Here is a 288,358-nt window from a genome sequence, read left to right as displayed (position 1 = left end):
TTATCCAAGAGTGAGAGAGATCTGCATTCACTTTAGTTTCACACTCGCATCTCTCTGTGCTTTAATGAATGTGGACCATAAATTGTATTGCACACTCATTTGCTACAGGGGAAGAAGGCACAATAAGTCTCAGATGACAAAATTGCATGGGAAATAACGTGATTCATTGTCAATAATGATGGAGATGATTTTGCTTCCTTTCCTGCAGCATTGCTGCATGTGTACTGCAGTGTATGCCCTTAGGATTTTTTTTATGCAGCTCAAGCATATGAAACTGAGGTACCTCAATAAATCGCTTGATATATTAGTTCTCTGATCATGCATTCTTTGCACATACCTGCAGTGAAGGGCTTTCATTCTCCCAAGAACACAATAAAGCTAAACACAAGTACTTGATATTATATATAAGCAGCTTGATTTAAAAAACTTTTTAGAAAGGAAGGAAAGAACAGTCTAGAGATATTGACATGACATGTGCCTAGCATGGCATACTGTTTTTTCATTATTATACTGGTTTTGTGTTTGCTTCTCATTGAAAAAGGTCGATCTTCACTGTCTGTGATACAGGTGGATCTACATTAACATTTTGATTTAGATCAGGAGTGCAGTATTTCATGTAAATGCCTCCTTTGTTCCCATTTGCTGAGTGGTCTTGGAGCTTATGAGCTGGATTCCTTTCAAATGAAAAATAAACCAGAAGCTTAGCTCCAGGAGCAAATCCAATGCACTCTGGCTGCTAATAGGCATACAGTTCACTGGAACTGCCAAGAATTAATATGAAATATCTCTCCCTCTCCAAATGTAGACATCTGCACCAGCTGTTTTGTTCTATAGATCTACTAACATAGAACCATTATGAATGATTCAGCCTATTAATAGAAATTAGTTTTCTTCTTGAATTATATTGCACAGTTTATATTTGTGTGTATGGATTTCAGACAGGCTCCCTGTACCATGATTGTACAGAATTAGTAGGCTCTTCTCCAGCATATGACCAACATACATGGATTAGTAATTGGTTTAATCATAACATCTAGAGTGATTTTTAAATACTTGTCATTACTGTCTCCTTCACCCAGTAATATTAAAATAAAATGTCATGATGCAATGCTAAAATGTGCATTAATAGAAATTATGCCTCTCAAAAGAGTGTCTAAAAAAGATGCTCAAGCTGTAGATACACAATCTATTTTAACTTCAGTTTATTAAATATTTTCATTGGCTGCTTGTAATGGTTTAGCACAAGGGCTAACATGACTGCTCCCTCAATACAAAAGAGAGGGGAAGAATAACACACAAAACTCAGGGTTGAAATAAAGAGATAAGAGTTTAATATAACATGAGAAATCATAAGCACAATGCATAATTACCTTAGCTAATAATCTATGATACAATGCAGATCTCATAATCTAATAATAAAATGCATTATTACCTTAGCTTAACCTATTTGCAGAAGCCGCAGAGTGAAATACAGGAAAAAAAAGCATAAAATAGGAAGCCAAACCCAGCAACTACCCAACTCCCACTCTTTCTGCTGCCATGCCTGCAGGAAAAAAAAACCACACCTGAGAAGCCAGAGCCCAAAAGCAACAACCATAACACAAAGCCTCCCATGTTGCAATCTGAACTTCCAGCCCCATAATACTTTGCTCCATATAGCACTTTCATTTTTCAAGCTGGCATGCCTGTGGCATGGTATGAATAACAGCAGCAGCTTCAGCCCAATCCATGACAATGCTCATATACCTAACTTCGCTATTTTTAATGGTTCCTAAATTACATCCCTTTATTGATATCAGTGAGGTGTGAAAGATGCTATAAACTGTGAGGGAAGACATCTTGTGATTTATAACCCTGATGTTAGTTGCAAGATTGCTATTGTTGCAACTTCAAATGATTCTTCACTAGTGTTGATCTTACTCTTCATTACTGCACAAAATTCTGAATGATTAATAGCAAAATAAACTGAAATATCAAGATAGAAGCAAAATGTTGGTAAGTTTAACACATTCCTCTAATTCTTTGATAAGTAAGACTCTAGAAAACAAATAGCTCAGATACACACTTTACATCATCCTGTGATCTGTGTGGCTCAGTTGGTAGCACCTAAGACCCTTAATGGGAAGCTTGTGAGTTCAAGCCTGCAGTGGGCACTAGTGTCCTCCCTACTCTAGTCATGAGGTCTATGGTGACAGGTTGGACTTGATGATCTTTGAGGTCTCTTCCAACCTTAGTGATACTGAATACTGAATCATTAACCTGTAAAATGAGCCATATGAGTGTTTGTGGGATCTGCCTATCTGGATTTAGGACCATGATGAGTTTCTACAAAAGAAATCCAGTTAAGTTAGTTGCATACTGAGATATTTAAAAGGGTAGGTCCCAGGTGAAGAAAACTCTTCAAGAGAGGAAGCCTGAAAAAATATGCTGGATCCATTTCTGAGAGGAAGAATTTAGGAGCTGCAGAATCAATCAAGTGAAATCACACTAGGAGTCAAGATAAATGTATGCTGTTCTCCTTTGATTGCAGGTTTTCACATTCTGATCTTTTAAAATGGGGGGGGGGGGGGGGGGGGGGGGGAGGTGGAGGAAGCACCCAAAATTCACAGTTGTACTTTATCACAAATTGCAAAATGATTTTGCAATACCAGGTCAAGCAAAGGCCTGTCAGAGCCCTCTGAAGTAAAAGGCTTGCAATTCTTCATTAAACAGAAATACACAATTCTGGGAAAAGTCAACTAGGTGACTTTTGCATGATGTTCCATGATCTTCTGCTGAACATGCAGAAATGTTAACACTGCCCTTTCTACTTCTGCAGACTTTCAAATACAAGAGTTTTGCCCCTGTTGACCCCAAAGGAGGAAGTAGTATGCAGAGTGACAGAAGCTCCATATGGCAGTTCATTGAGATCTAGTCAGTTAAGGGCTCTAGAAGTCAAAAACAATATTTTTAACCTAATCTACAAAACTAGACAGTGAAAAGGGTGGACAAACATACTAACATCCAGATACAGAGTGTAAATAAACTAAGGTTCCTTAAAAGAACCATTCATTCAAATTTTTTGATGCTTAAAAAAATCCATAGCCTGGGTAGTCCTGCTGAAAACAAAATCAGTGTGCACAGGCACATTTCACTTTAGAGCAAAAGTGGGATTTTTAAAAGGTTAATGTTGCTGAGCAATAAATGGTATTTTCAGCAGCATTTTCCACAAAAGCATAGTCTTATCTGTCGATTAACTCATAATGACAGTGTTGATTAAAGGAATTCACAAGGATTTTTCAACTACTTTAAACTTTGTACTAGTCCCTTGCAAGCTTTCCTTCTCTCTGTGAGCTGTTTCTGGACAAATCTTGGCCTCACCAAGTCAGTGGCAAAACTCATCAGTATTTCACCTTTCAAAATTTATTGCAAGCTTTCACAAATGGAAAAAGATGGGTAATGGTGCTCAGAAAAGGTAATGTGTAAATTTAGACAAACTACATGAAAAACTGAATTAAGTAGTTATTCTTTTCCTTATTTTTGGTACATTTTTCTTGACTCATGCAAAATCCCAAACATAGGATGGTTTCCCTTTTTTGACAGTGAGCTAGAGAAATAACATGCCTAACATTCAGATCAGGACACCAAGTGACACAGCAAGTACTCTTACAGCTTTAACCTTCAACTCCATTTCCACACTGACTCACACATTACATTACCCATCAGGCAGCAAAAAGCACTTTGCTGACAAAAGCTGCTTTTCACTTACGGTCAAAGGGGTGAAAATATCGTAGATAAAAGGAGTGATTTTTTTCTTCCCTTTTCCTATGATGAATGCCAAAGAAAAATGAACAAAAAGGGGAACAATTTCTTAGGAAGTACCTAATTTTTGACACAGCTCTATTTTCTGCCTGATTTAATGGGAGGTAGGAAAGTGGCAAATTTTAGAGCAAACTTGAAAATAGTCATTACGTTGGTTTGCTGACCAGTTAGCTCAGCAGTGAGTGACCTAATTTGTTCCCTAAACTCTCCTTCTGTTTGACATCACAAGAAAAAGCCTATGTGTTAATATGTGCATCTCATTACATTATGCAGCTTAGGGCTTCATGATGTGATGAGACAGGAAGTTGAAAAAAAGTCTTTTATGCTTCTTCTAAGATCACGGGTTTTAATATTTTAATTCTGTGAACACAGGTGCCTCAGAAGCCATACACTGTTGTTTCAGAAAGGCAGAGTATTCCATGGACAGAAATTGTCCTCCTAACTCTAATTCTGGCCTTACCTAACTCTCAGCTTTAGTTTTCAATATGGTCATTGTTTAGTGCCTGGACTATATCAGATGGAAAGATATCACTCATTCAAACACAGTTAATTGTCTTTATCCTAAGGCTGAAAGACTGTGTAAGTCCCACAATCGATTTAATGCCAGTGGAGGCTGATAACAGCTAAAGACATGGCCCTCTCCATTTCACAGCTTCAGCTTCCAAAGTTGTTTTTCAGATTTTTATGCTGGTTATTCTGTTATAAACTAAGGATAACTCAGCTGAAATCAGTATCACTTAGACTTGCATGGGCAAAATTCAGACTTACCTACATCTTCAGTTTTACTCAGAAGTTAAATTCCTACTGCCTCAGAGCTGATTGGGAGTTACATAAAATGTAATGAGGAAAAGTGCACTAAGAAACTCCATATTTCTTCTTCTGGGAGAATTGCCAAAATATCTTATGTAATTTCTTATTTGTTCCTCCATCAGCAGGATAAAGTAAGACTTAGATTTCCATCTCAGTGTACAACTACTTGTACATGCATTTTTTTCTAGATGCCTTTTCAGCACAAACAGGACATTTATTTAACTGAGTGTGGCAGGGATGGGTTTGAATAGAGAGCTGGACGAAAGCTTGCAGATTTCTATGGAGAGCTGTGTGTGGCACGTGTGCCTGTGTGAGTGCAAGGCTGAGGGGTAGTAGGCAGAAGACAGACTTTGCTCTCTGCAAGTATTTGATCAGCTGCCTCTCTGCACATCCTGTCTGCAGGGTTCATCTGAGCCCAGCAGCTGTAGGAATGCCAAGAGATGTTCTGCAAGGAGGTCAAGGATGATGAGGTTGTAGGACCTGCCCCTCTAGCCCACTCCACTCCTTTCATCCCTTCCCACACTGCATTGATGGGGAGGCCTTGCCATGAAAGGTCCCTTTACACTGGGAATCAGGAAGCAAAGGGTACTATGCCACCTATTTTCTTTCATTCAAAGTTATTTTAATATTTGACCTGTATGCAGGGATGAATATTATTCAGGCTGTTATTACAGAGCCAGATCCTGAAGCCTGGGCTCAGTCTTTTCTTAGTCATGTAACATTAACTCAAGGAAATATGTCTAAAGGCCTTCAGTGTTTATATAAAAAGCAAAGGCATCCTTAGCAGGAGATACACGTTTGATCTCCCTCTTGGGCTTGTCCCCTGCTGCCACCCACCACACGGCACCATCCCAGCATCTGGCCACAGGGAGCTCCAAGCAGAAAGCAACCTGTGGCAGAAACTGGCTCCCAGATCTGGCACTGACCCTTTACTCCTGCAATCTGTGCTGCTGCCTAGCAAACCACCTGCACACAAGCTAACAAGATGGTTGTAGGAGCAGTGTGAAGCTGAGGAAAAGGAGAATTTCAGATTAAGAAAACTCTGAAATCTCTCTACCATATTAATGGCAGAATGCACTGTGTTAGAATCTGGTGCTGGTTCAGGAGGATTTTCAGTGGAGGTGAAAGCAGTGGAAGAAGAGATCTTTATCTCACATTGTTACTTAGCACCAAAACCTTCAACAGAGTAATGGACCAGGAGGGAATATTTCATAACAGAGTGATACATATGTTCCATAAAATGAGGCAAGCTATTCACCTACCTTTGCCCTCTGAAGTCCCCATAATTAAAACACGTTATCCTGGAATTAAATGATCCTCACCAGGGGGAGAGGAAGGTGTCTGACAGCAGCTGTTGTAAATTTCTCTAAGTTATGGCACTGTCTGAATTCTGCATGAGGGAGTTTCATTGAGGGAGTATTTTTCAATCAGATATTCTGTGTTTTGCCTATGAATGGTAGTGAGTCTTTTCTGGTAGGCTGTCAAATGACTTCAGGAAACTCAAGAAAAATGAATATAAAATCTAGGCAATCTCTTACATTCCCCTGGTATATGCAGGGGTGGCTTTTTCTTCCAGTCAGTTATGTATTTATCTTTTTTTCATTGATGCTTTTCTGAAAAACAAAGCTAAACTAAACAAAATAACCAATCAAAACAAAATAAGACAAAACACTTTTCTGCTGAGATCCAAAAGCTCTAATTTCACTCAGCTAATGCATAATACTGAAGAAAGGCCTGGTGAATGTAGGCTCTACTGTACTCTGTCTGTTGTTTGTCTCTGAGAGAGAAAGACGAGTAAAAGAGCCATAGATGAAATCCTGGATCCATTAAAGACAGAGGAGTTTTGTCATTGACTTGTGTTGGGTCACAGTTTTGCCTCAGGTCTTTTATTTCCATCTTGTACAATGTCAGGCAGTCCGTCAAAGCTGACGCCTAGTTGGTTCATTAGGCTGACATGATCAGATACAAATTCACCAAAACTAAACTGTTGGGATCTGCACAGAGTTTAGACCAGAGAAAACAGCCAATTTTAATACAAAACATTTACACATTTATGGATGTATGGAAGTAGTTTCTAGTATGAATACATGTCAAGAATTCTCCTAGCACTTGTGAAGCCAATGTAGTATTGCACAACAATATAAAGTAAGCTGAGTCTGAAAATCATGAACTGTGAAACCCAGCTCCTTTTATACTATTTCTTCACAACACAGCCATCATGATTTCACTATCATTACTTCGAATTTATACTAGAACAGCATGGGGCTCCTAATTTTTTTCTAGGACCAAACACTAAGCTTGCATAACTAGTAAGAAAAAGAGTATCTTCAAAGGCTTGGAAACAGTGAACATTATGTCAGTACATCTGTGCATCTTGTTTGGACATAGAAATTAATTACCTGGATTGTCTGACAAAGCAAGTGAATTTTTCAGATCTTTTTTTCAGGATAATATACTATTTTAATGGGTATTCAAGCTCAAAGTGTTTTGCAGAGTTTCAATATACTTCAAAATTTTTACTGCAGCATCTCAGAAAGAGCAAAACTGAGTGCAAATTGTACTGTGCATTTACCATAGCCTCTGAAGTAGGTATCTTTGGTTTTGAACAGTAAGAATTATAAGAGCAAGGGAATCTCTAAAACCAGAAGATTTAAAGCAGTATTTCATTTTAGCATTTTAATCTTTTTCCTACTTTTCCATTCCAAACCAGCAAAATAAAGCCAGACACCCCCCATCACAGCTGGCAGAACAACTCTGAAAAAAAAGGTTAAAATTTTCAGGATATCTCAGTACAGAACATTTTTAATAAAGCTGCAAACTTCAGTAAAGGTGGGATAAAACTTTTCACAACAGTGTCAGTCTTGACACAGCCACAGCATATGGCCCTGTTGCAGGCAAACTTACTGACTGAGGAAAGTGAGGGCTTGGACTGGAGAAGGTCTTCAGGGTTTTAGGCATGCTGCCAATAAATCCACATAATGCTGAGAGGCTAAAAGCCTGAGTGTGTTCACATTCACCCTTCTATTAAGCATGAATAATTGCCTTCCAATGAGTGGAGTTGCATAAGTGAAAAACTAATGCAATGAGGAAGACTCTGTCCATAGAATGGGGAAGACTGCTCTTATGGAATAATAACCCCCCACTGATCATTCTCCTATTTTTAGAACTGAACTTGGGCTGAACCTCTCTCAAGGTTACAAAACTTTTTGGTAACTTCTATCCAGGCTTCTGCATTTTTGGCTCCTTGCCTAGATAAGAAATGAAAGCACAAATAATCACTCTAAGGGCTGCTCTCTTAGTGTTTCCCACTTGAATGAAAGAGGAAGCAAAGGGAATTTGGTTGTCTGGTTTAGATGATTTCCAGCTCCAGACCTGCATGGTCTCTCAAAAATCCTGCAGTGGATTGCAGCATAATATACTTCTTCCTTATACCTCTGCCTGGTAGGGCAGAGACGTGCCTGGTGGGTCTCTTGCTGCATAGACCCACTGCATAGTTCTGGTCTTGATTGTCCTATAGACATCCTGTGTATCTGACATGAATCCAGTGAATGCCCTGCTTGGCACACATCCTGTCACACATCACTGAGATTGCAATCCGAGTTTGTTCAGAGGAAATAAAAGTATATACTCATGCATTGTTCTAAGACAAATCCCAGCTACAAGAGCTTTTAATAATTGTCCACAAATTTGATACAGTTTGCTTTCTCTTATGCCAAGAGTTTTAAATTCTTTCTCCTGAATAACTTCCTTTCCAATCCCTTTCTCTCCCAGTTTGATAATTGTATCATATGTGTTTCAGTTATTTACTTTTATTGTTTGTTGGTGAACGCAGTTTCAGGAAACTTAGGATGCAAGTTCTTACAGGAAAGTAGATACGGATAGTGCAAAAAAAAGTCAAAACAATCCGGGTCACTGAATGCCTTGAAGGAATCAGTCTGTGAACGTTTCCATGACAAAATCCTAAAGTCTAGCCTGGGTTTCCTCTTCTGGTCCATCCATGAAAGGGAGATATGGGAAGAAATATTCGACAGAAGGCCTCAGGTGAACAGAGGCAGGACTTCTGCTGCTTCTCCTCCCCACTGACCCTGCCTCAGCCACTTTGCCTTCACTCTTTCCTGCTGTTTCCTTAACACTTTTCCCTGGAAAAAAAAATCTAAAAGAAGCATATCATGCTTTGTGATCTGTTCTTCAGTCTTGTAATGTCCAAGGAATTTACAAATAAAACCCATAGCCGCTCTATAAGCCCATCAATTAACTTCTGGGGTCTCCTAAATCTGCAATAATAGTGTAACATATAATAATGTACTTAGGATGATAGAACTGTCAAAATTGAGTCTGATGATTAAATTGTAAATACGTACACCCGAGAACAACCCTTTATTGGGTTATTTGTGCAGATTGTGCAGGTCTGCTTTGGCCATGTAGTTTCTGTTGGACAAGACCTGGTGGTTTTACACAGACGCTGATTCATATTTATGCCACAAGTTTAATTTTTCTTCTGCCTGACCTACCTATATTTTCTTTTCAAGCCTGTTTTCTGATTACACTGCTGGCTTCAATGTCCTGGATGCTGCTAGAGGCTGAGGCCAATGCAATTATCACTGCATGCTATTTCAAGCATACGTTCATTATCACTGTTTTGCACAAAGCATACTTGATGAGAATCAATTGATTTTATAGCACCAACTAAGGCATGATATGAATGTCTCTCAATGGGAACAACTGCTACATGAATTCTCTTGCTGATTGTGGAGTGTCAGGATGGACACTATCACTCAGTTACTACTTTCTGTACCCATCTACAACAGAAAGAATGTGTAAATAGCTCTTTCACTATATCCTGGAAATTCCATTTTTAAGTTTAATACATAGCAAATTTTTCTTCATTACTTGGGTTTAAATTTTCAATTCATCACAACTTATTTTTATTTTTTTTAAGTTGCCCTAATATGGCATCTATCTATTTGATTCTGTCCCCCCCAAAATAGTTTTAAATTGCTAAAATGTATTCAGTGTTATAACACATTTACTTAAACATACCAGCTGGTAAGTTATATTCCCCAAAAATCTATATCGTTTTTATCTTTGTGCAACTCCTTGCCTTTTGGTATAATTCCTCTAGGCAGCATGTCAGGAATAATGTCAGGTCTTCAAAAATCCTGTTCTTTGGTGCCTGCCTCTAACTTTCCTTAAGAGCAGCACTTTACATAGTGATGTTGTCTGGGTTTATTTGGAATAATTACAATACCTGGGTGTAACAGTGTTGTCCACAGCTGATATTCTGTATCTGGCACTTCATTATTAGCATTTTGATTACATGAAATTTATCTTGAGATGAAAAGTAAACATCATTATCCTCACTGGAATGCAGTATACTTACTTAGCTCTGTAATTACAGGTCTGAATCTGATCATTACCATTGCTTTCTTCAATGACCCAGGAGTAGTAGAATATGGAGGTAGGATTATGTGTGATTGATGATGGCTGCTTTCACTACATTATGTGCTGTAAGTGGGCACCTAACAGATGGATTTCATCACTATGTAACATAAAAATTTCAGTGTATGAAAAATTTCAGTACCACCAGTGTACTGCAATATTCTTTACAAAAGTGAAGTATCATTCTAGTCAGAACATTCACTAAATTATAGTTTATGCATTTCATTATACAGAAGAGTCTTTTAATCTCACACTAAATTATTTTCTTAGTATTATTATACGGTTTTGGTTCTATTCTTTGTCTTTTGTTTTTATGTTACAAGATAACTTAGCAATTAATTTCAAGTTAAAAACGAAAAGATAAAGATATTATTAGAATTTGCATGTTCTCATGGCTCAGGGATGACTGTCTGGCTTGAGAGTTTTACTATTAGTTGTTGCACAGAAATAGACATTTCTCTTTAGCCTAATTACAAAGGACAGATGTTGACCTCTGCTCTGGGAAGAACAATTTAACTAGGCAGCTGAGTAGTCTCCCAATGAAACAACGTTTACAACCCAAGGTTGCTCCTAAGATCTGTTCTGGCATAAATGTCTGTACTGAACTCTGTAAAGATGGATCAGAGTTCCTTAGCAGTAGTACAGCAGACTGTGTTCCCCAATCTATTTCCAGACTCTATGTATAGATTAAAAAAATGCAACAAATTCATATAAAACTTGTTGAAACAACATATTTACTGACCTGCTAAGATCTGATCTCCAACAGTGTTGTTGAATACTATCCTACTTTGTTACTTTAAAAAGCTTTCAATGTGTAAAGAGGATCACTCATGAACTGCCCTTTGAAGTACAACTTTTTAAAAGTTGATCAGTATATTTTAAAGATTTTCTGTATGAATGGCTCTGTATGCATCATGATATTTTTACACAAGAGAATCCTTGCTCTTTTTAAACAGCTGTAAGTTTGGTTTATTTTGCTTCTCTGTTCATAGTGCAACCTTCTTGCAGTCTGTGATGACAGGATCAATATATTCACCAGCCATAAAAGTCTTTTAGTTCAAGATAGAGAAGAATGCACATTTACTGCTTTAGGATTTCTTTAGGTGTATTGGAATATATTATGAAGTGTTTTTCAATATAAAGGCCTTATTGTCCTTATATTAGCAATTTCAAAGAAATCTTCAGAGTATTTCAATGAGAAACATCAGGTCAAAGTACCATTGAAACTGGAAAAACATTTAGAATTTGGTCCAATGAATTTCTATGTTAGTAGTTCCAAATTATGACTCAAAACCAAGACAGAAGCTGTCAAACTTTACTGCAATTGAAAAGGTTCACTAAATAATAAAAGGAACTATAATGGGATGACTGGGTAACTTTTCTGAAACAGCTATTCACATCACCTCATTCACTTCTTCAGTAGTCCCTATTAATCTTGGGGGGGGAAAGTGAGCAACCAGACAGAATGCAAAATAGTAGGGGACCATTGGCAGAACAGAATACAGGTCAGCACACTGTGCAGCACAGTCCAGTCCCCAGAGGCTGGTTATCATTGCTACCTGTAGGCCCTTCCAATGCAACCTGAGCAGCTGGGGTACTTGTGAATTTATCATGAGGGCATACACAACCAGAGCACAACTATGTTGCAGAAGCAAGGAGGAGTTCCCAAGCCTGGCAACACAGCCCTTCATTTTATACAAAAAGAAGTCACTGTTGTGGTAGGGTAGCACATATTTTAAATTAATAGGTTTTCTTTATGTTTCTAAGAAGCATATTATATAAATGTCTTGAAATTAATCAAAGTTAACAGTGAAGTACATTTTACTGGTATTAATAGTTCTATGTGCTTTACAACATGGTGATATAATCCAGCATAATGTCAGAGTCCCTTCTGAACTTCACCAGACAAGACAACATCAAGTGCTTACATGTCTCCTTAATGTTGTTTGTTTTACAAAGCTCTTGTGACCACTGGAAGTTCTACACAGAAAACTTGCCTATGTTTAAGCTGCTTTTAATGTAGTCAGAAAAAAAATACATGGCCATTTTTCATGCCTCCAGAAAATGAATCCATAAGTTTTTGCTGACTTTAGCTGACCTTCACACCACTATTTCATGATCAGTATGGAATGTGGGATGTCTATGTCTGCAAAATGTTTTGTTTGAAAATATAGTTGAATAATATTGATTTATGGTGATGTCTAGTCTCTAGACCCTTATGGATACTGCATTTAGAATGACTGAAATAGTGACAGTACATCACTCTGTGTGAGGTAAGCAGTCTTGAAGCATGAATTACACTCAGATGTGTCTAAGTGGAGTCACTTTAGAGACATCAAGGATCAGAAATGCAGTTTACATTTTAGAATTTCCTTGTAAACAAGTGTTTTATTACTGGCTTCAACATTTGCATCTTCTGCTTGTATGTTCAGTGTTGTAAAACAGTAGGGAATAGTCTGAGAGAAGTTTCATGGTGAACAAACAGATTTTAAAATGACAGTGAAAATTAAACATTTTACTCTTTGCAGTTCTGTGGTAATGATTGGTTAACTGCTATATGTTGATGTGCACTGCACAAGTATGCAAGGTATTCACAATGAAGATTGCCAAATTTGAGACTTAAAAATGAGATATATGTCATGGCAGGTCATTACATATATATTTCTCTGTGGATGTATGTGTTTGATAATTGCATTTGAATCCCTCTCTCTCTGTTTTGTTTTGTTTTGGTTTGGTTTGGTTTGGTTTGGTTTTAAAGGCAAAACATTAAGATACTTTGCTCTGAGTACCCCTTGCTTTTACAGGGTGAAATCTGGGTGTCAAGAGGGTGGGGTCAGGCTCTGCTCAGTTGCACCCTGTGGTAGGACAAGGGGCAATGGATATAAACTACAGCACAGGAGGTTCTACCTCAATATAAGGAGGAACTTCTTCACTGTGAGAGTCACAGAGCACTGGAACAACCTCCCCAGAGGGGTTGTGGAGTCTCCTTCCACATCCGGATGCATTCCTGTGCAACGTGTGATAGATTCTATGGTCCTGCTCTGGCAGGGAGATTGGACTCAATGATATCCAGAGGTCATTTCCAACCCCTAAAATCCTGTGACCCTGTGTAATCCTACTAACTAATGAATAGTTCTCCACTGTATGTCCCAAGAGGATGAACAGGAAAGCCAAAAATTACTCCAGGTCTATATCCAAAGAATGATATCATTTTATTGCTCTAAAAGGAGCTATGAGCAGTCAAACTGACAGTAAGTAAACTTACTCAATTAGAAAACTGTGTGGTAGCTTCAAAACATTGAACCATTCTGTACAGTCATTCACTGTACCCTACTTCATACGCTCTTCAAAGCAAATATAGCCATCTCATCTTGTTTAATGCAAACACTTTAAGATTTTCTTCCAGTTATAACCTCCTCACACAATAATTTAACACATTTATTTTTTCACAAGAATTTGAGTCGTCAGTTATTTCAGTATGTTAATAACCTGAATAATGTTTTCTGTTAACCTAGTAAAAGCCAGAATCCAGTTTAATAAGCCCTTTTGGGGGAGTTACTCAGTTCAGAACATGGTTACTACTTCATCTATTTTTCCTCTAAGCAAATCTATACATCTGTCTCATTAACAGCACCATTTAGAGTTTGTTCACATCAACACATGAAAAAAGTCAGCTTCATTAATACCAGAAGGATGGAACAGACTAGAAATGGCAGTATCATTGTTATATACAAAACAAGCATTTGCCTGTATGGAGTGACCTTTATGACAGAGTCTGATGGATACCATCAACTCTGTAGTGCAACACAAGCTGAAGATATTTGCTGTAGGTTATGCAGTAAGATGACAGAACCAAGCAGTGTTCCTAGGTATTGTAACTCACATTTCTTTGCTTCATCAATTAGACACTGTTTCTCAATTTAATTTGCTATTCTCTCTAATTCTGTCTGAAGTAATCACAAATTAGTGGATAAAATGGAACAATGAAAATCTGGTTATTCCTTATCTAGTAATTATGATTTTACTCCATGAGCTAGTATATTAATCAGTTTTCTTTCCCCCAGCTACTATTTCTTTCATAATTGTGCTTGTGCTGGAAAATGGTTGGGTTCTCAAATCACTTCAGAGTATCCCTCCCTTGAGAAGTCAGTTACCTATTTATAGTCACTGAGTCTAGCACCACAGTTTTGAGTGACTACCTCCATAAATAGGCTGAGGTCATCATCAGACCCAAGTGTAGAGACAGGGAATAGAGTGAAACTATTCCATCTCAAGCGTAGGTCTACCTTAATCTGCAGTGTAACTATGAACTACTTTTTTATCAGCTATCTATAACACATTTATGATAGCTGATGCTCACCTGAGATTAAAAATCAGAGTATCTATTATTAAGTCCCAAAAGTTTTCAACTCTGTATTATGTTGTCATATGTCATGTCCTCAAACAATTGATATTCTTAATTAGAAAAGTACTAGCTATAGCTATTGAAATTAATCCAAACACAGTTTTTCAACTAAAATTTTATTTCAGTTGTGTACATATTTTCATTAATTTAGATTGTTTATTGAGGTGGCCAGAGAAGCTCTAAATAAATTTCTCCTAAATTCCACAGGAACTTGGAACATCAGCTGAGACTTTCTGACATTCTGTAGACTAGTATTTCTAATGACTACTGTGTGGTCGTTTGACGCTGTGCCTAAACCATGAAGCAAAGCTGAGGTGAAAAAATGGAAGGGAGGCTTGAGGTAAAAGCTCACAGAGAGTATAGTTTGGAAATCTATATAAAGAACACAAAAGCTACTCATTCTGAAACAAGCAAAGCAATGATTCCAAAACATTAGGAATTGTAGAAACTAAGGAGCAACAGAGAGGGTAGTATCATATCACAGAATCATATTTTAATACCTGATACTAGATTTTACAATGCTTGTAAAATTGCCTTTTCAGATAACACACATTGAAGGAATGTTTGGTGTTCATTCTTTAATAAAAAAACACGCTTTCTGCTTTTATCAGTTCCATCCTGCATTTGTTGTGATATTAAGTTCATTTCCCTCTCAACACATTCAATGAAAAGGCTTTATGGACATGAAAAGTAGAGAGCGACATATTTTAAATACATGCAACGTTAGTGTCTAGTACAGCTTGGAAAGTTGTAGAACACCTTTCTAAATAACTTTTGCTGTAGATTTCTGGAACAGAGTTAACTGCGATGCTCTCATTGGACAGCACAGTCCTATCAGTTTACTCTCTAAATGAGACATAATTGGTAATATTAATAATCCATTAAAATCAAGACTTTAGTATAACATTTCAACCTCTTATAAAAGAAGCTTGAACAAACAAGTGAACTCAAATATTTCTTCTCATTAGAAGTTCTAAGTCCTAGCCAAAAGAGGGTCCTTATAATCAATCTCTTCAAAATTTCCCTATATTAAGTCATTTAAAGGCTATTTCTACTCTTAAAATTCAACAGAAAGCATTATCAGCTGTAGAATTACATTCACACACACATGGGTTCACAGGTACACCTCTTTTGTAGCAATCATGATTACCATCTTTTCTGGCTATTACCTGCCTACTGCTCCCTAGTGATACAGAAAGTTCTCTTTCTTTGGTATAAAAGAAGCCTTCTGAGAATTAAATCTTCAGTTATACTAATCCAGGTACTTCGAAGGTGATACGTAGTTCTCCAAGAAGCAAATATTTATCAGCAAGTTTACTTTTTTCCATCATGTATGATACTGAGAATAATGATGATTATTTTAGGACTTGCCTTTTATATTTTGTTCTGTTTTCACTCTGATTTGAAGCCTGAGATTCAATACAAACCAAATTTCCAAATGAAAATCATACAAAATTTTCTGACCTTAACAGAACATCTTTTTATTCCTGAAATAAAATTGTCAAATTTGTCAGGTTTCTGTAAAACATTTTGGTGGGATACACTGGTATTTTGTAATCTTGGACACACTGGCATTTTATAATCTCTGAAAAAATGTTCTGTCAAAGTATTTCCAGCTGGGCCTACAATAAGGCAGTAGAGATTTCTACCAGTTGAAGAAACTTTTTTGTTCAGATAGAAACATTATTAGGAGAAATATGTACATATATAACCACAATTTTCTATATAGACTCTTGGTTTTGTTATTCTTTCATATAGTTTTCTTCTGTACCAAAAATGGAAGATTAGGATGGGAATGTTCTCCTCATATTTAAAAGCAATGAATTTAATTTACTTTGTATAAATGCTAGGAAAAAAAAAATAAAAACAGCAACAAACTGTATTAGAGGAAGCATATCCAACTGTTCTGTAGCAGCCATTCTGGAGGACATTTTTGTGTTTTTCATTCTCCTAAAAACAGTACACATTATGAAATCAAGGGCCATAAATAATGGGAAAGTGTTGCAACATAAATACATTAATAACAGATTTTACTGTTATGACAAAGCAATACACAAATTCAGTCAGGCTCGTGTAAGTGAGAATTCTGTATTTAAAACAAACAAACAAAAAACCCCAACAAACCCACTTTTTTTTTTTTTTCCTTTTTCCTGAATGAAAAATGTCCATTGGTCTATAAAAGTCACACATTTTGATGATATTTAAAAATTATGGCATATCACTTACACAGAAGCAGACCCTTTAATGACTGTTCCACTAATGCTTTCCATGTCAGGTCTTCCCTGGTCCTCTGCTAAAACCATTATGCTGAAGTCCCATCTGACTCTGATGTCAGAAGACTCCAGCAGAGAGTGGCTTTTTTTCCCTGGTAAAGATTTTACTTCTGCTTCATGAATTTTTAGACTGTGCAGTGAAATTGATGAGCAGACCACAAAGCCACGCTACTGTAAGAGAGAAAATTGCCAAAAGATGACAGAAGACAGTAGGGAAATTAATAAACAGAACAAGGATAAGGAATTAAAGTCTTTTCCCATAAAATATCATTTCCCCCCTCCCTTTTATCTCTTTTTTTCCCTCCTCTCTCTCTTTTTCTTTTTTTTTTTTTTTTCCTCCTTAAAAGTCTTAATGCAACCAATTTAGGCTTCAGCTTGGGTTGGATTTATTGAGAAAATGATGGTTAGAAAGGTTGGCATTTCTGAGGTTCTGCGGTACAATGAACAGCATAGTCCTTTATCCTTAACTATGCAGTATTTTACCCCAGACAAATCATGGAAGGAGGAAGTAATTTCTGCAATTCAGACTCATCCTCAGTGCCACATGAGCCACTAATACAAGGCACTCAGCACTGATTTTGTAACATGCAGACAGTCAACAAATAAAAATAACACGTAGTTTGGAAGGATGGTCTATGCAGATTTTATCAATGAAAAATCAAGTAAGGAAGTGTATCTACTAAAAATCTGCTAAAGGAATTTGTTTGAAAACTCATAAAAGGGCTTACTCTTTTGTCTAAGTGATTGAAAGGGGTTGTCTGCCATTCCCAACTGAATTAATAATATGCTGGTTTGACTGTTTAGTACTTTTGAAACATACCATTGTAAATGGTTTGTCCAAAATGCTACTTTCCTAGCTAGTTTCCAGCTGATGATTTTTGAACCCCTTTAGCAGGGTAGACTAGTGAGACGTTGCTGAAGACCAGGTCAAAACATCCACAGCCTTCCATAATACAGATCAGAAAATGCCAATGCAACTCAAAGTGGACTGATATTTTTGTATTATTTATTTATTATTGTTTGTTTGTTATTTTCTTTCCTGCTTGGCAGAGTGATTCACAGCTTCCTTTCATATGTTACAGTAAGTTTATTCTAAGTGAAATACAAAGAGAAGACCTGGAAAATGCTGGGGGCATGTGTGGAGTGGATGGGCACTCAATGGCACCAGAAGGAAGAAAAGCAATGAGAAACAAGCACCAAGGTACTGAGGCTTATGTTTGTAAGAGGCATAGGTTACATACAGATTATTTTTAATGCTAAGACACAAACCTTATTTTTCCTAGGAAGAATTCTGCCTTCTATGTAAATAAAACCATTCCTATTAAAATACTGGGGAATTTTACATGACTACTAGTGCTTTTGGTGGATTTGAAAGTCACAGGAACTAAGAAGGAGGTTTGAAGTACAATGAAGTAAGAAACACTTTCTATACCAGGAGCAGCCAGCCTGAAATAGATGGCAACATGACAATTCATCCCACTCAAGGTTTTTATCTTCCTAAAGACAGATGAATACAGCCCTAACCAGTGATTCCTTTTTATTTTTTTTCAATACTTTCACTTCATATAATTATTTTAAAAACTGCTTTCAATACAGCATTGTTCCAAATCTGAAGGAAGTGTTCAAAATGAATAATTTCTTTTTTTTTTTTCTTTAGGCAGAATTGTGATATGCATTTAATTTTATAAACTTGGATGACATGGGAACAAAAGAATAGCTTAAAATTACTTAAAGTATTTCTATTACTGAGTGTGCGTGATGGATATAACATATAATTTTCAAATGTAATCTCTTGAACTCACATGTTTTATAATACTGAGTTTACTCATTGAAAATTAGATACTGTCTGGTGGGAAAAAATCTCCACACAGAACTTTATGGAATCATAAACTGGAAACATTCCTCACTTAGTGAAACCCATTCTTAGAATTAAGCCATTTAAAAATTTGAGAAATATTTTGGAGGTATAAAATGAGTAGATTGACAAGCACAATCAACTAGGGAGCCACAAGAATGTGAAGAGTGGGATATCATTTCCATCTGTACACTCCTTTGCCTAGAAAAAACACACTCACTTGGCTGTGAGATTGGGGAGATGAATCAGGGATGGCTGAAGTTAATAGGAGGCTATTTTTCTAGTCCAGTGTATAGCACCTTATTGTCTGTTGCTCATATATTTGCCTTTAGATATCACCTCTTTTTCCCTTTCACAAGGGCCTGGCTTCAAACATAGAGCAAAGCAGACACTCCAGATTTTTTAAAAAAATATAAATGGTAGAGGTTTGGTTTGTTTTGTTTTTCTCTCCCTCAGTTCAAAATTCCACAGAATTAGTTCTGTGCTATTATATTCAATGCTCTTATGTAGCCAATCCCTCTGTAGCATCCATGGACTGATCTTTATATGTTTTAGAATATAAACTCCTTGTTTTCACATGATGTATGCATTTAAAATTTTACTTTATGACAGCTTCAACTGAAACACCTTGTAAACCAAATTACAGCTGGAGACAGTTATTGTTCATTTCCCCCCCCTTCTTTATCATTTAATCAGATTAAGTTTTCTTCCTAGATCATGCAAATACCCAGTATAGTACTATATTTTTCCTCTTATATAGACATATTAATTCCAAGAACTAGACCTATTTGTCATGATAAGAAGCATCATTATAGTATAATGAATACACTCATTTCCTCTAATTTTTAATAAAAATTTTAAGCAGTTAAACTGTCCAATCCACTGGTGCTCATTAATGACACTGCATATTTTAATGGTGTATTTATTATGTGGCCATGCCAACAGTGCAGAAAAGATGTTCTGAGGATAATTTTTAGTCTCATTTTTCAAATGCTGCCTCCAAACTGTTAAAAGATTTTTTTGTTGTACATAGATGTAGTATTTGGGGAATTTCAATGTTAAATGCTTAGGAAAATTGAAAGCACATCTTTCTCTGCAATGAAATATCTTCCATAAACATGGATAAATAGATATTTAGGCTTTCTTTTGGTAGAATGTGACATATTTAGATTGAATATTAGAACAAATTTTTTCACTGAAAGGGTTATTAAACACTGGAATGGGAGGTGGTTGAATCACCATCCCTGGAGGTGTTTAAAAAACACAGAGATCTGGTGTTAAGGGACATGGCTCAGCACTTGGTATAGTTAGATAATGGTTGGACTCAATGATATTAGAGGTCTTTTCCAACCAAAGCAATTTTATGATTCTCTGATTTTGTCATTGGGAATCAGTCCTCCTTCCTCTGTCCTCCACTGTAGCTCTTCAAAATAGTGGATGGAAACAAATCCTCCACCTCTGTCTATGAAATGCTGAAGCAACTGACTTGACAACTATCTTTGATAACCTTGTGATCATCTCAAACACTTTGGTAAAGTACATCACTCTGTGTACTTCAAGAAGAGTAGAGTGCATCTGGTATGGTCCTTGCACTGATGTTATTTATAATACCAGCTCTCTCAACCAATATAGCTCCACTGTATTAATCTTCCACATTTTTCTTAACCTTGGTTAATGTTGCAAAAAGAATGCAGGATTATCCCTGAAAAACAATTCAGTCTCCATGGTGATTTAATCCTAGGCCTCTCTGGGGAAACTTTCCAAAGGTGCCCACAAGAACTGTTAAATTATTCATTGTGAATAATATTTATTCCAAATACTTTTTCCTGGTTGAAAATGATTCCTGAGAAAGGCCTTGTTCAGGATTATCTGATAAGAATCCTAAAAGATGAAATCTCTGGCCTGGTTTAGTGAGAAGCAGCTCACTCAGGCATTTGCCTACTCCTGCAAAGACTCGTTGCATGTGATTTGTCACATGCCATCATGATAATTAATCAGATAGAAAGCTAGAGTAGAAACAAACATTTAAAAATAGATACATAGGAAATGGTGAAAGCATGTATCTTACACACATCTATATTTTAGACGGTAATTGTTTTTGTCGGAAATGGATTTCTTTAGGTTTGAGGATCTCAAAATTCTGGTAAGTGATATGTCACAAGTATCAACAACTGAACTTACTGTGTCTGTTCATGCAAATTCTCACAATACACCTGCATTTTAATTCATCCAAGTGGGGAGTACACTATGATAGCAATATTTGCTACAGTCTTCTGCCTGTAAGGAGAGCCTGATCCTTTTCCACTGACTATGCAGGTTGCAGCTTTCAGAGTGGTAATGACTTTCAGTCACTTCCAATCTGGCTAATAAAGCTCAACCCAATAATTTAGATGTGAAAGACTATCATGTCATTATTACAAAATTCCTGAGCTCCTGCTCCCTCCTGGGACTACTCAAAAATAGGTATATTTCTGGTACTACAAAATGATAAATTGCAGAATATTTCTAGAGTTTAAATATTTCTGAGAGAGCAATTCTTCACTCCCTGCTGTTTACAAGGGAAATACTGTCTACAAATAAAACATTACATTAGCTGTCCTCTTTGTCATAAAGCCATGTTGAATACTTGTTACATTTATAAAAAGACACCAACTGATTGCAAGATGAGTGTTACCCTTGAGCAAATTATGAACACATTTATTTCAGTCTTATGCATTTGAAACTAATTTTCTGGTAATATCAAAAGTGTTCATAGAATTAATTTCCTGTCAGTTCAGCAGTATTCAAGTGAATATTTTATGATTTTGCATTAGCTGTATTTGTCTAGAGTTGTGACATGATCGAGTCATTCTCTGAGGGAAACACATTAATAATTAAACTCTGTCCAATGTGGAGTGCTAAAGATGACAGCATAATTGTACATTTCAGACACTATTTCACAAGGCAGAGAATGAGAATTGCCCTGCCACTGTTTAAATGTAGATTTAGAATTTCTTTCTAAAATTAACAGTGTTGCAGAAAACAAAAGAAAAAAATAAAAGAAAAAAAAAATGGATAGAAAGATTGCTGTCAGATTTGGAGCCTTGTCCCCATTTTGCTTTCACTTTCTTCTAAAGTGTGAACTAAATGTAAATGGAATTCCAAGAAGAAAAGGAAGAATAAGGCAGATAAATTATAATCTCTAAGATTTTACCCTCCCTTTCTTTTGGTGATGTAATATCATCACTGGTTGTAGAGCTGTTTAGATGATAAATGCAAGGTGCACAGATTAGCTCCAGAGAATATATTGCCAGCTGACACTGAAAGCTTTGACTGTTTTCAGCCCTTACATTTGACTGAGGTTTTTCTGTCCTGATAACTTCAGAGTACTTGAAGATTTTAATCTACTTTCTATTCAAATACTCACAGATAGTCTGCTTTATTATTTATGTTTCTTTTCCAGCCTTTGAACTAAAACTTTATTGGGATTTAGCCAAGACATGTCTAAAATTTCTGAGGCATATATTTTGAAACCATTTAAGCTTACCCAGTGAAAACGGTGTATGCTATCCTGAAGAGACAGCTGAGCCACAGTTACATATTATATATATAGACTACTTAATGAGTAGGTATCCTTAAAAAATGTAAAAATTGGATGTGTAGCAATGTTTCAACAATGTTTCCATAAAACTCTTTTTTTTTTTCCCTAATCCCTGTCCCCACCTTGGGCTGAAAACATGCCAAAGAATCCCTTTTCAACTAGAACTTGGGTAATGCCTTCCTCATTCACTGCATCTTTTAGCACTTTCTCGCTACAACTTAAAAAAACAAACAAACAAACAAACAAACACAAAAAACCTAAATAAGAAAAAGTAGATGGATTGTGTCTTGGTAGGGGCAAACGGCCCCAGCACAAACCCAGACAGACACTAAGGTGTCTAGCCAAGGTCCCCCTCTCCCCAATCCTTCCTGCAGAAAGCTAGGGTAATGCGGGAAAAGGAACAAAGGGGACAGGACAATGCATGTCTGGTAAACAGCACAGTATCTCTGGTAAGGGCATGCATTCTGGCCACAGCCTGGCAGAACCCCTTTCCATTGGGTAACTATCTGCCCGTTTCAATACCCAATTGGTCCAATCAGTCTCAGGCAAGATTTATATACAGGCTGATTTCTAGTTGCCTGTACCTTGCTCTAGCCTTGCTCAGCCTTGCTGAAACCTTGCGTGCTTGAAGCCATTTGGACCTTGTCGGCTTGAAACTGCCTCAAGTTGCACAGCCTCAAGTTGCCTGGTCCAGCATCTGGGATAAAACCACAAGCATACACACCACAAGCTATGAGAGAAGCCACGAGCTTAGGAGTCAGAGCCAAGCCTGCTCCCCCTTGTGTCCAGGATTTTGCTGTGCCTCAATTCACCCAGGACAAAGCAAGGGCCCATTGCGATAGCATCGTTAACAGCCTGCCGTCTGCTGAAGCTGGACCAGCCATCGAAGATTGCATGGCATTCCTGCCGGCAACCTGCTGTGCCTGGCACACGAGCAACCCAAAGCCTCTAATACACAGCAGCAGCACTCCCTACCTGGGTACGACTAGCTGTGATTAATTGGCATAATGGTTCTTGTCAAGTCTCCCCCACACTGTGGTTGAGCGCTATTTTGCTCCCAGGGTATTCTTTCTGTTATATTCCTCCCAGTTTGCATAAAATAGTTGAATTGTTATAGTTGCCCAAATACTGTACATCCCATTGTAAATATATTCTAACTGTACATCAAACCTTTTGATATGTTTGTCAATTTTCATATTAATAAAGGTTATTAATATTTTTATTAATATTGCCATACCGTTTATAAATAAAGGAAAAAATAAATCCTTCAACAGATTGTCTCAGGATAACTGTAAAAAGTCTCCTTACAGTACCTTTCCTTCAGATCATAGAATCATTCAGCTGGAAAAGACCCTTGAGATCATCAGGTCCAATCTCTAACCCTACCAAGTTCACCACTAAACTATATCGCTAAGGGCTACATCTAAACAACCTTTGAACATATATGCAGGGCTGATGACTCAACCTCCTCCCTGGGCAGCCTGTCCTAATGCTTTACTACCTTTTCAGTGATATTTTTTTTTCCTAATGTCTAGGCTTAACCTGGTGCAGCTTGAGTCTGTTCCCTCTTTTTCTATCAGCAATACCTGTGAGAAGAGACCAGCACCTACTTCTCTACATTATCCTTTCAGGTAGTTGTAGAGGGCAATAAGATCCGCTCACCCTCATCTTCTTCAAACTAAACAGTTCCCTCAGCCATTCTTCATATGACTTACTCTCTAGGCTCTTCACCAGCTTTGTTGCTCTTCTTTACACCTGTTCCAGTGCCTCAATGACTTTCTTCTATTGAGATGCCCAAAACTGAACACAATATTTGAGGTGTGGCCTCACCAATGCTGAGTGCAAGGGGACAATCACCTTCCAGCTCCTGCTGGTCATGCTATTTTTGATACAAGTCAGAATGCCATTGGCTTTCTTTGCCACCTAGTCGCACTGCTGGTTTACATTCAGCTGCTTTTGCATTAGAATCTTCGGGTTCCTTTTTGCTGCACAACTTTCCAGCCACACATCCCCAAGCCATTAGCATTGTGTGGGTTTGTTGTAGCCCAGGTGCAGGACCCAGCACTTGGCCTTGTTGAAGCACATGCTATTGACCTTGTCCTGTTTATCCAGTCTCTCTGTAGGGCCTGCCTAACCTCAAGCAAATGAACCCTCCCACCTAACTTGGTGTCATCTGCAAATTTACTAATGGTGCACTCTGTCAAGAAGTGGTCCCAATACTGAGCCCTGAGGAATACCACTTGTAACCAGCCCCTATCTGGATTTAACTCCATTGACATCATTCTTTGGGCCTGGCCATCCAGCTACTGTTTCATGCAGTAAAGAATGTGCCCATCCAAGCCATAAGTGACCATTTTTTTAAAATGACAATTCCATCAGAAACAATGTCAAAGGCTTTATGGAACTCCAAGTAGACAATACCCACAGCCTTTCCCTCATCCATTAAGTGGGTCATCTTGTCATAGAACCAGAACAGATTCTTCAAGAAGGACTTGTCTTTCACAAACCCATGGTTAACTGGGCCTGGACTACTGGTTGTCCTATATATGGTGCATAATGGCACTCAAGATGATCTGTTCTATGACCTTCCCTGGCACTGAGTTCAGACTGAAAGGTTTATAGTTCCCTGGATCTTCTTTTCGGCCTTTCCCTACCATGCTTCTCCATCTTTCATTTTCCCTACTCCTAAGTCACCCTTACAGAGCCTGGTAACTTACATGCTCTTGTTAGTTGATCCTATCCTGATAAATCCTTAATTTCTTTTCATATAAAATCATTTAGCAAATTGTATTCTCTTCCTGCTATCTCTGTATCCACTTGTTTGTGTTATATCTTTTCTTTCACCCATATTTTCCATCTCAGCCATCTGGATTATAAAGTTTAGGAAGAACATTCGCTCCTCCACCTCTATATAACTCATCAACCATAATGCTTGCTACTTGTCCACTACCATATGAACCATGATTGATGGTAATAATTAATTTCATTTCACTGAACCCACTCATGTCTCCTAGGTATAATTCAAGAACTATTTAGGGCAAACAGAAGCTTTTAAGGAATTCATTCCCCCTGTGTTTAAGATGCATGTTTCAGATTTTTTGGCATACAGAGGTGAAAAAGGAGTATTTGTTCTCAATGGTGTATGGATTGTAGCATTTGGTACTATTTTATGAGAGCTAAATGAAGAGAAAGTAAGCAGAAGAGAAATAGCTGATACTAAAAGTGATTTATATCCCTTATCACTGTATAGGCTCATAGTTGGAATCTTACTAGAAATACAGTTCTCAAGTACTGCTTAATTTTGCATTTATTAAGGACGAATTTCACAGCAAACCTAGAATTTTTAACATTTTAAAACATATTTAAGGAAATATATCAAAGAACATTTGAATATTAAATACACATTAAAGTGACAGTAATTTTTTTCACCTCGCTTTTTGCCCATGTGTATATAGAAATATACCTTTACATTACTAAAGACAGAATGCTGATGACAAGTTCAAACACACGAAATAAAATGGAAGACATCAAAAACATGAGAGTAAAGGCTATTTCTAGAGGTGTACTGTGTGAAACCATGTCTGGGACATGCCAACATATAGTAAAGTGAAAGAATATATTTCTCCATGTTAGGTAATTAAAATAATTGTTTTAAATGAGTATTCATGTCCATTGTATAATCTGGTGATTAAATGTCCTGTAACATGTGGTTCATTTTTCCTGACATTCACTTAGATTATTTCCTTGCTTCAGTACAGCTGTCTGTGCTATGTAAATTCCTGCTGCCTTCAAACCACTTTTAAATTCTATGAATCCAGCTAAAGCAATAGACGTTATCTCTACAGTGATTATGCTTCACATAAAAAAAATATCAATTCTAACCTTGCTGTGAACTTATTTCACTACTCTAGTAAAATACTTCACCAGAGAAGAAAGCACAACTGATCAGTGCTCTGTGCTTTTCATTACTTATGAACACACTTTCATCACGCTCCTTACTCTCCACACTTTCAACAGCTGAGGTCGCTCTCTAGTATTTAGATATTGGAGCTTGAGAATAATCAATTGATTGTGTTTGGTTTATTTTTTCCCCCAAATTATTAATTTTATACAATATGTTAGAGCAGATGAAAGTCTTTTTCAGCTGTCTTTCTTTTCAAAGTGTCTGAAGATCACACAAGGTACTTAGTGATTCACACTATTAGGAGGCTGATAAATTGTTCTATTTCAAATTATAGAAGCAGCTGATATTAAGGAAGCAGATAGGATTTTCCAGGTATGGTTCTTTTCCTTAGAAACTACTCCTCCAGGTTGTTCTTTGTGGGTTAATTTTGTCTTTGAGTCCAACAAACTTTTCTGGAAGAATGTAGTTGCATGACCCTCTAGGCATGCAACACAACACTTTATATTCTGTACTTTTTGAACAAAGAATAGCATCCACACCTGGGAAACACTTGTTCACTAGGTCACTTTGGTCAAGCTGTGGCCCTGTGAGAACAGAGAACACTGAAAACATGTGCACCTAGTTTAATATTTATAGATTGTAAGTATTAATCAGTAATTAAAATGTTAATGCTAAGGCTCTAATAAATTCAAATGTTATGCATGCATATCCTGGGATTAATACACTGCAAACCCTTTCTCTGCAGTAGAAAGGACAATGACTTGAATTTTGTTCTCCTGTTAACTATTTTTTTTTATTTTAATCACAGACAGATCCATGGTAAACTCCAAAGAGACCTTTGTGAGACTCCACAGTATATTTTTAGGTTTTGTGTTTCTATGAATATTCAGATTGGAAATAAAACCTCTAGGCAAGCAATGCAGTCATTGGGGAAGAATGAGTTTGCCAGCTATGTTCTAAGTCAATGCCAGATCCAAACATAAAAACCCTCTCCTACTTCAGATAAGAACAAAGAAATGCCATGTCAGAATGCACTGCTCCAACGGATGTAGTGCAAAGCTAATTGAGCCAGTAGCAGCAGCAGCATGAATCTCATCATGGCTTTCTTTTTCCCCAGTCAGGCTATTTCCTGGTATCTGCTGTTTATTTCATCTGTGTTTTAAGGACTGTTTCCACCCAGCAATCTATGGAAGAAACCTTTGCTTAATTCACACAGAAGAGTCTGTCTTCTTGATGACTGCATTTTAGCATTAGTAATACAAGTGTTTTCTCATTAGAAGCAAAACTTCAGCGACATTTTGCTCCTTACTACTCCAATTTTTGTGCAGTTTAAACCTCAATTAAGATGTCCATTTTCCCATCTAATGTAAATGTTGTAGATTTTTCAGCTCTATTGATATTTTCATTCTTTTGTCTTACTATACCCTAGAATTTAGTATGCTCAGTCTTATTCTTGCATTACAATCTATGTATATTGATACAGTTTCACCCATAAAATTTGTCCTTGCATGCATAGATAGAACTTCATTAATGCTAAGGGGGACATTTGCTATTATTAGTAACATCTAACAGAGTGAAGATCTCTTCATAGCCAAAGGAGATAGAAGAACTTCCCTAGACAGTGATTCAAGGCACTCAGGATCCTACTTTTCTCCACACATTACATCAGTAGCTTCAAGTTCAGTGTCAACAAATTAACATGCCATTTGCTAAAATTAGCATCTTATTACACAAAACAGTTATTATACAACACCAGTTTATACCTAGTATTTTTGCATAGAGGAACAATGACCTTTTGGATAAAAAGGATAAAAATATCTATTCTAATTTAAAACAGTCATCCCTGCTACACACAGAAAAAGCTCAATAACCTACTTCCCCAAAACAGATTCATTTTGCTTTCTCTAAGTGCCTGAGGAAGCCTTACAAAGGCAACATACTGCCCATCCAAAACACTGGCTATTTAGAACAAATGAGTCCTGCAGGAATTCATTCTGAATGATATGTTTCTGCTAATGATGATGATTATGATGAATAACTGGCTTTCGCTGTTGCTTTTTCTGCTGATTCTTCGGTTCTTGGTAGATGTACTGTTGGAACAGTTATAGCTGCTAGTCCAGCTCCACAGAGATACAAACAGGCTCTTTAGCAGCCAAGTGAAGAAACCTGCAATTTCACAAACAGCAAACAACATTGCTGGTGATCACCAAATACCACAGGAGGTATACCGTAGCAGACCACTGTGTGAAAATCACAAACCAGACCAGGAAGTGTTTCTGTGTCATACCGCCTTAAAGAAATGTGGGGTCATAGGTTCTGAAATGCCTATGTATTAAGAAAGGGGGAAAAAACAAACAAAGAAACAAACAAAAAACTCCCAAACAAAAAACCCTCCACAACAATACAAAATACAAAAAAACCCACATCAAAACAAACAAGCAACAAACAACCAACCAAAAAAACCTACCACACAATTGAGCAGGACCTTTGCTTTATTTGTGTCACAGACTGATGTAATTGAAGTTGGTAACACAAATAATCACTATCAGAGCTAAACTGTGTCATCACTGCTGCTAATATCTTCCAGTTAGTGACATATTTAGATTAGAATCTCTTTGTAAATGCTCCAGCTTTTTTTACAATGTGTTTTATATCACTTGGCATCCTATGAGTCTGTTTAATGAACTGGGTAATCCTAAAACACTCTGAGAATAAAGTAAATGTAAGATAGATGTACATATTTTTGAAAGGACAGCGAACATAAGGAAACTTTTTTTATCTACACCAAGTAGCTAAAAATCTTCCTAGCTATAAATGTTCTTTTTGATCAGTTTAGCAGCTTAAAAAGGTATCAACTGTTTAAACTAGTACATAAGGCATCTCATTTATAGACAGCCCAATATCATAAAGATCTAATGACTAGCAGAACACTGTAAAATACCATCTTCAGTTCATTTCATAATAAACCTGTCATGCATCACAAAATCCCCCTGCCATTAGTGGAGTTGATATTTATCCTAATTTGGGGAATTTATATAGAAACAATTATCTAATGAACATGGAAGTTAGAACATTACAGTATTTCTGTAAGTAAGTTCAACTAGGTGCTTGACTTGACTAGAAACCCTCATAGATCTTGCACCTTCAGCAGACACATTGGAGGGAAGGGAGGCCATCCAGAGGGACCTGGAAAGGCTGGAGAGGTGGGCCCATGACAACCTCATGAGGTTCAACGAGACCAAATGCAAGGTCCTGCATCTGGGTCAGGGCAATCCCAAACACTGATGCATGCTAGGCAGCAACTGGCTTGAGAGCAGCCCTGAAGAAAAGGACCTGGGGGTGCTGGTGGATGAGAAGCTCAACAGGAGCCACCAGTGTGCACTTGCAGCCCAGAAAGCCAATCACACCCTGGGCTGCATCAAGAGAAGCATAGCCAGCAGGTCAAGGGAGGTGATTCTCTCCGCTACTCCACTTAGTGAGACCCCACCTGGAGCACTGTGTCCAGTTCTGGAGCCCCTATATTACAGGAAGGATCTGGACATGCTGGAGCGTGTCCAGAGAAGAGCCAGGAGGATGATTAGAGGGCTGGAGCACCTCTCCTATGAGGACAGACTGAGAGAGTTTGGGCTGTTCAGTCTGGAGAAGAGAAGGCTCCAAGGAGACCTTATTGTGGCCTTCCAGTATCTTAAGGGGACCTACAAGAAAGCTGGTGAGGGACTTTTTAGGGTGTCAGGTAGTGATAGGACTAGGGGAAATGGAACAAAACTAGAAACTAGATTGGATGTCAGGAAGAAGTTCTTCCCCATGAGGGTGGTGAGACACTGGAACAGATTGCCCAGGAGGTGGTAGAAGCCCTATCCCTGGAGGTTTTGAAGGCCAGGCTGGATGTGGCTCTGGGCAACCTTATCTAGTGTGAGGTGTCCCTGCCCATGGCAGGGGGGTTGGAACTAGATGATCCTTGAGGTCCCTTCCAACCCTAACAATTCTATGATTCTATGATCTTAGAGCAGATCTGCTTCTAAATCTTAATAGAAGCTGTAGAGACTGATACAGTTTTGAACTGTTATTATTGATATCCTCAGAAAAGTTGTTTTGCTTCTTCTCATGCCTGCCTGCAAGAGGTTGGTGTCTTTCTGCGCTCTGGTTTCCAAAGACAGAAAAATAGTTGTGATAAGGAAAGAGATGAGCAACTTCAAAAACTATGAGAAAGAGACTTGTGCAAGGATCTAGAATTTTGGTACGCCAGAAGGGAAATTATTATTTTGCTTTCACAGCAGGAGAGAGAATTGTTCAAGTGTGGGAAAAGGGTGAGAAATTAAAAATACAAATTTAAAAAATGAGGGCTAACATGCACAAAATATTGCATCCATGATGTCTCAAAGAATATCCCTGACTGGTCAGAAAATAGCTGATTTGGAGGGCAATTTTTGAGACCAGTTGAACATGGAAGTCTAAATGGTAAAACAGAAGGCTCATATCATCAGAGGTGAGCAAAGAGAATGTTTGGAGACCCACTGGTGTGACACTGGGATTTTTGGTCAGACCTCAAAGACAGCAAGTAGATCCAGCCTGCTGAAGCAGGATGGGAAATAGGCAGGCACCTTTGAGGCTGCTTGGAGGGGATGGAAGCTGGATCCCGAGCCTCACATTTCAGAGAGGCAACTGCACTTGTCAGGGACTCTTTGATAAGGTGTGTGCAGTTTTGCCTGCCAGACAACATTTTGAACTGATTGGAGGGATTTGAATAGCTAATGTGCCATTGGGCTGTTTTCAAAAAGGGAATTTATAGGGGAAGATTTCAGAGCTCACATCTTATCTCTCTTCTCTTCTTCTCCCCCCCTGTTAGTGGGATTCAAGGTGCAACAAGCACCTACTTCATGCTCCTGTCTTCAGGGCAATTAGCTTGTTTTGTCCTAGCAGCATACTGTTTGAGTCATAGATCTCCACCACAGCAGCATGCTCTCCCTCACTCTCTCTCACTTCCTCTAATTTTGGATACTACCTTTTGGATTACTATACAAACTCAGAGCGTTGCTTTATTCAGCAAAGGTTTTGGTAGTTAACAGCTTGGCTGTTCATAAGTAACTTACGCTAATTCACCTGGTTATTTCTAAGGTTTATAGCTTGTTTACCTGTTGGTTAGCTCCATTGTGAGCCTGAGGAGGTCCATCTTGCCACCCAGGGCGGCATTGCTGTTTGTTTTCGCACATGTAAGGGTTTTCTAGTTTGTTCCTCTGTATTCCAAGTTCTGATTTTCCTAGACTGTTATTCCACTGCTTATTAGCATCCTATTGTGTGTAATTAGCCTGTCATCGACTGGGCAAATGAACCTGGATCAAATTGGCTCAGAAAAATAGGGTTTTTTTATATTTAATAAATCATATTCCATAACATATCATATTTCCAGCTTATCAATTTGATCAAAAACTATATCACCTTGAAAATAAGTTCTCTCTGAGGGGCCTAATTTTCTAAAACCAAATGAAGTCAGTGGCAATATTCCCACCCTGTTCAGTGGCTTCAGAATAAAGCCAAATGAAGAAATTAATTGTGAGACTAAACATGTTATTTTCAGCCAGGATGTGACATGACAAACCTCCCTTATTTGTGGAGTGTTGTTTATTTCAGTTCATTTTATTTTGCCTTTAAACTCAGTATTTGGTACAGGACAAGTACTTGAGAGATGTAAGCATTCCCTATTAAAATGATTTGTTTGTACAGACAGAATGAAATTTAACAACATAAAATGCATCTTAGGATCCTAACATGTGATAAGCAGGCTGCCTGGTCCCCTCCCCTGACTTAGCATGCTCTGACTTTCTGTAAAGGAACTGTTTGCACGGGAGACCTCCCATGGGCTACTAAGTAAATCTTAAAAAAATCTTTGAAGCCCATCTGCTGTAGTGCTTCATTTTTAATGAAAATGGAAGGTGCCAGCCATAAGTAGCTTTGATACGCCAAATATCTCCCATAATGCCAGCCTCTTATGTCTCAGAGGAGTCAATTTAAACAGCCACATATTTCTAGGACTTGTTTGTAATCAAATGTCCTTAGAGACGAAGTAACAACCCCCCCCAAACCCTAAAGAAAAGAAAGATCAAATAATAGGCCATTTTGACAATTAAACTGTTGAAGATGGTTAGCCTTGTTATATTCTCATTAATTTAATGTATTTGGTTCTCTATACAATTAATTTTCATTCCTTTTTTTTTTTTTTTTTTTTTGGTACAAGTTTTGTATTCAGAAGGAAACAACTTCTCAAAGAAAAAATATAATTTATCTTTTCAGCTGGCACATGGCTTTTTTTCCTAAAGTCAAATCTAATAAGAACATTACAAACATAGGTCTAGATATCAATGTTGAAGAGATTTATTTTCTTGTGTGGTTTTGTATCCTGTAGACATGCACTAAGGAAGCTAACATAAAAGCCCTATTATTAGCCTGAAAGGCTTCTAATTTTGTATCAGACTTATTTGCTCATACAAGTTAATGTTTACTATTTATTTCAGTAACCATGCTTAAAAATGTTGAAGTTTTTTGATACAGGTGTTAGCTAGTCATGGGAAGTAAAATAAATATATCCATATGCTTGGGATATTTGTCATCATTAATTCAGAGAGTATTAAAAAAGTAATAGTAAGAAAACAAACTTTAGAAAATATTTGGAACAGAAATTTAAAAATGTGAGTTTTACATTCCTCACATTCTAGAGACCAAGAAGGGGGCTTTCTGTAACTACTTGCCTCTCAGAAGTATTGAGCTAATGTGTAGGTTAAATGTAAAATAATTAAATAATGTTCTAGCATTCCAGAAACAAAGTAAATACAGGTATTACTGACACATTAGCAGAGTCACAAAACTTAAAATTCAATAGAAGTACAGAGGTACTAGAGAACTCTGAAACTTGGATCATTTCTTTAATATTGCCACAGAAGCAATACTTCTTTACTAGACTATGCAGAATATGAATATTCTATAACCATTTGTATTCTTCCTATAAATCTTAGGGGGGGGGGGGGGGGGAACACCAAAAAACCTCTCTACAAATGATTAGGGGATTAACTTTCCTTGTGAGTACATTCACATTATGCATGGTCAAAGTCATATCACAAGCCCACATAGAAAAAACATTTCAAGGGTTATAATTACATTCACATGTTGGCTAATTGGGCCCTCAGGGGCCTAGTTCCTAATTATAAGGGGGTATGCTGGAAAATACCAGTAAAAAAAGTATGTATAGAACAAGTATGAGATTAAATGAGCTAAGCTGGTTGTATAAAAGCCATAAAACTTGATGGGAAAAGAATGAAGCTACTTGCCAAGTATCTCCAAACCCTAAGTGTTGTTTTTTTCATTTCATTATCAGAAGATGGGAGGAGGAGGTGTTGTTTTAGAGAAACCCTGCAAACATCTATTGTAGCCTCAAGTTGAATTTCTTTATAATTGTAAGAAAAGCAAGTAATGATTGAGTCAGATGAGAAAGAACATGGAAGAGAAAGAGTAGCATTTTACGACTTTGAGATCCAAAGAAGGTGGAAGTAACTTAAAGGAAAAGAGGAAGAAGAGAGCTTCATACTAGTGTGTATGTCACTGAGACCTAGTAACAAGAAATTAAATGCTTTTTAAACTTCAGATATTAATGAATGAAAATTACATAAGCTTTAATGATACTGTTTATTAGTTTAGCTAAGGGCAGAATTTTTATCTCACATAATTGAAAACTATAGTTTATTATCTTGATTATACACTAGGTGAAATATACATGCTTTACTTTTTGTTCCATGTCTCTCAGAGGGAAATGTCTACAAGAGTAAACTATAGAACTTTTACAAGGTTATAAGTTCTTTTATTTCACATCAAATGGTATCATTTTGACAAATCTATAAAAGTCTCACAGTTTATAGTAGATGTGTAGTATTACATTACACCTTATAAGAAAGAAACTGGCAGGAACCCTAAAGCTGAATAAGAACAAGACTTTTTCTATCTCTTAAACCTGTCATTTCAATTTTCTACTCTAGTCAGTGCCCTATACGTACCCTCACTTAAGTTCCTAGTGGCTGTTAGACCACATTCTTGTAACATTTTGAATTTAGTATCTGTCAAGTTGCTCTGCTTTCATATGTTGCTTTGTATGAATGGGTAGGTTTTTATAGGATTTTAAATGCAAATCCTGTTTTCTTATTTATGTTGTGGCCAGTATAACCACACCAATTTGGGGAAAAAAAGGGCAGAAAAAATTAAACTACATTTTTAGTATCCTAACCAGATGCTCCAAAAGCTGTGACAGGATGAAAGTACTGTGCGTGAATCAGGCTTCACATGCCTGGGAGTTTTAAGTTGAAAGGAAAAATATTTTACATCTAGTTAAATTCGTCTATAACTACTAGCGTTCTAATCATAAAGTAGTGTATGATTACTGTATGTACCCTTGTAGGACTATTTTTAAAAGTTGGATCTCACTTTTACTGTGTATTTCAGTCAAATCTGAAATGTGCATTTAAGCATCTTGATTTGCTGCTCATTATACCTTTGATCTCATCACACAACATGGATGAAATTTTTGAAGGACTGCAGACATATATGTGCTCAAGACACAGAATAAAAGCTATCGTTGATGTAGGAGCTGATGAACTGGTTGAACTAGCCTTTACAGTGGAGGATGGGAGGGGAAGAGGGGACAAAAAGCAAGAAAACATTTAGTCAGTCACATTCTTCCCATCATATATTAACAATTTTCCATGCAAAGATCTGAATATTGACAATGACATAGAAATTTACCCCAAAGCACCCTCTAACACAACTCTAAGACTGATGCTATTAGCTTGGGATTCTGGAACAAAAAACACTGTTTCTTGTTTAATCAGATGTATAGTAAGGCAGACTAGTTCACTGGGGTGGTAATCTTGACAATTTTATTAGTTTTGTTATCTTTAGAATGCTGGCTTAATCTCCCTGAGCTTACTAGAACTAGTATCTCAGAGTCATAATTTTAGGCTGCTGTTACATTTGGAGAACTAGCCCTGCATCATCATCCAGGGCTGCTGACTGGATCACCTAATTCATAATTGATAGAGACATCATACAGTCACAAGGTTGGAAATAATAATTAAAAACTAAAAGGACAAAACTACCACCTGATCATATAAGCTAGGGGAAGTCAGTGCTGCCGTCAATTTCCCTTCCAAGAATGTGAGGAGATAAATGTTGCCTTGATGCCTAAAGGAACAGTTAAAAAGGTTATGACTGTTTCAAGAGGAAAATAAGTGTTTAAGTAGGATTCTTGATATATATATTCCAAACAAACATAGAAAGCTAACTAGATCTAAGCAGCAAGGGTGGTAAAGCTCCAAGAAATTATTAGAGAATGACCAAGGCAGAAAAATCTGACAATGCTGTTTAGAGCCTTTTTCTGAGTACAGATACAGCTTCTTGTAAAAGGATTCAGTGAAGTTGTGTTTTCCTGACTTTTTTTTTCCTCCATCTGCAAACTCCCCCAAATACAGTAAACAGGAGTCACTCTGAACTGATTAGATAAAAAGATATTCTTGTCCCTTAAAGAGTGTCAGTAATATGCACAGTGAAGCTCTCTGAATATTGATACATGTATGTATTGCCCTGTTGAATAAAGATAAACATTCAGCTTAATTTCCAATCATTGGAGTGATAAAGGCAGGCAATTAAGAGTTGAGTCTGCTGCACAGCTAGGTCAGTTATGATTTCCTTATTCAGTCCTGCTTGCTAAGGTTTTTTTGTTCACCACTTTCTAAAGACTCTGTTTCAGCTCCATTAATTGAAAAACAAGGTGTATATCTCCCTATTATCAATGCTCCTCAGGGATAGGAACCCTGTGAAGGTATTACAGAATTTGTTCCACTACACAGTCTGCAATCCACCATGGGCCTTGAAGAGAGTGGAAGTTCACAATCCTAAATTAATATTTATGTATCAAGAGGCAGATTTATATCCTTTACTGTGAAATAATATATTTCTTCCCTTAAAATACTTTTTCACTAGATATGCTGATGTAACTTGAATGCAGTTGAAGTGTCACTACTGTTATATACCTGAATATGCAGTTCTGTGAAACAAACCCACATCAGCAAATAACAGGCCTGAAATACCACAAACCTGCATTATATTCATAAGCAATTTTAACTCTATTTGCTTACTTCTTTCAGAATATCTTCATACAATACAATATATTTAACAGTTATGCTGTAGGAGGCTGTAGAATACACAAGTTTTCCTGCTCTGTCTCTTTTGCCCTTTTTTCCTCTCTGGATTGTGAAATACAGGACAACTCCATTCTTCTATGCTCATAATCTGGACTATGACTGACTAAAGACTAGAAATGACTAAGACAAGGTCTATCAGTTCTGATTTAAATCTCTGGTTAATTTTAATGTATTTTCTTGATGTCATGTTACCCTCCATTACTTTTTGTCCTGACTGCAGTGGCGAGTTACTGATCAGATGTGGTCTACAGTGTGACTTAGGTTTATACTGTCTTGATAATTTAGCCAATACTACTATTCAGGAGAAGGAGATTTGCAGCATTATTTGCCAGTGTGTTTACCACAAACGCATCTCATATTAGATATCAGTTTGTCATGCAACTCTATGAAAACATGACAGCATAGTACAATAATGAAAGCCCACTGAAGCACTGGGGCTTCAGAAAGACAGGCCTATTTTCAGCCAAATAAGTACTCATAAGATCTTAGCTTTCTTGACAGCAAAATGTTTAAGAAAAGGGAGACAAAGACGAAAAAAAAAAAAAAAATTTTCATGGAACTTCTAATAGGTTATGCAAGCTCTCTTTTCTTCATAGATTTTATTTTATCTGGATCTAAGCTACTCATCCTATGACCAAAATTGTAAAGTCAGACCTCAAGAATAAAAAAGTGTTATTTATACCTAGAAAAAAAAAATCAGAAAGAAGACCTGAGCCTTTATAAAGTAGCTGTATTCCTCACAAGGAAACATGAAAAGTCTAACATGATCACCTAGGGAGATGGTCTTTCACCTCACAAGCCCCATGAGGAAAACAGAATTAGTGATTTATAACTCATGATAGAGAATAGAAAGACTATGAGCACTACAATACAGGTTTTCATTTTTCAGCCTATAGACTATGCTATAGAGGAATAAACCCTAGAATTCTGCCAAACTGGTATACAATTGCAAATTTTTTTTCATAAATAATAGAAAGTAGAGAAACCACAAATCTCCTAACGTAAAGGGATAAATAATAGACCGGCTAACTGAATCCCAACCACTCCCTTTCCCATAAGTACTCCACCCCAATTAGTCTCAACAGGATACTTCATGAAACTGAGCTCAACAAGGCAGAGTTGCTTTGGTTTAAAAAGGGAAACAAAGGCTCCAGGGAGACCTTATAGCAGCCTTCCAGTACCAGAAGGGAGGGTACAAGAAAGCAGGGTGGGATTTTATACAAGGGCTTGTAGTGATAAGACATGGGGCAATAGTTTTAAGCTGAAAGAGGGTAGATTTAGACTGGAAATTAGGAAGAAATTATTTACAGTGAGGGTGGTGGGACACTGGAAAACATTGCCCAGGAACGTTGTGGACGCACCCTAGCTGAAGGTGTTCAAGGCCAGGTTGGATAAGGCCTTGAGCAACCTGGTCTAGTGGAAAACATCATAGCCTATGGCAGAGAGTTTGGAACTAGGTGCTCTTTAAGACAGCTTCCAATCCAAACCATTCTACAAATCTAAGAATCATTCAGGGTTTTGCTCTTTAAGCCTTAGTGCCACCCTTTCAATGGAAAGGAATTTTTTCATATTTTTATTGAAACTTTTAGGAAATGGGATTTCTTTTTTTTTTTTCTGAAGATAGTGGCACGTAATGTATAAACAAAAATTATAACAAGATCCAGCAGAATATTATGTAGTTTTTATTAAAACTCAGCATTCAGCAGCTCTCACCTATAGTCCAAACTTTTTAATACTGCTCTCTTCTAAATAAAAACTGAAATAGATAGTTAAATTCATAAAGGTGTTATTTGGCATCTGTGTAGAAAACCATTTTCTGCAGTGCAGGCATTATTTAAGGATATTCTTACTGTATGCTTCACCAAGCAGTAGGATATATTCATTATGTTTGTGTAGTATTTATAATTCATGGTACTCCTTTGGATCCTCTCCATCAGGTCCAAGTCCTTCCTATATTGAGAGTTCCAGACCTGCACACAGTACTCCAGGTGAGGTCTCACCAGAGCAAAGTGGTAGAATCACCTCTCATACTCCAAGCTGTATCCTTTTAAGTACTGGAGTATTTTTTTCCTACCAATGGCCTCTGTTCAGAAAAGACTCCTAGAGTCTTTCATGAGAGCTACCATTGAGGAAAGTGTACAGGGTCCCTTGGTTTATTAAAGGGTGGGGAGTGGACACATTGAGGATTTTGTTTTTAAATCACTGTACACAGAGGTGGCTTTGCTTCTGAAAGAAGAATTTGCAGCAGTGACAATTCTAATATTAAAAACAATAAAATTGGCCCCAAAATTTTAAAGATTCAAGCTGCTCTGAATTCATCCATAGAACATATTAGTATAGCTGATCCTATCAGTTTTTTAAAATGGAAAAGTCAGATACAGTAGGACACAGGAAACTCAGTTCCCTTAGCAGAAATATTCAAAGTGTGAAGGTAGCTAGATACAGAGGAATTCTGTTCTGTCCTTAAGGTCACTTCACATTGGCCCTTCCTGCCAAAGAAATCTGATGTTGTGAAGTCCGATTCCTGCCCTTATCAGAAGCAGTGGGAAAGAAAACCAGCATCTTAAGGGAGTGCTTGCTAGCCCCACAGTGTGTTAAGTGACTTGAGCAGTCACAGCAGAGCTGGTATAATTAACATACTTCCCCTCTGAGGTGTGATGTTGGAATAGGAGCAACAAGGCAAGAGATATTGTGTGATTAATGAACAAAACCAGCTGCAGAATTAGTCAACCTGGCTCTTCATAGAATTAGGCTATTAAACTCATATGTGTGTATAAATACATGCTTTCTATGCATAATGTAATTTCAATTCTTATAGTTCGTTATTCATATAATATTTATCCCCAAACCTTTTTCTTTATGTAATGTACTTTGTATGCAGGTGTCATTACTTTTTAACTAGTAGGAAACCAACCATCTGACAGTTCAATTTATGTCAGCCTTGCTATTCACTTATAACATTTATGAATCTCTGAGGTAGAAGAAATCCATACACAGTTTTAGAAAAATAAAATCAGCAGGAATTAGAAAATCCTTAACAATGCTTTGAGCTTCTTTCTGAAGAAAAATAAAACAAACAGGAGTTCTGACAGCTTTCTTTTTACTTAAATGTTCATGAACATTTCAGATCTAGGAGGACTTCTGAGAAAGTAATGTCTTTTTTAAACCCTTAGGCCTTCAAAATGATTTGTGACTTGTGATCTTGCTGTTTCTCTGTTTCACTGTATCTATCTGTCCATCTTCCAGCTCAACTGGAAAAATGAATTGTGTAGGTGATATAAAAATAATTTGTTTCCTTATCCTTTCTGAAATGACTCAGAAACAGCTTAATTGGAATTCATTATATACAGGTGATAAATTGTGATAAGTGAGCTCAAGATTCTGAAGTCCTATGCGTTTCCTTTCTTGCTTAGCTTTTACTCAAATGCCTTAGACCGATATCAAAATAATAGAAGACCAAACCAGCTACAACTTAATCAGATTTCATGTTACATTCAAAATATATTTTTTTTCTTGTCATGTAATAAATTTTACTTGTTATTAATTTAAAAATATTTGCAATGTTTAATTTACTCCCCAAGTTATTATAATGTTAACATTGCTTTTTACTTCCCCAAAGCAAGCTGTTCTTCAGTTTTGCTTGAGAAAAATCTATTCTGCAGTTAATGGTGGTGCTAGTCTCTGACCTTTCAAGTGATTTATTCCTTTTAGGATACAACATTCTTAAAATGGCTTCTTTTGTTAATATTCACTACTGAAAAGAATATGAACATTTTCACGGTGCCTATTTGCCAAACCGCCATCATCTGTGAATTCAAATCCTTCTTAAAAACTTGTCCAGTAGCATAGAAAAGTCGGTAAATATCAATTAAGAGTGGATTATAAAGGATGTATCAAACCCTGCTTAAGCAATTATAAAATCCTTTTGGTGTAAGCTTTGACCCTACTTGAACTAATGATGTGATAATGGAGTAGAAATGTTGGCTTTCAAGGAATGTCTGCATATCAGTGCTTTTACTCATGCAGGATTGTCCTTCCTCTGTCACATGGTCACTAAATACAGTGTCTTCTCAGGCAGGACTAAGTTTGCCTGTTTCCTCATGTTTAAAATACAGAATTACTTTTGTTTATATTGTGTTGTTGTTGTTGGTTGTTTGTTTTAAAATGGAGACAAACTCTGTTCTTCAGATATGGTAGTTTAGAAAAACCATTCATTCTTCATATTGACTTCACTTCTGCAATATTTTCACCTGCTTGCTCTGTGTTGTTAGAGCTAGAATAATTCTTAAAATATGCATTTCCTCTCCTGAAATCTCTAACAGGACATTTAGGTGCTATAATCACTGTTAATGTAATACTGTGGCAAGCCAACTGCAGTCAAACTACAGCATAAATGGAAATCTTGGTAGCACAGAAAAGATCCGATATGCTTTATGAAGTTTAGCTATAATGACTAATTCTGATAGCTTAAGATGCTGTGTATAAACTCAAAATTCAACACTGGAGCTAATTTCAGAAAGAAATTTAATGCTTGGGAGCTATTTACTGTCTGGTTTTGTATGGCCTTAAAATCCTCAACTGTTCTAGGAACACACGTGCAAGCTTCACTCAGTTTGCTCTAGTCAAACAACATGATTTTCCTGGTTGTCTTGTTGACAGACAACATAGGAGAATTACTTGAATTGTGTGTCAAATGTTTATAGCATTTCCAATTACTTTTCTGTGAAGCATAGAAATAAACACTACAAAACTTCAAACTAATTTTGATGGATCCGAGTGTTTTGGGGCACAATATGTCAGTAACTCCACCTTCAATTTCATTAATGGTCTGCAAAGCTCTTCTGGACTACCAGAAAACTATGGGAAATCCCAGAACTTTGTGATGTACTATTTATGTTATGCTATGTCAAACCAGCAGATACCTGTAGAAACATTAGGTAAACATATAGTTTAAAATTCCTCATTTTCATTGGATGAGATACATATAGAGGTAAAAGAAAGAGAAACCATCTCAGCCCTCACTTTTACATAGCAAAGAGGCAAATTATTATAAAATGCTGATTTAATCCAGTAACTGCAATGTTTTGAAAATAAGAAATACATAAATATTTTTTTGTTGTTATTGCTACATAGCAAAGGAAATCTGTTACAGTTTATATGTGATTTACAAATCATGTAGACTGTTTTTCCTAACACAGCTTTTTTGTTTGGTTGGGTTTGGGAATTTTTAGAACTAAAACTTACTTACTGAAGAGTCATGCAATTTCATAAAGTGTATTGCTTCTCAGGATGTGAAAGCAAAGGAACGGATCAGACCAATGTCTGGTATACAGGAGTGTGGTCATAAGACCTACATTTACCTCTTTTCCTTCCCTACTAAACTTAAGTATGCCTATTTTTTAATACCAGGGCCAGAATAACAAAGTAATATTAAATACTATTAACAAGGTTGGGAGTGGCCAGTTGTGTTGGTGGTTGTGCTTCAGGGCAAAGTTTTGGTAGATTGTTTCAGGCAAAGCATATACTGCAATAAGGGTTATAAACATTAAGCATGTGGGCCATGTTTGCCAGATAACATTTGCAGCATGAAGTTACTTTTGCTTCTACACCAACGGCCTATCAGTCTCCTTAAGCCCTTAAATTTTAAAAAAAATGATCATATACAATGGACAATAAATCTAGACTAAAGCAAAGCATTTACTTCTCTAATGTGCTGCATTTGTCTGTTAGTAGATATTTTTAAAAAGCCTACTAAAATAATTTCTCAGTTATCACTCATCTAGATGTTAAGCCAAACAGATCTAGTAGATCTTCTAAAGAAGCATATCCTACATATAGAAGAAAATATATTTATATATCTGATACCACACATGGAAATATGACCTCCAGAGCAAGATTACATTGTTTCCCCTGTTCAAAGAATCATGAGTAGGAAAAAAGAAACATAAATGTTCTTTTTAACAGCTCCATAATGAAATTAATTTCTATTTTCTTTTATTTCACAATGATATTAAGTTTGGTGTTGGGTTTTTTGTTTGTTTGTTTGTTTTCTTTTTAAGTACTTCATTTGCAGAGGGGTGGTGGCATGCTAGGAAAGATGCCATATAAATCTTGGCTACAGAGTTTTGAAAACATTGGTTTCAATTCTTTCCCAACATGGATGAGTAACATTTGCATAAACAGATTGAGAAGCTAAGTAAGATTTATCTATCTAAGCATGCTAATGACACTTCTGTTATGTAGCTATGTGAGTCAATTGAAATGGTGGGCTTGTAGTCTAGTTACACAGCTGGCTCATGCTGTCTGGTCCATTGCCATAGGTGAGCAGAGAATGCTTTCATTTAGTGGTAGAAAAACAGTTAGAAAGCAAGTATGAACCAACTCTTCATATACTGAATAATGTGGGAAAGGATGTGTGTTGGCTTAGTAGTTTACTGTTCAACGGTCCAAAAATTGAAATATTTCTTTTACAACCTTTTCGGTTGTGTCTGAGTTATTTGTTTGGGATTTTTGTCCATGGCCTGAATTGCTCTTCTCACTAAGCGGCATCAAGAGTTCATGAACCACAGAGTCCTGTGTTGGCATACAGAGGAAGAGAGGGTGTTATATTATGCATGTCTGATATTAAAAAAATAATTATCAAAATAATAAACTATCTATTAGTGTTTAGAATTCTGTCTTTCAGGCCATCCTGGAATGCAGGAGAATATGGCTGTAATTAGGTACAGAAAATCCAGTGAAACTGAGAAGGAGTTACGATGTGAGCATCACAGAATATTTCCCATATCTTCTAAAATCTGTTAGAAGTATTTTTGATGTCATACTCTACCTGTGCGATGCTTGATATAAGATTTGCTAGGAACACCTGTTACACCAGTGAAACAAACCAATGGCTCCTAGCATTGTAAAATCTTGCAATGCAACTTTGAATTGTGTTTCAAGGAAGAAGTAGAAAGTAGATCCCAAACTTTAAATAAACAATAAAAGAAATTCCTGAAGCATTCCATACATTTATTTTGAAGTTTTTCAGGGATTTTTAGTCACAAATGGCATTAAGCTTTTAGGGTCTGGCAAGAGTCACTCTGGGCTTTCAGACCAGTAAAATGATCTGAAGAAATTTGGAGCTACAAAATATTGCAGTCTGTCTTAACTAGTATGCAGAAAAATTCCTAACATCTGGGCCGAGCCAAAGCATTCAGAGAAACCGTATGTTCTTCTCATCATCAAGACTGTATTAAATGAAGAGGCAGAACTACCGTGTTGTTAGCAGAAACATATCTATGTACAAAACAGCTCTGTGCTTGCTAATAAAACTGACAGCATGTTTCAGGGAACTTCATGTGATACCTGCACATTTTTCTGCTGCGGTGTCACAGTGTCACTTGCTAGCTCACCAATCACCTGCATGAGGCTCTGGTTCAATTACAAGCCTTTATAAATAAATAACAAGTCAATCTGATGACTCACTAACTGATTCAGATTAAAAAAAGTGGAGCTTTTTAAATCCTTAGTCTGAAATATGTTACGATGATAAATATTTATAAAACATTTAAACTGTTTTCTACACAATCTAATTTATATTTTAAATATCTTTAAAATATCTATCTGAACTGAATGAATTATACTTACAGTATATCAAAAGAAACTGAAATGAAGTTAGCAAATCCAGCTGCAACTGAATTTTTGTTGTTCCTGACCATGGGGAGCACCTTCTGGGTTTCTGAGGTAGAAGAACAGCTTATTTTATACAAATGGGAAGTTCCTAGCAAACATTGTGTGGGAAGAACTGTTCTTCACAACACTGTTGTGAACTTTCAGTGTCACTGTGGCCAGCATTCACCACAGACCCTGTCAGGACCCAGAGGATGTAACAGGTTTCCATCACTTTGCTTTATATTTCCATCATCAGTACTTGAGGAATGAAAAGAAATCCTTTTTGAAGTGATGCCCTGGGAGCTAAAAAATTACATGACTCCAGCTGATTCCAACTGACTCTAAGATTTTTACAGAAAGATCTTTACAGAATGAGTGATTGGCCATTGCAATGGGCCACCCAGGTAGGTGGTGGAGTCACCATCACTGGAGGTGTTTAAGAGACTGGAGGTGGCCCTTGATGCCATGATTTAGTTGATTAGATGGTGTTGGGTGATGGATTGGACTTGATGATCTCTAAGGTCTTTTCCAACCTGGTTAATTCTATTCTAGACATGTACTATATATACGTAACTGTGTTCTTTGGAATTTGATAGTTTCTTTGTATGGGAAGAATTAATTCACTTTGCCTCTAAGCTATCAAAGACCAAATATCACAAGAGAAAATTCTTAAAATGTCCTAATCCCTAAGAGAAGTTATAGTAGGAAATATTGGATCAACTTAATTTCTAAAGGGTCAATACCACTTACAACAAGGACAAGTTATACAGTCTAATGAATGTTTGAAACCCCCTATGTAATTAATGGTTTTAAGTGCTGCCTTCTGTGTTTTTCTTACTAGTTTTATTGCCTTTGCTAAAAATAGTTTTGCGTTTAAATAATATTTTAAATCAACATTTTCCTAAGTAGAATTTCTATTTGAAGGCTTCTTTTTTCTTCACAGAAACACCCCGTATGTGTTTTATAAACAGAAATCTGATAATCACAAAGAGAAAATGCATTGAAGAGCTCTGTGAAATCCAGGCTGAAAAAAAAGGAAATAAATAGAAAATACATCTGGAAGGGACCTCAAGAGGTCACCTCATCCATTCCCTCTGCCCCCAGGCAGCATCAGCTATACCTAAACTATTCCTGACAGATGTTTGTCTAACCTGTTTTTTAAAACCTTCTGTGACAAGAGATCTCATATCCTCCCCAAGCAATCTATCCAAATGCTTAACCTTTCTTTTTGTTACATAGGATTCAAGTTGTTGTTGTTACTATAGGAAAAAAAAAGTAAAGCCAAATAATAACTAATTTAAATCTTCATTGCTAGAACTTAAGCTTATTATTTTCTGTCCTGTTCACCATGGATATGGGGAAGAGATTATTCCCTTGCTCTTCACAGGGGAGTTTTGCATACTTGAAGAGTGTTAAACAAGAGGAGTTAAGAATAAGAAAAACAGCTTCAAGCATAGTAAGTGACTAGTAAGGGAAAAATGGGTACAAATGTGGAATACATTGGAAGGGAGCCCAAAGAGGCAAGCGAGCCATAATGATCTGATAATTTGACTAGACAGAAGGGAACTTGAATAAAAAGTGTTCATATGTGGCTCATATTGGATACCCACAAAAGATATGCATGATTTCTGGCATACTGCATCACAAGCTATTTAGTTTAGCAGTAATTAGCTGTAAATATGGGTGTAAAACTTTTAAGCATCATATTTGTTCTGGAGTTTCTTTCAGAATGTTGTTTTAGTGATTAGGAGACTGGGAGGAAAAAATAATCTTCAATTTCTAAGAATTTTAGAAATTGAAACCAAGTAAAGCTAAAAATGTATGGGCTTGAGGCAAAAAGTTGAGGAGTTGAATTTTTTTTCCACTGCAATAGCCAAACCCTTCCCACAAATTTGGTGGGATTTTAAATGGTTCTCATGCCAATAATTTGTATTCACTCCTGAATTTCATGTAATCATTTTATTTCTTATGTCAATACACAGAAGACCTTATTTTCAAAATAAGGTAGCTTCAAATCCAAAAATCCATCACGTCATCAGAGCTACCATATTATGTTTTGATTTCTATGTTCAGTTTAAACAAAATTAAAAAACCCAAAAGTCCTTAAAGATGCTGACTTGGTCTAGTGGAAGGTGTCCCTGATGATGGCAAGGGGGTTGTAACTAGATCATAGAATTACCAGAGATGGAAATGGCCTCTACAGATCATCTAGTTTAACACCCCCTGCCTCCCCCACCACCAGCCTTCATTTTCCCAAAGCAGCTCCTGCTCCCCCTACACCATCTACACCTTGCCTAAACAGCTTCTGCTCGACCACCACCATTTTTGCACCCATCCAAGAGCCAGGGGCAAGATTCTCAACAAGCCAAGAAACCACCCAGAGGAGCTCAGCCACAGAAAGGAGGCCCAGCCAGCACCCATGGATGATATTGGAGCTGCCAACAACCCTATTCCTACCTGACTACCTGACTACTCTATTCCTACCAGCCTTTGTTCCCTCCCCCCCCCCCAGCATAAACTGTGGGGACTCACCAGCAATGAGAAGAGGATCCTTCAGCCCAGACAGGGGCATTTTAGGGCTTCTGCCTTTCCTGGGTGGATTAAAAAAGAGAGTGGGCAGGGAGGGCAAAGTGGCCACAACTGAGGTGGGAGAAGACTCCAACAGAGCCCAGGTGCTCTGGGATTTGAGGGCGGAAAAAGGGGGAAAATGGGGTGGGTGGCGTGGAAACAGGGCAGATGTGGTGGGAAAGGGAGGTGGTGGTGAAAGAAGGGGATTTTAAAATAACTTCATTTTCCATAAATCTTCCATAATGCACAACTGCAGTTCATGGTTTGCTTTGGTCCATGCAAAACCAGCAAACCCATCAATACTTCATAAAACATAGCACAATGGTAGCTATTACAATGAAATATTTCCGTAACTATCATTTTGCTTGGCGGGAAAATCTGTGCTTTTCACATCAAAATAACAAGTTTTAACAAACAAAAAAAAGGTTTGCCAAGAGTGAATTTTGTCCTTGGATACTAGCAGAAAACACCAGGATAATGAAGGGACTGAAGCATCTGCCCTGTGAGGAGAGGCTGTGAGCCCTGGGGCACTTTAGTCTGGAGAAGAGAAAACTAAGAGGGTCTTTAGTAAATGTTTATAAATATCTGAGGGCTGGGTGTCAAGAGGTAGAGGACAGCCACTGCTCAATTGTACCCTGTGATAGGACAAGGGGCAATGGATATAAACTACAGCACAGGAGGTTCCACCTCAGCATGAGGAGGAACTTCACTGTGGGGTCATGGAGCACTGGAGCGGTCTGCCCCAAGAAGTTGTAGAGTCTTCTCCTCTGGAGACTTTCAGGACCCATCTGGATGCATTCCTGTGTGGCCTGTGCTATATTCTGTAGTCCTGCTCTGGCAGGTGCATTGGATTCGATGATCTTCGAGGGTCCCTTCCAACCCCTAGCATCCTATGATTACAGCCCATCCCAGGAGGAAGAGCTAAGGTTGCATTAGCATGAACTTTGCTTCCTCATTCTGTCTTTCAGAGATCAAAGTGTTACTGAAGTGCGCATCCTGAAAGAGCAGGAGGCATGACAGAACAATTCTGACAAGGTGTTAACACATTTTTCTGCAGTGAAACCAAAAGGATTACAGAGCTAATGACCAAACCTTTTAAATCTTCCACAAGTTCACCCAATTCCCCTTCACTCTTCCACATGCAATCCTCTCTTCCCTCATGTGACCATCCCATTCAGAAAAAATTGAGACAGTTTATCTTTCCTGAGTCTCTGATGTGCTGCTGGCCCTATTTTTCTGGTTTGAGAGTGTATGCACATGTTTTTCTTGGCAATAAATCACATCAAGAGAAGTGTGGCCAGCAGGTCAAGGGAGATGCCCCTATTACTAGAAGGATCTGGAGGTGCTGGAGTGCATCCAAAGAAGGGCCACAAGGATGATCAAAGGCCTGGAGCTCCTCTCTGATGGAATCAGACTGAGAGAGTTAGGGCTGTTCAGTCTGGAGAAGAGAAGGCTCTGAGGAGACCTTATTGTGGCCTTCCAGTATCTGAAAGGGGCCTACAAGAAAGCTGGTAAGGGACTTTTTAGGGTGTCAGGTAGTGATAGGACTAGGGGGATGGAGCAAAACTAGAAATGGGTAGATTCAGATTGGATGTTAGAAAGAAATTCTTCCCCATGAGGGTGGTGAGACACTGGAACAAGTTCCCCAGGGAGGTGATAGAAGCCCCATCCCTGGAGGTTTTGAAAGCCAGGCTGGATGTGGCTCTGAGCAACAGAGCTCAGAAGAACAAATGCATAGGAGAAAAAATCTGGAAGTGTGATATATACATAAGAATTTCAGAGACTTTTCAAAGTTTTACCTCAAATACCAGATACCTAACATCTGCGTTCACATTGTTTTCAGAAAACTCAAGCTTTTGCATAGAACCATAACATATAAAGTTTGAGAGATATTTCCAGAAAAAGGGAATGTAATTATCTTTATGAGAAACAACTTATATTATTTTGTACTGATGCAGAGAAATTAGCAGGAAACCATGAAAATAATAATCATGATGTCTTTAAAGCTGACTCAGTTAAATGTCTTGATCATATTTTGAAGATATCAACCTTTAATGCTGAAGATTCTATAACAAGGTTGTTTTATCATCTTAAAAAGGACAAAACTTATTAATTTTGCATATAGCAGTAATCATTCTGTTTGGAGTAAAGCAAAAAAAAAAAAACCCCAACCAACCAACAAACCAACCCCAAACCAAACCAAACCCTTATGAATTCTTTGTAAAAAAACTTTCTTAATTACTTTACTGATAATTTTTCAATGTTGCATTGTTGGCAATTAAAAACACGTTCTGTCTTCTTGCAATGTCAACAAAAATTAAACATTCATTTAAATAATCTCCATTTTTGTGTTCAATAATCCAAATAAAAAGTATTATTAAACATAAATTATGAGACTAGAGCTTTCAACCTGTAGAATTCTCCAGGGCAATTCATGGCACTGTCATCTGTTAATTCATTTTTACAAACACAGTCTAAAACTGTTATGACTGAGTGTATAAGCATGGAAAGTATCTACAGGAGAGAAAACCTCAACCAATCACTCATTTTACAATTACTTTTTTTCTCTCCTTGGACCCAAATTTCATTCAATATGGTAAATTTCTTTCATCAACCTTTCCTTGCCATAACAGAGTAGTGTTTGATGTTTTTAATCTTTAGTGTATTCTCTTTATTCTCTACTAGTTCCATATGAGAAGATTTAGAAGAAGATTTGGATGGATCCATTCTGCAGTATCTCATGGTTTCTGTGTGCAAGATCCAGCTGAGTCTTCTGGAAAGGAAATGAAGGTCTCACTGCCTCCCTGTGCATCTCTACAGAGGCTTTATAGAGACCTTGGTTATGCTACCTCCCTGTAGATACAGTGAATCTTAATTGGAAATGTGTCACTCTTCTGGTGCATATGGTGTCATACTAACATCTTTCCTGTTATAGAGCTGGCTAGGTCTTGGGAAAATACATGTATAATATATTTTAATTTGCGGCAGAAAGAGCATTCAGAGTCCTAGATATTTTTATGTCAACTGATTTAACCGGTCATAAAGGCAAAAGACTAAATATGGAATCAGTCTCTGTAAGAAGCAATGCAACAAATCAAGTATTAATTTGACTAATTCTGTCATGTGTTTTCCTCTCCAATCTGTATGGTAATAGGATTTATGAGTAGATACCAAGGCAAGAATAAAACCATCACAAGTATTGATTTATACGATGCCACTGAGTATAAAAGCACTTGAGAACTATTACAACAAGCAAACTGAGAGCAAAGGACAAACCAAAAAACCACATGCTTTTCCCCCATGTGATAATGGAATTATTACATTCACTGTTTTCAGTTACTGTAAACCTTGGGGATATTAATTAATCAAAAAAAATGTGTTTCCAGTAATAAGAACTTTGTGAAGAACTGAAATATAGGTAGTACTGAACATCGATAAAACCAAAATTCTAAGGTTCATTCATGAGTGTTCACAAGCTGAAATATGAACCTGAGCAAGCAGTCATCTACTTGGCAATGTCTCAACACGTGCTACTTCAATAAATCTTTACATTTGAAAATGTGAATGTATTTCTTTTAAATGCTCAAAAAGATAACTGCTTAATTCATGATTTGTATATTTTTTTTCCCATCCAAATATGCTAGTTTTCAGATGTTTTTTTCTGGTAAAACTCTTTTATCCAAATGAACAAATACAGAGAGAACAAAAAATGTGAGAGGATTTTGACTCTGCAATTTTTACAATATAACTTTAATTATATTGCTTGTATAACACGAAAATTCATTTCATTGTACACAATCATATCTTATTTGCGAACAGCACAGTAAAATCAACTGTAGGACAAAGGCTCTTTGAAACATGGCCTCAACCACTTCTTCAGGGTTGAGTTTTTGAGATTGAAGCTATTGATTTTTCTCTGACAGGAAGGTAAGCTCCTGCAAACTGCATGCATAAATGGATTTTCTGAATGCTAGATGTGCTAGGTAATACATTCTTGTGGTAGAGAACATTTACCTTTTGATAATCTAGTGGTTTGGCCTTTTCTAACTCAAGCTGTGGTTTCACCTGTAATTGATAGAAAAGAGTGCTCTAAAAATAGTGGTCCTTGGCATTAGAATAACAACATAAGGGAAAATACCAAAAATCAAACCCACTATATTCTTAACATATAGAGATTTTACCAACACCAAGAAATAAAGTGATTGTATATGATGATTTGTGACTACATGCATGAAATTTAAATAACTTGTCATCATCTACCCATGGTCCTTTCTCTTCCTACATGGTCTGTGTAAAGGTGACTGGAGAAGGGAAAAAAGTTGCTAAAACAGTCTACCTGGTCACCTGGGTGAAGCTATTACAAATTTTATTTGTGAGTTTTAGGAGCACTTACTCTTTTCCACCTCCTTTTCTGTCATTCCTTTCTTTGAGTTTGTCTTGACGTGAATTGTCTTTTTTTGCTTTTCTCAGAGTGTCTGGAAGGCTGCACTTCAAGTTGTCTCATTTTCCAGAGCTCAAAACACAGCAATGTGTGCTGTTCATGGCCTATAGCAACATGCAAACAAATTCTGACAAGTAGGAGCTTACTAAGGATATGAGAAAACTGGCATGCTGCTGTATTTTCTAGATATAGTAAGTTATCTACCATCTAAATTATTTTAAGAATATCTGAGTAATAATACTATATTTAAAGTCAAACTTTTAATATGCACCTTGTTCTCATCGTCATTCTCAAAGTGTAGCTAACCACCCCAGGAAACTGAGAGCAGAGAAGTGTTTCAAGTAGAAATGGGGTGAATTGAGCTGTTGTACTTGCCTTCCCTTTGCACAGCACATCAGTCTTTGGAAGAAGTGTTCTTGCATAGAGGGGGCATTAAATAGTTAGTCCTACAAAGGCTGTTATTTTATCCTTTCTAGCCTTCCCTGTCAAGCTGCCAGTGTTCTTGTTTGGACCTGAGTTCAATGCATTACTGGCTGTTCTGAATTTTAGGTGAGAGCCTGGTCAGGCTGGTAAGTAGCCTCTGTCATATTTGCTGTTCTATTTGGGGCTGTGGATGGGGGTGTCTAGAGATTTCTCCAGGTAGAACAGAAACCATTGAGGCCCTAGGGGCAAGTAGGGAGCGGTAGAAATGATTCTGGCACATGGACATAGCAGGAATCATATACAAGAACTGAGCTGGCCTCACCTCAAGACTGATAGAGATTTGCAAGGTATTTGTGTGCCTTTGTGCATCAGATACTTTCTGACCTTTCTTATTTTTCTTGCATGTGAAGTGCTCTGGACGAGGTATTCAACATGATTGAGAGCAGGGGTCCCAGGGTGTAAGCTGCCCACAGCAGCTTCAGGTTGCATCTCCCAGTTACTACCAAACTGGAATGCACAGCCAGGGATAAGATCTAAAAAGCTCTGAAGAGTGGCTTTTAGCTGCCTCAAAGCCTGCATGTTGATAAAGTAGCTTGATTATTTGGTAGGGTTTCTTTCTTAGAGGGCAAACACTTTGTATTTAGCTTGTGCTATACTATTTCATGTGACATCTCTACCTTTGCGAGTAGAGAAAAAATACACTGCATGCTGCCAAATCAATGACTAGGGAAGAAAAAAGGGGAGAGTAGTTGGTGATGGCAGCTACCAGAAGCAAGAAGCTGATAAGGTTGTTCATGTCTCATTCACAAGTTTATTCTAGACCAGAATTTCAGCAGCTTTGCTGAGTGGTTTGTGCTTCATGCCAACTAGATGACATGGATTGCAGATTTCCTGCTCTTCACAAGATTAATAGTCTTTAAACTTGAGGCAAAACATGTTCTAACAGGGTGATTATACCAAAAGATATGCTGTAATTTTTACTTGGAGCAGTATTAATCCTATAGGTTATTACATGTGCACTTCTTCATCCCTGCAAGGAAGAAAGCCTGCCTTGGATTAGATCTTCCTGGTGTTTATAAAAGATAACAGAGGTCTCTTTAGGATGTCTTGGAAAGCTCAACAATGTTAACAACAGTCTCGTACTTTATTTCCATGTTCTCAGAAGCTTAGGGCTTGGGGTCTGCTGAGGTAAACTGGCAAACCCCAACCAGTTCTCAGGTGACATAAATTCTACCTTGGCAAAGTTTGTTAAAACAAAAGCTCAAAGAAATTCCTATATTTACTTAAATTGCTTTCACTTCTTACTGTGATTGGAAATGACTGGCAATCTGGAGGGACAAGCTGCCCTGACTTAAACATTCCTGTTTAATACAACGCTGCTAGAAATGTACTTGCTATAAATCTGTTCTCATAAATTGCATTTACTAATTTATGTGCTATTGTGTTTTGGAGTTTGAAAGTCATGACTACTTCAGAACTATCTTGTGATGGACAGGAAATAAATGCTTTGCTTTATGCTGATGGATTCTGAGAAATGGAGCCAGACAGATTTAAATCAATTTGTGATAAAGATGTTGTATATCAACACATGATCTGGCGTATGCATAAATGTAGAAGAGAAACAATTAGGGACCAGCTGGGGATACAGACGCAAAGAATTCTAAAGCAGTAGATTTTTAAGCCATCAAAACAGCAGGATTAGTGATTTAGGGAAGAATATGAATCCTTGAGGGGGTTATATGTAAACTCTCAGGGATCATTTCTATTCCAAATAGTTTATATCCTTTCTAAAATATATAAACTAATACTATAAACTTCACACATGTGTGTACTGAGGAGGGCACAAGGGAGCCTTCCTTCTTCAGGTAAAAGTTAGAAACAACCTGGGATGGCTCTGAGCTGTCACTTTCTCACTGAACTTCAAAACATAGGATAAAATGGGATGCAGACAGGCATCAAGCCTGGTTAGTGTGTTAGTGTGCAAAACAGCTAAACATACAGTAACAGAACACATCTGTTCCCAAAACTAATCTGAGTTCCTTGTACCTCAGTGTTTCAGCGATTTTCTCTGCTGCAAAATTTCAAAATGTTTGTCAATTTTATTATAGAAAATTAGCTTACAACATTAAAAAACAGCCAAAAAAACCAAACCCAAAACCAACCAACCAAACAAAACCCAACAACTACTACTGGTCATTTAAAAGACCTTGTAAGTTCCTGTTTTGAGGTTGAGGTGTAGAATTACCTCTAGGTATGATGATTCAGCTGCTTCTTTGAGCAGCTTGTTCCAGTGCTTGATAAACCTTTCAGTGAAGAAATTTTTGTAATGTCCAACCTAAACCTCCCCTACTTCTACTTCAGGCCATTTTCTTTTATCCTACTAAGGAGAACAGAGCAATACCCACCTGTCTACAACCTCTTTCTTCAGGTAGTTGTAGAGAGCAATAAGGTACCCCCTCAGCCTCCCTTTTCTGCCAGGCTGCTCTTCACAGGACTTCTCTAGACCCTTTACCAGCCTTTTTTTGTGCTTCTCTGGACCCTTTTCAGCACCTCAATGTCTTTCTTGTCATGAGGGGCCGAAAACTGAACATAGTATTTAAGGTGTGGTCTCACCAATGCTAAGCAAAGTGGGACAATCACCTCTCTAGTCTGCCTTGCATTAGCAGGGCCCCTTTCAATGCAAATGTGTGCAATGGATACTCAAATTTGTTAGGAAATGTATCCTGTGATGCCTTCATATTATCTTCCACTCTGCAGCAGATTTTCCTCACCTGTATCATCTTGTCTTGCTCCTTCAGGGGGCTGTGAAACTAGTTCAGGACAATCAAATTCTACTTACAGAGATACTCTGATACTACTTGGTGGATGAGAAGCTCAACTTGAGCCACCAGTGTGCACTTGCAGCCCAGAAAGCCAATCACACCCTGGGCTGCATCAAGAGAAGCATAGGCAGCAGGTAGAGGGAGGTGCTCTGCTCTGGTGAGAACCCACCTGGAGCACTGTGTCCAGTTCTGGAGCCCCTATTACAGGAAGGATCTGGAGGTGCTGGACCATGTCCAGAGAAGGACCATGAGTATGATCAGAGGCCTGGAGCACCTCTCCTGTGAGGATAGACTGAGGGTGTTGGGGCTGTTCAGTCTGGAGAAGGCTCCAAGGAGACCTAATTGTCACCTTCCAGTGTCCTAAGAGGGTCTATAAGAAAGCTGGTGAGGGACTTTTTAGGGTGTCAGGTAGTGATAGGACTAGGGGAAATGGAACAAAACTAGAAATGGGTAGATTAAGATTGGATGTTAGGAAGAAGTTCTTCCCTGTGAGGGTGGTGAGGCACTGGAACAAGTTCCCCAGGGAGTTGGTAGAAGCCCCATCCCTGGAGGTTTTGAAGGCCAGGCTGGATGTGGCTCTGGGCAACCTGATCTAGTGTGAGGTGTCCCTGCCCATGGCAGGGGGGTTGGAACTAGATGATCCTTGAGGTCACTTCCAACCCTAACAATTCTATGATTCTGTGATACTCAGCCTGATCTTTGGAGGCCAGCATCTCCTTGAGGTTCAGCAGTAGGAACACATGGATTACTAGGGTCTCAGATGTGACACATTAGATTATGGAGCCCTAGATTGTGGGATGAAGTAAATTCCCATTCAACAGGTGTTGTTTGTGCACTCTTGTAGCATGCCTGAAACATAACTGAACAGACAAACTGAATATATTCTCCTAGAGACAATGAAAGACAGAAATGATTTTGTTTTGTGATTTCTGGAGCTGACGATGATTCCTACAGGAAGCCCATAGACATGGAAGCTGACACCAGTATTTGGATATAATCAAGTCCTCGGTATGGCTGCTGCAGCAGCAAGGGAGAGGGAAGAATCAGATCATTTCCCTCAGAATGAGCTAATTATGAAAAAAGAGCCATGCAGAGCCCAGTTGGAGGATATGAACAGTTGTCCTGGAAGTGTAACTCTGCAGCCTGGAAAATATGTGAAAATATGCAAAAAGAAATAATATACACTATAAAGAAAATCCTAAAATCTGCCCTGAGATCTTTCTGCAGTCATCCATAGAGAGTCTGGACCACAAAAGCAGCTTCCATAGAAAGTTCAAGGAAACATCCCGACACCTCTGAGGGTCCACCAGTATAAGTGGCCAGGGTCTGTGAAAGCACTGGGAAATAATATCTTCACTGCTGACTCTGTGATGCTGCTGTCCACAGGAATTGCTGCAGCCATAAGATGAAGTTTGTGCTCTGTCAGGAACCTGTGGGGAGCTGCAAAGACTTTTTAGTAAAGGAAAGTTATTATAGAAGAGCAAAAAGTCTATGAAGAATGAGGAGCAGAGAAGAGACTTGAAGGACACTGACTTTGTATTGTCTTGGGCTGCTGTGTGCCATCCTTTCAGGAGAACTGAGCTATATAGAACACCTTCTTTTGTGGAAATGAAGAAATTGGTCTTTGTCCATGGTCAGATAAAACTTACATCTAGGCACAGGCTCTGTGGAAGTGGCATCCAGTCTAAATAAAAGTTGGCATTCTCTACTACCCTTTTAGCCCGCCTTTTCCCCTGCTGCACCCACTGTAGGCTTACTTTAATTTAGGGTTGTGAAATCTAGCCAACATATTCTCACATACCTAGTCATTACTGTGTATTAAGGTTTATTGCTGGGTATAGATAGCTTCATATCCCAAGATTTCTACCAGTTTTTCTTATAACAACTTACACAGCCGTGGCTGCTGTATAGCCAGCAACAGAATCAGGCCAAATAAATCTGGGCTACAATGTGATCTCCAGTTTTCCTCTACAAACCTGGAGCAGGTTTGAGGATTACACAGAATTGTTCTGTGTTTAAATGAAACTCAGAATCTGGCCCTTTGTACTCCACCAAACAGATGGAATCACAGTACATCTTTACTACCTACTTACATATATTTACACTTAAGGATATCAGTGGAAAACACTGTCAACAGATAAGCTCTGGCTGATTCCTAAAAGCATGCAGTAATATAAAATATTTATTTTAGAGAGTGAGATACTTAATTGTACTCAGACACCTCTGGAATCCACTCTCATTCATTTCTGAACGAAAAGCAAACAGACAAAAGTCTAGCTGACAGCTTGCCAACACGCTAATTAACTTTCAGCTGCAGCATTCTCAGTCAGACTTCACTCACAACCTATACACCCTGCCAGGAAGCACATCAATGAAATGCAGTTTTAAAATACAGAACTAAAAGGAATATAGAAGGTGGTTCCATAGGAAATGAAAATGATCTGCATGTGAACATGAGTTAAAGCTTTTTATTATTTATTTTGGAAAGACTAGTGTGCAATTCTCTTGCTAACTCAAATTTTTTTGTTACTCTTCTTTAATTCAGGAAATTCAAACATCCGCTCATTATCTACATACGAAAGTCTCCTCTTTAGTGTTTTGCTACCGCATATTTTTCTGAACATGCACTTTATGCAGTGGAATACAGCACAGGTGGAAACCTTCAGTTGACAGTTTTTTAGAGACAAAACCTCAGGGTTGAGAAGCTTTTCCAGATCCTTTAGCTTTCTAGGGCTTGCTCAAGTGACATTGAAGTTATTTTGCTTTACCTTTTATGTTTTGCAGGGTATTCAAACTTTCCTCTAGTGTAAGGCATAAGAAGTAATTATGGGAAAAAGAAAATTCTAAATGTGAATTACAATTTTAATTCATATTTTCCTCCTTTGTCTCTAACCAAAATTAGTCCCCTCCCACCCTCACATCTGCTCTGCTTATGGTCTCTTTACCCCTCCCATCTGCTCCTGCTCTCTCTTCCCTCCTCCCCCATCTGCTTGAACATCACTAACTCTCCAGGGATCCCTTTTCCTCTGTTTGACTCCTTGTCTACCTCCTAGCTGGGCTTTTCTCTGCTATCTGAAAACAAAATGGTAAAAACAAATTTTTATGATGGAAAAGCAACACACATACTATTGTTAGAGCGCTTCTTCAAATTCCTTTTCTTGTGTTCTGTAATGAAAACAGAAGACGCCTCCTTAATTTCTCAAGCACAATGATATCACACCACATCTGAGTCTTCTCAGAGGGCTTCGGCTCTTTTAGCAGAATCAGTCGAGGCATTGATTAGACAAGCACCGCAAATGTTTCTCTCAGAGTGGGAAGCTTTATTCTTTTGTCTCATTACTATGACCATCATTAGCAGTGCCAAACATCAAATGCAGCAACTCAGTACCGGGTCAGACAATGTTTTTTCCCTCACTTCTGGGAATTAAAAACATGCCTGAACTGACTTTGATGGCTGCAGGTTCAAGTAATGATGAAACCACAATTGACATCAAGTTGCAAAGGTCTTTGACAATGTGGTGATTTCCACACTATCTATTTTGTGTGGGTCTTTTGACTTCCCTGCAGTTACACCAGCACAAGGGCAACACAACAGAGCAGAAGGTAGTTCCCTGAATATCCAAGAACTAATTTTCAGTTTTTGAACTGCTAAAACGTCTTTCCCCCTACATAGTACAGTCACTGTGGCCCACATCTCAATTGTTTGCACTCACTAAAGCTAATCTGGCAAAGCAGTGTAGTATTTTTTAAGTATTTCTCATGGAGCATATTGCAGTAATAAAATTTCAGGCAACACTTTTTGGTTTTACACAATTTAAAGTGATGTTTTGTTTAGGCCAGCTTTTCCATGGATGCATGAATACAGTGCAAGCCTTAGTAACCCTTATTGAGAAGTTACAGTACTGTAGTGTAGAAATCAGCCTCAAACTGCTTCGCCTAGAGACCTGTCAGCTTTATTTAACAGAGAAAGAAAAAACAATATAAACCAAAATAAACCAGCTACTACCTGACCTCCCAAACCAAAGTTACCTCAGCAGAAATACCTTTCAAAAGCATGCAGAACTGAGCAAATACAGGATGAACAAAAGTAAAGAAAAAAATTAAAGGACTGCAAAATTTCCCATAGCACTGTGGCTCATTTTATGATCACCTTGTAGTCTGAATGTTAAAAACATCTTAAAATCTCATTGCAGTACATTTCTGTGTCTTTTTATTGGTAGTCTAAATCTTTGGGTGATAGATGAATTATATGTGATAAAGTTTGTCATCATCAAATGTATTTCTGGCTAGTTTGGTTTTCAAAGGTGAATATGGAAAGAAAAGAGGAAAATGTTTGTTTGTTGCATAAAGTTTCCTATTTTTCACTGCCACTCTTTACCCAAGGAAATATCATGCTGTATCTTGGTAGATAAAGCAGTTGAGAACCATTCTTTTCCATGATGACTTTGGCAAATACAGCTGTGCATATAGTGGGATAAAAATATTTTTAATTAAAAAATATACTGATTTTTATAAAACAGAAATATTTTTTCTCTGAATTAAAAGAAATAAAACCTTTCCTTAGAAACCATTGCATGAGTAATTATTATTTTTCTTGCTTCTCTAGAAAAGATGAGATATCCTGTCCCTGCAGGCTTAACAAGGTTTATACATTTTTCTTGTATTAGAGAAGAGGATTATAGAGAAGGCAGCACCAGTAATGTTTTCAACTTTCACCACAAATTCAACTATTTATTTTTGTCATGTGGTTTTACAATCCCCTTCACAAATAGCTGAAGGGATTTTTTATCCATTAAGTGATTGAGAAAGAGGAAAACAACCCCAAAACTATGTTGCACATTAAATATTAAAAGCAAACCTATAATATTTTATGTTTTGAGAATCTTGGAACAATTTAAAATATTTAATGAATGCTTGTAACTTACTTGAGAGGTAGCGCTTGTTTTGCCCATTTTATATCCGCCAGTAAAATGCTGTACTGATTGGGTCCCGCAGGAAGTGTTCAATATCTTCTTTCATCAGATTGAACCTGACTGGATACAGAAGAGTGTCCAGAAAATCTGAGACAGGACAGGAAATAGGCCCCAGATCACACAATTATTAGTCCTGTACTTTTAAATAAAACTAGTCTTTCAACAGAGACAACAAGCTTAAACTGAAGTTAAATAACAGAACTAAGGTGAAATATCATAAGGTAAATTTTCAGAACAGAAGTCAATCTTATCTCCAAAGAGAAATTTAAAACTTATTTTTAAGAATTAATCTACTTTTCCACTTAGATAATGAGTCCAATAATGCTAAACCAAGCAAAACATATGCAGGTTTGAAAAAAGCACAAAAAAGAAAAAATGGGGAAAACAAAAGGATACAATGTGTGGACTTTTTTTCACTATGAAATTTTAATTTCTCTATTTCCAAGCATAAAAAAACGCTAAAGACATAAATAATAACCTAAATACAACCCATTATGGCTGTAAAGTTTTCTCTGCCTGGTACTATTTCTGCGTTACTTAGGACATTCTGCTAGGATTTTAAAGCCTTAGTGTGGACTATGGAAACCTTTAACTTTTGGGTTTCTGTACTGAGTACAGACCAATATTTTGAATAGTTGAATGCTAATATCCAACAGGACAGTCATCTTAAAACAGCCTCTATTTTCATGTGTTTAGGAATGTGTATTGGTGCCACCTAATTTGTTGGTATTTTCATTTAATACATTTCTAGTAAAACCATTTCTTTATAATTCAATAAGCAGAAGGAGGGGAGGAAGAGGGTTGCCTTTAACCATAAGGAAACTTGGGCCTTACCTCTAGAATTTGGGACAATGAATGTTAAATTTTGATTCATAGCTTAATATTTTGTCATAGGATATCAGTTTGACACATATAGGAAAGATAAATCAATTTTAACACAGTGTTGCCTCTCTGTGGAGTTAAATGACCCATAACATTTTCTGTAGGAGAAAAATGTTATGGTGTCTTGATGGATTTAGCTGTAAGACCTTTTTATTTAAAAAAACTTGGTCTTAGATGCTACACAATCAAATAAGCAACTGATTATTGTACACTACACAACTGTGTATCGTAATAAAACTTCTAGTCAAAACCATATCAGTGAAGCTTGTAAAAGGATATTATTTACTTTAAAGAGCTGCAATACTAGCTGCCTTGTATATGGCAGGAGAACTTTGTTCCTTGTTCCTATTATAGAACAAGTGTTTTTAAGTACAATTGGACTAGATGAACACTGTATGTCTCTTTCAAATTGAAATAGTCTACTCTATTCTAAATATTCTATTCTAAGTAATTCAAAGAAAAATGTAAATACACAGGGGACACAGTCTCAAGCTGTGCCAGGGGAGGTTTAGACTCGAGGTGAGGAAAAAGTTCTTCACTGAGCAAGTCATTCGTCATTGGAATGGGCTGCCCAGGGAGGTGGTGGAGTCGCCGTCCCTGGAGGTGTTCAAGGGGAGACTGGACGTGGCACTTGGTGCCATGGTCTAGTTGTGAGGTCTGTTGGAACAGGTTGGACTTGATGATCCTTGGGGTCTCTTCCAACCTTAGTTACTGTGATACTGTGATACTGTGATACACCTTTTGCAGAAAGTAAACGGACACCTGCACAATGTGAGCTGTGGCAGGAGAGGAGCTAATTAAAAGCTTGTAAGGTGTACCTGCCTGTTTCCTGTTTCTTCAAGGATAATTTTCTCAACTAAGGGTATCATTGTCTGAAAAATAGACAACACTCAGATTTTTTTGGAACTTCTAGCTTTTACATATTAAATAGAAGGTTCAATATCTTGCACGACTTTTAAACTCTGCTTTTGATGACAGATACTCCACTGTCTTCTTGATTTATTGGAGAATCAGAAAAAAATACACAGAGTTTATGCAATTACCTGTAGTTTATTACTTTAATTTTTAAAACCAGGCACATTTAGTAAAATTTTGATGTATATGATTTAGAAACAATATGTACTGAGTATTTTCTAAATTAATAAAATTCAGGGAATGCACTCACTGACACTCCAGAATTCAAAAAGGGGGTTGAATAAGTTATTTATATGAATTATTTGTTCAGCTCTCTTCATTATACCTACGGTTTACTTGATTGATACTACAGAGACTTTCCCAAAAACATGATGCTTTCAAGAACTGACTAAAAAGGTAATGTCTTATGCAAACCAATTTAGAATTCCTATCCTCTACCTCTTTGCAAAGATCATATACTACATTTTTATTTTTAATGAGAAAAAGATGCTTCTTTTTTTTTTTTTCTCTCTTAGTATACCACATATATAAATCATTGTCAGGAGTCAGCAATCAGAAAACACCATAAGTAACAAACTAATGGCTGCAAACAATAGTTGAGGAAAATGTCTTAATAAAAAAACCTTCAGTTTTAACTTTTAGTTAATAATTTGTAAACAGTAGCAGTGAATTAGAAACCTTCTAATATGATGAAATAAAAATCCTTTCTAATTCTAAATTTTCTGAGTGTAAGGTAAAAATTTCAATAGCGTTTTCAAATACTAAAGCACACATTGTGTAGCTTCAGAAAAAGAAACAGAAGACTCAGTGTTTTGGAAATTGTTATGGAATTTGACTGTGTAATTGAATTAATTTTTTGTGAATGTTGAAAGAGAATTGCAGTTTTAGAAAGGGCATAAATAGCTTTAAAAGGAAGGCCTGCCCATCTTTTTGAAGTCATTGCCTTTTAATGCTTGGTTGCATGGTTTAGTTGATTGGGTGGTGTTGGATGATAGGTTGGACATGATGATCTTGAAGGTCTCTTCCAACCTGGTTTATTCTATTCTATTCTATTCTATTCTATTCTATTCTATTCTATTCTATTCTATTCTATTCTAATGGCCCTGCTGGATGGACTTCTTGAGGCTGATAGGGTTTGAGTTGAATTCAAACATTAAAAAAAAGTATATCTTAAAAGGTCCTCTCTATGTGTATATAATAAAACAGGAGAAAATATTCAGGCAGTGGCTCTAAAGAGGCATTAAAAATTACCATTTTTTATTGCCTTTCTTTTGGAAGCTACATGCACTTACATCAGTTCCTCAGAGTCAGCCAGCAGATATGAAGATGCTAGGATTTAGTAAACCACTAAAATGCTGTCTTTTGCAGGTTGTCTACAATATTTTATGAAACAGAAGTACAAACATCAGCCCTGAATTCTACATGCCTTTTCAAACTCCCGATGATTGAGGAAGACAGATAAAACAACCAGATCAAGAAAGAACAATGGGGGAGAAAATTATGTTTTGTTCAAAGTTCTGAGTTTTTATGCCCACTACATTTTATATTTTTTAAGCAGTTATAATAAAATGCTGTCACTTGAGGTAGCATCCTGATTTCTGCTTACAAATAGTACTATTCATTCTTTTTAAAAGCAGTAATAATAGAGTCTTATTGGTTAGTAGTTCAATAAATACGCATATTAACTGTAGTCCCTGTTGTTTAGAGTTTGCTTTTGGTCACTGTTGATCCTGTAACTAGGGAAACAGATGTATCAAACAGGGCACCACACTGATTTGAATGCATCTGAGGAGAAGGTGGTCTTGTGATCTGAATCAGATGCAGGATGAGCATACCCACATTTCCAAGCTACCACAACCATCACTACCTGACAAAAACAAGTTGGAGATTAGTAAAACAAGACTATTTGCCTAACTGCTTTGGCAGGTGCTCACAATCGGCATTAACTTAATCTTTTTTTTGTTTTTTTTCTTGAGGGCTGCTGAAGGTGGTTTGTGCCTTTTGGAGTCTGAAACTGCCAAAGATTGACTCAATCGCTGTGGGTGGGCTGGCTGTGCTCCTGCCTTCTGCTCTGAGCAATGCAGTCTGCAGCACTACCCCTGTCACTTATTCTTTGAAATATTTTGTCATTTTGGTTTCTTAATAATCAAGAAAGATGTGTATGTATTGTGTGCTTCAGGTAGGTACAGTACAAGAATATGTGTTTGTATTGCTTGCTGAGACTCCTTGAGTTATTGTTTTTAAAAAGATAGATATCTATATCTGTATGTACTTAGCTTCTGCCCCTAGTTTTGTGATTCTTTTTGCTTGGTTGGTGGGTTTTCCCCAATAAAGATTTTTTTTATAAGTGTTGACAAAGATGCTGTCAGCTACTGACTGAATCAGGGTTCTACATTCTGTTTCCAACTTGGCATAAATCCTAAAATTAATAAATTCATGTGGTTCTCCACTTGGTAATTAAAGCAAGATTATTATTCTACAATAATTATCCTCTTAAACGGTGAGTCATACATACAATGGGAAGACAATTCTTTGTTTAGCAGTGTAATATAGTGGTAGATATATTAAAAAAAAACCCAAACAATTACTTTTGAACTGATAAACAAGTAATCCTATTTGAGTCAGTCAGCATAATGAATCTCCACTTGGGTAACAAATGAACATTTAGTTTGTGACCCTGAAGATATGAGGTAGAATTCAAATAGTCTGTGCATTCAAAAATAACTATTTTATCAAGTTGCCAATTCTAAGCCTAAAGCAAACATCATAGCTAAGGATAACAATCTGTTTCATCCTCTTGGTTTCATATATTCTGATAAATATTAAACAAATAAAGTTGTAAAGGATACTTTTATTTGTAAATTTTATTTATTTATTTTGTTGATCCTAAAATTTACAACTAAGTTGTTTGTGCTATAAATATTACACAAATCATGGATGTTTTCTGCTAACGTATGTTCCATGCTTGTTTTTTTATCTTAGAAAAGTAAAGCAGGTTCCTTAAAAGGAGCAAAACTACTTCTAGTGCAAAGGCACTAGGGTAGGTATGAATACTTCCCAGCAGCTTTCTGCTGTGAGAGGAGAGGATGGGAGAAAGGGCTGGAGCAGCTGCTATGGTGAATGATGTGGATACGGGTATTTTGCTACCCACTGCTAACTGAAGGGGATAGTGATGGAGAGGTGACTAAAGGGCTTAGCTGCCTCATTCATACAGCTCTTTCACAATGGAGCTCTGTAATAACAGCAATGTGGCATATTGAGGCCAATTGTTGTAGAGGCATGGAGAAAATTCACTTTGCACTTTAGATACAGATTTAAATCAACTGCTTGATCCATGTGCAGCACATCCAACCCTTCTTAGGGCACTGTGTGAGCAGAAAACCAAGCATATCCTATGAACCTACTTGTCATAAGCACAGCACAGATATTACAGGTTCTGTATTGCTTAGCTGTGGTTGACATTCAGGTTTTTGCCTGCTAAAATGTTCATGATAATAATCTATTTCATTGTCCATTATGTCTATAATACTCTGGCAAAGTAAATAGAAATATGTATTGCTACATTCCCTTATGGCATAAATAAGCTCCTCATGATATCCCATATTCATGTAAATCAGAGCAGAATTTTTTCTCAAAAAACCCTTTGCTTCTCATTTAAATAGGCTCATACAAAGTTAAAAGGAAAATGAAACTCTTGGGTAATGGCCAAGTGTATGCTGGTGTAACACCACTATGGTAGTGTGGCATAGTTGACAGCAGTAATGAGAAATAGCTGAAAAATTAATTCATACTGAAACTAAGGTAGTAATGAGTTTTACTGTGAAACTAAGGAGAATAAATTTAGCCTTAGTTTAGCATTGTCTGTTTAGGCTTCAGTGTAAAGAAATGTAAAACACTGCCACAATCTTGCAATCCTTTTCTGAAAAACAAAAAACCAGGCAAAACCATGCACTAGGAGGGAGTCAAAACAAGCTGTCACCTGGAAATTTTGAGTTACGTATTTTGTGTAATAGTTACACTTTTGTGTAACATTCTTTCTCTTTTGGGGCCTTATCACAGATTACTGGGTTTGGAGCAAATGAGTATGTTTGTCCTATCCTTAGAAAAAAAAAATAAAATCACAGTTAGGTTTTATTCCCATCACTCTAGTATACATCAAAGTTCTATGCTTACATTATTCAAAGAAGCAGTGTCAGGTCTACACAAAGCAAGAGAAGTTCTGATCTGGAAAGCTCCTGAGCTGGGTAGTGTGCTGAGAAGTGTTGTTAAACTTCCCTGTTGTCTGTTTGGTGCTCTTGGAATAAAGGTTTATCTGATAATTTGTGTGTGTTTTGAATGTAGAAGTGGGCACACTGTCTCTCAACAGGATGCATTTAATTCAATTTCTAACAGATTTTAGGGGAGCAGCTATGGTTTTGATTTATGTCCTCAGAATTTGTTCTGTCAATGAATGTTTCCAAATATGTTGGGACACATAAATCCTTCTCAAAAAGAATCCTTTATGAAGTACAAAATGATAGGATCAAGGGTTTGCAAGTGTTGGACACATTTCTGATTTAAATTACCCTTTTGGGTTCTTAAATACATTTTTGTCTATTCCAATCAGCCTAAAATCAAAAGTCCTTGAAGACAACACTAACCGTAGTAATTACTTACTACTGAGCAACTTCTGAGGTGAATCTCTCAAGGGGCAATTAGACTGGTCAATTTTATGTAATTCAGTTCCATACCTATATCCTGATAAAGTGTATGCACAGCTAAATGTTTCCATTAAAGTTTATGCCACATGAATTAAAGACATAGCAACTGCTGCTTATAGCTTGAATTATGTAACCTATATCTTTAAGAACGATATTCAATATGCTAGTCCATCAATGGCAACTCCTAAATAATAAATACATAAATAAATAAAAATAGCCTGTACCACTCTCAGCTTCCTTCGACCCCTTCATATATCTCTTGAAAGAGACTAATCACAAACTTTGTAAGCTAATGTGGCTTATTGGTCAATGATAGGAGGTCTTGAAAATATTTTCCTTATAAAGATCCTTCTAACAAGGTATACTTATTATAGTACAATAAATCAAAACAGAGTTTGTGTGAAGACCTACTCCAGAGATTTTTATTGTATGGGGGTTAATAAGGATGATGCTTACAAAATTATTATTTAGGAACAGCAACCTCCAAATGGGTTATCTTATTTCAGTTTCCTCTTCCCTGATCAAAAAGTTCATAAACAATGCTTAAGTGGTTTTGTTCAATTGATCCAGAATTGAATGGGAACAATTGATGAAATTGTTTCATTACCTTCCAAGTAAAGGATTGTTTAGAGACCTATTGGTCACACATCTGATCTCACTTACATTAGTTTACAACTGCAATCGACTGTGTTACTCTGGATTTATTGTAGAACAAGAGGGAATATATTTAAAGAAATAGACATAGTTGCCTAGGTCCTTGAAATCAGAGCCTAGCTTTTAACTTCCTGCTCCTACAGCCTTGAAGAAAACATCTTCAGGGTCTCTATTTTTTTTTCTGTTCATTTTTCCTTTTCCTTTAAAATAATGACATAAGTATCTTAAATGAGGGAGAATTACAGTAGTCTTTAATAAATCCACAAAGCTAGTGAAAGTAAGGTGTGTAAATATTTCCATACTGTTTTGACCTTGTACCTTTATAGTACATGCTCCTGTTCTCATCTTGTTCTGTGTCTGTGCATAATATTGAAGACAGCAGTTTGCAGAGCTGGATGTGATGGAGTCTTGGATATACTTCCCTGCTGAATCCCAGTCTTAACAGAAAGACACTTGCTTCTAATCAAGAGAAATCTTAATTCGAACCTTTCCCAAAGCACAATCAGTTTTCTTTTCTTTGTATCTTTTCTTTTCTTAGTATCTGTAACAGAGCCAAAAATTGATAGGACAGTCTGTCTTCTTCATAATCAAGATTCCATGTACCTAAGGAAATTTGCAATGCAGTTAAGAGACATGGGATAACAATGCATTTCAGTATTTAGGAGATGGTATTGTATTCGGTAAACTATCACAGGACCCATAAGTCAAGGCAGCGTTCCAAAGAGTGATTATGACTGATTAAATTAAAATAATCTTTCTCTCTTACGAATGTCCTCCTGGGCTAGTATAAAATATCCAGTGTGCTCAAGATGGATGTTCTGACTTGCTGAAACTTATTTATTTCTGACTATGCTGATGGTACACAGCAATGCTGGATAGCAGTTTCATGTTCTTGGTTGTTTTTTTTTTTTTTTCTTTTTATTTCATTTTGAATACTCCTTTATAAAAAAATGGTATATTGTTCATTGGTTTAGTTGAATTATCAGACCACAGGCTGAAGTGACAATAAAATACACATAGTCAAAATAAAACATAGTTTTCCTAGAATGAATATTTTTCTAGATGAATGCTTCAGCAGGCTTCTCAAGTGGTGTCTCCTCAGGCAGCTGTTGCCTTCTAGCACTACTGAACCTGTCAAGACCCATTGTGAAGTATTATAGATTTCTTTGTCTTCATGTTATTCAGACTCCCAACAGGAGAAGACTGCTCCTCTAGACTCAGACAATTGTTTGATATTGAATGTGGATTAATTCAGGTATTGGAAAAATTAAATTCTTGTGAATTGCCCTGAAAAGTTGGCAGCTAATAAAGAGACGCATGCTGACAGGTATAGCATAATTGTATCATGTATTCCTATTCTCATGGAGATGGAAAGTCTGATCTGAAATATCACTGCCAAACTCTAGGAAAATTCTTTTATGCAGCTGCTATGTTAAATGTTTTATGCTGCAATACACTGTGAAAAAAATCAAGTTTACTTTTTTAGTGGTTTTATTTCATACTGAGGGTTTGATGTGTGTGTGGGGATAAGCAGTCTATGTTGGTCCTTGCTATCTTTATTCACCAACTATTCTTATGGGTGATACATAGCTACTCTGCTGGCAGTACTGATGTTTGGCGCCTAATATGTCTACCAAAATTGCCATATAATAGTTTGGACTTTGTTGTGGGTTTGTTTTGGAGGGTTTTAAAAAATCATCAACAAGGACTGCTGAATATTAAATATCAGAGTAAAGAGAGAGGAAAAAATAATGGAAAGGGCATTTACTTTGTGAGGTTAATTTTCTTTCATAAAATGAATGCAATGAAGCTGTAGAAAAAGCAGTGCAGAAATTCAAGTTTCCAGTCTGGGGTATAGTTTGCTTCTGAGAGATACTTATGCAGACTGTGCTTCCAGTAGATTAACATAAAAATGAAATTATTTCTGTTAAACACACTAGCATCATCACTATTATAGTTATGAAACTAAGGGACAATGAAATTAAGGGCTAATGAACAAAGTAATAATTTACTCTAAAAATATTGGGGAAATCATTCATATGCCTGGTTCAACTGAGCTGTCACAGATGTATTTGCATGTATGTTTTGTGCTGGCAAGAGAATGAGACCAAAAGGTATATATAAAAGCAAATGAAAATAATGTTTCTGTTAACAGACAGCATAAATGAATAGCAGATCTATAGATCAAAACTGCTAATTTGGGCATTTGCACTACATGCACTTCAGTATCTTTACATTGGACTGTGTCTATGTTCATTAACAGCTGGAATACATTTGGAATATTACTGCAGTGTATCTTCTGATGCAGTTTCTTGGAGAAATCCAGGTCATGTTCTCTGAAATGCCTTCAGAAGAGGAAACAGCAACACAACAAGCTGGAGAAACCTAGAAAGACTGCTTCAAAAATTTACTGCTGATCCAGTTCAACACAAAAATGAGAATGCACCTTTTGTGTTCACAAAATGGATATTAGGATGCATAGTGTGCTGCCCATGTTTTCTGGTTATTTTCGTTCCTGATATCTGTGACTCAGAATGTATGGCCCTCACAGTGAAAGGTTTGGTGAAACTGTCATTTTTCATTCATTTCAGTTTTTAGTGCTGTTTTATTCTATTAAAGACTCTGTGAATCGTATACTCAATGTGTTAAGCAGTAATTCCTCTTATACGAGCCTTGAGAAATCATAAAACAATTTCTTCCAGGTTTGAGGAAACCAAGTCTGGAATGAAACAATGAACACAGTCTCTGAGATTCACTACTAGAGAAAATGAGCAAATTCTTGAGATAGTCAGGCAAGCATAGTTTGCAGTATGATCTTTACCAAGCAGAGTTCCTCTAAGTACCAACCAGAGTAAACAGAAAATGTAGAATACCTACTTAAATACCTCTACTATAATACCATATATATGTTACCAAAATGTCTCAGAAGAGCAGCTGGGATTTGCTTGTGGGGAGCATATGTATGAGCTTGAAGAAGCATATGTATGAAGTGAATTTTATTACAGAACAGATGTCAGATATGTTGAACTGTGATACAATGAAGATCATTTTATTGGCTTCCTTGTAAAAGACAGTTTTAAAAGAATACTGACTAATCCCTTCTACTTTCTTGTACATCATCAAGGGAGAGAGATAAGTCAGTGGCCAACTTCTTGAAGGGATGAAGAACCCTTTCAAGGTGAGGGAGGCCAAGAGAAAAAGGACACTTTCCTTAAGGCAAGGTAACAAGAGGTTGAAGGGGGCATCCAGTGGTGAGTTTTGGGAATTATTTTTTTTTAAACACTCGACAAAGGGGCCCTTGACATTTCTTTCTTTCCTTTCTGAGGCCCTGGCTCCCTGAGGGGGAAAAGAGGATGAAAAAACTCATAGGAAATGTAAGTGATCTTTATTGACCTGTGACTTTCGTGTAACCATGGCCTCTGGCATGTGACTCAACGTGCATTTCTTGTCAAAACAGGTAAGGGAATTGTGTGCTCCCCTGAAGGAATGTATAGTGTGTGTGTGTGTGTGTGTGTAGTGCTGAAAGGCAAGAGATTGATGTAAGGGCTGAGGTGAGAAGAGGAAGATACAGGAAAGTGTGAGAGGGAAGAAACACTGTAAAATGAGTTATTTCTTGTTTCCTCAGTGCTGGTGGAGGATTACTAGTTATTTCCCTTTTTTTTAACCTTTTTTTTCCCCCTGTTGCTAACTCTATCATTCCTCTTTTTTTTCCTTTCATTTTTATTTTTATTCAGAAACCATATAATTAAATGCTTTTATTTTTCTAAATTTGATGAAGTTTCTTAAACAATATTTCCATCCAATATTTCTGCAATTCTATGCAATAATTTCTGTATCTATGCAATCTATCAGGAAAGATCTGATGGGTTATGTAGGAAAAATTACTTATAGCTGCGTAGGCATAGGCTGCGTAGGTAAAATTAGCCTTACCTGTGATTGTTGAAACATTGCATACCATTGAGGTAAATGGAAAAAGTATTGTTCAGCAGATTAGTACTGTTTAGAGGAGTAAGTCAGGTCTTCTTCCTGAAGGTAATTAAACAAAGGAATTGAGGTCTCAGTCAAACATTCCTGTAGAGAGGCTGATCCTGGAAAAGATCAGGGAAAAAGCTATCCAAAAGCATTATAAGCAGCTAATTTAGTACTGGCTGTATTTTAGACCTACCACCAGTGGCCGTGTGGTGTTGTGCCAGAAGCAAATGGGTATGATGAAAATGTGCAGGGACACTTCTGCCATCTCACTCATGGGTGAAAAAGGGAGACAAAAAGTAAGGTGGTATTTAAGAAAGAGACACAAGAAGTATGGCTTATAGATTTTTATATGTTCTTCCTAAAGTCCTCTGTTTTGTAGAGAAAACAAAGTAACTGAGGTGAAACAGGCTTGTACAGAAAACCTACAGCTAAATCTGGCGAATCTACAAGAGATGCAGGCATCTTCCTCCAGTTTTTGGGTCAGTGGACATGTCAATTGATGCATCATTCTGCTTCAGTGGAGGCCCGGTTCTCTTCCTAAAAATGAGTTTTTAGACAGAAAAAACCAAAGATGCACAGAGACATTGGACATTTGCTAAAGAAGAAAATTTGGGCCTCCTGCTCCCTTGTTTGCCAGCAAACTTCTTTGAAAATTAAATTAATGGGATGGTTTTTATTGAGTGGAAGTTTCTAGAAAATTAAGGAGCTGTCAGAAAATTATTCATACACAGCTTAATTTAAAATCATTCTTGATTATCTTATTCATGAGAGTCAAAAATTTGAGCAAGGTAGTTCTGACTGGTATTTGTAGGCAAAATTACAGAATAGGTTGAGGCCAATTTTGCGGATATGGCCTCAAAACATCTAAAATGGAGAATGATTTTTTGGACAAGGAAAGAGTGATCTGAGTTTAGAGGAAGACCTTGCAAGGAGATAATGACGTTTTATTGCCACAGCGTCTGCTGGAATTAAATGAAAAGTAGACTGGGCTCTTTCAGTAGAGAAAGCCTGAAAGGATTGAGCAGGATTGCCTTATATAGAAGGAATATTCTCTTTTATGTTGGGCTATTGTGGGGGGGAGGAATTTGAGTTTGAGTTGGTTTTTTATTCAGGGTCAAAAATATATGAAAATTCAAGGGAGACTGTGTGAAACTCAACTAAGGTCATTCACTGCAGAACATGTGTATCTATGAACTAATTCATTACCAAACATGAACTAAAGACAAAAGTATCAATTACATTAAGTCTTGCCATCTATGTCCTCTTTTCTTTCTTTTTTCCAGCACCCACTACAAGTCTCTTCAGAGGGCCACTAGTCCTTCCAAATTGCACAAATGCACTTGTTTTCATGTATTTTAAACACCTGAGTTATTGTGTACTTTTTGGCTTAGGGGAAAAAAAAAAGAGAGAGAGAAATGGGAACATTCAATGCAGGATTTAGGAAATAGTTTGAAGAAAATTAAGCATAAGAGTAATACTAAAGCAAAAGACTTATGTGGACCTTTTGATTTTTTTGAATGATTCTTCTGTTCACTGCTTTCTGAGATTAGTTGACATATTTACAGACCTTGTCAAAGGGGAAAAGAAGGGATGAAAGTAGTGGAAGGTGGAAGACAGCTCACTGGTCCCTACTGTAAAAAAAACACAAAAGGCAGAACAAAACACATCCAGTCCCTCTGCGGTTACTTTTTCTGGTCTCACTTCATAGAAATATTTCACAGAAAAAGGCAATTTCTCCTTGTGCTTCAAGCTGACTCCTGATCCCTCACATCAGATTTACCTAACTGTTTCATCCTGGGAGCAGTGAGATCAGACCTGAGAGTTCATGTCAGCGGCAGCAGTCTCTCTGCCAGATGTGCCTAAGGGGCAAACAACAAAGTGTTTGCAAGCTTGCAGTGGTTTGTTTTCCACATCTTAAAAACATTCACTCCTGAACAGCTGACAGTAGCCACTCTACTAAAGCGTCCCACAGAACAATCAATCTGAATTGTAAAATATCCCGTAAAACAGCTTTACTCCCAATAGTATTGCCATTTGCCCCAGAATTCTAACCTAATTTGAGGAACACTTTGAGGAATGAAAATTCATAGGAGTTTTCAGTGCAAATATATTGTAGACTGATTTATAAATCACATATGGTTTTAGCTGACTTGTTTCTGTGCCTCACAAACATTGCCCCATCTTACAGTGTTGGACACTGGCTTCGGTGTCTAAATGCTGTATGAGCACGTGCTGCACTAAGTACCTTAAGAAGACAAAGAGAGGAATGGCAAACCAGGAAAGGTAAGTGACGGGAAGTGTTAAAAATATACAGGATGCTCAGCCATGAACCTGCAACCCCCTCTCTTCCATCTAGAATTTGCAACTGATGGTCACCTCCTGCAATCTGGTGCCTAAAACACACTGTTGGTTTCTCTCAAAAAAACATAACAGTATTTAGGAGTAGTGTCTCACTTTTCAACCCACCCCCCTCCCCCTCCAAGGAAGGCTTGATTCCCTAATTCAAAACTGGGTGCTGTATCTCCTGTTTCTCAGGAAAGTGTCCCAAGGATTGGCTTACTGGGAATTCTGCCTCAGAATTTCTCTCCTATTAAAACTGTTTCACTTTGTGTAAACAATTAAATATTAATTAAGCTGGGAGAAAAAGAAGGGAGAAGAGATTGACTCTATAGCTTGGTGGTTAGGGCAATCTTGTGGGAAAGTCATATTTGCATTCTTCTTCACTTAATTATTTATACCAAATGGAATAGTGTCAGCTGGAGGGAGTGAAAGATTTACCTTGGACTGTGCTATAGCCTAATGGTTACAGAAGGCTCTCAGGAGGGTGACAGACTGGACTTAAATCCCTTTGTCAGACTGAAGCAGGGGGCCTTATGAACTCAGGACACAGAAGCTACCTACTCTTAACATCTATTAAGCTGTTGGAGTGAAGGGCTTTTCTGCTTTTTTATTTGGTAGCACCTGTACTTTAGGATTGTTATTGAGTTATGTTGGAAGATGTTCCTATAGCTAAGATAACCAAAGAAATGCTTATGTTGGGGAAGGGGTAGTGGGGAGGGGCGATGGGGGGTGTGGTGTGCAATATGTTTTGTTGTTTGTTTGCTTCCGCTGTAGTTGTGGTATAGAACATTTTCTCACCATCAGGATTTTAGTGATTATGTGGTAGTTTGACCAGAATGCACTGAAAGAGCAAACATGCTTGAATGAGTTTAACTAATGACAGCCTGACAAGCAGAAAGTTTGCTTTCCACACATTTGTGGTGGGTTGAAATTTCCCCCCCAGCATTAACTTTGCCAGACCAACTCAATTAGAAGCAAAATGGAAGCTATATTTACAAGCAAAAACTACACTTTACAATGGAATCTACAGCATTTACAACATTATACAGACATTCACAATTAGCAAACAACACAAAAATCCCCTTGGTCAGAGACCTGGGAAGCTGTTCCACTGCCCTCCCACCCCACCCCTCCACCCCCCACTCCCCTGTCCCAAGAGAGAAGAGCAGAGAGAAAAAAGGAATGGGTTAGACTTAACTAAACAATGCAGCCAAAACAAGGTCAGCCAGAAGCAGATTAGTCTCTCCTGAGCAAAGCAAGCACAGAGATCAGAAAAGAAGAAAGAATCGTTTAGGTACAGCCTGTTTTATGGCAGATATTTATCCAATGAATTTGTTTAGAATAATCTTTTTTTCCCCTTTTTACACCCAATAGTGATTTATTTATATTTCTCTGCTTTTATTTCTATTTCTCTGCTTTTCTTCTGTTTCAGGCGTAGCCTAAAACCACTACAACATTTTATACATTATGCATAAATTTCTAAATTAGATTTGTTAGAGCACTTCACAGAATCATGGAATGGTAGGGGTTGGAAGGAACCTCTGAAGAGTATCTAGTCCAACCATCCTGTCAGAGCAGGATCATCTCAATAAATCGCCCAAGGACACATCCAGGTGGGCTTTGGATGCCTCCAGAGACAGACACTCCACAACTTCTCTGGGCAGCCTGTTCTAGTGCTCTGTCACCCTCAAAGTGAAGAATTTTCTGATTATGTTAACTTGGAACCTCCTCTGTTCCAGTTTGTGTCCATTGCCCCTTGTCTCTGGGCAGCACTGAGAAGAGTTTGGCTGCATCTTCCTGACACTTGCCCTTTAGATATTTATAAGCATTAATGAGAGCCCCTCTCAGTCTCCACTTCTTCAGGCTAAACAGACGCAGCTCTTCCATGTAAGGTTCAGCCTACAGAACTTAAATGCTTCCAGATGAGGAAGAGGCAAAAAAGGTCTATAAAGATCTGCATTTTTAACTTTTTCACTAAAATTACAGTAACACAATAAACCCTTTGTGAATATAGAATTTGAAAAGGTTTTAACTTCCTTCTTGTTCTGAAAAGCATCCTTGGTAACTGTCACGAGCCTGAAATCTGCAGCACCAGGAAGATTTGAAAAAGTAGTATCTGAAAGCAATGTTGGCTGAGGTACTTTTAGTAGTAAATTTTCTTGCAAATATATAATCAGTTCTAACATTACATTTTATGTTAAATTAACGTATTGAATTATAGGTCCTACTTCTTAGAAAGCTATACCTGATCATACGGAGTCTCCATTTCAATTTATCTAAGTGAAAAATGCTATATGACCATAAGTTGTGCTGACTTCTGACTTTTAAAGTACTCTCTTCTCTCCAAAAAAACCAAACACCTAGCCTGCTTGGGTTTAGTGATCACTGCTTCATTCCACTTCTCAGCATATGAGATTGTGTTGTTGGATCACATGTTACTGTTACAGTAATTAATAACTCCAAATATTTGGGACCTTTACTCATATGGCAATAAAACTATTTATCTATATTTATTTATTTTTTGGTGAACACCGACATGAGAATTTTTATGCATCAAGTATTCTGAGGAAAATAACAGCAAGCTATACTGGCATTCATACCCTTCAGGAAATGAGTGTCCTTGAGATGGTCAGCTACTCCTCTGACTTCCAGAAACCTCTTCAAGCTAATTCATTCTCTATCTATGACTCCACTCAATATTTCATGTTTATGTAACCCTTATAACCTGTAAGGTAATCAATGGACAGTTATAATTTTTAAATTAAAAAAAAAAAAGAAAGAGGTGTTGGGGGGGAGCCTTTTAGGCCTACTTTGTATGCTCAAAATTAATACCGTTGCTTGGGGCTGCACTGTTCACAATTTCCAGCTCTAACTGTGGTGTCTCATTCTGAAGATTAAAGTCATAAGGAGAACAATGAAGTGCACCGTTATTATAACTATTAATTATAATGAAGTGCCAATATTATTATGACACTACTAAATATCACAGTATAAATCTAGTTTGCTGACATTTTAAGAATGCAATTTTGTATTCCATCTCAGATACCATACTTTTACTTCTTGCCTGTTTGTGGCAAAGTAAATGTATCCTGGTTGTATGCCATGGTAGAAACTCTTGAAAATAAACCACAGCAGAAAAATCTGAGGTTGTTTTATGAGATTTAGATCTGTAAGATATAAATTTCTAATTAAGAAAAAAAAAGGGGGGGGGGGGGAGGGCAAATCAAAAAGAAAGAAACAAAAACCCACAAAACCACCACCAAACACAAACAAAAAGCCAACAAAACCAAAAAATTAACCAACCAACAAAATGACAAAATCTTTGAAAATCAAGAAATCTTTGAAAATCAAGAAAACTTTGGAAATATCTGTTAACTAATGCTTGCAGTGGGTTCTAGTGGCTTCTACTTCACTAGAACTAGCTTAATCCTCAAGCTAGTGTAGATCTTATGGCAGTCGTGGAATGGTTTTGATTGGAAGGAACCTTAAAGGTCATCTTATTCCAGCACCACTGTCATAGGCAAAACCAGTTTCTAATAGATGAAGTTGCTCAAAGCCTCACCCAATCTGGCCTTGAATACTTCCAGTGAGGTGGCATCCTGGGAGGGGGTCTACTTCTCTTGGCAACAAGTTTCAGTGTCTTGCCCAACCTAGAGTAAGAAATTTCTTCCTTATTTCTAATCTAAATGTATCCTCTTTCAGTTTGAAACCATTACCCCTTGTTCTATCACTATGCTCCTTGATAGAGTGCCTCTTCATCTTTCCTTTCCCTTTTAATTACTACAAGGCACGTATAGGGTCTCCCTGATGTCTCCTTGTTTCCACACTGAAGAACCTAAATTCTCTCAGCTTGACCTCTTAAGAGAAGTGTTACAGCCTTCTGATTACTTCATGTCCCCACTCTGGACCTAATCCAAGAGGTTCATGTTCTTATGTTGTGGACCTCAGAGCTGAATGCAATACTCTGGGTGAGAAGTCACGAGAGTGGAGTCGAGGTTGAGAATCACCATCTTGGACCTGCTAGACACATTTCATTTGGTGAAGCCCAGGATGCAATGAGTTTTCTGGCTTAGAAGCACACAGTTCTCTCTTATACTAATTTTTTTCATCCACTAATACTCCCAAGCCCTCCTTCACAGGACTGCATTTAATCCACTCATTGCCTAGCCTCTATTTGTGCTTGATGTTGCCTTGACCCATGAGCAGGACCTTGCACTTGGCTTTGTTGACCTTTCTGAGGTTTGCCTGGACCCAATTTTCAAACCTGCCAAGGTCTCTTGCAATGACATCCCTTCCTTTCAGCACATCAACTGCATCACATAGCTTGGTATCTTCAGCAAACTTGCTGAGGATGCAGCCAATCACATTGACCATGTTCTTCACAAATGTGTTAAACAGTTCTGATTCCAATACTGACCCCTGAGGAATGCCACTTGTCACTGTTCTCCATGTGCATATCAAAACATTGACTACAAGTATTTGAATGCAACCCTCCAACTAAGTCCTTATTTACTGAATTGTCCCTCTGTCAAATCCATGTATCTCCAATTTATAGTATGACATCTTATTCTCCTGGATTTATTGATACTGTAAATTATATTTTATGCTTAAATTAAAAACTCATTGGAGATAAGGGGTTTTTTATATATAAAAGTTAGACTAAACCAACAGTCAGTTATATTTTCAGATGATCATTAGGCTACCCTGGAGATAGATATTTCTTTATCTCCTTCAGAGGGACACTGGAGATATTGTAGTAACCTAAACTTTTAGAAAGGCTGAACTGGGAAACTAAGAGAGATTCTTCTCTGACCAAAGAAGAAATGTACATTGAATGTCAAACACCTGCATATCAAAAGTTCTTAGAATGTTGTCTTCACAGACAAGAAATGAACTGCTGCTTACAAGTGCACAAGTTCACAAACCCCACCTGAGCAAAACATAGTATTCTACTTCATTATTCTATAACATTTTCCCATTCATAATTACAGAATGTTTTATAAACTTTAACAGTGTGTGTGGGAGGGAAATACAGGAATGCATGTAAACCTAAATCAGATGTGTTCAGTTTATCTGTTTTCCCAAAATCTACTAGAATATTGGACACAGAGTATGGAATGAACAGAGATCCTTGACTGGCAATTTCCTGTCAACACAGGGAATGATAAACGTCAGACAACGTCCACCTTACACTCTGTTTTTGCTAATGCAGAGAGTAGTCATACTGGAGACAAACTAATGGCCTGATCTGAAGTGCATTCAAAGCAGTCAGTCTCCAATTTGCTTGCATGCACTTTGATCATGCAGTGACAAGTGCAGAGTTATGGTGCAGCAAATCTTCTAAAGCAGGATCAGTGGATCGTTCATTTTTTCAAAGCAAGTAAGAACTATGAGCATGAATTTCACCCCCAAAATTCCAGTCTCAGACCCAAACTTTGGGAAGCTGATAGAAAGGGAATATGAGATAAAGTTTAATGTGCTTCCTGGGAAAGATATTTTTCAAAATAATGGTATTTTATACGTTTTATATATTTAGTCTCCAGACAAATAATCCTTATTGATAATTACAGACCTCTGGAGACAACATAGAAAAGTGAATAGAATTACTCTCTTCATGTTAATGAATGCTTATTTGGCAGAAAGATTCTATGGGGAATGAGAATATAACCATCACTTGAGGCAGCACACAGTGAGTTGTACAGGTCTTGTAAAAGGGTTGGATTCCTCTATTCCCTTACATAGACTCATTCTGTTGCTTACATTTCTGAGGATATCTATGGCATTGTGATCTGTTCTCACAGCAGTGATTTGATATAATACCCATGTTGCACAATCAATGATTCAAGTTTCTAAGATATGTATATCCTAATGAAACTGATCCTTGCTGAGTTTCTAAAGGAGCAAAGAGGGAGAATAAATAAGGCAAGAAAGTATATTTCAAAAGCAAGTAACTGGTAGTTTGCAGAAGTAATAAAAGAGAAAATATGACCATCTGAAAGGTAAATATTTTAAGAGCATTGCACTCAAGTATAATTACAGCCCCACCTTGTGTGGACCAAGGAAAGAGATGTCAGCTCCATCTAGAGCATCCTCAGATTTATAGATGTTTGCATTCCTAGACATGCCTGCAGTTCTAGCTAAGACTCTCACCAAGATTAATATCTGATGGTCTTTATTGAGAAAAACATGAGTCTTCTCCAAAGCTCGTAGCTGCAGTCTTGCCAGATTTGATTTCATACAAGTGGAAACGACTTGGTGTTCAGCAATTGTCCTAGTTTTATGTGACTGCACATCTATGTTAATAGAAGTAAAATGAGGTTTTTGAAACCATCCCTTGTTAATATGTCAGTAGTAATTAACATATTTGGAACCAAAGGAGAGTAACAAAAATATATAATGTGTAGGTAGTGACTTGTAGTACAAGATATATTGAGGCTGTGGTGAAACATATATCTACAGAAAAGTGAAAAATCAATTGTTATTTTAAAAGTAATTATATTTTTTTATTTTTTTAGAGAGTTATTAAGATATATGTAAGCAATCTAACTATTGTTAATAATACTGTCTAACAATATACAGTGCTGTGTTTATGGTTTATGCTAGTGAAATATAAACTTGTGTGCAAAATTTTGGCTGTATTGAGATACTCTGTTCCAAAAAGGAAGAGGTTTTGGGTTGTTTTTATGTTTGCTTTGTTGTCATTTATTTGTTTTGAACAGGCACTGGTATTTTACCAACCTGGAGTTAAACCTTTTGCCTGGGTCATATACTAAGGCAGACAGTAAATTCCTGCTTTCTCTCTATATATATAAACATTAGCTCTCTTGATCCATCTCCATTATATCTCTGACAAAATAGCCACGGCAGCAGAAAACATTACACACAGCTTGTCTGCATATGCATTTTCAGAGAGGTACAAAAATAAAATAAAATTGTATTTTGTGCACCTTTCACAGAGGATACACTTGACACAGTGCATATATATATTCAGAAGAAAAATACTGCCTGGTGTTCAGCACCAGATCACTTAATTTGGTAAAGTCAAGGAGAACCTCTCTGGAGTCTCTTCTCTGAAACAGTTTATGTGGCCTTTCCCATATGAGTAGAGGGACTCGTAACTACTGATACAGCCTCATAAATGTGTCTTTGGCTTCATTGTGACTGATTCTTACTTATTCTCCACATAACATTTCTTTACAAAAAGACAGTTTATTTGTCATGGAGAATATTGACCTGTCCTTCTTGCAAACCTGCTCAGTAATTCACAATCTTAGTGTAGGGTTTATCTGTACATTGTAAGGATAATATGGAAACAGTGTATCTTTTGACAGGACAGCGCCATAAAAGCTAGGAAATCTGCCAATATTGATTGAAATCCTTTAATATTAAAATAAAATATGACCAAAAAAAATTTACTGTGTTTATTCCCAAAGCTTTTCTGTGGAATGGAGTTTCACCATATCACTTACAAGTGGCATTAGATTTAGATCTGTGTCTGCCTTATTCAAACATAAAGCTTCAATTCATACAACATCCAAGAAGCTTGCAAGTTGTATTTGTGTACATATTATTGCTTTAAGTTTAAACTGTATGGTGGCAAATGTTATCCTGTTGGGGAGAGAGCAGTTAGTAGTTCTAGCTGAAAGTTTTTGTGTGTTATGTGTACTTTTATTTGTTTTTCTTGCAACTCTATCATATTATTTTCTAGTTTGGTCATGTAACAGATTATTTTCAGTTAATCAAAGGTCACTGTGATGCCCCAAATCAAAAGTAAAGTGTGCTAGACCTTTGCTCAATTTAGAGGCTCCTGACCTCAAAGTTCTCTGGACTACAGTACACAAAATAATATGATAAGCCTCTCACTGCCCACTCTTGATCAGTTGCTAACTTTTTAGTCCAGGATACTATTATTGACATGGATGAAAAGTATAGTCACAGGTATCCTACAGAGAATAAATTTCAAAGGTACAGATAACCAACCAAAGATCTCTGAGAAAGCAAATTACATAGTTATTATCACTTTCATCCATAGCACTCTCCAAAGCCCTGAAAATAGTGAAACATGGAGTTGGGTGTGGGAGTAATCTGAGAAGAGTCAGAACTCTGAGTGTTCTTGAGGTAACTGATTTTAAACAGACTCTTAAAGCTAAATATAGAAAATTATAATGTCAAAAATAATCAAATAAATCTATTTGTCTTTAATTCTGTAATTGAATTTGTCATTAAAAGTCCTTTCTTCCCCCTTCCTTTTTTCTTTTTTCCCCACGTCTTATTTAGTTAAATCTCAGCTTGGCATAAGCAAACGTAGCACTGCACACCTGTACTCTGGGCATTTGAAATCTGAAAAGAATTTGCTGTGTAAGAGCTATATAGAACATAACCATAGCAAAGATCAGCTTGTGCTGGACATTGATTTGACATAAAACTTCACATTTGACATTCCTTTTTCATGATCTGTCCATTTTAAAATTTCAGCACTTCAGTACTGTTTGAAATTTGGCTAGGAATTTCTTTTTAAAGACAGTCTTATTTCTCTCCACCCTATATATTTAATGTATTACTCTATTTGTCTGCCTCAGTAATATTTGTACATATCAGCAGAATAATCTCGCATCTGGATAAATATATGGCAATCTTGATTTAGTTGCACATTGAATATATATTGCTTTCTTATTAATATAAGAAAAATTGATCATGTTGGTACACAATGGACAAAGAATAAAAAAAGAAGAGGTATGGCTAAGCAGCAGGAATGTAGCAATAGGAAGTTAGGAAAGAATGGTAACCAGAAGAGTGGACTAATTTTTCTGCAGTTGACTTGATGATAGCAAGTCTTGTTCATCTACTAGTAAAATGCTCTTAATGCACACAAAGCAGTGAACAGAACTCACCTGGCTGTTCCCTTGCTTAGTGTGTTAGCAGTGTTGGATGTTCATGCACACAGAGGGTAACATTCCAAGCTGACATAGTAGTTCATCTGGTATTGTAGTCATGGGAAATGTGTGTCACATTATACTGAGTCATGACCGTCGTCTGTACCATATATTTATGGCTTCTGTGGCTATTTTGAGAAGAGTAGCTGGCTGAAACAGCTTTTTGGAGAGAAGCATTCTTAGTAGGTGTTTTTTTCAGGAATTTCACTTTGGACAACCTGTTTCTCTAATCCACTCTGTGGACTTATCCATTAGCAGTTAAAGTATATTAATTGAGATCTCAGAGCATATCTTCCATCTGAACTGGATGCAATTTATGTGCTCCAAAGTGTGCATAAAGCACAGCAAGTTGAGACAGCCTGAAAAAAAATTGAGCCTCCAGAAAAAACAACCAAACAAACAAAAAGATTATTTAGGCACAGCCCATCAGATCTGAATGATCTTAACTGTCCTCTTTTTGCTCATTTCAGTAAGGACTAACTTGATGGGGAAGTCAAATTTCCCCCCTTCCTCACTCTGTTTTTACACCTATGATGAGACAGTCTTCTTTCCTTCTCTCTAAAACTGCTTTTAGATTCTTGGTTCAAGTAATTTTTGTAGGGAATAGTTTCTACATGAGCTGTTTTCTTTTCATAAGTCCATTGGGGAGCAGTATGCTTAAGGAAACATAGAGCTAAGGCTGCTAACTTGTTGATTTCTAGTTCTCAAGCTGCTTTGAAATACCATCCAATGAGAAGTAGGTAGATTTGTATCCAGGAGGCCCACAAATTCCTTCTGTCACATGTTCTATTTCAGTTTTTAGCAAGCCACCAGAACTGTTCTTTCCTGGACTGCATGAAAAAAGGGCCTCTTAAATAATGTCAACATCTCTGGTAGTTTATCTTAAATGTAGGTATTCACTAGTGAGGATATTTTTTTTTCCATATCCATGCTATCATTCTGCAGTAAGTTTAGTCAATTTAGTTACTTCACCTGAAAGAATGCCAAGACCACCACTGCTTAGTTTTCAAGTACATGGATGATCTAAAGCTGTGTCTAAGTACTAAGAACATTTCAGAGAAAAAGTTTGAGGGTTGGTTTTTTTTAACAATCAATTTATGTACAAATTTAAAAATTATTAACCAGTGCAATAAATAGTGCTTCATTAATGTAACAGTTTTTAATATCACAAGGTTGATTTTGGTCTGAAGGGAGCAATGAAACTGAAAATTATGAGTGTTATTCTACTACAAAAATCTGAGATCAAATTTGTCTTACTCGGCTTATGCAGTGGCAGAGCTTTACATTTATTATTGATGTACAATGAATGAAAAGTGATTCAGAAATTAAATAAGCTTTTAATGTTATTGTCAATAGGCTAGGTTTTATTTCAGTTATAAATGACAAACTTTCAGACAACATGAACAAAACCCTTCTCACTATGCCCAGGAAAAATGTTCACTTCAGTTGCTATGCTCTATCAGCATTTCACAAAGAAAAGCAGCACAAAACAGTTGATCACCATCACTAAGTGCTTCACTGAAGCACACTGTTCTAACTGTCTGATGTAATTAAGGCATTGAAAGAAGAAAAAAAATATTATTCAGATTGTTTTATACTTGGCTTAAAATTACATCACAGACAAAATTAATGGCTTTCATCCGTTTGTGGATTCCATTGCAAATTCTCCCAGTAGGAATAAGGTGTTTCCCAAAGGACAGATATATTTATTCACTTTTCTCTGAAAATCTTGTGATATCTGCTGCAAACATTACCTGCACATCTTCTCCAAAGACAAGTTTTTGACATTACAGGTCACCACCTTAGTTGACATGAATGTGATCAAGTTGCAAACCTTAACATAGCTATGGAAGCCATTGTAGAAATTGTCATCATAAAACTGTTTTGAAGTGTACTGGTTTCAGATTTAATATTTCCCATTAGGAAAATAATGAAATAACAAGTAAAATTTGTATGATGATTTGAGTCTTTTTGTGCATTTACATCAGAGTTACTGATTTCTTCCTCACAGTATTAAAGATCTACTTCCATTGCAAAATAAACTTGACAATACAACTTTGTTTTCTCTAAAACACCTAAGTGACTATAACACATATAAATAAAGAAAAGAGAAATCAACAAACCCAAAGTAATTTTCAAATGTATCAGGATACTAGATCTCTTTTCATTAGCCTGAGAATTACACAAAACACTTAGCAGGAGTAAAAACTCAGCTGAACTCTAATGGCTCTATTTTTAACAAATAGAATGGAAAAGGCGTCTCTTAAATTTGGATGTCAGAAGATAGGTCAAAGAAATAGGACAAGCTTTTTCTATCATGCAAAGCTTCCCGGGAAGCAAATTAACTCTACCTAGTACACACATTTTTTTTTCATAGACAGGAATTTGCACGTTAAAAGAAAAAGGCTGTCAATGGAGCAACTCAAAACCAATATTATCAATCATTTCTAATTAGCAGGAACACTTCAGATCTTGGGATTTTTGCCCCACCAAAGAAATTTTTCACAAAGATATATTCAGTGATTTAACAAACTTGCAGTTCCATTAGCTCCTCTGCTGTTACATTCACAGGCTTGTCAGTCTGCCACGTACCACAAATTACATTTGTGAGTTTAAAAACAAAAGTGATTCCTCCTCATTTCTTTTGCTGTCTAAGATACTATTATTAATTCCAGATATTATGTTGATTGTTTGCATTACAGTAGTCAAAACAACGATGAGGTATTTCCCTTCCAAGATTCCATCTCATTCAAAACAAATTTAACCCTTATGTTTTGAAGCATTTGCACAGACTTTTAACTATTGGAATTTTATGCCTGGTGATATTTTAAACAGTTGCATTCCAATGCAACTGGATAACCTGGAAATTCCAGTACAACCTAATACTCTGTTATCTGCTGAAAGCAGCTTAATTTTAATATGCTGCAGTTGACTTAAAGGTTAAGCAACCTCTTAAAAGAATGTGAACTTATGAATTAAGGAGTCCTTATACTCTCAGGTGGCATTTTATTCGCCACAAGAAGTAGCTGCTAATGAGCTCCCTAGCTACCAAAAGCTAGATGTAAAATATGTAAAACTTGAAATTTTTAATGTTTCTTTAAAAAAATATACTCTAAGCTTGGCTTATTAAGTAAATTATAATAGATCAAAGAAGGAAAGGGTAAAGCCAGGTGTCAAAAGCTGAAAATGACCAACCAATTCATTTTCTACAGTTATTTCCCTTATTAAAGTGCTTGGTAAACACAATTTACAAATAAAAGGTTACTTCATCTAGAATGTGTGTTGGATTAATGTACAGAAAAACCTAGGTATGATGACTTAATATGCCAAAGAACAGGATCATTATGTAGGAACCAAAGTAATTATTTTTTGTTGTTCAAATCAAGCTTAAGCAAATTGAAGAGTCCTGATTTGGAGTTTAGGCTGAAAAAAAAAAAATCTTTCCTTTGAGAGTTTGTCCCTGAGATAAGGGGAAAAGAGATTCTAACAAGAACTGCAGGATGCGCTCCAGCACACCATTCTAGAAAGTTCAATCATGACAAGTGCAAGACAAAGCCTCAAAGGAAAATCTTCTTGTAGGAACAGTGAGGTCTCACCCCGTTGAGTATAGTAACCACCACTATGTTGAACACTAAGGCATTTCAAGTCCTTAATTTTGCATAGTACTAAAAGAATTGTATAATCTTAAACATGTTCCACAAAGTATTTATGCATATGCAGAACTTATACTGGCTTCAGTGAAACTTGAGCAGTTGGCTGCACAGTATCGAAGGAAAGTCTGTGCTCAAAGGCAGTTGGCTACTTAAATAGCTAGATAAATCAGAAGGCAAAATTATAGGTAAACAGCTGTATAGCTAAACAGCTAAATTTCTGGACATTTAAAAAATCTATATTAATTAGAATATTACTGTTGTTTTAGTTAATTGTAAATCTATGATCTAAAAGGAGGCAAGAGTTCACACTATAAAGTGTAGCAGAGTTAGGAGCACCTCCAAAAAAGTGAGATGTAGTTGTGTAAAAATGGGATTTCAGTCCAGCAGAGACATCCAGAATGAAAAGAGAGGCCCTAGGAAGTTGCAGTTAGTTCACATTTAATCCTAAAAATGTCTGAGTTGCCCAGTTGCTTCTCTTTGTGTTATTCAAGATTCCTAGGTACATAAACCTCCCTTTTGGAGTTTGGTTTGGTTTTAAGGGTTCTGTCATATTTCCAAAAATGCACTTTTCATCCTACATCTCATGTCCAGTGCTGAACACTCTGTTAACATGCAGTGGTAGTCTAGTCCTGCTGGCTGGCACTGACTTTGGAGAAGAATCTTGTTTAGTTCCTTTGTCACTGTGAGGATGTTTAAATTTTTCTGTCCTTTCTTGGGGATTGTGCTTAATTGCACTGATTATATGTTTCAAATTGCATCTCTGGGACTACAGCCTCTCAAGGTGAGTGATGTAGCTCCTAAATTAGACCATTGCTCCTTTCCTGTGAGATAGAAGATCTCAAAAGATCTTGAAATAACTCCAAGATCAAGATCAGAGTATTCCAACAAGCAGGAAACAGAGAAAGGCTTGCATGGTTAAGTAGAGATCTGCTGAGCAAACTCCAGTGGAAGAAGAGTTCTACAGTTCATGGAAGGAGGGGCTGGCCACTTGGGAGGGGTATAAGACTGTTGTAAGAGGATGTAGGGAGACAACTAGGAAAACTAAGCCCCCCTTGGAATTCAGCCTTGCAAGAGAGGTCGAGGACAACAGAAAGGGCTTCTTCAAACACATTGTGGGAAAGACTAACACTGGAGGCAATGTAGGCCCACCATTGAATGAAGTGGGTGCCTTGGTGACAGAGGATGCAAAGAAGGCAGAGTTACTAAATGCCTTCTTTGTCTCCATCTGTACTGCTGGAGACTGTCCTCAGGAGCCCCAGACTCCTGAGGCCTCAGAGGAAGACATGACAAAGGAGGAGTATTCCTTGATTGACCAGGACTTCATTGATGAGGACTGGGTTAGGGAACAGTTAAGTAATCTGGACATCTGTAAACCCATGGCTGCTGAGGGAGCTGTCAGAGGTCATTGCCAGACCACTCTCCACCATCTTTGGTAAGTCATGGAGGACAGGAGAGGTGCCTGGAGACTGGAGTGCAGCAAATGTCACTCCAATCTTCAAAGAGAGTAAGAAGAAGGACCCAGGTAACTATAGACAGGTCAGCCTCACCTCCACCCCCAGAAAGGTAACAGAATATCTTATCCTTGGTCCTGTCCTTAGGTATATATGTGACAGGTTGGACTTGATGATCTTTGAGGTCTCTTCCAACTTTGGTGATTCTGTGATTCTGTGATATCAAGGACAAAGGGGTCATTAGGATCAGTCTACATGGTTTTACCAAGGTGAAATCATGTTTGCCCAACCTGCTAGCCTTTTATAAGGACATAACCAGGTGGATAGATGATGGTAGAATAGTGGATGTGGTTTATCTTGATTTCAGTAAAGCATTTGACACCATCTCCCACAGCATCCTTGCAGCTAAACTGAGGAAGTGTGGTCTGGATGGTCAGGTAGTGAGGAGGATTGTGAACTGGTTGAAGGAAAGAAGTCAGAGTCCAGTTGGAGACCTGTATCTAGTGACCCTCAGGGGTCAGTACTGGGACCAGTGGGACCAGTACTATTCAATAGATTCATCGCTGACCAGTATGAGGCAACAGAGTGTGCTGCCGGCAGATTTGCTGGTGACACAAAGTGGGTGGAGCGGCTGACCAGAGGGTTGTGCTGCTATTCAGTAAGACTTAGACAGGCTGGAGAGCTGGGCAGAGAGAAATTTAATGCAATTCAACAAAGGCAAGTGTAGAGTCTTGCACCTGGGAAAGAACAACCCCATAGACCAGTGTAGATTGGGGACTGACCTACTGGAAAGCAATGAATGGGAAAAGGACCTGTGGGTCCTAGTGGATGAAAGGCTGACCATGAGCCACCAATGTGCTCTTGTGGCCAAGAAGCCCAGTGCCATTCTGGGATGTATTAGAAGGGGTTTGGCTAACAGGTCTAGAGAGAGGTTCTCCTCCACATCTACTCTGCCCTGGTGAGGCTGCATCTGGAATACTGTGTCCAGGTCTGGGCCCCTCAGTTCAAGAACCTCGGAACTGCTTGAAAGAGTCCAGTGCAGAGCCACAAAAATGATTAGGGGAGGGGAACATCTTCCTTATGAGGAGAGACTGAGTGAGCTGAGTCTCTTTAGTTTGGAGAAGAGGAGACTAATGGGTGACCTTATTAATGTTCATAAATATACAAAGGGTGAGTGCCAAGAGGATGGACCCAGGCTCTTCTTGGTGATGGCCAATGACAGGACAAAGGGCAATGGGTGGAAGTTGGTGCGTAGGAAGTTCCATGTAAACATGAGGAAAAAATTTTTCACTGTGAGAGTGTGGTGACAGAACACAGGAACAGGCTGCCCATGGTGGGGTTGTAGAGTCTCCCTCTCTGGAGACATTCAAAACCCACCTGGGTGCATTCCTGTGTGATATGGTATAGGTGATCCTGCTCTGGCACAGGGGTTGGACTAGATGATCTTTTGAGGTCCCTTCCAACCCCTAATATTCTGTGTTTCTGTGAAATCCTTTGGACAGTGTAGTATAGGCAGATGCCAACTAAATATATCTGTCCAGCATCTCTTATGTCCAGTAGTTATGACACTCTTCAGAGAGACAGAAGCAAGATTTTCAAACTCTTCAGGCAACAGCAAGCATAGAAATAGAAGGGTTTGTATATGAAGGTCACTGTCTCCACCTCAGACTAATGTTTTGTAAATATTTTTTTGAGGTACTTGCTGCACCTGGAATGCCAAGCAGCTCTGAACACCCACGATTTTAGCCTCTAGCTCAGCAGTGGGATGTTTAAATAATCTTCATTTGGGCTTGAGTAACTTTATAAATGTAGAAAAACTTCCTGGCAACAATTTTGGTTTCCATCACCCTGATGGAATTTCATGTATGCTGCTGAATCACTGCAGAGAAGAGAGTGAGGTTGGTGTTAAGGGGATTAGGAAACTGCACTCTGTGATTTGAGTTTCCATGTTCCTACTTAGAGGATGTTTGAATCTGACTTCTGCATCTGAAAGATTGCTGGAAGGAGCAGAAAACATTAATTTATGTTAACCAGCAGCTCTTACAGTAGACACAAATATTGTTACAGATATAACAGATGGTGCTGTTCTATCATTGAATTCTATAATAGGCTCATTTTATGTGATGCTAATTAGAAACTTATTCTTGTCTCTCAGTACCAGAGAGATCCATACATAGTTTGGTGAAAACATAGCTCATAGTAGGTGGTATGACTTGATATGGAGGACACATTGGAAGGTACCAATTATACAGAATTATACAGTTCACTTTTATACATAGTGAAGCAGTAGTACATCTTTATAAAATGGCAAGAGAGGTCCTACCACAGAAATAAGTGAACATAAATTATTATTATTTTCTGTCGTATAATATACTGACAAATGAGTCTGATAGCTAAAATATAGCAAGAAACTTAGGGCTGCTATGTTTTTGTTTAAATCATACTGGGATTGTTGGTTTGTTTTTCTTGTTTGTTGCTTTGTTTTTGTTTTTGTTTTGGTTTGGTTTTTTAAGTGTTATTATATGAATCTCCTAAGGTAGCAATATTTTTACATATGTCAGTTGGTTATATATCTCTATCAAAAGATATCCAAAACTCATTAAAATCAAAACCGATTTTTGATATGCAAAGTTCCAGGACTTCTCACTTACTATGTAGTTTTTCAATTTGTAATCTGTTGAGTTAATGCATTAGCAGTTTCTGTTGCTTTGGACATTACGTATCGCCACTGTGTATGCTACTACTCAATGTTTGAAGAATTATAATTGATTAAAACTGATTAAAATAATCTGGGCTGCTTAAGGTACTATTTATCACTCAGTGCAACAATGTGGTGATTTCAGTAAAATAAGTTTGGAAGTATGAAGTATAACCTAGCTTTTTATCAGTTCCAATTAAAAGGAACAGCTGATGTGCTACTCAGTGTTAATTCTGATGTACTAAGCAATAGAAGAATGAGAACTCCAGGTTACTTCACAGAGAAATAACCATAGATTACATATACTTGAAAGGGCCTGTCAACCAAGACATGTTGGCTTTAACTTATTTGTACAATATGATTATATTTCCATTACATTTTGTCTCTAGAACCAGTATTGTCTATTTCTAATCTTAGGGTTTTTTGTGATTTGGGGTTTTTTATTTGTTTGATTGACTGTTTTGTTTGTTTTGTTGTTTTGTTTTGTTTTCCTTTTTCTTAGAGCCTAATTTCCAGTCTGTCCTACTGCAAAATGGTATGCAACTCAGGGGCTTGCATTACTTATCTATGAATATTCTTCATTTTCCCAAATGTCTACTGATGAGCTTTCAAGGTGTTCAGTAAGCTAGTATTATTTGCATATACATTACTTTCTCAGTTTTTCATCTAGGGAACACCATTACTTGTATTTCATGCCCATCACTTTAGACAGTACATTGATTTTTAGTCTTTAATTACACAGCTACTATTTCAAAATGTTTCTACCATTAAAAAAAAAATGATACCACATAATTGGGAGTTAAAAAAAAAAGGCACACTGAAAGTCAATGGAAAGTTAGCATATTTGTCATTAAATCTCTGTTCTCAGTCAGCAACAGCTGCAATTTAATTAAACTCAACTGTTTGCAGGTGTTCACAAGATAATGTTGTATAGATATGTATGTTCATATACAATTCAGCTGAAAAGATTTACTTTTGTGAAAAAATCACAGACTTCCAACACAGAGGCAGCTTTCTCTGTATTCTTATGATTAACATTCAGGTTTCTTTCTGATATGTAAGGATGAGATATTATCAGAGAAAAATCCACAAGACACCACCATAAAGCAGTAAGGGAGGAACACCAGCTGTGCTCATAAATTTAGACATTTAGTATAGCTGAAAAGCATTATCTGTCCTAAGACTGGTATTATAGTTAGGTGAGTTTAGTGAATCAGACAATACAAAAGGATTTAATATATATTAAAGAAGGAAAAGTAAATACAAAAAAAAAAAAAAAGACTTTTAAAAGATGAGAACAGCTTTAGATGTTATGTGGATCAATAGTAGTCTCATCACAGGTAAAAGTTCACTGGATATCATATTGAGCTGCAAGTTCAGAATGTCAATAAGGTGTGTAAAATTTAAAACCAGTAGATGTTCTAGGATAGTTATACTTAACTTTTGGTCCTTGTGTTATAAACTTTTATATCCAGCAGACATGTTTGTGAAAGTTGACAAGAAATCAACACTGTTAAATCATTTAAAGTTCATTTATTGCTCACTGTCTAATGATCTAGTCCAAAGAGGAATTCTATAAATATACATGTACCCACAGAGACATATAACTAGGTCAGAATTCTGCCTCCACATCTATTACTAATTAATTAGGTGCAAATAACAAAAGAACCTCAATGACAAAATCTATTATTTCAAAATTTCTGTATTACTGTGGCTGTATCAGCAGCAATTACAAGTGTTCAGTTAAAAAGAAAAAAAAAAGTCAAGGATTAATTCTTACAGACAGTACAACACTCTACACAGTATGTGTTCATTTCTCATCTCTAAACAATGTTTCTAACAATTGACTGAAGTAAAGCATATGATTAATGCTTGGGGTCACTCTGCAGCAACTCTATTAGACTGCCACAGATTCAACAGATTTACCAATGAAACAAATTACTATTTATCTTAACATGAAGGGGAGGGGAATCATAGATGCTCTTTTTTTTATGTGAGCTACATTATTAACACATTTAGTCATGGTATAACTCCAACTTATTTTTGTCATATTATAGGACTGTCCTCTAATCCTTAAGCATTAGCAATACTCAAAAGGATACAAGTACCTGTTTAAAGGCTTAATTTTTCAGGTGTTCTGTTACTGGCAGTAACTTGGTCACTTCAGCTGCTTCCTTAGTTACTTTTTGGGTCCCATGTTTGGAGATATTTTGTGCAGTTTTTTCTGCAAAGTGGAAGATACTGCTAACTTCTAGAGTTGGTTTGTGTTTTTTGTGTATGGGGTTGTGTTGTTGTTGTTGTTTTTAAGTACTAAAATATGACCACAATATCCAAGAAATACTAGCCAGATGATTTGTATTTTGTTCCACCAATAAAAGGGCAGAACAGGTTTTGTGTTTTTCTATTTAAAATGTCAGCATTTTTGAGTTTTTCCCTATTAGTGAAAATGTGGAGTAATTAAACAATAATGCAGGGAATAGAGCAGTTTTTTATAGGATGAAGTCATGATGAATATGAGCAGAGTCAAGGGAATGAATGATAAAGCAGAAAGCATATTTCACCTAATTTGCATTAAAATGAAGTTTACTAAAATGTCAAAATAAATGATGTGAAAAAAACAAATGACAATGCATCTTTTAAATAAAATTAGTTTATGTCAAGTTTTACTAAGGAATCTATCAATTTGTGCATATTCTCCATCCTTTATTTTACTGACTTCTTAACTGCATCATTTCCATACACTTCAGTAGGGAATAACACAGAGAACATACTCAGGGAACAGCTATCTCTGTATAGGAGATACATTCTACCTTTTAATTCCAAAATCAGCATTAAAAACATTTCACTTGGGTCTCTTTTCTTTTTACTTGGTAAAATTTAATCTTTTGAGGCCTCTAACAACCCAGAACTTCCTGGAAAACTGATGTTTCAATTCAAGCTTAGCAAAATTAATTGCTTAATAGAAAGTGACACTTTCTAGTGCTCTGGAAATAGAAAATCATCTCTTCTGTATGTGAAACCTTGGCTAGAAACACTGGCATTAGTGAGGAAAGCATTGTGTCCTGTTTTGGCTATTTTTCTCCTGTCTCCAGTTTTGGCTATTTTTCTCCTGTCTCCAGTTCATTGCAGGGTTGGGATTGCCAATTTCCAGACAATGTCTATGCCTTTTCTGTAAAAAAAGAAATAATAATAATAATAATAAAAAAAATCTATCTTGCATAAAATAAAGTGAAAATTAATGAGGAAGGAAAAAAAAAAGAGTAGTTTTAAAATCATGTATATCAAGCCTCTTAAAACTGGGTTATCAAAGACATATCTCTCAGAGCCTGTTGTGACTGTGAAGCGCTGCTTTGGCTGTCAGGGAGATGCTGCAGCTGTGGCATGTGCCACAGGAGTTTAAGCCTTCCTAGCCACGTTGAGTCCAGTCCATACCTAGACATACAGTTTCTCAGCCAAACCTAATTATAATTAACTTCCATGCATAGCTCCAAAGATGCACAGTTGCACCTATAAGATTTTTTTTTTGTCATTGTTTTTTAAGAAATATAGTCAAATAAGAAGATTCCAGCTGAAATGTGGAGATACTTTTGTAACACCAAAGTAAGGAAAACAGGATTTTAGTTTTCTAAATTGTTTTGACTACAGAAACACAAGTCAGTTTTTCAAGTTGACAGAACATCATCCACTGCAGTCTGTATCTAATGGCTTTCTGACAAGGTTTCTTAAAGTAAATGAAAGGACTTTGTCTCAACCTGTGTTTTTGGTGCTATTCCTCCTGATATTCAAAGATGGTGAGGACACTGCAAAGAGAATGCAGGGGGAAAGGCAGCAATTATTTCCCCTAAGGCTTACCTGGCAGGGAAATGTCGAAATAAATTGAAAGTATAAATGACTAGGTTTGGAGAAACAAGGAGCAGTAAGAAAGAGAGCTTGAAGGCAAAAATATCACTTATGTGTGAGGGCAGTGGAGTCCCTTCCTTGTGCATGGTCCATTTCGTTGCTTCATTGTTCCTCCTTTGGAAAGACATCCAGGTAGTGCATTAGTTCCCATTTGGATCAGTCCTACCATTGCACACTGAAATGTGACAGATAATTACACTATTTGCAACTGCAGTAGCTAGAGGCAGTTTAGATGAATGCCTTGTTTTATTACACAGAGCTAAGCAAAAATGTATTATTTTGATAGAAAACAAGGTCATTTTAAGAGCTGAATTAACTTTATATTTAATCCAGATTATTTTTTTTTAAGATATTGAACAATGGTAAAGCTGCAACCTGATGCATTATTCAAAGCATACTAACTTGGATTTGTGATATGTTTATGTAGCTAGCTTCTCAAATATATTTTCCTGCATAATTCAGCGGAATGATGATGAAAATTGTGCTGGGATTTTCAAAGAATTTAGAAAACCACTACTTTGTAAAAGGTCTTCTATACATTTGCATTTATTCTGTCAGTTGCTAATTCAAAAATGTGACTTTTTGAAGAAAGCTGTATTCCATGTATTTAAAAAGTAACTGCAATTTGCTCATTCAGATTAACTATGTAATTGATCCTCCTGCAGCATCTTTTCCAGAGTAGTGTCTTAAGTGATGACTTATTGCCTGTTTGCAAAGAGAACTGAATGGTAACAAAAAGCATAATTTACTTTTGTGCCTTGGACAGAATTGTTTACTAATTGGAATGTCATATACAATGAATTATTCAACAAAAAAGTGCAGTCAAAAGGAATGTCAGTAATACAAACCAAACAAAATGATTGCATCATTGGTTCAAGTTTGAATATTATTAATTGGGCTAAGTATTTACATTTGTGGATGATAGGCAATTATTTTCTCAATCAAAAATATTTTTTCCTATGGGAAATGTTATTCAGTAAAAATGTTATTGTTCATAAAAAATCTATTAAAGTATTTTGACTGACATTATCAGAAGATTCTTGTCTTATTATCCTTAACTAACTTTCAGCCACCACAGCTTGCATCCTTTTTTACAAGGTAGTACATGCTTCAATGGTATAGGTTATATAGGAAGGCATGTAGAGAGTAAATATGTAAAAAATATAGGGAAGAAGAGAACAAATGTATCAATATCACTTTTGGCAACAACATTCTCTGTACTGGAATTTCCTACTGATATGAGCAAATCCTACTGATAGGAGCAAAATAAAGATTTTCTTTTTTTTTCTGTTGTTTCATCACCCGCTCCTAAATATCTACATAATGTTGATTCATAGTTGGGAAAAAAGGAAAAAAGCCATCCTGTCTCCCAATAAAAACTATTGTACAGTTATGTGAAAAGCAAAATATATTCCTTTGCTCTGACATAAAAACATATTGCATTTTATAACAATCATGTCTACCTATGCACCACAGTTGGCTAAAAACGTAGGAAATTAGCAGTTAGTCATTGCCAGACATGCACTTTGCAACCACATAGATTGATTGTGGTTACATGAACCATTTTTCATGTTTTAATTCACTGTTGTAAGACTAGGAAACTGTGCTGTAGTTCTGATTGTCAGTGGCTCACTTGCAAAGTAGATATATAGTTTTGTCCAATGTTTTCATTTAGAACCCAGGAGATGGAAAAAGGATATATTTATTAAATTCACAGGTAACAGGTACCTAATAGCACTGAAAGGAATTAAAACATATGAGGCTTAAAGGTTTAAAAATCAAAATTATGTGGGCAAGTTGAGAAAATGCTCTGAGAGAAATTAGACTGAACAGTAGGGATGAGTGTGACACTTAACATGGGCAAGACTGGAGAACATTGAATGATGAAAAAAATATATAGAAAAAAACCCTGGATTTATGATTTATCTCTGGTACAAATCAGACAGTATCATGTCATTTAAAAAAAAAATTATCTCATACTTAAGATTTTAAAATAGAAGCAGATGACAAATTAATATGAGTTGCTTTTGAAAAGTGGTGGGCAGCTTGCTTGTTATCTTTGAGAGCAATTTTGCCTTTCTCACATGGTGACATCCTTTTCCACTGTTCACATTCTATGCCTCTTACCTCTGATTTTTACGGTGTTTTGGAACCAGGCAGAGATTTTTAGCAGATAGGTCTACCAAAGCACAGCAAATGAAACCAATCAACAAAATTTTCAGCACAGTTGTTAACTAGAAAAATACCTGTAGAATGTTGAAGGTAATTGTCCACCTGTACACAGAAACAGGTTAGCCTCAGCTGAAGTACTATGTGAACCAGTTGAAAGAAATGCAGAAGACAGAAACAAACAAAACTCTAAACTAAAACAGAGTCCTTATGAGCATCTGAAATAACTTGTTTGGAAGGATGTATATAATGGCCCTCAGGCATTGGAAAAGGCATTGCACACAGAAATAGAATAAACGGTTCCATTTCTGGCAAATAAGATGGAAAGTAATGGACTTGAACTGCAGCAAAGTACATTTAAGTTAGATGTTAGGAAAAACATCCTAATAGTAAATGTTGTTTTAATTGTTGTACTCAAACAATAAGAAATCTTTCCCACATTGTCTCAATCCAAACATGAAATTAGAGTGGAAAAGCACCTTCTGATATCACAAGGTCAGCCTCTTAAAACTGTCCTGTCTGAAACACAAGCACACCAAATTAACCAATAATCACTTTAATAGCATGGTTTAATTGAAATTTTAAAAAACAATCTATTAATGACAGCAACAGAAATGGCTGAGGCTCACAAATATGTTTAGAAAAAACAATTTTACATGCATTGTCTCATTCACAGTCCAATTTTCTGGTCTAAGAATAAATTCTGTAAGATTAGGAATGACACACAGTATAATTAATACATAAAGAAGAGGATAAATTCTAGCCCACAGTTAGGGAATCATAATCAATGTATTAGTGTGCAAATCCCAGTATGTTAAAAAGCATAGTTTAAAGTGCTTTGGGATTATTCTAGCTAAATGTACATAAGACATGTAAATCATCACTAAATCATTCATTCTCTAACTCATTAAACACATAATTTGCTCCTTTTTAAATGTGTGTGTGTATGTGTTTGTGTGGGTTTTATGTTGTTCTTATACTCTGGGTTTTTTATTCTGGTCTGTTTTGTTGGGTTTTTTTGGTGGTGTTTGGGCTGGGTTTTTTTAGATAATATGTAATCATCCTGAAAGATGCAAAATCGATATCTGAAGAATAAGAAGATCTTTGCTTAGCTACAAAACAATTACAGGACACAAAGAAGAAAAGTATGTTACAACATCTCAATTTGATTTTAGAGATTATATAGAAGTTGTCTTTGCTGAGGCTGGTAACAAAGATGATGACACTTCTTGATTTGGGTTTATGGTTATTTTAACAAATAACCAGATGGAATGAGATCAAAGTTGTTTATGAAATTTCTTGATCCAGTGTTTTTTAAATGATTTATGGGAGAAAATTAAAGCAATTTAATTTTAGTGAATTAAAAAAATTGTATTTACTTTATTTTAGTAGTTTAAATCCATTTAATATTTCTACAATGATTTCAGCTTTATTTTTAGGTTTCACACTCAAGTAAGATAAAAGATAAATGCTGTGGAAAACAGTTACAGCAAATGTCAGTCATCACAGTGATTTTACATCCATGTCATACCTAGATCTGAACTAAAGAACTGACAACTTGGTACCAATCTTCCTATATATTCCTATATATTCCAAGATTAAATAGACGTTAAATTGACTGTAAGTTCAGAAAATCTTGGTGCCATAAATATTAAAACTGTTATAAATATTGCCTTTAAAATGTTGAAGATCTTCTCTTCAAAACCTTTGAGGAGATGTCACAAAAAAGTGATTTTTATGTAGGCATCTCCATGTCCAGACAAGGCTGTACCAGTTTTCAGCTTGGGCAAATGTACAAACTGTGTATCAGAAGGTTAGCACCAAAGTGAGACAGGATTTGTATTTTCTGCCTACTTTGTCTCCAACATCATAGCTTATTTAGTTCTCATTTTTCTACCTGCAAAAACTTTAGCATGTTTGAAACTGCACTTGACTATCAAAGTATAAATCAAATTCATCACTTGAACTGGGATGTCAGAAGTATTTGCATTGATTATAAATGGCTAATTTTAGCATATGATAGAAAGATACTTTATGGAAAAGAGGTTTTTTTAAAGACTGAATCTTAATTTTATTAGGGTTAGCTGTAGCAAGTGTTTCACTGAAATGGAGATGGGAATTTTAAAAAGAGAGATGTTGCATGTTTTCTAGAATAGATGGATGCATGAAGACACTAACTTTAATAATGTCTCTAAAGAGAAATAACAAAAGATAGAAGACTGTAAATTTATTCTTATATAAATAAAATATGACTATATTCTCCTTTAAAAGAGCTGTGTTGAACAGGTATATGTGAGTATAGGACCAACAATGTCCCAAACTGTTTTTCCACACCCATGGCTTGTGTTAATGTGGAGTGCTGATGTTTCAGAGATAGAACAAATTATTTAAAAACAAATGGAAGCAGAAAAGCTAGTTACAATGATGCTATTTGTATGGGAACTGGGATCAAAGATCAATGTGGTATCATCTGCGTTGAGGTTCAGCCCTTTAAAAAGTGGATATCAGTAGTGAACAAAAAAAAATGTTCTGTCTATTTTTACTGGCCATTTTATGTAAAGGATTACCTGAAACATGTGACAACATAAGTGCCTCAAGATTTTCTGATTTTTTCCCCTCTTCTTTTGTTGGCAAGACTCTGATGAATGAGATAAGACATCCTGCTAAAGCTACTTTTCTAACCACAATAAGAGCAGTTTATTGCATACAGTACAAAACTAATCTAACTGGCAATACAGCATTTATTACTTGAAATATCTTCTGAGGACTTGTGCTCATGAAAAAATTTGATTAAAGAAAGCTTTGTTGGTAAATATATGCTGAAAACTGATCATGCAGTATCAGAGAACAAGGCAGAGTAATTGAATATATAGAAAATGGAGACTTTTACATGTTGAATTTCTTTTGTAACTACCCGTGTTCTCTCTTTTGAAGTAAAGGACAATCAACAGCCATGAAAAGGAACTGGATCTAATTAATAAAATGACTACTCCATTTCTAGAACATTCAGTCTCTGAAGCCAGTGTGTTATTGATAAATGTGAAATGTGTTTGGGTCTGTTGATCAGTTCTCTCTTTTGGATACTTAGAAGTGCTTTATGTTCCTTAGCTTAAATTAACTTTGCCCATCCAAATTGGATGAGTTGTTTAATGTGGTTATAGAGTTCTTTCTGACTGACTATGTTTGTATGCAAATATTCATTGGACTCTATTCCAAAGTGATTATTAACAAAGCTAATGACACTTGCATAATCACAGTTTCTTTGAAATAATCAGGAATCTAGAGAAATACATAATCTTTACTTCAGAATAATTGATATTGCTGAAATCATTGACAATTTCAAATGTCACAACCTGTTGTTTAGATAGCTCTAGTGTTGAATGCAATTAAAGTGACACATTGCAAGTAGAAGAGTTAAAAGCAGCAAATTATGATGTAGATATTGGAATTAAGAGCACCCTGATGAAGTTCGTTGACCACACAGAAATAAGTGTGGAAGTTAACACCCCAGAAGGGAGAACTACCTCCAGGAAGATCTTGATAGACTGGTCAAGTGGGCAAGAAGGAATTGCATGAAGTTTAACAAAGCCAAGTGTAGGGTCTTGCACCTAGGAACACATAACCCAGGAATGCAGCTCAGGTTGGGAGCCACTTGGCTTGAGAGCAGCACAGCGGAGATCTGGGAGTCTTGTTACACAAAAGGCTCAATGTGAATGAATGATGTGCTGCAGTGGCAAAGAAAGCCAACAGGATGTTGAGTTGCATTAATAAGTGTATCACAAGCAGGGATATGTGGGAACCAAGAGTTGACAGATAATAATAATATGAAACTGAGCTTCAGATTTGTATGAGAAAATGTAGTGGTAACAATAAACTGTATCCCAGTTGTATGGGAAAAGTAGGCTGAGAAGCCACATGCAAGAGTGAGAGGAGGAGTGTGGTTATTAAACAGACAAATTTGAAGGTCAGTAGGATGTGGGAATGAAAATTAAGTATGTAAACCTCTTCTAATAAATTTGAGCTTGCATACAGGGCAAATGTGATTTGCTCACCTGTATCAACTGACCACCTCTGCATGAGCTTGCATACGTGAGTTTGTATTTTCAGCACATTACCTCAGGGATTCAGCTGGTCTGACCCTGAAATATCAGCAGGCAGTAGTCCCTGCAGGGATAAAGATGTCATTTTCCCACTCATTTTCCTACTCAGTGATGGGCAGGCCTCACCTTGAGTATTGTTTACAGTTTAGATCCCCACTATCCAAGGATGAGGACAGGCTGGAAAGGGTCCAGAGAAGGGCCTGGAGAGAGGACTGGAAGACCTGTCATGTGAAGGAAGGCTGAGAGAACTGGGTTTGTTCAGCCTCAAGAAGAGAAGGATTAGGGGAGACCTCATGGCTATGTACAAGTACATAAAGGGAGACTCCCTTTTTATAAAGAGTCACATAGTAAAGGCAAGGGGTAGTGGGTATAAGTTGCTGCTGGAGAGATTCAGTCTGGATGCCAGATTTTTTTTTCCCCACCATTTGAATTATTAGACATAGGAATAAACTCCTAAGAGAGGGGGTGGGTTCCCCCTCATTAAACAGTGCAGGGCCCAGCTTCAAAGCTTCATCTAATTTGAACTATATTCTTATCCTGAAAAGTTGGACTAGATAATCCTTGAGGTTGCTTCCAATCTGGTATTCTGTGGATAGATGAATCTGTGAAATTAGAACAATTAGACAGCATTAGCACTGGCTAAAAATATTAAAAGTAATCAAAATTTGTAAATAGCCTTTTTTAAAGAAATTCTGTGATTTAAATTCTTCACAAACCTGTGTAAAGGAATAATTATGCTGTTTTAATTCATCATCAGGCTGATGGAAAAAAATAAAAGGTATAGCTCTGGGGCAGGAGGGTGGCTTATCAGGGTGTGCTATGGTATGAATTTAGGATAACTGAGCTGCTATGTTGATTAGCTGGCCAATTAAGTGATTCATGTTGCATTACATAATTTGTCTACTGGCAAAGCCAAATACTATCCACAAGGTATGCACTGTTCCAGGATAGGAGACTTACACCCCTGCGCATCTTTTACATGTATATGCCTTGAATAATGTTAGTCCTATGTATTGACAAGCAGTAGCTATGTAATTTTATGTGTAATTGAACAACAGCAGTATGTGGGATTGCACATTTTTTTTATAAGACCAGTTTTAAAACCTCTGCATAACTAAACCTTGTTAAAAGACCACTCAGACTGCATAGAATGCTATAGGGCTGTAGTTGTGCTCTATTTTTCCCAGTGCACACCACCTAGAAGTAGAAAAAAATAGCAAGTTATTATAAACTATAACAGTATTGCCAAATTTAAAGGAGTGAGCTGAATTAATATTGTTTGTAAATTCTTGGTAGTGTTACTGTATAGAGGCTAGATCCTCCAACAGCCATGTGCTTCTCAAAATCTCCTCTCTCTCTATACAATTATTAAGGATTTGCTGCACTAGTGTCTACTGAAAAGTGTCTGATAGTAATAGCAAGGTCTGACAAAATCAAGAGTACATAAGTTTTTATTATCTAGTGAATGATTTATGTCATAGTAAATTAACATGGCAATATCTGGTAACAAAAGTTTTTAGTGGGAAATTGTGAGTGGTGGAATAAGGCTGATGTCTATATGTGGGAACAGCATATAAATTTCCTTCACTTCTTGAGAGAAGCTTTTATCTCTACATCCTGTTCTCTCTGATGGTCAGATGATATCTTCATACCTGTTTTGAATTACTGCAGCTATCATTGATGGTACACATGGTGTCTTGTACAAAGTTAGAATTGGATGGGAAATTGTCAGTAGAATGTAATATATTATAAAGTTCAATCAGATTATGGTTGTATGGACAGCTGGCATTGGATTTAAGCAGTTCAATGACTTTTCTATCACGAGTTTAATTTTTGTAAAAGTTCTCTACTACTGCACTGAGCTCCCCAATTGTATTTTTTTTGGGTAACAAAATATGTGCAGTACATAACACTTCTGAGAACAAATAAAATATGTTTTAAGACTTAAAAAGCTAAAATTTTAATTGCTGGTTTATAAATATATTAATAGAACTTAATAAGTTTCCGGTGTATTAAGGCATTTTACTTCAGAGTCATACTGCTCAACATCTACCAGAAATCTATTCAAGCTTCTTGTTATCATTCCCTGGGATACTTGTAAATGAATCTTGTTCATATCAAACTGTTCCTTCTCTGAAGGCATCTCTCTCTGATGAGGGGCTGATGAAGAGTCTGTTTCTGCTGCCACATCACCTCTGTAGCTCTGTACAAGAGATCTCACCTGAGCTTTGTCTCCGTCATCAGTTGGGGTTCTTTGGGTAACTCAGTTATTTGGTTACGCTTGCAATCTAGTGTGAAAATGGTTTCATTACAAATGATGTTAAATTTAACTTATATTCACACAGCCTCACATCAAAACATAAATAACTTTATCCAAGATGGTATCATCACTTTAAGTAGTTTGAGTTAATGACAGTCACAACAAAGGAAAAGCATGCTCCTGATTGATGTTGTACAAAACGAGCTGCCATGTTTATTGTCTACCTTAGGGATTACAGGAGAGTATTCCAAAAGTTTTTCACTGTAGGAATTTTTTTAAAAATAATAATAATAAAAAAACCACACCAACAATAACAAAAAAACTCAACACCAAACAAACAAACAAACAAACAAAACAAAAACACAACCCTGAGTCTAAAGCCTTGATTTGTTCATGATCTGTAGTTGGTTGATTTATAGAGGAGTCTGATTCTCCAGATTTAACTATGTACACAAATACTCTTAATCAAAGCTTCCTTGGCTATGGTCAGAAAAATAGAGTTGCCACTTATAATAAGAGATGAAGGAAAAGTTTCTCCCTTTTCCTATAGTGCATAACAGCCAGCAGAACGAAAGCCTGCTTTTCTGACTTGGTTGCATTTGACACCAAACCCTACACTGGCCTAAATGACCAGATCAAGGAAGAACAAAGATGGGAGATCTTAAGTATCTATGCAAGGAGGAATTAAGCAAAGGAATCAGGTTATCCATATAAGACTATAAATCTTAAACTCCTTAATTACTAGAAGTTCTCACAACATAGATATTTTTAAGCCCACCCTCCAGGAGGTGAACTGCTGCCAAGTTATCCTTAATTAGTTTTTTCTGGATCATACAGCTTGCTACAATATGTGTCCTTGAGCTACTTTGAGGAGATATTGAGACATAATAAGTTTTACTGTAATAGGTATTAGGAGGGTGGTACTTCTTTCTTGGGAAGGAGAGCAATCTTTGTATCTGCAGCCCAGGAAATGTGTGTGGAACATCTGCAGCCTAGCAGCTGTTGAATGTCACTTTGGCTAGATCAAGGGCTTAAAATGTACTTAAGTTATCTAATGCAGCTCTTACTTTTAGAAAGTACATCTGTGCTGACAGCTTTTCCACCAATATACTCCCATACACGTTAAAACAATAAACAAACTAGCCTAAAATCAAGGTGATAATGGAAGATAATAGAAAGATCAAAGATAATTCAAGTTGAAATCATACTTGCTTAACACTTTGCTATAATTAATGACTTTTGAAGACAAGTTTCTCTCAGGTCCATAAACCTGTCTTGTACCTTTGCTATGCACCTCAATACTTCTGAGTTCTGACTCTTTGAGCCATATAAAAGTCTTGTTTGGTGACAACAGCTATGCTTTGGTGTTTTAAATGTCTTGCTGAAGGGTAAAGACATCCAGTTGTCATCATATGGAACACAGTAAAATACTTAGTAAAATCGAAGTGGGCTTCTGTTGATTTAGCAGCTTTTGTTTTAAGATCATAATAAGCTACATACCAAAACCAAAGCATCACATTTTTATTCATTATTTTTCTTTTAATTCTTGCAAGAATAGCTCCTTTGTATGACATACACTGTTTTTATCTTTTGTTATTTTAAAGTTTTCAGAAAGCTATTTACTAATGCAGCCATGTAAAAAACGTTTTTTTTTTTCTCCGATGAAGAAACATTGTGAGGCTGTAATGGGAAATAATTTTCTATCTTAAAAAGGAATGTAATATCAGCTATCAGTTCAAGCAAGGGGGAAAAAGTATAACAGATCAAACAAGAAAATTATTTCTGCCACCTAGTGTAAAGACATCACTTGGAAAATTAGGTACCTCCTTCTTTCATATTAACTTTCTCACTGATTTGTCTCATTGTCCTTAATGCAGACTCACATAGTCTCTTATCATATAAACTTTATATGCATCTCATCTCATATATTGGCAAATGTACTGATAAGATTTTCACTTATTGAATTAATATTTGTCTCAGATATTTCCAGATTATTGTAACTAAAGTACTGTGCTGCAATAGGTAAGTTTTGAATATTTTTATCACACGGAGATTAGGAATAGAAGTTATATGCTAATTTACATAATAAATTAGAAATAAAGAAGAAATAAATAACATATGCACTGCCAAATTATTAGATTTGGAGTGCCAAAGTTCAAAGCTTTTTAAGGATTTTACTCCATTGAAAATATTGAATCAATGTATTTTAAAAGATTAACCAAAACTAAAACAGTTTGAAGCCAAATAGAAGCAATTTATTTTGCCTTTGAATTCCTCTGAACGGAAAAAAAGAGATTTATTATTTCTCAAGAAAATTATAAATTTGTAATTATAGCTGTGCTTTTATAAGCCAGAAGTATTTACAATGCCAGAGAATTTCAGTCCAATGACTAATTATTTTAGGCTATGTTTTAAGAGCTGAAAACCAAAGGAAATAGCAACAAGGATAGCAACAAATTTTTAAAAAGTGTCAGTTTGGGGCTGAAGGAGGATGGAAACTGAAAATTACATAGAAAATATGTGCACCAGAAAGTATACCCCCTAGCCAAAGGAAGGCATTGAAATTAAAATATGGATTGGTAGGAATGACAAGACAAAAGGGAAAATGAGCTTATGCTAGCTATGGGTATGAAAGGTGAGCTCTTGCTAAAGAAACTTGATTGCTACAAGAGATAAAATTTCCCAATGAAAGAATTGCCTTGGATGGAAAAGGCCTTTAAGATCATTGAGTCCAAAATTTAGTGAATGAAGGAAACATTTCAAATGTAAATTAAACTATGTAATACATAGAAGCCTAAATCAAAAGTAATCTAAACTACCTTGGTTGAAAGATTTGCATGGATTTTTAAATGACTGGAAAAAAAAATACCTAAAGAAATATTATGGAAGGTAAGATGACAAGTTAGAATGAATTGTTTAGTTTGCAACTGCAAAATTAGGAAATGGTTCCAGTCTTAATTAACTTCTTTAGTAATCTGGCAGAAGAAACGTACATTATACAAAGGGATTTTCACATTATGTTAAATGACATCAAAATGCAGACACCAATAATGATAGAGAGAATAATGCAAAGGTAGATCATGAAACATTAAACATATAGGGAAGAATCTTACAAACGATCATTAACTTGGGAAGGATATATGCCACAGTACATTTGGAAGAGAAAAGATTATTGAATTGATTAGAAACTAAAGAAGAAAAACTTTAGGGAGCACATACAGCTAAGCACACACAACTATATGGGAATGCAAACAAAGTTTTTATCTGAACAATGGTTCTCTCCTGTGCAAGTGACAACTACTATAGACCACCTCATAAAAGGTTACTGTCTCCAGAAGACTTGCAAAAGGTCTTTTTGTTGTTGTTCCAGCTTTTACTTTCACAGACTATGACTCTGAGCTAAGCAAGAGCAATGTGGATGACCATAGGATCAGACACCACTGAAAGATCTTTCAAGTTTTGTGTTTTATTAAGGTTTCTTTCACTTGCTGTAGAATTAATTTATCTTCATTTTATTTCCCCTGGAGATTCTGCTTCTATTTATCCTCTTCTCAATGTCTGCTAATCCACTGTTTCCTATGCATTGTTCATGCTTGCTACATCTTCTGTAAATTTATTTATCTAAAGTTATCCATAGCAGTTTCACAGTCTCTGCTTTTTCCGGTTCCTTCAGCTTGAACCTCTGAGCCCTTCTCCTTATTCTTCTATCTTGAGAACAAGATTTTTCAAATCTCTTGAAAGGATTTCACACTTTGAAGATGGTTCTTATGTGCAACCTTTGAACTTTAGGATGGTCGTGTAAGCCACAAATGTTGCAAGCAGAAAAGTGAATTTAATTGAATTTCATACAGAAAAGACATTAGGGCAAAGAATAGGAAGTAACTTCTCATTTATATGGAAAGAAAACAAAACCTCTGAACTTCAGTGGAGGTAAAATATGCAAACCAGAATTTTCTAAGATGGAAAATCTCAGCAGTAATATAAACCAGGAAAATTAAGATCTGCTACCAAGGCATTCTTTCATGAGTATCAGAGCCAGCAGTGAGCTACTTCTGGAAGAAAGATGAAGCACTTCCCCAACCAACCCTTACTCTGTCAGGTGGAATCACTGAACCTGAAATATTGTTCTTACTTTCCTTGAAAACTGCAGCTGCTTTTCCCACATTACATGACTGTGCTTTCATAACAGCTTTTCAATTATATTGTGATTAACTGCTTCTATAAATTACCAGGTACAACTGCTAAACCCCAAAATACTGTGGATATTGCAACTTTGCAGTGTTGCATGCTAGACCTCAATACACAAACAGTATTGGTAACATCTATAAGTCAAGTAAAGTTTGCTTTGTGTATCTTCATTTTATTTTCTTCATAGCTTTTTGTGCTGAAGAATTCCTACTTTGCAGGGGTCCTAACTCCTCAGATAAAAGAAAGCAGATGGCCATCTCTGTCTGTTTCTTAGTTGTTATTTACTTTATATTTTTTGTTATGTCACATCTTCTGAAAATGGAATTTTTGTGATTGATTTTCTGTGATTGATCACAGAATTGCTCTTGATGTTCCAGGGCTAAAGCATTGCAAAATATCTCAATTAATAGCCTGTGGCCTCCTGCCTGAAAACATACCTGAGGCATGTATTAATGGACCAATAAAACATGGCCTGTCATAGCTTAATCTGATATTCCCATTCCATGTGAACAAGTCTGCTCCCAGAGTTTGCCACAGGCAATAAGTTATTTCATCTCTGTGTCTGTTTTAATCTGTAATAGATTTTATCCACTTTCTGTCAAATCATGAACACTGACATTACAAAGTGGGGGGTTTTGTGTTCATTAATGCTTTGTTTTACCTTTGTTTTGTTTTTTCAGTGTCTTTTCATCCAGAACCTTTAAACATGAATCCCTTTATATGAAAATCACACAGTTTCTCTTCTCTGTTAACTGGAAAAGGAAAAAAATAAAAATCCATTGCTCTATTTAATTGAAATTTTGGAAAATGTCTGATTTGGTTACAATTTAGGTTGCTCTGTAGCTGATAAGTTTCAACGTATAAGTGTGGGGGGGGAAGCATACTTTAGCATTAGATATTATGTAAGCACCTATAATGGCAATCCTTTTCAAATGACACAATTCTGGACTCAGCTAAACCCTAGAATGTCACAGAACATCTTCATCTACAAGTCATGCTAAAGAATGACATTTTAAAGATTGGACTGAATAAATACTGGTGGAATGCCCCAAAACATGCTATCTAATATCATCCATATGAAAAAGACTTCATTTTTTCTATTACGATTTTCTAGTCTCTAAAGTCACACAGCTCCAGGTGGAAAATGTAGGAACAAAACCAACCACCTCCCTAATCCCATTCCAACAGAGGGTTTATCTGAGCAGATCTTAATCTACCAATTTATTTTTTCTTTACCAGTATCAGTAAATATACTTTCTTTACTGGTGCCCAAAACCTTCTGATTAATATCTCTTAAGTTTTGAGACAGGCCAAAGTCTCAACTGTTGGTCTAATAATCCATAGGAAGGTAAACAGAGATGAACCTGAATGGCAGGGGCTAGTCCACACACTAGTCCCTGCAAATGCTTCAGACACTTTGAAGACAGTGTTTTGCCTCCAGCAGGCTTGAGCCCAAGCACCAGGAATCAGGCTGCTGCCACCTGATGTCACAGGGTATGGGTATGGATGGGATCCTCTGAGTACACATCGTTTACCTCCTCTGTTTCCCTGGACTCCACCTAACAGCGGCAATCAAAGTTAATACACTAACCCTGTTAGAAGGTCCCATCACCGGCAAAAGTAATGAATAATCATGTTTTAAATGCCAGCCTCACAGAGAAACAAATATTTTTTTATTCTACTCTCTACCTTTCAGGTTTTACATAACAATTAATGCTATTTTCCATAGAACAGTAGGTTTTTTACATCCTTGGAATTGCTCTGCTTCTGTTTGTATTCAGAAATAGTCATAAGATACAAAGTGAACTACTGGGCATGAAAGAAATTTATAAAAATTGATGGTAATTACTGCCTTGATTCCAGCCCAGAACTCCTCGCTCACATAAATGTGACATTGTTGTTGTAGCTGGTTTTCACAGACTATCTTTGGTTGGAAGAGACCTCTGAGATCATCCAGTCCAACCTTCAACCCAGCACTGAAAAGTCACTACTAAATGGTGTCCCTAAACACCAGGTCCACACACCAGTTAAACACCTCCAGGGATGGTGACTCCACCACTGCTCCAAGCAGACCATTCCCATGTTTGATAACCCTTTCAGTGAAGAAGTATTTCCCAATATCCAGCCTAAACCTACCCTGGCATAGCTTGTAACCATTTTCTCTAGTCCTATTGCTTGTCCCCAGGGAGAAGAGACCGGTCCTCTCCTCACTCCAACCTCCTTTCAGGTAGTTGTAAAGCAATGAAGTCTCCCCTCAGCCTCCGTTACTCCAGATTGAGAAACTGCAGCTCCCTCAGCCACACCTTGTAGGACATGCCTCACCTTCACCGGCCTCATTGCCCTTCTCTGTACATGCTTCAGAACCTCAGTGTCCTTCTTATAGTGAGGAACCCAGAACTGAACACAGTACTCAAGGTGTGGCTTCACCAGTGCTGAGTACAGGGGGAAGATCATTTCCTTATTCCTGCTGGCCACCAAGTTTCTAAAACAAGCCTAGGGTACCACTGGCCTTCTTGGCCACCTAGGCACACTGATGAATTATATTTAGTTGACTGTCAATGAATACCCCCAGATCCCTTTCCAAATCCTTTATTAAAGAATTATTCTATAAATCTGATAATAAATGATTGTTAGCTGAGACTCTATAACATGTGCAGGTTATTTTTCAGTGCTGTTTACAAAAATGCTCATTGTACTGAAATAGTGTGTTTGGTCTAGTAAATATTTATTCAACAAATATTCCCATGATGGCAAATGTAAAGATTATCAAAAGGCCCACAGCACAAAAGATCATATGACTCAAGGTAACTAGTGATTTATGGCATTGTTACTTCCCATCATTGAGGAAATGAGGCTTGCAACTGAGTAATGTTTCTTTTTATTTTGTTTGCTGGAAGCATTTGTGACTTCCTCCTGGGATTTTTCAGAGCTACACTGTATGATATTCCCAAACTATTTTTTCACTATTTGATTTTAATTATAGTTGTACAGCAGTAAAATCTTGGGAATACTTCTAACTTACTTAACTCTTTCCTGTGCATCTTAAAATGTATACTAATGGGTTACTGAAAGGTCTATTTAAAATCTAACCAATCTCAAGAACAGCTACTTTTTTGCTTGTATAACTTTAAAACCAAACCAAACCAAACCAAACAGACAGACTAACACACACACACACACACACAAACAAACAAACAAACAAAAAACCACAAAAAACCCCCAAACAAACAAACAAAAAAACCCCAAGTAATACAATAAATTTGAATAATGGTAGCAAGGCCACTGGATGCCCAGAAACTTTCAGCATAGGGCAAAGAAGCCTCAAGAGGAGAGGAAAAAAAATCAGAGAGATTTTCTTTATGGCGTTTACTCCATGTCATTCTGCCAGTGGCACAGAGGGGAGACTGGTCACTCATATACTCTACAGTAAATTCACTGTTCAGCTGCCATGTGTCTGACAACACAGACGTCAGAACTCAGGGCTTTGTGGTGCCATCAGAGCTCCTTGCTGCTCTGCAGCTATCTGTCAACACTGCCCAGTCAGCACTTATGCCAATAAGTATCTTCTGCACAGATGCTTCTGGGACTACTAAAAGGAAAAAAAAAAGGAAAGAAAAAAAAAAGAGAGAGATAAAAGAGTTCTGTATCTTTCCTCGGAACCCAAAAGTTCTAAAGTAGACTAACTAATGCACACATTCCCAATGCTACGGGTGGGAGAACTAAATTGCTACACAGGACAACATGACGCTCTTAACAAAAGTACATTATTGAAACTGCTTTTGTATCTGATGATGATGTGAGAATCAGTTCTACCTTTATTTATGAATTTCTGAGTTGGGAATGAAAGTACAACATTTCTCTTGTGATAATTAGCAGCCTAAGAAGTCTTCAACTAGGGAGAAAGTCTGGTTTGTTTATGGGGTCCGTCAAGAGACGTATAGCCAACATTTCCTTCCTAGCAAAACTCATTCATTCGTTATCTTGCAATGATAAAGCTAATGCAGAAAATCAAAGCCAAGCTTATATCATCAGTAAATATTATGATCATATACATCTGTAGAGCACACAAACTCTGTCCTCACTTAACTAGAGCTTTTAGAAAATCCAAACACAGTACTTGATTTATGAACACAGTATGACATGTTTTGTCTATCGATGAAATACATAACATTTATTTCAATAATAAGTTTAGAATAAATTACTACACCCCAAATTGTTTTTAGCTGAGGTCAGAGTTCTTAATGATATCTAGCTCTTTGATAGAGATCTTTGTTCATAAATTTCAAACAATTTTATTCAGATGGCTGAAATTATAAGAACCTGTCTTATAGGCAGGGGAATTAAGCCACCTAAGCCACCCAGTAAGCTAGACTTATGTTTTTACTCAGCCAGTTGCTGATAGTGTCAGTTCTTCAGTCCCCCACTGGAAGTCTCACCTTCACTGGAAATTTGTCTAGGCCAGCTCACTACAATACAGATCTGTAACATCCCATGTTGTCCCCAAACACTTCACAAGTGATTTTTGCAATTTAAATATTCTGCCTAAATACCAGTCTGGAGTTTCTTGCCTAAGTTTTCTTAGCATTTTCAGGTATTCTTGACAAAATGGTCTACAGACTACTTGCTTGTCTTTTTGTGACCTGCCCTCCCTCTTGGCACCAGATGCAATCTTTCTCCAGATATTTATGCATTATGGGAGGCTCTCTCTCTGTCCCAGTATAAGTTCTACCTTACTCAATGGCTTCCATTGCCTCTATGAATTGCTCTGAAACATTTTTATTCAACTTTGAGAATATATCTTTTTTTTTTTTTTTTTTTAATGAAACCTGGATTTTGACTGAATAAACAATTTAGTCTTGGGGAAAAAAATTCTGCTTTAGACATAGTTTAAGCGCTAAATCTCAGAATCTTAGAATCTCACTGGATTTTGCTAAATTTTCTCTTATTCTTTAATTTGCAGCTGGTTTCTCAGTCTTGTTTACTGAGAATCATAACGAATTTTCTAAGCTGAAAACTGTCTTCTCTGAAGGAGCTGCTCAATGAGATCTTGCAACTTGACTTTTTAGAAGCTGCAAAAATAGTCTACATTTTGTAGGACACAGGAATATTGAATATTTACCTTGTCATTCAGAATACTGGGGGGGAAGAGAGTGGGCAGAAATCAACCCTTCCATTATTCTAGCCCTGTTAACTACATGCAGAATACACTTTTCAGTGGCCAGTAAAATGGGGACTATGATACTGATATACTGATCCTTGTTTAAGAAAAATTTTCTTGATTCAGTGTACTGGCTCAGAAGTTGAGTTAGCACATGCAGAAAGGTTACTGGAAGAAAAAGAATTCACTCCATTACACAGTTTCCCCCAGTTGCTTATCAGTTCAAACCTCATTATAAAGATCTATGATATTGCACAGATCCTGGTAATATGACTAAGTCAGTCACTTATAATCCCTGCTCATGTTATGAAACAAAGAACTTGGCACTATAAATGCAGACTAAAATATCTTTGTTAAGAAGCTAGAATCGCTTGTCAGAATAATGCAATAAAACTCAAGATACTATCTATTCATATTTTACATGCAGATCAGGACACGAGAAGTTTTAAATACTAAAGGATTTTTAAGGCACTTTTATTAAAGGAGGAATCAATATTTACAAGTTTCTGGTCTGTTAAGAAGGTCAGTAGACAGTCAGAATAAGTAGAACACTTCAGATTTTTAGACTCTGTTTTTGTTGTTGTTGTTCCATTGAGATTAGAAGGACTGATTGGTAACCTTTTATTTAATAACTTTGCATCTTTTGGCTGAGGTGTAATTTTAGGTGCAATCTAGTTTTCTTTGTGTGAAAAAAAAGAACACACCGCTTCAATTAATAATCCTCCTCTATTAGATAAATTACTTCACTTTGTCTATACTTCTCTCTGTTCTCTTGAGCATAGTTACAAATGAGTACAGCATCAGAAAGATATCCCATTCTTTGGGGAGCTGACACTAGAAACTAGAGTCATTTATAATTGCTTTAGAACTGGCATTCTCAGAGCTCGTTTCTGCCACTTTCAGCCTAAGTGGGGCCAATATGAACACAACATCTACCCTATTTACTCTATGGAAGGTCATTCAGTTTTGTTCAGGTGAGAGCTGTAAGAACAAATCCTGCATTAACAGAGCAGCAGCTTCAGAGTAATGGGCTACATAATTAATTCTGAATTTCTGTGGAAATTCTACTAAAGTTCTTATTGCAGCCATATTAACACCAAATGAGTCTATCAGAATTAATATTTCTACAATAAATATCGAGGAGATAAGAATGATTAAGTCATTATTTTTAAATATTATGCAGTAAAGAAGGTTGGAAGGGGGGAAAAAAAGCCTTAAAAAGCTGCAAAAGTTTGCCTGGTAACACATGGTAACATCTCTAGCCTTGCCTGTATGCAACAGTCAAAGTACAGCTGGTTAGTAGAAATGTGAATTTATAGCATGCTTGATAATCACAGTATCACAGAATTATTGAGGCTGGAAAAGACCTCTGAGATCATCAAGTCCAGCCTATGACCTAACACCACAACATCAGCTAAACCATGCCACCAACAGTAACTCACTGGATGCACAGAGTATAATTGAAGTTACTTCACCTGAAGGCACTTTCAGTGCTGTATCCTCTGGCAAGCGACAGAGAAATGTAATGCTCAGTGAGAGCAGTATTTGCTGATGAAAAATCTTTTCCTTTCCAGGATTTGCAAAGAGTAGGCAGCATTCTATATGGGTCACAAAACCACAATTTACATTGTTGTAATTCACTGTAATGCAATTGTTAATTTACTTGTCTTCCTCCTTCATAACTTTGAATGGGTACTGAGGACTTATTACAGAAAATTTCATTTTAGTTTGTGAAGACCACATTGTTTGGCTGAGTAAGGAATGTAGATCAGGAAATCAATCTGCTACATTCAAGGTGTATCCTTCATTTACAATAGCCTGTACTTGAGTTAGGTTTTGAGTGACCCTTATATGAGTACATAGGCAAATCCAAGACATGGTAAATACTTAGATTCCTAATAACCATTGTTATTGCTCTGCAGCAGAGCTGGTGGGTCACTGCATCCACCATGATACACATGTAAAATGTAGGAATTAAACAATATTCACAAAAATTAGCTGTGAATTTACTCTTTTGTCCTACAAAGTAGGTTGAAAGCAAGCCGTGGCTATTATCAGCTGGAGAAGGTTTGACCCAATTTAATTCTCTCTCAGTAAGCATATAGCCCAGACTATTGGTCGTCTTCAACAATTAATGTGTCTAAACTCATCCTATATTAAAAAAAATTTAAAAAAAAAAAGAAATTATTTCTACTGTTGTATTTAAATGAGATTAAGATAATTATTTTTCAGTAATTTCCTTGTGACTATTTGTTATTCCTTATCTTTTTCCTGTTTCATTCAGGCGAAAGAAAAATAATATTAAAATAAAGCTATAAAGCTACTAGTCAGCACTGGGTTTTCTTTAATCAAAACTGAATGCATTATCTCCCTGTTGAATCTTTCTATATTCAGTTGATAAATTTTCCCTATGACTGTCTCAGAGATACATGAGAGAGTAAATTTTAGAAAATTCTGTCCCATTGATTGTGTATCATCAATCATTCCAGCTACAGAGTTTGGAACAGATATTAAAAATATCTGATATTTTCTGCATTTTTCCAGTATTGTTAGCAAAACAAGAATCACCTGTAAGCTAGAAAAGTGAAAACCTGGCATTATCTTTGTTACATTCAACCCAGAGAAATAATTTTTCACAAGGCTGAACTGTCTATATTTACCATTAATCTCAAGCATTTCTGTATGGCATTAAAACTCCCCTGTACATCTGTGTAGACACTCACCTGAAAAAACATTTTTAGCTTAACCAGAGGAAAAATGATAAACAGAGTTCCTGGAAGAATAAAATTAACAAAAAACAAACCCAAAGAAGCAACAACAAAAATAGTTGGAATAATATAGGAATAGGGAAAATTCCTAAGGAATGTAAGGGACATTGAGCTGGTCATGCCAAGGCCATAGGCATTGTGATAAACAAAACACAGTATAAAGACAGGCAATGAAGGTTAACTTAAGAATCATCAAAGTGATATGGGGTTAAGCAAAAAGCAAAAGCTGTGAAAGGCAGGTCACCAGCAGTGATACGTCCTTCTCTTCCAAATAATAAAAATAATCAGCTTGCTTGCCAAAACTTCACTTTAATTATCAAGAATTGAGCTACGGTTTAAGTGTTACAGTGACTGATGGTAGACTTCCCTAATTCGTTTTTTTCTCATTTTGCTGCCTAAATGCTTCATGTCAGAAGTCTTATTAAGGAACAGAATTATGCAGTGGCCAGAAAGGTCACCTGCCCATTTCATCCTGAGAAACTGTAACACACCTGAGAGTTTCCAAGTCTGTTGAAATGGGAAAAGCTTCTGGAAAGTGTGTGAAAAACAGTCAGGAAACACTGGTCAGGAAAATATTTTTTCTGAAGACCCACAGGTAATTCTGTGGTATCGAATGCCTGCAAGCCATTGGAGAAGAAGTTAAATATATACGTATATCTATCTATCTATCTAACAAGTTGTCTATGAAATTTTAGACCCAAATCCTTACATTTTAAACTATTTTTTAAAAAATAAAGTACTATAGGCTACAGAAGTACCTCATTTTTTATATACTCTTTCCCCCAAATTCATTAAGTAGAATATTTGTGAAACATAATTACAGAAGCAGTGTGTACACAACTGTAATTCCTTTAAAATCAAACAAATATTCATTAAAGTGTTTGCTGTAGTCATCCAATTCTAGTTGCTTACTTTTAACATCTGTGGAAGATGAAGTCTGATAATAGAGTTTGAAGGAGTAAAATAGCATTTTTCCACTAGTATTGGAATACCATGTCAAGTTTCACCTTTTAGAAACAATGTAAAACTACAGATATTCAATTTATTGCAGGAAGCCATTGGCCAACTTAGTATAATAAAAGTATGGAAATGATTGCAATTTAAGAACACATGAGGGGGTACTAATATGTTAATTGCAATTAAAGCCTGATACCAATTCCATGTAGGAAGTCCAAGTTTAAGGTGATTTCAATGAGAGCAGAAATGTTAATTAATGAAAAAGCTTTTACTTCATATTATTAAGTTTTGCTGATGAATCTAGCAAGTAAGATGACTTTGGTGAGGAAAAGACATCTAGCAAGCATACTGGTTCATGACAACAAGCCTGTAAATCCAAGTGGGATTTCAAGTTTATTTGCTCTGAGATTTTAGCAGGCTGACTTAAGAAGCACCAATCAAGATATTATTCTATGTTGGTGACAGGAGTATGTATTTTGAGAATGCAATTACTTGGAACACCTCAAAAGGCAATGTATGCTTTCACATATGGAGCATGTCTATGTGGACGTGTGTGTCAGACCTGTTACTCCAATGGTGTTACAAAATCACAGTGTAGCTTAGACTTTGCAAATAGCTGATAGAAACATGCACCAGCAAGTATATAAAAGGAATCATGGAACTGGACATCTGCCATTAAGTGCAATTACCTTCAGCTTAGCCAGGAAGGACTGTAGTCTGTGTAGACACAAAAGGATATCAGATGCTTTTAAGTGCAGAGTCATCCTACGTTGAAGATAACAAAAGATTATTTAACTGAAGGGATGTGCTATTCAAAACCATACCTCCTATTACACCTTCATTCCCCCAAAATTTTAAAGCTTTGTACTCAGATTTTGTCTATCAAAAATACATTATTAAGTCTTTAAAAGATACAATTCATACTTTCTGGGTTGTTGTGTCTACATAATATTAAACAATATTTAGTTGTAAAAATATTTCAATTGTTTTCATAAATGTTGGGTTTTTTTCTTAGCTATGATTTTTCTTGTTCTGCAAAAATACAAATCTTCAAACCACTGTTGTTGGGCTACATCAGCATAGCACAGCTTTAAGGCCTTCTTTTACATTCTTATGATCATTAAAACAAATACACTTGTTCCAATCTGATAAAAGTAGAAATCAGGAAAAAATGTTCTGAGCATAAACGTGAGGTTTATATATGAACTATGGTACAAGGAACAGACATTAGCAAGCTAAAGGCTTGAATTCTGTCCCTGTGACCTCAGTCTTTCAACATTGTTTCTGTAGATTTTGGACAAAGCAGAACTATAATGCAGTTTTTGAACATATATTGCACATTTTCTCTTTTGACTCCTCAGAACACCGCTAAGGATCAAATCTGACATGACTGTGAATTTATTTGGGAAGAAAATCCTTAAGAATTCTTATTTGCTTTTTGGTCTTTAATTCCCAAGCTACTAAAATGAATATTTTGTTACTTGATCACTTAACCCTCAATCTACAAACTGGATATCTGTTTTTTCTTTGCTTATCTTGCTTCTGTTAATGGCAGTTTTTGAAACATGAGAATTCAACTTGTATTTTCCTGTTTTGATTGTAAAATTTTTTTTCTTCCCTGATGTGCCCATGTATCTTGAGTAAACCTGCCAACAGGTTTTAAAAAATGCTTTCCTCCTCTCAAATTTTGATAGGGTGAAACCTTCAGTTGCTAAACTCAATCATTGTTTGTTTGTTTTGTTAGAATAAGACATCATTCCAATGTGGGAAGAGGTTATTGTATTCACTTACTTGGAAAATAAATTTATTCCTACATGAGTAAATGGAATTTTACAGAGACAATGTGCTTTTGCCTCAAGAAAGGGAAAAAATTGCTGTGCCTATTTACTTTTAAATTCAGAGTTTTGTTCATTGTTTCAAGTCATTGAGTAAAATATGGTTGATGCTTCAATTCCTGTGTGAATATTTGGTACAGTACTGTCAAGTTCAGGGCTGGGCTGGCCACTAAACAAGCGACAGATGCTCTCTACCAGTCCCTCTAAGTTCCCAAAGGAAGAGAAAGAGAGTAAGGGAGAAAGACTTAAGAACTGGAAAAGAAAACTAAAACTACTTTAGGGAAAATAATTTAATTATACAAATCAAAAAGCAAATCTGACTACCCTGGTGGAAAGAGTGGTGAGGCATTGGAACAGGCTGCCCACAGAGGTGTTGGAGTCGCCAACCCTGGAGGTGTTCAAGAAGTGTGTAGATGTAGCACTTCAGTATATAGTGGTCATGGTAGGTGGGTTATGGTTGGACTCTGATATTAAAGATCTCTTCCAACCTTAATGATGCTATGATTCTACAGGGGTGCTATTCCCACTTATTCTCAGTTATGCTTACTTCAGACTCCTATACAGTCAGCTCTTGAGATCTTCTCCTACCCAAATTTGGATCTGATGCCCATGTACTAGGACCAGGGAACTGCTCATGGTAGACTAGTGCAGCTCTCCTGCAAGAATTCTCTCCTCTTTACTCTTCTTTGTAACTCATGCACTTGTGCCAGTAGAACAAAGGGTTACCATCTCTTACACATGTTGTCTCCATACTCACGCAGGAGAGACAACAGGGTTCATTGTGGCAAGTACTGTTCCTGTTTAGCTGTAGGAAAGTTCAACTCTGCTAGCTAAACCCATCTTCAGCATAGCAGTGTGCCTGCTCTCAGAAGCAAGCCCTGACACCCCCCCCCCCCCCCCAAATGGGCAGGAAAACAACCCCCAAAAAATCCCCTCCGGGTTGAGATGATGCGCTACACAATTACCTTAGCAGAAGGTGTGTGAACTTTTTTGTTCATTGGACTTAATATTGGCCTATCAAAATCGTGTTTGGGTTTGTCAATAAACTATCTAATATCCAAGGATAGTGGAGCGTCCTGAAACTAACCCTATTAGGCATCTAGTAATTACTAAAAGTCAATAATTCATATTTGAATATTATTTTAATATCCACTCTTTCCATATTTTAATATCCACTGGTTTCATGGTCTGTCCCTTCCCTCCTTCCCTTCCTCCACCCCCCTTTTTCCCCTCAAATCCCAGAGCACCTGGGCTGTGTTGGAATCTCCTCACACCTCAGGTGTGGCCAGTTGGCCCTCCCCACCCTCTTCCCTTTTTAATCCCACCCAGGAAAGCAGAAGTCCTAAGCTGAGCCCATCTGGGCTGAAGGATCCTCTTCTCATCACTGGTGAGTCCTCATGATGCACACTGGGTGATGGTGGTGGTGACAACAAAGGCCGGGGGGCCTGGTGGCCCCCCGGTTAGGTAGGAATAATATTGATAGTCCTTCCAGTATCATCCATGGGTGATGGCTGGGTCTCTTTACTGGGGCTGAGCTCCTCTGTGTGGTATTTTAGCTGGTTGAGGGTCTTGCCCCTGGTTCTGGGATGGGTGCAAAAGTGGTGGTGGTAGAGCAGGAGCTGTTTAGGCAGGGTGGAGGATGGTGTAGAGGGATTAGGGGCTGCTTTGGGAAGATGAAGGGGAGTGGTGGGGGGGAAGGAGGGGGCTTAAACTAGGTGACCTTTAAAGGCCACTTCCATCTCTGGTGATTGTATGACTCTATGTTCTAGTTGCAATTCTCTCACCATGGGCAGGGACACCTTCCACTAGATCAAGTCAGCATCTTTAAGGGCACATGATTAACTTTTTAAACTGTAAATAGAAATCAAAACATAATATGGTAGCTATGATGAACTGATATGTTTTGGATTTGAAGCTACCTTGTTTTGAAAATAAGGTTTGCATATTGACATAAAGAATGATTACATTAAATTCAAGCATGAATAAAAATTATTGGCATAAGAACCATTTAAAATCCCATTTAATCTGTGGAAAGGGTTTGGCTATTTCAATACTATTGCTCAGCAAAAGTTAGTCTTTGTCTGAAGTGTAGGTAGTGGAAACACTGAAGTAAATTCATAACTAAAAGACAAGTTGTCTTTCTTACCAATATATTAAACTCTGTCATTCTAGAAAGAAAATTCCATAATCCATGCCTAATTTTGCAGCCTGACTCAATAAATTTTGATTCAGAAAAAAGGTAGGAAGGGTAGTCCTGGAGAGTTGGGCTAGATGATCTTCAGCGTTTCTTTCCAACCCCTACGACTCCCTGATTCTGTGACAGGCTTTTGTTAATAGCTAGCTTTGCTGCCAAACACACTGAAATACGTGGAAACCAATACTCTTGTTTCTACTGATGTAATTTTTTTCCCCACCAGAAATATGTTAATTTAAAAGTGATTATTTTGGCAACTAGCCTCAAAATTTTCTGAGCCTTATATTTAAACATATTTCCTTTACAAGCCTTTGTAGTACCTCAAAAATAGTTTGGCTTCTGAGCTAGAAAAATGGTAACTGTCTTAGTAAATTAACAACTTGTTGGAATTCTGCTGTGACTCTGTAAGAAATAAAGGCATATATGTAAAAAATGACAATTACTTAGTGGTATCCTTGTGTGCATCAAGAAAAGTGTGTCCATCAGGTCTAGGGAAGTTCTTCTTCCCGTCTCTTCTGCCCTGGTGAGACCATACCTGGAATACTGCATCCAATTCTGGGCTCCCCAGTTCAAGAAAGACAGAGAACTGCTAGAGAGAATCCAACTGAGAGCCTTGAGGATGACAGGGAACTTGAGCATCTCCCCTATGAAGAGAGACTGAGAGCTCTGGGGCTGTTTAGTCTTGAGAAGACTGATGGGGATCTCATCAATGCCTAGAACTATCTGAGGGGTGACTGTCAACTGGAGGGGGTCAATCTCTTTTTGGTGGTGTACAGTAATAAGACAAGAAAAAACAGGTTCAAACTTGAACATAGAAGATTTCACTTCAACATGAGGAGAAACTTCTATACGGTGAGTGTGATAGAGCACTGGAACAGGCTGCCCAGAGAGGTTGTGGAGTCGTCTCCTCTGGAGACTTTCAAAACCTACCTGGATGCATTCTTGTGTGGACTACCTTAAGTGATACTGCTTTGGCAGGGGGGTTGGACCTGATGATCTCTTGAGGTCCCTTCCGATCTCTAATGTACTGTGATACTGTGCTTTTGTGTCTCAACTATTCAGGCTATTTCTTAAGCCAACATTACTGCTCCTTGCTCCCTCATTGCATCTACAATATTAGGCAATTATGCAATTAGTGGTCTTGTTACTAACATCAGAGTGGTGGGTGGCCACTAACCTCTTTCCTGCCAGAGGTTGGGCTAGAATCACTAATCTGCCTTCTACCTAGTGACCCTGGACTCTCACACTTGCCAGAATGTCCTCTTCAGAAGTCAGTACTCCTCTTATTTGAGCTGAGTCCCCACACTAGCTCCTTTATTATATTCTTCATTTAGGTAACTTGGAACTTAACAATAGAAATTATTAAACGTCTTCACATCACAGTGCCCTAAATTCTATCATACTTGGGCTAAATATTGGTCAGTATGATTGATTATGTTTTATGCAAGCTGAAAACTATAACTACATGTTACAAGTAACAATAAAGGAAATATTGCAGGCAGCAGCTGCATCTGCCCAAAGCAAACACTTCATCCCTGCTGTGACAGCATGGGTTGGAAAGCTCTTGCCACTTTTTCTCAGTGCATATAACCAACATTTTTTCTCCATCTTTATCCCATTTATTTGTATCTCTAATATAAATGACATTGAAATACATAGCAGAATTAAAATGCTTATGGCAAAGCATAATTCAAAAGTTTCAGTAGCAGAGTAAGTTATATAGAGAGCTATTATTAGTGTATTCTTATTCTCCTTCATGTTCCTACAATCTGCTTTTAGCAGAGGGTCACTAATATGCTTTGAATATAGTTAGAAATAAGCTTGAACTTAATTATTCAGATCTCCAGCATCTGCATAGAGGGGGTGGCAATCTGATGAAAGTGCTGCGGTGTCTCCTACCTCTGTGCTGCTTTGACACTCTCCACAGACATACCAAGTTGCTGTGTAGGTTAGATGACTTATGTCATCATGGTTAACACTGAATTTTGTATTTGAGCTACCATCTAAGTATTTGCAAATAAAAATTCCCAATTTAAAAGTTCAAAGTATAGTCAGAAAGCTTCCTTTTGCACTGAGGGAAAGAAAGAATGAGTCGGATATTAACTCCGTCTTCCTATTGTTTTGTACTGTGCAGCTCTCGTTCAGTTATGCATGCTGATGTGTGTCTGCTGCAAGTTCCAAAATGGAAAAAATAAGAGTGAATTTTTTTTGTCATCTGCTTTACTTACAATGTTAGCAACTTTTCTTCCTAGGCCTTTCATTTTCCCTTTTAAGAGACACTCAAGTATATATCAATAGATTTCTTTGTGACTCCAGCTAACAGAGTTGTTTGGGTTGTGGTTTATGTGTTTTGTTGTTTTTTTTTTTTTTCCCCCAACAGTAGTAGGTGTTGAAGAATTGAAATTGAAATTTGAAGGTTCCTGGCTCCCAAGCCAGCAGGAGATGAGGTTTAATTGCTTGGAAATACATTTGCACAGCTGATACTGGGGAACAGAAAAAGTCTGTATGTCAAGAGCCTCTAAGCTAATCATTTAGCCATAACATGCACCACCCCATACCTGGGAACAATGTAACAGTTAACAGCTTGAAGCTGCTGAAAAAAATTCAGCAATGAGAAGGTTCCTTCTATTTTTCTAATGCTATTCTTCACCTTGAATAAACTAATAGAAGAGAAATCTCTTATTTTCAGTTCTGTCAGTTCAAATGAAAACAATTGCGTATTCACCTAGTTTTAGCACTGGAACTTATTAGATCTGAGACCATTCATCAAGGTAACAATTTTGAAGTTGCTCAGTTGTTAATACACTGTCTGTATAAACTTAGGGGCTGCCTGTTATAGCTGGTTACACTCTGGAGACTGAGATTTGATTTCTATTGCTACAGATCAGGTCAAAGATTGCAATAATGATTAGCCGTTAGTCAGTAGATTTCAATTTTCCATAATCGAAGGTCTTTTCTGAGCATTTTCTCCCTGGAAAGGAGAAAAAAAAAAAACCACAGGGAAAACTGGGGTGTGGAAAAGCTGGGAATGTCTTCTGAGACAATAAGAGGGATAAAGCTTTCTATTTCTTTTTGAGCTTACTGTTTTACCATGGGGGCACTGTGTGAATATATAGTGTCTAGTAAAATAACAGTTAGCTTTCTCTTCCCCCTCCTCCCCCCGCCCCAAATTTCAGTGAAATGGAAAATCTATTTATTCCTACCAATAATAAGTGTTCCTCATTTGTTACAGGCAGGTGAGAGAGAGACTGAGAAACTTCCCTTGTGCAACATCTTGCTTCTTGCTGCTGTAATTATTCCTTTCCTATGGCTTACATGCAGGACAGAGTAGAAGCAAAAAAAGTGTGCCCTTTTTCAGTGTACTTCACTACCTAACCTTTTGCAGCCACCAGCTAAGGAGCTAGTAGCTCCCCTGTCTTGTTACTGCTGCAGAAGGGCACCAAAATGCTCTTGTAAGCACAGCAGTTGCAATAAGCAGGAGAGCCTAGTTTCAGTACCAGTACTGACTCAGGCTATGAAACAGACAAGGGAGTAAATGTCACTTATGTAGAGATATGATATCTATCCACACAGGAAACCCCTTAACAACTCCCTGACACCAAAAGGGAGTTGGTACTTTGTAGTCCTAGCTAGCCTTGAGCTTTGTAAAAGGAGCAGCCAGCTGTGAAGTGTTTGTGGTTACCTATCCAGACTTTTCCTCCTACTCTCAAAAAAAGCTATTTTTTCTAGATCTGTAAGTGCCTATAAAACACATAAGTATGAGATATGACTGTGGTGCTGTTGGTTAATTTTCTAATTCAAGGTGCTCTTAGAAGGAGGAGGATATAGATGAATGCTTAACTCACCTCCAGTTGCTACTTGAGAGTATCAACTTGGCAGTGTTCCTTTAAAATTGAAAGAAGAACTATTTCCTCATGAACTGATCAAAGGTGTAGAAAGAAAAATGATGGTGAAACTCAGTTTTGTTAGGGAAGTTAATGATAAAGAAAGTGGAAAGACATGACTGGTAAAAAAGCAGCTAACATTTCAGGTCATTCAGTCAGGTCCTTTTTTTTTTTTAATGGAGAGTAGCAACTAAAAAAGAGATTATAAAGGAAGCTTCAAAGCTTAGAGGATGTATGTTGTGAATTGGTCTTACCTAAAATCAGCATTTGTAATTAATAAAAACAAAGTAGGGATTTCATGACCATTGTTAACCTGGCTAACAATCAGTTAGTTAACTATAGCAAGGTTAAAGGTCAGGGCTTTTAATCTATAGGTTGATGATCCCTTAGGGGCTGTGTGGAATGGAAAAGAACTTGGTATGCTTGATGCTATTATAGGCAGGATCAGCTTGTCAAAATCCATTTGCACTCACTTTTCCTTCAAATAAGCTTTAAGCTAGCTTTTGGTATTATATTTTCAAAGTAAACTTCTTATCATTCTTCCTAATACAAGCATGAAACGTTTCATTCATTATACAATAAGAATGATTTTTCAGGAATTGCTAAAATGCATTCTGTATTCTTCAATTAGGTCTATTTAGGACATTGAATAAATTTCTGATAGTCTTCAAGTTAAACTGAAGACCTGACAAAGCTTTCTTATTGAAAGCCCATCTCAACATGTGGGGCACCATGTTATCTTTAAGTTTTTTATTTGTAGCATAATGAAGAGCAAAACAAATATGAATACTCTATTTCTGATTTTCCTTTAAATATTTTCAGTCCTACTTCATTACTTTTAGACCCAAAGTGTTTTAACTTGACATTTTCTCTGAATATTTTATGAGGTATTCCTTGACTCTCTAAATAGCTGTAAAGGAGAGAAACTTCATTTATTTTACTGTTGCAGTTTCAAAAACACTTCTTACAATGACCTTGACAGTAAAGAAACTTGTAGGGCTTTTTGCTGTATGACATTCATTAGTAAGCAATGCATAAAGAATGCTGAAATATCTAAAGAATTGCATTTTTCAGTATGTAAAACCCCAAGATCTGTAACTTAAATGACAAGAATGTGCAGCATATGTACTTAGAATATTTTGAAAGCTTGTGCTAGCGTTAAGATCAGCTAGGAGAATCTCATAAAAGTAAAAGCAAACCAAATTTCTCTGCAGATATTAATATATTCATAACAGTTATGTAATACAGAGCTTAAGTATGACTTAAACCTCTTAAGTAATAAACTATTGCATATAACTTTGAATCTGATTTTGGTAAGCTTCAGAATTTATATTCTACTGTATGTTTTCATCCCATATGTCAACTCTTAAAAATAGGTTTGGAAAATAGAATGGAATCTTTTGATGGTCACTGTCATAGCTTTGCTTATTAAAAAAAAGGTCAAATCAATGCTTCCCAATATATACTAAGTCTTGACTTTACCTCCCCATAGATTACACCTATATCTTCAGAGAGTCTCAGTCACTCTGGTTCATTTAATGGTCAGATTCATGTCATACAATTCTTGATGAGAAACTTGTGAGCGTGCTTTGGCCATATTTACTTTCAGCTGTCAGATCAATTTCTCTTGGTTATTGTTCCTGCTGCTGTGCATCAGAGCATAATAATATTTTTTTGTTGGTCATAATTAATAATTCATTGAAATGCACTAAATGAACACACACAAAAAAGAATATGGCTATATATCTTATTAGGTCCCTGGATAAAGTCACAGTATGCTTTAGTATTTTGAATTTCCAGGCATATATTATATTATTCAATATTGGAACAAGCTAAGAAATGTAATATAAAAATTTGATAAATTGTTTTCTGACTGTAAATGAGAAAACAGACTTTTAAAATGTGAAATGAACCATTCTGGCAAAGTAGAATTTGAGCTCAGAGTGTAAACACTTGAGTTAATGGCTAGGGTATCTCTGTGTCTCAGAAGCTGTGGTGCACAGGGAGGGTGAAAGTGAGGTTATGGTAGCTCTTCAATATTTTGCTTTGAACATCCTTACAGGCCTTAATTAGACAGATTACCTGTTATGCATGGTACAGTGTGCTGAACAGTTTTAAACTGGCTTTGTCCTCCAGGCAAATGGAAGGTAAAGTCAAAAAGAATTACACTCTACACAAATAACAATGAATGTGCTATTAATGATTATAGCAAAAAAGGGAGACATTCTTAGCCCATACACTATTTAATGTTTAACTTTACCTATTACAAAAGAGTTTGTTAAATATTTACTGACCTTTTGAATTCAGAGACCTAATCCATCCACCTCTTCAGTGGCTTAATCTGTGTGAAAACATAATGACATTTAATGTTACAATGACTTAACTTTTTTCTTATTTATAGCCAAGAAAGTGAAATGAAACCTTTTCTAACCAGAAAACAACAACAAAACAAATTGCTGTATTCGCAGGTGGATTTTCAAAATGAGTTCAATTCCATACCTATAGTAGATGGCACAGAGGAACAGTAAGTATGTTTATCAATGGTTCCAGAACGCAAGTTTTAACCTGCTGTATATATGCTAAATTCCTGATTTCTGTTCAATCAGTTTATTCATCCAGCCACCTACAGAAAAGGTCACCACATCAAGCAATCCTGACAGCATTTTCTGTGAATTGGGAACAGAACCTTTTTAAGGCTAGAGCTTTAGGAACATAAACCAGATGTACTTACTTGAAATAGTCTACTTATTAAAAAAAGGTCAGATGCTTACATCTTTTTTAAACCCTACTGTCAGATACACTCCATAGAACTATGAATTTTACTGTTCTGAATGGTAAGAATTTCACTGATTTCATAGATAAGATATATCTTCCAGTCTTGGCATGAATGCATCAATTTCCTTTTTATAGTTTAATATTGCTTATAAGAATTGAATTACTTGCATCAGATGAATATTTTTCAGGGTAATGGTTTTTAAAATCCCTTTTCATGTTTTTATTTTTATAGTTCAGAATTACTGTGAGAAATTAATTCATAAATTGGTTTACAAAACAGTTTTTCCAGGCAATAATTTGCACAGCATAAATCTAGATAATGATGTGGTTAGTGTGAACATGTTTGTTATTTTGGTGCAGGATTTTCTTTCCAGATATATATATCTAAAGATTAATCTCTTGTCCATAGGAATCAAATTAAATATTTAACTATTAATGTCGTTTAACTCATGTCTATTAAACTGCCCATATCAACTTGCAGGATCTTCTTTATTGATATGTTCAGATTGTGAATAGGAATTTTCAAGAACATTAGAAAGAAAAAAATCAAAGTTTGAATCAATCGGCTTGCAAGACATATGAGAGGACGCTGAATACTAACATGAGCTGTATCCAATCTGACTGAACAGTCAGATAAATGCTCAGAAGTACCTCAGGTCAGCAGATTCTGAAAGCATTCTTTCTCCTCCCATTCTCAGCTCTACACTTCTTGCTGTAGCCCCTCAAAGGATAAAAAGCAGGAAAAAGAGGAAAAAAAAGTTTCTGATATATAAATCAATCAAGAGCAGAGAAAATGAAACAGCTGGCTTTGACATATAGCAAATGATGTATAACTGAATGATTGCCACTAAATATCTGCAGTTATGCTTTCAGTGATATGGAAAACTTTCTTATTTTGACTACTTCGTATTCTTGAAAGTGGTAGGAGTACTGTCATTGTAGCGAACAAAAAGCAAATCCACCAACTGCGGATGATATTTTGCCTTCTGCTTAATCTACATTACGCACACTCTCACCAATACTGAGTAACTATGCAGTGCAAGAACAGCCTCAACCAGATAATGGGCTGGTACAAAACCAAGCAAACAAACAAGACCACAAAAAGTAGCTGTTCCCCTGGCCTCCCCCCACAAAAAAAAAAATCCCACACCACAATTAGGAACAATTATTTTTTTTTCTTGGCTACATTCATGTAGTTTGTTCTGTTGTGAATTTGAATTATAATTTTTCCTGAGTGTCATTGGAACTGTAAGTACCTGACACACAAGTTTCAAAGGCTGAATTCAGAGTTTGATTTATTTTTGTGTAAATTATGAATTGGTTCATTATTATGCTGATATTACCGCAGCTGTCTTTTTAAGGTTAGATAGTCTGCTGAATATTTAGGATAGGCTTGGTTGGGGTTTTTTTGTTGTTTGGTTGGATTTGTTCGTTTTGTTTTTTTTTTAAATTACATTCTTTGTCCTTTTTTTGTGGTGGAGACACTATTAAATGAGAGAGATTGCTCTATTTCAGAGCATTTCCTTTTGGGATAGCCTTTTCAAAAATGGTTCACAAAAAACCCCCCACAACCACCATATCATGATATATCAATTTCAGGTCTGTAACAGCTCTAGTAATTGAAAAAAAACAAAGTCTTTCTGTTGCTTTTAAAATGTTTGCTTCAAGTTTTCCCACTTTTTCCATATGGACTCTATATTTTCGTTTTGTTTCTGCTAATTAAAGTGTCAATATCAAAATTCATTGTGGTGCTTGAGATTGTATGGATTTAAAACATTCAATTAATGGAAGGTCATGAGTGTGTAAATAAAGATATTAAATTACAAGATACCTCTTGAGTTTGTGACTCTGTCATTGTTTTCAAAACCCTATTTTAGTTCTTAGTCAAGAGGAAAAATAATTTTCCTGCTCTGAAAAAGAAGTTCGACTTAAAAAGGCATCTGATGGAACATTTCTATTATATGGATATCCAAGGACAAGGCCTAAAGATGCAGAGTAGTTCAGTGTTGAACTGTGACTAGATAATGTGAAAAATATCAAAGGAAAATGTATTAATATGGGAAGCAAAGTGATATATTAGAGTATAGTGGAAAGATAAAAGATAATCTGGATTCAGCAGACCCATCTCAGTTGTATCTGCACTCCTGTGAGAAATGCCCTGAAAACAGAAAATAAAATGGTGCCAGAACTTATGAAGTTCTGAACTTCTCTGTCTTAAAAAATAAATAAATTAGCAAGGTTCATAATAAGGAACCTGAGAAGCTCTTTTTAGTTAGCTTAAGTTGTAATTCATACATTGTTATCTTAGAGAGTGTTATTGATACCAAAGAAGTCATTCCATCAGCCATCTCGAACCTTGGTGGTTTCAAACATGCTCCCAGTTCTCTGTCTCCTCAGTTTTGGAAAACATTAACTTTTGCATAAAGAGAACAAATACTGTGGAGCTGCTACATTTTCAGCAAAGGCAAGTGGCAAGGGTGATTCTATACAACTTTTTACTTTTTTCTGACTGAGCACAAAAGTCCTTCAGATAACTCTAATATTAAAGAAAAGTGTCCCTGGGACCCCAAATCTTCACTCTGGGACTTCAAGGTGCTCCCAAGGACCCCCAAAATTGCCCCTATGTTTTCAGCTGAATTGTTCTATGTATTTTTCTTTCTTGAGACTATGATTAATATTCCACTCTAAAAAAAACCCCAAAGTATGTTACCATACAGTGCACATTCTTTGTGTTGGATATAGTTACTTGTCCGTCTCAACCTCTAAAAACCCATAGCACCAGAAAAGGTTTAAGAAAAAGTAAAGGCAAAATTGAATCTGCCATCCAGGAAGGAAAACTCTCCATCTCACTCCATAAATCTTTGCTGATTAAAAGAATATTTTTTGCTTAAGTACTGGTTCATGCAACTGTTAAATGTTTCTTGCTACATTTCCTTCTAGTAGTCAAACTTATTCCCTTTGTAAAATTACCAAACACAACATCCCCAGTCTGCCTTTTAAAGAATGTTTACTGCTCTAATAATTCAATTATTAATGGAATAATAAAGTAAGGCTAGATTTGATTATATGCTCACTGAAAATGTAAGAAAGAAAATTAACAAGAGCTGTTTCCATTTATAATATTATGCAGAAAAAAAAATAGCATTTAGAATATTTTGGGGGGGGTTGCATTTTCTTTTAAATTGAGGTAAGGTGTTTTAATTACCATTGTAAGGTATTTAAAAGCACACTCCATAAAAATGTCTAATGTTCACTAATACAAACTGTGCTCAAACTAGGATTTTTTTTAAAGTGTGCATCACTGGTTTGAATTAACCTTTAAGTAATCATTAAAATCCTTTATTTAGCAGTGATTTAGTCTTTACTGATTTCCGTTATAAATCAAGTTTTCTGTTGAACAGAGCTTAGAGAATTCATATTCTGAGAGGTAACAAGGGAAAAACTTACAAAGAAAATCCCAGCAGATATCAGAGACACTTAAGAAAGAAATAAAGAGGGAAACAAACTGCAATAAAGACAAATCATTGTTTCCTTAGTTTGGCTTGGTCTGGTTTTCTTTATAGCAAAATGCTCTTTTGAAGTCCTACTGGCATCAAGATCCTCACTTACTACTTTTCTCTGAAGGTTTACTACTATTGAAACAATATTTTTATGCTTTTGTGATGAGAAATTGTGTTGCATTGTATTTAGGGTTTGATTCTACCTGGCAGAGTGCAGAACACGTAAATGGTTCTGTGCACTTCATAGGAAAATTTTATTTGGACTTAAATGCCTTGCTAGATAGGGGCTTCCTGTGGCAAAAAGTCAGAAATCCCACTTGATAAATTATGAAATAATTCTTGCCAGTAAAATGTATCTTACTGATCAAAATTAGTTCAATTTTCAGTAATCCTTTACCTTTTGCCTCCCATATTCCTTTCTTATCTCTAATTTGCTTTATTTATTTTTTTAACTACATGCTGAAGAAAAAATACTGCAGGTATACTTGCCATGCATGTCTTGACGTTTTGCATCTTAATAAAACTGAAATTGTAATGAGCTTAAGTATAGCTAACATGCCCTGACACTCCACTTAGAAAAATGAATGTGGCATTGAAAACTCTTTTCCAAAAACATTTGTGTTCCTACAATATACATAGGGAAAATCATTCCACAATTCATTTTTTAAATCAAGGTACTTTTAAAATGCTTATTACAGAAATAAACATGCATTTAGCAGAACAGAGAGTCTTCTCTAAAGACTTGTGGGTGCTCCATGGAAGTGTTCAAAGCCAGCTTGGATGTGGCTGTGAATAACCCAGGCTAGTGGGAAGTGTCTGTGTTCAGGGGGGTTGGAACTAACTCATATTTAAAGTTCCTTCCAACCTGAAACATTCTATGATTTGAATATACCTTTTCTACAGTCTTTCTGCTTTTGCATGGGTGAATGAGAGACAAGATGTAGATTCTGTGGTGAAACCAACAATTGAAGGCATGAAAGAAAAGACTTTAACTCCAGCCTCCAGGACACTTGGCAAAATTCTAAGCAAGCACCTGAAACCTTGTAGAGTTCAGTCATTTGTCTGTGACTTAGTTCCTGTTTGCAATACAAATTTAATTGTACTTCTTTACTCAAGAGGGTTGTTGTGACAATATGTACATAAAAGATTGAGGACAATGGGGACAGTGCAAGTACAATCAACACCCAGTGGGCTGGCCGTGCATAGAGCTGCATACTGATTTGGTTGTAAACTCTGCAATTCAAAGCCTGATAGCTCTGCTCTGCAGTCTAGAAAATTCTACTGAACTCCACTGTAGGGAGGTACTGCACATGCTCGTTTCCCTTTCCTCAGCATGTTTGGTCCTGTGTAATCATGTGCATCTAGTATTTCGGCTTAGGACTGTTAACATATTTCAACACTTGTAAGAAAGTCAAGAATAGCATAGACTCTCATTTTTGACATCTGGCCCTTTTTGACATTCCTTCTTCCTCTACTAGGACTAAGAAAAATAGTTCTTAGCACCATATCTCCCTTCCAGGCTAGTTCTTTGCAGGTTGTAATATAAGCAGCACAGTTGTAGATTATTATAGTCTCAAAGAAGAGATTGGAATGAAGAAATGTGGCACACATTACCAAATGGAGTCTTCATGTCAGCCTTAGACAACAGCACAGACATAATCTACAACTTTATTAGATACAGGACAGAAAATATAACTCGTCAACCAGATGAACAGCCTGCTTCTCTGTTGTTCCTGCAGTGCTGGTGAGCCCTGGAAGAGCACCTGAAATCTGGCTCGCCTTTCACAGGCACAGAGAGACCTCTGCAGAGCAAGCAGCATCCTCAGTAGTACATAAATACTTAAATATTTTTTTTCCCCTTAGTGCATTTCTCTTTACTGTCCCCTAAGATTGCCATTGGCACTGTATCATTTTACCCCCAGATTGCCCAAAGCACGCAGCCCTTTGGATACTGAAAATCTGTTATTGTGGTATTTATTCTGCAGCTGCAGACTGAATGAACAAGGGAATAGACTAAGATTTACTTCAGTAGGCTGAGAATTTTAAAAAACTATGTTGCACTCGATGTATGGATTTTAAATTACTTTATTAGAACTTTCACGTAAGTGCTTCCTAAAATCTTATAGTGATATTATTAGCAATGTGCAAAATTTGGAAATTGAAAAAGCAGAGATAAACAAATTATTTGTTGCAAAAAAAGGGTCTCACAGGTCTCTGGGGAAATGGAATATTCTAATGTCCTTTTATACAGGCAGAAATAAATTGCATTTGGTAAACATAATGTCAGTCATTTGCAAACATGAAAAAGTGTGGGGATTTTTGTTTATTTCTAAGATTTCACACCGCACAATTAATTTACTTCAGTTAAACTGAATTGTGGCTTAGTAAGACTTTGACTGACATTTTCACTTATTTTCACTTTCCTGCTCTTTACCACTCTGTTTTCCTGTTTTCTTTGATTTCCAAATCGTAAGAAAGAAGAATCAAATATCTCATTGCTTCTTACTGTATGTGTGCAGAGTGGTCTGAGCTATTAGGAAAAAGCAGGTTTCAAATCATTTCAGAAAGTAGAAGCTATTTCAGGAATGGTGGGAAATACCAGAACAACATGGAGGATAAAAATAAAATGTAAAGAATTGAGTTCTTCAATGTGTTCTAGCTGTAGTGAAGACCTTTTCCATTTGAAAACTATCAGAAATATTAAAGCTCTTTAGGCTCTGTGGTATTTGCTGGGTGCAGCTCTCAACAAGTTAAAAAGTGCACTGTATGCTGTGATGCCATCAGTCTCACAGTGTGCCCATCATATTAAATAATAATATAAATAAAACAAGTTTTACCATTACTGCAGAGAGCTAAGTGTCATAAGTTCTTTAGGAATAACAAGAAAATTATTTCAGGAGAAAGAGACAAGACAAAATATAAGTTTAGTATATACCTAATTTTAGATATACTGTTACACTATCTGCTAGATTTCATGCTTCATTTTTGGCTCCATTGGTTGTTATCATTCAGATCATAGAATCGGAGAATGGTCCAGGCTGGAAGACACCTCCAAAGGTCATCCAGTCCAACCTTCCCGCAGTCAGCAGGAACATCCCCAACTAGATCAGGCTGCCCAGGGCCTCATCAAGCCTCACCTTGAACATCAACAGGGTAGGGGCTTCAACCACCTCCCTGGGCAACCTTTTCCGGTATTCCACCACCCTCATAGTAAAGAACTTTTTCCTGATAACCGGCCTAAATCTGCCCTTCTCTAGTTTGAAGTCATTGCCCCTCATCCTTTCATTGCAGGCCTTTGTAAACATTCTCTCTCCATCCTTCCTGTAGGACCCCTTCAGGTACTGGAAGGCTGTTATTGGGTCTCCCCAGAGCCTTCTCTTCTCCAAGCTGAACACTCCCAGCTGTCCTTGTAACATAAGTGCTCCAACCCCCTGATAGTTTTCATGGCCCTCCTCTGGATCCACTCCATCAGGTCCATGCCCTTCCTATACTGAAGGCTCCAGACCTCGATACAATACTCCAGGTGAGGTCTCACCAGAGCAAAGTGACAGAATCACCTCTCTGGATCTGCTGACAATGCATCTTTTGATGCAGCCCAGAATATGATTTGCCTTCTGGGCTGCAAGATCACATTGTATTCCCATGTCCAGCTTCTCTTCCATCAGCACCCACAACTCCTTTTCCACAGGGCTGCTTTCTAACGCTTAATCCTCCAGTCTGTGCGGATAGTGAGTTTTGTTCCAGCCCAGGTGCAGAACCTTGCACTTGCTCTGGTTGAACTTTTTGTTTCATGTAGGCTCATCTCTCCAGCTTGTCCAGGTCCCTCCAGGTGACATCCTGTCCCTCTGGCATATCGACAACACCACACAGTTTGATGTCATCTGCAAACTTGCTGATGGCGCATTCAGTCTCACTGTCTATATTGTTGATTAAAATATTAAACAGTACAGACCCCTGAGGGACACTACTTGTCACTGCTCTCCATCTGGACTTTAAGCCATTGAGCACTAACCTCTGGATGCAACTTTCCAGCCAATTTCTTATCCACTGAACAATCCTGCATATCTCAGGTAATGGTACTCACATTATACATAACAGAAGGAAATCTGTAAATAAGTAATGACAACTTGAAGGGTTTTGAAGCTGTTATCTTCCTAATAAGCCACTATAAGAAGTAGGTTACATCTTAAAAATATTAATCAGAAAAATACTGAAATTACTTGGGAAAAACATCTCTTTATTATGAAACAAATTATTAACTCTATATTTAAAATAAATTATTTTTCTACCAGCAAGCGTGAGCTGGTTGAATTACATCTTGCTTCTAAATTTGGAAAAGTGCTTTTCCCCATCCTTTCTTCTTGGAAAAAAACAAACAAAACCCAACAACAAACAATCAAAATAAAAAATCCAGTTCAATCCACCTGATTAATACAGTGCAGTTGCTTTACTGTAGTGCTGCCAAGGGAGAGATGGATTAATACATCAGCTAAAATTGACAGTAGGAAGACTGTTAACCTGCTTCCATGGGGTTTCAGGTCTTCTAGTTGAATGCTTATAGCCAGAAAACTTGGTTTTAAGTAAAGATACAAAATTGCTGAAGCAGCTTTTATTCTGACATACGATATTAAACAACACTAAAATCAGGAGTTTCATTTAAATAAAAAAAAAAAAAAAAGAAAAAAGAAAAGTAGTTAAATTCTCTTAAATAGTTATTAGAACAGGATGTTTTATCTCATTTCAGTGATTGACTAGCCGGCCCTAGGTACTTGCTTAGAAAAGAGAGAAATATTAAAACAAAAGGACTGGTGATATAAAATGTACTGATCCAAGTGTTAACACACTTATATATATATAAATACGAGACTTAATTTTTAATCCTAGCTGGTATATTGAGAAAATAAAGAAGTAAAACTATAAAGAGATAAAAAATGCATTTACTAAACACTCAATCAGGAGGCATTATAAATGTTGATGCTATCAATAGTAGTTATGTGTCAAGTGGGGTTTATAAAATATCTAATTCTTCTCCCAAATACAGCTAATTTCCAAGTCAGTGTTATGTCCAATGAGATGTGTTACATGTCTTGGGATGTGGGTGGGGTCCAGCTCTTCAGGAGGATGAGCTAGATGAGTACATGCCACATGAGAATCAGTACCCAGAGCAGTTGTTTTGTTCATCTTTGCTTTGTAGACCAGACTTGGATCAGCTCTCTAGGAAAAAAGTGTGAAGAGGATCTAGTTCAAATCCAAGTACTGCCCTTTAAGGCAGTATTGAAAGCACTAGTAAGCAGTGCTTACTACCTCAAGCTTTCCCTGTTGTGCTATTTCATGCTAGAGATTAAGGTAAAAATCAGTTCCTATGGCTACAGCCTCATATCAACAAGGTTTGCATTATTTTCATTTAAAGATGCTAAAGATAATTATGTCAAATATACAATTACATAAAAGGAGGATCTCTGTCTCTCACACAAAGTCCTAATGTAGTCCAAACATATGTTGCAAACAAACCCAAAAGGTGCATGCTGCAGACTAAGCCTTATGGCAGTAACTGTGCCAGCAATCTAATATCCAGAACATAAACTAAATTTTTGCAAGTGCACTGAACAGTGCTTTCTTCTTATTGTCAAACATTAACTCTTCTATTAGGTCTTGTATCAGTGATCTCATTTTCACTCTATAAACAGCTGTTTCACCCTTCACTCAATGACCATTTTTAAGTTAGAAGAAAATTAGCAGCACAAACTTTTTAATGGTATGAGATACAAATTCTGTTCAGTCTGCAATAACAATTGTTTTGCATCTGTGAGTTTACTTGAAAGTGAAGTATGAGTTTGTCACCTGCTGTGTTCTGAAAGACTTATCATAGAGGGCAGCTCTTTTTCTTTGATAACTGTATCATTTGAGATTGTTCTCTAATTAATTTAGCACCCACCCTCATACAGGTACCTAGAATGTGTGTCAGTGCCTTGGCTGTTGGTAGTGATGAGGAGCTGCAGCTCAGCCAGCTGGGATAAGGCTAAAGGTACTTTGATGCATCTCATCTGGCACATTTGGAGTTTCTAACAAAATGAAAGGCAGTGAAGTACTGACACAAATGGCCCTTAAGGAGCTGGTGTGCTCCTTGGCCCCAAGGCAGATAACACCTTCCTCTACCTGGAACTGCCAGGGAACATTGTTACACACCTCCTCTTCATCTTGATTTAGTCAGACTCTAAAATTGAGCACATCATTTAAAGATTGTAATGTTTTTCTGATAGAGAGATAAAGCATTGAAAATCTGCAAGCACAGGAAGATTTTGTGAAGCCAAACTTTGCCCATTAATTACACTTGGCCTCTTTTCATATCATGTCCCATGGTTCCTCATATGGCTATGAAGGCTGGAGCCTTGGTAAGTCTCCAGCAATGACGGTAAATGAAGCAAAATTTTGTTTGCTTTAGACCAGTCACCAATGCAGAGGGTGTGTCTTTGGTTACTGAGATCTAAGGTGTTCAACCTGAGGAAATAATTCATAAAAGATTTATCTGGAATTAATCATTTGAGTAAAGATCTGTATGTATAACATTTAATTTTCATCTTGGTTAAGATATAAATATCCTAACACACAGTGGAACACTAGTAATTTGAGCACAGGGAAAACTCTGGACAGTGCAGAACTTATTAACATGTTAGATGTCTTATTTTTCTCAGGTGAGAATTTCCCTGAACTCCAGTAAAATGCAAAGAACAAAAAAAAAACCCCACCCCAAAAAAACGATGACAAGAGCAAGAACAAAAACCCACACCAAAAAAACAACAACAAAGCAAACAAGCAAAGCTTATAGCAAGTGAGAAATTGAACCAAAAGGTTCCATGGAAAAGTAGAATTTATATCTACTTTTTAGAATTTCAAGAGGAACCATGCCTTTTTCTTATTTGTTAAGCCTATTACAATAATCTATAGTACTGTTGTGCATTGTTCTGTACTTGAATCCCTTGGGTGTTTGAAAACCTGTCTGGAATAAATATTTGCTATTACATTTTGTAAGGCTTTCCAATTTAATCTGACAGCATTTGTAGAGAACATTAGATGCAATAATCATGGCCAAGACTTTAACTTACAAAATTTTTTTCTTGATTTCACATACAGAGAGAAATGGCCAAGCTGAGAATACAGTTCAGATGTAGTAAGCCCACAGCTCTTTTCTTTTGACATAGACAAATGCCCCATTATTGACAGTATACTTAAACACGGAATACATTAATATCAATTTTGTAGAACCTACAAATGAAATTTTCAGGCATAGCTAAACAGAAAAACTATGTCCTGAAAAAATGTGGGTCCTATTGCATTAGTCCGTTTGCTTCAACAAGCTTTTTATTGTTCCTTCAACTTTTGAACCTAAACAGAACTGCGTTTTCTTCTTTTTAATATGGAAAGAATTGACAAAATTCTTTCTCCCTAATAGTTACCTGAATCACTGTAGTAAAACGTCTCAAAGGCTTGCATACTGTATACTGTCTAGAAAGAGGCCATACAGATCTCTCTGAAGCTGGTTGTATAATTTTTAAAGTTATTGCAAAGGTTTCTAAAGTATATCGGTTATGGTTTATTCTGATACGTTTAAGGATGTTGTTAGATCATGTTGAAGAAAAATTAGAGAGGCAGAAGCCCAGTTAGAACTTAAACTGGCCACTTGTGTGAAAGATAATAAAAGCATTTTTATAAATATATTAATGCTAAAAAGAGGGACAAGAAGAACCTTCGCTCTTTATTGGACCTGGAGGGAAACATTGTAACTAAAGATGAGGAAAAAGCTGAGGTTCTGAGTACCTTCTTTGCCTCAATTTTCAACAGTAAGGCAGGAGGACTTCAGGATAACTGGCCTCCTGAACTGGTTGATGGGGTCAGTGAGCAGTGTAGTACCCCTGATATCCATGAGGAATTAGTGTGGGACTTGCTGAGCCACTTGGATACTCACAAGTCCATGCTATTCCTAGATAAATAAAAATGTGACATTGTTATGTCACCACTTCCTGACACACAGAAGTATGCGCTACGGTCTTGTTTCTGGCCTGCATCTGAGCACTTGGCCTGCATCTGAACATTTGGAGAAAAGGGTATGAAGGTACGAGGTGGTGATAAGGTAAATGAGGAAACATTTAATGAGCAATGATAAATTTCTAGTACACACTTTACTGTTTCATAGAAATTACAGAGTAAAGAAATCTGTATGCTTTTGCTAATTCCTCAAAATTGTTCCTATTCCCTAAACTACACGGATACATCATCTAATTTCATTTTAAAAGAGTAAAGTAATACCCACATTTTCCTTCTTTTTTCTTTTTTAAACTACTTATAAACTCTGCACACCCGGGATTGCTAAAAGCTTCCCCTTGCTCCACTGAGGTGTTTATGAATGACTATCTTTTCCTCCTTATTACTGTTTTGGGGAGGAAAATGTATAGCTGGGGCCAATATAGTAATTATTCATAGTATACCCTAGTTAAACAGCTTCAGTGATGCAGTTCCAATGAGTAAAAGTTTACAAGAGTTCCTTCTATCTTTTTTTTTGAATAGAGTTTCTTTTTTGTTGTTCTTCACTTGTTTGTTTGTTTTCGTCTGTATTTTTTTTTCAGATAATTCTTTCCATTAATCAGACTCATCCTGATGTAGTATTCTACATTCATGGGCATAATTAACAGAAAACATACTTTTATCTGCTGCTAATAATGAAGTATATACTGTGGAAGCATTAATAAAAATATTCAACTATGTAGAAATCTATTTGTCATTTGTAAACTTCTTCCAGTTAAGAAAAAATGTTGGTTAGGTTAAATGTTGTTCTGAGATAAGTTAGTGCTAAATACCATACATGCTTTATGTTTAAAGTATTTTTATTTATTCAGCTGTACTAATTGTCCCAAAGCATTAATGAATGAAAATTGTTTCCATTACACTCTACTAACACTTCCTTAAAAACTGTGCTATAACATGGTTTAATGGAATATGTGTTTTTCATTGTTCAGTTATTGTCATGGCAAATATCCAGACCAGTGAATAAAGACAATAAAATACCTTATAAGAAGTTAGAGGCCCCTGAACACTTTTATTATACTGTACACACTGGAATCAGTGAAAGAGATTTTTAGGTACTATAGTCTGGGAAACCATCTGGTTTGTTCTGTTTTGAACAAAGAAGCCACTTCTATACTTGTACTTTTAACCTTAGTGGAGGGGTGCACTTATGCTGCTGCTGTGAAGATTGTGTCAGCACGTCCTTTATAAGAACCAAACCAGAAACTGGAGAGTCATCAAGTGTCTACAGGTGGGTGAGAGGGGTTGAGAGATTGGAGCAGTCAGGAACCTTCTTGCTGGCCCAGCTGTGTACATTAGCCCAGCTGAACCTCACAGACACCAGTGACTTCATTAAAGCACTCATAAGTGAGTTCACAAGCCTAATTAAAATATTTAGTTAGCATTTGGTGCATGAAGGAGTCTGATGGTGTCAACTGCTCATGTTCCACTGACTAGCTCATCTCTCAGAGTAAGATCAACTCCCACAGGGATGATTATTCAGACAGAGTTGTTGGGCTGGGTTTGGGGACAGATATGGAAAGGAAGGAGGGAGGGAGGTGACTGTCTGCATAACATCTGCTTGGAGTCATTCGCGAAAGAACACCTGAGCCAGTGTCTCCCCTCCTTCTGTACCATGTCTATGTAACTAGTGGTGCAGCAACAAGGCAGGTCTTCAGGCTGCTCAGTCCTTATGGCCATATGGTGGGCAGTATGTTGTGCTATCCACACTGTCAGCCAGCAGTCAGGGGATACTTGCCCACAATGACAGCCTGTATTGGAGCCTAGTGGTTACTGGCACTTGGTGGTATCAGTACAAAATGACGGAAGACAAGAAGAATGCCCATGGCATTTCAAACCTCTGAAGAGGAACACTAACCCTGATATACAGGTGGAAAAAAAAAGTAGTATAAAACATGGAGATTTCTTGTTTTGACCTACTTCTGAATGAAATAAATTTGTAATTGTTATTATTTCCTGTGAGAGTTTCTGTCTCCACAAAGTATATAATCATGTTGGTTATTTCTAACTTTTGTTTCTTAGGAGAACTTTTTAACTGTACTTCATGCTCAATACATTTTACAGGCAAATAAAATCAATATTAAAACCACAGGTACTTCCCTCTGAAGATTCCTAATTTTCTTTTCATTATTGCAGAAATTTTATTTTAATTTTAAAAAACATAAGGATTCACTCTTAAGCTGCAGACCTGAAGGTCTTTCTTGCACAAACTCATTTAGAATAGACCTGATGCAGAGACAGGAAATGGTGACATGATGGGAATGTTGCTTAAAATGTTATGTAAAGGGAATGGCATTTCTTAAAGATACGTTGAAATTCTCAGGCTCATTTGATCTACAAAGTAGTAAATGTAACAAAGAACTGTTACGTGTAGTACACAAAGTATCTGAGAGAACTGATGAGCTTCTTATGAGTTTCTTGTTAAGTCTTGATTGTTATCATCTTGATGACACGTGAACAGTGTAGACAGATCACCTCCTTGATGTCTAAATTTGAAAAACTACTTTTTCATCCTGCAGTGTAAACAATTTGTATAGCAGCTTCCACAACATGTCTGGTGGAAAATCCATTGCTATGGCAGAGCTCTGCATGGAAAACAGCTTTCCCCCCCCAGAAAATAATAATATCTCCCTTCAGAGAATTTTCAGGAGAAGCTGGAGGAATTGCTGGTCAGGAAAACCTCATACAATAATTTTAGTGAAAACACTCCAAACATATGCTTGTATCAAGCTCAGAACTTGAATATGTCATTCCTCTAAGGGCCATGGGATTGCCCCTGCTCTCAAGATTTTTCTCTCAGTTTCAACAGATAGCATCTTGCAACTTAAAAAAAACCTCAAACATTGGAATAGAAGTTTCAAGGAAATATATTTTTATGTGATGTGAAAAAAGTTCTTGATCACATCTTGAATCTTACAGTAAGATATGTTTCTATTTGTGCTGCATTTTCATTCCCATTTTCATTCTGTATATTATTTTAATATGTATCAGACTCTTCAGGTATTTCAAGCCACAAAAAAAGCCTTTCTCTGTAAGGTAGACTGGCTCCCCAGTTATACATTCAGACATTTAGTAATGTCATTTCTGCATTCCTGAATTAGGCAGTAGACTCATAAAGTTGCCATACTGATTATTCTTGCTATGGGATTTGCATAAGGCTGGTATCTAACCACATACTGGTCATAAACTGAGCACTGCAGTATGTGAAATTTGTCACAACAAATTTATGAAGTCTTTACCATACTTGAAGAATGCCTTGAGATACTATCAACTCTGTCCTAATTTGATTCAAAACTTACTTCAAAGGCTTTAAAAGGACAAAAAAGGGTGGAGACAGGAGCAACTTATATGGAGGGCAGTTGACAAAGCTTTCCTGGGTTGCTGAGATCATTTCACCACATTCAAAATGTTCATATTTCAAAATTTTGCTGTTTGCTTGAGACCTGGGAATATCACAGCACAGCTTTGTCCCCAAGCAGATGAGTGACACAACAGACTTCGCTTCAGTCTGAAATGGCTGACACAAAACACTTTAATTCTGAACTTCTTTCCACCCATCAGTATTATCCTGGAGGAATAAATAAATAGTGTGATTTATAATTTTCATATACTGGTTTTGGACAATTTACTTCAGCTAAAGTCACAATAATTTAAGCCATATTTTTTCTTTGATGAATCACTCTGAAATGTTATGATCTGTTTATCTGGGGTTTGGAAGAGAAATCATTCTGGTCTGATCTTGTCAGGTTAGGTACTGAACGTTGAAGTCATCCGCATGTATGAAATTGCTTGCAGATGGCTAGCATGGATGTTAAGCTTAATCTCCACTTTTCTGTAGCTTTTATGAAACCCATTTTGAGACATGAGGATATTTTATTTTATTGCATTTACTCATCTTGATTTCTCCTGTGGCCTAAGAATTCTTCCCCCAGCTGCTTTGTTCTTAATTGTAAGTGAGCAATTACTTCAGGATGTGTTACTTGTGGAGCATAAGCTATTCCCAGAACAAAAGAAACATTGAGAAAGTCAGGGTGTGTCCAGGATGTTTCCAAAACCCTTCTATTGCTATTTTTTATCTTCCCCCCACTCCCCCCTCCATGCTGCACTTTCTTTTGTGGTGTGAGTCTTAGCAGGGTGGATGCAAAACAGTTTTCCACAAATGAGATTTTCCTTTCCCAATTATGTTGTACTCTATTTATGGTTGTTCCACTAAAATTTAACTTCTAATGTTGTTTTTGTAGGCTTGACAATTCCCTTGTCTTTCTGTTTCTCATGAAAAATGCAGAAATTCAGCTGTATCTCTTTATAGTGTCCATTAAATTCTTTAAGAGGTTCTTGTGAAATCTTAGAAAGATACACATTAATTGCCATATCTTGGCTGAGTACTATAAGAACCACTAACCTGTTCATGATAAATGCCACAACTTTCCAAATTAGATTTTATAACTTATTTAGAAAACCTAAAATTCAACCAAAAACCAATCTTACACGAGCCTGACACATACTGGTAAATACCTTATGAATGAGAATTCTGTATTTTAGAAAAACTTTAAAGTTTGCTATGCCTTCTCAGATATTTTTGGTCTCACAAAATTTGTGCAAAGTCATGCCATTCAGGAGGCTTCAATTAAGCAATTTATTTATGCAAATGGTGAATGTAGTAAGTTAATTAGAACAGCAATGGGTGTTTGCTAGAGACTCCAAGTTTGGCAGGCTAATCACTCTACTCTGGTATGCTGCATGCCATTTGTCCCTTAGGCTCCCCATAAAAATCAGTCAAAAGTCCTCATAAAAATGACAGATTGCTTCAAACTCAGGAGCTGTGTCCTGAATATGTTCTAAATAGGATTTGGTGTTTTGCAGGGGAATGGATTTGTAATCAGATGCTGAGACCCAAGAGAGAGGACTAAAGCAGACAGGAAGAGAAGATGAAATGAATATATATGAAGCATCCAAAGAGCATTTTTGAGTAGGGTATGACTCAGGATTCAAATTTCCCTCTATATACATGCAAGACCCAAACTTACGCTTTTCCATATCATATTGAATCCACAAAAAGTACAAAATAAATGCTTAACCAGAAAAACAAACAAAAAAACCCAACAAAATCCCAAACAAACAAACCACCCCAACAACAGCAACAGCAACAACAAAACACACACACACACAAACCCCCCAAAGTACTGAAAAAACCCCAACAACCTATCCTCTATGTGTTTACCTGGCATTGCATTGCTTTGCACTTCAGGAAGAGATGATACTAGATAAAGCTGGTAAGAAGGGTAATCTCCCTGGCACTCTAACCACAGAATACCAATGGTAATTTGTTCTTAAATGTTTTTTGAGCTTTCAACTTCAAAGGCTGACTACCAATCCACTGCGTATGGTACAATTAGAGGACACAGTCTCAGGCTGCGCCAGGGGAGGTTCAGGCTAGATGTTAGGAAAAAGTTCTATACAGAAAGAGTGATTGCCCATTGGAATGGGCTGCCTGGGGAGGTGGTGGAGTCGCCATCACTGGAGGTTTTCAGGAGAAGACTTGATGGGGTGCTTGGTGCCGTGGGTTAGTTGTTTGGGCGGTGTTGGATTGGTTGATGGGTTGGACGCGATGATCTTGAAGGTCTCTTCCAACCTGGTTTATTCTATGTATTCTATGTATTCTATGTATTCTATAGTCCTTTTTTGCTGTGCAGTGATGAGGTAGAGTCATTTACATGCTTCTGGCATTTTGATTTTGTGTAATTAATTTTATTATCCTGACTATTACTTGTGCATTGACTAACTTGAAGTGTGGAGATGTTGACTGTCCACCTTTTTTATTCTGTAACTTTAAGTTCAATCTTTTTTTATTATTTATTTTTTTTCCCCCTCCAATTCAGTAAAATTGCTACTTCTGGTGCTGCATTTAGTAACTGTATTTTTCAATTACTTTTGGCTTCTCTTACACTTCAAAAGATGAAAGAAATTCCATTTAACTGAACAATTTTGGCATACACTGTTGTAAACTGAGACCATACACTTTACATTGTCTGTCCAATAATTCTGGCAACATTCATTGAAATGATAAAATCGTGGGTCAGAGATTTGAAAGCAAGCCACAGTCCACATGGCACAGTAGCTAGGAATTAAGGTTACCCATGTGTGTGCGCATGTGTGTGGTCCATTTAAAAACCATTAATTAATCCTGATGATATGTGGCATAGGAGTGGTGACAAAACACAGAAGAGTCAGCATCTTATCCACAAAGCTACAGTGTTACAGTGAATTTAACATGGTTTTATTGCATCATCCATAACTTTGATGAAAACATTATACAGGATGTTTTTTCCTAAAGTATATTTAATGTTTGAAACTGCATTAAAAAAATTAGATAGCTGTATGGGAGAGCAGTTTCTTGTTTGATTTTATTATAGATTTTTTTTCATTTAATTTCAGAAGAATTCTCACAAATAGGTATTTTGTTACACTAATAAGTGCCTTGAAGTTCTGATATGGTCAAACATCTCACTTCACTCTGTAGATAAATGCTGATTTATTTTTAAAAACAGGATTATTACAATCCCTCCTCTTGCTGGAATGGGCCTATTTCTTCACTGTTTTTAGCCTTTAGGGTAGACAATATATTTTAGCCCCTTCCTTCTCCAGCTTTTCAGTTTCAATCCATCTGTTAAATGAAAATGACAACTTCCTTTCTTCTCCCTTCTCACATTTTTTTCCTGGTAACACTGATTTGTTTTAATGTCAAGAGATACTGAAGATTTTCTGTTTATTACTCATGAAATGGCTAGTCATCAGTTCATCCCAGGGGAGGAATCATATATCCAAGTGGATAATATCACCTTTTTAAAAGGAATTGGTGATTGAAATTTTGATGAAGTGTTGTAACGAAAGTGAGGATTACACCTAAAATGACCTTCCTGAGAAATTTTTAAACTCTATATAAACCTCCTAATCCCACCTACAGCTCCTCTTTTATTACTACTACATGTTCTTATGTCACCTTCTTCTGCAACTTTGTGCTCTTGAAAAGTCTGTGTGATAACTGAAAAAGAAGAGTGATCCCCTGTGGATGTACAGTCTTTTCTCTTGCCGACAGTGAGTACTGTCACAGAAAAAAGTATTCCAGAAGTATTCATTGCTGGGCATTAGCCCATTGGCAAGTGTCAGCAGAGCTGCAGTTCAAGTGATAGAAAACCCACCTAACTTAAGGTTTGCTGATGAGCACAACTCTAAGAGCTTTGGATCCAAAGATGTGTCTGTGGCCAATTTATCTTTTGTGATTTTCCTTTTTTTTTTCTTTTTTTCATTATTTTTGACATTTTATAAATGAAGCTTTGTTATATACCACAAACTTATAGCAGTGGACCAGGGAGATAAGAATTCACTGAGATATAGAACATGCAGACTAAGAAAATGGGTGAAAAATTGGAATTACAAGGATTGGTTGATAGCTTGTTCCTATTGAGCTACAGTGCCTTGGCTGGAGAATTAGGTAGTTGGAGACAGTAAACTAAAATACGTGCTGACTATGCCTAGAGAGAAAAGGCTGAAATACTTAAACCTCCCAAATCAAGACTTAGACCAACTGAGCTTTAACATAGTAGTACTATGGATAATGCATGATATACAGTTGATGAAGCTTCATTTTTAACACATTATACTAAGCTTGTACACTTCAGGAAATAAAAGGCAATGTTGAAGATATGTCCACATGAGTACCACATAAAATACTGTAATGTCTAATCAAATATGATCATGTACAGGAAAGCAATAAAAAGGAGAAACTAAACTTATTAAGAACTCAAAAAAGTTTGTAAAAAAGAATCTTTAATACTGATCTTATTTAATATATTTTCTACTAATGTTAAACAATCTCATATGAATTATTTCCACTTACATAAGCTACTGCCTCTTTTACATTGATTTGTCTTCCCATCAACTAAAACATTATAAAAGAAAACAAAAAAAGTTATCTTGGTATTTCCTTGGCGATTCAAAGATTTGTTGCCTTATTTGTTAAAAACTTGATCAGAGAAACTATGTTTAGACCAGTGTACTTTTCCCCAACTCACCTACAAGTCTCACTGGAAGAATTGTGATGAAGATACCATTCCCCCTGGTTTTCCACCATTTCCAACATACTGTAGATATTAACAAAATCCTAGCTCCATTCCAAGCATTTGTTTTCTTCTGCAAGCACAGATTCTACAATTAAAACTTACCCTGGTAAAGAAGGTTTCTTATTATGACTTGAAAAAAGGCAAAATACCATTTGAGTTATATCAATTGATTATAGGGATAATGAAATAAATTCCATCTAACTTCTATCAAGTTTCTCTAACAGATTTGTTTTTCCCATCAGATTGGCCACAAGGCATATGCCACATCAAAACACCATGCTAGCTGAAGCAGTCATATTCTAACCTGTTAGACTCTGCACTTAGATTTGCAAATTAATTTCACTGGACTTCAAGACATTTTACAGCATAAATGTCACCACAATGTGTTCTTAATAAATTGGATTTCATTGGAATCCATGATCCAGATTGGAAACTAATCCTTTTTTCTTAGATGCACAGTATTGCACAGTGCTGAAAACGAATTAACATTGAATTAAATAATCCTTTCAAACATAGGAAGAATTGCATTGATTTTCCTCTAGAAAAATAAAATTCAACCCAATGTGGCTAATTTTTTAATGTATTTTAGAAAACAATTTTTAGTGTACTAGGTAAAGATTGCCAAAAGACAGGAAATTTACTTTTCTGAAACAGATAACTTGTAACAAACCCAAACAAACTAAAGAAGAAATAAAGCAACAAACAAAAAAATTAATTCTGAAAATGTCTAGTTTTATTTTACATATGTTATGTCATCGTAAATTATAGAGATACAACAATGTTTCCTTATGCTGGTGACTTAAACAAAAAAAAGAACTTCTCTGGGCTACTGGATAAGCTGAAGACTTGCAAATATCAATTTAGAAATAAAATTACAATGATTTATGCATTGGATTTCCATTTGTTCATTTAAGAAAGCAACTTCCCCACTAAACCTGTGAAAGGGCCCTCTGTTACATTAAGCTGAGGATAAACCAGCAAGGAGCCCACACCCACCCTCACCTTTCTGAAACTTCCAAATTTTAATAAAAATCTGATGGATTTGACAATTTCAAATATATTTTCTGTTCTCCATATGCTCTGGTATTAGAGCGTAGAGAAACACACACATGAAATCTTTCAATAAGAACTTGGTTAGTATGGCATAAGAGAGTGATCTGAATAAATACAGCAAGCCTGGCTTCCTATTCTCCATGAGCAGGTACATTTGCATACACAAATATTTCCTAGAAGGCTCCTCAACTTTTTATTTGTTTACAGATAATATTTGTTACACATGCCCTTTTCAGAAGCAAGTTTCTCTTCCAAAAACCTTTCTCAGTGTTAAAATACAGAATAATATTGTGCTATATTAGCACAGCTGTGACCATTGATAAGCCAAATATATGACACAGGTCATAACCAAACCAAACCAAACCAAAACAACAACAAACCCCCTCCAACATACACCAAAAAAACCCACAAAAAACCCAAACACTAAACCCAAACTATTTCTACCATCTGTGAGAACAATGGTGAGCACCGTAATTTGTTTTGCATGACAAATATGAGAAACAGTACAGAGATCTCTCAGTGATGCATATTATTGGTGCTGTCCAGAAGAAACATAAAAAGAAGACAGAGTAATATTATCCTGGCCCTTTGGAAACCATGGAGATTGAATACATTGATTAGTAAATGTGAGCAATAGTTTGTGAAAATCAGCATGTGCCTCTGGCTTTCTGAATGTTTGCTACTATCTGATGGAGGAAAAAGGAAAGCCTAACAATTTTCTTTAGAGTGGAAATTAATGTATTCAATAAATAAGCATTATTATACCAAAAGGTTTAAACCACACTACTTGACTCTCTGACTTAGATTGCCATCATATGCCATCACCTTGCCTCTGCAGCTGTTTCTCTGTGTCAGAACTTGTCCTATAGACTGATCATTGGCATATGTTACTACACCACTAGGTTAGTTCCAATATGCATGTGCCATCACTCTGAATTTGCATATGCCTAAAATCACAGTGGACTGGAGTGAATAATGTTCACTTGTAAGAGGTAAAGGCAGATAACATGATTGTTTTTATCCTTATATATTCTCATCAAGTTAGCATTAGCGTGCTAATTGTATTAAATAGACCTGCAGAGATCAACATTAAATTCTTAACAAGCATTGTATAACTTCCACATTCCATTTGAGTACAAGGATTTGTCTTGTATACACTGTAGTGTAAAAGATTCATCTGCTCTTAGTTGCACAAACATATATTGCCTTGTGTTTTTCTTATAAAGATGAGGTGCATTGACTGGATTAGTTGGAGATGTTATATAGTTTCCCGTATCATCATTTTTTAAGGCAAGACCTGTCAATAATGACACATTTTTAGTTGTTATTTCCTGGACAAGTGAAAACACATATACTGAGATGCATTCCAGTCCTTTTATGATTTTTTATGTTATTCTGAGATATTTTTTAAATTAGTTACCTGATAATTTGTTTGAAATACTACAGTGAAAAATATTTTATACGCATGATATGAGAGTGTATAAACAAAAAGTCTAAGAGATTAAGGAGCATATACCTCAGTTTTAAAAGTGTTTTGTCATATCAAGGGAATTCAGATTTCCAGCAGGACACTGAGGAATTGAAAGGTACTTGCCCTTTGTTAAACAAAAAGAAAGGAAAAAAGACAAATAATCCTTTTAGGGTTTCTACTACCTATGTAAGTAATAAAAGTGCAAGAAGGCAAAAAGGCCTAACAGATTTTACTTCTTTTCCATATGATTCACTCTCAATAGCTAAGCAGAACGTAACCCAATGTAGGTTTATTTTAAGCAAATCTACATGAGACTCCCTCGTCTGTCAAAGGAAGATATCTTTTCTTGACTTTGTAAATTGTTTCTCTAAAGTCGTCTTTTTTAAACCTTACATCCTGAAAACCAGTTGTCTCTTAATATAAATTGTGGTCTTAGTTTATAAACAATATTGCTCAATAGTACAGTATTTTTAAAACATGATTTAAGAAACAATCCAAACTACAGTGGCACATAATTTATCACAACATTCCAAAGCAGTCTATCAGTTCCCTATGTGGAGGGAATCTCACTTTCTTCACTTTTTAGAAAGATTTTTTTTTTTTTTGTATCTTTTTCCTCACTTCTATGCTGTTAGACTTGACATCTGTCCCTGTTGCTATCTCAGCCTTTGAGTTTTGCATGCTGCCACAGGAAAATTCCATTCCAAGTGGTGCCTTTTCACACACAGTTCATGCTACATGATATTCAGCATATTGTTCCTGCAATTTCATTGCTTAAATAAAAACCCTACAGGCTTCTGCCTGATATGTTTTTCCACCTTGAGTAACACAGAGCCAATATATCACCTATAGCTAGTTACACAACTCCAGGCTTGGTGGCCATTGTGTTGCAATTATCACATTGTATTACATTTTCATGTAGAACAAGAGCAGTACTCTGTCCAGCGTATTTAGTACAATTTAACAAGGACGCTGTGCAGGTCTTCACAATGACTGCCCTTGATCTTAATTTTTCATTTATTTTTTGAAAATCCACATAATAATTCATGATGGCTACCTGAAGTAAATTTGGCATCCAAGACACTTCAATTATTTAATTTTTTATGATGAAGTACGATTAGTATGAGTAGTATTTCTGTTTCTTCTTGGGGGAGGAGGTGAGGGGGGGAATAGGTAGATTAATTGGTTACAAATATTTGTGTCTTGGCAAGCCTTAAATATAAAGGCAAATGTTTAGCAAGTAAAGCATCTTACTTCCTTCAGACACATCAAAATTTTCTCAGTTAATATTCCTCCTTCTGTAGCTGTTTGTGTGCCTTTGAATGGTGCTTTCCTATCTCACACACAATTACATTGTCCACTGCTGTAAACTTGCCTAGCTTCATTGATTTTAGTATCACAAGGCTGATTTAACTTATCTGATAAGATGACCCTTAGATCCTTACCATACCAGATAATTTTTCTTTGTGCAGTTCTTTTTTTTGACACTACAATCTGACTGATTTAATAGAAAAATAACAACTAATTGCTTCCGTTTCATGCCCAAAGAATCTTTAATATGAGAACATTTTTATTAAAGAAGTAGAAGAAATTTAGCACATCTTCTCCTTTTCTTAGTAGCTTACACTACCAAAAGGGTAGTAGTTCCTCCTATTTTAGACCACAGGTGCTAAATGATGATATTACATGGAAATGGAAAAATGGAATGCCATGGTTACCTGTAACAATGTCAAAACCGTTAGAAATGTAAATCCTGGTGATTTGTTTTGGTTTGTTTTGTTGTGGTTTTGGTTGGGGGGTTTTTTGGGAGGTGGTGGTGGTTGGTCGTTGTTTTATTCCAGATTACAAAAGGTGACTATAAATACTGTTTCAATTAGAAAATGTCGCACTTTGTCCTGTTAATGTGGTAGAAAACCTGTGTTGGTAACATTAATGGTTCAAAACTGAAGCAGATAATAACTAACATGGAAAAAAAATAAAAGTAAAATGTGCAATGTCCCACTTGTAACTCAAACTGCAGTCCAAATTATAAGGCAGATAGATTTAAAATTTTCTATAACTTTTCTTTTGTTTAACATACTTTTTTCTACTGTTCCATTGCCCAATGATTTATAGAGAATACATGAACAAGAAATTGACTCTAAGACAATTGATATTTAGATTGGATACATCCACAACTATTTTGTGAATTAAATTATAGAACTCCATGATTGATTTTTTGAGACATAATGAATATAGATAAATGAGACTACAGATATTTAGTTCAGGTTAGGTCAAATATTAGGATCAATTCATTATAACAGATGGAAATGGGTCCTAGTTTCATTATACATGAAGGGTCTTATGTTTGTGTCTATTGCCTATATTTTGTGAGAACAAGGTAGGAACTTTGACCTTAATGTGGACCTGCAGTAAGAATCACATTAAAAGTTTTCTGGCCACTCAAAAGCATGTAGAAAAGGACACAAGTCTTCAGATACAAGTGCTCATTGTTAAATAACACTGAGAGCAGAACTGGAAAACAAACATATTTAATGGTCCTTTAGGAGCCAACTTCCTTATATTAAGATTATATAAATCTCCTTTCTGGTTTCTTTACCTGATTCATTGGTGCCCTAAGTATTTCACAACTCTTTTCTCATGATCATCTCAGAAGGTGCCACAAATTTACCAGTTAATTTGTCTCAGATCTGTAACTGACTTGGAACTCATCCCATTTGAAAATTAAAGGACAGTGAACTCAATTTTTTCTCTTGGCTTAATAAAATGCAATTTTCAGAGGTTGTGTTTATGCCTTTTTGACCAGACAAATTAACCATTATTTCTTTTTAAACAATTCATTAGTTACTAATGGCTGCAGTGACATCTGCTGATGACAGTGAAGCTGATCAAGTAATACTTTCAGTGCTGCTAAATTAATCTGCTCATAAATTCCTGGATTTGCAAAAAGCATAGAGGACCAGTTATAGATTTGCTCTTGAATGATTATTTATTTACCCAGAGTTGAAATCTCTAAATTTTCTACCACAGCTTGAATCCAGGAATGTACATGCACATGAGCTCAGTGGGGAGCTAAAGGGGAAGGTTTTAGCGAATATAGTTTACATTGGCCACCTACTTTTATGTCCTCCATTGATATTTGAGAAATTAGTCTTCCAACAAAACATATAGACACTAAGAGAGTGGAAAAGAGGACAGTATGTTTGGATATTTGCCTCTTCTCCACATAGCAAGAACTGTGCTCAATCATTGCAATCACCCAAACACCCAAAAGATCCTAACCACATCTATGCAGCTTTGTTAGATTGCTCCTGTGTTGATCTTTTAACATACACATGGATATCTCTAAGCCACATCAGAACCCTAGGCGAGAAATGTTACTTAATTCTATAAAAGCTGACCAGTACTGAGCCTTTATTCCTGGAGAACAGGGTGAGCAACCTGCTTGCATATCCTCTGCTACAACCCAAAGTGAGTCTGGGCATGCCTAGAAAACCTCTAGTAGTGAGGGGCCAGAAACGTGCCAAGCAGAGCATTAGTTCTCAAATCCCATGGAAGAAAGCTCTAACCTTGTTTAACTAATGGAGGCATCAGTACCACTGTGGATGATGAGATAAACCATTCAAGGTGTACATGCTCATAAAATAACCCTACCATTATAGGCCTGATCTCTGCTATACTTGTAAGGTAGAAGCCAAGAGCAGGTCTGGAAGGTAATGCCATCTTACAGCACTTCCTTGCCACTGACAACAGAATTGGTAAGAAATACATAGCAATTTCCATCAATTCTTAGAGCTCCAAGCTACCATACCACCTTAGCTTTACTTACAAGGCTTTCACTTAGCATTGTGAAAACCTCACACTGGCAAAGAATACTGGAAGGTAAGGAAAGATAGTCATAAATGTATACTTGCACGTAAAATTAATAGCTACTATTCTGTTGCTTTGTTTCCCAAGTTTAGGACCATTTCCAGTTCTATAACATTGTCCTTTTTGGTGTGCACATGGCCTCAGGTTACTCACTAGTGTGAGACTTCTGACTGTAAAGGGGACTGGGAAAGAATATGCTTGGTTTCCCTATGCTCCAGTCTGATTAAGTCATGTTTCAGGAGAGAACCAAGACATACTGAAACCAGCATTTTTGCTGTTGTTAATCATCTAACAGAAGAGCTAAAGACAGATTATGGACCCATGAGGTGATTTTCTGAGTATCCTGAAAGGATAGCACATAATTTACTATGTCCAGCAAAGGTACAGTGGAACAAATATAGCTTTTAAATATTTTTAAGCAAAGCAACTGATTCTGGATGCATTTATACTAAGATCACTTAATTCTAATTGGTAAAACAGCATAACACACCCTCAAATTATCAGAGGTATAATACAGTTTTCATGCCTTCTGTGATTAAGGAGCCTGCATTTCTATGCTGATGATAATCCAATATATGCTATTATGGGACATATTGCAGCAACATTTTTATGTATGTGAACGATATAGACTGTAGGCCTAACTCCAAGAATTTGTTCATATCCAAATATATGGAGGAAAATGGAACGCACCTGTAGGTCTGATCCTGAAATCTATCCTTCACAAGCAGAACAGTCCCCTTCCTGAGTCAATGGATGAGCAGGTGTGTAACAGTGGGGTAAAGTCCCTCGCACTGTAAGGGAAAATCAAATTCAGGACCACCTGAAGAATATGAACATAGATAAATCTATGGTACCTTATGGGATGCATCCCAGAGTTGAAGTAATTGTCTGATGTAGCTGCAAAACCACTCTCCATATTTGAAAAGTCCTGACAGTCAAGTGAAATCCCTTGGGGCTGGAAGAAGGGAAACATTACACCAGTTTTTAAAAAGGATAAAAATATAGGACCCTGGAAATTACTGACCTGTCAGCTACTGACCTGTCAGCCTCCTCTTTGTGCCTAGGAATTTCATGGAGCGGTCCTCCTGGAAGCTCTACTGAAGTACCTGGAAGACAGGAAGGTGACTCAAGGCAACAAGCATAGCTTCACTAAGGGCAAGTCCTGCCTGACCAAGCTGGCAGCTTTCTACAATGGTGTAACTACAACGGTGGAGAAGGGAAGGCCAACAGATGTCATCTGTCCAGACTTTTGTAAAGCCTTTAACATAGTCCCCCACAATATCCTTCTCTCTAAACTGGAGGCATATGGTTTTGATGGGTGGACTGCTCAGTCGATAAGGAATTGGTTGGATGATTGCATCCAAAGGGTAGTGGTGAAAAGCTTGATGTCCAGATGGAGACAGTGACAAGTGGAATCATTCAGGAGTCTGTACTGGGACCAGGGCTGTTCAATAACTTAATCACTGATATCAGCAGCTGAGTGGTGCAGTTGATAAGACTGAAGAATGAGATGCCATCCAGAGGGACCTGGACAGGCTGGAGAGATGAGCTTAGGTTGGAGCAATCATTGATATCAATACAGGAGGAGGGATGATGAAACTGAGAGCAGCTCTGCAGAAAGGGACTTCTGGGTACTGGTGAATGAGAAGCTGGACATCAGCCAACAACATGCACTTGCAGCCCAGAAGGCTAATCACATTTTGGGCTGCATCAAAAGAAGTGTGACCAGCATGTCAAGAGAGGTGATTCTGCCACTCTTCTCCGGTGAGCTCACCTGGAGTACTGTGTCCAGCTCTGAGGCCCCCACCACAATAGAGACAGGGACCTGCTGAAGTGGGTCCAGAAAAGGGCCACAATGTTTAGAGGGCTCAGGAACCTCTCCTGTGAAGACAGACTGAAAGAATTGGGGATGTTCAACCTGGAGAAGAGAAGGCTCTGGGGAGACCTTATAGATACATTTCAGTATCTGGAGACCTGCAGAAAGGCTGGAGAAGGATTAGTTAGAAAACAGGTTAGCAATAGGACAAGGGGTAATGGTTTTAAACTGGAGCAGGGTAGATATAGGTTTGACAAAAGGAGAAAGTTCTTAACAATGAGTGTGGTAGAATACTTGAGAAGATTCCCAGGCATGTGGTTGAAGTCCCATCCCTGGAGACATTCATGATTAGACCTAATGTAGCCCTGGGCAGCCTAATCTGGAATAGAATAGAATAGAATAGACCAGGTTGGAAGAGACCTTCAAGATCATCGTGTCCAACCTATCATCCAACACCACCTAATCAACTAAACCATGCAACCAAGCACCCTATCAAGTCTCCTCCTGAGCACCTCCAGTGATGGTGACTCCACCACCTACTTGGAAGAGTTCCTATTCACTGCAGGGGGGTTGGACAAGATGACATTTGAGCGTCCCTTCCAACCCAATGTAATGTGTGAATCTGTGAACATGATACTTGCATGTTTCAGTTTGGCAAGTCTCATTTCTTTTCTTCTATATATTGAGCCTCGTGCACAAGTATCTGTGACCTCAGTACTTTGGCTCTTAAAAATGTTCACTTCAAATGTTCACATTTTTTCTATCATTTCATTGAAATCTTTAAAGACCCCATTTCAATAGAAAATTATTCTAAGGTGTTCTAATGAAATTAAAATATCAGTGGTCAAGTCCAATAGTTTCATTAGGAAAAACATAGGTGAAATGTATTTTAAACCTCTGCTTTAGTATTTCCCAGAACTAAGGTGTTTTGGTTTTTTTTCCTTGAAAGAGCTTTCAAAAAGTTTTGTGGATTGGTTTGTTTGCTTTGTTTTGTTTTTGTTTTCAGATAGAAATTCATGAGCATTTTTGAATTTTAAATATTGTTAAACTTTTTCAACCTGTGTAAGTTTTATTGAAATCTAAAACCATTTGCCATTCAGCTGAATTACAAAGCATTCACAGGAAAATTCCACCAGGAAAGTGATTGAAAACATGGCAAGTGACTTCAGAAACTCACTCAGCCTACTGGATTTCCTCTTGATATATCAGAGAGCAATTAGATTTTTAGAAGAAAGAAAATATCCATTACCTGTTCACGCTGTTAATGGTCACATCCACAATACAATGCATTTAAACAGTTCCTAGTGATTTAATAATTGCCATTCTCTTACAAAAATAGTAATTTTATCACACCCCTACAATATGGAAATAGTTTTCTAGTGTGAATGTCTGAATCTGCAAGTATTCACATTCAGCAACTTGAATTTTTATAAAAGGTTTTTCTGGCAAATGGTTTTAACTCAGTTTGTAATCCTGCTTTACAACTTAAAAGTTGAATGAACGTTTCTAGACTTCATTTATAACATGGGAACTATAACAGGAATGATTTTCCATCCCACCAAATTTAGTAATAGACTTCTTTGCTTGTCTGTGTCTAAACTCCTTGTCCACAATGCTGGATCAACTTTTCTTCATAAGACCACCTCTTGTATGGAGACTGCCCTTACAATCAAGAGGGTGCCACACATCCTTCTGGTTGCCTATTCCATACACAATAGTGTTTCCAAGCTACCACTTCTTTACACCTGTTTTGAAGTTAGAACAATACCAAGTGACTTAGCTCCACAATATTTTCTTTCCATATTCTGACAAAAAAATAAACTGCATTATCGTGTTTGCACAGCCACAACAGCAAATCTTTAATTGCAGACACAGCTGTCATATTTCTCATGAAATACTTTTTCACAGATAATCTCAATGCATGTGGGATTTTACTGTGGCTACACAATGCACTTCACTTAAGGAAAAAAGGTAACAAAATTCAGGGGGTTTTGTGTCTAGGTGAGAGTGGCAGAAAATCCTCTGTCTTTCTTAATAATGATGAAAGAAATACATAATGATATATATACTATTTGCTTCACTTAATCCACTATTTAAATAACACTATTCTGATCTTATTGTAGTTCTGATTAACTCAGTATTTTTAAACTTGTTAGTTTCATTTTGCCTAAAACCTCACTCATTCTCAGTTTTAGTTCACATCCTATTAGATGAAGTAGAATTACTATTATCATGTGTTCAATTCTGCAGATTGGGTAATGATGGAAAACTGGGATCAAGAAGAGTTTTTGATCTCCCTCTCCCATGGATGGTAATGCTTGATTAACTTCTGTATATGCCTTACTGAAATGTCAGTCGGGATAAGATTTCCCACTGCTCTTTGTTCAAGTGCACTGCAAGGCAAGTGTTTGGCTCAGTAGCATTCCTACATAGGAGACTCCTACCCTGCCTACACAGCAATATTTGTAGCTGGTTAAGGGCAGAATCATTCTGTTAGATTTGTGCACTGATCTAGATAGATAGACAGAGCCAGTGATACTGGGGCAGTCTTCATCTCAGTGCAGTCCCTAAGGCCCTTAGTAGCTGAGCAAGGTCAAACCAGGAAACTGTAACTATGTCAGGATCAGGTTTAAAGCTATCCCTAAAGCACAAGATTCTTCCATCTCCTCCATCCACTGAAAAAGTGGGTGAAACTCATAGAGGATGCTGTTTCTGAGGGATGTTTGGGGAAAAAACAGTGCATATGAGAAAAGGGCATTTGTTCTTGCATTGCTGAAGGTTGAAACATTTCCATACTTTCATAGAATACATAGAATAGAATACATAGAATAAACCAGGTTGGAAGAGACCTTCAAGATCATCGCGTCCAACCCATCACCAATCCAACACCGCCCAAGCAACTAACCCACAGCACCAAGCACCCTGTCAAGTCTTCTCCTAAAAACCTCCAGTGATGGCGACTCCACCACCTCCCCAGGCAGCCCATTCCAATGTGCAATCACTCTTTCTGTATAGAACTTTTTTCTAACATCCAGCCTGAACCTCCCCTGGCGCAGCCTGAGACTGTGTCCTCTTGTTCTGGTACTGCTTGCCTGGGAGAAGAGACCAACATCTGTCTGTCTACAACCTCCCTTCAGGTAGTTGTAGAGAGTAATAAGGTCACCCCTGAGTCTCCTCTTCTCCAGGCTAAGCAACCCCAGCTCCCTCAGCCTCTCCTCGTAGGGCTTGTGTTCCAAACCCCTCACCAACTTTGTTGCTCTTCTCTGGACTCGTTCCAGCAAGTCAACATCCTTCCTAAACTGAGGGGCCCAGCTCTACCCTCCAGCAGATCAACTCCTGCGCCCATGTTATTAAGGAATATTAAGGAATATTAAGGAATAAAGGCTTATTATTACATTAATGTTAATCTCATGCTTCCTTTTGATTTTGCTGAGCCTTGGATGATTTTTGTAATCCCTTAAGTAATGCAGTATGGGATGTTTGACTATTTTAAGATTATAGTGTTTGTAATACTTTATACAAACACACAGCTGTTGCATTTGTGTTTAAATGTCTAAAGCTCATACCAAAGCTATCTCATAGGACATGCAGGATTTTGAAACAGTTCTCGATCCTGTGCTATATAAGGAGAAACATGTAATCATTGCAAGTAAGGAGAGGAACCTGTCGTTGGTGTAGAATGACCTGGATTACTTGCTGAATGGGCTGCCTGGGAAGGGGGTGGAGTCACCGTCCCTGGAGGTGCTCAAGAGGGGATTGGATGTGGCACTTGGTGCCATGGTCTAGTAGTCGTGAGGTCTTGGGTGACAGGGTTGGACTTAATGATCTTTGAGGTCTTTTCTGACCTTATTAATCCTATGATTCTATGATTCTATGAGATGGGCATGAGCAAACAATGTGTTTTTGAACATGTGAAAATGCAGCATCCAGGGCATGCTGTGATGTCATGCTCAGTAACTGGCTAAGTATGAGCTTACTGTCTGATGTGCTGATCATATGAACACATTCATCTTTAACTGAGTAAACAACAGAACTAGAGTGAGGGTGTAATTAATGTTCACATTTCCTTAGAAGTTTATGATAGAAAACCAGTATTTATTTTATGATAACCTGAAGGATCCACATGGAGCACAGAAATACAGCAAATAATGAACTTCTCAGTCCAGTTGATAAAATAACTGAAAGTTGAAGTGAAGCAATATTAGATGGGGGTATGTTTGTATTTTTATTAGCAGGAGTAATTAGCTACTGATGACTGTGATGTAGTTTCTCCCCTTTACAATTTGTAAATTGGGACTGGTAGATTATAAAATTCAGGTTCTATTTCAGATATATATTAGAGTGACTTGAGTCCTTAGCCGTGTAGCAAAGCAGAACTAATCAGTAGTTAACTCTCCTGTTCTTAAGAGTCTTAGAATCTAAAGTTTCTCCCATTGAAACAAATGGGAAGTGCTCCATAGACTTTAGTAGGCACAAGAAGAGGCACCATGCCTTGCTGATGTGTGTTCTAAAATGATTCTTTAAAAGGGAAGCTTTTGTCAGTTTTATTTTATTTTATTTTATTTTATTTAGTAGGAGATAAACAAATAAACTAAAGGAAGATAAATTCTCAACAGATATAAACTGACCTGTTGACTTTATTGGAGCTCTACCAAATTATACCTGCTGATCATTTGGCCTGTGAGGCTTAAACTGTAGGATAAAACAGGAACTCTCAAAAGGTAGAGGTAAACAAAATAATTTTTAGTCAGTAATTAGTCTTCTAAAGCTCAAGAACCTTAATGAGCTGCAAGCAACTGCACTTCATTTCAATGCATTGCTCCTCATGTTTCATGCTACTTTATTAGATTAGCTTGCAAATTAGCTTACATTAATGAAAAATGATTAAACTTAAACCAGTGGAAATTAAATGGTTTAACTGTAAAGGCATTTAAAATAGCTTTTAAAATGAACAGTGAGTTTATTCACATATCTTTCCATGCTTAAAGTTTAGCAACAACTTTTCTCTGTGGATGGATTGTGACCACAAAGTGGTTAAGGGCACCTTTGTCAAGTCTCAAGTCTCTTGTATTCAGGCTTTACCCTGCAAACACTTCATTGTTCAAAGGATGCTCAGAGAGATTTAAGAAACACTGTGTAGCAGAGGGGAAAAGTACATTGCTATGCTATGACTGACTCAGACCCAAGCAGCTGACAGTTTTTTCTGTGTGTACAACACATTTCTATTTATCATAGTAACTCAGAGGATAATTTTCAAAGAAATTATGCACATGTATTTTATGTCTGCATGCTTCATGCAATTATTTTGGTCATATGCTAGAAAGGACAGAACTCTGGCTGTATTTCAATGAACGTAGTAAACTGCATTACTCTCACATGGAAAGAAAAAGTAGCATTGGTTGGACTTGACAATCTTTGAGGTCTTGTCCAACTTTATTGATTCTATGGTTCACTGGTTAGGCCACACCTTGAGTACTGTGTCCAGTTCTGGGCCCCTCACTTTAGGAAAGATGCTGACTTGCTGGAACATGTCCAGAGAAAGGCAATAAAGCTGGGGAGGGGTTTGGAGCACAAGTCCTATGAGGAGAGGCTGAGGGAGCTGGGGTTGCTTAGCCTCGAGAAGAGGAGGCTCAGGGGAGACCTTATTGCTCTCTACAACTACCTGAAGGGAGGTTGTAGCCAGGTGGGGTTTGGTCTCTTCTCCCAGGCAACCAGCACCAGAACAAGGGGACACAGTCTCAAGGTGTGGTTTAGGCTGGATGTTAGGAAGAAGTTCTTCATAGAAAGAGTGATTGGCCATTGCAATGGGCTGCCCAGGGAGGTGGTGGAGTTACCATCACTGGCAGTGTTTAAGAAGAGTCTGAATGGGACAGTTGACGCCATGGTTAAGTTGATTAGATGGTGTTGGATGATAGGTTGGACTCGATGATCTCAAAGGTATTTTCCAACCTTTCCAACCTTTTAATTCTATTCTATTCTATTCTATTCTATTCTGTTCTATTCTATTCTATGACTCTATGATTCTGTTGAAGAATATGCTTTTATTAAGCATTAGAAATGCAGATTAAATTGTTGAAGTTTGTTTTTCTTCTGTATTTAGAAAATTTTCAATTTTATCTCAAATACTTATACCTGCTACTAGTAAAACATCCCAATCAATTTGCATTTTCATTTAATTTATGGTAAGGAAGGACTACACATTCATTCTTCACCTGACTTTTTGGACCTCAATATAAATCTGAAATATGAGATGTCTGCTGAAAACAATGAACTTTCAAGCCAACAAAATATGTGAAGTCCCTATATTTGACACAGGTACAGCAAACCCTAACCACCATGCAGAGATGAAAAAGATGGGACACATGCTAAGGGGAGCTCACAGGTTCTTTGTACTTAAGGATGTTTCCAGGTGGCTCCCTGTTTCCTCAAGGAACCAACCCACCCCTCTGTTTTCAGCATTAAGTACTTAGAATCATAGAATTATAGAATCATAGAGTGGCCTGGGTTGGAAGGGACCCCCAAAACTCATCTAGTCCAACCAGCTTCAGCAGATATAATACCAAATTATTCCTTTGTTGAAACCTAGGCCTTTCCATTACATGACACTCTAAATAGAGTGAGATCTTATGGTGCTCTTCTGCAAGGAAGTGAGTTTGATCCAAACTAGGACCTAAACCAATGAATGCCAAGTCTTTCATGAACAAGCATATGAAGAAAGAATAGGTTTATCATTGTATATTGCTATTAACTATTATTTACTTTTTGGAAATAGATTGTCTACAAAGAAAATATGTGTTGTGAAAATGCATTACTGTAGGAAATCCCATAGTGTTTAAATAATGATTAAAGAAAGAATAATGCTTTCATTAAATATCTAGATTTCATAAGAGTTTAAAGATATCAACTTCATTATCTCTGAGGACTAGAAGATTGTAATTTTTTTCCCTTTATAATAGCCAAGAAAAGAAGATATGAACTATGAGAATTGTTAAAGCTACAAAGGGTCTCTTTGTGTTTTCTTTTGAGGGTAAAGGTAATTTGTTAAGAAACTTCCTTGACAGGATGATAAAGCATAGTATTTTTTGTTGCTTTTTTTTCACCACAGTGTATTGTCATGAGAGTCAAAAGAAAGCTAGGCTTACTGCAACACATTGATTGACAACTAGATTTAAAACAAAACAAAACAAACAAACAAAAAAACCCAACACCCCCCTGCCCAAAAATAACAACAAAAAACTCACAACAATAACAACAAGAGCCAAAACATTTAAAAGAAACAAAACAAAAACAACAGCAATGAACAAAACAGCAAAACACAACAAATCCCAAACCAACCTAGGAAATCAGATCTTATAATGGTACATAAAGGGAATCTGAAAGTCTACTGTTTTCAGCTATCATGAGGTAGAGAGATAAAACAAAATGCACAAAACCTCTTTTTTTTTTTTTTTTTGCCAAAACTAGCTCTGAAAGAATGCTGTCACACATAGAAATTTCTTCTGATCCACAGCTGTACTGAAAATTTTAAGTTTCCTCAGACTTGACTCAAAATTAATAAATATTTCAAATGTTTGGTATACTTTACACATCAAAGCCTCCAGAATTTTATTCCATGCTTTTAAAATATATGCTATAATAATATCAAGCAGCCGAATAGAAAGAATTTATTTGATTCAGCCAGCACTGAAAATTCTAAGGGCTGTTGACTTGATAAGTGATATGATTTGGAGGCAAGAGTTTCCACAAGTCATCAGGACACTGAAGCTCTCTGTGTCTGTAATAGCTTCATTCTTGTGCTACTTAATTTTCCAATCATGTTTTCATGTTTCTCCTCCCCACCATTGATGTCATGGGCTGTAGATAGAGTGGAATGGTATTTTATAGTGCTTTTACGCCTTCAGGATGAGCTTAGATAGTTATTTGAAATGTTTCATATGCAAATTATTCAATCTTTTTTTTTTAGAAATTATGCCTCCAGTGTGTACAAAACTCTAATCATTGGAAGAGTAGTGATGGCAAACTTTCAACTATTTTTATGCTTTGAAAAACTAATTCCTAACTTTGTCAATAACTAACTGCTAAATATGCATTTAACTGAAAAGAAAAAACAAACAAACAAACAGAATAAACCCCAGATTTCTTCTAGTAGCTGTAATAGAAATTTTAATGCATACAGACGGCTTTTCAGTGTTCAAAAAAATAATCTGAAGTATTCAGAAATGCAAAGTAACAGTACTATATTAAGTGGAATTACTTTGTGTGAAAATATGTAACATAATTATCAGAGACCATAAAAATGTCTGGTTTTCCTTGTGACAAATGATGAAATCTTTCTAAGAAAAGCTCTAATATTTTACATCTGGGGAAAAGTCAAAACTTACCTGTAAAGCAGACTCTCTCAAAAATTACTCACTGAAGTAAAACACTATTTCCTCCATTGATGGAAAACGTTCTACTAGCCTTATTAAAAATACAATTGGCTCCTGGCTTTATGACTGAATTCATTGAAATAAATCAATAGCCATGAACTGAAGTGTTCACTTGCGTAGCAGCTTCATGGTTAGTATTTTGAGAGTGTTTCACTTTCATAAAGCCCCTAGATATAACCAACACTTATATTTCCTCCTTTAAAGAACTGCCAGTAGTTAAGGAAATATTAGCCCCACTTTATGGGTAAAAGTGGCAAAAAGGTAAGGATTACAATTTACAGTGATGTCAAATAAAGTGCTTAACACCAGATGATGTTCAGTCAGCCAACTCTTTAGCATCTGAGCATTTCTGTTTGCCCAGTATGCAGTGCATGATTAGCTCTACAAAAGGTGGCCTGATAGCAGTTTTATCTTGTGCCAAATAACTTCGTGAGACATTGCTTTTCTTGGGACACTGCAGCATCCAAATATAGTTACAGTTAGTGATAACTAATAGCACTTAAAGATGAATGTGAGCACTATTTGAATTTCAATCTCTATCTTAGATGGTTACATTGGAAGTTAAGGTTTCCAAGGATACTTCACATTTGCTCAAAATATTCTGTCTGCTGAAAATATAGCATGATGTCTACATGTCTAAAAAGAGATTATGTAATGTTCCCTTATATAATCTAACCCTTCATTATAGAAGTACTTGGGGAAATTCTATTCAGTAAATTCAATTCACTTAATTTTCAAGCCTTTGTAGACATATCCCAAACATTTTCTGAATACATTTGTAGATTATTTTTTGAACTCCTACTCCTGCACTTTGTTTCCCCTATAAATATTGCTGTACTCGTAAGTATCAACTGTTTCACTCAGTGTAGACATATTAAAGTTATGTCTGTGTTTGTAACTAATCAAAATGTTTACATGTTTTCCTGATAAGGATATAGTCTTTCTGTCTGTAAGCATGGCTTCAGTGAGGTGACAATTAGTAATGAATGTAGATCTGCCTTAACCACTGCATGGAATAAGAGTTTCTAAAGAACACTAAATATCTTCAGCTCTGTTTTACAGACTCTATTCCTTGAACTGAAGGAAAGCTGCCAGCAAGAGTTCATTTATCAGACACCTGTGGTCCACAAATGAACTTCAATTAGTTGAGCCATGAAGAGGGAGCTGTACTCCCAGATGCTAAATTTCACTGACTTAAGTTTTTACTTTATTCTTATGTCTTACAACATTTCTTCTTCTGCCTCTCATCAACACATACAATGACTCATATTTTCCAATAATTTGCACTCCTTGAAATGAATTTGTAGCTACCCACAGTGCTGGCACAAAGAGGCAGATCAAGGCTGTTTCTGCAGAAGACAGCAATTGGAGTATGTCCCTCTCCCTCAGTCTAAGAAAGCAAAGGAGGATAAAAGAAAAAAAAGACTTATACCTTCTTTAGGAGAGTCTCAGCTGGAGTATAGCTAACTTCATCAACCTTTCTCACAATACATATGCAGCACCTGGCACAAAAGTCATATCACAGATGGAAATGAATCTCACTAAACGATTTTCTGTGTTTTGGCTCTGTTGGTGCATGGACTGCCCCTTAGTAGACACAGGCAATTAAATAAATTAGAAGAGCCACAAAGTCAGGGAGAGACTTGCATCTTCTTTGTAAACATCCCTCCTGCCTTCACACGTTGGCATGGCACTGATAACTTGGCCCATTATTTTGAATCCAGACGTGTATCCCTTCCTTTTTTTCTTTCACTTGAGCCATACATTTCTGATACATCCACACAGAAGGAATTATATTCAGCTTCCTTCTCCTATTTTCCAGACATGCTTGGAAAGCTGGCCATGAGCATGCCAATTGAGCAGTGTGTGCTTGGAGGTCAAAGCAGAGGAGAATCCCAATGTGACGCTGCTGGGGCATGCACACAGACAGCTTGAACTGGCCAAAGGGAAAGGTTGTAAATCATACTCAGAAAGAGATTGATGATGTTTGTGGAACATGCTCTCAGGGTGCCAAAGAGGTGTTTGTTCCTGAGGCTTAAGAATTACTTTTTTTTGGAAGGCTTTTATCATTAAAGTTGATGATGTGCCTACAACCAAGAAAATAAAAGAGTGATGCTTGCAACAGTGGAGTGATTTGTATCCTTTTGCATGACAAAAACTTTCATCATCCATCCCTTTGACAGTTATGATTTGTTAAAGTTTTCTCCAGGGTGTTTGCAACAAAGATTTGAATTTATTGTTATGTGATTTGCATCTTTATTTCCACTATATATGAAATCTGTAGTATTTAGCAGATCTAGCTCATAGCTCACATCTAATTTACATACAGTAGAGACCTCTTAAACATGTAGCCTTTGTGTATAATAAATTCATTCATTGTGAGAGGCTGGCTTGTTTTATGAGGTGTTAATTAAAGTTGTTCACAACACATTATAATACAAGCAAAAATCTAGTATTCAGTAGTCTTATTAGTTGAATAACTTAGTTATATATTGTACCATTGATATTTTTATATCTACTGGACAGTTACTGAGAAATAATAAACTGAATAAACACATAAACAGATAAAGTTAAACACTTGTTTGTGATATATATATACATATATATAGATGAACACTCAAGTATGTTTTACATATGCACATTGTTCACACTTCAGCAATAAATTTCTGAATAATGATAAGAAAGGACTAATTAAATGCATATCTTCTCTTCTTACAGATTTATTTAATTTCCTTACATGTTTATTTCATTATGCTAATGTATGAGACGAGTAATATATGGCTAATCAATGTCTTCTGCAACAAATACTGCCTAAATGTAGGTGAAGTGTGGCAAAGTCAATGCTAGTGTAAAAGGCTGCTTTGTTATACAATCAGATGTGCATTGTGGTGGGTCATGGTGTTGTTTATTATATGTACACACTAACATGTTCACAGGTCTGACTAAAAGTATATAGCATAATAAAACTCCAAGGAACTATATGGCATGTTCCAGTGTAAGCAGCTTCAATAGTCTTCACCTATACCCCAGAGTTTATACATGGTAAAACATTCATCATAGTCACTGTGATATTTAATAAGTTGAAACTGTATAAAAATCCAAAATAATTGTGCAAATTTTTACTTCATTTCTGCCATTTACTGAGATCACAATGTACAGATAACTCAACTGCACTTTTCAAAGCTAGAAACCTCAAGCTGTTTGAGTGTTGGATGAAATACCTGAACTGAAGTTCCCAGGAGACTTTGCACTGACAAAGATGTCTGCAGGATTTTAGTCTCTCATTTTGTCTGCAACTGTGTAGATTAACCTTACCCTCCAAAATGTTATAAATGCTGCAGGACTGAAAAGAAACCAAACTTTGCAGAAACCTACCTGCAGCTCTGAAGAACACTTGCTCTCCTTACTAAAGTTATACTTCATATTTACAGATTTTCACAAAACTGGGGTTGTGTGTGACAGGATGATTGCCAGTAACAGTAAGTACGTGTAAGATGTCATTCATCATAGTAACTGCTCATGAGTGTAAGTCAAGCAGTTATGTTGTGGATTAAAACAAGTTTATCCAAATCACTCTGGCTGGGAGAGAAGGCAAGTGCTACCTTGTTAAACCAAGCCAGATGACTCCCTTGTGCTGTGCCATTTTCCCTTAGCCATAGAATAATTCTTTGTGGTTACCACTAAAAACTGCCATTCAAGTAACAGAAAAAATTATTAGACATATATTGAGCCAAATATAGGATCCCATCATGTCTCATCATTGCAAAAATATAAAACATTATATATATATATATATAAAATACATATTTAACATGATTATTCTTTGCCATTATCTTAAAGACACAGTAAAGCTTCTCTTCAGAGGACATAGAAGTCATTGAATATGCATGTGTTTAATTCCTTACAAATACCACACCACAGACATACCATTGGTTAACTAAAAAGTTTTCCAGGGAAAAATGAAAGGACATCAAAGAAGCATCTTTCTTTGTAAAATGATTCATATTGTCTCAAACACCTGAAAAAAATTAAATGTTGCATCCTCATCATAAATAACATCTAGAATTAAAGTAATGATAAATATATATAAGCACGGTACTGTCCTTTCTGTCGTGGCATTCAAGAATTTATATTCAAATAAAATATTTCTCCTATTTTCCTTTTGCTTCAGATTCATTTCACAACTATTTAGATCTTATTAAATCATTTTCTAGCTCCACATAGTAACTTAGTAACTGTAAATAATCTCAGAACTGTTTACTTCTGTTAACTGCCTGAGGATCAACAACGTGTACAATAGTATATATTTAGTTTTGCTTATTCAAAGAAATATATTTCACTCCTCATCTTCTGTTCAAATAAAATACTTTCCTGCTACAAGGGAATCATATTCCTTGTATTCTTAAAAACCTGAGTAATTTTTTTTCATCTCAGATATCAGTTGAATGTTAACTGAATACTCTCCCACAGTCACACAAAAACTTTCTTGCCAAGAAAATCTCGGGGTTTATGAGATACAAGCAGAAATTACTTTTCCATCTGCTGAATTCCACAGATTAGAAAACTGCACTTACCTGCTTGGAGAAGCTGAGAAGTAGGGCAGCAGAATGAGCATCTGGGACACCATATTTACTAGCTATTTAAGCTCCAAGATCACAAATTCTTGAATGACAAAGAGAGCAGGATGTCACTCACCCTTTCGGCCACTCATTTTGTCAAATAGGAGAATTTGGCCTGTTTCTCTGTTCTTCATTTATCTCATTTCCAACATCCTTTCCCTTCTAGTGTCTGCAGCCCAACATGTAAAAGTGTAGATAGAAAACAGGTAACAGTTTATGCTAATTACATGCAAAATAAAAACTGTGACTGTGAAAGTAGGTTTGTGAAGCTTTGTGCTAAATATTGGAGTTTCATCACAAGTGGAAAAAAATCTTTGGAGTATTACCATAGTCACCCCTACTAAGAACATTTTCTATTTTTAATTGCTCATGAAAGTGTTATTTTAATAGATAACTCGGGGGAAAAAAATGACCAGTTGACAAGTATTTCTGAAATATTTTTTCTTTAAGTATGAGTTAGATTTTCATGTATGAAAATAATAAATTATTCAAACCAAGCATCAGATTGTTCATAACATGTTTGATTCAGAGTTATAGATTACTTGGTCATCCCATAATTCTTTATTTCAAACCTCAGTTTTAATATTTAACTTCTCCTCTGAAAATACTAATAATTAATTTGTCTGGGGTGAAACTTTTCCCCAATTCATCTCCTCCATCTGCTTGCACATGCTGTGAAATTATAATCAGCTGTAATTTGTGACAGAGATGTGCCAAACATTTCTAAAACAATTTGGAAAGTGGCAGACTGGAATTCTTGCCAACTTGCACTCCATGCAGATGCTACTTGTTCTTCTCATTTTCCTTCACAAAGTGAGTTTAAAAATGAAATCTTGAACTTTCACTAAAGCAATATTTGTAGAAACCACTTTTACTCTCCTCTTGAGTTGTAAGAATTTAGTGACTGAATCCAAAGCTCATGCAAATCAGTGTAAAATTGCCTATTGATTTCTCTGGAGTTAGCCTAGATGTTAGATAGTTCTTCCACAGTGTCCAACTGAACCCACTAACTATAGACATAAAATAGTCATCATGTTCCCATGTAGTTTGTTTATTTATTACTTTACTTCAGACCCACAGGGTTCAAGAGGAATTTACAAATATTAATGGCTATTACTGTTAAGGTAAATAACTAAAATTACTTTGTTAGTAAAATGAATTAAATGGGTGTTTGCAACAAAGTAACTTGCAATTATTGCCCATTCCTATTCTTAATTTCTCTTGAATTTCCTAACATAATACACACCTCCATTAAGGGAGGTAGATTAAACAAGCAGCAGCGAGATTTGTGGATTATAGAACTTAAGTTAAATTCCTTTTATGAGATCATATTATTTTGAAGTTTCCAGTTAGGAGAAATGTAAATCAATTCAGGTCACCAGTTTCAAATTACTTTAAACTATGAAGTTGTGAAGGGTGAGTAACATCAATAGTTAAACAGCTTGTTTCAGAGCCCAAAGCTTTCAAACTCTTATTCTTGTACACTGATAATTGGAATTTGGGTGTTCTAAGAGAACAATATAACAATCCATTTACAAATTTAAGACACTTACACTCATTGTAACCCTGAAGTTTCAATTTATGACAGACTTGGAGACAGCATAACATAGGCTCCAAAACAAACAGTAGTTAGAATGAGTCCTACCTTTTTTTTTTCATTTGTACAAACAGAATTGCTTAAATTATTTTCTTATTTGGGAGGAAAAAAAAAAAAAAAGAAAGAAAAAAAAAGGTATTTTGTGTTTCTTTGAAGGTTCATGTATGTAAAAAATAAATAAATTCAAAATGTAAAAAAAAAAAAAAAAGAAAAGAAAACAGAGAAACTAAGAAAACAGATAAACTATCTAGCATTTCTCTTCCTTTAGATCTATGCCTGCGGTTACATGTTGTTCTTGAGATGGATTATTGCAGTCCCCTCTGTTGTATTAAAAGCCAAAGGGAACTCAGTCTCTCAGGTTGCTATTGTCAGTCCTAATTTTTTTGATGGCAACAGACTGAGTATATTTCAAGTCATCACAGTATCACAGCACATTAGAGGTTGGAAAGGAACTCCAGAGATCATCAACTCCAACCCCCCTGCCAAAGCAGGATCACTTAGTGTAGTCCACAGAGGAATTCATCCAGGTGGGTTTTGAAAGTCTCCAGAGAAAGACTCCACAGCCTCCCTGGGCAGCCTGTTCCAGTGCTTCATCACCCTCACTGTTTCTCACATTGAGGTGAAACCTTCTATGTTCAAGTTTGTATCCATTGTTCCTTGTCTTATTACTGTACACCACCGAAAAGAGATTAGCCCTCCTCCGCTTGACACCTACCCCTCAGATATTTATAGACTTTGATGATATCCCCTCTTAGTCTTCTCTTCTCAATACTAAACCTGCCCAGGGCTCTCAGTCTGTCTTCATAGGGGAGATGCTCAAGTCCACTAATCATCCTCATGGCTTGCATTGGATTCTCTCCAACAGGTCCCTGTCTCTCTTGAACTGTCATCATTAACTGTATGTGGAGCAAATTGTTTCCACTATATTGGGAAATTTTGTTTATTCAAGATGTGCATAGTCTTTTCAAGGTGAAGCTCACATGTATAGAAAAAAAAATATCCCAGACTTTGATGTGTGCTTAAGAACCCATCTAAAATGAGGATTTAATGTATTAACAGTGTCTTTAGGTATGACATTTGTTTCCATGTAATAAGGCTGTACAATTATTTGAATTAGAGTCACACATATAAGAAACAAATACATGGAGATTACAGGAGGAAATCTGGTATATGAGGTTCTTTCAGCCAAGCAGTTGAGCCAGAGAACAGTACAAGCTTGCCAGTATTTTTCAGAATTATTCTCCCTCTAAACCTCATGGACTTTGTGGTGTAGTGGATAAGGGAAAAGTAGCATTAATACCATACAACATACCTTACAGTTTCCAGTAATCAGATGTGCCAATTTTTTCACTATACATATAAAAATTACAGATCCTAAATGACTACAAGGATGTGTTTATCAGCAGAGATGACAAAATTGAAACATATATTTGGGAAAAATAATATCAGCTACAGAAGTAGCATGAGAGGCAAAGCAAACAAAGCCAGGTCCATTTCTTTCTTATTTTTATAACACATATCTGAAATATGTTATTTTCTTAATTTTATTCAATTTTTTATCCAGTTAATTTATTTTTCTTTTCATAATTTTAAGCCCAGACTACCTTTCCCTTGTGAAGACTAAATATTTATGTGTACATAGAAATGGGTATCTTTAGGAATCATGTTTACCATTCCTCTCATTTCTAAAGTTTGGGGTTTTTTTTCTGAAAGCAAATTGATAATTCTTATCTGAGTCAAAAGTAGTCACTGATTTATCACTGGACATCAGAGGATTTATATGGATGCAAACTCAATCAGACAGATTCTTTAATATCTTGAGATAGATTGATATTATAATGAGTTTATATTAAAAAGTGGGGCTTTTTCTTCTAGTTTCTGAAATTTAAATTTTATATTTGCAGGCTTTTCTGTAATACTGCAAGCATTGAACTGTACTTCATATTGGTAAATGAAAGATGTTTCTCACATGACTCCCAGATGTGGGGCTGTTAAATTCAGAGATGTACTGCAAGGCTTAAACTACATTAAGTTAACTTGATTGCAAGACTTAGCTGTCTTAAAGGAAAAATGATGTGGGATGCACAGGAGGCATCAATCATCTTGTTCCTTATTCTAATTCTTTCTAAATACATTTATATTTCTTATCAAAAGTTTTTTCTCCTAATTTGTCAAATAGAAAATATCAACCATAACTATGCATTCAGTCTAGTATTAGATTTATATCAGATTAAAGAAAGAAAGAAAACAAGAGTAATGTCCTACTGAATCAGCACAGAGTGTGTGTCCTTTTATAGATCAGAAATCGAATAGGACTTTCAGGCACAGAAAAATATGCACCATACTTCCATAGCCTTATGCATCACATTCACTGAGGTGCCTGAGCTTCCTAGTGACCCCTTTTTTGTGTTTGTCTTCCATAAGTACATCAGTGGGGTTTTTTTTAATCACTGATGTATCATTAAACTTGTTCACAAATATTTTTTTTGTAATTATACAAAGAAAGGAAAATACGCAGTGTTTTAGGGCATGACCTAGTGCTGTTTTTCTGATGCAAGTTAGTACCACAGCTTATGAAGAAGAGGCTCAAAGGTTTCAAAATTGCATCTACCAGTACTGTTACCATTGCCTGTGTGGTTAATATAATTTAAGAAATTCCCCTTTACAATTTCTATCAACCAGTAACTTATGAGAGTGTCAGCATGGTTTTAAAAGCTGTGCAGGAAGGAAGTGGCAGATGTTTTGCCCATACTTGCTCTGTGGTATATTTGTACTGGACTCTTAGTTCAATGTAAGAGAACTGTGACTTCCTTGTGACATGTCAGAGTGGAAGATTGATATGGAAATTGTAGCAGAATAAGCACAGCATTTCCAATCATTATCACAAGCAACATGTCGTGATTTGTGAGTAAAAATACTGAGCCAAATTTCAATCTCACATGTGCTAGTGTAAATCCAGAGTGAATCCATTATATTAAATTTATGTTCAGACGAAACTCTCAATGTTAAAACTCTCAAACACAAATTTATAGCTGATGAAAATATTCTTACCTCTTCAGTCTTGAGTTACATCATTTGGCATTACAGTCAGCTTTGTAATTCCTATCACACTGCCTGTAAACTCAGGTTATATTCATAAAGAAAGACAGAGTATCTGGGCACCTATCCAACATTTCCTCAACAAAGGATAACATCAGCTGAGCTGGAGCATCTTCCTGTACCAAGGGGGAGACTGGGCAAACTGGGTATTGCACGTGGCTGAGGACTCATGCACAGAGTTAGGAGAAGCAGTCTCTGGAAGGAATAAAAAGTCCAGCTGAGACATCTGATAAGTGAGAAACACTCTTAGGTGGTGTACAATATGGCTACATGAACAAGTTACCATGAAATAACCAAGAGACTTAATTTAGGATTTGACACATGAATAGAAAGGTGACACTTTAAACATAAATCTGGTACAAATCACACACTGAAAGCTTCATACAAACAAGCAGACTGTACATTTGAAAGTGTGAGAGTCACTGACAGACAGGCATTTGAAAATGTGACAAATGGAGTCTGGATTCATCCAAGGTGAGACTGATTATTATTGGGCTAAATCAAAGGAGCTGTGAGAGTTTTCTCAATTTTTGAAGACTGAGTTGGTTTGTTCTGGTATGATCAACCTGTTCTGGAGTTTATAACCTTATCATAATAGATTTAAAAATATTAGATGCTTACAAAGTAACTCCCTGTACACATCCTGTTGTTCCATGTAAATATAGAGTACCTTGACACACTTTCATTAAGGACTGACTTTCTCAAACTGTGTTAAGTATAAAGTTTCTTTAAGTCTGTCTCAACTCTAGTGCTGTAAATGCATAACTGCATAGTTATTTAGCTACAGTCTAACATTCCTGAAGTATACTTCTATTTTAACCTCTTTTTAAGTTATCTGTGTCATGATGAATGCTGTTAGTAACTCGACTTGTAGAATTCTTTTATCAGTGTAAATCCATTTATTGTCGTGGGTTGAGTTGAATCTCCTGTTGAAATTCAATGCTATGCTGCTGTCATGCCAGCTTCAAAATTAAAATGCTGGACAGAGCAATGTATCATGGGGCTTGAAGTTCAGATGGTAACATGAGAGGCTTCCTGTTTTGGCTATTGCTTTCCATTTCTGGGTTTGAGGTGTTGGTCTTTTCCATTGGAGGGGCTGTGGGTCTGGGAGTGAGTGGTAGGTCACTGTCTTTTGCTACTGCTTCTGCATTTTGTCGAGCTTTTCTTCAAATAGGCAAAGGTAATTGTGCATCTTGTTATCTCATTAAACTCTCTTTATGTCAACTCAGAGGGGTTTTTTGTGTTCCTTTCCTCCCAACATGCATGTAAAGAGGGGGTGTTCTGACAGCAGGCTGTCTAACTCAAGACAGAATTTCAGTAGATGTTTTTTTTTCTCAGGGGAAACCTCAAAGAATATATCAACACTGGAGCTGACTGTCACCTACATAGATAATCTGCATGTGTATAGAGGAAAATGACAGTTCATTAACACTATGCATCATCATTTTGTGCTTCTTGTATTGAATATACCATCAAGATTCGAAATATATTCAAAAATATAATACTTTTTCCTTTTCAATTGTAATATACAAAATATAAGCCTGTGGGCTTGTCAATAGTACATATGCTGTTGCCAGGTGTTAAGCTAAAAGTAATTTGCAATGCAACGTCTCATATTTGACTAACATAAACATATTGATTATCTTTTCACAAAAAAAAAAGGAAAAGAGCAAGTCACAATTTTGATGTTTTTGTCACAATATAGTTTACAAATTGGATCAAAGTTTGTAATGACTTCAGTCACACAGCAAAAGTTGCGTATTCCAATTCTACATTACACTTACATGATCATACTTTATAGGATATGCTAACAGAAAAATGAACAAGGCTGAACACATCTCAACAGTATTTGACACAGTATCTCACCAAAGACTATTAAAGAAACAAAGCTACCAAGGGGACATTCTCAGGCAGATAAATAACTGTTTAAAATGTAAGTTTCCATAGGGAGTGAGAGGGATAGTCCCAAGTGGAAGCTTGTGCTGCTCAGTACATTCATAAACAGCCTGTAAAAGAGGTAAACAGTGGGGTAACAACTTTGCCTCGTGACAGTAAAGATGTTTGAGACAAAAAAAGCTAGCTTCATCTGTGAAAGACTTCATAATGTTCTCATATAATGAAGGGTCAGGAGATTAAAAAACCAAAAACTATAGTAGGCAAATTTAATTTGATAAGTCATGGGGAAAATATCTAATTTTGCTTTTTCAATAGCTATTTCTGAAATGACAGCTACTCTCAGAAATTTAAAAATCAAATCAAATGTAAGAGATTATCAGAAAGAAATAGAGAATAAAACATAAAACAGCATCTACATCTTACGTATGTATGGTTCCTTTACATCTTTCTCCTCCACATTCAAAAATTCTGCAGAAGAATTCAATACAGAGGAAGGTGAGAATGATCAAATGTGTGCAACACCTTATGTACAGGGAAAAGTCATGATTAAATAGAATAGAATCCCTTAGCCTGAAAGTCTGTGGAAAAATCAGTGAAATCATGAGTAGCACAAAGAAGGTGAATTAGTAAATAATTGTTTGCTCTGCTGTCAAAACCATAAAATCGTTATGGTAGATAAGGTTAGCAAGTGGCAGGCCCAAAACAAACAAGAGGTTCTGCAAAAAAACTGCAGGGTTAAGCTGTGACAGTACTATCTATGAGATACTGCAGATGGGAAAGTTTGCATGGCTTCAAATGAATTTGTGACAGGAAAATCTGCTTAGCACAATTAAATGCAGACATCATTTCTTCGGTTCAGGAACTACCTGAGCCACAGATGGCTGGAAAGTATTCTGCAGAAGATCCCGGCATATAATATCCCTATCTACTGATCCTGGTCTCATGTACTTTCATTAGGCATCTGGTACTGGCAAGTGCTGAAGAGAGAATCCTAGCCTTGACAGAGGTGTGGTCTGACTCCATATGGACATTCTTATGTTCTTATATCAATCTGCATATGATTTGGTAAATGGGAAATATATGTGCTCCTTTATTTAATTTAACTATTAACTCATTCAGAATACACATAAATTGAGGGCTCAGAATAGCTGCTTTTAAGGAAGACCTGCCATATGAAATCAGTACAGAGCTCTGATAAGGCCTTAATAATACATTGCTATCATGTGCTTATTTCCTTCATTTTTTTTGCAACAGTAAATAAAACCTCATTAGTTTTGCAGATTTTTCATATATAAACACTTCCAGTGCTTTTGTTGGTCAGAACATGTCCAGGTCAGAAATATTGTCTACAGTAACATATGTACTATTCTATGGAAACAAATTAGGTTTATTTTCATGGTCATCTTTCCAAAATTGGCTGATCAGATAGTCACTTCATTTCTTTTCATCCAGATTGTCTTCTGTTATTTTTTTTTGTTTGGTTTGTTGGTTTTTTGCTTGTTTGTTTGTTTACATTCATGCTTTCACAAAGAGGAAATTCTGGGTGGAATGCATGCAAAGTTCTAAATCAAATGGATTTTCCAAGTGTAATTTGTGTACATATCGAAGTTTTGGCATTCCTCATTTGTAATGGAAAACTAAATTACACACCGCTTGAGTTTAGGCATGTAAGAACATAAAGATATACATTGTCCATAAACAGGATTTCCTAGTGAAGTGCGTGGGATTAAGATGAACTTCCTTAGGTAGATCTGTAAATCCTAATAAGGCTATATACGTCTTTATAAGCATAAATATTTGTAATCTGTGAAGGGTAAATTTGCAAAACACTAAGTTTGGCCAAATGGCTTATTTTCAGAGGCCAGTCTAGAACTGTTGTTTATCCTTACCTAGCTGCATGTGCCTATGTGCATTTTGCTTTACAGGTGTTTAATTCCGGTAAGACTTATTAATAAAATACTTCAGTGAAAAGACAGATCTCATCTGAAAATTTTATTAAATTTTAATTATTATTTTGCAGATATATTGAAAAATTCTTAGAAATTGATGGAATCGAGTAAAATTGTGTCCATGTAGCCACAACATAAGGTCTTGTGTAATTTACTTGAAGTCAACCAAACCTAATTTGTATAAACAAATGGTTCACTTTGATTGTATTGTCACATTTGGGAAATTAGATAGGAAGGGAAAAAAAATCTTTTAATGGAAAGGAATCTCATTTTCCTTTTTTTGACTAACCTTCAGAATAATTTTGAAGAAAATTCTGAACATCAAACTTGTCCACAGAAGTCACTGAGATTTTAAAACTTACCATGAAAATAGATAAAAGATAATTTTACTAACTGAAATCTGTGAAGTCTGTAAATAAAATTATAGTTAAGCCGAAGTAAACCACTAATCTTTTTTTGTGAGGCAACAGTTTTTCTCCCAGGTGGATAAGCTTTGAGGTTGATTGGTAGATAGAATACTACAAAGTGGGAATCAGACATCAGCCTGGTAAAACAGTTCACTACTCATCATCTTGGCATTTTGTGAGTGGTCTTTTAGAATGTGTTTCCTTAAATGGTAGAATGCAATTAAATGGTTGCATACAAAGATTAGAAGTACCCAAACAGGAGGTGGTTGAAAAGATTTGGGACCCAAAACTGAGCAAATTAAAAATACCATCTTGATTTTGCCTAGCCTAGCAAGCTAAAGTAGGGGATGTTATTTTCTATTCCAGCAGCATGTAAGAAAGACTTGTGGTAATGGTTACTTGAAATTTTATCAACCCAGTGACTCCCTAATTCCATGACTGGGTTTATGATTATAGTTTTCACCTCCAAATGAGAGTGATGTGAAGTGTGATTCCTTCACCAAGAAACTTCAGCTGTCTTATCAGCCTGTCCAATGGCATAGAAAAGTATCTTCAGAACTGCAGGTCTACATCATAGATCCAATTTAGGTATTGGCAGGAGTGAGTCCAAGGGAGGGATGCCATGATGTTCAGCAGACTACAGCATGTCATGTACAAGGACCGTACAGAGAACTAAGTGGTTCATTCTTGGAAAGAGAATGCTAAAGGGAGATCTGGTGCCTGTATTTGACTATCTAATACTGGGATATACAGAAATCAGAGGCAGAGACTTGTTGGAGCCATGTAACAGGTTAAGAGACAACAGAAGCATGTTGCAACATGTGAAATTCCAATCTCATATAAAGACACATTTATTTTACTATAAGAGCAATCAGAGTCTCAGGGTCCCAGAGGGGCTGTGGAATCTCCATCCTAGCAGATTCTGGATAGTGCCCTAGACAATGCGGTCTACTTCAAGCAGAATTTTGGACCCTTCCAACCTTGTTGATTCCATGCTTCCATGCACTCTTCCAGCCTCCTCCTTAAAAAAAATAAAAATAAAAATTGTATAGACCATAATTATACACAGGTGGGTTTTTTTGTACTGAGTTTGAGTTCTATGGTATATTGAAATTTAGTCAACTGCTGAGTTAACATAGTGAGGTATTTTCCTTGTTGATCAAAGAAAACAAAGGAAGGTATTTCTGATGCAGGCTGTTTGATTCAGCACATTGAATTTGAGTCTGGACAGAAAGATTGTTGGCTTTTTTCAGTAAGGCTTATCTATGGGTTGCCCAGGGAGGTGGTGGAGTCATCATCCCTGGAGGTGTTCAAGAGGGGATTGGATGTGGCATTTGGTGCCATGGTTTAGTAGTCATGAGGTCTTGGGTGACAGGTTGGACTTTGATGATCTTTGAGGTCTCTTCCAACCTTATTGATTCTATGATTCTATTCTATGATTCTATATGTCCTGAAGTATTTGTGCAAAACTTCTTTTATACAAAGTGGCTTTTTGTTTAATGTCCAATGAAATTTAAATACATTATTAATGTATTATAATAATTAATAAACTCTGTTATTATCTGAGACTCTCTGCTGACAGTGACTTGATCACATGAACTAGCAAAAGAAAAGTGTTCAGAACTGCCTGATTGTTCCACATATTTTTTAAAAAAATCTTTATGGTACAGTGGAAACTGCATAATGATCAGCAAAGTGAGCAAGTTTCTAAGTATACCCTGGCTTGCTCACTGAAGAACAAGAGGCATTCACGCATAAGGGGTAGGCTGCATCCATGGAACCAAGTGAAAGATCCAAGCACAATAAAGTGATGTGCCCCACGGTCACATTACAGCTTAGATAAAACTGACAAGAAGTATGCTTGACAACTGCACTTAGAAGTCAGGTAAAGCTCAACAGCCAGCTTCTGACAGAGATGTTTTTGAAAGAAAAACCTCACTTCCAAGTGGTCCTTACTTTGTGAGTTGCATTGGTGTAGCATTCTTGCCACTGTGGCCTACCTGTCTACACTTTACAGAGTTGTTTATTAAAGTGTTGTGCAGTGCATGCTGCCAATCATCTGAACTTCCATACAACATGTTCCTTTATTGTAGAGTACCTGGTAACAACTCTTTTCTAATATCTTTGTGTGGGTCCATAGAAATTACATTCATCAGAAAATACCTTCCAGTTTGCATAGAAGTGACAATCATAGAGAAAGTGGACATGTCTTGTATTAATATTGTGCTCATATAAAACCATAATTAAAGTGTGAATTATTAACATTTTAAACAAAGCCCAGTACAGCAATATGTTCTTATTTTTTTGGCCTTTATTATAGTTGCTCAATATCTCTGTTAGTGCTCACCTCTGCCTTTCCTGACTTCATCTTCAGCACAGCTGTCCCTCTAGCTCTCAGCTGCCCACTGCTATGCTGAAAGCCAGAGGTTAAAGGAAAAGATTTCTACTGAACTCAGATTTTTCTTTTTTCATGGCACAATACAGGAGCCTAGAACCAAGGGTTTCTATGACAGCCTTGTCCCAAACAGTACATCAGTGCTTGGCATGGAATAAGCATTACCTTTCTGCTGATCTTCAAACCACTTCAGATAGCAGGACATACCCAAATGCAGAACTGTTTCCCATAACTGCCCAATTGCGTAGTTTAACTGGGCAAGAGCAAGGGAAAATCGTGGAACTTTTCCACTAAGGCATATACATTAAGGTAACAGACTGGAGAGACACGACAAGCCTGCACAACTTAGAAGAGTCCCTAGGCTAATTTAGACTAGACAGCCAGAAAGCAGTAGTGGATTAAAGAGACTTCTGCCTCTTCAAATTCATCTTAGATGTACCCAGCTCAGCTTTGGTACGACTGTGGGTTTAGACCATTATTGAATTTGTATCAGAACAAAAAATTGTTGCCAACTAAACATTCAAAGACTAGGCAGACTCTGGGGTTGAGGCAGACAAAAGCTCTCTAGTGATCTTTATATACCTAGGTACTAGAATTGAACTGCTCATTAATCTTTCTCTAGAACAACCCTGTAGAGTGACCTACATCTTACTTGTGCTAATAATGTTTCTGTACATTTCACTTCATTTCATGAATCCTGCACTGAAGGCTTCAGTGTTAATAAATGGTATAGTTACAGTCCTTTTGACTGCATCATTCATGGTACATTGTTTTAGAGGCTAGGTACACAAGAGAGAATCATTTCATTACTGATAAAATTGTTGTGACCTCATTAGCTGAGCAAACAGGAGAGTGTTTGAACTACAGGCCCCTGGGTACAGCCAAACCTTGTCTCAGGCTAAAATGAGCTACTACAAGAATGGAGTCTGCACCGCAGAGCTGTTTTTGAGACCTTGGGTGTCCTTTAAAGCCTCTGGCTGAATAGTGACTGCTGAATGGACACAGCATTGAAATACCTGAAATGAATGTAAGCCATGTTAACATATAAAAGTAAAAGTGCTGCAAATGAAATTAGGTCTTTCCTTGAACTGCCATCAATTTGCAAACAAATGGAGAAAAATGTCCACCTAATTTTGGTGCAGAGGCCTCGCTGTGTGATTTCCATTGAAAGCCACTTTTGCAGGGATGAATTTGTCAAATGAAATTGCAAATGTTTTTCAAAAGTCTTTATAATTTTTCTCAACCCTGCATATACCATGATCTGCAAACCAGAAAATTAACAAATTCAATCACAATGTTTATACAAAAAAATTAATCTCTATTAAAATTTTGTAGACTGCTTAAATTCTTATCAGTTTTTCACAAGCTGCTGGAATCTTTCTTCATATTGTACTAAATAATTTCTTGTCTATTTTGTGGCTTCGACACATCAGGCACATTTATGGTTACCTATTTCTCTTACACTCAAAATATTATATTCTCATCTAAACACAGATTGGAAGTAGTTCTCTTCAGAGATTATTAAAAACATTTCATGTTATTATGACTTCACTTAGGTAACATGTTGATTCATTCAAGCAAACTGATTCATGGGGGTTTACATCCTACTGAGCTATTAAGTTGTAAGATTGGCTATACTCAGATTTTATTTTATTTTATTCATAATATATGACATCAACAATTTTTAAAATGGCTTTAGGGATTAAAATAAATAATCGTATTGTAGGACTGGAGGAAGCCATGTTATATTCCTTCTTAGGGTCCTATTCTGCAGAGTGCTCACAGCCCCAGCTGCAATGATGTGCTGAGCAAAAAACATTCAGCTCTGTGAAGAATATGATCCTTTATTAGAGGAAAGAAATTACACTTTTCACATTGAAGTGAAATAGTCTTTGGCTGTTGACTGCAGAGAGATTAGGAATTTTATCAACACCTTTTCAAATCTACTGTTAAGCTTCCCTGTGTTTTAAAAAATTGTTTTTATAAGTAGAACTTAGTCAGTTAGGAATATGATGACCAGAATAATCATATCAACTATCAATTCTTTTATGATGGCCATTGAACAGTGATTTTATGAAGGTAAGGCTGTAATGGGGAAAAAAAAAAATCTATCTATAATGGACTTTCTTTTTTCATTAACCTCATCAGTAAATGAGTGCATTATGACCTGAAGCATGACTGTGTCTATCCCTTACATTTTTCATCCAGTTAAATGGTGTGCATCTTTGTAATCAAAGTATACAATTAAGCTTTTATGCCAAAATGACTGATTCAGCATATGATGTCTATGTTCAAGCTACAGTATAAAGAGATACGTCAAGCACAGATTTGTTGAGGAGGATTAGAGTGGATGTACTGCTTAATGTAATATGACTGTTCCAGCTCACAAGATGTGCACTCTCTGTAGCGTAACAGCACTCTTCAGTGTCTGAATCTGCCCATAATAAACTGTGCTTTCTTAATATAGCTACTGCACCATCATAGTGTTATAGATGTAGGTAAGTAACAAAAGGTGAAAAATGTCATGTAAATGGGTCATAAACATGGCATGCTTGGAACTCATCTGACAGTGGGCATCATAGTGGGCAGGTGCCTTACCCGATCACTTCTAGCCACTGCCTGGGCTGCCAGTAACCCTTCTTACTAATCCAAGGGTGACTTTTCTTTCAAAGGAGGACAAAATTAATAGGAAAACTACTCTTGCCTCTTGTTTTTATCTAATTTTAGAAATTCTAGATCCTTTTCCCAGCCTTTTCAGAAAAAAAGAAAAAGAAAAGAAAAAGAAAAAGAAAAAGAAAAAGAAAAAGAAAAAGAAAAAGAAAAAGAAAAAGAAAAAGAAAAAGAAAAAGAAGTAGAAAAAGAAGAAAAAAAATATGCCAGTGAGCCCTTTCAGCTTCATCTGATTCATCAGAGAGGTAGTATCCAACAGTCTGAAACTAATGTGTGTATTTCTGGCCTCTGCTAAGGGTGAGACAAAGTAATAATCCTAAACTGGCTTGAAATGATGTGGGAAAAGAGGGTTTCCAAGCCTGCTAGATGACAGAGAGAAAAGTATGAACAGCAGAGCACAACAAACTAATTCCTAGAATGAGAGAAGATTCTGCTGAATAGAATAAGGTAAATGTGTTCAGCCACTGATTGTCAGGGAGCCAAAAGCCTACTAAAGTCCTTTTCACTTAAATGTTGCTTCATTCAGTGTGCCTCCCAAATAAAAGAAAGGAGTCCTTGGAGGTAATTATGCCTGACTAGACACAGCACACCAGCCTTGAAGTTATGAGACTGTGTTCTGTAAATGGCACATTCTGATTTCTAGTAAATGTCTCAGCCACATATAAGCAGGTTAAATTGCAGCAGAAACGCAACCAAGAATTGCAGGCCAGCTGTGAAGAGTAAATGGAGTGATAAGATTATTACTGTATTGAGGAAGCAGAACAGAAAAACGAAATAATAAAGAGTTGTCTGTGACCAGAAGCTGTAAAGATCCTGGTGTCTGGCCATTGACTAATATTATGTTTCCTCATAAGCTTCATTTCTTTCTGCTGTTCAATGAGTTGATTCTTAGTAAGATTTTGAAATAGGAACTTTTTGTAGTATATTGCTGCAGCACCTGAAGATGAGACAGAGTCCAGCTGCCCTTTACTTTGCCAGAGACAGTAAAGGATGATAACATTTTTGTCCTGTTATTAGCACTGCTATAATTTAGTATACTCTTGTTTTAATGTACTTGAAGAATCCTTTCCAAAGATGTTCATCTAGCACATTTTAATTGATCTTTTCCTTTTACGAAGTTGGAATGAGGCTAGGAAACCAAAGATGTTTGTGATCTGCCCAAGCAGGGAAGAGAATGGAAAACAAAATACATCATACACACAATCTTCTAATTTTTGCAGTTTAGTTTAGTTCTTCCTCTCAAAATCATACAGAAAGGATCACAAAGTCAAGTCGCTTAGAAAAAAACCCAAGATGCCATAAACCCAGCTTGGATTATTTCGTGGTAATGCATTCATGTGCCAGTGACCTGTAAAAATGTTTTTTAACAAGGAATTCTCCATTACTAATCAAAAAGGCAATTTCTTGGTGCATTGTGCAGGAAACCAATTCTACTTCTCAACACCATGTGTTTTCGTGCCTTTCTCTCAAGATCTCAACAAGTACAGTTTAAAAGTACATATTTTACCATTCCTTTCATGTTTTGTAAACATTTGCAATGATACCACTTGTGAACATCTTTGATGGTGCTTTTTAGTTGTGTTGCAAAATGCTTAAGAATTGGAAACCGTGCTGTCTGCTGAACTTGTTTCACAACTTATATCTCCATGTGTTACTGCTAGTGCTTAGTAGCAAGTAGAATTATCCCCATCTAGTAGGTGTAACAAGGCATCTGTTGGGTACATTGCCCTCAAAAAGAATCTAGCATAGGAGGTCTCATAGCTAGAAAATTTGTAATTAAGTAAGACAAGGCATTAATTTTCTCTTAAATCTATGCACACGCTTTTTGTGGAAATGAACAAGACGTGTGGATAGACAGGTTTTCCCAATTACCAGGGTTAATATTCATGTGCAAATACAGCCTCAGCTAAACCCCACACATATGTTGTAATGTCTACATTCGTCATCCTTTTTTTTTTTTCTTTCCAACTGGGTATACAATATTAATCCAAAATTCCCATAAAAGACTGAGTGTAAAAAGCACACTTTATAGCCTGCCCCAGGAATGTTTGCATTAAATCACTTTAGACTCAGAAAGTTTCATTGTGATCAGGACCCAAGAGATCTAAAAGGACCATAAAGTATGGGTCATAGTGTAAGTTTATAAGCTAAGCTTCTACTTAATTTAAATTATAGTGGCAGTGCAAGAAGTTGTGTCTTACTGATAGCACTGTATGCCTTGGGTTAAATGCTTTTTTTCTCTGGCATCTTCAAGTACCTGCCTCTTGTGGAAGAGTTAGACTCCTTATGTGCATGTGTCCTATCATTTGAGAAAAATAAAACTTCATTATCAGACATAAGGACAAGTGCTGCTGACATCTTGTCTGAAGAAGATGTACATGGATTTCAGTAGCAGCTCCATTTCCTCTTTGTTACTGGATCAGTGCCAGTGTTCAAATCTCTGCCTGAAGCTGGTACATGCTGCTTCTAAGAGGAGCAAGAGTTTAACATCTCTGTTGAAAATTAAAGAGTGCCCTTTGTTTGCATCAGATTGGTTAAGTATAATCCTATGATTTTTCATTTCTTTTGTTGGGCATCACTAATCACAATTAGAAATACTGTAAGATTGATATTTTGGTAATTTCTGAGTGGTATCTGATCAACTTTTGAAACATAAGAATATCAACAAAAGAGGATAGAGTATAACAGAAAAACTAGGTTCTGTAATCTTTTGTGGTATCTATTTGGTGGTGTTTTTAAAGGATTAAAATGACAGAAAAAGCCTTGATCAAATCCAGTAAGCTGTAGAGTTTAACCCTGATGTCTAATACCACAGTACAATATCCTGGCAGGAATATAAAGAGGAAATTCAAAGCAAAAAGAATTTTATTTTGCCTGTTTGCAAGTCAAACTCAAGTAGTTCTGATTTCACTTGTGCTTTAAATATTTGCTTTCTCATGATTTCTTTAGCTCCAAGTACTGATTTACATGGTATCTCGAGCTACGTTTCTCCATCAGTGGATTAGACTTTTTCAAATAAAACAAGTTTTACAAGCATATTGAATTTGAAAGGGGATAATTTTGGACAAAAATTTGTTAGATAAAATGTAATATGGTTATTTTTTCTTTTTAATCAGGACTTTCTAGAGAATAGAATGTACCAATTTCATTATGTTCTGTCAGAAAATACAAAATATCAAAGCCCAAATAAAAGAGTTTGAACTATATCAACTGTTTTTTTCATAAGATTAGACTTCTTGGGTTTTTTCATTATACTGCATTTTGCAAAAATCTTAAAGAATATGCTTGAATCCAAAAACTGAATTACTGTTTATCTTCAATTTCTACAGAAGTAAAATAATTTCACAAACATTAACTCTGGCATGATATGCAACCTTTTTCTGGCTAAGAACTCTTTTGACTAAATGCATAACCTAGGTGGCAGTTTCAGCTGATTAAAATGCACAGAGGTGCTAAGCATGGCTGTTCATTTACACAATTACAGCTTTGTATTGCCCTCAGTAAAAGTTGTGAACATGCACCATATGGGGTGAGGGAATCAAAGCTGAGACCATGTCTCTGTATTGTTGATTTGAAGGTGGACCATAGTTCAGTGAGACTTTTTAGCATAGGATAAATTTCATCTATCTTGGAATTAATCGTACTCATGCAATGTATCTCACACTATGCAATGATGTTTAATTCCAAACAATATGGAGGTTAGTCTTTCATGACATTCTTAAAATTTTTTTTCAGAGTTTTCATTAAAAACTTTAGAAAAAATCTTTACAATCAGGAAATATTTATGTAATTGTCCTCTCCTCTACACTGCTGTTTCATCTGTGCAACTTTGCTGAATTTAGTGTGATAATCCTGATTTGTGTTTCAGCTAAGCCTCTCTTAACTCTTTCAGTTCTAATTGCTCAAAGGCAGAAGGATTTGACAGACTATGTCCAGGCTCCTTTTGCTAACAGCATTGCTCCTTTCATTCTCTTCCCTCTTCCTTCACACCTGAAAATAATGTAGTTGCAGGGTATGGTGACCGTGGCATAATAGGTGTTACAGACCCGATACCACTTGTACAAGGTGATGCCCATTTACAACTGTAAACCATAAGCATCAATAAGAGATGAATGGTCTTATGTTACATCAACAGCTTGTCCTACACAAGCATTAATGTGTGGTTCCTGAAACGCCCACTGCAGCATTCCACCATTTTCAGCATTGTACAGGCTTTGACACTGCACTATTGTACTTTCTGGGGGAGAAAAAAAAAAAGAGAGAGAGGTTATAAGATATAAAGGGAATGTAACACAGAAATTGCCTGAGAAAAACTGAATGTACAGCTCACTCTGCTTCTCAAATGAACACATTTTGTACTTGTTCCCCATCTATAATAGGTTTCCCTGCCTGTAAGATCATGTAAGAGATAAACCTGGAAATGAAATTTCATGCCTAAATGCCTGGAAACTTTGAAAATAAGGGTCTTAAATTTGTCCCCAGTTCATCCATGTACACTGCATACTTCATCAGGATCATTGTCTTACCCTATTCTTTGCAGGCACCTAATAAAATATTTCTAAATTGTTCCTACTTAGCTATGCCATCCACACATAATGATCTCACTCTATTATGCTGAAAAGGGTGTTCTCTGATTTCGTGTCATAATCCTTTGTGTTTGTAGCAAATAGAGAGTGAATTCATCAAGATACCTGTTTTCTAATCTATGAAATTTCCCCAGGTCTTTTGGACTGCATCTGGATCCATCAAAGGGGCATGCTTGGCCTTTGAATCCAGCCACCTTCATATCTGTGCAAATTGGACCGTGTTTCCTCCCCTAAGATCAAAATATATGTGAAAAGTTTGCTGGCTCTATCCATAAGATAGTCACTTCAGAGATACTTCACTGATTTGTGTATGTGCTGATGGGAGGGGTGAAATGATTTTTAAATATAAAGGAAACATTTTAGGAAGCAAGTAAAAAACTTTTTGCTTAGGAAAGGGAAAAGCTTTTTAGAATTACATAGAATTACATAGAATAAACCAGGTTGGAAGAGACCTTCAAGATCATTGCGTCCAACCCCTCAACCAATCCAACCCACCTAAACAACCAAACCATGGCAACAAGCACCCCACAAGTCTCCTCCTGAACACCCTCAATGATGGCAACTCCACCACCTCCCCAGGCAGCCCATTCCAATGGCCAATCACTCTCTCTGTATAGAACTTCCTCCTAACGTCCAACCTAAACTTCCCCTGGTGCAGCCTGAGACTGTGTCCTCTTGTTCTGGTACTGGCTGCCTGGGAGAAGAGACCAACATCTGCCTGTCTACAACCTCTCTTCAGGTAGTTGTAGAGAGTAATAAGATCACCCCTGAGTCTCCTCTTCTCCAGGCTAAGCAACCCCAACTCCCTCAGTCTCTCCTCATAGGGCTTGTGTTCCAAACCCCTCACCAACTTTGTTGCTCTTCTCTGGACTCGTTCCAGCAAGCCAACATCCTTCCCAAACTGAGGGGCCCAGAACTGGACACAGTACTCGAGGTGCAGCCTAACCAGTGCAGTGTACAGGGGCAGAATGACCTCCCTGCTCCTGCTGGCCACACTGTTCTTGATGCAGGCCAGGATGCCATTGGCCCTCTTGGATACCTGGGCACACTGCAGGCTCATGTTCAGCCTACCATCGACCAGCACCCCCAGGTCCCTCTCTACCTGGCTTCTCTCCAGCCACTCTGACCCCAGCCTGTAACTCTGCATAGGGTTGCTGTGGCCAATGTGCAGAACCCAGCACTTGGATGTGTTAAATCTCATGCTGTTGGACTCTGCCCATCTGCCCAGCCTGTCGAGGTCCCTCTGCAGAGCCTCTCTATCCTCCAGCAGATCAACTCCTGCCCCCAGCTTGGTGTCGTCAGCAAATTTACTGATGATGGACTCGATGCCCTCATCCAGATCATCAATAAAGATGTTAAAGAGCATGGGGCCCAGCACTGATCCCTGGGGCACACCACTGGTGACTGGCCGCCAGCTGGATGTGGCACCATTCACCATCACTCTCTGGGCTCAGCCCTCCAAACCAGTTCCTAACCCATCGCAGTGTGCTCCCATCCAAGCCATGGGCTGACAGCTTGGGTTTCTCTTTCATACCCCGTGGACATTGTGGAAATGGGTCATCTAATGGAGAGCCAGGATAGACTTAATAAGGACTGCTGAAGTTAGGAGAATAAATTTAACCTGTCACAGCCCTCAAAAAAGGCCTACAAAGCAGCATCAGTTTTTGCCTGAAACAGCACAAACCACACAAGACCCAAAACACTACTATTGAGTTAAACGGTTTTCTATAGGACACATTCTTCACTTGCTAAAGTTGTCTTGCTAGTCTTTGCCAAGATCCATATAATTGCCCATGAAATGTGTGGCAAATAGTCTGGTTACTACATTCAAGCTGGCCCACCAAGTGCAGAGGGCTATCCCAGAGCAATCCTTACCTCTTTGAAGTGTACTTCTGAGACATTCTCACAAATCAAGCTTCTTCTGAAAGGCAGGTACTGCAATTTCAGGCTAGATAACTGCAAGTAGGAAGGGATACAAATGAGATGGAATGAAGAAGGAAGAGGCAACAGGGAGCTGAATAATCTAGAGAATGGTTTGCATTCACACTGAGACCCAGTTCTCTAATTGAGTGGGGGCTTTCATATTAGTTTTTATATTTCAAAACCAATTCATCTGGCTTGCTGGCTGGTGGGAGGAGGAAAAGGTAAGCCAGAACAGCTGCAGGACACTGTGTACAAGCTACTGGAAGGCTGACTATTTAGAAGTGCTGAGTAACCTAGAATATCTTGGCAGCAGCTTGCTGGACAGAAATGGGAAGTATCAGACAATGATCTACTTGGCAAGGTACTCTGCAGCATTCTTTCTGATCTAACAAAGCTCAAAACTGTAACAAAGGCATCATGGAATAGTGCCCCCTTTGTTTGTGTCCCTGTAACTGAAAGACTATCCTTTCAAGAACAAGGTACAGTGAATAATGTGGCAAAGGAAACCCCTTTACATGATATTGAGGCTGCACAGGATATCTTCAGGAATTACTACATTCTTTAGAAGCAGCATCTTTACGTATTTAGGATTTAGTTTTCCTTTTCATACCACTGTTTTGTCGCCATTTTCCAGAATTTTTACTCATTTTTTTAAGCATGTGATGGCACAGTCACCTTTGATGTGGAAAGATTGATTAAAAGCTTTTCTGAAGCCAGATTATTTTAATATTTTAAAAAGTAGAATAAATCTGTTTCCTGGATGTATGAAAAGTCAGATGAAAGCCAGTTTTCATATTATTTCTGTACTGTGAATGGATATTCAAAGCATTTGGGTTACCACAGTAGCTTGACTCTGAAGCTAATACAACCACTACCAATCTTTAGTGGAGAAAGGATGTATTTTATGTGCTGTGATATTTTTAAACTTGTACAACATTGCAAATCATAGGTGTTGTCTCAGTCTGGTGTGTTTTTAGACCTCTAAAAATTTTGTGTTCAGAAATTGCCTTCTTTCAACATCTTACCATGCCATGGCTTCTTCTCTGTATCTGTGAATGTTTAAAACAAAATTTTATTCTCTCTGATTTCTTCTTTCTTGGTATTTCTGCTAAGAAGATAAAATGCAAAGTAATAGAGATGGAAAAGACCAAAAGTGTGTATGCACACATTAATACAGACAGGCATAAAACTTGCAAATTCATCTTTTTGTCAGGGACTATACTGATTAAAATTTGTTCCTGGCTTTCTGCTAGCATTTCTAATTCAAACTTTGACTTCCTGTGATCTACAGTTCTAGCAAGGCTGCAGACCACTTCAATCTGTGAATTACTTTTTGATCCAATGGCAAGAATTTATATTTGCACTTAAATATGACTGGTTTTTTATAGGATTTTCAAAATTAAATTATGAATGTTGCACTTTTGTGTGTGTGTATGTGAATATCCAGGACATATTTCTTGCCCTATTAGAGTTTCAGTAACCTGTTAAAATAACTAGAGAAATACATTGTCCCCTCACATTTTGTGAAAGCAACATAAAAGAAAAAAATTGCTAGAATTTTAGAGTTTAATTTTTTTTATTATTTTAAGTCATTATTTGCAATGAAGGCTTTCAGATGGTTTGCATTCACTTTAACAGCTAGATAAAAGATGGTCTCCAACTGAGCTGTTATTAAGAATGTTTTTGTTTGCAGTAAGATTTGTTCAAATTTAATATTGCAACAGAAATTGCTTGATATCCTTCAGTTTCTGTCACTGAATATCATTTTCAAAATGGGCTCCATATATCTTTTAAAAGAAAGGAGAGATACAAGTGAGAATCTGAGGACTGGAGGGTGCAGATGAAAGAAGGAAGCAGAGTGTGACACGAGGGAACATTTTATTTTCAGACTTTATTTTTAATGTCTTTGGTATGTTTAGTTTGATTTTTTTCCTTTTGTGTTCCAGACCACAGGTGTTTCCCATTAAGATAAGTGAACTAACTTTAACAGTATCTTGCAGAGCTGTGGGCACAGAATACCCTCTGTGAACTGCCAATAATTATTTGTCCTGGCTTTGTTTCTGGAGATTCTACTTAAATAGGTTCAAAAGCTGGTAATCTGTTTCATCCCTGAAGATTAACTTCCTTGGGAAAAAAATAAAAATAAACAGTTAGTGTGCTTGACATAATTGAACAGAATAAAAGACCACTGGTAGTATGTTTGTTAAATTAGGGAATGATTTTTAAAGTGTGATAAAAAGAGGCTTTGGAAGAACACTCAATGTGTAGCACTGCTAGCAGTATGACTCTACCAGTTGCCTCAACATCCTGCACTGCGGACAATAGGACTGGCAACAAACAAGCCTGATAGAACCTAAAACATTTGTTATTTATGAATGATTGTATTATAAACCATGCTGACTGCGATGCCAACTCCAAGTTTACTTAAATTATAACTACATTTGCAAACCTCATGCAGCCTGCCATCTATTAGGCAAGACCACATGGACATTTGCCCAATTATTTCATGGGTCATTGGATCACATTTTTTCACTCCAAATGCCTACACAGAGGTACAAGTTCTTGCACTGCAGTGTTTTATATCCAGGTTACAAAATGAAAAATCTTTGTTTTTACCACTCTCTGACTACAGTCTCAAATTTCTTCTGAAAGCTTTAGTTCAGCAAAATTTGAACCTTTTGCAATGTCAGGAGCAGTGCTGCTTCATAGGAAATTCTCAGAACTTTCCAAGATAATTGCCAGAAGGCCAAAGAGGACAAGAATTGATTGCCCTTATAAAATGCTTATTTGTGTCTGTGAAAAGAGCTTAATCTTTTCATTTAACTGTGTTTATTTTTTGGCTATGACATCTCAAAACACCATGTAATTGAACTTGGAAGATGAAGCCACATTGTGAGCTACCATTTAAACATCTTATTCACAGTGTTCACACTTTCACTTTGAGTTTAGCATAAACTTTCACAGAACATGCATCTAACCACTACCCAACAATTATTTAGTGCATGGACATGCAAATTCCTTTGTCATCTGTATGATCTGCAATGAATAGATTAAAAAGGGAAATTCAGCCAAATCCTGATCCCATTGGCACTGAATTCAACAGGAAAGGAGGTTGGAGAAAAATGCTGTTAGCTGATATCTATTGCCATGTAAAAACTAATTCAGTCCATCTCTGCTTTGATGTTTCTCCTAACAAATTTGAGTGCATTTTCCATTGGCAGATACAAATGGAATGGGTTTTATCTTAGAATTAATTATTGTGCAGTCACTTAGCTCTTATATTGCATGCTTTTGAGACTTTTAAGTTTTGCTGTGACATTGCTTAGGAACAGTAGGACATAACAGAAGCCACCACTTGTATTACCCTGTCAGTCTCAGGGAGAATGTTAAATGAAGTTTGTCAAGCACATCAAGTTTTAAAACTAACTAAACTAGAAATGAGACAACATCTTATAATAATGGGAGGAAAATATAAAATGACACAAAAGGTGCTGCTGATTTCCTCTTTTCTCTTCTAGAGTCAGAGATACAGCTAATTAACACACAGCAGTCAGTTTCCAAGAGTAAGATAGCTTCAACCACTGGGTCTAAAATGGCAATAGGTCTCAGAAACCCAAGGCTGTCTCTTTGCTTTTAGCAGTGCAAAAATAAAATAAAATAAAATAAAAATAAAATGTGAGGCGAGTCTTGAACGGAGAATAAGTTGTATCACATTGTGGTCACTCCAAACCAGAGAGACACAGGCTAAGTATGGTGGATCATCTTGGAAAGCCTGAGCTATCTGCAATCACACTAATTAAGATATTGTAAGTAATGTTGCTGCTAGTGGTGCTAGTACTATTTGCCACAACAGTGTCAAGCCTGTCATGAACTTTCAAACTCACTGAAGCAACTCAGTAAATACCCAGCTGGTTTGCCCCAAAAATATGTCATTGCTCTTCTACAGACCAATGCCTTTAAAGGTACTCCAAACACTTGTGTTCAGTCCCCTGCCATTGCTGTCAGCATGGTTTAATCACACCAATGTATTCCACTGCTAAAATCCTCTCCTAAAAAGTAGTGGTAGTTCTTGAAGAACACACTGTATACAGAACCTCCTTTGAAGAAAAAGAAAGCCTTTTCAATTAAGCATCGGGCAGTTTTTACAAATTAGAGAGACCTCTAAGGACATGACTATATATTATGTCCAATTATTAAAAGCTTCTTCTGTCAGTCTGAGTGCACTTGCATTGAATGATTTCAAACATTCCAGTTCATCCATCCATAAATTCATCATAACTGAGGTAGATTACAGTAAACACAGTTTTAAATGTTACAACAAAGACAGCCACTATCTCTATAAGGTAACGAGAACACATTCTGTCAAGCTACAGATATACTGAGATGAGCTCCTGCAGCAAATAATCCCTCTGTGTAGCACTGGGTTCCTCTCTGAGTCACATCAGATTCCATTTATTTCATGGAATATTGCAATTCTAAGAGGAAAGGATCAAGTCCCTGATGGTGTCAGCTGTCATGCTAAATATAGTATGAATGTGTCTTATCATATATTTTTAAATTGTGATAACAAAACAAAGGGAAGAGGAGAATAAAGGAAAATGAAACAGGCAATGGCCAGTGGTTTAGGGTGAGTCTACAGTGCCATTTAGTTTGATATGAGTTTAGGAAGCACACATTTCCCACAGTTCCAGCTACAGTGCCTTGGTTCACTTTGCAATCATCCCACAATGCACAAACTGGATCTCTTTCAAGAGGAACTCAACCAGAAGAGACAATCTGGGGCTTCAGTGAATGTGCTTAATCAATGCACAGAATCAGAGTGGAGCCAGGCCAAAACAGTTTCCTGAACACATTCTGGAGTAATGCTCTCCAACCCACTCCTACTGGGCTGCACTGCCTGCTACTTCTCACAGAGCCTTATTAGTCTCTCTGGTTCCTCTAGTGAGGAAGTTGTCAGTAAATTGCTCCACAAGTTTTCTAGTTTTCATTTCCCATTTAGAAGTCCACTCAGCCCATGGAAAAAAAAATAAAAAATTCTGAAGCTAAAGAAGTCAAAATATGATACAGTAATGGGTTAATAAGCAGAGAGCAACAGGATACACACCTACAGCGAGATGGTTCTGCTGCTGTAAATCAGCTTCCCTAGGTTAACTCTAACGGAGTTACAGTGATTTATATTATCTGAGGATATAGTGCAGCATATTCCACTAATTCAGATGCTGATTTTAGCTAGAAGTATGCATATTATAAACATATGTTGGGGCCCTGGGGGTACTTCTGGTAATGCTATTGATTCTTTGAGAAAAGCATGCTGGGGTCACTATGGTTTGCACATTATAGGAATTTAAGATGGCTCATCTGGACCTGAATGCCATTTAATATTTGACAAGTGTCAATCATAAGTACCAAATTTCCAAGTAGTATCTGGCAGCTTCAAAATGACTGATAAACAGAAAAGTAATACAGAATGAAACATAGTACTATGCATGCTATTTTTATTACAGCAGCAACATCTTCAAACACATATCATCTTCTTGCTTCTGCTTTTCTAGTCACCTATAACCATTTTAACATATTTTTAAGCAATATATATGTTGAGGATTTATATAGGGGTCACAGTACTAGAGCTTTAATTTCTCAGTCAAAATCCACCAAAGCAACTGAAATTCTCTTATCTTCATTGATTTACAGTATTTTACTACATTTGAACTGCAGATGTAGAGCTTTAAAACTGATGAAAAGGCCTCATCTTGCTATTGTAAATGTGCTGATGTCACTGTTTTTTTAAGGAATAGACTTACAACAATAAAAACAAGGATGTAAATGCAGTTGCATTGTAGTTCTTCTACCCAATTCAGGCTGCCATTGGGTGACAAATGAAGGCACAAACCCCACAGCCATATAGGAATGAGATTCCGTAAATGCAGAGAATCTCAGAAGTCCTCCCAGAAGTCCTTTATTGCTGCATTGAAGAATTCCTAGCATTACGGAGTCCTGGAAGCCCTCAACAGACAAAGTGGCTCACAGGAGTCCCAAGCATATCTCTCACAGCATCCCTACATCGAAGCCCTTGCCAGACAAAGTAACAAACAGAAGAAGTCCCTAGCAGCCCTAAACAAAGCTGTTCCTAACCTATGTCCCTAACCCCGGATAACTATTGCTAAGACTGTTTGTTTTTTACACTTTTTGTTATCAATCTCTTAACCAGTAAAATCCAACCACATATATAATCTACAATCTTTTTCCAATGTCAAGGAGGTGGCTCCTGCAGCATGTTCCAATCAAAGGGTGACAGCATGAAGGTGTTGTTCTTGGCACACATGGAACATTATTGTTTTGCACTACTCAGTGTGCTAAGGAATCACGCACTCTGCACACGTCCAGCAGGTACCCTCAGAACAGTGGCTGCAACACTGCATTATGTGAAAGATTATACCACGGTAGTTATTGCTCTTCTCATATAAGTCAAGATGATATTAAATACTTTTAGACTGGTATGATTGTGCCTGCAACATGGTGGTGCAGGGACATTTTGTCTGCTGTGATTCTGTGCTCCCTACCGCAGTGCAGGCTGGGGATTCAGCTATAGCAGAGTGCCTGCCTCTGATTTCTGGGTACCACCAAATGGCAACAAAGAGATGAGTGGAAATGTAGAAAACATACATAAGTGATTTATATATATTTTTTTAGGATGATTGAATAGTGTATGAGAAGCTGAATACCTCATTTTAGTCCATAACCTAATGAGTGTATTTGAAAGATTTTTGGAGAACCAGTTACTGTGGTAAAAGATGTATTAAACATAACTTTATCACTATTCCATTATCAAAAGATCAGAAGAGTGATTAAATAACTCACAGTATGAGTTAAACTCTGAGTAAAAAATCTGAAATTAAATGAACAGTATAACTATTACAGCTTTGCTAGCATACAAAGTTTCTGTGACTTAAGTGGCTGATTTCCCAGGGCATTCTGCTCTTAAAAGTTGGTAGAGACATTATATTTTTATTCATTTAACTATCCATCAGCAGTTGGCAAATTTCAAAGTGACACTTATTTTGGCTCCTATTGATCACATTCCTTTTCACAGCTGTTACTTGAATTTCCTTTACAGATTTTATTAAATTTATACGAACATTGAATCTGTGTCAAATGTGACCTGGGAATGACCCTAAACATAATGAAAATCAAAACCATTTCCCTTTTTTCATGACTAGATTTTAACCAATTACTTCAAAATGAGCTCCCTCCTAGTGGTTGGTTTGTTCATTTTATTTTCCAGAGTCTAAAAAAAAGTAAAAATCTAAAAATCTCTGTGCATCATAAATAATGAAAGGGTCACATGGTGGAAATGAAAAGGACACATAGTGCCAACAGTAAACAGAAAGCAGATAGCATATTAATTTTATGCCCAATAATCCTTTTCAAGTGCTTTCATATTGATTATATATCTTGAAAGGCAAATTCTCACTTTTTTGCACATGAAGCTTATTACATAAATTGATTATCTGACTTACAGATTTTAAATAAACTAGCAGAGAGGAAGGGTCAGGGAAAGAACAAAGGAGAAAGGGAGATTTCCAGAAACATGCATATTTCCAGAACTAAGCATTTGAAGGAGTGTTTTTTGTAGTTCAGCTGGGACAATACTGATCTGAATACTTCCTTTGGTGTCTGGCTTGGGTTTTTTCTCTTGAAGATTTATACTCTCAAACAAAATATTTATAAGGGGAGTCCCACTTCTCTGGTTTGAAAAAGAAATGTGCTAGGAGCTCTGTTACCAGAGAACAGTGTAATGAGTACAGAAAACATAGGCTGGAAATTTACTTTAGGTTTGCAAATTTTATAGGGATTTTTACCCTCTGGGACTAATGTGAATGCTTTGTCCTCTGAATTAAAAGCAGGAAAAGATTGCAAATTTAAACCATGCAAGCTGATATAAATGCCCGTTCTTGTAGGACCCCAACAGAGAATATCTTCAATCCATGGCTACAGTCATAGATACCTAAACAATTGATCAACATTTAAAGTTTTAAATCTGTAAACAAAATATGTTTGTCTTTTAAAAATCATAAATCAGTTCAGTTTTCTACTCAGATGATGTTCTCATTAACTTTTCCATTTGACTGAGCAAGACAACTAAATCCATTTTTTTCCTGAGTTAATGCAGCACAACAAGCTCTTGCTCAAGCCATTTACTCAAACTGGCTGGTAAGCCTCAATTGTCATAATTTCTCTAGGCAGAATTCATGTAGGCATGTTAGAGATAATTTTAAACCAAGTGGGTACCCAGTGGTCAATAGCTATCAGTTCAAAATTCAGATTATGCCACAGACTTCCCTTCCCCATCCCTCTAAGCTCCCAAGATAATGAATCTAAGCTTCTTTAGACACAACCACCAGCATCTGCCATGGGTGCATAATGCAAATATTCAATAAAAATTTAAGCACATGCATAAAGTTAAACAGATATAAATTATTTGCAATTAATTTGTATGTAAATATCTTTCTTTGTATCCTTAGCTTAAAAAAACAGCACTGATATAGTGTTTGCTTTCTCCATTAGGTGGAAGCTCCTAGAAGGACAGCAATTAGAAACAATTGAGAAGCATCCCCAAATACAATTATGCTGATTGTTCAATCTATTCTAAGATGGGAGAACAAATTTATCATCCAAAAATTGGCTGTATCTTCTAATGGTTTTTGGTTATTATCTTCCATCAGTTTAAAAAAAAAAAAAAAAAAAAAAAAGAAAAGAAAAGATGGAGCAGTCAAATGGAAGAAGAAAAAAAATGCTTATATAAGAACAACTAATCTGAGGATGAAATGGAATATTCACAATGCAGGGTCAGCCATCTATTTTTGGGAACAGACCTCACAGAGTCACAGAATGGTTTGGGTTGGAAGGGACCTTCAAAGGTCATCTGGTCCAACCCCCTCTGCAGTAAGCAAATGCATTCTCACCTAGATCAGAATTCATATGCTTGTAAAAATTTGTTTGAAAATTGTGGACTTTGGAGAAAACAAAGCAGATGAAATGTACAAGTGATAATTTTTAGTGTGACTCTCTGTGAGGAAGAAAAAAAGGCAGACTTTTGCACAGCTAGTAGGTATTGTAATACCCACAGGGAGACCAGCAGTTGAGAGAAAATTACAGTAGTCTATCTTGGGAAAAAAATAAAATAAAATAAAATCCAACTGAGTTGCTTGCCGCTCTTGGTATTTTAGGTTCATTGGAAATGTTTCATTCTTCATCACCCCTAATGACAGTGACAGAAAACATGCTTCTAATACAATCCTCGCTGATGACTTTGTTGTTGCTGAAAAAGAAGGGGAAACTGATTTTTACAAATTAACACAGTCATTGATCGACAAAGGTAAATGAAAAATCAACAGATAAATTCATTTCTAAAAGATGAATAGTTTGAAGCTATGCATCTATACTATTTTAACTTACGTTCTATGTCCTGTGGTCAAATGCAAATGTTCCTTCAATCATGCTTGTAAGGATATGTCACTTTAAGTCTTTGGCTGTAATGAAATACCCCTGAAGACTTCTGACAAACATTTTGCCAATCAGCTGGATATGTGTTAATCAGCCTCAGTGAAAATATGGCTTCAACACTCTCACACAGCTTCTTTCCTCTGATGTTTGTTAGCTAACCTGTTGTTTAATTAAGGACTTGTCTTAGTTATAAGCTCAGACAGTGACTTCTCATTAATCACTAGCTAACATAATACAGATCTCTAATCATTTAGTCTAGATTCTTTGTCATCAAAGGACCTTACTCTGTTATGATAATGAGTTTTTAAATAACTTGGAGCTCTAAAACCAAAGCTAAGCTGAGGACCACCTGAGTGGTCCCAGAACTGTCAAATGATAGGAGCACTGGGTCTCATTAGTAATCAAATTACCATTAACATTTTTATTTGTATTTGCATTTGTATTTTTGTCCATCCAGAATAGTGCATTTTTTTTCAGTGGCACAAAAAAACCAACATAAAAAGACACCAATAAATTTCCCGTGCTGGACTGAAATCAACTATAACATGTCCAGGATTTAAAATCAGTTATTTTGCTTCTGATTCTCCTGAGGTATTTGCATTTTCCTAAAAAAAGAATAACTTGCATAATGGTTAGAAGAATTATTGCTTCTAAGAGAAATTCTATCTGTTTTATATAGAAAAACATGTCCTGCATCCTTTTATATGTAGACTTGTAAATCACAGATGTGTTTAATATACCTTCATAATATTTTGATTTCCATAATTTACCTGCATAAAATATTAAAGAGAATTCAGAATAGAAGGTATTTACTGATACTAGCAGAAAAATAAAATCTAATCAGAGAAGAGGGAACAAGGCACAGAGTTGTCTAATATAGCAAAAATCCAGTAAGTATAGTAAAATGTATACACTTGTGCCATCCATAAGCTACCAAATCTAGTTTCAAGGTAAGTATTAATATCACAGAAGCTGTTGTAAAATACAGACCAAAAAGATGCTGCACTGCCAAATAATGCCAAAATGTATTATTTCAATGCATTAATACTATATTTATAGTTTAAAACTGCTATGGTCCTACATTCCTGGTTGATCACTGAGAAGTCTTTTTTGACTCTAAGATGCAATCGTTCAGACTAGATTTATCTTATATTTATGGTACATTTGTTGCTACTTTTTCCTTGAATATAGAGGGGAATTTTGTATTTTGTGTGTGTCTGTATTAGACAATGCAAGATTAGGTACTGAGGAGAGGTCTCTTAAAGGTGTAGGGCAATATCAGCTCAAGTCTATAGACATGGTGTTAACAAATGATGCATTTCATACTGTCTTGTGTGATAATACAGATAAAGAATTATATTAGATATTTCTTAACACTGGAGATTTTTAATGTCAGAACTGAAGGCCAGCTCCATTTTCCATTATAAAACTCATAATTTAGGAATTTTTAGTAGCTGTTCTTTAATTTCTCTTGAACTGCAATTTTGCAATCAACTTCTCCAAGATTCTGCAGAGAGTTTTCTAAGTCTTCAGACTACTGTCCGGAAGACATGAAACAGTTATGATACAAAGCTCATCATCTGAAAGCACAGTTTGAAAGGCCTTCAGTAACACAGTTGTACAGAATGTACATAATCATAGGGACATCTGGTTCTGTTTCCAATTTGTTTAAAAAAAAAAAAAAAAGGAAAAGAAGGAATAAAAGGAGCAGAGTACCATCTCTATAAATGGAACACCTGCTTATGTCAAGCAGACATTTTTCAGTACAAGATAATCTAACAGATGAATGGTAACAGTGCATCATTCAGACTCATGATTGCATTCAATCAACAGTGGTAGTTTATAACCATTTGAATTAGGAGAGTAACGCCGGATATATAGACTGCAGAATCCTGCAATATTTCTTTCACATAAAAGGCAGATAATAGTGGACAAATCCCTTTTCTTGTCTAAGCTATAAGGTAAATGTAGGATCCCATCCTTCAAGCCAAGCCCACAGGACAGTCATTGGCAGGGCTAGCAGGATGGAACAGGATAACTGCCAAAAGAAGGATGTTTCAGTAGAACAGGACTCAAGGCTCAAAGGCCACAGCAATTCTTCCTGACTGCAGAATTTTACCATATGCTGTTGAAATAAAGGTAAAATAGTACATAGGCTAACAGCTAAGTCACACTCAACACTCTGTTCCCGTGTTGGTAAAGGAAACTTTCACCTGCACAGATAGGTGATGTTCATATGAAAAGCTTCAGACACCTTTGAAACAGTTGTGAACAAGATGTGATTTTTTTAGGTCTTCAGACATTTTAGTTGACAAAGGCACAATAACTAGCTTTGCCATAAATTCCTCGTGGTGTTTGATTTCCTTTACTGGACAAGATCTCTCATTTCCATACGGACAAGAGATGCATATATATTTAATAAATTACTTTGTTGACTCCTACAGCTATTGGCATTTACATTTCCTGTTGTAAAATCAGAATAGATATGGGAAAAGGAATGTAAACTAAAATATTAAATGCAGGTTTTCTTGGGATGTTCTGTTGGCTTTGGTTGTATCTCCATATACCCTGTTTGGGAAACTTGGTTCATATTATTGGAAAGAGTAATTGTTCTCCTCCAGTGGGGTTCAGATAAAGGTTGTGTATTCTCTTAAGTACTATAAATGTAATGAGGTTCTTGGGTGGTTTTCCATTGTATGTTGTCCTGTACATGTCTTGCCAAGTTTTGACTGCACAGTCAAGATTTTTGGACAGAGATACTGGGAGGAGAGTGACTGCATCATTCTCATCTGTTATGAGTTTTAGGAAACCAGTTCTAGTTTGTTCAACTCAGGTGGCAGACAGGTAATCTCTGTACTGTATTTATAATTAGATAACTCAGATTATCAAGTGTGACAGATTTTTTGGCTGTACAGTTGTAGTTCCTTTACCTACCACAAACACTTTTGATAAAAGACTGGATGTCATGTTCCAAAACTAACTTATTCCATTATTATCAAGAAAGTTGTATTTTAAAAGTTAAATACATGTACTATTTGTCATTTCTAATGAGGACTGAAAATTAATTCAGTTGCCTATCTATATCCTGTAAGTACAGAAATGTGTAGAGTTCTTATCAAAAGTAATAAATCTGGAGTAAAGTAAATTAATTTTGGAGGTAGCAATACTTTCCTTATTCATGTATGAAAAGTAGCTACTCTAAAAAACTTGTACTTATATGGATCTGCTAACATCATATTCCCATCATAAATTATTATAGCTCTGATTTGTCTTCACTTTAAAGTGAAGACTATTTGTCTGTAGTAAAAAGATATTGTTATGCGCTACTCATTGTACACAATATAATTATTTCTAAATCCCCACTCTTGAGATTTTAATGAAAAAGCATTCTTAATCTGTTCTATTTTGTGCTAAAAAAAATCCCTAATGATTGTAGCACATGCACAATGTAATGTAGATACACATGTATCCAATTTTTTAACCGTGAATGATGTGAATAGATTGGCAGTATTTACAAAATGTGATGATGGAAATTTGTTTACTCCAGATTAAATAGAAACAGAGAGTCCCATTTTACACTCATATACATGTAAGCATTCACAGATGTAAAATAACTTCAGAGTGCACATACACAAAAAATACCTTTATATATTTTATGTACTCAGTTATAAAACTGTATTAATGATCCCTACCTCATAAAGTACATAAAAGAAGTTCAATGTTCAATATATTCACCAAAAAAAAAACAAACCACCAAACCAAAAACATAAAAACCCAAACCCCCCAAAAAACCCAACAAAGACCATAGAAACATATATTGAAAATATGAAAACACAATGGGAACATAGTGCATTAATGTGGAAACATCTGAGAACAATTACAACACTAGCAAGCAGGGAAATGTGTCTATTGGGGACATTTTGGTTAGTATTTAAAGATCCACAGGCGCATATAAGTGCAACATTCCGTGCAGAATCTAGTGTGAAATGTTCAGAAAAAGTTTTGTTGGGCATGTATTTACACCTGTCTGACAAATATCTAAACTTCCCCACCTCAGATCACATTATAAATATTTACTTAAGCTTTTAGTAATAATATACTGAAACACTGTTTACATGTCTTTGGAAAACAACCCTCCATTCAAACAGGATGAATAATAGGAAATACCACATATGTGATAGTGTAGTTTATGTAAGTGCTGATGTCCCATTTTATCATGCTGCTTCATGTTCATTTGCCCTTCAGCAGTCAAACCAACAGCTCTTCTTCAGACCATTGTTTCAATTCTTACTTCTTCTCCAGAGAAGGGCAACAAGGCTGGTGAGAGGCCTTGAGCACAAGCCCTATGAGGAGAGGCTGAGGGAGCTGGGATTGTTTAGCCTGGAGAAGAGAAGGATCAGAGGCGACCTCATTGCCCTCTACAACTACCTGAAGGGTGGTTGTAGCCAGGTGGGGGTTGGTCTCTTCTCCCAGGCAACCAGCACCAGAACAAGGGGACACAGTCTCAAGTTGTGTCAGGGGAGGTTTAGACTCGAGGTGAGGAAAAAGTTCTTCACTGAGCGAGTCATTCGTCATTGGAATGGGCTGCCCAGGGAGGTGGTGGAGTTGCCGTCCCTGGAGGTGTTCAAGGGGAGATTGGACGTGGCGCTTGGTGCTATGATCTAGTTGTGAGGTCTGTTGGAACAGGTTGGACTTGATGATCCTTGGGGTCTCTTCCAACCTTAGTTACTGTGATACTGTGATACTGTGATACTGCTTCTTGCATGTACCCACCCTGTTTTGGCTGTGTTCTTCTAGAACAGGAAAGCCAAACAACTTTCAGATTCTGAAAACAGCAATTAGCCAAAGCTCTTCCTTGTAGTGAACCTTACTGAAAAGCTCTGTACTTTTTTAACCTTTTTACATTTTGACTAAGATGTTCTAAGCCACCATGTGGCCACACAACACTGGCAATGAGAGGGAGGATTTATTAGGTACTAGACATGATCTCAGTTTCAGGTACTCTGAAAGAAAGTGCAGTCATAGTCCTTTTTGAATTTCAGTTTACAAAATACAAATGGTGAAAGAAAGGAGAGAAATTTAGATGAAATAAAAAGAAATAAAGCAGAAACAAGGACCTAAATTGCAGATTCCATCTGGAAATTAAAATCCAAAATCCTACTATACACAAAGACTGATGTTTTCTGATAGTCACAGAGCAGCATTAAAAGAAAGTCTGGAGGGTTTTTTTTCTCCTTTCTTGCTTATCTGAAGGAATATAGAATAATACATAGAATAATACATAGAATAAACCAGGTTGGAAGAGACCTTCAAGATCATCATTCCAACCCATCAACCAATCCAACCCACCTAAACAACTAAACCATGGCAACAAGCACCCCATCAAGTCTCCTCCTGAACATCTTCAATGATGGCTATTCCACCACCTCCCCAGGCGGCCCATTCCGATGTATATAACTTCTTATTATTATATTAACTTTATTAATTATTATAATTATTTATTATTATTAATTATGATATTAACTTTAATTATTCTAATATCAGTGGTGAATCATTGTTTGTATTTTAGAAGCAGTATTTTTAAAGTGTATTATTTAACATGTTATCAGTACTTTTGCAATATATTTTCAAATATTTTTTAATTTAAATTCATCTTCCCAAATGAGCCAGGAGTGTGCCCAGGTGGCCAAGAAGGCCCATGGCATCCTGGCATGAATCAAGAACAGTGTGGCCAGCAGGAGCAGGGAAGTCATGTGCCCCTGTACTCAGCACTGGTTAGGCCTTGAGTACTGTGTCCAGTTCTGGGCCCCTCAGTTTAAGAAGGACATCGAGACACTTGAACATGTCCAGAGAAGGGCAATGAGGCTGCTGAGAGGCCTTGAGCACAAGCCCTATGAGGAGAGGCTGAGGGAGCTGGGATTGTTCAGCCTGGAGAAGAGGAGGCTCAGGGGAGACCTTATTGCTGTCTACAACTACCTGAAGGGTGGTTGTAGCCAGGAGGGCATTGGTCTATTCTCTCAGGCAACCAGCACCAGAACAAGAGGACACAGTCTCAAGCTGCATCAGGGGAAGTTTAGGCTGGAGGTGAGGAGAAAGTTCTTCACTGAGAGAGTCATTAGCCATTGGGATGGGCTGCCCATGGAGGTGGTGGAGTCACCATTCCTGGAGCTGTTGAAGAGGGGATTTGACATGGCACTTGGTGCCATGGTTTAGTCATGAAGTCTGTGGTGACAGGTTGGACTTGATGATCTTTGAGGTCTTTTCCAACCTTGGTGATTCTGTGATTGTGTGCTTCTGTGAAATCACAGCTTCACATTTATCTATAGAGTTATGCTACAACAAACAAGTTCTCATATAGGACTTGTAGGCAAAAGGATATTAGAGTTAAAATGAGATTACTGTGGTATAAATTTAGAGTGCAATAACAATAATGTCTTATTTGGACCCTATTATTTTAAAATGAAAATAGGTTTCTGCAGGTTAGGGTAATCCAGTTCTAAAATCCACACAATAAGGTAAATAGATATTCCATACTGTACTTTACCTCACATTTGTAACCCCTCAGAAGTCTAATCCATATTTCTGCAATAAGGGTTGTTAGCAGAAGTGGTGCTCACCAGCAGTGCAGCCTGACAACATTACATTAAATGCATTCAGAAATAAGTTAATTATGAAAGAAAAAAAAAATCACAATGTATTTTAACAATGCTTTTGTTATATAGCTGTATAAACATATTCCAAAATCAGTTTTAAAAATATTTACTGCTGGCTCCTCTGAAAAAAAAGAAAAGTAAGTTATAATGCTGTAAAAAATTGGTACTGAATTAGCCTTCAGAGTTAATAAAGATGAATATAGCCCAGTTGGAACACTATCACATAAAGAGGGTTCTACATCTCATATATATCTATATATGTATGTATATTCTCCAGTCTCAATGCAACAGGGTCCTTGAGACTGATACTATTGCTGTGTTATTAGCAGATATTTTGCATGAAAAGTGAGCACAATAGGCATTAAAGTAATTGGATGCCAAGTAATCTCATATTATGAAGAATACTCTCACAGGGAAACTTACATGCACATCCACACCTAATGATGAGCTCTTTTTAATGTTCTGTTGCATTCAAAGCTTTCAAATGGAACACCGTATAATAGCTTCATATGATGAACTTCTTAATGATTTTTCATGATCCAACTTCTAGATCACCTGAAGCTGGAAATTTTCAACCTCAATTTGAACCATACCCCATATGTCTGTCACTCTACAAACATAGCATTATCCCACTTCAATTGTATCCATACAATTTCAGTTGTTGCTAAACTTGCAGAAAGGCACTGATCTTATCTTCAGATGTTTCACATTTCATAAACCTCAGAATCATCTCTGAGTATGGAACTCAATGTTTACTAACATTTGAATCTTTTCAAGGTTGACTGACAATGTTGTCAAAGAGAGTGCTCACACTTAAACTTTTCCTCCAAAGTAAACTTTTAAAGAGATTAGTTTTTGCACGTATCTTCCACTGTGGTATCCTATTACGACCTTTCTACTCAGTAAAAAATCTGCAGAGCCCTTATCCCTTTTTATCTTGTTTCCTTTCATAGAAGTTGCAAGAATTTAAGTTTTGATTCTCAGTTATTTTCTTAATGTAGTCCAAATTGCATAGTCATTTAAAAAGTTAGTAAGGGATCATACATAGATACATGAATCAAGTGATTGTGGATGCACTGGAAAATAAAATAAAATAAAAGCAAAAGTAAAGAAGACATACTACATACAGATGTACTCAATAAAGAAATATAATTTACCTTTCTATACATGGTCTTTACTTTCCCTGTTGAAGCCAAGAGTAAGTAGTTTTTAGAGGACTAACAATAAATCTCTAGAAAATAAATGGGTGTTATCTTGAATGAGAAGCAGATAGCCTTGGCAGAAGAATAAATGTATTTCTACTGACCATACTTACATTAAACATTTAGTAATAGACATCACATAAATTTGGTAACAGTCTACTAGTAATAGCAAAGCAATTAAACTGTAAGAACTGCAAGAAAAAGAAACAGCACTGCTTACAAAGAGGTCATCCATACTATGAATCCAGTTACTACTTGGAATGGTAGGTAGCTGCATGAGAAGAGCCTTAGCCCAGGAGAATAAACGTGAAGAGGTCCTAAGTATAGCGTGACTCTTCTTCCACACCTAGTTTAATGAAGCACTTTTCAGCTGAGAATTCAGGTCACTGTTCTTAAATATGTATAGCACAGAATTTTGTAAATAAACACTTTTCAAAATCCATAGCACCTTAAATTTTATACAGACATATGCTTGACTTACCAAATTATTACAGAAAGCTTGTGAAAAATTAAGCCCATTTTATTTATGTAGTATCATAACTGCATGCTGGATTTTACTGCAAGAAAATATACTAAACGTAAAACCAAATCTTTGTCCAGAACTTCTGATATAAATAACAAATACAGTAAGTGGTGAAACACACTGATGTTTTCATGCTCAGGCATTTCAGAATAACAGTCAAAACTAATTTGATAAACTTTACAAAACAATCGACCTCTGGGATTAAGAAAAAGCATGAGAAATTTCAGCTGAAAGAGTAATTGCTTCAGAAAGTTAGTGAGAACTGAAAATAGAAACCAATAATGGAAGTGCCTCGTCGACCATAACTATTATAATGGTAGCACAATGCTATAATGAGAAAACATCTAATTGTTTCTTTGTTTATTTGTTTCTTAAGAGGTTTCCAAAAAGATAGATGTAAGACAGAAATCCAGCGTCTTGCCTTGCACAAACCAGCACAGATCCATTTAAAAAAAGCTTTGAAAATCATATTGCAAAGTATACCTAGGATTTTTTTGCAAACACTCAGCTTTAGTACGCCTAATAAATATTTCCTTTCTCATTTTATATATTCCAAGCTTTCAAATCAACATGCTGAAATTAACTCAATTTTAACCTGTTTTATATGACTTAGTGATTTGATCGTATAAACATTTACTAATGAGGAAAGCCAAAGCCATGAGATCATATCACTCAGAATCCCAGCAGACAACCTTCTCAATGCTTCCCAGATTCCCTTAAATTATCCTTAAAATGATTGTTTCTCCATGTTTTTAAGAGTTTCAAAAATCTGCATATAAAACCCAAGTTAGCAAGTTAGCAAACCAGATATTACTGTTGGCACAAGATCACCTGCAAGCAGAATGTCATGGAGGAATTTCTTTTCTGAATTTGGCAAGGCATACTCCTCAATGTCCAGGTTGTCTTAACTGCTTTGTTTTTTGCACAGAATGCATACTTATTGTTTTCTAGTAATCTGTGTATATTCACTAAGAGGTATAGATGCAGAATTTCCATACTAGACAGGCCTTAAATGCCCCCTTATTTTCTTCATACTTGAAATAAGCTTTTTGAAGGAATAAACACTATGTTGGCATTACAGTTTCAAGGAATGGGAAAATTAAAACAGAAAACAAAAATCCCAAACACAGGAATAGAATAGAATAGAATAGAATAGAATAGAATAGAATAGAATAGAACAGAACAGAATAGAATAGAATAGACCAGGTTGGAAGAGACCTTCAAGATCATCACGTCCAACCCATCAACCAATCCAACCCACCTAAACAACTAAACCATGGCACCAAGCACCCCACAAGTCCCCTCCTGAACACCTCCAATGATGGTGACTCCACCACCTCCCCAGGCAGCCCATTCCAATGGCCAATTACTCTCTCCGTATAGAACTTCTTCCTAACATCCAACCTAAACCTCACCTGGTGCAGCCTGAGACTGTGTCCTCTTGTTCTGGTACTGGCTGCCTGGGAGAAGAGACCAACCTCCACCTGTCTACAGCCTCCCTTCAGGTAGTTGTAGACAGCAATAAGGTCACCCCTGAGTCTCCTCCTCTCCAGGCTAAGCAACTCCAGCTCCCTCAGCCTCTCCTCACAGGGCTTGTGCTCCAAACCCCTCACCAGCTTTGTTGCCCTTCTCTGGACATGTTCCAGAAAGTCAACATCCTTCCTAAACTGAGGGGCCCAGAACTGGTGCAGAATCAGAATTGGTGCAGTCTAGAGCCTGTCACTTGCTGCACAGCAATTAAAGTGACAAGGATGAGGTGTAGAGCAGTGCTGCAGCTCGAGAAGGGTGGCCCTGCCACCAAATCCACAGATCAGCTGTCCAGGCATCATATTGTAACACTGCCTTGTCTGTATCGGTTCAAGTGATGATGGACCTTGACAAAAAACCTCACTCTTCAGTAATATAAATGTTGAAACTTGAGAAGGAAATTACATTCCAGGAACATTTTTTGTGTGGAAACATATTTCCTCATTTGAGCAAAAGCATGTTTTATAAAAAAAATATCTTAACCAGGTTGGAAAGCCCTTTAAAAATATCTCTTTTTGTACAGTAACAAAAGTTGAAGTAATTGCTCCACACTAGCAGAAAATACCTACAGACCACAAAAGGACCACATTCTGCAGATGCTGAGAATCTGTGATATCTACAGATTTCCAAGGAAGTTAAAAAATTTAAAACAATAAATTCAAGACTAAAACCTGACTGGCTGCAACAATACAAGAGATCTTGAAAGAAATTCTCAAAAGCAAGATTTCACTTTTAGTTTTGAATAATGTCCCTGAACCAAAGAAGTTCTTGAAACATCTTAGTGAGAATCATTGTCAGAGAGGAAGGACTCAGTATTATGGAAGAACTTTGGCCAGTGAGATTTTAGTGGATTTACTTATTGTTCCTAAGCTTCGGGGCAGAGGGGGGAAATTAGCCAAGACTAAATGTAAATTCTTTATCAAGGAAACATATTACCCCTTAGAGGAAGCTGTGCACCCACTGGCATTTTAAATTTGGTATCCACTCTAGTTTTTAAAACTTTATACTATTCTAAATCACTCTGACGTTCTTCAGGCAGTGAGGTCTTGAGAGAGAGGCTTCCATTTGTAAAAAATCTAACTCAGAATGATTATCTGTTGCCTTTAGGGATCCATAGAATAATAGCAACTGCAACAACAAATATAATAGCAACATTGACAATCGGTTTGAAATCTAAGGTGGGATATATAAAATTATTATTAAATTATTTTGACACTCAGCTGTAAGGAACATTGTTTTCAAGAGTATTCTTGTACATTAGCTGATGGATACGATTTTATACCAATATCCTATATCTCTACTACAGTAGGCAGTCACAACTATTTGCTCTCATCTTCTCCTCAGCTGAAATAAATTTTGATAGAAAGCATTCATTTGGGGAAAAAAACAGAGGTGCAACATTGTATGTATGATTGCATAAAATTCATAGGGAATTTGGGCTGCTAAAGGCTGTTTAAAGAATGGATGGTCATTTTATGTAAATCTAACCTTTTACAGAGTTCAACCAGTAAATTAAATAACAAAAGATGTGTTCTTACAGGTGTAAAAAACTGACTGTATGTGCACAAGGTCAAAGAAAGGACAGGTTCTTAATCCTACATTAGTAATAGCTGCTTCATACTTGCAAATTGCATCTGCATAGCAGCAACAGCAAATTGTAAAAGTAAAATACAGCACATTAATGTGATGAAGTTTGTTTCCACTGTATCAAACATCTTCATTAATGCTCTTTTTCACTTTGTGTATCTGAAGGAGCAAAGCAAACAGAAAGCTTCAGATTGTGTGTTGAAACAGGGAGTATTTGATCAGTGGTTTTACTCATTGAATAATGCAGATTTATCTCAGTCCAGACTATTTAAGAAAATTATATCAAAGTCAGTTAATACTTTTAATTAAAAAAACAGTAATTGGTGGGGAAAAAAATTATATTCTATTTCAGACCAGCATTTTATTAGGACATAATTTCTTTTTACCAAAATAAAAGCAAATTTTACAAGATAACTTACTCAAGCCATTTTCTCTGGTTTTCATTTCAAAGTAGAATCTGGAAAATGTTTTGTTTTAAATGTTCAGTTCAGCCAGCAAAGTGAAAAAAATCAATTATTCACACAACTCTATTTACTAATATTCTATGTGGAGGAGTAGATTGTATGACTAATCTTGTTTGTTCCCACATGTCACCTCCACTTGTTTATATATCTGCTGAGAAATAGCAACACTGAGCTTCCTAAGTCTCATAGATTTCAACCTCATTGTCTTGCAGTGGCATTATGGGCTTTGTAGAGAATGTGGCTGTACTAAACCAAATACATTCTCTTCTCACACACTGTAAATACTATTAGAAAGGAGGGTTTCCATAGTAATGAAGATGAGTATTTGGAAAGACACATCATCATTTCTGAGAAACACACTCTTTGACTTGTATAAGTCTTCTTAAGCTATGTCGAAAGTCAATTTTCTCCACAACTATTTCTCATAATGCAATACTATGAAGGTATATGAAACATAACTATTTTTGAAGAGATAAAGATCCTTGTTTGTGCTGTTTGTGTGAAACTTTTCAGAGTCATGAACAGCGCACAGCAAGAAACAAAGGAAAAAAAAAAGAAAAAAAGAAAAATATGTTTCATAAAATAGAACAATTAAATAGAATTGACTTCTCAGTATGGTATCATAAATCCCATATAGCTATAAGCCCTAACAAAGATCTCAAAATGTCAGAATTTTAGTTGTTTACCCAAACACTGTTCCTTTGAGGACACATTTAACGTTTATACTTTATTTGGCCTCTGTCATGAGGTGCTAGAATTATCTAAACCTAGGGAGATGATGGAAATGTCAATACACACTTCAGTTAAAATGAACCACTGAGAAGACTTTCTGAGTAGCTTTGCAAGAGTTCAGAGCAGCAGTAATTTTTTTGCATATGTATTTGTGTAGTTGCCTGTTATCCACTGATAGGTACACAGTACGTGAGCAACTTCACGTGAGACTGTCCAAGAGCTGTCACTAATTACATAAGCAAAGTGTCCTCATAAGGAAGATATTTTAAAGATGAACCACTAAGAACTGACTAAGGTACAGTTAGCTTAGGAGCCTAAGTAAATCCATTACATTTCTTAGCATCCATTATGAATAATATGGGTAATCACATGAATGTTTGTAGGCTTAGTAATCCAGATCACTGAAGTCTGCCTATCTATAGTGTCATTATTTCAGCCATGGCAAAGAGTGTTTTCAGTCTTGATTAATGATTGTATCACCACGCAAAGAAAAGAAAAGGCATTTTAAAGTACTTTCCTTTCTCTTTTATTCCTCAGACTATCTAGCACATTGAATAGGCTCCAGACACAGCTTTTTCAACAAATTATCTGTGGAATAGACAAATGTATCTTACTACCAAGGAAAAGGCATTCTTATATATATTTACAGACTTTATGAAAAGCCCAGAGGTAGGACAGATAAGATCTTACAAATTCAGGTCCCTGCACCCTTTCTACTCTGCTATTATATTTTTATACATGTATAAAAATATGAAGAAGCACATGAATAAATTATCTGGAAAATTGTATAAATAGTGAAGACATAAAGAATATGGATGCAAAGAGGAAAATGTAATCTGTTCCTAGATTACATTGTAGGTCTTTGTCCAAGGAAGGAATGGTGAGTTCTAACTACTGAACTACCTCTCTTTTTTTCTATTTAAGGGCAATTGGTATTCGGAATGGGTGACATAGTTATCAGACAAGTCACTGTTCATTTTCAGAAGACCTAATTTCTCAGTCTCAGGAATACTTTTGAAGCATTGCTATTTTTCTGAAGCTATGTCTGTCTTTGCTACCCAAGAGTAAGACTGATATTTTATCCTTCGCCTTGGATGCACTTAGGGTTTTTAACCATGAGTATCCTATTCAGAAAAAGATTGTTCCACATGATCTCAAAGTCCATAGTTTTTTCAAATGACACCTTATATTACTGAAAAACAATCAGTTTCCAGCACTCACTTTCAGCTCTGTAAGGTCTCAAATTAACAGGCTTTAAAATCATGACAAATTTATTCTCAAAGAAGTGTGAATTAGTATGACATTTTTTGCAGTTCACTCTTAGTCTTGCCCTGGTGGACTCATCATAACTAAGAGACCTGGCCTCCCAGCCAGGGGGAAATGAAAACTAAGTCTCTGCCAAAAGAAAAATATAGACAAATAATTTTTTTTAAGCGAGGGTTGAGGTTTTATCCGGAGTGCAAATTCTGCATCTGGAATATACAATGGCAAGTAACTGTAAAAGGCCTTTACAAATGTATGTTTGGGACAAGCCACACAAATGTGCATGCCTTAACCACTGCAGAGAGAAAATTCCCTGGATTCCTCATTTGTGCTACCTCATAAATATTTACTTAGAACTTTCGCTATTGAGATATACTTTGGGACATAACATATCTGCATTTAAACTTTAATTTCCACTGAAATCACTTCAAGCACGTAAGAATCTTGAAAAAAACTTTGCAAAAGACCTAAAGGAAATATTTTACAGGGATACATGAAGATTTCATTACTGACACCAAAACAGACTGTAAAGGTTTGTGTGTAGCACTAGTACAAAAGAAAGATGGTCATAGAAGAGAAGCAAACATGAAAAGAGGAAAACTCAAAGACAACTAGAGGAGAACTTACAGAAGAACAGAACCTAGAAAATTAAGGCTAAAAGGAAAACTACAGAAGAGTAGATAAGGAAAGGATAACGATGGTGCTCCTGACAGAGAAAACATCATTGCCTCTGGAGTTTTAGAAATGAACAATAAAATCATTTCCCGGTAGCCTTCAGAGTCCTATACAGTAGCACAACATTTTCACGATACATTTCAGAATGCAGTAAGAATTAACGTTCAGCTCCGCTTAAAAATGATATTGAGGGTTGGGAGCATGGGGACAACTGAATGCCACTGGACTCAACTAGCTATTCCTTCATTGCCTTTGGTTTTCAGATGACATTTACTCTTACCCTTTTTTAAAATCCTGGGGGAATCACTGAATTATATATGCACATATATAGCCAGTACAGAGAGCTGAAAAGTACAGTTTGCCTTCGGGGCCTGCAATTAGGGATTTGCTAAGTCAGCTATATGCTGCTGGGGAATCATGGAAATCTCCATTAGAATGCCATTAGGACTTGCAAAAAAGCTCTGCATTTCTTAGCCCCGTTGCTCCACATACAGTTTATTACACACTGGAAAAATTCCACACTTTCGCAGAAAATTTCCTCCTTAATGAATATTATTTCAGGTTCTAATAAGTTTGTTTAGATCAGCACAAATGCTACGCAATTGTCCTACATAAGGCAGCCCAAACTGGGCAGTCAGCTGATGGGTCTGGCAGCCTTCCCTACTGGCATGTTGAGCCTTTGGCAGGAGAAGCTTAAGCACAGTTCATGCAGAATTGCTGAAGCAACTGTTTGATAACAGCAACTTTTTAAAAATTACTGAAATCAACACAAATGTTCATGCTAGGTTTGCCTGGTATGCTCTCTGACCTTCAAAGAGAAAGGTTTATTTGTAAACAGCTGGTTCTTTTAAATTTCACATAATTGTTATGTGAATAGTTACACAGAAGGCATAAAGGGAGCAATAGAATGGGAGAGGAAAAACAGAACTTGATGATTTCTTGAGAAATTATATAGAGATATTCTAGGTAATTGTAATCTATCCGTGGTTTTATTTCACATCAAGGTCTTGAAACCAACAGGTAAGATTGAAATTGTTGGTGTAAAGTATAAAAGGGGTTTTGCATTAACTTGTGTAAAATGTGTTGTGTAATTTTTTCCTGACTTAGAAATTTTGGCAGCATGAATAGGTAGTATGAAGACCATGCACAATAACCTGCATGCAAAAATCACACATGCACTTGTATTCTATGCGCATGTTACATCTGCACAAATGGAAGTTCTCATGTGATCAGGAGTTTGGTTAACTGCAGATGGTGAGAGTAATGAACAGCCTGGGCCCTCTGTGGCTTTTTCACTTGATCCACAAGGGTTTTAAAGGATACACTACTAGACTTTTGTGGAATAAACTACAGAGGTGAAAAATTCCTCCCGTTGGAGGAGGCATCCTATAATTCCAAACTTGATATTCAGTCTACATGAATATTTTTTTTTACATTGTATTGTTTCAATTAATCTACTGGAAATTGTTATATAATCTATTTTAGTCTTATTTAGTATTATCATATGTAACACACTGTTAACAGACAGGCACCTCTAGCTGTTCCTCTGGAGAATTTTGGAACAGCAACTTGGATGTTGCTGTTCAGGATGCCTTAGGATGCACACTACTCATTAGGAATAAACCAAAACACATGAAAAGCACTTGTCACAACCTAGAAGGATTTGTGACACACCTAGGTCTTCTATGAATACTACAGGTTTACCATGAGGGGTACAAAACCTGTCACTTCAACAGTTCTTAGGAAAGATACAGAATAAAGAGTCACCATTTTCTGGTCACCTACCAACTGCTTTCCTTTTAGGGTGAATCTAACCTTTAATTTATAATGTATGTTGTTCAGTCTCCGGTTTTTCTTGATACTTGAACCACTCCCTTCAGTATTTGCATGCATGCCAAGATCATTAAGAACGTGGAAGGTTTGTGGAAAGGCAGGCAATGGATTCACCTGAATCATGTAAAATTTATGAATCTGAGAGCTCTCTTACATAAGTGATGGCCAAGCAAGGCATTGCATCTTGAAAAAAATTTGGCTAGATGAATGGAGTGAACCTGGAGATCAAAAATCATTAGAAAGAGGCAAGAAAATGGGCATTTTTACATTTATTTTTCCAAGTTTCCCAAGTGCATTAATCTGTGATTCAGACTAACAGCTTGTAAAGCTTCCCCTTAAAACAAACAAAACTAAACAACTAAAAAACACACCCCACATAACAAAATAAAACAGTTTTGAGTTGCAGCAACATAATGTCTGAAACCAATAAATTTGACTTTTATACTCGCATAACTCATATACAATTAAACTGACTTAATAAACTGACTTAATTAAACTGACCTAATAAGTTTTTTTTTTAATCTAATCTTGCTTAAAATCTTCACTTGCCAAATACAAATCAGAATTCTTTTTAGAACTGAGATACAAATCCATGAAAACTGAATAGATAAGAGAAAATTTTGCAGACTCGCAACTACAGAAGCGCTAAAAAGGCACTGGTTGGAATACAGAATACCATCAGTTATGGTTTTGATTCATATCTTTTTCTAAGTGTTTGGTTACTCTGAATTTTTAGATTTTGTATAAATTATGCAGAACTTTAAACACCTGTTCTTTTCCCATAAAAGAAGTATATGGAAAAATCTCTTCAGTTTAATCAAATCTTGGTTTTAATTGTCATTATTTCTCAGTGAGTACAAAGTGTAGTACTAGTAGTAGTCCTATGCACACCTCCCTGATCCAGTTGTGAGATCCTTCTTTACAGAAGTGCATAGCTGTCAATTGCCACTCAGAACTGGGAGAAAAGGGCACATTGATCAGTAGTCATAACTTGCTCACTACTGGGATTGATGAAGGTGATCATGGTTACTAATAAAATTAATCCTACCTGCTTGCAAGGGCCCTTTGTTTCACTGTGTTCAGCTACATCACCTCAGATGACCTGAAAGAACTGAAACAGAAGAAACAACCTGCAGCCAAATTCCTCTTGTAGCATCAGCAAGCAGGGAGCTGTTATTTCTCAACACTCTATATGGTGCAGGTATGGGATTTAAGGTGGACTTCCTGAAACTCTTAGATACAAAATGCACAGAATAACAAACACCACTTATTGGAGGAAGTAGATCCATTCACATTCAAAGAATTTTGATACTCATAACCATTCTTTCAAGCTTTTAACTTTGTAGCTTCTCAAGGGTGAGCTTAATTTCTTATTGTGCTTGTTTGGACTAAAATAGAACTAATTTTCATCACAGTAGCTGGTATGGAGCTGCAAATACTGTTGATAATTCAGGGCCAGTTTCCTTACTGCTGAGCAGTATTTACACAAAGTCAAGGTCATTTCTGCTGTTCATACCACCCTGTCATCAAGTAGTCTGGGGATGCACAGAGAGAGAGCTGGGACAGCTGACCCCCAACTGGGTATTATGTCATGTTCATCATATATATCTGGGGGACAATGAAGGAAGTGGGGTACATTCAGAGTGATGGCTTTTGTCTTCCCAGGTAACTGTTACTTGTTATAGAGCCCTGCTTTCCTGGAGATGGTTGATTACTTGTCTGCAAGTAAAAAGTACTGAATGAATTCCTATTTTTACTCATCCACTTTATTCTGGGTTTTATTTCTGCATATTGATATTGGTTTGATCAGTTTTCTAAATTTGCCATAAGACATGATATGCTTTAATTTTACTAATGGAAAAATAATATTAAATTATATTTGTATTACATTTGCAGTGTCCTCATGGGAGGTTTGTTTTGGTGGTTTTTTTTTAATTTTGAAGATCTGAGCCAGCTTGTAAATGTCTGACTGTTTGTTGATTCTGGCTTCCTATGACATAAGTGCTCTGTGAAAATGTACAAACTGTAGTTCACCTGAAAAGGGGTAATTTTCATACCCGTACATTACACTTGCCTAAAAAACAGAAAGAAAAATGAATGTACTGCACTCAGTAAAAGGAAGAACTGTGATGCAGCATGATGATGAAGGCTGGCACATGCTAGTAGACTTAGTTGTTAGAATTAACCTGATGTAAAGGAGAGCTTGGCCTGCCCCGCTAGAGCACTTCCAGGTCTCATGTTGAATACAGAGGGCAAAAGATTCAAGCTTTACTGAAGTTTAATTCTGCTCTAGAGGAAGTGAACTGAACATAGGAAAGGCAGAGAGGTTTAAATGAAACAGAAGCCACCACAGATTTTTGAAGTAAGCCACTCCTGTCATTGCATGACCACTTTTTAACTTCTTGAGTCCAGGTGTGATGAGAATAGGAATCAAAAAATTTATCTTAGTAAGTCAAGACTGTGGTAGATATCTGAAATTTTGCATTAAATTTGGAGAGCAGAATCCTGATCTCCTAGCACAGTGTGACATTCTCAGGGACACTAGTTTATCCATCTACAGCTGTGCATTTATGATGCACTGTGTTCTATTCACAGAGCCTAATACAGGAATTTGGTCTTTCTGTTCTGCAAAACACATAGGATATGTTCAGATCTCAGCACATATGTGTACATACATTTAAGCCTTCCCTCCATGAAAGCTGATTGTCTTCAGTTTGACAGTAATCCCTTTCCCTGGGACATAATTTGTGTCTTTAATGTGGCATGAACCTGAAATCTGGAAGACATGCTCTTTAATTCTAGAAAAAGTTGTGGATGAATGCAGTTTCTTTTGTTAGACTTGTAAAAGGTTTTCTGTGGTTTCTATTAGCATTACTTGAGTAACAACTGCTTAGTTTCAGCTAGTTTTAATGTTTGCATATTAATGTACTTGAGTTGGCAAGAATATATTCAATATATCCCAATAATTATCAAACATAACAAATGTAAACGTTGAACCATCATCAAAGACTCTAGGCACAAAATTACATATGTAACACTTAATACAGCACATAATAGTCAACAAAGATAAAACTCACAAATGTAATAGCTTGTGCTGCAAATACTAAGCTAATAAACAAAATTAAGGACTACTCACTTTGGTGCAAGTTTTACCTGTAGTCCTTGCGAAAATAACTTTTCAGTTTTACTACATGACTGTTTTTTTCCTGTGTAACTCCACTCTACGTAATATCATTGATGACTTCTACCAGGGTCAGAAGAGGAGGGAGATGAAAAAAAGGGCATTGCTGGTACTCCCAGCATACAAAAACTGTTCCTGACTAGTGGTCTTTAGCATCAAACTGCATGTAAAAGAAAATTGCCAAAGCAACATCTTTTCTCCTGCCTAGCCATGAAGGTGACCCAAAAAACCCCAACATGCTAAACAAGCTGCTTTGCTTCTTATAATGAAACTTATTGTCTTTCTTCATATCTGGACGATGTGCGAGATGTTATCTCTTGGTAAGCAGAAATGTTGAGTTTATCTAGTCCTTAATTTGAGACTGTAGCGTAAATGCTCTTGGCAAACATATACTTTGCACAGCACTATCCATTCTCTCTGATAAACGCAGATTCTCCATACATATTCTCTCCAAACACAGATCTCTCATACATATACTCAGCCATGTGTGCAAGCATACGTTGACAGCTCTGCAAGTGATCTTAACAAGAATCTTTTTAACACACTCAGAGTTTGAACCAGAACCCCTCGGGTTCTCAGCTACACTAGAAGTACACAAAGAGCTAGCAATTTAGCACAGTATGCCTTGTAATTAGTTTAATCATTGTCAGCATGTAACTATAGCCCAAATACCAATTAGTCATTTTAGTGTATAGATGGCATTTTTCTTAGTTGTCTTTTGTGTTGTTTTCTGTGGAAGTATTCTGAGGTCTCTTTTGAGAAGCAGGAAGCCCACTTCCCATATTTGTTACTATATGCAAATATGGGAGCTACTAGGTGTCTGTTATCAAAAAGCAGGTTTGGCATCATTTACAAATCAGAAAAATTTGTAAGAATTAAGTGATATAGAAGATTAATTCTGCAGATGTTTTACAGCAGTAAGTGAGAGAGAAAGATGACTGCAGCACTTGCTACAGGATTTGGGGCTGGAAATTTTCCATAGCTCAGTGGTCTTCCAATTCATGGATCTGTCCCGGATCTTTCTGTCTTAAGTGACTGAAGATGATTTTAATATTCAGTTAGATTCTCTGTGCAGAACAGAATAACAAGTGGTGAAAAGGATGTAGTAATAGATTGAGTCATCTTCTCATACTAGTGTAATCTACTGTTGGAAATACTTACCATTCATTTCCAACTTGACACTGTCTCCTCAGGTATGCTGTCACATCTTTCTTTTCTCAGGGTAATACAAGATTGTCACAGTCTGTTAAGATAAACAATGCAAAGAGATTTACTAAAAGAGAATTTGATCCAGTATAGTAGAAGTCTTTGGTGCTCTGCCAGTAACATCCAGGCACAGCAGAGCTCTTCAGATATGAGAGCCTGTCTCAAGCACAGGAGCCTCATGAGCTGCCTTTGGAGGGTTAAGCAGCCCCTGACACCTCTGGGAAGAACAGCCAAGCATTAGAAGTGGTGCCAGTGCTTAAAAAACTACACTGATGTTTTTCAAAGGACAATGGAGCTAGAAGAAAATCTGTAAATAGAATAACTATTTAGGGATAGATTTATGGGAATTGAAGGTCACAAAATTATTATTTAAGAATGGAAGTAGTAATAGCACCAGAAGCAGCAATTTTATGTGACCAGAAAAGATGCAAAAACTGGTGCCCATTTGTACCAGACCAAAAAATCCTCTTTATCTCTTCCTCATTTGATGGGCAGAAGATAGGAAAAAAAAATGGAAGGGATTTACCCAGAGACCAAGAGTTCTTCCTGCTTGTACAGGAAAAACAAAGGAGTTAATTTCATTTTGCTGTGGCACAAAAATGCTTAAAAGGCCTATTTATAGGTGAAATTTAAAAAAAAAAAAAAAAAATTCAGTTATTTATGATTTATCCTGAGACAGCACAACACCAGTATTTTCAGATGCTTGGAAGCCTACCGGAAAACAAAACGTGTTTCCAAAACTTCCTGGGGTTAGAAGTGCAAATCTCATTCACACTCATGAGATCTTCTACAAACAGTCTCCAGGTGCCACCACAGGGCTGCTTATAAGCACTCATCGAAGTGGAGAAAGGTGCAGACCTGCATGTCCTATAAGGCTCTTTCAGCTTTTTAAACCTACAGAGCAGATACCCAGTCTGTGTCAGTGAGCTGTAATTCCCACAAAGCTCTAAATTTGCTTGGGTCTAATTACTCCTCAGCTCAGCTGTTCTTCTATTCAACTGTTGCCACCTACACCCACTAAGGATCTGTCCCTATTCATCAATGAGAGTTTCTTGGGCTTGTGCAGATTCTATATTCAGTCTCCCACGTGTGTTGCCTTTTCCATTTGTAGGGAATTTTGCCTGTGTCCTGCTTTATTCCAAGAAAACTACAACTTAGCACCTATTTTTTGTCATGAAAAATGAGCTTGTCACAAGAAATTTGAGGCTTGAGTTGACAGTTTAGATCTGAATGGATTTAAAAAACACAGGGAATAAATCTTTGATACTGTCTGTTTAGATTCATATCTAAATGTGACTTCAGTGGCCACACGGAGAACAGGAATAATGAAGTGATTTGAAAGTTATTAGAAGTACTGTTAGAAGCTAGAGAAATGATTGAACCATTCCTTATCATCCCTTTGCATGAACCCTTTTTTTTTCTGTGGTATGAAAATTATAAATATGGCTGTGAACAAGACATCCTCAAATTTGGTACAAGTATTTGTTCTTTATTCCCTATAAGAACCCATTGTAAGCGATGATGTGTCAAAAGTAGAAAAAAAAAAAAAAAAGGCTGAAATTCCACCTCAGATGAAAAAAAAATAGTGCACTGTGTGTGAAATGTATTAAATCCAGACTAGAATAAGTATTTCTGTCTCCATTAGCAACAAGAACCCAAGAGGATGCAGAGACCGACTCAAAGAAAAGATTGTTTGTGATGCGAATGACAATTTCCCAGAAACACACCAAAGTGGTGGCGCAAATATTCAGCTGAGTTTCCTGCCCAGTTCAAGTGGTGTTTCAAACCAATGAGGCAAGGACTGTCAGCCAATCATCTTATTATTTATTACTTTGTTTTCATGTATAGAACCTGAGCTGTTACCTATTAACAGTGACTCAATACAACTGCAAGTTATAAGTGAATAAGGGAAAGTTTACTCCAGAGTAAATTTTACCAGCAATTTATCAGCACTTTAGCGGCAGTTGCTCTATTTTGCTTCCTTTTCAGTAGCTGACAATTCAGACTATCCAAGGACTTACTTTCAACAAACAGTTATTGGGTGTAGGTTATCTGCAAAATGAAAGTATAGTTCTCTTGGGGAAAGTAAAATGAGCACAGAGATGAAGCTTCCAGATAGGATAATGTTATTACTTATAAAGGAATCATGAGAAATCAGAGGTTTCACCACACAGAAAAATTACTGGTTTCTTGTGTCTATACATACATGAATGACTTTTCATGGTATTTACATTCACTAACACACAGAAAAGTCACTTGAGTAAGTAAATGGTCCTTCTAATAACTCTCTTCAGGGACTAAAACGTCTGATTCCTTGAGGCCAAGCAATTTTCATGTACTCTATTTAAAGCTAGTTTTAAATGTGCTAATCTACACATATCAAAAAGCAGTCTTGTTATTAACATCATTAGGTTATGTGTTCATTTATGTGTATGTTCATCTATGGATACATGCATATTAAATGACCATATTGAATTCCATGTCTCATTTTGTTTTCCTCATCTCATTTAGAATTACAGCCATAACAAATTTCATTTTTAGTTCAAAGTCAGCGTTCAGCATTTCTTTTCTTTTTTACTGCCATTTTTTCCCCCCTTAGGTTATCAAAAGTTTGCTTATGATTTTACAGATATGCATTCCTAACATGTAAGACCCTACCAACAGAAGTTCAAAACCAGAACATAAAAAAACTTTTTGTGGAAAAGTGCACTACAAATATGAACTGAAGTTTGGCAGTTTATTTCTAAGGGATGGGTGCGGGGGGGGAACCATCCCCAAACAACAGATTGCAAATACCTAATATTTTGAAAGCATGATGGTGGTAATGACTACATTTGCTTTTAGAAATTGGAGTCAAATGATGGTAATTTCCATTTTCATGTGATCAATCTTTCAAATTTGAAAGTTTACATTAGATAAATGCTTCAGCTCTCCAGAGTGAACAAAGCAAACTACTGGAAAAGACTCCAAATTTGGGGTTATGAAGAGCCCTACAGTCATAGAGGAACACTGAGGAGTGTCCTCTAAGGTACTTAAATTTTGGCATAGATGTGTGTATAGCAAAGGAACAGGGCTTTTGTCTAATCCACAACATATATTTTATTTGTAGCTGATCCCTTTACTCCCTGTAATAGGAACTAAATCTTCACACCTGACAGACCCCGACAAAGGCCTGGGGACTGAGCAGCTTGCAGGCTAAGCCATTTCCATCATGGTCTGAAAAATCCCTGGCAATCCAGTGTTTTCACATTAAACTTTTGAAAGGGAATCCACACTGAGAACCACGGGGAGTTTTTAAGTCTCCTTCTCCCTTTCCACAGTTAGCCCTAAAACTGCTGTTTCCTCAGGATTCTACATCTTTGAGACTCCTTCACAAGTTCATTTCACCAAACCAGGTTGAAATGGGCCCCCTTATAAGCTTACAGCAACTGGGAACCTGAGCCAACGATCGGCAGTTAGTTATTAGCAAGTTCTTCCAAGGCAGCCTAAAGGGGATTGTCCACCAGTGTTTGAATATCTAGCTATCAATTCACTGCAGTTCTAGCAAGAAGCCGGGGTGGGGGGGTGGGGGAATCTAGTAAATGACTAACACATGTTCATAGAGCAGGACCTTAGCTCTAGATGTACTAATAACTGTGACTTTTTGTACAATTTTTTTGGAAGAGGTCAGAGGAATTTAACAAACAAGGTACTACCAGGCTTCCTGTTACTTGTAATTACAAGAATGAGCAATCTTTCATTTTAATAGGTCACATACTTATTTTTTTTTTTCTTGCTAACATTTCTTATAAGCAGAAAATGTGTTAAGTTTAAGGGAAAAAAAAAATAAGGTAAGGGAAGGGAATGGAATGGAGGGAAATCACTGCTGTTTAAAACTTTGAGACTAAACATTAACACTGCTGGTATGCTAGCAGAAACTGGGACAAATCCTGCTCTAGCTCCAAGAGAGCAAAGGGCCAGCTAGCAGCAGCATGATGCATAACAAATGAACTCTTTGGAAAAAGTAGGAAAAGGATAGTAGGGGAAGAGGAGGATTTGCAGCAATGGGGAACAGTATGAAATGAAGTTCAAAGACTTGTTGTACAGGGGTGTCTGAAAACCCTGTAGGTATGCACAGCTCTCACTGCTTTCCCCCAGCAGATCTTAGGGCAATAGAAACACAGAAAAAAATTGCTGTTAGTCAGCTGGAGTAGTGTCTTGTGGGAAGCTTTACTGTGGTCTACTGACTGGTTTTAGTTAATCCTTCCCTCATTTTTCCATGAAGGATCTGTCTTTGTTGGGCAATTGGGGTGATTTTGGTACTTTAATTGTGTGTATCTCTAGATGTTAACTGAATATAAAATTTAACATATAGATCAAGACACAGAAAAAAAGGGATATAACATTGATCAGATCATTGAATTAACCAGGTTGGAAATGACCTCAGAGATCATCAAGTCCAACCTATTACCTAATACCTAACACCTCATGACTAACTAAACCATGGCTTCAAGTGCCACATCCAATCCTTTTTTGAATGCCTCCGGGGATGGTGACTCCACCACCTCTCTGGGCAGCACATTCCAATGGCCAACCACTCTTTCTGTTCAGGTAAGGTGCTAGAGGAAACTTTCACTCACTGATCCCTCATGATTCTACACTATTCCTGGGAGAAGGAGCATGTTCCTTACAGGGGAAAAATTGTATATGTAGCTCTTCAGTGAATGACAAAATAAATCCTCTACCTGGAAGACAGACAATGTTGCATCTATTGAAATTAAGTAAACCCAATGATTTCCTAGGAAAAAACCAAAGAAAACAAAACAACAAACACCTAATTTTTATTTTTCTATAAAAGTTGACATGTTCTACAGACAAAGGAATGCTCAGAGAAGTGATGATCAGCAGAGCCTTTCCTTGGTAATTACCACAGAAATACTGAGCATGGATGTTTCATATCACACTAAATACTTTAAATTCTTCCTGCTTCTAATAAGGCACATTGATTGCAATTATTACTATTAGATATACATTGAGCATCATTACAGTTACTTTTCATCACACATCAACACCCCACACCCCAACTGAATATCGTAGAATCATAGAATCATTTCTGTGGGAAAAGACCCCTCAGATCATCGGGTCTGTTGACCTAACACAACCATGGCATGCTTACACGGTTTTTGAACACCTCCAGGGCCAGTGACTCCACCACCTCCCTATTCCAATGTCTGACCACTCTTACAATAAGGGAAAGGTTCCTAATATCCTATTTTTGCCAAAAAGCATGGAGAAAACCAAACAAACATAGCAATAGTTATACATCAAACCAAAAAAAGATCTTGTTATCATAGATTTCTGTACTTATTCTGTTGGGTGCTGGTGAAAAACGTTTCTTTTCCCAAACCGGCCAAATTTCAGGCCTTTGTATCAGGACTTGGCATTTTCTCCTTTTTTCAGAGGGAGCTGGGTCTCTAGGTTGGAGCAGAGGAGACTAAGGGGTGACCCCATTAATAATTTTAAATATGTAAAGGTGATGAGTGCCAAGAGGATGAAGTCAGGCTCTTCTTGATGATGTCCAATGACAGGACAAGGGGAAATGGGTGCAAGTTGAGGCATAGAAAGTTCCATGGAAACATGAGGAAAAAGTTTTTCACTGTGAGGATGACAGAATACTGGAACAGGCTGCCCAGGGGGATTGTGGATTCTCTCTCTCTGGGGATATTCAAAACCCGCTTGAATGCATTCCTCTGTGATCTGATATAGGTGATCCTGCTCTGGCACAGGGGGTGGGACTAGATGGTCTTTTGAGGTACCCTTCCAGCCCCTAACATTCTGTGATTCTATGTCACAAGCTGGTAAAGAACATATTTTGCAGAAAATTGTTCTTATTGTTCTTCTGAAAACCGCCATTACTTAGTACAAGTACTGAAACAATGATCAGAAATTATGTTACTGCTATTTAAAAAAACCCTTTTTTAAGTATTAATGCTTTACCAAAAAGCTTTTCATAGTATATTTTTAAAAGGCTAACATTAAGATCCTCATCTCAAGGGGATCAAATAGCATGTGAGATTATAAAATGGAGCCCTGTATGGAGCCCTATTCTCTAACTCCCACCTCCAACCTGCAACCACCTGTCCCTGGCAGAAGCCACCAACTGCAAGCCTTGTGGAAAAGTGCTCCCAACAAGCACAAGCACTACTGCAAGTAATTAGCAATTGTTTTCTGCATAAGGAGAATATTAAAAGACTGAAACATTATTCAGCCAACCCCTACTACAGAAGAAAGCCCTGTTACCAGCCGAAGTGTTTCTCAGGTCTTCAGGCTGTGAGGACCAACCCAGGACTGATGATTGCACGTTTCTAATTCTGGCTGAATCCTATGGGTGGTCCTTGGCCCTGCAGGCAGACTGCAGTCTGCTCAGGTTGTCCACACCATGAAATCTGGCTCCAAACTGTGTTGGTCATCTGCCAGGGTGTAGGAGTACTATGATTGCAGGGTCACTTTATCTAGTATTCTATAGTGGCAGGTTACTCAGAAATAGAGGATTAATTTAGCAGAGATAGCAGAGGAAATGGTAACTCACAGCTGACCTAAACAGCGTGCTGCAAAAGAGTGTGGGATGTGTGCGGTTAGACTGACAGTGGTAACTTTTGTAGTTAGGGACTGCCCCATGTGCCTGGTTTTCATTGGTTCTCACTCTTTTATTAGAAGTTCTGTCATGGACAGGATGAGATGCATGTGTCAGAGGTCCTGCTGGAGATGCTCCCGCATGACCCAGGCTTTGGGCAGCTGCCCTGTGTGTGTGAGAGGGATTAACAGTAGCAATGAACCATTAAGCTGGAGGGGATTATTTCTAATGGGTATAGCACCACTCTTCTACAAGTGAAGGCTGCCCCTACCACCAAATCACTGTCCCTCCTGTACCACTTTCTTTTTTAGTGCTTGATTTTTAGGATAGAGAAAGAGGAACACAAAGTGTGCTCTAAGGAGTGTCAGGCACTCTTCATACAAGTGCTGGAAACCCACCTACCCCACTGAGCATTTTACAATGTGGCTCCATGCAATTTTGAGGCCAAGAACAGCAGTGACAGCTGGGTTGATGCTTACAGTGTCAGTACTGATTGCTACAAACCAGAGAGGAGGCTTACCACCAGGGCTAAGCAGGAGCAGTGCATTGCCTCTGCCTGCACAGTATATGCACTATCAGTAAATCACAATTTACTAGCATTTAGGGCCAGATTCTACGAGATGCTGAGAGCCATATGGTACACACAGAGCAACCTCTTTCCACACACCTCCTAAAAAGTCAGCAGTTTTTAACTTTTACTTTTCAATGAAAAATACTGCTTCTATAATGGACTAAATTTTGTAATAAAAAGTGAAAGGTAGCAGCTAACACAGCACCACTTAAAGTTGCATCTGGAATACAATCGCTGTTTAAAACCAATGGGGAAAAGCAAGATATGGAGCATCAGAAAAGGGCTTAGAATGGAGACCTTTAAAAAAGAGGAATGCATTATAAATAATAAGCACCTATACTGTTGCACATGATATAAAATAAATTCTATTCCAGTGCTTTGGTGGCATTAATAAACTTCTCAGCTTTATTCTCCTGGTTTATGAGATCATCAGCACCCCTCTATGGAATTACATGCTTTTCCATCACAATGTGAAAAATCATTAAGACAGTTTTTCAATATTTTGTTATTGTTTGACCTATAGATTAATATGCCCCTCTAGAATATGCATCTCCCTTATTGTCTTAGAACAAATTACTGCACAATAAATGCTGTCTAACTAAAGAGTACTGTGTAACATTTTGCTACTTGCACTATAGTTACGACTGGCTCCTGCATCAGCAAAAATGATTAGAATAAAAAACTTTGGTTTTAGGAGCTGTGAGATTGCAATGAGGTTATAGATCAGAACGTATTTTCTTGCACTAGTGCCCTTGGGCTCAGGAAAACAATCTGGCTGTTACATGTTAATTGCTAAATTAGTGGAGCCTAAGCCAAATGGAGGCAAGTTCTTCAGGCTGGAATGACTATGTTCATGAAAAGAAAATAATCAAAGAGAGCTCTGTACAAGACTTTCTGCAAAATCCAAACGAACACAAAATTATCTGCATTTGGTATCAGTAACTACAATTCACTATCAATTCCGGCTGCATTCAGGTAAAGTTTTGCTTTTTTTCCTTACTCTCACTTTGGGGAAAAATTTAGGAGTTCTTTGTATTTCTGCACTGAAATGAAGAAAATTTTGCTGTCTCACCTGGGTTTCATGGGAAACCAAATAAACTTCAACTCCTCTGACTTGTCTGTTGCTTAGAAAATGTGATCCTTTTTATGTCGAAGTAATTTTCTGCCTGAGGATCATCAAATAGTTAGACATTCTAGTAAGAGGAGACAAGTAAGTGAGAGCCTGGGAAGAAGCGATGCATAACTGGATTTGCTCGAGGGAAAAAAACAGTGCAGGAAGGAAGCCCAGGGTGTTTATGTGAACAGAGGAACTGGAACAAAAGCCAGGAGAGCTGGAAGAAGTTAGTCAATGAAGCAGCAGGAAGAAACAGAAAAAAGTATTAAAGATTCTGTGAAAGGAAGTAAAAGGTAACAGTACTAGAGACTGTGTGCAAGAAGCAAATACAGCTTGAACTGAGGAATCAGAGACCTGTCGGAGAATTTACGTGAGAGAGTGAAGCAACAGCTGTAGCAGTGGGAAAAGACTATTGCCTTTAGGAACCAGATGCCTGGGGAAATTGATAAAGAAGAAACAACATATCTAGGGTTTGAGTAAAAAACATTAGTAAGTCTGTTTAAAAAAAACAATACAAAGCTTTAAACAAAACAGGGCATCAAACATGATGGCATTAAGCACTTTGATAACTGTAGATCTCCCTTTTGTGCTACAGCTGGGACACAGAAAAAAATAAGAGACATTGAAAAATGAAGCAAAAAGCAGGGAAATGAAACATGTATGGACGCACAACAGTCCTTAACTACACATGTTATAATGATCGTAAGGATTTATGTATACTGCACATAGCTACAGACATGCTCATGGGATGAATGATTTTCACAAAATAAAAACAGCTGTGGGGAAATTTTCTCAAACTCTAATATAAGAATAAAAACAGTAAAATTAAATGATGTACCTTAAAATATTATTCAAGCTGACAGTCCATATGCAACTATCTTTTTATACTAGATACAGCTCAATTAAAATGCAATTATAGGTACAATATTTGCTCCATATTTTGTGCACGCTCTGAGAATAGCACCAAATATTCTAATATAAGTTTATCTTTTTAATGAGCTTTGGGTTATTGCATGAACATGTGTATCTTAATAAGGACTGTGGATTATACCCTCTGTGGGACATTGAATAATAGTTCAATGTAGAGATGGCAAAATAACTGGCATGAAGTGAAAGGAAGCAAAGTGGAATAAGAATGATGGAAATTTACATATAATAAAGTTTCCCAGAAGTGCAATGGTGGGAAGCAATATGATATTCAAGGTCTGAAGGGAGTGCAGGTCTATTCCAGATGTCCTTGGAGGCAAAAAATAAAATAAAATAAAATAAAAAAATTAAAAATCTGATTCCTTTCTATACCAGGCTTGTCAAGGAAAATGATCTTTTTGCTTGCCAAAGTCTCTGAGAATTCTAAAATTCCTCTTTCCTCCCTGACATAAGTCTAGATCAGTTGAGGTAAAGAAATATGAAGGTGTTAAAATACTTCTGTTACAGTAAGAACATTAATATCCTTCTTCCACTGAGTGACATTCTCCCACTTTAGTGTGTAATTAATTCTCAAGGATATCAGTAATTTGGGGGTTTAGCACTTTCCTATCGGAGTTAATCAGCCTTGTGTACATTGGACACATTTCAGGGCCACTGAAAGAGTATATAAAACAGCAGGCCCAGGTCATCTTTTGTGTAGGTCACCAAGATTTAACTCCTTGCTTTGCAAAATTCTGACTTGAATCTTAGCTCCTATAACTCTGATGCTTATCCTAATAATTTGTTATTTATGAGGTAGTTCACTTTTACATTTTTCCCTCTCTTTCTTTCTTTCTCCCTCCTCCACTGCATTTCAAAGCTAGTGGGTTTATTCTCAGTAAACTACTATATTCTTGGGGGTGGGAGGGGACGACACATGACCCAAAGTGTTAAAAATTACCCATGTAAAAAAAATTTATATATATATAAAATCACTGTGAATAATGTTGTCAGTGGCAATTGCAGGAAATATCACTGTGTTATAACACAATTACTTCTGTCTTCTCTCTCTTATTTTTTTATTTTTTTTATACACAGGAAACAAGATATCTTGCACTCCCTTGTTGCAGCAACTGTCAGCAAAGGTTAAGCTATTAAGGACAGTCGTTGCCTGTGTGTCATGAATTTTTCAATATCCTTTCTTTTTGTAGTAGTTCTTATCCTTTCTTTGTCTTTGTTTCCATCATTATGCCATTATTATAATCCCACCGAGGCCTTCTCAAGTAGAATTAGAACAGCACTTAATTACTGGAATTAGAAATGATAAATATCACAGTTTTTATCCGGTTGATCTTATCTAAGCTCTTCTGTTTATGAACTTGAATAATCTTGAATCAACGACTTCTAACATTTCCCAAAGACTTAGAGAGGGTTGTGGGGTTTTGTTGGTTGTTTTTTTCTTTTTTCCTCTGTGCTTGCTTTCTCCTTCTTTGTTCAAAGTAAGACTTTTTTGACAGCAAGTGCACTAACTGGCAACTCTCTCTAATTCTGTATTATTTAGCCTCTTCATTTTTCCTGCCCTTCATCACTAATTACTCATTTCAGTATGTCGCTAAAAATGAGCTCATCCATCTACAATAAAATCACCCTGAATTTTTGCTCAGAGTCTCTGGTATTTCTACCTGTTTAATTCATGCCTATCAGGATTTTTTCCTTCATCTCTGAACTATCTTACTTGATCTAAAACATTGCGAAGTTGTTTAAGCAAATATAGGAAGATTAATTTTCATCATTGCTGGATTTGATGCTTAGTTGGATAAACATGACTTGAGTAATATGAGCTTTTATCTGAACTAGGCCCTGAACATTATCTTTTGATACTGAAATTCTGTGTGAGAGAAAAAGATAGCACTACCCAACTACCCAAACCATTTATATATATACACACACACACATATATATATATATATTTTAGATACTTCTCACCTTGCAGCTTTCCATTCTTAAGTTGTCCAGCCAGCATCTCTGGCATTAACATTCAGTGATACTATCTATTATTGCACAGAAAATAACAGCAAAGTATTCTCAGTCTCTCCAAAGGAGAGAAATAAAATAAAAATCCCCTCTGTACTGAGGCTAAGCATAATATGGAGCAAAAGCCAAAATCTCTGAGGCTGAAAAAAGACTTCCTACTTTTAGATACCAGGGGGCCTGTTCAAAGGACTCCAAGCACTGCAGTGGGTCATAATTTAGAGCATCTAAATTACTTTAAAATATTGAAAAGCAGAGATGTCTGAGCACATGTATTGTGTCTGTACCATGCACTATTTCTGCTGGTTTTAAACAATTGCATTATAAACACAACTATGAAAATAATCTGATTTTTGTCTCCAAATGCTTCTGGTCATGCATGTATTTGTTTAGAATAGAACAGAATAGAATAGAATTAACCAGGTTGGAAAAGACCTTTGAGATCATCAAGTCCAACCTATCATCCAACACTATCTAATCAACTAAACCATGGCACCAAGCACCCCATTCAGTCTCTTCCCAAACACCTCCGGTGATGGTGACTCCACCACCTCCCTGGGCAGCCCATTCCAATGGCAAATAACTCTTTCTGTGAAGAACTTGTTCCTAACATCTAGTCTAAACCTCCCCTGGTGCAGCTTGAGACTGTGTCCTCTTGTTCTGATGCTGGTTGCCTGGGAGAAGAGACCAACATCCGCCTGTCTACAACCGCCTTTCAGGTAGTTGTAGAGAGCAATAAGGTCACCCCTGAGCCTTCTTTTCTCGAAGCTAAGCAACCCCAGCTCCCTCAGCCTCTCCTCATAGGGCTTGTGCTCCAAACCCTTCACCAGCTTTGTTGCCATTCTCAACATCTTTCCTAAACTGGGGGGGCCCAGAACTGGACACAGGACTCAAGGTGTGGCCTAACCAGTGCTGAGTACAGGGGCACAATGACCTCCCTGCTCCTGCTGGCCACACTGTTCCTGATACAGGCAAGGATGCCATTGGCCTTCTTGGCCACCTGGGCACACTGTTGGCTCATGTTCAGCCTACTATCAACCAGTACCCCCAGGTCCCTTCCTGCCTGGCTGCTCTCCAGCCACTCTGACCCTAGCCTGTAGCACTGCATGGGGTTGTTGTGGCCAGTGTGCAGAACCCAGCACTTAGATGTGTTAAATCTCATGCCCTTGAACTCTGCCCATCCATCCAGCCTGTTAAGGTCCCTCTGCAGAGGTCTCCAATCCTCTAACAGATTAACACCTGCCCCCAATTTGGTGTCATCTGCAATTCACTGATGATGGACTCAATTCCCTCATCAATAAAGATATTGAACAGGATGGGACCCAGCAATAGGGGACACCACTAGTGACTGGCTGCCAGCTGGATGTGGCACCATTCACCACCACTCTCTGGCCCTCCAGCCAGTTCCTAACCCAGTACAGAGTGCTGCTGTCCAAGCCACGAGCTGACAGCTTGGTCAGGAGTTTGTTATGGGGGATGGTGTCAAAGGCCTTGCTGAAGTCCAGGTAGACTACATCCACAGCCTTCCCCACATTCTCAAAGTATTCTAAGAATATTATAGTTAGTCTTGTACTGAAATATTGTCTGTGTAAGCCATTGTTCAGGAATATAGAATAATTTGAAGATGATCTTATTTAAAAGCTACACTTTTCTTTTGTCCTAGTCAGTATGAGCATTCCTAGACTTTGTCTTCCTTCTCACTTCTCATGAAGTAAACTTAAAAACTTAATAAAATTGAGCAATTTCTAGAGAGAGGAACTGTACTGAGGATTGTGAATTATGCTGCAGTGTTCTTCACAGTGACTTGTCTTCCATTTATTTTGCCAAGAGATACCTGACTTCTACTCCAGTGATGTCTTGTCCCAATTTCAGGAACCATTGCTTTCTTGCTTCTAGACTTCTAAGTTCTCTTTCCTGTAAAGTATAATTAGATTAGCAGTCTCAATTTGTCAGGACTCTGGAGTTTTGGTAGCTACTATCCCTGTTCTTTTAGTTTAGTTTGTCACTTCATACATCCCAAACTTTTGTAGCACACAAAGTACTGGAAAACAATAGCTATAGTAAAGAAGATAGTCATATATATATATATGTATATGTGATAGGTGAATGAGAAACACCTTCATATAATTTGTTTATAAGTAATAAGCAAATAAAAAACGTGGGCAGAAAGTATCTGCTTCAAAGAATTGATGATGTAAGAAAGGATGTTTTAATGAGTGGCTCATTAGCTGAAAGTCTGGTTCCATCTCTCCCTCCATTGTGGTCAGAGCTCTGTTTAAGTAACTAACTAGCGGATTTCAAAGGAGATGAGGTACCTAAATATCATTGCAGGTATATGTTTCATGAGTCTTTCTTTTTTTCAATTATTAAGCTATAAAATGGGGATAATAGTACTTCCCTTGCTTCTCATGCAGTTACACTTGGGTATTGTAAGGATGAGTACAGTGGAGAATATGAACTGCTCAGATACTGGAGTAGTGGGAGCTGTAAAAAAAAGCCTAAAATCAAAATAAAACAATAAAAGTAGATCATGAAAGTCTGGTGAAATAGGAAAAGGCAGTGAGGAATTGCTATGGACCTGGGAAAAAGGTCTGGGTGGGCTAGTGGATGTGACTTAAAGGAACTACTGTGACATGGAAAAGAAATTAAAAGACTGGTGAGCACATCTGACCTTCTGGCTTCTTATCCAAATTTGGACCCAAACCATTCCTAAATTATAGACCGTATTCCTACATATTGATAGTTTTAGCGAATAGATGACTGCATCTATAATATTATTTTCTATGTCAACATATTGAACAACGGAACCATATTAAGCCAAGAAATTCCAATTAAACAGTCACATTCTAAACTGAATATATTATTATTTTTGTTTCTTTCTATCTCAGAATCTTTTTAATGTGAATTATATTCTAGTAAATGTATATATTTCATGATATGTATGTTCATGAAAGAGACAGGGGTCAGTACTGGGACCAGTACTCTTCAATATATGCGTCGATGACCTGGATGAGGGAACAGAGTGCATTGTCAGCATGTTTGCTGACAACACCAAGCTGAGTAGAGTGGCTGACACACCAGAAGGTTATGCTGCCATTCAGTGAGACTTGTACAGGCTGGAGAGCTGGGCAGGGAGAAATTTGATGAAGTTCAATAAGGATAAGCATAGAGTCTTGCACCTGGGAAGGAACAACTCCATGCACCAGTATAGATTAGGGGCGGACCTGCTGGAGAGCAGTGAAGGCAAAAGGGACCTGGGTGTCCTGGTGGATGGAAGTATGACCATGAGCCAGCAATGTGTGGCCAGGAAGGCCAGTGCCATTCTGGGGTGGATTAGAAGGGGTGTGATCAGTAAGTCAAGAGAGGTTCTCCTGCCCCTCTACTCTGCACTGGTGAGGCTGCATCTGGAATATCGTGTCCAGTTCTGGGCCCCTGAGTTCAAGAAACACAGTGAGCTACTTGAAAGAGTCCAGCACAGAGCCACAAGGATGATTAAGGGAATGGAATATGTCCCCTACGAGGAGAGACTGAGGGAGCTGGGAGTCTTTAGCTTAGAGAAGAGGAGACTGAGAGGTGACCTCATCAATGTTTATAAATATGTAAAGGGTGAGTCCTGAGAAGATGGAGCCAGGCTCTTCTCGGTGGTGCCCAATGACAGGACAAGGGGTGATGAGTGGAAGTCGAGGCATAGGAAATTCCATGGAAATATGAGGAAAAAGTTTTTCACTGTGAGGGTGACAGAACACTGGAACAGGCTGCCCAGGGGGATTGTGGATTCTCCCTCTCTGGGTATATTCAAAACCCACTTGGATGCATTCCTGTGTGATCTGGTGTAGGTGATCCTTCTCTGGCAGGGGCGTTGGACTTGATGATCTTTTGAGGTCCCTTCCAGCCCCTGAAATTCTGTGATTTGAGAATTTGAGATAGAGAATATTCCCTCTGCATTCTGTGAAAAAAAAAATAAATAAAATAAATTCCAGCTACAATACATTTTCATTCTTACACATAATTGGCAATTTGTACATATATTTTAAGTATCTAATTGTGAAATATTTTAATCAAGTTTAGACAAAGGAACATTTATATGAATATTCACAATAAGTGACTAATGTGTTTGTAATGCAGCACATAAAAATATTGAGATTTAAGTGATGTGTTTCATTAATAACATATGCAATTTGAAAGTGAGAGTTCATTCTGGTCAAGCAAGTATGGAATGGGTTGAAACTGTTTTCCTTTGCCCAGATGTTTCAAACCCTTTGAATTTTTTTCCAGCAGGCTTTTACCAGAGCAGACCTATGTTTCTGCTGCAGCTTTATTTAGGAGGAAGGCTTTTGGTTCTAAGGCATTTTGACTGGGGAAAAATCTGGAGAAAATGTTTCTATAAGAGGTAGAGTGAATTTCAAAACAAATTCAGGTCCCACAAAAGAAGTGGGATTTGTGTTTATCTGTGATCCTGGAAAGGCAGTGTAGTCATCTATGATGAACAGCATGCAATGCTTCACACAAAATACTACTAAGATATCTAATTTTTAGAGAGGTACACCACAACTGTGAGTTTTAACTGACTTCTGATGCAATCAAGAAGGGAAGACAGAGGGATTTACCTACATTTCCCTTGTCCCTACAGTTCTCTCCCTTGAGTGGGGATGGAGGACATCAGAACATTATCTCTGTCCAAGTTTCCCCTAGGTATTGTACATTTACCTTTACAAGGTTGAAAATACAATGTCAGAAACAACGTGACCTTAAAATGTTTGTCTTTACTTTGTGTTTCATTTCTGGTAGGTACACAACAAAATTTTTGCTATGCTATTACCAGCAAAAAGATCCAGTGAAAAATTGTGTTACACATTCTTTCTAATTCTGTATTGCTCAGCCATTTACAGGTTGTGAACAGTATGGCAATCCATTTTTTAAGGACTTTATAAGGTGTTGTAGATTTAACAAGAAAGATATTTATACCTAAAGAACAGAGAAACATTATCAAACATCTCCAAGTCCTTTGGTGAATTTCATGAGATCATGCAAGGCAATTTGTCATTGCTGCATGTCAGCCATCAAGCACTGCTCCTGTATTGCTTTGGCTATTAAAATAACAGCTTCCAGAGCCAATTTACAATCTAAAATAATTCACAAAACAGCAGTGCTTTGTACCATAAAAATAGATGCCAGAGATAATTGGGCAAGGTGGTGTCATGTCATATATGTGCAGTTCATTAATTAACTGCTTGAAACTGCTATAAAATAATAGCCATGTCATCAAGATGAAACTACAAAAGTGCAAATAAAATAAAAGTGAACTAAGAAAGAAAACAGAGCAACTGTTATTAAAATATCCTCAAGTTACTGTTCATTTTTACTGCCACTTCTCTGGCCTTTCTGGTGTCAACCTGAACCCAAACTGGCACCTCAAAGATCTTCCTTTATATAGCTACTGGCGATGCCTCTCTCCTCTTTGCAGAATACAGAGTCAATTTGCATTTCTAGTATTGTATTTTAAGTGCACAGTGAATTTCTAATATTGTGGTTTATGTGTACAGTGATACTGGTCCACAACTATGCCAATTTTATTCTTGCACATGCTGAAAAATGTGCCTGAAAGTGGATAGAAAACCTTTACCAAGTATGACAAGGAAATCTGGAAGTTTGTGAGATTCTTTCTCTGGCATCAGTTTTAATTTTTGCAGAACAGTTACAAAGTATTCTTGCCTGTAGATTCCTTATGTATCACAGTCGTCTGCCTTTTAAATACCCAAAGCAAGAAAATCCAAGATCTCTACACACAAGTTTTGCACTCTGATACTCAATGTTGAAACATCCTCTGCAGAATCTTTAACTGCCCAGAGGCTGGTCTAAAAATGCAGAGGCAGCAAAACCCCACAGGTTCAGGTCTGTGCCTCTCACATCTCCCTCCTCCACTCATAGACCCCTCTGTCTGTTAGCAGGTTAATTGTTAGTACTGAACTTTGTACATTGGAATGATATCTCCATCCCCCAGAGTCTGTGTTTGTCAGGGTTAATTTTTGGTGGACTATTTATGGAAGTTTACCAGCTGCCTTAAAGAGAACAGCTGGAGTCAGAGTCCATGAAGAAAGTCTGATTTTCAGTGAGCTTTCCCTATACATTATAAACTTTAATAATATTATAAAAAGACATTAAAGACAGAATAAAATCAAATCCTAAGAGCTACACATAGACGTGAATTCCAGACTAACATAGAGATTGTTTGAATTTGTACAGCCTAACTAACGCATCAGCTGTGTTTAGGAGCAGTAGAACTAATATTTATCCAGATTGTGGTGAAGATTTTGGGTGCAGGCACTGGTTTTGTTATACAATGTGTTCTGCTCAGCACTGCCCTGGAAAAGGAGCAGTTTGATGCTTCTCATCATCAGAACTTTTTGGACTCTGTCATAAAGAGTATGCCTGAAGCATCAGAGGACTGCAAAAGTCATACTGGCACAGAGGAGTCACGCTCCCAGCCTGTACAGTGACTTCTGATCTCAAGTCCACATCGTGTTTCTCTTTGCTAGAAAATTCTTATGGAATAAATACCACATCTGTCTAATTTGTATTATGTGTGAGGCTCTAAGTGCAAAGTACTGTATTTGAAAAAAACAAAACCAAAAAAAATCCACCAACCAAACAAAAAACCCACCACACTATTAACTTGACTTATTTGGATTAACAGAGAACATATCCACAGTCACACGTGATGATCTGAGAGTGATTATGCAGTTCATGTTAAAGAAAAGTAGATAAGTGGGTTATTAGAATTGTTGAATGTATTACTAAATAAGACATAGCACTGTGTGATGAAAATGAGAATATCCTAGTAAGCAACAGTGATGAATTATAGCATACTTTAGCCTGTTTGATCTCTTTTTAGCTTCAGATTTAGCTTTGTAGAGTAATGCTTCATGAGGCAACCCATTGCACCATTATTACATATTTGGGGGGAACACTAAAAATAAAAAAAAATTTAACTTAAAAGCCTTTATAGGAGCCAAGGTTTTTCAGTGATCATTCATAAGATAAAAGATATGAAATATTTCCTTGCCAGTACTTATTTTATACCTGACATTTTTCATATTTGATCAGTTAATGGTTATTGCCCACTATGCTGCTTTAAAAGGTCAGATAAAAAAAAAAGGTTAAATTGAAAAACCTACTGGAAAAAAACTGTTAAGATCTGTGTATACCTCTTTTGAGAGGCATAAATACCAATATTAGCACTTATCAAAAGCACACTTAAGATAATACTAGTAACATGTCTGGATATTCTTCAAACAAAGACCTATGATGTAAGATTATCGCATGTAATATTTCACCCTAACTCATTTGAGTTAGATTAAGATATTGAATTCAGCTATATATATTTCTTTTTAACTCATTCATTACACAGAGACTGTTCTAGACAGGCTATTTCTAACAAAGCTAGAGTAGTACAAGCTTTCCCAAAATTGCAAAAATTTTCCCAAGAAACGGTTGTTGAATATATTTGCTGATTTTCCACATATAAAGAGACAAGCTTTGACCATTCACAAATCTTAATGCAGAACATTTGTTCTTCCTGAAAAATGCTCTATTTTTAAGGAAGGAATATGTAGATAATTTCTCACCCAACAACAAAAAAAATATATATATCTTTAACAGATCATTGTCATTCTTGTTGGTGCTGTTGTTCACTTATATGCTGCATTTTGTTCTAAAATGAACAGAATTAATAATTTCTAAAGCAATTACATCAGTCCCCATGCAAGGATGATAAGTTCTCAAGTCTGGAAAAGTGAGAGTCATTCTGGCCTGATAGCTTCTTCCCAAAACCTTGAGGGCTGAAAATAAACAAAAATCATGGAACCAGTTGAGCAAACATATCTCAGTCTCACAGTTCAATTGCTTTTTTGTGCAAGTCTCTCATATTAATTTAACCTAATTTTTTATCTCTCATATTAATTTAATTATTTAATTTATAATCTAGCTATGTACATTCAGAGAAATATTCATATTTATTGCAACTTTGTCCTGGTGTCAGATTTGTTAGAAAAGCATTTTGACCTCACTGAACAAGCCTAATAGGCCAGGTTTCTTTGTGGCTTTGGTAGAGTCTGGATCCAAAAGATTCTCTAGATTCTCACCAAAATATGCTGAATCAGTTGTGAAATGAAGAGTGAAGCAATTATCAAAATACACAAACAAGAATAACAAATATTGACTGTCTGAAACAAAATAAAGCATCTGTTGATCAGTTGGATAAAGAAGCAGAGCGTTTTGTGAGGAACAAGGCAGCATATCTGAGGTCACTCTCTGAATTCTATGATACATTTTTGTGGTGCTTTGGCACTGGCTGAGGGGAATATGACCACCAAAGCTGGAGGACAGACATCATCAATTAATGCCCTCATATTTCCTTCTTTCACTTAGCTTTTACATCTAAGCTGATGTCATATGGCATTGAATACCCCTTGGATCAGCAGGCCCAGCTGTGTCCCCTCCCAAGATTTTGTCCATCCTTCAGACTAATCTTGGTGGAGGGATGCTGGAAAAGCACAGCCATGTGCTTGGCTCAGCAGTAGCCAAAACAGTGGTGTGTTATCAACACCAAGCTAAAGCAATACAAAACACAGCACTATGAAAGATGCTCTGTGCAGAATTAACTCTGTCTCAGCCAAACCCAATGTAATTTTTCAGCAAGTCACTACCTTTATGGATCCCATCAGATCCCTCCTGTGTATATGTCTGTCACTTATGCCCCTTCCAGAAAGGAAGTTTTGTTTACTTACCTTCTTTTGAAGTCAATTTCAGCTGTAGAATTCACTGCTAAACATTGACATTGTATGAAAAAACTCCCAGGCGTTGCTGTTGCTAGTACTCCCATGAGGATCTGAAATATATTGTCTTAGTTCTGAAGTGTGCCTGCACTGCATGTTGAACTGATAGGGTATAAACCTCCTTATATTTTTTTTAAGTTTTGACCCAGATAGGATTTTAACCTATATCTCTACCCAAAAATAGTGTATAGGAAGTGTAAAAATTTGGGTATATGCAGTGAACATGGAAGTATTACAGAATATTTTGCAAGCTCTGCATTCAGCAGAACTGGTATATATACTATGAGGATTGTGTTGTACTTCCCAGCTAAGACACAAACTCCTTTAAACTGCAGATGGTTAAAATGGTAAATTCTCACACTGCATTAGATATTTTGCATGTATGACCTGCTACATGCATGTATATGGATGAATTCACCCTCTGCTAACATATAGGTCCTTCTGAAAAGAGAAAATCACCACCATTTTGCATTAATAGCATTAAGAGAGCTGCTTTTTAAAAGCTGAAGGAAAAGGCCAAGAAGTCAATATGCTGTATTAGCACAATTTTGTCATACTTTACTATTTCCTATCTCTCCATGGTGGTGTCTCATTTCATCTGTCTTTTCTTAGTTAAATAGATATAATTGTTCTAATTTTCTTATATAAGGAATCTTTTCTTTAAGCTGTCCTTCTCTGCTACTTTTCTTGCTATATCCATTCTTAATATAGCATAAGCAGCAGTGAACATGGTACTGGAGGTAAGCACCTTCATTTTATATACTGACATGTATAATGGTTTTAAGGTAAGTCAGTCACACACTTCTCCTTGCTCATTTTTTAAAATTTAGTCACTTCAGGACTTCAGAAATTCAGAAAAGTGTTTAGGTAATTGATTATGCCCAGCTCTACCAAAGGGCTTACTGAAAGATAGATAAATCATGATCAACAGCAACAGACTTGGCCTATCTGGCTAATTCTTTTTATTTATTTTTTTTCATATTAATTTGAATAGAGCTTTTAGCAACTTTCCTTTGCAAATGTTGGGCATGCTTGTTCTGCACAACAAAGTATGGTATTGAACCAATATCAGTTGCCCCCAACCTTCATAACAGTTAAATCACCATTGTGCAGCTTAATATAACTTGAAAAAAACAACCACAGAAAGAGCTTTGCTTTCTGGTTAGATCTCATTCACCCACATGCAAGTCCTACTGTCAAAGTGAATTGTTTTGTAATTGCATTCAGACACTTGTCAGGCATTTCTCACTTAAATATGCTTCATTTCTAAGAGTCCTGAACCTGGGCCACAGACCAGGTATAGAGCACCTTCTATTTTACTGTAACAGCTTAACTTTGAAAATCAATGGACTTCCAACCTTTTATGTCTTCCTGTGAATCCTAATCCAAAACTTCATACTCCATGCTCTGAAATCTCCTAAGAGACTGTAATTGAACTGACAAGTCTGGCATTATTTGGAAGTCTAGCTGTAATGTATTGACTTTCATGATGTATTAGAAGGTAGAGTATTGCTTTATAAACAGGGAATGAAACAGCTGTTAGGAATACTGGTTTCTTTTAATCCTTATTCTGTAGCTAGTCTTACAAATGCAGTTCCAAGCCAGGTCTTACTGAAACTAAAGGTAAGTTCTTTTCCCCTAAGTATGAGAAATGGTTCACTGAGAGACTGCCACTGTACATAAAATGCAATTCATAATTAACATCCCATGAAAGATGTTGGAATTAAACAGATTAGCTCATCAGTTGTGAGCCAATGTAAAAGGCAATCAATATTCAAGGGAGATTTTGCAGGAGAGTATCCAAAATTCAATCATACAGAAGAGAATAACAGGCAAAGAGGGCATGGTGGCATTTGCTCAAACCCAGGATCTTAAGTCATGTGCAGTATAATGCCATATGGGCATCAGAAATTTCCCACTTGTTTCCTTGTATGTCTTAGCTGTGTAGCCCACAGACTAATTCCTAATCAAAGGATCCTCTTGACTTGACATGCCTCTTTCTCTGTCATTGCAAATCTTTTAGAATTCATTACTTTCCTTAAACAATTAATAATCATTTAAAGCTTCACCTCAGCATCTGTGGGTGATTGGATTTCTTCACATTAATCTGCATTGCTGTACAATTTCTGTCTCAAATTCCCCATGCTTGTTCCATCATCTTTTCTTTACAATTTGAGCCCATACATCCCACTGGTACTATTCATCTTGGTTCTCACTGACTGATTATCTCAGCATCACATTCTTCTTGTCCAGCTCTTTTTCTCCAATGCAAAAATAAAACATGATAAAAATCTGCTTTATTAGGATTGTGACAAATAAGTGATACAAGTGTTGGTGCTATGCTTTCTTCCAGGTAAACATCAAGAAAAGAGACAGTTTGTCATAGCTTTTGAGTCATAAGTAATCTGTCACTCTTTCAATAATAATCCTGGTTTCCAGAAACAGTGCAAATGCATGTCATTTTTAAGTGAAGTATGTTAAGAAATCCACTGGATAACACAAACTGGATAGGGGGACCATGGCTGGCTGAGCATAAACAAGAAAGTGAGAATGTGAGTGCAGTAGTTCGTGATCTAGTTCAGAACAAATTCAATCTTCTGCCTAGTTCAGATGAAAGAAATATGTTCTGTGTTCATTATCTCATCCGTAGTCAGAGTTGAGCACATCATCTGGAAAGGATGCCACATGTAAGCATATCACACTAGTTTATACACAGTACACAGGGCTGTTTGACATTAATTGAACCCACCCAATCCTCATACAGAAGCCAATTTGGCAGTAAGAAAATTTGTGCATTTTTGCATGCAAGGCTGGAATTCTAAAAAAAAAAAAATAATAAATCACTAATTAGCAGCTTCTGCATTGTCACCTCCAAGATAAAAGTTGCCAAGTGCCCACCCTCCTGTCTCAAATTATTCTTTGGCAGGCAGTGTTACAGGCAACATAAAAACATAAAAACCCTCTAAACTGTTCCAAGGTGACTTGTACTTGGAGCTCAGCAAAACTGCCAGTTTAGACTACAGGGAATCTCCATCTATGATGCCCTCATTTTTTACCTTGCAGAATTCACTTTAAATTAAAACAGAAAGTGAAAAAGATGTGCATATGAACTAAAACTTAACTAACCAGTTTTACATTAAATAACACAAAGTAATGGCTCTGCAAAAGACAGAACTGCTGTAAAACATTTTCTCAGTATTACACTTTGCAGAAGAAACAAAGCAGAAGAAAAAAGCTAATTAGTTTGCAAAGACAGAGGCATGTTAGCTGCTCAATAAACATTCCCTGAAATAACAATTCACATAGACCTTTTGACATACCATATAAAAAAAAAAAAAGGCAAGAAATACAATAATTAACAAGGGATTCTAAATATGGTGAAATCATGTACTAGTAGTACATCATTTATTATAACTTTCCTCAATTATAATATTTTTTTTTCTTTCAGTGGAAAATTTTTTATCAGTTCTGGAAAAATGCATATACAAAAAATTGCTCAGAAGATACAAAAATGGGAGTAATATAAAGGCCATTGCTTGTTCTTCATTCTAACCTCCTTGTAGGAGCAGGAATATGCTATGTTTTTGTAAGTGTGTAGTAGCTACACAATGGTATTGTAGTCTGTGATTGACATTTTTAGGTGTTATTAAGTCACACAGTGATGCTACAAGCAACTCAGAAACACAGAAAGAAGCATCAATCTATGCTTCCTCACACAATCACTGCTTGTGTACATCACCATCAGCTGGATTCCTTTCCTAATAAGACAAAGCAAAAAAAGGCACCTAAAGAATATACTCATCTGGCAGAAATTGTAAGCAGGAGTGAAGGCATAAAACGTTCAAACACATGCAGATACTTCAAAGGAAAATTCTGTTTCAGGATTCAATATCTCAAGCAGATATCTTTATCAGGCATTTTTTTAATGTTAACTCTTTAGACAAAGCTATGGAGATTCTGTATGCCTTGCTAATGTGTTATCATACATGGCAATTCTATCTTTTGGAAAAGTCGAAACATAAAAACATACCAATAGTCCTGGTGAAAATGAGATTATACAGGTATAGTAATATATGGATTTCTCCCTACACAGAGTTTTTTCAAAGAAATTAGAAATGAGTTGAGGTAGAATCATCAAGGAATGTGGGGTTATACAAAATAGGAGAAAAGAATCCACCACCACAAGGGATATTCCAATGTTTACTGAAGAGTCTCTTGCTGGACATAATCATACTTACGGAATTCAGCAACATACTGCATAAAAGTCATTGGAAACCATTGGAAGCAAATATAATTTTTCTGTTTTAACAGGAAACTACCAAGTAGGGCTAGCCTGAAATTATTTTACCCTGAACAGTTTCTTAAAAGAATTCAGCAAAGATCACAGAGAAAATCTTTTGTCTTTTTCAAAGACAATATATTTTTTATGAATAAGTGGACAGAGGAATAGGATAGGTGGATAGGCGGGCAGATGGATACATGAATGTAATATGTATATGAATAATATGAATAATATGAATTCATGGTACATGAATAATATGAATACCACAGAATGTCCATTTCTAAGTGTACATATTATTGAATTGCCTTCTTAAGGGGGGAAAAAAAAATAGAAGAAATGGATTGAATGTCATAAGTTTTTAACCAATAACAAAACCCTTAAATGAAGTAATCTCTACAAATATAGTGTAAATAATAATATTAAGATGTGTTCAACCTAAAAATCTCCATGATCTCAGATGTTTAGATGCTTAACAGGCCTCAATTAATCCAGCCTCCTAGCTGTCCTTTGCTTCGCTACACTTGTACTGTTGCATGAGGGAACTAGGGTTTGATTTTTACATCACTTGACCCAACAAACTTTTCCAGAGAGAAAGCCATTCCATCAATATAGAAGGAATACAATAAAGCCAAGAAAGAAGATGAATGATCTGTCAAGCAATGAGAGACTATTCTCCACTGGGGAAGTGTACCACTTCCACAGTATTCTCCATCTCTTCCTGATCACAGAACCGGTGTCTGGGTCACTTCAATCCAGTGTTATTTAATAGAAAGTAATAATGAGTATTAATCTCATGTGATTAATGCATATGAAATTTCACGTCATATTTATTAGGAGTGCAAATCACAAATTTCTCTCCTAATAAGAAAGATTAATTGAATCAAGAGTTTAATTTCCTCTCTTCAAATCATATCTTGATGATTCATGAATTCCATAGAAAGTCATTTACATTATCATATCACCAGGAAATACAGTTAGTTGTTAGAAAGACTGAGAGGTTAAATCCTCAAATTTTGTATTGTTCAAATGAAGAGAACATGTAATGGGCACAGCGAGCCGACCAAGACAAAACATTTGATCCTACCAGAAAAGAAATATCACTTGTGTTTTTTCGTAAGGTGAAAGTATGACTTTTTAAAACCACTCTGACACTGTGTTGGAGTCTCCTTGTTCTAGTACTATGCGCACTACAAATTTTAAATTACTAAATCCCTAAAACTGCCCTAGAAACTCAAGCTAGCTTATGAAAGTTTGGGGTGTTTTTTTCCACACGTTTGAAAAACTTGTTTCGCTAAGGGCAAATCTCTTGTGTTTTGTAACGTTGTTATTGAACACGTTTAATGATTTGCTGAGGACCTCATCTAGTGGCATTCCCAAGCAACGTGAGATTAGAAATGTATGGTGATGTAGGCTTTTCTAGAATAAATGAAAATATTTTATTCAGCTACCAAGAAGGGTCTCCTGAGATCAAATTAGAAGCTCGCTGTGAAGGGAGATGTTTAGGATGCTCTGGAATTATTTATCAGCATTTTCTGCTTGTGTGAGAATAAGCAGACATTAAGTTTAAATTAAACAAAGGAGAAAGAAAACAAGTTTTTTCACGTAATTTGACTGCTAATGATATTTCTGAATTATTCTCAGTTTAATAGTTTAAGTAATTTGCAATGATAATAATTGTTCCTGCTAAAGCTCCAATAGTGTCAATTTTATACTTGCTGAAATGAACTTCCTTCAAGACCCTTAATGGACAAGTAATTGCGAATTTATGGTGGGCTTTGTTAATTTTAAATTTGTTTTCTTCTTGACATTTCTTTTAATTTAATTTTATTTTATTACATTCATCAACAACTAGAGCAACTTGCTTAAAAGTCCATTAAAAGAGAATAAATGGTTGGGGTTTTAATATTGCACTTGTTTATCTTTATTTATAATGAGCCTGTGCTTCCAGATAGAACGGAGGCAGTTAAATTATTACTTTTTAACGGTAATGTGTGCTTTCCTCACACTGTTTCAGTATAAATATGCTTTAGCTTCTTCTCACTCAGCTAGAAATGGCAATTGTGATTTTATTGCTCAGGTGCTATAATCTGCCCTGCAAAATATTTTGAAAACCATGAATGTGTTTAAACGGAATCCTCAGGGGGGCTAAATGTAAGCATTTTTAAGCTTGGAAGAGAAACCAATAGAGAGGACAGTTGGTCCCTAAAGGAAAACACTACTGTGATATATATTACAGATACTCATCACAAGTGAAATGCAACTCTATGTAAAATCCTGTTCTAACTAATTGCAATAAATATTTCACCCCACACTTGTCCACAGATGATACAGCTATCTCAGACTTGTAATTTGGTGGTATTTTCAGGTATGATGCCAATAAAATGTATTTATTTGAGCTTCTCACTGAGTTTCCATTGTGCTGATTTGTCCAGTCAGGAAGTTCCTTAGGATTGTGCAAATTGTCATAAGGCTGTAACAATCAGGAAACATTTGTCAGGCCACAGCAGGCCCTGTGGCTGTCCCTGGAGGCAGATACCTTTGCTTCTGCTGCAGGAATGTGAGATGGTTTAGGCACTGGTCTCCTTGTTCTTTCCAGCCATGGATTAATAAATGTTCCTGTTCTATGTCTCTTTCCAGAGAAATTACCACTGGATGAAATAGCTTTCACAGTGACACAGAGGTGTGTAATTCTGCTCATGTGTTTGCAAATAGCAGTAGAGAAAAGGAGATCTCTCTAATACATGTAAATATTACATGGCATGACAACTGATTTTTCATACAGTTTCTCAGTTTACTGTTTCTTGATGTAGTGTCTTTGGGTTCTTGCCACGCATTAGGATTGGTTGTGTGCTCCAAAGGAATGAAGAGACTGTCCTTGCTCCCAAAAATTTGCAAGCTGGCATTGGCCAAGATATCAGAAAGACATTGATTTGCTCCATCAAGCAATGCACTGTTGGAAGTTGTATGATATCTTTGACATCTTTTCTTAATGCTTAATTTTGACCCTTATCAAATGCCCCCTGGTAACTTGAAACTGTCCAAAAACTGACAGTCCCTCACATGCAGAGGCAACAGAATGAACAGATACTGCTCATTTTTGATATCTCCGTTTTATGGGGGAGTAAAGGAGAAATGTTTCTTTGTTCAACATCATCTCTTCTAAATTTTTGCCAAGCAAAATGCTTGACAAAAGCAATTTTACAGCACACATTTGATGTGAACATAATGTCACAGTGTTTAACATTAACAACAACAACAACAACAAAAAATTAGTGGGAAAAAAAATAAGGTAGCAAAAAATGATTTTGTTTCTTGTACATATTTACAGTTTTCTTCCTGATCTCATTTCCTCTTCAGATTTCGGTGAAATAGATGTTAAATATCTCAGAAAAGTAAAGATGCTTTGTGGCTTCTGCCCAAAGTGCAGCAATCTGGCAAAGTCTGAGGCACAGACATCTACTGTACAAGGTCCATCACAGCAATTGTCTTGTGCCAGCACTCCTACAGCCCTAGCAGGAAGGCCTGGGATAGCCTTGCAGATTTCGTTCTGACCTCTACAGGTTGTCCTTGGAAGCGTTACACTAGGTCCACTTTTAACAGGAACACACTACCAACGCAGGAGAACCTTCTGAAGTTGTTCTTCTTTCTGCACAGATCTGACCTACTTTTGCCCTGCTGAACTGTCATTCTGGCACTTTTCACAAGCACCAGAGATATGCCTTTGCATTATGCAAGTGCATATTTTCAACATAGAAAAATAAAATGATCTATATGACCTAAAATTTAGACATGAACTTTTAAAGCTACAAGCACTTCACATGTATAGAATACTCTGCAGTGTGCTTATGACTCAGAAGACCTAAGTCACCCTTTTTATTTCCTATATTTCTTTGTGATTATGAAAGAAAATATGCATTATGAAATAACGTGGTATGAAATTTTCTGTTTGCTGAATCCATGACCCTTATATCCAGCCTTCTTGTGAGCATAAGTAGCTCAAATGAATATGAAGGTCAGAAAGAATTTGGCTCAAAACCTGATGTTCCTCACCAAGGTGAGCACACATTTATCTTCTTTCCTACTCTGTGTGGGGCAGCGGTGGGGGAAACATGAAACCTCAACAGCTAAAGACAGACAGAAAGAAAATGTGAAAGATTAAGTCTGCTATACAAGATTTGCTTCTGTGCTGTTCACCAAATCCTCCCTTCTCAAGGGAAGGAATGACCCAATGCTATACACATTCCAAAAAAAGCCTTTCTAAGAAACATATAATTATCATTACCTGTGCAGCTGTGCGGTGAAAATATTTGATGAACCCCATTCCTCCTATTATTATTATTGTTATTATTATTAATGCTAATAATTTAAGTATTTAATTAATTATAATAATTATTTAATTAATAATTAATAATAATAATAAATACTTCGCTCTTGTGGAAACTGCAATAAATTTATCTGGAATAACTTTGGTATTCTGTCTTGTCTAACATATGTGACCTTCAGTCTCATCTCAGAATGCCAGCTGCTAAAATTTGGTTCTCTCATCCTCTGTTCCCTCATCTTGACTGATATGGCTTAATAAAACCTTCTCCACTAGCCTTTTCTCTGTTTGCTTATCTCCCCATTCCTGGGAGTATCTGTATAAAACATCCAACCCCCCAAAAATTAAAATAAAATAAAATAAATATTTCCAGCTATTCTGCCTCAATCATATCAAATCACTCTTTGAATTTTTTTTTTCAATTTCCTTTTAATTTTTTTTAAACACTGTCAAATTCAAGATCATTTCCTGTTTGAAGTCCCACAAAACTTCATTATAATTCACCCAGTAAAGCTGTCTCTTCAGTTTCATTCCTGGATTTTTTTTTTATTTTATTACTATTATTCCTTCAGTCATTTGTTACATTCTCTAATGCCTCTTCCTGAGGCTAGAATGAGTCAATTCATGTTCTCCCCACATCCAGGTTTTATCACCTTCTAATCCCCCCATAAAACTTATTTTCTCACAGAAATACCTATCTTGCTTTTTCTGAAAAATAATCTTGCCATACCTTTCATTATCAGCACCTGTCTTTGTGAGGTTTGTCTTTAGGGCATATGAGGGTTTCTCTATGCTTTACATAGTTGCCATCTTATGGATGTGATTGTTGATAATAATTGTAGGTTTTACACACCTTACCTAACTGCTTTTTAGATGATTCTATTAATTTATTAACAATATAAATATGTCCTTCTCTATAGATTCGTTACTGCAATGCTCATGAAGAGTTTAACTAATTTATTAGAAGTAGAGAGCTGTTTACAAGTTCTGTTACTATATAAAACAAATAGTATTGAATTATGCAAGTTATGAAGGTTCAGCTCACAGATGGATATGAGATACTTCCAGTAACATGGGTAACTGACATTCTGGTGGGGTGATATTCCTAGAAGAGACCACCAATAGAGATAGAGGTAGCTTCGAAAAGGTATTAGGCTCCCACGAGCTTTTGTGTACCACTAGCAAAAATTGTGCTCAGTATCTACTGACATCAGGGCTCCTTACATCACATATGAAAATATGGCTTAGGATATTAAATTTTGTCTTAATGTGCTTAATATATGTGAAAGAATCCTGTGCTAGAAGTTCTAAATTCAGTCTGCAACTAGGCTGGCATTGTAATAGCATGTTGAACTTTGTATTATTTGTTATTGATTCTTTCTATAAATCACAGTCTTCTATTAAAAGAAATTGCCTTTACCTTGAAAATCACATTAATGAATCCCAATAGGCTGCTTGGTGATCAAAAATGAGATTTCCATAATCCAAACAAAGATGGAAGGCAGCGTTCCTTTTTAATAAACTACATTCAGTCAAAATGCAGCCTGAAAAACCAGTGAGTTAAGTGTTAATCCACCAGTGGAAGGGCTTCTGCTTTATCCTTTGCCTATAGGGGACAGGGCAAAGCCTCCTAATTGGACAAACTAGAAACTTCAGGGAGGTGGAAGAGGATCAGGTGAAAATGTAGCTGATCATTATCTTCAGCCAGCAACTGGCAACCAGAGGCTCCTGAAATACATCAAAAGAGTTACTCAGTAACGCGGAGCTTCCTGCTCAGGGGCAGTAAGAGTAAGTTGTCTTCAGCCAGAATAAAGTGATATACAACTACATTTAGCTCTGTTTTCACTCTGCAAAATTTATGAACTTTTACTTGTCAGGCAGGACAAGACCTGATAAACCAAGTGATCGTTTTGCTTTTAGCCTTCTGTAGATTTTTTTTCTCTCTCTCTCTTTTTTTTTTTTTTTTTAAGCTGAATTAACTGGACTCAGCTGGGAGAGTTGGATCCCAACTATGCACAATATGTTTCCTTAGGAGACTGCAGATTTAATCTTTTCATTTTCCTATCTAGTCACTTCCCCCCCCCCCCCCCTTCCTATTCTCCCAGGTTTCTAAGCAAAAAATTCAATACTTTAAAAAGAATTAGGATTTGTAACATTGTACTGTTTCAATTCAAATTAGAACCACACTTGGTCCATACAGTTGCTGCACAACAGCTGATGACAGGAAAATTCTAATGAAAGATGATAGCAATTAACCAGACCTATCAATGTTAGATAATTTTCCAGAGTGAAAGAAAAAGGTTTTATCAGATATAACCTGAGAAGAACAATATAAAATTTATGAGCATTATCCACTCTTTTGAGAGCACTGAAACTACAGGGTTTTTTCCTGGGTTTATTTTAAAGGAATGCTTGACATATTCATAAAACCCTGATCATGATATTTCATTTGAGATTAAAAAAAAAAACAACCAACCAGCCAAAAAAAAAAATAATCCCAAACACACAAAAACCAGATTCATCCTCATATGTTATCACTGTGGTGAGTGAACGTGCGCAGTTTCCCAAGAATGCACCTGAAATCTGATGGTTTGCCTCATGTTGATGCTGGGATGATACAAGAAGTGTAATAAAAGCTGAAAGACTTAGCAAGATGACCTAATGCAGATGCTGTGACCTTTTTTACTGAACCAGGCTCCAACTTTAATAGAGGTATTGTCACCATTATTTGAAAGGCTCATCTAACACTGCAGTTTGAGTAAGAACTGGACAGTCTAAGTAGCTAATTGTTATTCTTGGCTGGCACTCCAATACACTGACTCCACGATGAAAAACAACATTATGGGACCATAAAACATCTCAAAAGGAAAACTACACTCAATTAACTGTTCTGACTCATAGCAACAAAAGCAAGAAACTGTAGAGCCAAAAAACTCTCCCTAGTCTGATATTTTCCATGTTGTGTCTGGGCATTGCAAGGTTTTCTAATACAACAAAATGTTCACTGAAGAGCCATGATGTATCTTTGCCTCTGGTGGGCGAGCTAAGGGAAACTCATATATTAAGTTTCTAGTTCAAACAGTGCCAGAATATAAGTACAGATGAACCTGCCACTATACTGTGAAGGAGAACTGTAGGTTTAAGCCAAATATATTTGGCTTTCTTTGGCTGTGTTTCAATGAATGCTGCAGGCAAATTTGATACATAGGGTTTGCCAGCTCTAAGTCCACACAGAGATTTGAGTCAAAAAAGAAAGCAAGCGGATCAACCCACCTAAGGCAAACCACATCAGTTATGAGCCCATGCCTATGTTTTTCAGTCTTCTGGTAATTTTTGATACAAACCTGGGATGAACCTAACTGTCTTCCTGGAACTTTTTAATGATCTCTCAGGGATGTTCATATTTCATTAGCTTTTGTAAAAGGTCCTATAAAATCATTCTCCTATCTTACAGATCATTACTCACGCACAATTTCAGCAGCTCCATTGATTACACTCTGTCACTATCCTCCAACATAATTGACAAATTTTAGTGTAACATCAAGCAGCATTTTAAAACATCTTAAAGAAAAGCAAGGCTTTGTCTGCACATGTGAGACTTTTTCACTCGGAAACATATGGAAGCAGAGCAAGCACTGGTGAAAGGGAAGCAGAAAATCTCCTCACAGTTTTAGCAGGGATTAATTTTGAATTTTTCAGTTCTGTTTTCATCCACCTGATTGGAGCACAAGATGCTCAAAAGCCAGCAGTGTTTTCAAGAATCAGAAAGAGTAGTTAGAATATTAGTTTAGTCAAAGCAATAATTATTATGATATAGCACAACGGTATCTGAACAGCCTCTACCAAGAACATGGCCTCCATTTATTAAGCCTTGAAGAAAAATATAATGACGTTCCCCGATCCCAAAATATAAATGGACGCAGCAAACAATATTTCAAAAAGGAAACTCTTTCTGCTTGTTTATAAATAAAGGAGTGAACCACAGACAGGCAAGATGAGTTACCCAAACCACAGGAAAATTCTGCTAAAGTGACTGAATATCCTTCCCCCAAGCCATATGCCCTGACTACAAAGCTCCCCTTCTTTTCCAGGTAGCAACAATTTTGAGTCATGCCACTCCTGTTAATATAGTCAGACTTTCTGAATAAGAATGATTTTCAGTTTATTGATAGATTAGTAAACAAAATTATTCCTGTGGACAATTTGTAGGATATTTTTTGAAAATTTCTGGCATTGAAAATAACCACTTTTTTCACTGCAAACATAATCTATACAGTATTTAAATGTACATTTACAATCCATAACTATACAATTAATGAAATTAAAATATATTTCAATGATATTTAGAGCATCTGCATTTTATAGAACTGTAAATGCAGATTTATGGCCAGTTTGTCCCATGCTGGTGAAATGTCTGCTTATAAATGTGTGAACATTTGTGTTGCAACAACTCTGTCAAAAGAACATCATGATGATCATTTGGCAACTTGTACATGTTGTCTAATGAACTTTTCCATAATTAATTATTACTGCTAATGAACATTTGACTAAATTAATTTCCTAAAGTATACAAATGATTGAGTGAGAATATGAAAGGATTTACTGCACATATTGATAACAGTAAATTCTATGTGATATTTCCCTGTGTTTAATAGAATGAAATAGTAAAATTATATCCCTTCATAAAAGAATTTCAAATGAACCTTTTGGAAAGATCTGTTTTAATATAAATACACCCAGGAGTCATTTGAATGAGATCGAGTTAACCAGAGGCCTGACCCCTGTGATACATTCCTGTCATTATAAAATGCTGCAGAAGAATATTAACAGAACAGAAATAATACCAGAGTGGTGCATGGTAATAGAGTTGTTGTCTTCAGTTCAGATTCAGGGCTTAGCATAAGAGAGCTTCATCCCTCTTAAAACACTGGTTGACATGCAGAATACTTGCCACGTGGTATTTTTTTAGCTTGTTTAAGCTGACCCTCTCTGTTGTATATTGCACTAGAGGTTTTGTACCAGCAAAGAATGGAAGAAAAATGTATTTTCACTGAAACTGGAACACTTAGAAATAAACAACTTGACTGATATTTAGCTTTTACATCATAAACATTAAAATATACAAATGAGACTTGTTTGAAAACATTGATCCTAAGTTTGTACTAAGCAATTTGGTTTCTTTATTATAGTTCCACATATAATAGTAGTTTGCTCATATTATAATTTGCAACACTCAATGTATGAATATTTCCTTACTCTGAAATTGTTAGAAGAAAGAGAACTCTCCTTCATGCTCATCTTTGCAGCTCAGTTTCTACCAAAGATGATGGGTATTACTGGAATGTGGTGACAAAACACAAATCCTAAAAGCCATCATCTAAATCTTCAACACATAAGTTTATGTCAGCAAGGATCCCATAAAGTTCTCCAAGTTCGGACAGTCACAAGGGACATACAGAAGCTTTCCATTACCTTTTCATAGTCATCTAATACAGAACACCTTTGTTAGGCCAAATGGGTCACAGTATCACAGTATCACAGTAACTAAGGTTGGAAGAGACCCCAAGGATCATCAAGTCCAACCTGTTCCAACAGACCTCACAACTAGATCATAGCACCAAGCGCCACGTCCAATCTCCCCTTGAACACCTCCAGGGACGGCGACTCCACCACCTCCCTGGGCAGCCCATTCCAATGACGAATGACTCGCTCAGTGAAGAACTTTTTCCTCACCTCGAGTCTAAACCTCCCCTGACACAACTTGAGACTGTGTCCCCTTGTTCTGGTGCTGGTTGCCTGGGAGAAGAGACCAACCCCCACCTGGCTACAACCACCCTTCAGGTAGTTGTAGAGGGCAATGAGGTCGCCTCTGATCCTTCTCTTCTCCAGGCTAAACAATCCCAGCTCCCTCAGCCTCTCCTCATAGGGCTTGTGCTCAAGGCCTCTCACCAGCCTTGTTGCCCTTCTCTGGACACGTTCAAGTGTCTCGATGTCCTTCCTAAACTGAGGGGCCCAGAACTGGACACAGTACTCAAGGTGTGGCCTAACCAATGCAGAGTACAGGGGCACAATGACCTCCCTGCTCCTGCTGGCCACACTATTCCTAATACAGGCCAGGATGCCATTGGCCTTCTTGGCCACCTGGGCACACTGCTGGCTCATGTTTAGGCGGGTGTCAATCAGCACCCCCAGGTCCCTCTCCGTTTGGCAGGTCTCCAGCCACTCTGACCCCAGCCTGTAGCTCTGCATGGGGTTGCCGTGGCCAAAGTGCAGCACCCGGCACTTAGACTTATTAAATGCCATCCCATTGGACTCTGCCCATCTGTCCAGTCGGTCAAGGTCCCTCTGCAGAGCCTTTCTACCCTCTAACTGACTAACATCTGTTCCCAACTTGGTGTCATCTGCAAACTTGCTGATGACTGACTCAACCCCCTCATCCAGATCATCAATGAAGATGTTAAAGAGGATGGGGCCCAGCACTGATCCCTGGGGGACGCCACTGGTGACTGGCCGCCAGCCGGATGTGGCACCATTCACCACCACTCTCTGGGCTCGGCCCTCCAGCCAGTTCCTAACCCAGCACAGAGTGTTGTGGTCCAAACCACGAGCTGACAGCTTAGCCAGCAGTTTACTGTGGGGGACGGTGTCAAAGGCCTTGCTGAAGTCCAGATAGACTACATCCACAGGCCTCCCTACATCCACCAGACGGGTCACCTGATCATAGAAGGAGATCAGGTTGGAGAGGCAGGACCTGCCCTTCCTAAATCCATGTTGGCTGGACCTGAGCCCTTGGCCATCCTTCAGGTGCGCAGTTATTGCCGCCAGGATAATCTGCTCCATCACTTTCCCTGGCACTGAGGTCAGGCTGACTGGTCTGTAGTTTCCAGGTTCCTCCATCCGTCCCTTCTTGTGGATGGGGACCACATTGGCCAGTCTCCAGTCAGCTGGGACCTCTCCAGTGAGCCAGGACTGGAGGAAAATGATGGAGAGCGGCTTGGCCAGCTCATCTGCCAGCTCTCTCAGCACCCTAGGATGGATCCCATCCGGTCCCACGGACTTATGGGTGTCCAAGTGGCTCAGCAGGTCCCGGACTAATTCCTCATGGATTTCTGGGGCATTACACTGCTCCCCGACCCTATTACCCAGCTCAGGAGGCCACTCATCCTGGACTCCTACCTTGCTGTTAAACATTGAGGCAAAGAAGGCGTTCAGGACCTCAGCCTTTTCCTCATCTTTGGTCAAAAGGTTTTGTGTAGAAAGCAGAAAAACACAAGCAGAAAGATATTATTAATACATAAACCACTGTTCTTCAAGAAATCAGATTAAAGTGACTTTTTTTTTTTTCCTGAAATATCTGGACTGAGTATCAGATTTAATAAATGAATATTGAATATATGAATATCCCTCTCTAGGACTCATTGAAGCTTAACTTGCGTGGCTGCTCAAGATAGTAAGTGGGCATAATCTACATTTGGCTTTCAGCAATGTCAGTAGCATCCTGTTATCTTGTTTGATGCTGGCAGTCATGCAAAATAAACTAAATTTCAGAAGTAAATCAATACTGATTTTGACAATAAAAGAAAATTATTAATAACTGCATTATAGAAAAGTACAAATGTAATCCTGAAAAGAATGCAGAGAAGCAGTGACATTAACATGACATATAGGGCACCACTTTTAATATTTAGTTGTGTCCTTGACTTAAGATTTTGTAATTCTGTGCAAACACTGAACATTCTGCATGAAAACTTTCCAATTTATGTAAATTGTTTGTAAGTTTTAATTTTTTTAATAGTAAATCCATAGTTTATCACTTTAATGAGTCTAAACTCCATGAAAATAATAGTAATAATAATTAAACATTTAATCATCAACCATTTTGCCTCTTTGCTAGTAATGTGACCCTCCCAACAGTTTATCACATAGCCACTTTACATTTCTATAAAGGGTCCTGAAGTTTCCAAATCTTTTACAAATATCAGCAATTTATCTTACCCTACTTTAATGAGTCTAGTGGTTTACATTCTTTGTGTTAGAGGTTACAGAAGAGAGACACTAATTGTTAAACTGTGCTTTAAGTTGTACAAGACAGATGACAGAAGCAAAATTCAGATTTTGTAACTGCTTGTCACATGCTTTAGCTAAAAGTCTGTTCTAAAATTTTGATTCAGGAAATGTGAAAAAAATGTGTTTGAATCTGAACTTAATCAACATGTAGATGTACGTGCTTCTCATGGATACACCTTTAGTTTCTAGCTGACCTACAGAGGTAGGTGTGTGCTGTCAGATATTATTTGGGCTGTTAGTGTCTAAAAGTAAAGCAGCAGCATCCTAATGGTTTTCTGATAGCATCTGAGTAAAACCTGTAGTATTTCACTCAGTATGTAGAACAGTTCTACTCAGAAAAAAAAAAAAAGTGCATGTGTCTGTGTGTTGTATCACAACATTACAGCCTTCCCATCTGTCATATCTCTAACAATTTATATAAACTCTACTGTTGTAGGGAAAATAATCCAGAAATTACTGAAATACTTTAATTTTCTGTACATTTCCCCACTCATTTAGCTAAAGGATGCCACAGCTATTGGCATAGTAACTGTGGTTCAAGAAGTTTCTAGATATAACTCTAATTCTGCCCTTTTAAACCTAGCAGGAGATTTGGATTAATCATACTGGCATCAATGATATAAACAGATAATTCATCTTGAATCATTCAATAATCTTCAGTAAATGATTAATACACTTTCAATCACAGAATATCTGGTATCCTTCCAGTCAATATTTCTCATGAGCTTAAAAAGATATATTATCACAATCTACAAATCAGATTCTGTTTTATTCATACCAACTGAAAGTGGTTTGGGTTTATTTGGGAAAAGAAATTTGATGACTGGATTTCTTTAATCCAGGGAGAAATGATTGTACAAGATTTTGCTGATTTCCTTGAAGCTAGACCTAACTGAGTATAGAAAATATATTGACATTTTTATTAGTAGAATCTTTATTAGGTCTGTTGTATCCAAACTAAGCAAACTCTCTGTGATTTTGAGGTGTGTGTGGAATTGTTCTTTCTTTAAGGCATAACAACATTCATTCAGGGAAGTGTGGAAGTCATCCATCATCAATGATCTCCTTGGAGGTTATTGTGCATCATGGAGAAAGGTCCTGCCCTCTCCCTACCAACAATATTTGCCTTGAAGGAGGGAATGCCCCCTCCCCATCGCTCTAAGTTTCTGACAGATCTATAGTCCAGCAGGAAGTGGCGAGGTGCCTATCACTGTCCTTTTTGAATATCGGACCGCTGGGCATTTCAGCTTGCCACTATACCATGCGAAATGTAGAATAAGGCAGAAGACAATGTAACTGAAATGTCAAAGGTTTGAGTTCAGTTTGGTTTGAAGGATAGCCAAAGGCTCAGATCACTTCTTATTTTAACCAAACTGTTCATAACACATATTGCCACTTTGTTAGTAATACAGCATGCTACATTTGGCTGGTCCAAACAGAAACAGTTTCTACTCTAGGTTGAGAAAAGTAGTCTCTGTACTAGAAACTAAGGGTGGGGTTTTTTGTTTGGTTGGTTTTTTGGTTTTGGGTTTTTTTGTTTGTTTGTTTTTGCCTTTTTAAGTGTTTCTAACTTTTTTCTATCTCTTTTTGGTTCTGTTAGAACTGTAACTATGAAAATAGATTTTGTCTCTATTTCTTCACTTTTTTAGTGGCAGCTTGCTTCCTAGAAAACCTTAAACAGAGAGACACCATTATATATTTTGCCTTTTCCTCAAGACCTTGCTTTTGTTTTTCATGATTCTTCTCTTTAATCTCTAGTGTCACTTTGCATGCTTAGTACAGTGGTTTCCATGAGTCAAGCTTCTCAGTGCTATCATGATACTGAAAAAAAAAATGCCTATTTTGCTCTCTAGTCAGGGAAATACAGTGTGCTTGTTATAGCATTCAAGGGAGTTTGTTTATTTGAATATACATGAAACAAAATGCCTTTTAAATAAGACACAGGCTGTTAGATAGAATTTATTAAATTACAATGCTGATTAGTGAAACTGTCCATTTGATACAAAATTCTATTTGTCTTTTCAGAATTTAAAAAAAAAAAAAAGAAAAAGATAATAAATTTCCTTTCTATTCATCATGCTCATTACTATGCAGCTTTATTGCTAATATCTAACTGGAATACTGTAATTGGGATGGTTTCATTTGAGACATAGAGGAAATATTTCCACTTAGAACAGCTAATAAATTGCCAAGAAAGATAAACAGGTCCCTAATTGTATCCAATATTTTCTCTAAAGTCTTCACCATCTTGAAAATATATTTCAAAGTATCATCAGTGTGCAATGACTCTCTACTTTGCAACTGGAATATGTCCAAATTTTGCCCCATTTGTTGGCAGCAATACTCTCCTAACTGGACAACAAAGATGAGAGGAAAAAAATTACATTTATTTCTTGAAATAATATAAAATAATGGAGAGATTCTCATATAATATCATATGAGACATTACTCTGGCAGTCAGTTATACTGGATAATAAAATTAAGATTTTTTTTTATTGTAGTGCCCATAGTTTCCTCACAAGATAAGCAGCCTATCCTCTTCAAATTACCTCATTCATCTCAAATATTTTAGTACCACCTTGAAGCTTAATCCTAAATCTGATATTTTATTTGATATCTAATATGCTATCAATAAAATCTGTATTAAATGTCATAGGTATTGAGACTTTCAGCTTGAATTTAACACTTCTCAGCATATTTAATTTGACAGCGTCACTAATGAGTTATCTGCTGCCCAGACGCAAGAGCAGAAAACAATGCATGTATAGCACACACAGCCCTCGGTTTCTTCTAGAGGGCTTGGGTAAAACTCAGCCTGTCATCAGATAAAGCCCAACCCTTCTTCAGCTGATAACAGAGCTGGGAAGAGGACAAATATGGCATGTGGCTACTTGGGGATATTGCTCTTAGTGATGTAAACCTGAGGCAGTTTTTAGTGACAGTCACAGCCAGAATTGCAGGTTGTTTTAGAGTAACTGCTCTGTTTGAAAACGGAGTCAGAAAAATCCAAGAACATTTCCTAAACATCATGAGTTGGAGCTGAGTTGTGATGTTTGTCCATCTGAATATATTTAACAAAGCTGAAGAACAACAGCTCTGTTTCCCTGCAAAGTGAAGGGCTGGGCTTTCCATAAGCTGTGGAACCCTTGGTGATGCAGTGGTGATCTGGCAGCAGACAGAACACTGCAGTGGTGGCTGCCACATTATAGGGCCTTTTTAACTCACCCACCCAGGAGAAGTACAGAAAGGGTGCTCAGTGAGCCAGCCTAGACCGAAGGTGATGCAAGCATCCACCACCTCTCTGGGAAACCTGTCCAACTGACTCACCCTTGCAATAAACAATTTCTCCCTAATACATAATCTAATTCCACCCAATAACAGTTTAAAATCATTACCTCTCATCCTTCTTATATGATTACCTTTCTGAAAACTCTTTGATTTGTTTTAAATACAAAATGTGAAGCTAGGTTTCTAAGAGTTTACTTCAATGTGTCTTTTCACCACATGCTGTAGCATACTCTCAGCATTTGTTCCTTTTTGCAGAAACAGTACTACTTTATATTCTCAGAGAATCACACAGAGATTTCAGAGACTTTTGCAAACCTTACCTGATATATCACCATCTTATATAGCCCAGCACTGCTGAATACTAATATTCATTACAAACTGTACAGCAGATGTATGTTCTACTTTGTTAAACTCTTTTACAACCTCAGTTGTCAGTATTTTTATTAGCTTGAACAGTTCCAATCTGAATGAGCAAACTCTTGCTCTAAGTGCTTTGAACACCCTCTCTAGCTTTTCTCTCTTTCAGCTGAATTAACAGTGTGTAAACAAATTTTTTGTTTTATTTCTGCAAAATTTATTTCAACCATTCCTTTGGAATAGATTATTCACTACATGTTCCTGTGTTGTGTTATTGTTGCTTTTTAACAACTTGAATATGAGTAAAGAGTATAGAATAAATAGATTTTATGATTGTGTATTGGGTATTATCACTCCATGATAATGGTAAGCAACCTCTCAAAAATCATTGCCTAGTTCTGCTTTTTTTTTCCATACATATGTACTTTCAGTAGTCATAGGCTTATGCTTTTGATATAATCAGAAATATATCTTTAGTCATGGTCTCCAAGAAAAATTAAATCATAGCCATGTATTCCCACTTTGTGTAAATATTCATATTTATTTCACTGTTACTCTGAAGGCTTCATTCTAAATATTTGCAGCATCCCTTTTACTCTTTTCTTAGCCTCACAGTTCATGCATTCATCGCTACAAGCTTTGAATTTACTTTCAGTAATATAATACATAAAATAATTTTATTGTATCTTTCCTTTTGATAACCCATTCTTCTAAGCTTTTGATCAATTAAAGACCATTTCTGATAAGTAGTTTTGAATTTAAACATAACTGGAGCAATAAAACTTTACTGGTCTACACAAGTGCTGGACCTGGTCATTATAACCAAGCCATTGACATTTCTAATTAACAAATATTTCTGTTGCTTCCCTTCTTACCTAACAATATACATGGAGAAAGAGTGATTCATGACTGAAGTCTCTAGCTGAGAGAGCAAACTGGAACGAGCTGTTCCCTCATGAAGGTGTTATACATGGAGAGAATTTTGATTTCAGGCTGCAGCTTGATGTAGCCAGAGCTGTGTCAAAAGAGGACTAGATAAAAGATGACAAAAAGGTCTAAAACTGCCTGGAGTCTCTGTGGTCCCAGACACTGGCACAACTACCCCTTGTGTTTTCTGGTCCTGAGGACCCAGAGATAGCTGGCAAAGAAAGAAGTCCAAGCTTCAGAGGTATGAGGGAAGGAAAGCTCTGAGAAACAACCCGAACACCAAACTTTGCTGTACTGTCTGTAACTGCAGTCTCCTTGTCTGATTTTTTTGACTCAAAACAGTTATAAGGTGGCAAAAACTTTTCTGTAACTCAGTAAAAGGTCCAGTCTTCCTAAATTTGATGTGCCATGGGCTGTTTCTAGAACTGTTTGTATTATCTAGGGCAAAATTCTCAGTATTTCATTATCTGAGTCAAAATTTTTTGACCTTTTTTTTCGCATCTCAGTCTCCATTTTCCACCTATTGGTGAGCTCATATGTTTATGTTGGCGGTGGTAATATTATTCCGTTTTGTGGTGGGTTGAAGTTTCCCATCAACATTAACTTAGCAAAACTAGCTTAGTTGTAAGCAAATTAAATCTGTATTTACAAGCAAAAACTACACTCTACAATGGAATGCAATGAATATGTACAAAATGTACAGTATTTACAACATTACACAGATATTCACAATGATCAAATAACACAGAAACCCCCCTGGTCACCTTCTGGTTTCCCCAGAGACCAGGGAAGCCACTCCACTGCCCCCCCAAACCTCCTTCCCCCTCCTCTTTGTACCAAAGAGAAAAAAGGAGTTGAGAGAAAGCAGTGATAGCTCTTATCTTTTCTCAAGGCCACCCAGAAGTATTATCTCCCCAGCAGAACAGCCAAGCCAGAGAAAGAGACAAGGAATGGGAATGGACGTGAAATGTAAAAGAGTGTTATAGTACAGCTGTTTCTATACCCCAGACTTTGTCCAATGAAGTTTTTTAGAATAACATTTTGGTTTTCCTTTTTACACCCAATAGTGAATTATTTTTATTTTTCCACTTTTCTGCTCGAAATCTGAAGCTGAAGTTTAAAGGCATAGCCTAAAGCTGCCACAAGTCTGAGGAAGGAAACCATAAAAATATTTGTATATGAAATGCCTGTGGCACTTAATGGAGGCCTCTTCTATCAGCCACCCAGAGGGCGTATATTTGTATACATCTTTGGGCATACACATGAAAGCGTGATTGTACAATAATATTTGGAGTAATTATGCCCTGTCAGACTCAAAGATGGTATAAGCAGGTATAGTTCCATTGACTTTATTTATATCCATTGAACACTGCAATTGGTGTAGTGTAAATGAATTGAAGCACAGAGAAACCTGTGAAACCTGTCCCCTGGCCTTCCCTGTGTGGCTCCAGGAATTTAGAAGATAGAACGTGAGATACTACGTAATACAGACAATGTTGGAAAGGAAAATTTCACACTTAAATAAAACATTTTATCTGTGGGTGTCAGTTGTTAGGAGCATACTCCTTTTACAAAGTGAGAGTGAAGTGGAAGCAACTAACAGGTGTAAGCATCAAAGGTATCAGAGGTTACTTTCTTATTAAGACGGCAAGATATGTCTTAGGAAATTATCTCTGTGGGTTAGGACCGTTGTCAGTAACTGCTTAGGCCCAATAAAAAGGAGAGGCTTGCAGAAGGCACATAACTGATTTAAGAGGAAGTGTACACAGATGACTGGAAATCTCTGAAGCTCCCTTGGAGTCCAGTCTTCCGTAACTGCCTTTCCCCAGTTATCACTAATCACAAAATGGTCTTTAACATTATCACTTGCTTTCTCTTCACACCGTATCTTCATGCTCTCAACAGATATACACTAAAGTGACAATACTGAGGAGAAAACTACAGCTAAAAGGCCACCAAAATACAGCAGAGTTCAAAGAAAAAAATGGTTTGGGGAAATCATTATTTTTTGTTCCATAACTACCTGAACAGGCTGCTACGAAATATCTCTACATCTACTGATCACAAAAGGCAATCTATCAACAACTCTCTAAGTCTATTTAACTATTATTTTATAAGGAATGTTGATGACTTGGTAGAAACAATCTGAGCTAATTCTTTTTAAACACAAGTAAATTGCAAGTAATTACACAAAGTGTGATTAAGAAATTGCTGGCAATCACTAGAATACAAGTAATGGACTTCAATGTTCCAAGAATTTTAAAAGGTGTGATTTTTCTCTGTTTCATTCCAGTGATCTAATTTCATTAATACACTGTGCTATCAAGAGGGTTAGTCCCACTTCCTCAACTGGAAATCTGTCCTGCTGTGTGTTCTGTGATCATGCACATAAAATACATGGTCCTGTGAGCCTACACATAGTGATTCGTGCACATTACAACTGCCAAATTAAGAGTTAAGGTCATTTTCAGATATTGGTTCAGAGGCATGTCAGCAAATCCTCCCTGTTGTTGAGTGCACCTTACAGGCTTATTTAGTGCATTTTCTTTCCTGATTCTACAAATAACTTCCTTTACATGACCCAGTTTAATGCTAGCCATGTAGAAAAGGAAATGGCAAATAGATTATTTCACATCTAATGCCTTCGTAAATGTGTATACCTCTGATATAGAGTTGGATTCTAATTTACTAGAAAGCAAAGTCTTGATCTTGGTGCTATGCTGGGCAGTGTGCCAATCCAAACTTTACTGCTGGCCTATATTAATGATTTGTGAGGTAGCAAAGTACACTAGTTCAAAATTTCACGAGAGCTATAAGGACCTTGCAGGGACAAAAGATTCCTGTAATTCTTAATCATCATTCTTTCATGGTTACATCCAAAAGCAATATTATTTTTCTCATTATTCAGAGAGGAAAAAAACTGAAATAACAAAATAATACCAAATCTTGAGTTGTAGTGCCATGTTTTTGTTGGCAGTAGGTCTTGCTGGAAATTATTTTTAAAATTCTGGGCAATTTGTAAAGTGCGTTATAACATGTAACATGATCCTGCCTAGATGTATCTATAGATCTACTATACATCACGTCTACACAGGTATATTTCACTGTGATGAGGTAAACAGACCTTTCCACAAACATTCTTTATATATTGCACATCATGCAACCTCTACAGTACAAGTAGTACTTGCTACAGAGAGCTTTAATAAGAAATGTTACTTTAAGGAGAGCAATATACATTAAACTGCTCAGGATCAAAGTCCAAAATCTGACGGTCAAAGACATATAGAAGAGAATGGGTTTTCAGCCAGTCAGTGGCATTTCTTCTGTGTCTAAAAATAGCACTTTGACCCAGTTCTTTATCCAATTTTCATACAAACAGACACAAATTCACCATCCACAATCTTATATGCTTAACCTGGAAAAAAAAAAAAAAAAAAAAAAAAGAAGAGGTAAGGACACATGCATTTGATGAACTGTGATAAATTAGAGAATTTCCACCCCCCTCTCCCCTCTCTCTCCCACTCCCCTGCTGTATCAAAAAGCCAGGAGTTATTTATTCAGCTGTTTGAACCTGGAAGAAATTTCTTTATAGAATAGTTTATAGGAAAAATCTGCTAATCCTATTTTTAGGTGTAATTCTACAAGTGTAATTATTTTTTTTTTTTTTTGGTCCAGACAGAAGATGCTCACTGAAGATATAGAGAAAACACAGCTTGGTTTCACTTATTAGTAACCACAAATCAATGCACTGTCACTTATATACTGCTTAAGATCCCTATCCCAGATGTTCATCCTTTGCTCTGCCTTCTCTTCAAACTGGTGGAAATGGGAAAAACACAGCAGTAGTACTGTGTGAGGTTACTCTAAGAGGTCTTTATTTCCCCTTTTGTAGAGCAAAGACAATTCCCATCACCCAGTGACTGCTCACTGTTCCTCCTTTAGTCATCCAGGTAGCCTCTCAGGCAATGGCACAGAAAAAGTTGCTACTATATAATGCCTATTTTAGCTAAGAGGTTAAAAGTTTATGGAGTTATGATTAACTGTGTAAAATGTACACATTATAAATGTACTATTACAGATTTTACTATCAAAAGTAAATTAAAATGGTACACATTAACCTAAAACATATTAAGTAAAAATTGGGAAAGGGAAAAAAAAAAAAAAAAAGACATGAAAAAAGGGCTGTCTAATGCAGCAGAAATTTAATTTATGATACTTGGGAAAAGAAATGGTCCTATTGTGTGACAGTTTGACTATAAGATAGGCTTAAAATGGACGTGGTTTCAGAATGTAGCAAATCTTATGGGTCTAATATAAATCAAGAATTACAGTGTAGCGAAGCCAGAATTTGTGAGATTGGAATGAGGTGCTGTGGAACTGCATTTTTCAGTGATGCAATATACCAAAGTACTTAAATGCTTATCCCTGCTCAAGGCTAACTTCTGAATCCTGAGCCATATGACCTTGGTATCTGTTTTCTATGAACCTATGAATAAGTCTTTTGTTTCTGAGTGGGATTTTTTTGTGGGGGGTAGGAAAAGGAGAAAAGAAATTAAAAGCTGTGAAATACTTGGGGGGGAAACCTACTGAGTTACCATACATTTATTGTGATTCATACATATATAAAATACCAAGATGTGTTTTACCCAGTGTGTCTTGCTGAAAAGGAAGAGAGATTAGACTCCACAAACAGATTACAGGAATGATCTTAATGAATCATGGTTACAAATTATTAATTATAGTTTAATCATTGTATTTTAGCAAGTTAATAAAAGGTTAACTTTAAAATAAAATTTCTTTACAGGGAACCCTGAGTCACTGCATATGAATTATGATGTAGGAATGACAAATATCCATAGGGAACTTTAAAGAGAACATGATGTTTTCTCCTAAGACTAACCTACTAAAAGAAATCTTTTATATATATATGTTATATGAGCTGCCAGACTAAGATTTATATATGATGTATATATTTATATCTTATATAAGTTGCCAGATGAGATTCTGCTATTTTTCTTTGTGTTTCTTAGTATAAATAGGAAAAAGTAATCTGGGAAGAGCTATCAATAAAGGCACAGACCCTTGTTGTGCTTCAGACTTCTGAGGTATTTCTAGTCATTCCCTAATCAGCATGATTAGTTGCTCTTGTACATTTTAAAGCACTAAGATTCCCAGCTCTGTTGATACTATGTGGAAAATTTAACACTTAACAAATGGTCCACATTTCTTTTGGCCAAAGCACACATAAGCACTACTAACCTGGCTACTGTGGTGATGAATGCCAATGTCTAGATTTTTGCTGTCCCAAAATTTAGCCCATTTCAACAGCCTCTCTTTACCAGTGGCATTAGCTGAAAAAATCCCTACACTATTCACAGTCTTAGTCTACAAATCTAAGCTACTACTTTTAACATACATGTAGCAAGATCTAGGACATTGTCTGAGTATAAAATCTTCAAATAATAGTTATAATTTTTTTAATCTTCATAAGATAACTTTGTAAAAGGAAAAGAAAAAAGTAATGCCATGCTTTTCTACATTGTGCTGTTGAACACTTGTACACTGGTAGATCTGTAAGTGTGCTCAAAATATCTGGTATCGATGGGGGCCAAAGTACAATTCCAGAGCAAATCCCTTCTGATATTGAAAAATTGTGGCATATTTAATGACAAAGAGGCAGTGGGCGACTGTGTTGGTACAGTATTACAAAAAGTAAGGACATCCCCTTCTTGGTGACAGAGAGAACATGAGCCTGATCCTACTAGAAAAATCCTGAGGAGAAAGCCTTCGGAAACTTAAAAAAATGTGGGAATATCTCAAAAAAGTCATGGTGCAAACCATTGCAAAGGATCTTTAGCTGATCCAAACCCAGGATTCTTTTGTAATTCACACATTATTCAGAAACAAGCTGTATATGACAAAAAATTAAAGCAGAAAAACAAATCTGAGCTCTTCACAAATATGCTCACAATAAAAAAAAAAGCCAACAACATATAAACAGATTGCAAAACACATGTAAGTTCAAAATACACAGACTTCCAGAGAGACATTCAGATAGAGAGTTGCAAAATAAAATTACTTTTCTTGGTTAATTATCTTAATTGGCTTCTTTTTTCTTTTTTTTTTCTTTCTTTTTAATGAACTTAGTCTTCCTTTATTGTGTTTTTGGGTTTGGCTTGGATTTTTGGGGGTTTCATTTGTTTAATTTATTTAGCCTTTCAGCACAGACTGGGAGAAGAAATTTTGAGAATACAGTGCTTTTATTCTTAATAAAAGTTTCTGGATTTGCATTTCCAAGGCAATGCATGGGTTATGTGCTTTTGTCTAGTTTCTCAATTGCCTGAACTGATGTATTATGTCATAAATGCCCAGTGAAGTAAAAGGTTTCAGAGTCACCACAGGAAGACACAAGATGCATATATAATCTTATGTTCAGTCACCTTCACTTTTCCTCAAGTTTAAAAAGCTGAATTTTGTTTGAAGGATGAAAACTATTAAGAAGCCACCATTTTACTGAAGCACTATATCACCAACTGAAGTTATTAAAACTATAGCTATCAGAAGAGTATAGCAAATGTTTTCATTGATTTGATTGTTGACTATTCACCATATGTTTACTTGAATGTAAAGACTACTGGAAAATGTTTTGGATTCTTTTCTTCTATTTACTTTTTAGTTTCTCACCATAGTCTATCAAGCCTTAACTTTCCTGCAGAACTAACTTAGAATTCAAGTTAGGTATGCTCCAACCCTGTAGTTGGCTATGCGGTGCATAAACTTTCTTTCATGTACACACACTTCAGTGTGAACAAAGGACTTCTAAATTTTTAGTGTGAAGTAAAATACTTTAAAGTTTAATTTTTAATTAAATCCTTCAGGGATTCTAGAGGCAGCCTCCATATTAAAGGACTGCAGCACATGCTCTATGAGGAGAGGCTGAGAGACCTGGAGCTGTTTAGTCTGGAGAAGACTGAGGAGGGATTTGATAAATGTTTATAAATATCTGAGGGCTGGGTCTCAAGAGGGAAGGGCCAGACTCTTCTCCCTTGCACCCTGGGATAGGACTAGGGGCAATGGATATAAACTACAGCACAGGAGGTTCCACCTCAACATGAGGGGGAACTTCACTGTGAGGGTCACAGAACACTGGAATAGGCTGCCCAGGGAGATTGTGGAGTCATCTTCTTTGGAGACTTTCAAGACCCATCTGGATGCATTCCTGCACGACCTGTGCTAGATTCTATGGTCCTGCTCTGGCAGGAGGGTTAGACTCAATAACCTTCAGAGGTCCCTTCCAAACCCTAACACCCTGTGATCCTGTGAAATAACTGCATGATTTTCTTTTGAATGTATTTGGACCAAGATTAAAAGAGAAGCCATTTTTAGTTTGCAACAATTGTTGCAATTCTTATTTTTACTTCAGACAAGCTCAAGCAGTGGCTTATAAATCATAGAGGTCAGTGGAAATTCCTACCTCACTTTCTAATACTATCTTCAGATAACACTTTAACTTCTCTCACTTACCAAAACATCTGCAAGTCTTCACTATATTGTACATAAATGTAAATCGCTTTCATAGAATTCAGCTTAGGTATGAGGAAATTTTTCACAATCCTATATTAATAGCCACAGCAAGTGATGACAAGAGTATTTCTGTTCTCATGGGATTTCTGTTAAAAAGCAGCACATTCTACAGACTTGTTTTTAGAAGGATATAAGCAAAAAAAAAAAAAGGCATTGTAAATGAAATGTTAAAACCTTTTTAACTTTCAACAGGCTGTTATAAACTGTTTCCTAAAATATACTTATTGTCATAATAGCTGTTTAAGTCCATTATTCATGAAGTAACAATGGTTGTGTTTTTTTCTTGCTGCATGTATTCTTTAAATTTCTCTGGGGGTACGTGTTTCATTCCAAGTAACCCCACAGATTTTGTATCAATAAAAGGGACTTACATTGTCTCTAGGTCTTGCCCATCGTGTACATTTTCTTTTCACCAGCATACATTTAATCATTTAATGATTGGTAGACAAAAAACTAAGTATGTTTGAGCAATGTGCACTTGCAGCCCAGAACGTAAATCACATCCTGGGCTGCATCAAAAGAAGTGTGATGAGTAGGTCAAGGGAGTTGTTTCTAACCCTTTAGTCTTCTCTGGTGAGACCTCACCTCGGGTACTGTGTTCAGCTCTGGGATGCCCAGTGCATGAAAGACATAGTCCTGTTCCACCAGGTTCAGAGGAGGGCCACAAAGATGATTGGGGGGATGCAGCACCTCCCCTGTGAGGACAAGGTGAGAGAGTTGGGGTTGTTCATTCTAGAGAAGAGCAAGATCCAGGGAGCCTTGTAGTGGCCTTCCAGTTCTTACAGGGCACCTGCAGGAAAGATAAGGGAGAGACTCTTCATCAGGAGTGTAACAATAGGAAAAGGAGTAAAGCTTTCAAACTGAAATAGGTAGATTTAGATTAGATATTAGGAAGAAATTCTTCACAATGAGGTTGTTGAGTCACTGGAACAGGTATGCTCCATCCTTGGGAGCTGTTCAAGTCCAGGTTGACAGGGGCTTTGAGTAACCTGATCCAGTGGGAGGTGTGCCTACCCATGGCAGAGAGGTTAGAACAAGATCATAAGATTCCTTCCAACCCAAACCATTCTATGATAATTCTATAATTTCATGCTTGAAAACCTAAAATAAGTCTGATTTCATTGTTTACAGAATTTCATGCCTTAGACCAGAAGTGTGTAATGGAATCAAACCTCCCATTTACATTTAATATCAATGCTATTTTCCAGACCAGGAATAGATTATTTACCCACCATTATGATAGCCATGATCTAATGAAATATGTATATGTAATAAAGAAGAAAAGAAGCCAGCAGAAGTGTACACCTTGAGTTGAAAAGCAAAAGTTCTTTGTGAAATGTCTGGCTGCAGCTGAGATGGCTGTGCCAGGAGTATAGATAAAAGGATAAAATCTTTCAAGTTAGTTAGTAGGTGTAATGATTCAAGTGGCAACTTGCAGAGCCAATTTTCATTCAGCATTCCCTGGCCTCATTCTGTTGGTGGGGTTTTTTCTTGTAATTTCCTGTATGGTTATGGAAATATCAGATTCCCTATATACTAGTCAGAAAATGCATATAACTTTATTTATAACAGAATTTTAACAAGGCTCACTTAATTACAGGCAAATTCTGATGATATTGAGTTACCCCAATGAGCTTATTGAGTTCTTCCAGTGACCCCTTATAGGAAAAGGTGTTATTAGCATTAGGAAAAGTGGCTCAATTGATTCCTTGGTGTTTAGGAGATCATTTGAAATCCCCAGGCGCTAGATAAAGGCAAAGTTATATGTCTGTTATGTATAACTCATACAGACTATGAGAAAATAATTATCATGCAAAGGCATTCACTAGCATGCACCTTGCCTCCCGTTGACTTCATTAAGTCCCAATGTGGGAGCACGAGGCTATAATTTGCAGATCCTTCTGAAGAACTGGGTCTTTACAAGGTAATCTCAGCATACATCATGTTTTCACCAATGAGTTTGATGAAACATAAAACAAAATTGTGGTGACAAGTAAATCCATCAATGGCACACCCAGTAGATTCCAATTACGTTAATTAGAGTAGACTTTCTAATGAGTGGAATGTCAAACACTGGATCCTTGCCCAATGCTAATCATTCATTCATTTTGCTGCTGGTTCTAATTCACATTATGCCAAGGAGGTTTCATGCAGTCTGACACCAAACTATGAGCAAAGTGCTTCTGCTTTAGAACTAGAAGTACAAGCACAAGTTTGACATACTAATTAAATGTGCCAGTGTGCATGATATATTACTAAATGTAATTTCATTCCTATAAATACAGATATCATATAAAGTACAGAAAGGGTGTAAAGCAGTGTTTGTAACAATTCCTCAGCATAAATGAGACAGTGACAGTAACTACCCTGTTATTCTGAGAAGCCTACTGAAGTGGTATCCAAATAATAGGGGGAAATCTTGGAGATATACAATTACATGGAAAGGGTACTGAAATAGTAGGGTGTATCCGAGTATACCAAAGCCATGGAGTGATAACAGCATTGTGGAAGCTACATGCCCATGGAAGTCTGTTCTGCACAAACTGTATTTCTGCTGTCACAGAAGTTCACCTCAGACAGACGGTTTCTCTGCTCCCCTTCCTTTATATTCAAGCATCCATGACAGTCTACCTCTGGAACAATACGCTGTAGTTCAGGCACCACTTGAGTGCCCGCATCTCATCTGTGCCAGCTCAAGGTTGTTGCTTCACAGCCAAGCTTGTGCAAAGGTGAGATATCAGTCACCTAGAGTATGAGGGGTGCTCAATGCTTTTGGACCACCATAGTGTCCTATGTGCCTGGACCATCATGTGAGCAGCACGTGATCCACCCTGCTTTGGGAACACCTCTACCAACCACATATAGCTGGGGAATGAAAGGGAATTCAAGAACAAAAGGCAGCACCAAGAACTGTTGGTGTGCACCCACCACCAAGAAGACATCAACCACATGGGAGACTGCTGGAACATGGAGCAGTGATACTTCTTTCCTCTTACTACTGATCTTACCCTGTTCTCCTCCTTCCTCTTCTCTCTCAGTTTCTTGCATTATCTCTCTATCACATGATAGGTAATTGCCTTGCCTGCCTTGAGAACAACTGTATGATCAAAGTGACCTGCACTAGTAATCAATAAATTGCCAATCATTCTCACCATTTCAACATCAGTTTGCCTCACTCACTCCTTAAATATCACTAAAGAACTTCCTGCAAACCGTTTTTCTGAGGTTGGGTCACGACATACATTAATAATAACCTGATATTAATCTAAATGCTTTATATATGACCTAAGAAAAAGAGTTCCAGAAAGATACACTCCAGTAATATAGACTGCTTTTGTTCAGGGACAATATTCACCTACACCAGTAGCTTTAAGACATAAAAAGTTAGCTGCCATCTGCTGATAATTAATTATGTTTGAGCTTATTTTGCATTAGCTTCAGCAACTGATGAGGATGGATGTGGGCTAGAGTGTCCAGCTGTGCACTGGAGAGGCAGAAGCAGGCACACATCTATCTTTTCTGATGATTTGGCTGTAAGGCCAGGAGGCTTCCCTTGAGCAGGAAGAGGGTCAGTGGGAGTAAAATCCCAATTCACTGCAGATACTTTATCCAAGCCCTTATCTCTTGAGTACACTTTCTATATTTTCCATCTACTTATTGCACAGCAACTAACTAATGACATTTTCAGGCTCAGATGCAGAAGATTATGCCTTCAAATCCATGCTCAGTATATAGAATTGCACAGGTGATGTGTATCTTCATTGTGGTGTCTGACGCTTTTACAGCCTTTAATGAGCAGTTGGATATTGATTTGGTTCTCATATGCAGTTTTAGGTACCCCAGCCTATATTAACACTGAATTAGATACACAGTTTTAACTTAAGCAGCGTATTTCTGATCTGTAATTTTTCTATCTGGAAGAAAGCTGAAGCTAGATTTTCTATCAAGTTTACAACAGGTTAAAGTCATAGTCTTTAGTTACTCTGTAGATACTCTCTTGATTAACTGTGTTCATAGAGCTCTGATTCCTCAGTTTCTATCCTCTTTTGTGCTGATGTTAACAGCACAAAACAAGATAGAACATGGATCAGTGACTGATCAGATTAAGGTGATATCCCAAGACACTATGACTGCAACAATGTCTAAATATTTATGAGACACAAGATCCAACAAGATAAATTCCTGGTATCAGCTGTGTAATTTTATTTAATAATAATAATAATAAAAAATTTAAAAATAAAATTTTAAAATAATTTTTAAAAGTCTTCAAAAAGGTATTTAAGATCCCTGGAGGTGCTAAGAAATAAACTTCAAGATGTAATGGTGTCTCGGACCGGAGAGGGAAAGAGACTCAGTTCTTTTGAATATTCCCGTGTTGTGAAATTAGAGGCACAAACGAGGCCAAAATATCAACAGCTAGACTATTTATTACATAAATAAAGTGGATGGATCAGAAGGGGAGAGGGAGAAAATAGAGAGGGAGAGAGAAGAGAGAGAGAGAAGAGGAAAGGAATTATTTTACCACACCACTTCCCCCCCCCCCCCCCCCCAAGGCAGTTTGAGTCTGTGGAGGAAAGGTGCTGCAGGAGATGTTGCGTCTGTAGAGAAAGGGTGCTGAGGCTTTGGCTGTAGAAGAGATGTGGTCCTCTGGGTAGCCTCTTCAGCTCCATGAGTTGCAGCAGGTGGAACTTAGGGCACGGAGAGAGGGTTCTGCTTCTTCCAGGCTCCATGATGATGTCTCTGACATTTTTTCTCTCCTGCTATTCTCTCAGTTTTCCTTCTCAGCAGCATTGTCCTTCTCCTTTGTTTTGGTTCTCTTGAGCCAGTAGTTGCTCAAGTCTTTTATACAGTTTTTAGTCTTTAGGTATGTGTCCAAGTATTTTCCCTCACAAAATCAGGGGCCAGGTGGTGAATCCATTGTCTCACCATCCTCCCTTTCTGGGGTATCTGATGGGTGATTATCTTGTCTTATGCATATTCCCAAAGGTGGCCTCGGTTGTTCCAGTGTCTCTGCCCAATACACGTCAGCTATTGTCTGGGCAAGCAGGAAAGGTGATTTTATCTTTGTTGAGTCACATCAGGAGAGACAACCTTTAGTCTCTCACAAATGGCTTTTCAAAGTTATAATGTAGATCATTATACAATGAATGAGAACAATACAATTCTGTCTAAATATATGGGTGGATTAACTGATTTGTATTTAAAAATACTCTGCCTGAACTATACGCCACATCTTTTTCAGATTTGTCTACTTTTTGTCTGTTGATGTAACAAAAATACCCTTAACTTCCTGACTTCATAATCAAAAGGACACATGTCCAAATGAGGATTTTCACTAAAAATAAATCATTTAAGGATATTAGAGGAGTAAGAAAATTGATGAACAGAGCTTGAAATGTTTTTAAACAGAAAGCAAGGAGTAAAGATAGTTTCTAAAGATCTGTTTTTCACTTCTGTTTTTCAGACACAATGATTCAGACATTTTATTTTCTTTTAGATTTTCAGACTTTCCATTTAAATGTACTGTTTTAGACTGGAAAAAAAAAAGAGGAAAAGTAAAAGGGAATCTTTCATGTCTAATAAGAATGCAGAGCTAAAATTTTTTTGATCTATATTATTAATGACAGCAATGGAATATTACAAACGAATTGCCTAGTTCTGTGTTTGACATGTAAAGACAGAAAATTAGGAAGGCAAATGTTTTGTCAGATTTCAAACTTTTCTCCAGACTCATACCTTCAGGGTAAGTTTACAGATTTTCACATAGTTATTTGGGCCCTTTTGCAGTTCATTTACTGCTATGTCAAAGATTCTCACGAATAATGTAGAGCTCTGCTCTGTAACTTTCAGATGTGAAGTAAATGATGCTACTCAGCCATTGCAGAGATGTAAGTAAATAATGAGGAATCAACTCACAAGAACTCACAAAAGCCAATTTTGAATAGCATGTACAGTGCCCTGCTGTTGAAGGTCAAATTCTGACTGGTGTAGGGAAGTACATAAAGTCAATAAAGCATAACAGTGCCATTAAATGAGAAAATTACCAACATCCTCATATGTGCGGTTGCAGCTTTGTTTAAAGCATTAGAAGTCCATGCACTTCTCTTTCTTTCATGGCACATAGTAAGAATCTTCGAATTCAAACAACACAGGGTGAAAAAGAAAGAATCAAAAGAGTTTATTGGTTTTCCTCTCACTCACGATATGGTTTATCCTCAAGATATGCCGTGGATTCTCCTCACACATGATTCTCTGAACTTCAGTTCTGCTGGGACTGATAAAAGTTTGACAAATTACAAGAGTCATTCCAGAGAGACAAATGGCCTAGGAATTTAATTATCTCTATGTATGTACTATTAAGGAGTATTTTGAGTCTGACTCTCTTTTTAATTTATTAGTTCATTCTCCATGCGCTACTTTGTTGCCAAATTCCCTTGTTTTCTGTATTTCCCTCTTTATATTGCTTATCTATGGAATCTGCCCTCCTTTTAGCAGATCTGCTTTCTTTTGGATCTTTTCACAATTTTTGCTTCTACACAGATGCAAAAAAAAACCCAAAAAAATAAGCAAAAAGGAGCATGCTAAACAGTATTCCAAAGGACCAAACTTCCTGGAAAGTGATATACAACTGTAATGAGCTGCAGCAGTTTGCTTCTCTGAATTTGAACTAGTATGGAAGCAAAATTTGATGACAATAATGATCAATTCAAATTAAGCAGGCTTCTCATTCCTTCATATAGGAATAAATAATTCTTTGTAGAACCCTTTGATAAGTGAGATTAGAAATCAAATTTAAGACATTGTACTAGGACAATTTAGTGTACTTTTACTGAAACAGTAGAGAGATGTCAAAATCTATCTTGCCAGCCCTTCAAAAAAATGCATCATCAATCAACTATCATCAACTAAGTTAAGATTTCAGTAGTTTCTGCAATAAAGAAAATTTGAAAGATATGATTATAGCATCTTACCACCTTTTTTTCCTATTATAAATCCAGAGTTAAGTTTTAGAAGTTCTTTAAACTTTCAAATTAATGTTATTCTTTTTATATAATTTGTTTGATGTTATTTATATGATTACATTAATAACAGTGAAACATTCTAATTCAAAGCAAATTTCATTTGCTTGTATTTTGCGAACACTTAAATATCTGGGGAAATTAAGATAAATTAGTGATTCTTTAGGTCCTCCATATATTACATTCAATTTATACTTAACGAATTTCAGACATCAAATAGTGATCAAAATAAAATCATAGAATTGTCAGGTTTGGAAGGGATCATCTAGTTCCAAACCCCCCCTTCCATGAGCACGGGCACCTCACGCTACATCAGGTTTCTCAGAGCCACATCCAGCCTGGCCTTAAAACCCTCCAGGAGTGAGGATTTCACCACCTCCCTGGGCAACCTGTTCCAGCATCTCACCACTCTCATGGTGAAGAATTTCTTCCTAACATCCAATCTGAATCTACCCATTTCTAGTTTTGTTCCATTCCCCCTAGTCCTATCATTACCCAGCACCCTAAAAAGTCCCTCATCAGCTTTGTTGTAGGCCCCTTTAAAATACTGGAAGGCCACAATAAGGTCTCCTCAGGGCCTTTTCTTCTCCATACAGAATAGCCCCAACTCTCTCAGTCCATCTTCATAGGAGAGGTGCGCCAGCCCTCTAGTCATCCTCACAGCCCTTCTCTGGACATGCTCCAGCAGTCCAGATATTTTGTGTAATAGAGGCTCCAGAACTGGGCACAATATTCCAGGTGTGGTCTCACCAGAGTTGAGCTTCTCATTCACCAGCACTGCCAAGTCCTTTTCTACAGGGCTGCTCTCAAGCCAGCCACTGCCCAGCCTATATTGGTGCTTGGGATTGCCCTGACCCAGAAGCAGAACCTTGCATTTGGTCTTGTTGAACCTCATGAGGTTGTCATTCAGATTTCAAACTACCATTTCAGCCTGACAATTTAATCTTTTTATGGTGATTTCTTCATTGCCTAGGAACTACCACTCCAGTTAACATTTCAAAGATCCAGTCTGCAGTCTTTCCAGATAAACTGAGAAATTAGTACACTCTGGTAAAAAGCCAGGCTTCCTCAAATACTGCTTATAATGGACATATCAAGTGCACTGAATGATTTGTAATAAGTGCAAGGATCAGCAGGTCACATTAAATAAAAGTAGATTTAGTAAAATTGTGTATCCTACACTATATCATAAATTATTAAAATTAATGAACCTGATCCCCTCTCCATGGCTGACACCAGTATAATTTCATTGATATTAATGATTCACTTCCAGTTTCACAGTGATGTAAAACCGGAATAATAGCATGATGATTCAGGTCTAATACTGTTAAATTATCTGCACCATTTACATTAACAGATGGCAGGCAAATATGTCTTCCTCTGTTCATTCAGCCCAGGTGATTAGGGAGTCCTTTTTTCTGTCCACTATTATATGGCACATTAATCTGTATGTTTCATGCACACCTATATAACAGCTTTTGGACCTTAATCTTCAGAAATGCAATTTTGGTATGGTGGGAAGAATTGGAGATTGAAGGCTGGGGTGGAGGTTGTGTCAGAAACTGAATGAAGGTTTTAGCCTGAGACATAATGTATATACCTCTGCCCTCTTAGACATGCTTTCCTACCCTGGTGCACGTTTTTAGTCTCAAATATTTCTACTGGACTGACCTGTCTTTCACTGCGCCATGCCACTTTAGTGGGATAGGTCTAAGGCTCTGCCATTGGATGGCACAAGCCAAGCTGATATACGCTTGATAGGGGTTCTTCTCTAGGCCAAATGAAGTAAACACATACAGATTCACCTGCAATTAGCTGCTTTGAAACTCAGTGCATGAAAGAGCAATGCTGTAAGAGTTCACTGATGTTTGAGCTATTACACAAGCTAAAGCTAATTAACTCCTTGTAATATTCTGATCACAGGGTGTATTTTGCTTAAATACAAACAAGCCATGTGTTTAACTATGAAAATTTAAATAAGAAAAAAGTATGATGCTCATGCCTCTATTACTTGTCTACACCATAGATGTTCAACATGCCTAAAAATGTATTTAATAAGCTAAAAGGCCCGTGACTAAATATAGATATAATGTGAGTGCTTTTGACATATACCTTTACTTTTGTCAGACTCTAGTTCTTTAAGGTTTCAGTATTTTTGCTGGAGAATACCTTTAAATCAACAAATATTATTACATGAGACAGCTTTATTCTTACCCTCATTATTTCACTAACATATATTAAAGTGGATTGGAGAAATGTCATTATATTGTAAACATTCAAAGACTTATGCAGCCAAAATTTGTATCTTTTCAATAATATATTGCTTTGAAACATGGATATCCTGAAATGCATTTCCCAATATATAAAAGTTGAAAAATACATGGTTTTCTTCCAAAATTGATATAAATATGTACTAACAGCTTAATCCTGACCATTGAAACTGGAATCATTGGAACATTTGCACAAAGCATTTCCCTTTTCTGTGCATCCAAGTGTATAGATACAGTAGAGTCATCCAAATCTGAGACTTAGAAAGGGACATGGCTTGCTCAGTAAGCAATTTATGTTCTGCAAGTTGGGCAATTTCAGGACATTGGAGTAATTGAATGTAATGGACTTTCATGGAAACCAGTTGGAAAGATTGTCTTTAGTGTGAGAGGCTTTATGTAATTATGGACTCCCAGTTAAATTTCAAAATTTCATGAGAATATGAAAACTGATTATACCATTTTCACTTTTAAAAATTACTGAAGAACTGAAAGTGCTGAATCAAAACTTTCTAGCCTGCTCTTTGGCTAACTTTTCTAGTTAGCTATATTACTGTTAAGTTTTCATAATTGTTCAATATTTGAATATTCATGTTCATTTTTCTAATACAAGTATGGTATTTGGGAGTGTCAGAAGAGCATAATGCAGTCATTCTTTTTGGCAGTGTGGGTGTTAAATAGATGTGCTGTTACACAGAATTCTAATTAAGTTCTGTTGCCAGTTTAACAAGTGAAATAGTGCAATCCTGCAACTACTACAGCTTTCCCATCTTCTTCCCTTCCACTCAGGTTCATTCCAAGCAAAAGAAAGTAAACTTCTGTTTACAGAGAAGTTTGCTATAGCTCTTGTTAGTAGCTTTATCAGTGCCAAGACAATTTATTGCTATGTACTTTTATGGTCTTTCGATGGCAACAGGACGAGCCCCACTCCCAAGTATCAGCAGACTTAGAAAAGTGAAAGGCTGTGGGAACTGCTGGTGAAAGAACTGACACTAGAGCAAATAACTATGATGACGTGATGATAGATATCGTAGTATCAAACTGGTGCTTTTTTGGCATATTGTTGAAATATAGAAAAGGATTTGTATGTGGGAAAATCATTATTCTGAACAGTTAGAGTAGTTTATTCTGTGCAGACTTGAATAGCACTTCACCAAAAATGATGCTGCAGATATGTTCCTGGAGCAATACCACACTAGTTTATTTCTTTGCTAATAAAGATCTTTTGACATTTGTTGTTGGTGTTGTGAGGGGCTTTTAAGCTTTATTAGCAGTATATAAAAGGTGTTTTAGACATCCTTTTGTTGGTATATTTTGGGGTATGTTTTTCCATTCATAAGTTGCAGTACTTGAATTTATATGAAATAGAAAAACCTCACTTGATATACAATAAATTGTAATTAATATCACCTAAAAAACCCAAGAAAAATACAACTTCCCAATGAGAAAAGGAAACCATGTATTTCCTGGAATTTGAGTTGTGATCCCATTTCTCCTTGAAAAAGAAGAAAAAAGACTTTTTAACACTCCATGGAAGTCAACACTTGGCCTCTGTGAAAGTATGAAAGGCAGCAGATTCCAAAGATAAGGAAATACAATAGGTTTGCCAGGAAAAGGTTTCCCCTGTGATACCTTGTCATCACACTTTAATTTCAAAAATGCTAGTATGATATCATATTATTCTTTAATTTAAGTTAATCATTATGTGCTTGTCTTGTGCCTTCCAAGAACAACTTCAAAATGTTTCTTCTCTTTTGATAAGCCATTTCTTTAAATTTGGGCCACCACAAAATGCCTTCCTTTAGATACTGGTAATTTTAGCTGACTGGTCTCACATAAAGCCTTGTAACCTGAAGTAAATGTGTTGTGTTTCATTAAAAACATTCCTTCTCTGTGCAAAAGCATGTAGCCTCTGCACTCCACTCAGGAGTGGGTGGCTATGTTACTCTTTGCATTAGTGTGTTAAGACCATCCTCTGTTCCTTTTCATGTATGCCTATCTTGTAGACTAGTGAGATAAATATACAAAATATTTACTACATAAATGAGAATTTGACTATACAACCCCCCTGAGTTTTGTAGCTTTCATTTGGAATATATTATTATAGGCCAATGGCATTGAATAAAGGACTTTGCACAGCTTCTTTTAAAGTAGAATCATTTTCATTAGGATTTGATCTGCTACTGGAGATGTTGCCTTATGTTTAAATTGATAAAACTAATTAAAAATTCACTTAGGGTATTTGCAGAGATCTTAGCTTATTTTTCACCAATGGAAGATGGACTAGAAAGCCTACAGTGATATTTTGCTCCATAACTCATATAAGTTTAGAATCTTGTTTGATACTTCAGTTTGTTCTATGCTCTTTTACTCAGCAAATTTGCTTTTAAGATTTGTCTTCTTGACAGATTCTCTAAGACATTTTGTGGAAAACAGAATATGCACCCTAACAATACCTGTAAACCCCCTTTGATCACCTCCATGCAAGGTACAAACTACTGCTGTAAGTCATTTAGTTTGTATTGTCTTTTATGTTATGAGTAGCCTTTTAGTCATGCCATTGAACTCTGTAGACTTCAAATTGCATCTGAAGTAGTAAAACTCTGAGAGATTTATTATAAATCAAAATAAATGCAAATTCTGCCATAATTGAGAGCTGTACATCTTTACACAGTCCCTTTCAGTAGAAGTATTTTAATTCGGGTTACATATACCTCAACCCTTCTCAAGGGAAGATCTTATTAGAATAAGAATGAATAATGTGACTGCCCTTGCTGAAAGCAAAAGCCTTGTATTCTGACAGTACTGTGTCTTTCTGTCTTTTAGATTCTAATATTGATTAAAGAGAAACTTTAGTCACACATAATTCTCCAGCATTTGTAGCAATGCATTTTGGAGTGGAAAAAAAAATTAATTAGTATTTTGCATATAATTCACTAATAATTATGCCAAAACAATGATATATTATGGAGAAGCTGGAGAGGAAGAGTTAGGCTGAGATTCAAAGACATTTATGTCTAAGGTCTTGTTCATAACAGAAAACAACTTCTTTGAATTATTTTTATATGATGAATGAGAGTTACTTGAGTATAAAAGGGGATACTTCATCCTCTTCTGAGATGAAGATAGAAATATACTCAACTGCAGACCAATTATGACAATATTCAGGTATTTTGTACTCTGTTGAATAGGATATATTGAGCTGCATTTGTGTGATGATTAGCTTCATTGAGTTCTACTAGCAAATGTAGTACTTAACTTCAATCAATGCAGAGGTTAGGCGAAGGAAGCTTACTGTATTGATGGATTTTGTAAGGGATATACGGAGCCATCTGGAAAGAGGTCACTTATGAAACTGCAGAAAGAGCTAGCACTGTGAATTTCATAGAAAGTAGCCACAGACTTCATCAGATGACTATACCTGAACCAGGAGACAGCTGCATACTCTCTATCTTATCTCACTTACAGACTGCAGTGTGCAATTACTTGCAAACAGCTATCGATTCTGTTAAAAATAAATAGGAATCTATTACAGGGGAGACTGCCGTTTCTAGTGTTCAGAAATGTTTTATTGCCTTCCTGTTGAAATTGTGATGTCTTGCTCTAGGAAAATTATAAGCCTACGGAAAAAGAAGGTATCCTACATCTCTAGGGAAAATGGTTGGGGTATCACATCATTATTAGAGAGATTAAAGATCAAAATTATGGGCTAATATCTGATAATGGGAATCCCAAGCAGCTGAGAAACTAGAATGACAGGGAAGTTTGAATGTACAATTGCTTTGAAGCTATGTGCATGCAGCTGGTCGGCCTCAAGCTGTTGGGAGCTATAAACCAGCATCCTTGTAAGGCAAAAAGACAGGGAAAATGTGATATCTATGCTAAAGCTATTATCATTATTAATAATTCATATAATTACATTTTCCTTTAGATTGTTTATTCATTTTCTACTGAGTAGTTCATAGTGTTTTTTCTTTAGTTAGCAGATGTTTGGAATAGCCATTAATAAATCCAATGGTTAACTGTTGTTTTATACTGGACACTTAAGTTCAGTGCATTTTATCACTTCCTAAATATATACAATTTTGCATCCAGTGTGATTTTGTAATTATAGCCTTCTTAAAGCCAGGTTAGATCCAGATTTAGAAGATAAACATATAAGGAATCATTAGACATAGAGTCATCTAGAAATAACTGACTTTATTATCAGTAGCTCTTTTTCCTGCTGCTGAAAGTAAAATGCTGCCCAAGCACAGCTGGAAGATGAGAGCTTTCTTCTTGAAATCTGTTTTCTCTATACAGCAATTCCAAAGTCAGGCGCTGGGCCACTCCACAATAACAGAATGCTAATGATCACAAAAGCTGAATCTGTTAAACCAGTTACAGTGGTTAGATGTTATATAGCATATTCTGTAACAAGAGAGAAGGAAGCTCTCATTCACGGCAGGGAATGGCAAATACAAGGCTTTTTGTACTATCAAGAAATCCTTCTAGGTCAAGCATAGAGTGTAGTTGTGATTCACAAGTAGAAGGCACCTCAGCTCCCAATCCAGATAGGTTCTTTTCAATTTTTTTTTCTAGTTTATGATGATGAAAAGAGCAGAATAAATCTCTGGAAGCATATATGCAAAATTGAAAAGTATTCAATTAATAACATTATAAACTTGAGAGCAACCTGAGGAACACTGTTCAAACTGTTCAAATATTCATAAGGTCCAATAAGATAAGCAACAGGAAGGTAAAATGATGGTATACAGTTAGAGACTTCGAATTTTTCAGCTAAGTTTAAGAGCAATTACAACATGAAAGCAGTTATAGTAGCTAAGAAATTAGTTTTATAAATCTCAGTTAACACTTTAAATTTTATTAAGATTCACAGGCAGGGGTTAAAGTATTTACACACTTAAGAAAATCGAGAAAAATCACTACTTTGCCATAAGGTCCATTAATATCTTGACTTCTGCTTGACATTAATCTTGTTTATATAAACCTCATACATGTATGATTTTTCTGTATCATTTCAAATACAGCATTTTCAAAGGTAATAGGTGCATTGGAGTGGCAAGAGCTGGAAATAAAAAAGGAGACAGAAATCAGAAATAGATGAAAACACAGATATTGCTACATCAGCAGAGAAGTGCCAGCAATTCCAGATAATCAAAAGAATTCGTTTAGTATTTAAAAGACTAAATGTAGGTATTTTGAGGCATGTAGGTGCTATGCATAATAGCACAACATAATCTTGGATTTTTCTTTAAAATAATAGTAGAATTTAGTACAATTAAGTGATTAAACATCCTCTAAAATATATTAAATGTGATAAGATTATGAAATACATAGTCAGTGTGTTCTTCAAAATGTGAATGTTTCATCTGTCATTTGGTTCTAAATTCAAATTTTGTGTTTCAAATAGGGTGGTGGTTGCAAGAGGATTTGACAATTTCAGGAACAATGGAAACTCCCTGTGGCACAAGGATACAGGGAGGATTTTACTTTATGTGGAACACCTTTGTATAACCCACTTCACAGGCCTACACAGATTTTCTGCCATAGTTCTTCTGGGACTGAAAACATAGCACATCTAGGACATAGAGAAAAATCCCAAAACATGTGACACCATGAGAAGAGGCATTTCTATTCTTCAAGCCAATTTGCCTTTCAATCACTCTGATCTGCTTTTCATTATTTCAAAAAGCCCACAAAAAAAAAAGCTGACAGTCAACACAGTCAACACAGAAGGAAAAACTACAGCCAGAGTATAATTTCCAGGCTTCAAAAATCAGAGAAGCGCCTTTTCTTCAAGAAACAAAATATAATATGTGAAAAGGTGGCTACTACATTACTATTTCCATCTCAAAACATGGGCTTGATCTAGTCATTTCATTAGCTCACAACACCAGGCTGAACTCTGTGTTAATCAGCTACTTCCAAGCCTCCATTTTAAGGTAAATTAAATTCCCTGTCCATTGGCTAAACTGGGCAGGGTTTGTGTAGGACAATGCTTTGAAAGTTCTCTGCAAATCCAGGTCTTTTTAACTTTCAGATTCCCAACTTTTTTTCAATTCTTAAGCCTGCAGTATTGTATCTTTAATTTATGTTAATGAATGATTGGATTATGCTACTGTTGCCAGAGCATCTGATACGTCGGCACTGCTCCTCTGTTCTGTGACAATGCCTTCAGTGATTAGCTGGACACATTTAAACATTGTTTGCACTCATGTATAAACTTCTGTGCTGCTTTTAGGCAAGATAGTGGCAAAAGCTTGGAATATGTAGCAGACAAAGAGACAAGCATGACACATCAGTAACAGATTAGTTGGCATCACTACAGAGTAGAAAGGGAAAAGATTAAACATTCTTCATTTGCTGGTTATGTTAGAGACTGCTTAGAACCAGGAATAACCTTCACATCTCTCTTTTCAGTTTAACTCACTGATTAGTAGTCACATTTGTCTAATCTATTTACATATTTAGATTCTGTATTATACTGATTTAAAGCAATTTCTTCAGGCCTGCCACACTAAGGTGTACTTGCAGACCACAAGTTCTATTCCATGCATGACTTTTAGATTTCCATCAATCATCTTATTCTTACCTAGGAGGGTAAAAATCAGGATAATGAAAAATTTGGGGAATAGCAAATTTAGTTCAGGTAAGTAAAGGACCCTACTGAGCTTGCTAGCTTGCTTGTCTTTCTTTCTCTTTCTCTTTTTATTTCTTTTCTTTTCTTTTTATTTCTTTTCTTTTCTTTTCTTTTCTTTTCTTTTCTTTTCTTTTCTTTTCTTTTCTTTTCTTTTCTTTTCTTTTCTTTTCTTTTCTTTTCTTTTCTTTTTCTCTTCTCCTCTCCTCTTCTCTTCTCTTCTCTTCTCTTCTCTTCTCTTCTCTTCTCTTCTCTTCTCTTCTCTTCTCTTCTCTTCTCTTCTCTTCTCTTCTCTTCTCTTCTCTTCTCTTCTCTTTTTCCTTTCTTTTCCTCTTTATTAATGTTAACTTCAAAAGTGTATCCCATTTATTGTAGTTTCTGTGCTTTGTCCTGCATGTTAAATTGAAGTCAACAAAAGTTGTTATACAATGCAGCAGATAGTGATTGATGACAGGTATAGATTTGCCTGAGACAGGAAGAAACAGAACATGGATCTCCTACTTGTGCAGTTTTGCAAAAACTAATATACTAAACTATATAAAAAAAATCCTCTGCTGTCAGTTTTACAAACACTTGTCAACATTCATTTTACTTGAGCCAAATTCATTTATTTGTGTTACACTAAGAAGAAATTTAGCTGCGGTCTATGAATGTCTGTAATATGTAAAGCTCATTAAATTTCCCCTGTAATTCCATCCCATATACTTCAATAAAATTCAAAAGTTATTGAGAGTTTCGCCACAGGTGTCACTTGGACTGTGATTTCCTCCCTGTTTCATGTAATTTAAGACCCAGTAATTGAATGCCTCTATAAACCCCCATTCACTGTGGTTCTGTGGGACTCCATGTGTGGGGTTCTGTTAACAGGCTTAAATCATAGAATTGTAGAACTGTTTAGACTGGAAAAGACCTTTAAGATCATCGAGTCCAACCATTAGTGTAAAATTACCAAGTCCGCTGCTAAACTGTGATCCTCTTCATCACATCTACAATTCTTTTAAATACCTCCAGGGATGATGATTAAGCCACTTCTCTGGGCATCCTATTCCAGTACTTGACAGCCCTTTCAGCAAAGAAATTGTTTCTGATGTCCAACTTAAACCTCTCCTAGAGCAACTTGAGGCCTTTTCCTCTTGTCCTGTCACTTGCTACTTGGGACAACAGACCAACGTCCACCTTGCTACAACCTCATTTCAGGTACTTGTAGAGAGAGGCAGATTTACCTTGTGAGAATCACATTTTACAAATGTTCTAAGTAGCTTAAGAGCCTGAGTTTCATTTTCAAACACAATTTAAGAACTAATGATCCTTCGATTCACAATTAATTGTCCATTAGAAGAAAATACATTAACATAATTTAGGCATGACAATGCAACATACCCTTCCTGTCCAAGTCCAATATCCATGACATTTGGAGCTTATCTAAGAAAGAAGTGTGAGGCCAGAACTCAGCTTTCACACATTATTTACTTATTTGTGCCAAATGAAACAGTTAATCACAAGATGTTTAGAACACCAGTTGAGACAGTTCTGGGTTCAACAACAACTGCTGGAGTGAGTACAAAGGAGGGCAACAAAACTGGTGAAGGGCCTGGAGAATAAATCTTATGAGGAGCAACTGAGGGAGTTGGGGCTGCTTAGTTTGGAAAAGAGGAGGCTAAGGGGAGACCTCATTGCTCTATACAAGTACCTGAAAGGATGTTGTGAAGAGGCTGGTGCTGGTCTCTTCCCACAGGTAATCAGTGATAGAACAAGAGGAAATGGCCTTAAGGTACAACTGGGTAGATTTAGACTGGACATTAGGGAAAAAAATTTCACAGAAAGAGTGGTCAGACATTGGAATGTGCTACCCAGGGAAGTGGTGGAGTCACCAAACCTGGATGTGTTTGAAGGTCATTTGGATATGGTGCTTGGGGATACGGTTTAGGGGTGAACTTTGTAGAGTAGTGTTATAGATTGGCCTTGGTGATCCTGAAGGTCTTTTCCAAACTGATTATTTCTGTGATTCTGTGAACGAAGAGTTTGTGATTTGGAAATTAACCACCACCTCCATGTGCTGTGGTAGTGTGTTAACTACATCGGTAGTTGAATCAAAGGTGTCATAAGCATGTGCATGCATTCACACACAGACACACACAAAGCCTATCATTCCCCTAAATCTGACAGATTCCACTTATTTCATAGTTCCCTTTCATATATTTTGAACATCTACTTAATAAATATTGTAATTAAATACCTTACTTTCTAAATTTCTTAAGTACCTCTTCAATGTGTTTTGTAAACTGTAAAATACGTTGGTTTGCAGTCTTACTCTGCTTAGAGACTTCTGGAATCTCATCTTTCTGTTTATGTGATGGATAACACTTTTTCTGGAAGTCTATGGATAAATGTCACTTTGCAGCAGTGAAGAATATAATTGAAGCAAGCAGACTATGCCCTCTAAATTCTTGCTTATCTTAAAATACTCTACTTTTTCCTTCAGAAATTCACAGCTCTATCTTTGGTAAATGAAACAAGAACTGCTTACTAATACTATTGACAATATTTGTTTGAAAAAAACTAATTTAATAACATAAATGAAGTGGAAGTAACTCTTAGCAAATTTATCCCTTAAAGGCTTAAAAGCTCCCAGGCTTGGGGACAACTTCTGCTGTGGTACCCTTCTGGAAAACAGGTTGTATCTTGCTGCCAGTCCAGAAGTATTCTTCAGTTGACATGTAAACTCAGAAACCACATATCTGCAGCAATAGAAACCTGAGACTCCAGCTTGCTTTGTGGCACATACTATTATTCTGTGCACAGATTCACAGAGCAATGGCCCAGACTTTTTCTAGAAGGACATTAAAATGTGAGTCAGCTATAGCCATGAATGTTATTAACTTTTTTTGTTAGGAACTGCATTAAATGGCAACACTAATGCACAGATGAGCTCTGCAATGTTCCTATTCCAAGACTGAGCAGATGGCTGTTTCGATGTGTGCTCACTTTCATGTTCTTCATTTCATGCAGTGTCCCTTATCATAGGCAACTCATATTTATGCTGCCGGAGAGCCTTTAAACTTGCTGGAAGTTTATGTAGTTAAGGCATGGTATGCTGGAAAAGCCAGAGGGAAAACTCAGATAAGAGTCTGGTTGTGCTTTCTCCTCTACTTGATTAACTCAGGAAGCTGCTTAGATTTCCAGTCTCTTTTGTGGTGATAGAGGAACTAATTTGGTAGTGAAAACCCAGCTGAACTCTATTTCAAAACCAGAAATAACCAAGGGGCAAAAAATTTCCAGTAACACTCTCTCCCTTTCTCTCCCAACATAATTTTTGTTACTTTTTTTCTTTCATTTTCTTTTTTAGTTCTGTACAAAGACCCAATTTATGTGTAACTGTAAAATAATTTTTGGAAGAAATAAAATGTTCAAACAATAAGAAAACTACAGCTGCACAGGTCCTTTGAAAAGTAAGTCACTGATGTTACAAGAGAGGTATTCAAACTGAACCAGTGAACGTTTAGAGGTCAGTGTTCTGTTACCATTGCAGCTGGTATTTTCCTTCTAATTTGCATTTAAATGCAGACAGATCCAAATATTCACTTTTCTTCCCTTGACAGACTTCTATTGCAGGATCAGTCTCCAAACAGTGCTCCAACATGTTCCTCAATAATACTGAGATTTCCCCCAGACCACTCCCCACTAACAGACACCATTACATCAGGAAGCTTGTGGATGAGGAGCTGTTACTTTGCCTTAATTACTTCAGCAGCTGATTGATTGCTGTGACATGAAGTGGTCTGGAGCAACTTGCATATGCTGCCAACTTACTGGTGCAGACAGGCGCTATGCAAGTGCTATGGGATGAAAGCATGGTGCAGCTTCCCAGAATCTGGCTTTAGCCAAAATGTGGAAACCTCCACAGGATTCAGCTTCCTGGCTGTGTCTGGTCAAACTGTCTTCTGTAAGAACCTGAGAGCAGAATCTCAGCTGCAAGCTTAAATGATAAATAGTAATGCTTCATTTTCCATCACCATGTCATCACCATGTACTCCAAATACTGTACTTTATTTCCTTACTTTCCCATCTGTAAAAGTAGCACAATAGTGCAATAGTTGTGAAATTGAACAGCCAGTGTGGAGCTAGTGAAGGATTTGGTTACCAGTTCTGGGTCCTGCTGTGATTTAGTAGAACTCTAACAGTACTCTAGAAAGACATTCATCTTTCATAGGAATGGGTGTCTACAGTTATCTACAGTTCTCAACAGCTTTCTTATGCTATTAAGAGTACATATATGAGAATAAAGTTTTCAGATATTTAGAAAGAAATGTAGGGCAAATCAGCAGCACATAGTGCCTTCTCTGGCTTTAACTCTAGCCAATGAGTTGCTGTTGACTGGCATTTGGCTTTTATTTTCCTTCAAGCATCAGTCTCAGTTTTTCTTTACTCATTTGGATGTTCATGATCCTCTCAGTCACACATATCTACTTCCCTTTTCTCCACTTCCTGCTATTTCATGCTGCTAAAAAAGAAAAACATTCATAACAGCTTATTGAGGCCTGGAGAAATTAAACAACTTGCTCAAGTTATGAAAAGAAACCATGGGACAAACTGAGTCAGGAATCTAGATCCTGTGCCATAATCTTCATTTCAATTTCTCTCCCTGGCATACGTGTGTATCACATGTTATCAATGTGTATAAAAACCTCATTTTATTTTAATTTTGATGTACTAATTTACTGATTTAACGTGTCAAGTTCTCAAATTATACTTTTCCAGATGAACATCATGGATATGAGCATTAGTTGCACAGTAGGAACAGACTGAAAAGGCTAAAGGCAATGCCAGGGAATCAAAACTAACACCCATTAAGATCCATATTCCTGTCTATATAAGGGAGAGAGTCTTTTATATGAGCTAAACTCCTCAAGGTCTTGTTCAGACGTGAAACCCAATCAGCCAGAAGTAGCAGAGGGAGTAATGCCATGTATTTCCAAAACTCCCTGCAGCTGGTTGTGCACCCTTCATGTTACACATACTCAAGCTTTCACAGCCTAATTTAGCCTCTTTTTCATTTTAATATTTTTAAATCTAACTAGAAAAATTGTATCATCTATGCACAGTGGGATGTCCCATTATATGTGAAATAAGCTTTACTGGTATTACAGAAATGACAAGTTCATTCTTGACTCTATGTACAGAGCAAAATTCAGTTCCATAAAGCTTATTGCATTCAGACAGCCCAATAGCATATGTGAGCCTTATGTTATTCTGCCCTTTCACAACATTTACAAACTGATATATATCTCTTCAAGAGGATAAATGTTTTCCTAAGTAAAAAAATGTCAGCTTTAGCTTGGGCTACATTAACTCTATTGAGTTCTTCAAATGCACACCAGGTTAATGAAGACTAAACCATGGTGGGCTACATTTTTTTGATAAATATTGGAGTGCTCTTTGATCCTGATAACCCACAAATGTTCAGCATGAGTGAGTTTTCACGGTCAGCATGCAATGATTTTGATATTTGACTTAATCTGCAGCCCAGTGTGGTTTATTTTACTTATCTGGATGGTATGCTTAGAACAAGAAAAGAGAGAAAAATTAAAACCAGTGCAGTAGTAGTGTTCAAAAGCCTTTTTTTTTTTTTCCTTTTTTTTTCTCTTGTTTTGCAAGAATCCTGAATCAAGCTGACCCATGGCTTAATGACATCTCTACACATAAGTCTTTGCAAACACAAAATACACTGCAATGCCCATCCTTATGCTGGACAAACTATTTCCACTTTTTGCACCGAGGAATATAGTTCAGCTTTTTATTCACTCTGTAGCTTTGTATCAAACTGGTAATTAATAATAACATTATTTTGTACCTATATCAATGCTTATATAGCACCTTTTTATCCCAGGCTCTCAAAGCACTTTACAAACATTAATTAATTAAGTCTCACAACACCCCTGTGAGGCAGGGAGCTATTAGGTGAAATAATTCCTTTCAGTTTCTTGCCTTTGCCATAGGGAAAAGAATCGACATAAAGAGCTTAGTTTGTGCCAAAAAAATATAGCCTAGAAATAAAGCTGGCAGGGCTGTATGTCTCATCACTGCAGGAAGCAAGTATTCAAAATCCTTATGCATTAGCAGAACAAGGAGTAGTACCA

The sequence above is a fragment of the Dryobates pubescens genome, chromosome 11 (genome assembly GCF_014839835.1).
Source record: "Dryobates pubescens isolate bDryPub1 chromosome 11, bDryPub1.pri, whole genome shotgun sequence".
In the NCBI taxonomy this organism is placed as follows: domain Eukaryota; kingdom Metazoa; phylum Chordata; class Aves; order Piciformes; family Picidae; genus Dryobates; species Dryobates pubescens.
Note: the sequence above shows the minus strand (reverse complement) of the source record.